The sequence below is a fragment of the Sciurus vulgaris genome (assembly GCF_902686455.1).
Source record: "Sciurus vulgaris genome assembly, chromosome: 16".
Lineage (NCBI taxonomy): Eukaryota > Metazoa > Chordata > Mammalia > Rodentia > Sciuridae > Sciurus > Sciurus vulgaris.
Window position 1 is genome coordinate 46,147,950 of NC_136477.1, and position 288,358 is coordinate 46,436,307.

Here is a 288,358-nt window from a genome sequence, read left to right on the forward strand (position 1 = left end):
GGATACAAGGTAGTATCTCTGTCTTCTTGTATTTGCTAACAGTAGCTTTGTGGCATAAAATATGGTCTATTTTAGAGAAGGATCCATGTGCTGCTGAGAAGAAAGTGTATTCGTTCTTTGTTGGATGGTATATTCTATATATATCCGTTAAGTCTAAATTGTTGATTGTGTTATTGAGATCTATGGCTTCTTTATTCAATTTTTGTTTGGAAGATCTATCCAGCGGTGAGAGAGGTATGTTAAAATCACCTAGTATTATTGTGTTGTGGTCTATTTGATTTCTGGAATTGAGAAGCATTTGTTTGACGTACATGGATGAGCCAATGTTTGGGGCGTAGATATTTATGATTGTTATGTCTTGCTGATTTATGCTTCCCTTAAGCAGTAATGTCCTTCTTTATCCCTTCTGACTAGTTTTGGCTTGAAGTCCACATTATCTGAAATGAGGATGGATACTCCAGCTTTTTTGCTGTGTCCATGTGCATGGTATGTTTTTTCCCATCCTTTCACCTTTAGTCTGTGGGTATCTCTTTCTATGAGATGAGTCTCTTGCAGGCAGCATGTTGTTGGATTTTTCTTTTTAATCCATTCTTCCAGTCTATGTCTTTTGATTGGTGACTTCAGGCCATTAACATTCAGGGTTATCATTGTGATATGATTTGTATTCCCAGGCATTTGACTCATTTTTGTTTTTTGACATGATTTGGTTTCTCCTTTATTTGGCTATTCCTTTAGGCTAGTTCCTCCTGTTGCTGATTTGCATCGTTGTTTTTCATCTCTTCCTCATGGAATATTTTGCTGAGAATGTTCTGTAATGCCGGCTTTCTTTTTCTAAATTATTTTAGCTTTTGTTTATCATGGAAGGATCTTATTTCATCATCAATCTGAAAGGAAGTTTTGCTGGGTATAAGATTCTTGGTTGGCATCTGTTTTCTTTCGGGGCTTGGTAAATGTTGTTCCAGGCCCTTCTAGCTTTTAGGGTCTGGATTGAAAAATCTGCTGATATTCTTATTGGTTTCCCCCTGAATTTAATTTGATTTTTTTCTCTCGCAGCCTTTAAAATTCTGTCTTTACTTTGTATGTTAGGTATTTTCATAATAATGTGCCTTGGTGTGGGTCTGTTGTAATTTTGTATATTTGGGGATATATGTATATATATATATATATATATATATTTTTTTTTTTTTTTTTTTTTCTTAACCACAACCCACAGTAAGAAGTAATCCTACCAGCTCAGGAGGTTGAGGCAGGAGGATCAGGAGTTCAAAGTCAGCCTCAGCAACTCAAGGAGACCCTGTCTCTAAATAAAATATTAAAAAGGGCTGTGATGTAGCTCAGTGGTTAAGTGCCCCTGAGTTCAATCTTTAGCACTAAAATAAATAAAAATACACTTTATGGTATATACATAGGATAGGATTATATTGCTACTGTATAACACATGGGTCCCCAAATGTCAGTGTCTCACAACACGAGCTCATTTCTCACCAACGTCCACATGAGCTTGCTTGGTTTTCCTAGCTCTCCTCCACACAGTGATTCAGGGACCCAGCCACTGTGAGGCTCCACCATCCCATAGGACTCAGAGGATGTCAGACTCATGTCTGTCTAAACCAGAAGCAAAAAGTCAAATTCAATCATATTCTAGTGGAGACAGCAAGTCACCCAGGGGCTGGGCATGGTCATCCCTGGCAGGGTAGCCCCTCCCTACAGACAAAGAGCCACAGATGTGGCCTCTGGTCAGCAGCATACCACACCCTGAGCCCCAAACACCCACACCTGAAGTAGGTTCCTGAGACTTCCTCATGCTACAGACAACGCCTCCTGATTCTGATGTCTTCTACTGTTTTCCTCTATTGCATCCTATTTTATTCTATTTTTGTAAGCGCTAATGTAACCCATTGAATTAATCTCAGGACCCATCAATGGGTCAATGCCTATAGTTTAAAAAAGGAGATGATTTCTTAAGGAAATGACCAGACTATTAGGCACCTGTAGAATGTATGGCGCTCAGAGGCCACATGTCTTCAGGGATGCTTTCAGCCCAGAAAAGAGCTGCTTGAAGCCACAGCTGAACCCAGAAGAAGTGAAGCAGGAAAGGTAGATTTTATCCCAAGAGAGATCAGGATGTACCCTAATGCAGCCAAAGAAGTGGGGTAGGGTCAGAAGTCCAGGGGCGGGGGGCATCATGGAGGCCCAGGAAGGGAATTTCTGGGACACCTCAAACTATTGACTGACAGAAGTCAAAATGCCTCAAATGGTAAGTTTAACACACTGACTAGAAGAATCCCACATTCCTGGGGTGTGGGTGTGTAGCTCAGTGGTAACGATCTTGCCTGACATACACAAAGCCTGGGGTGCAGGCCCGGCACCATCAAAAAGATTTTCTAAAAGGAAAATCCCACATCCTCGATGCCAGGTAAATACAACATCATTTTACTTATTTACTTAATTAATTTATTTTGGTACTGGGGAGTGAACCCAGGGGCACTCAACCACTGAGCCACATGCCCAACCCTTTTACATTTTATTTAGAGACAGGGTCTCACTAAATTGCTTAGGGCCTCACGGAGTTGCTGAGGCTGGCCTTGAACTCACAATCCTCCTGCCTCAGCCTCCTGAGCTGCTGGGATTACAGGCATGCACCACTACGCCTGGCCTCATTTTATTAATTTTAAGGAACATATCCCAGCTGAAAATGGGCCAGGGCTTCTTATGTTTTATGTCTACACAGCAGGTAGAAGCAATCAGACTTTCCCCAAGAGCCTGGCTCTGAAGTCACACAGGCCCAGGTGGGATCCTTAGCAGGCAGTCTTGGTTAAATTAATCCTGCTGAGCCTTAGGGCCCCCATCAGTTAAAGGGAGTTGTAGTGCAGGGGTCACAGTGAGGACAGACTAGGAGGCAGGCCGGTGACACATCAGAGGACCCGCCAACTTTCACGTGAGAAACCACTTTCCCTTAAGCAGCTCAGCCTTCCACCCTCCTCCTGCTGAGCGAGGGCCCTGTTCTTAGTCACTTCCTGCCCCTGTGCTCCCTGTCCCTTCACTGGTGCAAACCACACCCCACCAGAGTCTGAGTCTGATTGGACTTCCCAGCGATAGGGACAGGTGGGCCTTGGAGGCCCCCACCCCAGGATTGCTCACCACACCCCTCTCACCATCTGCACCAGCAAACAGGCTCCTCTGGAGAGCTGAGGGCCAGTATCAGTATAATGCAGCCTCTTCCAGTGAGGTCACCCTCCACCGAGCATGGACCTCTAAACCTCCAGTGACAATCAGGAGCTGCTCATTCTACTCCAAACAAAACCACTTAATTAAACTCCCTGGCGTCAGTGCTTGCTTGCTTTCTGAGTCTGACTCACGCCCCCAGTTTGCCCGAGCAGGAAAGCGTGGGTGCCCGCTCTGCTGTTCCTTAATGCTGACCTGGGAACCTCTCCTCTCTACTGGAGAGCAGTGGTTTTGTGAGAAGTTGTCTCATCCAGGAGAGAGTCCTGCTGGGGCAGCTCAGAGCCCAGGTCCAGCCTCAGACTGCAGGTGGCAAGACCAGACAGGTGTAGGCTCCTGATCTCCCCACCAAACAGCTGTAACAGAGGTGAGCCCTCAGTTTCCTCATCTGCAAAATGGGAATGACAAGACCCTCTCCTTGGATAGTCGCAGAATCCAATGAGGTGGTTTAGGAAAGAAAGATCAGTGTCCTTGGACCAGCGGAGGTGAGGGCGGGGGAGGGGCACTTTCTGCTCACCACCAGGGCAGCTTTGCCGGGGAGGGGAGCACACATCTTAGGCCCAATGCCAGCATCTTGTTGACCAAAACAAGCCCCACAGCCAAGCCCAAAGTAGGGGCAAGGACACCAGCCCTCAGTGGGAGAACCGCAAAGCTCTGATCCTGAAAGGAGGGAGTGAAGAACAAGGCTGGGACTGCAGCGGCCGAGGACGGTGTGGAGCTGAGCTGCAATCAGAGGTCTCCTGGAGGACAGAGCCCATTCTGTTCCACCTCCATGTCATCAACCCATGGTGACTCAGACTGAGAATGGTACTCATTTTTACTCCCAGGTTTTTTTTTTGTTTTGTTTTTGTTTTTTTAAATGAACATCCATCTAAGATCAGCACATTGTCTCCCAGCAGGGAGAGGCCTATGAGCCAGCAATTCTGGGCTAGAGCTCTGAGCGCTTTACACAGATGAACTTATTTGGTCAGCTCTGTGAGGGCAGAGCTATTATCCCATTTCAGAGAAGGGACAACCGAGGCATGGGGAGGTAAAGCCATTTGCCTAGGGTCTTGCCTTAAGTTGGCAGAGAGAAGATGTGCGCTTTGCTTGGTTCCCTCCACCTTGGGGCTTCCCGTCAGAGAGGCTGGAACCAGGGCAGCGGGAAAGGTGGGCAGGGCTCAGGCGGCAGGGAGAGGCCTCCTCGCTTCCTCCCTCCCCGAGAGAATGCAGTGGCCACGTCTGACCAAGGGGCCCAGCTTTCCTCATGGGGTGTCCTGTGGGGGTTCCGGCATCCAAGCCAGAGCCTCGCCCTTCCTCCCAAAGCATCACAGGAGTAAGCGCCCCGAGAGGAGGTCCTCTCTGAAGCCGCACAGGGCCTCTGGTGATCTGCCGCCGCTCCTCATGACCGGCCCAGGGTGGCCTCTTCCACTCAGGTAGCTCTGTCATCAAAGCAAACGCCTGGTGCTGCGAGGCAAATACGTGGCACCCGCCTGCAACCCTGCCGTCATCTGAAATGCTCCACGGGCAAAATTTTAAGGAAGGAATGGTTAACTTGAAACGGTCCTAAGGTGATCGGTGAGGTTCACTCAGTGTTCTGAAATTTAGGTGTTAGTTGTCAATACTTAAAAAATTGTTCAAAAGTCAGGACTTAGAATGGCTTAACACCTGGGAAGCTCTGTCCTGGGGTCCAGCCAGAGCCCAACACAGGTGAGCCGGTGGGGCCCCAGGCCCTCACCTCACTTCCGCTGCACTGGACAGGGGCCACGTTGGCCAGGCCCCTTCTAGTGGTGGACGCCCGTTCACCCACATCCTCTTTCTGCTCCTATACTTTTTTCTTGTCATTAATTGGCAGCCTATTTTATCTTCTTAACTGAGTAAGAATTTATAGATCTTAAAGGTTCAACTCCGTGAGGTCTGACAGATATTTACATCTGTGTAGCCACAGAAAACACAGAATATTTCTATCACCCCCCAAATTTCTCTCATGTCCCCAAGTCACCCCCACCCCGGCCACCTCACCTGAGGCAGCCACTGCTCTGTGTTCTGCAGCAGGAGCCCTTGGGCTGCTCCAGGATCGCGCCCAGGGCCTCGCGCAGGCGTGTGGTGCCATCCTCTCGCCGTGAGGCCTGCCACCGCGGCAGTCTGCGGCCGTCCTCGCCAACGCCAGCGGAAACGCACTGCGTGCACCCCTCTGGTTTTCTCCATTCTCCTCTTGATCCCCCCATGGAGGGATTCACAGCTAACGTGAATAAAGCTGAGGGGTGAACAAGCCCCTCAGGGGATGTGCTGAGCTTTCTGAAGCCCCACCTTCAGGGCTGGGAGAAACCTGCCCCCTCCCCAAGCTTTCCAACATCCAGCTGCGCCAGGGAACCCCAGAGGGCTGAATGAAGGTGCCCTGTGCGCGACTCTGCCATGGAAAATAACCCGGGCCACGCAGGAAAAACCCCAGGGCAGAATGATGGAGGGAGAACACCGGAAATCGGCAAGGAAGCGAGGGGAACCCTACACAGTACAGAGGGCTGAGAAGGAAAGCCACCCTAGAGAAAAGAACAAAGCCAACTCAAACTTCACCCGGCCTCCCTGGCAGGGGCGGTCTTGGGAATCACATGCTGCCAGGGAAAGGTGAGCAGCAAATACCAGCAAGCCCCCCACAGCTGCAGACCGTCAGTCCCACCTGCAGAACTCCAGTCCTCACGGGCCTTCAGTTCAGCGTGAGGGCCTGACCGATAGGAAAGCAGATGCTTTCCTCCAAACAAGGAACATAATTCGGCCTCCCTTAAGCGCCAGCACGCAGCTGTAACAGTCACTGCTGGATATCACCACGCACCGGGGCCGGCAGCCAGGCCGCTGAGGACACCAGAAGCCGTGCGCAAGTGCGCACTTCGCAGTTGGAGGACAGGCCCCTCGGCATCCGGCAGCTCCAGAAACGTGGCCGTGGTTCAGAAGCCCTGGAATCACTCACACTTGTCCCTGGGGACATGGAGAAGATCCTGTCTGGGTTCTGCAGCCCCAGTGAAGCAGGTACCAGTGTCAAGAGGCCCAATGCCCCTCCATGGTCCCCAAAGGACATGGGGAAGGTCCCCTCTTTGCAGTCTACAACCTCAAGTCTGTGCTACTTGTGCCACAGACCCCAGGGGCATCTTAGGGACCTGAGTGAGGTCTCTTTCATATTCTGTGGTTCTGGGACTATGGCTACTGGTGCCACAATTCTTGGCACTACCTAGGCCTGCTCCACGGGGCCTTGGGTCAGCCTGTCTGCATCCCACACTGCCAAGACCAGACAGCAGCTGCCATCACAAACTCCAGTGCCATCAGTGCTCAACTCTGTGGGGCCAAAGGCACACATTTTCAGAAGCCTACATCCACTTCAAGGTCTTACAGCTACTTTCATGAACCACCAGAGATTACTGAGGCACTCGTAGACATGGCTGCCATCAATCAAAGATGAAAATACACTCACCTGCAACCCGAACCAAAGCACCTGCCCAACTGACACCCTACGTCCCTTAAAAACAAATTCTATTTTCCTACCAAAACTAATCCATAAAACTGGAAGAGGCAACTGTCATACCATGTGTGCAGATATCAATGTAGGGACACAAGAAACATGACAGGAAAAAAAAAAAAAAAAAAACATGACAGGAAACAGGACACCTCCAAAGGAGAACAACCATTCTCCAGAAATAGATCCCAATTTGGAGAAATCAACAAAAGTCCTAAAAAAGAATTCATATTGATCTTAAGGAAATTCAGTGAGATGCAAGAGAATACAGATAGATAATACTGAATGGTGATGGAAAATAGTATTCCTGCGAAAGAGCTCCCCAAGAAAAATGGAGGGGCAAAGCAGCTCCGGAGGAGGGAGGGAAAACTAACTATGGATTAACCTCCCAGTAAATCCTAATAACAATGGACCCTAAAGGAAAGGGGCAAATACTGAATGCTGGGCCCTAAACTTTGACCTTCCCCCATCGCAAATTAGTCCTAAATGGAGGCACAGCAAATATTGAAACTCTGAGAAACAATGGATCCCAGGAAAAGAAAAGCAATGGGCAAGATTTGAGTACTCATCCCTCAGGATCTGGACTATCTCCCCAGATAACAATGAATTTCAACCTTTTTACAACTACCCTCCTAAGTTAAAGTTTTAACCAGTACAACCAGCCCCTGACTGTCCAAACGCACGTGCATGGATTCCAGTGATTAAACCATCCCCATTGTACCCTATAACACCAAAATCCCCTTTGTAACTGAGGTCCACTTTCACATCTGGAAAATGAGCCCCGATAGTGCCAGAGTCTGCAAATGAATAAAAGGCTTCTCTGAATCTGTTGAGGTCTGCATCCATCATTTTGCACTTACAAATACAAAGAAATGAAAAAAAAATTTAAGGATATGAGAGAAAAATCACCAAAAAGATAGATTTTTTTTTTTAATGACCAATCAGAAATCTTGGCGCTAATAACTTCAATTTATGAAATAAAATATAATTGAAAGCTTCCACACAAACTAGAGCAAACAGAATAATTTCTTAAGAGGTCTTTAAAGTAAGCCAGTCAAACAAAAATGAAGAATTAAAAATAATTAAGAAACCCAACAAGACATATGGTGTTCCATTAAGCAAACAAACTTCTGCATAATGGGAATTCCAGAAAGAAGAAAAAAGAGGAAAAAGCATTGAAAATATATTTCATGAAATAATAGCTGTAAACTTCCCACATCTTCAAAAAGATATGGCCATCCACATACAAGAAGCTCAAAGGAACCCAACTAGATTCAACTAAAACAGACCTTCATTAAGTGTTGACCTTCATGTCAAAAGTATAAAAGAGAATTCTACAAGCAGAAAAGTGTCTGGACACATATAAGGGAATGTCTACATTTCTCAGGAGAAACCCTTCAGGCCAGAAGAAAATGGAATAATATATTCAATGTCCTGGAAGAAAAAACCTGCCATCTAAAAATATCCTACCCAGTAAAATTGCCCTTCATAAATTAGTAATAAAGCACTTACCAGACAAGTAGAAACTAAAGAATTCATCACCACCTGAACATCCCTACAAGAAATACTTAAGGGAGTCCTATACTAGAAACAAAATATTATAGCTACCATCATGAAAATACACAAATATATAAAACTCACCAGGAAGAACACACATACAAAAAAGAAGAGAATCAAACCTAGCATGACAGAAAACGACTAAATCACAAAAATAATAAAAGTAGTAGAAAGAACCAAAAAATATACATAACAGGAGAAAACAAAATGATAGAAGTCAGTTCATGCATAGCAAAAATAGTCATAATGCGAATGGATTACATTCACCAATTGAAAGACAGACTGGCTGAATGGACTTAAAAAAAAAAAACAAAAAACAAAAATCAAGACCAAACTATCTGCTGTCTACGAGAAACTCACTTCACTGGTAAAGATACACATAGACTGAAAGTAAAGGGTTGGAAAAAGATACACAAAGCAAATGGAAACCCAAAGCAAGCAGAAGTAGTGATCCTCACATCAGATAAAGCAGACTTTAAGTCAAAAACTGCATTTAAAAAAAAAAAAAGACAAAAGGTCATTATATAGCTAAAAGCATCAACCCTACAAGAATATAGAACAATTGTGAGCTTGTGCACACAGCACAGCTGGGAATTCCAACTCCTCCTTTTCCTCAAGGGACATATCATCCAGACAGAAATCCAAGAAAGAAATATTTGAATAGAACCATACTATAGAGCAAATGGACCTAACAGACATTGACAGAGTATTTCATCTAACAGCATCAGATTACACATTCTTCTCATAGGGATAGATGACAACAAATCAAGCCTGAATACATTTTTAAAACTGAAATCATATTATGTACCTTCTCAGAACACAATGGAATAAACTGCATAAGAATAGTGGAAAATATGCAAATGCATGGAATTGAATAACATGCTCCTAAATGATATCAACGGATAAAAGGGAAATAAAGAATTCTTGAAACAAATGAAAATAACATGTCACCAATAGTATTGAGAGGGAAATTTATGCCAAAAAAATGCATATGTCAAAAAACATAAAAAGACTTTAAATAAGCATCCTAACAATGCACTTCAAAGACTTAGAAAAGAACTAAATCTAAAATTGGCAGAAGAAATAAAAGTAGAAATCAAAATTTTAAAAATATGAAAGATGAATGAAGCAGAGTTGATTTTTCACAAAGAAAAGTGAAATTGACAAACTTTTTGCTAGACTTAACCAAGAAAAAGAGTGAAGGCTCAGTGATTTCAGAGGCTAAGGCAGGAAGATTCCAAGTTCAAGGCTAGCCTCCGCAACTTAGTGAGACCCGAAGCCATTTGGCAAGACCCTAATAATAATATTAAAAGTGCTGGGGATGTGGGTTAGTGGTTAAGCACCCCCAGGTTCAATCCCCACTACCAAAATATTAAAAAAAAAAAAAAAAAAAAAAAAAAAAAAAAAAACCAGGGGCTGGGGCTATAGCTCAGTTGGTAGAGTGCTTGCCTTGCAAGCACAAAGCTCTGGGTTCAATCCCCAGCACTGCAAAAAAAATAAAATAAAATCAGGTGAAAATAGAGACAACTAATAAATACAAAGGATCATAAGAAACAGACTAATTTATATGCTAACAAAACAGAAAACCTAGAAGAAATGGATAAACATACAAACTACCAAAACCAAACCAAAAAGGAATAGAAAATGTAAACATACCAATAGTGAGTATGATACTGAAGTGAAGACATCAAAGCAGTAATTAAAAGTCGCCCATCTTAAAAAAAAAAAAAAAAAGTCTGGAAATTGTTAACTTTACTGCTGAATTTTACAAAACATTTAAACAAACACTAATCCCAGTTCTTCTTAAACTATTTCACAAAATTAAATTGGAAGGGATTTCACTGAACTCTTTTTATAAGGCCAGTATTGCCCTGGTAACAAAACCAGACAAAGGTGCAAAAAAAATAAAATAAAATAAAATAAACAAAACAAACAAAAAAACCCAGAGATCCCAAAAACCAAACAAAAAAACAAACTATAGACCCACATGGTATTGAACACAGATGCAAAAATTCTCAATAAAATACTAGCAAACTGAATGCAAAGTACATAAAAAAAAAAACTATCATTCACCACAATCAAGTGGGATCATTGCAGGGATGCAAAAATGGTTCAAAATACACAAGTCAACCAATGTGACACCAACAGAATGAAGGTCACAACTTTACACGATCATCTCAATAGATGCGGAAGAAACCATCAGTAAAACTCAACATCCCTTCATTATAAGAAACTCTCCACAAATTAGGTAGAGAAGAAACACACCTCAGAATATTAAATATGAAAAACCCACAGACAATATCATAATGAATGAGGAAAAACAAAGCATTTCCTCTAAGATCTGGAATATGATCAGATGTCCACTTTCACTACTAGTATTTAACTTGGAAGTCTTGGCAAGTGAAAGAAAGACATCCAAATTGGAAAGAAGCTAACGTATCCCATATTCATGATCAAAAGAATTGTTAAAATGACCAAACTACCCCCCAAAATCCATAGATTGCATATAAAATACCAATGACTTTATTCATAGAAATAGAAAAATCTTAAAATTCAGATGGAACTGCAGAAGATCCAGAATAGCCAAAGCATTTCTAAGCAAAATAAGCCTGGAGGCATCATCATATCCGACCTCATAGCATACCGCCAGGTACAGTAACTAAAACAGCATGGTTCTGGCATAAAAACAGACACACAGACCAATGGAACAGAATAGAGAACCCAGAAATTTAATCCACATCTGTTCAGGTAATGATTTTTGTCATGGTGCCAAGAACATCAGTCTCTTCAATAAATGGTGGTAGCAAAATTTTACACACATATGCGGAAGAATGAAACCAGATCCCTTCCTCTTACCCATACATAATAAACAACTTTAAATGAGTCCAAGGCTTAAATGAAGACCTGAAAACATGAAGCTACTGGAAGAAAACATAGGGGAAATGCTTTGGAACACTGGCATAGGCAATGATTTTTTTTTTGATAAGGCCCAACACAAGTAAAAATGGACAAATGGAATTATATCAAACTAAGAAGATTCTGCACAGCAAAAGAAGCAATCAACAGAGATGACCTGCAAGCAAATCACAGTGACTGTTATGGTTTGGATGTGAGATGTCCCCGAAAGGTCACATGTGAGACAACGTAAGAAGGTTCCAAGGAGAAATGATTGGGTTATAAGTCTTAACCCAATCAGTGAGTTAATCCCCTGATAGGGACTGACTGGTAACTGAAGTGGTAGGGCGTGGCTGGAGGAGGTGGGGTTTGGGGTGTGGCTTTGGGGTATATATTAGTGTCTGGAGAGTGGAGTTTCTCTCTGCTCAACATGTGAGCAGCTCCTCTTTGCCAGACTCCATTTCAGTCTCTGGTGCCAGGCTTTTCCACCATGTTGTCCTGCCTCAGCTCCAGCCCCAAGGAATGGAGCCTGCTGTCTATGGACTGAGACCTCTGAAACTGTGAGCCCTCTAATAAACTTTTCCTCCTCTACAATTGTTCTGTTCGGGTCCTTTGGTCACCGCAGTGAAGAAAGCTGACTGAAGCAGTGGCTCACACCTGTAATCCTAACTACTTGAGAGGCTGAGGGAGGGGAATGGCAAGTTCAAGGCCAACCTCAGTCAAAATAATTTGAAAAGCAAAAAAAAAAAAAAAAAAAAAACCGCACAATCAATAAATGGGGCAAGACAAACTTCTCAAAAGAAGAAACACAAATGATTAAGATTTTATTTCATTCCAGTCAGAATGGCAATTATCAAAAACACACATAATAAATGCTGGTGAGGATGTGGGGGAAAAGGTACACTCATACATCATGGGTGGGACTGCAGCTACCTTGGAAAGCAGTATGGAGATTCTTCAAAATACTAGGAATGGAACCACCGTATGACTCATCTATCCCACTCCTTGATATTAATCCTGAAGAACTAAAATCAGCATACTACAACGATACAGCCACTTCAATGTTTACAGCTGCACAATTCACAATAGTCAAATTATGGACTCAACCCAGATGCCCATCAATAGATGAATGATCAAGAAAATGCAGTATATACACACAATGGAGTTTTACTTAGCCCTAAAGAATAAAATAATGAAAAAGTTACACTCATACATTGCTGGTGGGGCTGCAAATTAGTGCAGCCACTCTGGAAAGCAGTGTGGAGATTCCTTAGAAAACTTGGAATGGACCCTCCATTTGACCCAGCTATCCCACTCCTTGGCCTATACCCAAAGGACTTAAAATCAGCATACTACAGAGATACAGCCACATCAATGTTCATAGCTGCTAACGTAACAATAGCCAGATTGTGGAACCAACCTAGATGTCCTTCAATTGATGAATGGATAAAGAAACTGTGGGGTGTGTGTGTGTGTGTGTGTGTGTACACACACACACACACAATGGAATATTACTCAGCCATAAAGAATGATAAAATTATGGCATTTGCAGGCAAATGGATGAAATTGGAGAATATCATGCTAAGTGAGATAAGCCAATCTCAAAAAACCAAAGGACGAATGATCTCACTAATAAGTGGATGATGACACATAATGAGGGAAGGGAGGGGGGCAAGAATGGAGGAAGGAGGGACTGTATAGAGGGAAGAGAGAGGTGGGAGGGGTGGGGGGAAGGAAAACATAACAGAATGAATCAAACCTCATTACCCTATGTGAATGTATGATTACGCAAATGGTATGCTGTTACTCCGTGTACAAACAAACAACATGTATCCCATTTGTTTACAATAAAAATAAATTTAAAAAAAGAATAAAATAATGACATTTATCAGTAAATGAATGGAAATGGAGAAATTCATGTTAAGTGAAATACACCAGACTCAGAAAAATCAAAGGTCAAATGTTTTCTTCCCAATGTGGAAGCTAAAGCAAAATAAGGGAAAGGCGGCCTAGAGGAGGGAATCAGATACCATAAAGGAAAGATCAGTGGAATAGATGTAGGAGAATCAGAGGGAGGGGGAAATACATGGAATGAATTTAACAAAATCATGTTATGTTCATATATAAAGATACCACAGGGAATTTCACTTTTATGTATCTGTAGAAGAAAGAAGTTTAATAGAGAAGGGAATGGGGGAGGGGGCAGAGGAGGAGGAAGAGGGGAAGGATTGTCTTGAAAGCAAATTCCTTGCATATATGATTTTGTCAAAATGAACACAATTACTATGTATGATTATGATGCTCTAAAAAAAATTAAAATAAAAAAGCTGGGGGTGTAGTTCAGCAGTAGAGTGTCCCTAAGTTCCGTCCCCAGTATGCTCCCTACTGACCCCCCCCCAAAAAAAAAGACAGCCTGGAACATGGGAGAAGATATTTACAAATCATTTATCTGACAAGAGATTAATATCTATAGTATGTAAGGAACTCAAAAAGCTGAAAGCCAAAACAGAATCATCGTCATCTAAATACAAACCAGGCAACAGATCTGACCATTTCTTAAAAGACAAATTAACCAGTATGAAAAAATGCTCAATATTGCTAATCATGAGGGAAATACAAATCAAAACCACTGTGGAATACAGCTCTCCCCAGGTGAAATGGGTATCATCATAAAGATGAAGAAAGATACATCTCAATAAAAAAAAAAAAAAAAAGCTTTTTTATGTGCTCACTCTCTGTGAAGTTCCTGGGAGGGATTTGGAGTGGGGGTGGGGAGGGAAGCAGCCAGGATGGGAGGATGCAGAGAAAGGGGGATGCTCATACACTGGTGGGAGAAATGGAAATTAGTATAGCCATTGTGGAAAACAGTATGGAGATTCCTCAAGAAACTAAAAATAGAACTATCATACGATCCCGAAATCCCACTACTGGGGTACACATCTGAAGAAAAAGAAGCCTCTGCACCAGAGATACCTCTCGTGTTCACCGCAGCAGTATTCACAATGCCAAGGCTTGGAGGTGACCCCGTGCCCGTCGAGAGATGAATGGATAAAGGAAATGTGGTACGCACGATGAAATGCTTTTCAGTCATATAAAGGAACGAAATCCTGTCATTTGCAGAAACATGCATAGAAACAGGGGTCATGAAGTGAAATCAGCCAGACACGGGAAGACAGATAACATTCTTCACTCGTTTGCGAAACTAGAAAATGAATTTCAAAGAAGAATGAAGTAGAACAGCAGGTCCCCAGAGCTTGGGGAGGGGCAGTGGACAGAAGCCAGATAAGGGCACCAAACACAGGGGATGGGAGGGTTGTTCTGGCTCAAGGTGGTAACTGCTGGTTCAAACAATCTGTGACGTGTTCAAAATGACAAGCAGCGTAGGACATTCCCAACACATAAAAATGATTAGTGTTTGAAGAGATGGAAGTGTTATTACCATGATTTGACTATTGCACATGGTATACACGTGTTGGATTTTTGTAATGCACAAATGTGCCTCAATTTTTAAAAATAAACTGGTCCATCCTTTCTAGGGGCTGAGGGAAGGCCTGCAAGAGGGGTGGGAGGGAGGAGGCAGCCAGAGGTGGCTGTTCAGTGGAAGATCCCAAGACACAGATGCATGTGCACATACACGGCCAAGCCACTGGGTCATGGGATCAGATGCACCCTTGGATCACGTGCACGCTCCTGGAGGCTGCTCTTCATGGTCGAGTGTTTTCCAGCTGCTCGTCCTTCCTCCAGCCAGCCTGCCTCCCAGCCCAGAGCTGCCAGGTTTGTCTTCCAACATAAGGCACTATTTTGCTCATGTCACCTGCTTCTCAGCACCTTTCACAGACCCTCTTTCACCCCAGTGTGGACTCCTCAGGCCACAGCTGCCACTTCCTGTACCTCACAACACTACACTGCATGCTTGTGCTCACCCCAGGATCTCTGCCGGTGCTGGGCCTTCAGAGAGAGCCAGGCACCATGAGGCTCTGCTCTCCCTGCTTTTGCGAGCACCCCAGGCAGGGCCAGATGGCAGAAAAGTCCTGGATTGGGTACTGAGGCCAGACCTAACCCTGGCAAGGCGCTGTGAACCAGTTGAGAAAAGGGTGCAGGGGAGACTGACTGGGTCCTCAGCCTCCTTCAGCTACGTGAGGCTGTCAGTCTCTGGGGCACCAGGGCTGCTCCTAAGTGGGCATGTCAGTCCCCATGCTACCGAATGCATAAGTAACCATGAATGCCTCTGACCCTAAGTGTAGAGGTTTCCCAATAAGATCTCTCAGATATTTTGTGGGCACCAGTTAGGGACTGAAATAAACTAGCCAAATATCCCATCTAGTATTTTCTTTATTAACTGGTTGCCCATGAATCTTAAATCTCTCTTGAAACTGAAATGCCCTTTGCTATTCTTCTTCCCCCTTAGGTCTGGCCCAGCCTGACAGCACAGACCCTTGTGTTGCCCAAGGTCAGCCCTGTGATGGGGCCCACGGCAGGGTGGGTGGGTGGAAGGGACTGGAGCTCCCCAAGGGGCCCCTGGAATGCACGAGACAGAGGGGTCTGGGACAGAATGGATGGCCGGATTCCTCCCCAAGAAGTACAGGCACGTCTCTCAGAACGCAACCGGCCAGCTTTGCTAAGTAGCCCTGACTCACCCATGACCCCATGCCAAGTTCTCTGGACCGGACCAGAGAGAGACAAAGAGAGACAGAAAGAGGAGAGAATAATGCAGAGACGTAGCCACTGACACAGAGATAGTTAGGGACAGAGACACAGACATGTAGAGAGATACATAGACACACAGAGATGAGAAACAGTGAGAGTGAGCAGCTCCTCCTAAAATTCACAGAACAGAGAACAAAACAGAAAACTCCATAGCAGCTAAACAGGGAGCTCACCTGGCCTTTCATGTCTGGCCAGCCTCTTGAACTGCAGGAAAGACAAATGCACACAGCTCCTAGGGAGCCAATAACCTTCCCCTCAACCTCAGATCCTAACCCCAGAAGCTTCTCAGAAGGGGCTTTGAGAAATTAAGCCTTAGAGTGGCAGCCAGAACACAGGCTCCCCAAATACATGCACAGAGGAGGTAGCTGCAGGTCCCCAGCCTCCTCGCCGGCAGCATGGCGAGGCCCCAAGAGGACACAGAACAAGAGTAAAAACTGCCCATTGGCACCACATCTCCAGAGAGATGCAGAAACCACCCACCTCTCAGCACCAGCAAACCCCGCAGGGCAGCCCAGAGCCCTTGGGCTCAACAGTAAAGATGAAGAAAACAGGGAAGAAGCCAGGAAAAGGGATGCTCCCAATCGGGATGGGTCTAAGGAAACCTGCTGCTGCAGGCTCAGACCCAGGGCGCGGTAATGACAGCACGAGCTATTTCAGGGTTAGGAAGAGCCCCAGCCCGTGCCAGAGAAGTTGTTCCAGCAGCACCCAGCCCTTCCTACACCTAGAAGGAAGTGCTTTCCTCCACCACCCGGGTCACTCAGCACCACGCAGCCCGTGACCCTGGTTGCAGGTGTATTGCCATGTAAACAGGTGCACCAACAGTTAAGGAAACCAATCACAGCTGCGGTGCCCTCCTGCCAAGGACAGAGATGCAAGAGCTTAAAATGCGAACATGCTGCACAATGATGGGATGTATTCAATACCATACAACTGTATATGTAAAAACCGTTAAAATGGTACATTTGAGGCCATGCATATTTCTCCCCAGTGAGAATAAATTAAAAAAAAAAAAAAAAAAAAAAAAAGGGCTCAGTCAATGCCACCAGAATCTTTGAGCTTGATTTCCTGAGTCAACTTCTTGAAAAAGCACCCTCTTCCTGTAGGGTGCCAGATGACAGGGCCACACCCTCCAGGTGAGCAAATGGGCCCTTCCCTCCCCCACGGAGCCAGCCAAATTCCTGGCTTCCCTCACTAACCAGCCCCAGGTCCCCTGGCTGCCCAGACAGGGCCACAGAACATGCTAGTTGTTTGGCTCAGGGACATCACCTCTCCAGGCAGAAGGCTGTTTCTTGCCACACGGGACACTCTGCCTCAGGGCTTTCCCCTGCAGGAATACACAGGACCAGCTGCAATGCTGGATATACCCAGCCTCAGCATTCCTGCTGGGGGACAAGAGCACTGGATGCCAGCTGCTGGAGCTCCCCAGGGCATCAACTCCAGGTGCAAAGGTTTGCAAACACATCCTTCCCTTCCCTGTCTCCTCCCTTCACTCTCTCGAGTTTCCAGGGTCACTTTCTAAGTGAATCCTTGTCTCAGAGTTTGCTTCTGGGGAAACCCAAGCAAAACAGTCTCCAGAGGAGCTGAGACACTTATTAGGGGAGGAAAGAAAGGACTGCCGCAGGCAAAACCCAGCTTGAGCACGGCCCTCCTCCCCTCCCCATCCCATCCTGCCCCCGATGCAGTGCAGGGCGGCTCTGCTCAGGGTGGGGGAACAGTGTCCCTTGTCTGGGAACAGCCCCAGGCCAAGCCACTGTGGTCCTCCACCGCCCCTTCTGTGCCCCAGGGTAGGAACTGTGCCACTGAAGGAACCCCCACTTTAAAAACCAGGATGCTGGTTCCTGTCCTAAGATGTCGGCACTGCCCACAGCACAACAATGAACTTAAGCAGAAAATAATTTAAAAAGGTCAGAGGCTCAGAGCACCTGTCAGCAGGCGGCCGGCCAGGGGCAGCAGCTCGTCGAGACACGTCCTTGAGGAGGCTCTGCTGTTTGCGGGCCTGCGACTCAATCCCAAGGAACCTTAGTAGGAACCCAAGTCACAGGGAAAACTAATCAAGGACGTGTGGTTCCCCAGAAGCAGAGTCCCCTTTGTTTTTATGGAATTAAGGGACATTTATCAGAAAAGGGGTTTTGCCTGCATTGAGCCTTCAACAACTGCAGGCACAAATGTCCTCTTGGTGGCAGACCTGTGCCCTCCTCTGCCTCAAGGTCTGGGGCCAGTTCTGACCCTGGCCACTGGCCTGGTTGACCCTTCATGCTTATTAAATTCTTCACCTGATAATCAAAGGGCCCGACTTGTACCGACTCCTGGCCAGCTCTCCTCCTGCAGGTGGACGTGGCCCAAATACCACGGCCCACAGTGTCGTTTTTGCCTGGAGCTCCTCTGCAGCCCCATAAGTGGTCCAAGGCATTGAGAAGACAAAGCCAAAAGCTTAAGACGGGAAGAGAGTCTCTGGCAAGTATCTGCTGTGCACCAGCAAACCATGTGCCAACTCCTCGGGCTCCTCACAGGTGCCCCCAATCAAGGCAGGCGCGGGCTTGCTGCGCGTGGAGTGTGGCCTGGGTAGGGCCGACTTGGTAATCACGAAGCCAGGAACGGTGACATACTAGGCCCCCATAAGGGGAAACTCATTTGATTCTCATAACGACCCTATGAAATCCACTACAGAGGAAAAATCATCACACAGCAAAACTAAGTGACTCACCACCCATCAGCTACAGCCGGGATCGGAAAATCCTGGGCAACAGCACAGCTGCGCGGTTTGCAACCCAGCCCATGGAGTGGGGCTGCCCAGGTGTCCCATTAAGCAGCCCGCCTGCCTTCTCACCCGCTTCCACTTAAGGGGGGATGCTCCACTTCAGCTGAGCTCAGGTGTTTCTGCAGGGCCCCTCACCTTGGGACCTCCTGTTCTCTCCTGACTCAGAAATATCCCATTCTTCCCCAGCAACAGTCCACACGGTGGCCGCAGCCCCTGCATTAGCAGGCTCCCTGCATCCCAGTAAAACTAGGCCACTCTGTCCTTCAGACCATAATGAGGCACTGCGGAGAGCTCCGTCAGTCACATAACAGGAGAGATGAAGCTTGACCGCCTGGAAAATTGGGGCTAAGCACAGAGGCAGAGCCAACCAGCACCCGGAAGGTTTCTCCTTCCACAGTCAGGGTACTGGCTCCAGAGCCAGGACTCAGCAGTTCTCACGCCAGCACACAACACAAGGGGGTCCTTTGTGTCCCTCAGATGCCACCCCAACTTAAAGGATTTGTCAACAGCAGTCTAAGTCCCCGCCCACCCACTGAAGGCCTGTATCATTTGGGGTCAAGCCACTAGGCAGGCTCTTTAAGGCCCATTCTGGGACCTATCCCTGATCTCAAATCAGTGGCTTCTGTAAACCATCCCAAGTTCTTAACAAATTCTGCACCTTTCATCTCGGTCTTCAAGATTTCACACCGAGTTAGAAGATGCCCTTGGGCCTACAGTGACAGAGGCCAATATTGCATAAACCTGCACTCTATTATGGACCCTACCGCCATCCCCCACCCATTTAACTCAGTAGCTCTAGCTTCACACTGCTGGGCAGAGCCCTGAGCCAGGTGCCCTGCCTTGATCTCATCTAACCCTCCAGCAGGGAGACAGTGCTGCATTAATTAGGACTGGGTTCACCTGTGACCACCCTCCTCAAATGGCAGTTGCCCAAACTACAGCTACTAGAACTTCATACTGCACACAAATTACCTGTGAATATTGATAAAAGGCAGGTCTGGGGCGAGAATCAATGTTTTGCATTTCTAACAAATTTCCAGATGGGACCAACACCGATGAGCAAGCACCAAGAGACCTAAATGAGTAGTGGTTAATTTCTCTGCCAGGCAAATGATGTCCAAAGGAAAGCAGTCACCGGCCAGTGTGTGGCTCCACCATCCTCAATAGCTAGTGTCTTCCTTATAGTACAATACAGCTGCTCATCACATCCATATTTCAGTGTGTTAGCTTTCCAACACCGTAACAAATACCTGAGATAAATCAAATGAATCATAGGAAAGATTTATTTTGACTCACAATTTCTGTCTGTGGTCACATGGTCCTGTTGCCTTCAAACCTGTGGAGATGTCACACATTGTGGTGGGAATGAGAATTGGAGAGAGCTGCTCACCCCTTGGTGGCTGGCAAGCAAAGAGGGAGACAGGAAGGGGTCACGGTTCTAATATCCCCTCCAAGAGCATGCCCCCACTGACCTAACTTCCTCTCTGTGGGCCTGAACTCTTAAAAGTTCTGCCTCACCTCTCCTCATCGCGCCAACAAGCTGGTGACCAAGCCTTTAACACATAGGCCTTTGAGGGGCATTTCGGATCCAAACCATAACATCCACCCCTGGGCTCCAAAGGCTCATGCCCATTGCACAATGCCAAATGCATTCAATCCATCTCCAAGAGTTGAAAGTCTTAACAGTTCCAGCCATGCTCAAAAGTCCAAGTTCAAAGTCTCCTCTGAGACTCAAGGCAAACTCAACTGTGAGCCCCTGCAAAAAAAAAAAAAAATTTTTTAAGTTACATATTTCCAAGATACGATGGCACAGGGTAAACATTCCAATTCTAAAAGGATAGGAAAATAGTGATCAGACCAAAGCAAGATTGAAACCCAGCAACGCAAAGGTTAAATCCTACAGCTTCATGTCCTGCATCCGGATACACTTGGCAGCCCCACCCCTGTAACCTTAATAGCTGCAGCCCATGTGGCCTCTCTTCAGTGGACCCTGCTGCTGTCTGCAGCCTCCCTGGGCAGGTGTCCTGTGTCCTGGGACCTCTAACTTTCTGGAGTCTCCATTGCAGCTTCATGCATCCCCCTCTTAAGGGCTGCTCACAGGGACCCTGACACACAGCATGGCCTCCCTGACTTTCCTTTCAAGCTTTGGTAGGTGGCTCTATGACTCCATAACTCCCATTCTGCAAACCCACAAACCCTACATCAAGTGGCAGAGACCAAGGTAGGACTGCAACCTCAGCTGCATCTGAATGGAAGTGGGTGCCTTGAGGCTGACAGTTGCCTAGGTGACCCTGGGGGAGCTTGGGAGCGCTCTTCCCAAACAGAAGCCTTTGGAAGGAGTTTCCTAAATTTACACTTTTGCACTTTTGAGCCTGTCATGGGTGGGGTCCTGCCAATCCCTGAGACGCCCTCCAGGCATCTTTCCTCTTGTCTCAGTGCAAAGCTCTTGGCTTCTCCTCCCTTTCAGTGCAGGAGATTGAACCCAGAGCATCACCCACGCCAGGCAAGCATTCTACCGCCGAACTATATCCTGAGCCCCTGTAATTTATTTTTGAGACAGGGCGTCACTGAGTATATGAGCCTGGCCTCGAACTTGTGACCCACCGATTCCTTCCATTGCTGTTGATCATGAAGTGACACAGCCAAGGGGCAGCCCTTGTCAGAGAACCTGCATAGTTTGGACTTCAAACCTCTAGAACTCTATACCCACTCTCTGTCTCAACGTCGCTGTCAAATCTCAGGCCAAACCCGTACAGCCCTGGAGTGCAGTACAGGGCTTAATGAGACCTCTTTCCTTGGGCCCAACAGTGAGAGCAACAAGATCAAACCTTTGGGTCTCCTCTGAAAGGAGGTAAATGCCACAAAACATGGACAGAATTGACGCAGACGCGGGAGAAGTGGAGCAAGAGCTCAGGATGATCCTGCTTGACGTGGACCTGGAGAAAATTAAGGCCAGGGGTCATCTCACCTTGAAGGCCAAGATGTTTTGTCAGCATGATGGAGAGAAATGCATTGGTGCATTCTGGAATTTCAGCATTGATGGACAGCCATGCCCCTGCTTTACTGTGACGTGCATGAAGTGGACCGTGATTAATCCTAGAGCCGGACGGCACAGGAGAAATGAGAGAATGACAGGGAGTGGGCAAAATATCTCAGGAAGGTCTCCCTGGGAGAGGGCAAGCGCTGGCTGGGGGAATTCTCAGAGCCCTGGAAGGAAATGCCAGCATCAACCGGCCTCAGACACCGCCAGTCTCCATCTGGCCTGGATATTTTATGACCCTCTCAGTGGTCGTCACCTGCACGATCCTGATTGGCATCATGGTCCTCCTGGTCCACAGGAGAACAGACCCCGTGGAAGAAGCTTCTCTGTGCAGCTCACCCACTTCCTCATCTGTAAACTGGCATTGTCACTGTCAGAGCTCTCAGCTAATCCTTCCGAGTGGGGCCTGCTGCTTCTTCATCAAAGCAAGTGAAAGCATTTATGATGACATCTTCAGGATCTGCGTCGCTCAACTTCTCACCAAACTCGGACCCCAGAGCTGGTTCATCATGGCCTTAAGGTCTGCCTCGGTAGGATTGTTCCCTAGGGAAGCAAGCACATCATGCCAATCTTCTTTGTCAACAAAATCATCTCTAGTCTCATCAATCACGTTGAAGGCCTCTTTAAACTCCTGAATCTGTGAATGGTGGAATATGGTAACAACAGATGACGCTGAACACTGAGAGACTCTTGGTGACCTTGGTCTTTGCCTTTTTGCTCTACATGGATTTGGTGACCTTTCACCTCTGGACACCTGAACCCAGCCGACCCTGAGTGAGAAGATCAGAGACTGCGATGGGCAGTGGGGTGTGTAGGGCAGCGGTGGTGCCACCCCTTTGGGCCTGGAGAGACAGTGGAAGGCGCGGGCAAGGTGAGCCAGCAGGTGTGCAGCTCGAGACAGTGGATCCGGGATGCACGGAGCAGCCGCACGCACGCCCAGGCTGAATGCCTGCAGCCTGGGTTTGGGTTCTCTTCCTTCCCTGTTCTGACCTGGGCAGCAGCCCTCCTGCAGCAGATCCCTGCCTCTGTGCTCCTTGCAGTGAAACCAAAATTATAGGTAATTGGGTTGAACTGAGGAATGAAGGCCATCTCAGTCTGGGAAGTTGGAGACCGCCCCTGGGAGACTGGAATGTCAATGTCTCCAGAGCCCTTTTGATCACAAGGTTATCTGCCTATACCGCCCCTCTCAAAAAAGCTGCAGGCAGGAAATCGCTAATTAATGCCCCCTGGGCCCCTATCTGCCTGAATGGCTCCATTTGGCCCTTTCCCCTGCCATCTGCTGCTCACCTTTTTACCTTCTCACCAGCATCTCCTGGGACTAGAGTCTCCTAGACAGGAAGGAGAGACGAGGAGGGAAGAGAGCAGGAGAACAAAGAGACTAATCTATGAAAGATGCAGGGCGCTCTCACTTCTTGGGATACCAGAACACCAGCCAGGGTCCATTCTCCCTCCCAGGAGAAATCCCTGTTACCACCTTTAAATAAAACCTGCTTAATACGCTTGCGTTGGCGTGCTGCTCTGGTGTTACACTTCAACATCTGAGGAAGCAGAACTCCTCACCGATAAACGGCGGTATCAACAATGCCAACAGAAATAAATGTGAACCGTGTGTAATTAAAAAATAAAAACCTTGCAACCCTCCTGCCCTGGCCACACCCCTTTCCAACCTGTCTTTGATGTTCCTTCTGTTATTAAGCAACCTGCCTTGAACCTGGGCAAGTATAGTGGCTCGTTTTGGACAATAGAAGGCAGGGGAAATAATGATGTGCCTTTTCCAAGTGCAGACCTTAAGAGTCCCTGGGCGCTGCTCCCTTGGGCCTGCCCCTTCATGCGAACAAACTCCCAAACTCCGTCTTGCCTCTGAGGGGTGGGAGGTGAAAAGCAGCAAGACAGTCAGCTCTTAATCCCAGACACACAGGCAAACCAGAAGAGATCAGAAGGGGCCTGCTGACCCAGCCGTGGGCAGCGACCTAAGGAGACCACCCTAGAGCTGCTAATCCCCAGCCAATCTGCAGCCTGGTGAGCTAAATAAGTCCTTGGGTCTGGGAGTGATTTGTTAGGCAGCAATAGCTGAGCAGCACATCTTTCCCTTGGCTGGATACTGATCTCACCTTGCAGGGAAGTACAGGGAGACTCCCAGCCTGCAGCAGCTCTCCCCAGACAGTTCTCCGGAACTCTTCTTTTGCTTTTAACTTTCTCAATTGTTTTCAATCTCTTCGGTGATTTTTTTTTTTTTTTTTTTTTTGAGAGGTCTGGTTCTCTGTCACCTAATTTGGAGTTTTTCACTCTGGAAATTCAGCCATTATACATATAAAACTTCCAACTCAACACACTGTTACATACTGAGAAATGTGTGTGTGGGTTAAACTTTGCTTTTCACTGAAAGCAGGGAACGTTTACCTTACCAGTGCCAACACCTGGTGTTTCTTCTCCCTTTCTGTCGTTTCAACTTGTGAATATGGTGTCAGAGTGGCTTTAGTGAAACCAGTTTGAGAAGAAACTCTATTCTCTGCTTCTGCTGGTGGGCGGGGCCTGCACGTTAGGTCAGCCACCCAGGGGTGCAGCCAGTCAAGCCAGAGTCTTCTCCATGGCCATCGAGGGGTGTGCTGTTAGCTCCACATGGCAGGCTGTGCCTTCCAGTGTTGCAAAAGACCTCAGCACCCAGACCCCACCTCCAACTTCTTTCTGGGTTCTTGTCTCTCAGAGGACAGTGAAAGGCCAGAGTGAAAGGAGTAGGATTTATTCAAGTGTGAAGAACGGGAACAAATCTTGCAGGGACGAGAGGGACTCCTGATGGGAGCTACTGCCTGAGTGTGCTAGTCCAGGGGTTTATATAGCACTTGGGTCAATACTATTGGTCCAAATCTATGCTGATCTGGGTTTGAAAAAGTACTAAAGCTATTGCTTAACCCTTTGGTCTGAACATCAGTTCAGGTCTGCCCCACCTCAGTGGGACATGGATGCTCTGGGTTCCTGGCTGCCGTGCTGCGTGCAGCAGGTGTCTCCATTGGCTGGGGCCCTTCTTGTGGTGCTCAGGCCCTCTCTGGCTTGGCAGGCTCCACATGCTGTCTGCATCCCAGGCCACCTGGGCCACCACTCCACAGCTCTGGGACAAGGGCTTGGCTTCATGAGGACACTGGACAAAGTCACTCATCTCTTGTGATGTCAGGAGCAAGTTCTGTCCGTTTTTAAAATGGTCACACCCAGTATCTCAGGAATGGGCCACATTTATGGTATGTGCAGGACAGTTACAAATACCTCATTTAGCAGAGGAGAAATCTGGGGCGTGCTGAGATGCATCTGGGGCGTGGCTGAGGCCGGAGTACAGCACCCAGGGGTCGTGACTCTAGTTCCTCTCTCACTCACTCTTGCCCACTCCAGCCTTCAGGATCACCAGCTCTGTGCCCTTGTAACCTTTGCACAAAGTACAGACAATCAAAGATCTAGACAGGTGCTTGGCTTGGGGCTTTCCTCAAGAAATCCAGACCAACATTAGATTTAAAATCCCTCAAAGGCAACGACCAGGCATTCTCTTCAATAAACAGTAAACAAGCTGACTATAAAAGGAAAATTACAGTCCCATGGGGTTATACAGCCTATTTATTTGAATTTCAGTTATTGTTACAAGAATTTATGGTATATTTATCATCATGAAAAGCATTTATCTTCAGGCAACTGAAGCAATAAGAAAGGCGTAGCATTTAATTTTACCCACAACATTTCCTTTAATCCAATCTGACACCACGAAAAAAGAATCAGTTAGAATTTACTGGCTCAGGATAATTCCTAATTCTCAGATGGTAGCTGCCAGAAAAGCTAATTAATTCAGATTGACTGCTGGGCTTCATTTTTATTTGGATTTAAAAAAAAATGAATGAGGGTAGCAGATCAATAGCATATGTGCAGCCTGGACTCAGATTCTAAGATGTTATCTGCCAGCTGGGGTGTGTGTGTCCTTCTCTCAGCCCACAGAGAAGTTCTGTGGGAGGGGAGGTGGATTTGCAAGAGTCAAAGCCATCTCGTCTGGGTTCAAGAGCAGGGCAACTGGGGAAAGGTGAGCACAGAATTCAGACAGGTCTGATCTTGCTTGGCCACTTACTGTGTGACTGTGGGCAAGTTCATCCACCATTCTGAACTTCAGTTTCCTCAACTGTGAAATGGGCATAACACCACTAGTGCACAGAGAGTCAAAGGGAAGCAAGATGCAGAGTGGGTGATCATCAGATAGAAAAAGCATTTCATGTGACACATGCTACTCCAGAGCTCCATTGCACAGCGCTGCCTTTTAGAAAATCTTCATTCCTTCATTCATTCATTTGCCTCGTGTCTGCTGAACACCCACGGCAGGTCATGGTATCCAAGTGCTGCAGGGGTGCACCAGTAGACGAGAGTGACCAAGTCCCAGTCATGGTGGGGTTTGCCTTTTTACTGGGGGAGGCAGTCAATAGAGAAGTAAACAACCATCTTTGGAAGGAGTAAAGTAGGTCAGTGAGCTTGAGAGGGAGGCGGAAGAATAAGGCCAGGGGTTCCTCAGGGTTGAGACTGAACTGATGAGAGGGGCCCAGCCTTGGGAGGTGCCCAGGAGCATTCCTGGCAGAGAAAGAGCCAGTGGGCAGGCCCCAGGGGCACAGAATGTGGTGGTTAGCTGGAGCACATGAGGTAGGGAGATGGACCCAGGGCTGGAGGGGTAGGCAGTGGTCAGATCCTAGGGGATCTTCTAATCGGGGGTCAGCAAATGTTTTCTACTAAGGGACAGGTGGCTAAATGTTAAAGGTCTCCAACACAACAGCTCAAGTCTGCTACTGAAACTGAAAGCAGACCTAAACAAATTGCAAATATTGGGCATGTAGCTGTTCCAATAAAACTTTATTGACAAAAACAGACAGCAAGGGGGGTTTGGCTCACAGTCTGTAGTTTACCAGCCCTTGTTTTAGGTCATGGCAGAGTTTAAAGTTTAGGTTGGGTACAATGGTTTCCATTAAAAGACTGTAAGCAGGAGTGACATGATTTGACCCATATTTATGACATTGATCTGGGGCTTCACGCCAAAAATAAGCCAAATTAAAGGAGGGTCCCCAGCTGCTCTGAACAGAATTGCAGGAATGTCCAAATGTTCCTCAAGGGCAGCCAGTGAGAGGGATTCAAAGAAGCTGGAGCAAGGGGGAGCCAGAGAGAGCGAGGAGGAAGAGACCAGAGAGTGAAGAAGAACGGGAACAAAACACACCCTTGCATGGAGTGAGAGTGGCTTTTGAGTCTAGCTTCCTTCTCTGAATATCATACCTGCCCGATGCCTGTTTTGTGAGTCTTGGTATTTTACTTACTCTATTTCTCTGAGGAAGCCTGTTGTGTGACTGTATTACAATTTATTTCTGCATTCTCCTTTTGGCTACATAACCAGAGTGGCTGGGGACCTAGCTGTCCTTCAAGGTCTCCTTCAGATGTCAGGACCCAGAGCTGGTCACCTGTCAGGCCCTGGTTCGACTTCTGGCCCTCGAGGACTCGGGGGTCTCTGGAGCCCCACAGAGGCACCATGGGTCCTAACGGAAAAGGAGAAGCAGGCAGCACGTGTGAGCTCCCCACAAGCCCTGGCCCAGCCCCCCACTCTTCCAAGCTGAGCTGATTTAGTTCAGGTAAATGAGCACCAAGAGACTAGATTGTACCCAGGAAGTGTTGGTAGGTGGTGATGGTGGGGACAGTGGGGAACCAGAGTTGGGTTCTTGCAATGCTTGGTTTGTCCTCACAGGCTGAGGTCAGCAGACAGACCGTGGAATGATCAGACCTATTGCCAGGATGCAAGAAAGCAGTCACTGCTCCAAACTCCCCCTGCACCTGCCCCCTCCTCCCACCAAGGCCCCGCCTGGGGCTGCCCACATAGCCACTGTTCCTTCACGCCTGCCTGTGCCACTCTGGCTACAGCAGGCCTTGGACCTGGTAGGAGGAAGCAATTCCCTGATCCTCGAGCTGGCAGACATGTGCCATCCACCAGGCCCCAAGGCTGGGACCGCCTCATGTCACCACAGCATCTATAAGGCGCTGGGCCAGTTGCTTGTCATCTGGAATATCACATCTGCCACTTCTGGGCCTATTTTCTGGCTCAGACAGTTGGAGCAAGAGTGGCTTTGAAGGCTAACTTTGATCCTCATAAAAGAGCTACAGTGACCAAGAATAATGATCGTCATCACAGAGTTAATGATAAGGGTGCTGAGAGCTGACACCTCCTGGGCTCTCAGGCGTGCCTGGCTGGTTCTGCGCACATTACCCATGTGAGCTCACGGCGTCGCTCTGAGGTGGGCACCACAGTGATTTCGGTTTCATAGGTAAAGAAACCAAGGTCTGTCGAATTGCTCAGGGCTGCAGAGTCAGTCAACGACTGAGCTGGGATTTAAACCCGGCAATCTGATGCCAGCATCTGGAAATGAGAAGAAAAGTAGAATAAATGCATGCAGCGTTTCCTTGCACGTGTAGCTGAAAAGAGAAAACTTGGTGTGTGAGTGACAGAGCAGATAACCTGGGCTGGTGGCATAAAACACCCTTTCTTAACTGCCTATTTTGACTGAAAGTGTTCTTGTAGGTATGGGTGCGTGTGTCCATTCATTGAACAGCACTTATTCAACTGGAAGGCTGTTTGAGGTGTCAGACTTTGCCAGGTCCAGGCAACACCTTGTTCTCTGTGAGTGGAATCGAATGAGAGCGGTCACGGTGAACACTGTTAGCCACTGCCGGGCTCCAGCTGACCAGCAGGTACAGCAGAGAGCATCGCTCCACCACACTCCCTTCTGGGCGTCAGGTCCACCCAATCTCTCCTGCGCATGTGGAGCTGGCACCTTGCAGGGGTCACACACAGTGATATTGACAAGGAAAGTGGCTGGAAATACAAATAGTGCCAGTAACACTTCTTTGATGGGGAGTACCTCTGCTATTTTCTCCCCTACACAGCCTCTGAAATGACACCATTTGTTCTTCATCTAAAACATCTTGCAGGCTGTTTAAAGATATGCATGAAAGTCACTCAAAACAGTGTCGGCCAATACCATGGGAGAGAACACTGTGTAGTCAGTGGTGAGAATGGACCAGGAGCTGTTTGTCAGCCCCAAATGCTGGGGTTCCTCACAGCTCCACCCTGCTCTGCAGCATTATCGTCAACTCCGGTGGCTATGGATACCATGCACAGATGTTAATGACCCCCAATTTTTCTTTCCAGTGTTGACATTCCTCTAATCTCACACAACCAACTGCCTAGACAACTGCCTGACATCAATCGGTCCAAAAAAGAACTCTTGATCCCCCACCAAAATGTGTTCATTGCTTAGTCTTCCATATATTATTTCTCACGCCAGGATCTTAGTGGTTACTCCTGATTCCTCCTCCTCCTCATCCTACTCAATTCATCCTCCTCAATTGCTCAGAAAGTTCTCTTCACCAGCTTCTGCCTTGGATGCACCCTCCTCTCTCCACCTACACGGTAAGCTCTGTAATGGCGGCCACCATGGCCTCCCGCCATGGATCATGACATCAGCACCAGACTGGCCTCCCTGCCCTAATGCTTACAACCTGCAACCCTCTTTTCTTGCATGGAGGGAAAAAAAAGAATCTTATAACAAATCTTAAGTCATGCCCTTAAAGCACTTTAATGGCTTTAATAGCTGTTCGATCACATTTAGAATAAAACTGAAAGCCCTTACCAAGAAATTTTGACCCATAAGGTCCCAAATTATCTGTTCCCTGTTTTTCTTCCCAGAGACTCCTAGTGCTATTCTGGTCTTTGCTTAGCTCCTCCTCGTCTCCAGCAGACTGAGCTCTCCCTGCCACAGAGCCTTTGCACATGTTCTGTCCTCTGTCTGGATGCTATTTCTACCACTCATCATGTGGATACACATACATGCTGGCATGGAAAGTCCCATAAATAAACTATGGCTCATAAATGCAAGCTTTTGATAGGATATTTGTCTTTCTAATCAACAAACAAACAAGATGTCATAGAGTCTGCATCACTTATGCACTTACTACTGAGCACCTGTATATGCCAGGCACTGTTCTAGGTACTGGGGAAAGAAAACACTGGTTAACTCTATTAAAGGGAACAGGCAACAGACACATTCCATTGTCCATTGGTGTCCGGGGGGGACTGTTTCTGGACCTCCTTGTAGATACTGCAGTTGGCAGATATTCAAGCCCCTTCTATAAAGTGGCATTGTACTGGCAGGCTTGGCATGTTTCTTCCACATAATGCATTACATCTAGATCAGAGAAATTTCAATGAGAGAAGTCTCCAAAGAACACTTAGGTGATGAACAGAAGGCCCTGGGCCAGAATGGAAGCCGTGTGCATGTGATAGACAGCCTGTGGGGGCTGGGCATACCCATTCCATCTATAAAAGTCTGCTGTGTGATTACAGAGCTCAGCCCAGCTCAATTGCAGAATTCAGTTTAGCTCAATTGCCTAAGGCCTGTGGGAGCAAAGAGCCTTCCTGGCTGAGCAGGGCAGGTGTGTGGCCTTGTTTCCAGGTTACAAAACCATTTTTTCTAGACCAGCGTCCGCATGCACGCTGGGTGGTGGGGAGTGAGAGTCGCCTTGAGGAGAAATCGGTCTGAATCCCAAACTCCAGCCAAGTGTCTGGATGGCATGTTTTCCAGAAGGAAAATGATGGAAGCTTTCACAAGTGGTGGGGACTCTGTGAGGACAGAGGAGCAGAGCGGCAGCAGGGCTGGGCGTGACCTTATGTCTCACTCTGGGGCAGTCACAGGCCTCTTTGGGCCTGACTCTCCTATAGCTGCTCTGGTTTCCAAACTCCTTTTTCATACATTAGGTTTTAAAAACTATAGCTTAACCTCCTTTAAGTGTAGGGTTCAAGGCTCTGACAGGTGGCTACACCTATGTAACCACCACATTTCCACAGTCCCAGAAAGTCCCTCTGGGTCACATCCAACCTGTCCTTGCTCCCCACCCAACCTGTCCTCGCTCCCCAGCAGCAACCTGCTCTAGACTTCCCAATTGGGTCCTTCAGCATGTGCTGCCTGCCTGGCTTCTTTTCTTTTCCTCAGCGCTTGCCGAGGTCACCCCTGCTGCTGTGTGTACCAGTGCTGAGCAGTGGTCCAGGGTCCTAGTCAGTTCAGGCTACTGTAACAAAGTGCCACACAAATCGACTTCTCACGGTTCTGCGGGAGGTCAGTCTGAGGTCAGGGTGCCTCTCCGAGGTGGCAGGCAGCTCCCTCCATCCTCACATGGGAGAAAGCAGGTGAGCACCCTCTCCTTCTAAGGTGCCTCTTTTATAAAGACACCAATCCCATCCATGAGGCTGCCACCCTTGTGACCTGGTCACCTCCCAAATCCCCCCACACCCTAATGTCATCCACTGGGGTAGGAATTTTGCCACAGGAGTTGGGGGGACACAAACATCTGGACCATAGCACCCCCTGTTCAATTATACCATAGTTACCTATTGAAGGGCATTTGGGTTGTTTCCAGTCTGGGGCTATTATAAATAAAGTTGCTGTGTACAAGTATTAGGGACGTATGTTTTCACTTTTCTTCGGTGAACACCTAGGAGAACAAACTTTATTTAATGCAAAAACCTGATCTGTCAGGATTATAGTGGAGTCAGGGCGGAGTCCTGGAGCTGTGCCCTCTTACTTTTTCCTCTCCGGTGGTAGCCTCCAGAGTTACTTTTGTGCAAAGCGCTCCTGTACTGATGGCTCTAGACGACCTTTCTGTGGTCAGCCTGAGGCTCCAGGGCACCCTGTCTGTTTGCAGGTCTGGGGAGGAAACTTCTCCTGCCCACTTGAGCCCATTTCCTGATAAGGAAAAAATCTAGGGTAAAAGGAGCATTTGTCACAAGTTATGAAGGACATGAGACCTCACAAAAATTTGCGGTAAGTTTAATAGTAAGTGATTATAAATGTCATGTACTTGCACTTAGAAATGCACTCTATTTTCCTGAAACTTCCCACTTTCCCAATGAAAATAGTTAAGTACATTTAAAGGCTTTTTATAGCTTATTGGAGAATTGATTTTTGTACATGTTTTAGCACAATCAAGACAGTATACACGCTCTATTGTTCAAAGTATCGTCCTCAGTTGGGCAGTGGGTCTTCACCTGGGGGCTTATAAATGCAGAATCCCAGGACCCATGTCATAGGTATATTTTATTTCTTGAGATTTTTTTTTCCTAAACATCTCTGTCTTCATTACTATCTTCACTTATCAACTGTATCCAAATCTAGGGTGATTATTATACAGATTCATTTTTGAGAAAACTTGGCATGTTACAGACAAAAACCAGTTTTTTGCTGTTGGTTAAATATGCTAATAAAAATCCATCTATATATTTTCTTTATTAAGGTGAATTTTTACAAGCAATTTCTGGCCGTATTTTACCTGTCAACCTTTTTCTGATATATTCAGAAGCTGGACTTCACTTTTCTGTGTGTAAGCTAAAACTCACATTTCCTAGAGTTCTTTTAAGAGTAGATATAATTTACATGGCACCGAGATATGTGTACGTGCTAAGGGTGTAAGGGTTCGTTTTATTTTTTTTAAACCCCAAATCTCTACTTCTGGCTTAAGTGATATACCAGATAACACGAGTTTTGCTTCAACCATATCATTGTTCAGAAATAATATGCTTCTATTTTAGTACTTAGAAAATAGGATATTGAAAGTCCTAAATGGAGAGGTAACTATGGGATATTTAAACAGTGGGTCCTATGGTCTGGATGTTTGTGTCCCCCCCCCCCCCCCAAAATTCATATGTTAAAATTATCACCCCTAAGGGACAGTGTGAGGAGGTGGGGCTTTGGAAAGTGATTAGGTCACTTCACCAACACATATACACACACACACAATTTTTTAGGGAACTGAAATTTGCCACACAATTCACCATTGTGAATTGCTCAGATGCTGGGTTCAGAACATCCAGAATGTTGTTTTTCACCCAGAATGAAAACACCTAAGTGCACACCTCACGTATGACATTACACTGACCACCCTTTCAAAATTGCCAACCTACACAGACTGTCATTTCCACTGGAAATAAAACTGCTCTTAGGCATAAGCTCAAAAATTTAAACCAAATGATGAGATCAGAGTTGAAGGAGAACTGGCACTGCCACTGGAAGCCCTGGAGTCTGGTCTTGTACCTGACTCTGGCTAATCTTGTGCCTTGAACTGAACTTGTCCTCCTTTTAGTCTCTCTGACCTCAGTTTCTGCCTTTTGACAAGAATATTGACTTACATCAACCCAATGGTCTGAAATAGTATTGTTCCACCAATTCATTTTCTTAAGCCCAAGAGAGATGCACTTTAACCCCTCACATGTTCCTACGGAGACAGCAAAACCTAACGCTCGAGTCTCACTGAGGCCACCTAAATCTGTGAGTGTGACATCAATTTGCCTTTTCCACCTAATCAACATTCATATCAATTTTACAAAATTTTCTGATTATAGAAAATGCCATGAACCGATAGGAGGTGTGAGAGGAAAATAACAGAAAGACCTCCACCCCACCCCAGCCCCACCCCAACCAGGGCCATTTTTTTCCTTCTACATGTCTCCACAAATTAAATGGAGACCCTGGTGATAATGATCTTTATATCAAAGGTGGTTTTTTGTCACTTCTTCTTTTTCTAAATCAACTTATATGGTTCTTCCCTTGCAAAAAAAAAGAGGAAAAGGACTTATAAATCCTATTTCTGCTAAGCTCTAATTTGTAGACACTTTTTCCATATTTTAGCCAATTTCTACACCTGTTACATAATTAATAGATGTTTCAAACAATGGATTTTAAAATTCTCTCTCTCTCTCTCTTGCTCTCTCTCTCTCTCTCCCTGTCTAGCAACACTTAAAGAAGCTGAAAGGTCATGGTGTTCATTCCCAGCCCTCAAAACAGGAAGCCGTTGTCTATCTTGATTTCAGTTTTAATTGAAATATGTCTTCTACTATCCCTTGATGGTCTGTTACGATGCAGCTCTCCTGGGGTTACACTGCTTCTAGCTCTGAACCACCATGTTCCTTGACTTTGAGAACACAGACAATCTTCATGGACATCAGCCAGCTGCCAATCAATTAGCTGTGTTCACTTGGTTAACAGAGCCTCGAGGAGCTAATTCTGTTTTGTTTTGTCTTATTTTTTTGCAGTGCTAGGGATCAAACCCAGGGCCTTGATGCATGCAAGGCAAGCACTCTACCAACTGAACCATCTCCCCAGCTCTTGCGGAGCTAATTCTGAAACTCCTTCCCGTCTGCCGACTGGCAGTGAACTCTTCCTCAATATCCCCTTCATACTTGAGGAGAAAGACCCTCACAGTAAACAGTGATGAAATCACAATTCCTCAGATAACTGTTCTTGCACAATCACTTGATGGAATGTGTTTACATTCAGTGTATTTCTGCGTTTGGGTGTATTTCTCCTGGAACTGAGAATTTAAGGATTTCCCCTTTGCCCTTCGTGAGAAGGTAAAAACACAGCACCAGGAGACCACTGTGGCTCGGTAATTATCAGCATTATCACAGCTCACAAGTCACCTGATGGTGCACAACTGCTACAAGCAGTGGTTCTGAAGAGAGGGGCTGCTAAAGTGCTCATGATGCCAAAGACAGGGTGTACTGTGAGGTCTGAGAAATTCCTACATGGCTGGCTATTATATGATTTTTAAGCAAAATCTGAATTAGAATGTCTTTAGAAGCCATGCTCATTCTGCATTTGCTGCAGGCCTCAGCACTCCTTATTGTTCTCCCATCTGTTTCACACGTCGATCCCACCAGCACGGCTCTTGGAAGAAGCCATATCCACAGCTCTTGCCCATTCTCCCTCCTAGTCATCATTTACCCACCATCTCATTTCCCTTTGGATATTTCTGTTTACAACTGTCTCACAGACATCATTACCCACGTACACATATGATTACACGAATGGTATGAATCCACATTGTGCACAACCATAGAAACGAAACAATGTACCCCATTTGGGTACAATGAATCAAAATGCAGTTTGTAAAAAATTAAAAGCTAAAAAAACAAAAAAAAAAAAAAAAACTGTCTCGGTGACTTGTGAATCTTGTGACCCACTGTAATTTCCCCCAGTGGCCACTCTGTTCAACATGGCTGAATCAGGTCTGGCCCATCTTGCAACTGAACTCTTTGTTCTTCCTGTGTTCATTGCCCTAATTTACCGTTGTGGATAAAAAAATCTGTTGATTCATGTCCTTTTTTTAAACTAAAGTGTTCTTAAAAAATTCAACGCTGTCTTTCCAAGTTGCTAAGGACAACATCCTGTTCAGTTTCTTCTGTAGGGTCAATAAATAATTGTCTGTCATATTAGCCATTAAAATAAGGTCAAATGCAGTTAACTCTGGTTAACCAGAACTGTGGAGGTAACAGAGGTATAAAGATTCCACAAATAGGGCTGGGTCTATAGCTCAGTGGCAAAGTGCTTGCCTACCACGTGTGAGGCACTGGTTTGATCCTTAGTACCATGTAAAAATAAACAAATAAAATAAAGGCATTCTGTCCATCTACAACTATAAAAATTTTTTTTAAAAAAGATTCCACAAATAACTTTGCATCTACCTTGTAATATGGTCACTTGCTGAAACACACACGTGTACACACACATATTTTAGGACTAATACATGACTGAATACTTTTTGCTCAAACTGATTTCCTCTATGGTCAGCCCTCTGTCAGCATTCTAGCAATGGAGACCAAGGAAGGTTTACATACATTTAACCACGAATCATGACTCCCTGAAATGACTGTCTTCAGTGTTCCCAGAGTTCAAAGTCAATCCATGAGCATCTCCTTCAAGCTGAAGCTGAATGACACACTTCTGAACTGCAGTCCTTGGCAGCTCTGTGGGTGGAAGCCAGAACAATGCCTGAGAGCTCTTGCTATGAGCTCCCCCCTCTCACATCCATGGCAAACACTACTAGTCTGTCAATACCTCAAAAACAGCATTGATCAACTGGTAAAACTTATCTAGGTATGTGTTTTCAGGGAGGGGTAACCTACTGATCTCTCGACAGTTCATACGCTGTTAAATTTAAAAGCATTCAAAATTTTTGGCCTGACTTCTGGGTCCTACTTAGGTTGCTACTGGATACACTCCATGTACTAAATCATTCCCCACTTGGGGTGTGGGGAAGGCCCATAGGGCAGCCCACTTGTATGAAAACCCTCCCAGACAGGTAGATCAAGCAAGTAGTTCTTCATTCATAAAAAGGGACAGAGTACTATGACCTCCTAACTTTCCATGAAAAATAGTACAAAAGAGAAGGACCAAGACAAACAAATAACAACTGACCATAGCAGAAATAATATGAGGAGAGAACATTGTAAGGATACAAATAGAATTCTAATATCAATCATGAAACAAGAACAGGTTACCAAAAAAAAAAAAAAAAAAAAAAACAATCACCAGAAAACAAGAGGTCTTGAAAGAAAAAAGGATCAAAGCAACACTGCATGAAGCAATACCAATAAGACAAAAAGGAGTCAAAAAATTTTCCTAAGACATGGCACAAAAGCACAAAGAGATGAGGAAAATGAAGGAAAGTTAGAGATCCAGGAAGTTTAACATCCATGGCATAAGAAATGGTCAGCAGAATTGGAAAGATCATAATGAAATAGACAGTTAAAAAAAAAAAAAAAGGGAACTTTTCCAGATTGGAAGACACATAAGATATCATGCAAAAAGGGCTTGAGGCTGGGGGTAGGGTGCTTGCCTAGCATAGGCAAGGCCCTGGGTTTGATCTGCAGCATCACCAAAATTTTTAAAAAGTTAAAAATAAATAAAATTCAAATGGGCCCATCAATGATCAAGCAGGGCATTAAACACCACTGACACATCGAAGACATGCAGACCTAAGTGCCTGACCTCTCGCCTGCCTGGACTATCTGACACAGGCACAGACTATGTCAGTGCCTCCACTTAGTTGTGTCCAAACACTCTATTTTTTCTTCCAAACCTGCTTTTCCTCAAGACTTCCCTGTTTTGGTTAATGGCCCACCACTTACCTAGGTGCTCAGGTGAAAACGGAGGGGTCCTTGATTTCGTCTTCTTCCCTACAGCATCCAACTAAGATCCCCACTTGACCACTTGGTCCCATCTCTACTGTGACTCTATCCCAATCACTACTGCTGCGTGCTATTGATGGCAATGGCTTCCTAACTGGCCTTCCTGTTTCTACTCTTTATGAACCCATTTTCCATACCACTGCCAGAGAGCTCTTTGAAATTAAATCAGATCTTATTACCCCCTAATTTAGAATAAGATCTGGGCCCCTTGAGAGCTCTTCAGAGTCTATCTCCTGTTTGCCTCTTGGGTCTCATCTCCTACCCCTTCCAGCTTTGCTCCCTAACTCTCCAGCTAATTTCTGCCTCCAAACACTCAAGAGTCCATTCCCACCTTGATCCTTTGGTTTCCTGTTTTCTTAGTGCTTTTTCCCGGATCTTTGCTTAAATGTCACCTCAGGGAGGGCCCCCTCCCCTGACCGCCTAATCTCAAGAGTCTCCTCCTCTTGCAACAATTCTTCATTATCTTCTTCCCCTGTTGTGTAGCCTTCTTGGAACCTTCTCATCTATTTATTTGTCTACATTTTATTTTAACAGCCACAAGAGCAGGGATCTTACAGACCTATTTCTAGTCTGTAAGGTTCCTGGCAATCAATATCTGTGATAAATATTTGTTGAATGGATAAGCTGATCTATATCATCATCACAATATTTTAGAACAGCAAAATGCAAAAGAATACATCCAAAAAGTTCTCAAGAAAATGAAACAGGTTACCTACAAAGGGATATGATCAAAGTTATCCATCTTCTCACAAACAATATTGGAACTAGAAGAAAATCCAGTGATACTTCAAGGTTCTGAGAGAAAATGATTTTGAGCCTAGAATTAGATGCCCCGCCAAACTTTCAATCGAATCCAAGAACAAAGTCCAAAAATTTTGAACATGGAAGGGCTCAAAAATCTGCCTTCTATAAACACCCTCTGAAAGAAGGACTCACAAATGTACTAAAAAAATTAAAAAAAGAAGGAAAAAAGGAAAACTAAGAGCGATATAGAATCAATCTAAGCACTGAAATAAATAAAACAAATCCCAGAAGCCAACCTGTGTAGCAAGCCTAGCAAGTAATTAGTCCAAATTGAAACAAGAAATCTGAGTGCTCAGAAGAAAAACAGTATTCAAAAGAAAACAAGCTGTTAACAAATTGCATGATTAAGAAACAGGAAAGGTTGCACTCGTCACCAAAAGGCATGATATAATAATAGTGATAATAATATATTACCTTCCCTCCTGCCCACTCCTACTCCCAAATGTGTTTCTTCTAGTTTTTAAGTTATATTCTGCATTTAAAAATATAAAACACGGGAGATCCAGGATGGCGGACTAGAGGGAGGCTGCGTTCCTTGTCGCTCCGTAACTCCGGTTTCAAGCAGAGGATGTCTGTTTCTCGGTGAGGCAGTTCTTGCTGCTTATCGATCCCCTGGTGTTTATCCCATTTGTCTGCTGTGATCACCTGCAGTCTGCCAGCATATTTTGAGTGCAGATTGCTCGCTGTCAGGCACCTACCATCTGCCATTTGCCTGTCTCTCACCTGTCCATCGCCTGCCTTACACCTATCCATCACCCAACGCACAAGGTTCACCTCCCGATCATCCGACAACAGTCACCAAACTGATCGCCGATCACCAGGGGAGCGCCAGCTGCCTGCTGTTGCCTGGAAGTTCTCTGTCACAGTACCTGCAGGTTTGATTACACTGGTTGCCGCCATTTTGAGACAACAGCCAGGCCCCGTAGGACCCCTGGCTGGACTGACTGAGCCCCGTCTCCAGGATCCCTCAGCCCAACCGATCACTCCTGCCTCTGGGGCCCTCACATTGACTGACTGCTCCCTGCCGCCAGGACCCCCAGACCAACTGACTGCACCCTATCACTGGGACCCATAATCGACTGATTGCACCCGACCTCCAGGATCCCACAACCACACCAAACACACCCGACCTCTAGGACCCCTGCCAGACCAACTGCATCCCGTCTCCAGGACCTCCAGCTGACCACGTCCACCCCTGAGCTGCAACTCCCCATTTGCCAACACATTTCGAAGCCAGAGCGGCCATCTTGGATAATCCTGGAAGCCGTAGCTCCGATCTCCGGGTGGGACAAATCCCATCCTGAGAAGCCTGCTGGAGGCTTGAAGCTCAATGTCAGGTACTTCTCATGCATCAGGCTACTGAACACTGGGAGGTTTCATTACTATATAACTGTTATACTGTAGATTTTCTTTTTTCTCCTTATTGAAAAAATTTAAGTTTTTATTTCTTTACTTTTCTTGCTCTCTTTTCCTTTTGTTTACCTGTTCCCTCAGAGTCTCTTTCTCCCTTTTTTGCATGCTAACATCCAATTTCTTTTGATTACACTCTCACCCTTTCTATTATCTAGAACTTCTGTATAATCTTTTCTTATCCCATTAACAGCCACATTCTACATCCCTCTGCATCCTCTTTGTCCTCCATTAGAAACTGCAGACCTTATTGCAAATCTATTTGTTTTATTGAAGATAATATTTGAACTCATTATGTTTATTATGACAATTTTGTTATTGTCCTCATAGGGGCTATTTGGTCTAGGATTGCATAGTGTCTGAATTGGGCACTGCTAATATTAATCTCCCCTTAAAGAAAGGGTTTTGGAAACCTATAGGGCCACTATAAACCTATAGGGGGAAATCTGCAATACCCCAGATCTGCATTGCTAGAGGGGAAGATATATGAACAACATGAAAAAACAAGGGAAGAAAATGATCCAAACAAATCTAGATTCTATATTAATAGAACCCAATGACAGTATGTTAGAAGAAATGTTAGAAAAGGATTTCAGATTTATGTGATTAAGATGATTCGCGAAGCAAAGGATGAGATAAGAGAACAAATGCAGGCAATGAATGATAATACCAATAAGCTGAAAGAGCACCTGCAGGAAGCAAAAAAGATAGAGATTCTCAAAAAAAAAAAAATGAAGCGGAAATCCTGAAAATGAAGGAAACAATAAACCAAATAAAAACCTCAATGGAAAGCATCACCAACAGACTAGACCACTTGGAAGACAGAACCTCAGACAATGAAGACAAAATATTGAATCTTGAAAATAAAGTTGCCCAGACAGAGAAGATGGTAAGAAATCATGAACAGAAGCTCCAAGAACTATGGGACATCATGAAAAGGCCAAATTTAAGAATTATTGGGATTGAGCAAGGCACAGAGATACAAACCAAAGGAATGAACAACCTATTCAATGAAATAATATCAGAAAATTTCCCAAACCTGAAGAATGAAATGGAAAATCAAATACAAGAGGCTTACAGAACACCAAATGCACAAAATCACAACAGATCCACACCAAGGCACATTATAATGAAAATGCCTAACATTCAAAATAAAGATAGGATTTTGAAGGCTGCAAGAGAAAAGCATCAGATTACATATAGGGGGAGGCCAATACGGACAGCAACTGACTTCTCAACCCAGACTCTAAAAGCTAGAAGGGCCTGGAACAACGTATTTCAAGCTCTGAAAGAACATGGTTGCCAACCAAGAATCCTGTACCCAGCAAAACTAACCTTCAGATTTGAAGATGAAATAAAATCCTTCCATGATAAACAAAAGTTAAAAGAATTTACAAATAGAAAGCCTTCGCTACAGAATGTTCTCAACAAAATATTCCATGAGGAGGAAATGAAGAACAACAATGGAGGTCAAAAAAGGGAGGAATTACCTTAGAGAAAAAATAATCAAAGGAGAAACCAAGCCAACTTAAAAACCAAAAATAAGCCAAATGACTGGTACTACAAATCATATCTCGATAATAACCCTGAACGTTAATGGCCTAAACTCATCATAAAGACATAGACTGGCAGAATGGACTAAAAAGAAAGACCCAACCATATGCTGCTTGCAAGAGACTCATCTCATAGAAAAAGACATCCACAGACTAAAGGTAAAAGGATGGGAAAAAACCTACCATGCACATGGACTCAGTAAAAAAGCAGGAGTTTCCGTTCTTATATCAGATAAAGTGGACTTCAAGCCAAAGTTAGTCAGAAGGGATAAAGAAGGACATTTCATATTGCTTAAGGGAACCATAAATCAGGAAGACATAATGATAGTAAATATTTATGCCCCAAACAATGGTGCATCCCTGTACATCAAACAAATCCTTCTCAATTTCAGGATCACATAGACCACAACACAATAATTCTGGGTGACTTTAACACACCGCTGTCACCACTAGATAGATATTCCAAACAAAAATCAAACAAAGAAACCATAGGACTCAATAACACAATCAATAATCTAGACTTAATAGACATATATAGAATATTCCATCCATCAATGAGCGGATTCACTTTCTTCTCAGCAGCACATGGAACCTTCTTGAAAATAGACCATTTGTTATGCCACAAAGTAGCCCTTAGGAAATCCAAAAAAATAGAGATACTGCCTTGTGTTCTGTCAGATCATAATGGACTGAGAATAGAAATCAATGACAAAATAAAAAAACAGAAGTTACTCCAACATCTGGAGACTAAATAATATACTATTGAATGAAACATGGATAACAGAAAACATCAGGGAGGAGATAAAAAAATTCTTAGAGGTCAATGAGAATGATGATACAACATATCAAAATCTCTGGGAAAGCGGTACTAAGAGGAAAATTCATTTGTGGAGCGCATTCCAGAAAAGAATGAAAAGTCAACAACTAAATGACCTAACATTACAGCTCAAAGCCCTAGAAAAAGAAGAACAGAATAACAGCAAAAGTAGTAGAAGACAGGAAATAATTAAAATCAGAGCTGAAATCAATGAAATTGAAAAAAAAGAAACAATTCAAAAAATTGACAAAACAAAAAGTTGGTTCTTTGAAAAAGTAAACAAAATAGACAAACCCTTAGCCACACTAACAAAGAGAAGGAGAGAGAAAACTCAAATTACTAAAATTTGTGATGAAAAAGGAAATATCACGACAGACACCACTGAGATACATAACATAATTAGAAGCTACTTTGAAAATCTGTATTCCAACAAGATAGAATCTACCAAAGACACTGACAAATTTCTAGAGACATATGCTCCTCCCACACTGAACCAGTAGGACATACACAGTTTAAACAGATCAATATCAAGCAATGAAATAGAAGAAGCCATTTAAAACCTACCATCCAAGAAAAGCCCAGGACCAGATGGATTCTCAGCCGAGTTCTACAAGACCTTCAAAGAAGATCTCATTCCAATACTTCTCAAAGTTTTCCAGGAAATAGAAAAAGAGGGTACCCTACCAAACTCATTCTATGAAGCTAGTATCACCCTCATACCCAAACCAGGAAAAGACACATCAAGGAAAGAAAATTTTAGACCAATATCCTTGATGAGTATAGATGCAAAGATCCTTAACAAAATATTGGCAAACCGTATCAAAAAGCATATTAAGAAAATCATGCACCACGATCAAGTGGGGTTCATCCCTGGAATACAAGGATGGTTTAACATCCGTAAATCAATACACATAATCCATCATGTCAATAGACTTAAGGATATGAATCATATTGTTATTTCGATTGATGCAGAAAAAGCCTTTGACAAAATACAACACCCCTTCATGCTCAAAACACTAGAAAAAATAGGGATAGTAGGAACATACCTGAACATTGTAAAGGCTATTTATGCTAAGCCCATGGCCAACATCATTCTTAATGGAGAAAAACTGAAACCATTTCCTTTAAAAACGGGAACAAGACAGGGATGCCCTCTTTCACCACTTCTATTCAACATTGTCCTCAAAACTCTAGCCAGAGCAATTAGGCAGACTAAAGAAATTAAAGGAATACGAATAGGAAAAGAGGAACTTAAACTGTCACTATTTGCTGATGACATGATTCTATATTTAGAGGATCCAAAAACCTCCTCCAGAAAACTTCTACACCTCATCAATGAATTCAGCAAAATAGCAGGCTATAAAATCAACACGCATAAATCTAAAGCATTTTTATACACAAGCGACGAAACATCTGAAAGGGAAATGAGGAAAACAACTCCATTTGCAGTAGCCTCAAAAAAAAAAAAAAAAAAAATACTTGGGCATCAATCTAACCAAAGAGGTAAAAGATCTCTACGATGAAAACTACAAAACATTGAAGAAAGAAATTGAGGAAGATCTTAGAAGATGGAAAGATCTTCCATGTTCTTGGATAGGCAGAATTAATATTGTCAAAATGGCCATACTACCTAAAGTGCTATACAGATTCAATGCAATTCCAATTAAAATCCCAATGATGTACCTTACAGAAATAGAGCAAGCAATCATGAAATTCATCTGGAAGAATAAGAAATCCAGAATAGCTAAAACATTCCTTAGCAGGAAGAATGAAGCAGGGGGTATCACAATACCAGAACTTCAACTATATTACAAAGCAATAGTAACAAAAACGGCATGGTACTGGCACCAAAATAGATAGATCAATGGTACAGAATAGAGGACACGGACACAAACCCAAATAAATACAATTTTCTCATACTAGACAAAGGTTCCAAAAATATGCAATGGAGAAAAGATAGCCTCTTCAACAAACAGTGCTGGGAAAACTGGAAGTCCATATGCAACAGAATGAAACTAAACCCCTATCTCTCACCCTGCACAAAAATCAACTCAAAATGGATCAAGGACCTCAAAATCAGACCAGAGACCTTGCATCTTATAGAAGAACAAGTAGGTCCAAATCTTCACCTTGTTGGCTTAGGATCAGACTTCCTTAACAGGACTCCCATAGCACAAGAAATAGAAGCAAGAATCAATAACTGGGATAGATTCAAACTAAATAGATTTCTCTAAGCAAAGGAAACTATCAGCAATGTGAAGAGAGAGCCTACAGAGTGGGAGAAAATCTTTGCCACTCATACTTCAGATAGAGTGCTAATTTCCAGAATATATAAAGAACTCAAAAAACTCTACTCCAAGAATTCAAATAGTCCAGTCAACAAATGGGCTAAGGAAATGAATAGACACTTCACAGAAGAAGATCTACAAGCAATCAACAAACATATGGAAAAATGTTCAACATCTCTAGTAATAAGAGAAATGCAAATCAAAACCACCCTAAGATTCCATCTCACCCCAATTAGAATGGCGATTATCAAGAATACGAGCAACAACAGGTGTTGGCGAGGATATGGGGAGAAAGGTACACTCATACACTGCTGGTGGGGCTGCAAATTAGTGCAGCCACTATGGAAAGCAGTGTGGAGATTCCTTAGAAAACTTGGAATGGAACCACCATTTGACCCAGCTATCCCACTCCTTGGCCTATACCCAAAGGACTTAAAATCAGCATACTACAGAGATACAGCCACATCAATGTTCATAGCTGCTCAATTCACAATAGCCAGACTGTGGAACCAACCTAGATGCCCTTCAGTTGATGAATGGATAAAGAAACTGTGGTATGTATATACAATGGAATATTACTCATCTATAAAGAATAATAAAATTATGGCATTTGCAGGCAAACGGATGAAATTGGAGAATATCATGTTAAGTGAGATAAGCCAATCTCAAAAATCCAAAAGGTGAGTGATCTCACTGATAAGCAGATGATGACACATAATCGGGGGTTGGGAGGGGGGCAAGAATGGAGGAAGGAGGGACTGTATAGAGGAAAAAGAGGGGTGGGAGGGGTGGGGGGAAGGAAAAAATAACAGAATGAATCAAACAACATTACCCTATGTAAATGTATGACTACACAAATGGTATGCCTTGACTCCATGTACAAACAGAAACAACATATATCCTATTTGTTTACAATAAAAATTTAAAAAAAGGAAAAAAACCACATTTAACTGAGGTGTAATTTACATATGATAAGATGTGCAGATTTCAAATGTGCCATTCAATGCATTTTGACAGACGTCTAGTACATTGTCACCACAGCTGGTGTGCATGTGACCCATCTATGTTACGTTGGCATCACTCCAGAAAGTTCCCTTTGGGGGTCAGCTCCCAGCTCAGCAATAACATGCAATTTCTATTACTTTGTCTTAATTTACCAGTTCTAGAATTCCTCATGAAGGCATCATACAGTAAGTACTCACCAGCACCTGAATTTATTCACACAAGTGTATTTTTTAGTTACCCATGTTTCTTGCAGTTACCACTCCTTTGCTCTTTTTACAGTTGAACATATTATCTATGTTGTTAATATAGTTCAATTTGTTTAACCATTTAAGAAAATGGATGGCCATTTGGATAGTTCAAGGGATTAAAAAAATTTTTTTAGAACATATGCAGAAAGCTACTGTGAATGTTCTTACACAAGTCTCATGGCGAATAGGAATTTTCATTTCTTGTGAGAAAGTCTAGGATCAAAATTGCTAATTCACAGGTTAGGTGTATGTTTAACTATGTTAAAAATCGCCCCATTTTTTCCCAAATTGGTTGTGCCATTTTACATTTTAAGAGTTGCTCCATGTTCTCATCAACATTTAGTATTGTTAGTTTCTTAAAATCTTACCCATTTTAGTGGGTGTGGAGTGGCATATGTTGTGGATTTAGTTAGCATTTGATGCTCCATGATGGTGAGCAATTTTGATGTGCTGCTTGGCCATCATTCTGTTTTATTTGTTAATTGTCCTTGTTCATGATCTTTATTATATTGTTTTGCTTTCTAACTGTTGAGTTGTAAGGGTTTTTATATATCTGGAAACAAGTCAAACAAGTGTTGCAAGTATTTCTTCCCTGTCTGTGGCTTGAATTTCGATTTTCTTAGGTCTTTTGAAAAGTAGATGTTGTTTATTCTAAAGTCAATTTTGTGAAATCTTTATACAATCTTGCCAGTTATTTTCTTTTTGCTCCCCCTATTCTTTGTCACTCTAACCCTCTTTTCTTGCCTTCCTTTAAGTATTTTTTATTATTCCATTTCACCTCCCTTTCAGCTTACTAGCTATAACTCTTTGTTTTGTTATTTTAGTGTTTTCCTAAGGCCAATAGTAATTATTAATTTATACCTACCTGCTTTTAAGTGATATCACACCATTTCATATATGCCAATGTATACAAGACCATGACCCTCATGGTAATGGACGATTTCTTCCTTCTAGGATTGAGTGGGTTGATCACTTCCATGAAATTTTTATCTTCTATTGTTGTCATACTACGTGTCATAAACCCCACACTGCATTATTATTTTTTAAATACTCAATTATCTCTTTTGGAGGGAGGTACTGGGGATTAAACCTAGTGATGTGCAACCACTGAGCCACAACCCCAGCCCCACATTATCTTTTAAAGAGATTTAATCAATAGGATAAAATTCAGAACATATTTATGTTGCTGCCACTTCCAGTACCCTTCATTTCCTTGTGCAGATCCACATTTCTATCTTGCATCATTATAAAAAAAAAAAAAAAAAAAAGGTCTCTGCCATGAGGGTCTGTTGCTAATGAATTGCTTTAACTTTTGTACATATTTAAAATCTTTTATCTTGCCTTTTTTGAAAGATATTTTGGTGGGATGTGTCTTGTGGTCGGGGTTTGTTGGACTTCCTGGATCTGTGGGTTTATCGTGTTCATGAAATGTGGACGAAGTTTCATTTTTCCCCCAGTTATCTTTTCTGTGGGTTCATTCTCTCTTCTTCTGATACCCCAATTATGCATATGTTAGGCCACTTGCAGTTGTCTCCTAGCCACTGATCCAGTTCATTTATTTAGTTAGTTAACTTTTTGTTTTCATTTTCTTTTATGGCTGCGTTTCAGTTTGGACAGTTTACGTTGTTGCCATGTTTTCAAGTTAATCATTCTTTTCTTTAGCAAAGTCCACTCACTGTCAATCACTTCCATGGTATTTTGCATCTCACCCACTGACGTTTTCATTTGTAAAGTTTCAATTTACACCTTTTTAATATCACCACTAACTTTTAAACATAAGGAATATAGGTAAAATAAGTAGCCTAATATCAGAATCTACTAATCCCAGCATTGGGCTCAGTTTTTTGTTTTAATTTGTGGATTTAGGTCATTTTTTTTTTCTTGTTTCATTGCATGCCTGGATGCCTGGTAATTCATTCATTCCCTCTCTCTCTCTCTCTCTCTCTCTCTCTCTCTCTCTCTCTCTGTCTCATATTGGGGACTGAACAGGGGCACTTTACCACTGAGCTACAACTCCAGTGAGAAATAAGTTGCCCAAGCTGCTCTTGTCCTTGCAAACATCCTGTCTCAGCCTCTCAAGTAGCAGAACACAGAGGTAAACTCACATTCCATTTCCTTTCTTTTTTTGGGGGGCGGTGCTGGGGATCAAACCCAGGGCCTTGTGCTTACAAGGCAAGCACTCTATCGACTGAGCTATCTCCCCAGCCCCTCCATTTCCTTTTATTAAATTTTTTTATTGGTTCTTTTTAGTTATACATGACAATATAATATACTATGACATAATTATAAGACCATGGGATAGGGCTGGGATTGTATCTCAGTGGTAGAGCATTTACCTAGCTGGGTTCAATCCTTAGTACCACATAAAAAATAAAAGCATTTTGTCCATCTACAACTAAAACTATTTTTTTAAAGTGAACCTATTATGTATAACTATAATGCACTAATAAAAGTTAAAATAAAAGTACTACACACACAAAAAAAGATCCATGGGTCATAATTTGTTCTAATTCAGTCCCCAGTATTTCCCCTTCCTTTCCTTTCCTTCCATTCCTTATTCCCTTCCCTCTATTCTACCGATCTATTTACTTGTCTTTTTAAAAAATATTAGTGTCTTGTGGATGTACATGATTGTAAGATTCACTATGGTACATTCATTTATGTACGTAGGAAAGTTAGGTCAGATACATTCCACTGACTTTCCTTAACCTCTCCCTCTTCCCTTCCTTTCATTCTCCTTTGTCTACTCTTCTGATCTTTTTCTGTTCTTTTTTATCCTCCCCCCTCATTTTGTATTAGCTTATGCATGTCATAGAAAACTTGGGACCTTTGACTTTTGGGGGTTGATTGACTTATTTCACTTAGCATGATAGTCTCCAGTTCCATCCACTTATCAGCAAATGCCATAAAGTCATTTTTCTTTATGGTTGAGTAAGACTCCATTATGTACATGTACCACATTTTCTTTATCCATTCACCTGTTGAGAGGCACCTAGGTTGGCTCCACACAGGTTAGCTATTGTGAATTGTGCTGCTGTAAATATTAATGTGACTGCATTTCTACTGTATGCTGATATTAATCCTTAGGGTATATACTGAGGAGTGGGAGAGCTGGGTCATATGGTGGTTCCATTCCAAGTTTTCTGAGGACTCTCCACACTGCTTTACAGAGTGGTGGCACCAACCTGCAGTCCCACCAACAATGTATGAGTGCACCCGTTCCCCCCACATCCTCACCAATGTTTATTGTTACTTGTATCCTTGATAATTACCATTCTGACTGAAGCGAGATGAAATCTCAGTGTAGTTTTAATTTCCATTTCTTTAATTGATAGAGATGTTGAACATTTTTCATAGATTTATTAACTATGCATATTTCTTCTTTTTGGAAGAAGGAAGTGTCTAGTTCCTTAGTTCATTTATTGATTGGGTTATTATTATTATTATTATTATTTGGTGCTAAGTTTTTTGAGTTCTTTGTATATCCTGAATAGTAATGGACTATCTGAGGAGCAGGTGGCAAAGATTTCTCTCCCATTCTCTAGGCTCTCCCTTCACACTCTTGTTTCTTTTGCAGTGAAGAAGCCTTTTAATTTGATGCCATGCCATTTATTGATTTTTAATTTTATTTCTTGCACTTTAGGAGTTTTATTAAGAAAGTCAGTTCCTGAGCTAACGACATTTTGGAGTATTGGGCCCACATGTTCTTTTAGCAGGTGCAAGGTTTCTAATTTCTATGTCTTTTATCCACTTTGAGTTTTGTGCAGGGTGAGAGAGAAGGGTTCAACTTCATTCTTCTACATATGGATTTCCTGTTTCCCCAGCATCATTTGTTGAAGAGGTTATCTTTTCTCCAACATATGTTTTTGGCACCTCTGTCTAATATGAGATGGCTGTATTTATGTGGGTTTGTTTCTGTGTCCTCTATTCTGTTCCCTTGGTCTTCATGTTTGTTCTGGTACGCATACCCTGCCGTTTTTGTTACTCTAGCTCTGTAGTATAGTTTGAGGTCTGGTATTATGATGCCTCCTGCTTCACTTTCCTTGCTAAGGATTACTGTGGCTATTCTGGGTCTCTGATTTTTCCAAATGAGTTTCATGACTCCTTTTTCTATTTCTGTGAAGAGCATCATTGGAATTTTGATGGGAATTACATTGAATCTCTATAGTACTTTTGATAGTATGGCCATTTTGACCATATTAATTCTGTCTATCCAAGAACATGGGCTGTCTTTCCATCTTCTAAAGTCTTTTTCAATTTCTTTCTTTAGTGTTTTCTAGTTTTCATTGTAAAGGTCCTTCAACTCTTTTGTGAGATTGATTCCTAAGTATTTTATTTTTTGAGGTTATTGTGAATGGGATAGTTTTCCTAATTTCTCTTTCAGCAGATCAGTTATTGGAGTATAGGAACATAATTGATTTATGGGTGTTGATTTTGTGTCCTGCTGCTTTGATGAATTCATTTATGAGCTCTAGAAGTCTTCTGGTGGAAATTTTTGGGTCTTCTAAATATAGGATCATGTTTTTGGCAAACAGAGATCATTTGAGCTCTTTTTCCCCTCTATTTGTATCCCTTTAATTTGCTTCTCTTGCCTAATTGCTCTGGCTAGGGTTTCAAAGACTATGTTGAACAGGAGTGGTAACAGTGGGTACCCCTGTCTTGTTCCTGTTTTTAAAGGAAGTGCTTTCAGTTTATCTCCATTCAAAATAATTTTGGCCTTGGGTTTGTCATATAGACCCTTTACAATGTTGAGGTATGTTCCTTCTATCCCTAGTTTTTCTAGTGTGTTAAACATAAATGGTGCTGAACTTTGTCAAATGCCTTTACTGCATCTGTTGAGATAATCATATGATTCTTGTTTTTAAGTCTATTTATGTGGTGGATTACATTTATTGATTTCCATATGTTAAATCAATCTTGCATCTCTGAGCTGGATTCCACTTGATCCTGGTGCACTATCTTTTTAATGTGTTTTTGTATGAAGTTGGTTAACATTTTGTTACAAATTTTTGCATCTATATTCTACAAGGATATTGGTCTGAAGTTTTCTTTCCTTGATGTGTCTTTGACTGATTTTGGTATCATGGTGATACTGGCTTCATAGAATGAATTTGGAAGAGTTCCCTCATCTTCCATTTCATGGAATAGTATAAGGATTGGTGTTTGTTCTTCTGTAAAGGTCTGTTAGAACTCAACTGAGAGTCCATCCTGTCCTGGGCTTTTCTTTTTTGGAAGACTTTTGATGGCTGCTTTAATTTTATTAAATTAAATTTTATTTTATTAATGATCTATTTAAGATTTCTATATCTTCCTGGTTCAATTTGGGTAGGTCTAGAAATTTGTCCATATCTTCAAGATTTTCTAGCTTATTGGAGTATAAATTTTCAAAGTAGTTTCTAATGATCCTTGGGATTTCAATAGAGTCTGTGGTGATATTTCCTTTTTATCCTAGATTTTGATCATTTGAGTTTTTCTCCTTTTAGTTTGGCTAAGGGTTTATCAATTTTGTTTATCCTTTCAAAAAATCCAGCTCTTTGTTTCATTGATATTTTGTTTTGTGTTTTGTTTTGTTTTGTTTTGTTCTGTGGGGATATCAGGGATTGAACTCAGGGGCACTCAACCACCGAGCCACATCCCCAGCCCTATTTTGTATTTTCTTTAGAGACAGGGTCTCACTGAGTTGCGTAGCATCTCACTGTTACTGAGATGGGCTTTGAACTTGAGGTCCTCCTGACTCAGGCTCCAGAGCCACTGCTGGGATTACAGGTGTGCACCACTGTGCCTGCCTTGTGTGTGTGTGTGTGTGTGTGTGTGTTTAAATCTCAATTTCATTGATTTCAGCTGTTTTAATTATTTCCTGTCTTCTACTGATTTTGGTTCCTCTTTTTCTAGGGCCTCGAGATGGGATGTTTGGTTATTTGTTTGGTATCTTTCTAGTCTTTTCATGTCTGAGCTCAATACTATGAACTTTGCTCTTCGAACTGTGTTCATACTGTCCCAGAGATTTTGATATGTTGTATCACTGTTCTCATTTACCTGTATTTTTTAAAATTTCTCCCTGACTTCTTCTGATGTCCACACATCATTCAGGAGTGCATTATTTAATCTCCAGGTGTTAGAGTGGTTTCTATTTTTATCTTATCACTGATTTCTAATTTCATTCCATTATGATCTCATAATTCTATGCACAGTGTTATCGCTATTTTTTTTTGTACTTTCTAAGATTTTCTTTGTGACCTAAAATATGATCTATTTTACAAAATGTTCCATGTGCTTCTGAGAAGGAAGTGAATTCAGTCACCGATGGATAAAATATGCTTAGGTCCAAATTATTACCTGTATTTTTTAGTTCTATAGAATCTTTACTTAGTTTTCATTTGGATGATCTTCCAGGGATGAGAGGGGCATGTTAAAGTCACCCAGTATTACTGTACTGTGGTCTACTTGATTCTTAATATCAAGAAGGGTTTGTTGAATGTACATAAATGCTCCATTTTGGGGGGCATAAATATTTATGATCATTATATCTTGTTGATGTATAATTCCCTTAAATAGTATGAAATTATATTCCTTGCCTCTTCAGATTAATTTTGGCTTTAAGTCCACTTTATCTGATATGAGAACAGTAACTACTGATTGTATAGAAGAGCCATGTGAGTGGTGTGTTTTTTCCCATCCTTTCACCTTCAGTCTGTGGAAGTCTTTGCCTGTGAGGTGAGTCTCTTGTAGACAGCATATTGTTGGGTCTTGTTTTTAAATCCAATCTGCCAACCTATGTCTTTTGATTGAAGTTTAGACCATTTACATTCAATGTTATTGTTGAGAGATGGTTTTTATTTCCTGCCATTTTGATTTATTTTTAGGGTTTAAAATGGGTTTGAGTCTCCTTTGATTGACTATTTTTCTGGTGTAATGCCTTGGTATGCTGGTTTTTGTTTTTATTTTTCATTTCTCCTTCATGAAAAATTGTATTAAGTAGGCTTTGTAGTGGAGACTTTCTAGCTATGAATTCTTTTATCATGAAACGTTTTTATTTCATCTTCAATTTTGAAGTTTAATTTTTCTTGGGTGTAGTAATTTTTGTTGGCATCCATTATCTTTCAGAGGTTGGCATATATTATTCCAAACCCTCCTTGCTTTTAGGGTCTGGGTTGAGAAATCAGTTGAAATCAGATTGGTTTACTTCTAAACATGACCATTTTTCTTCTGCAGCTTTTAAAATTCTATCCTTGTTCTGTATGTTAGGCGTTTTCATAGTAATGTGTCTTGGAGTGGAACTATTGTGATTTTGTATATTTCAAGTTCTGCAGGCCTCCTGTATTGGAATTTCCATTTCATTCTTAAGTTTGGAAATTTTTCTAATAATATTTCATTGAAAATATTTTGCATTTCTTTAGTTTGTGTTTCAGAGCCTTCATCTAATCCAATGAATCTTAAATTCAGCCTTTTAATGTTATCCCAGATTTCTTGAATATTCTGTTCACGGTCTTGACATTTTTCTCTATGGTTAACTTTATTTTCAAGATTATATAATTTGTCTTCCAGGCCTGAAAAAAACTGTCCTCAAAATGATCTAATCTATTGGTAATGCTTTCCATTGAATTTTTAATTTGATTTACTGATTCCTTCATTTTGAGGATTTCCATTTGATTCTTGTTCAGAATCTCTCTCTCTTTATTAATCTTACACCTCTAGCATTTTCTCTCTGATTTCATGCCTGACATCATCTTTTAGCCCACAGAACAGTTCATGAATTTTCCTCCACTCTGATGTCAATGAAGTCTGTTGAAACATTATGGGTTGTTTGGGATGGTTTGTTCCCTTGCTTTTTGTTTATATTGTTCATATGTCTACCCATCTATCAGTATAGTTCTGACTTCTTCTTTTAAGTAAATGACTACATTGTGAGCTTCATTTTCTTAAGAGTCCTGGTTTGGTGGATATCTAGATTATCACATTTTCATTCAATGTGTGACTCTGCTGATCCCAACATCAGCTCACAGAGATGCCACTGAGCCCTATTTACTGTAATCAGTTCTGAGTCAAGCCTCATTCTGTTCAACCCTGTAAGAACAAAAACTTGTTGAAATTATTCTCTGTGGTTCCTCAAATTCAGCTATAAACCTATTATAAAGTATGGTCAAAACATTAGTAGTTAAATTTACTAAACTTACTATAACCTTAAATGAGTGCTAAAATGAGGGAGGAAGAAAGATTGGACAAATGGGAGAGGGAAAAAGAAGGAAAGAAAGGAAGAATGAATATACACACACACACACACACATATATAAATATATATGTATATAATTATATATAATATATAAATATATATTATATGTATTTCTTCATATATACAGAGAGAGAGAAAGAGAGAGAGAGAGAGAGCAGCTATAAAAGGGTAATTTACACCAAGGTGGAAAGGAGAAATAGGTGAATGGACGTTGTTTGAGGTAGCAGTGGATAGTGCAAGAGAATGAGTAGGAGTAAGAGAAGCTGGTATAAACTACACCTCGGAAAACAAAGCTAGGAAGATTGATTCCAATTAATGCTTTAAACCATTAAATGAAGTACATTCAAATGGGTTGGAGGAATAATGTTGGCTATTGGGTTAACAATTATCATTACAAATTAGGGGGTTCTTTATATGATCAAAGTTGACATTAGAGTTGTTTATAGTGTACCATGTCAAGGTGATGAAAATCCTTGTTGAGTCTTGGTTTGGATTTCACTGGGGTTTGGACATTTAGCAGATATCCAAATCTTTGTGGGTCTCTCCTAAGTTGCAGGGGTATAGGAGCCAATTCCCTAGTTGCTTATGAACTTCCTACCAGTAGCTTCTGGTTTGTCAGTTCTGGGGCCTGTAGCTGACTGCTCAGAGGGTACAGTGTTTTGACTTGGTTGAATCTAATGTTGTGGAAATTCAGGATGCTGGCTCGGAAGTGCCCGTTTGCTGTGGGTCACTGATGTATCTGTTCCTCTCTCTTGGATCCTCTTCACGGTAGTGAAGAACCTGGTGGCTGTCTGGGTATGCAGGAACGCTGGTTGTGGGTTTTCCAAGGTGTGGTGCAGTAGTATTCTCCCTGCTGCGTCTGCTCTCTGAGGTGCTGTAGTGAAGGGTCTCTGGTGGTCACCTGACTCTAGTTTCCACTGCCCTGGGTTGTGAATGGTGGGGTTGATCTCCTCTGCTTAATAAGTCTGGTGCCAGGTTCTTCAAGTATCTAAACAGTGCCCTGTTGCTTGCCAGTTACTATCACAGTGCAGACTGTGCACCCGTTCAGGCTGGTGTCTGCCCCTTTCTGCTGCGTAGCCTCTGGCAATTTCCCGCTGGATCTGTATGTCAGTGAATATTCAGGCAGCTCCCCTCTGGTACTGCGATCCTAGGGTCTATCCCCAGGCTTTCCCTGGTGACCCCCTCAACTGCCAGTGGTTGGGGCCTGATGAATCCACTTTCCTTTGTTCCAGGCCAAAACTGCTTCATGGTGGCCTCCGTCTGAGTTGAGGCCTGCATAGAGGCAGCCCTTGTCTGGGTGGCAGAGGCTGGGCTGGGCTTGCTGCACTTCCCTGGTCCCAATCCCCTCCAGACCATTCCCTGCCCTTGTTCACAGTGCAGGGTGGCGGGTAGGCGGAGTTTGGGGGTTTACGGCTAGTAGTAGGGGGTCCTTGTAGAAGTTCTTTCTGGCGCAGGGTGCTTCCCTCTGGTTTCATGTGCAGCTGTTTGGGTGTGGGAAGAAGCCATGAGGATCTAAGAGGGTGGCTGGTCAGCGGTGGGCTCCACAAGATGGCCTCTCCACACCACCCCCTGCCCCCATCCCCCACTCAGATTTCTTTTCCTGATTTGGTTTTAGGCAGTTTGTGCCGTTTTAAGGAGCATTCTGCGTTTTAAACTGTCATTCCGACAGTTTTTAAGTGGGTGGGATTACTAGAACACTCGCTCCCTCCCTTCCTCTCTCTCTGTGGCCCTCCCCACCCACAGGTTCAGGTCAGGGCACTCTGAGTTTTGTTTTCTCCTCTGGTCACCTATCTTCCAGTCTCCCCAGGTCTCCGACTACGAAATATCGAGTCTGAGGGCATTGATTTTGTCACTCACCCCTCAATTCAGCTCAGACTTGCTGCCTCCTCTCCAAGTTGCGAGTGGATGGGGACTTGCAGCCTAGCTCCCTTCCAAATCTTCCCCAGAATGGAGGCACATCCTCTGCTGCATTCTGTCGCTTCCGGTAGCCACTAGCCACGTGCGGCTACTGACTTATTGGAATGTGGCTAGTGTGAGCGAGGAGCTGAATTTCTTATTACATTTTTATTAACTAGAATTTCAACCTGTGGCCCCACGGGCTTAGGGACCATCCTATTGGACAGCACAGATGCAGATGTTTTATAGAGAGTTCTGGAGGACATCACGGGCCTAGAATTTGGGAGACAATTATTAGGAGAATCAAAACTAGAGAAGACTGAGCAAGGGAAGCTCTTAGTACTGAATCTTGAGGAAATAGGGGAGGTTTTACTCTTCATCTTGTTCCTCCTTTATGGTTCAAACATTTATTAGGGTACTAGGGACTGAACTCAGGGGCACTCAATCACTGAGCCACATCCCCAGCCCTATTTTGTATTTTATTTAGAGACAGGGTCTCACTGAGTTGCTTAGTGTCTCACTTTTGCTCAAGCTGGCTTTGAACTCAAGATCCTCCTGCCTCAGCCTCCAGAGTCACGTGGATTACAGGCGTGCACCATCACCAGCTCAAATATTTATTATCTATATCGGGTCCTGTTACATTTTCAGAAGGCTCGCCCCTCCTGGCACCTCAGTGCCCACAAGAGTCTATTCTCAAAGGAATTTGACAATGATTTTTGGTTAAAGTTTTGTGTGAGGCTTTAAAAAATATGTCTAAAGAGGAAATACTCATTTTAACCTATCCCAATAGACTTGAATGTTGTCAAGTTGTTAATCCTGCCTATTTCGTAACACCTGTGGCTTTGACAACATTAAAAAATCATTCTAGTTGGTAAAACTGAATTGCTAAACAGGTGTTGGCGAGGATGTGGGGAGAAAGGTACACTCATACACTGCTGGTGGGGCTGCAAATTAGTGCAGCCACTCTGGAAAGCAGTGTGGAGATTCCTTAGAAAACTTGGAATGGACCCACCATTTGACCCAACTATCCCACTCCTTGGCCTATACCCAAAGGACTTAAAATCAGCATACTACAGAGATAACAGCCACATCAATGTTCATAGCTGCTCAATACACAATAGCCAGACTGTGGAACCAACCTAGATGTCCTTCAATTGATGAATGAATAAAGAAACTGTGGTATATATATACAATGGAATATTACTCAGCCATAAAGAATGATAAAATTATGGCATTTGAAGGCAAATGGATGAAATTGGAGAATATCATGTTAAGTGAGATAAGCCAATCTCAAAAAAATCAAAGGACGAATGATATCGCTAATAAGTGGATGATGACACATAATGGGGGGAGGGAGGGGTTAGTGTTAGGGTTAGAGTTAGGGTTAGGGAGGGGGGCAAGTATGGAGGAAGGAAGGACTGTATAGAGGGAAAAGAGGGGTGGAAGGGGTGGGGGGAAGGGAAAAAATAACAGAAGGAATTAAACAACATTACCCTATGTAAATTTATGATCACACAAATGGTATGCCTTTACTCCATGTACAAACAGAGAATACTGGTGGGGTCTGAGAGATGGGCACTGTGAGGGCACCTGCACTTCTTAATTCACCTTTAAATTAATTTACCTTAAACTACCTTTAATTGGACTTTTTTGGTAACAATGAACATGGCTGTTTTTGAACTTAAAACCAATAAAGGAGGATTAAATATGATGAAACTAAGTGGTACCACCCTTTTAGGAAAAGAGCAAATTCCCTACAAGGCCTAAGCAGCCCTCCACAGCACTTGTTCTACACCCTTTCTCTCCCTTTCCCTCTCTGTGCTTCTGCCTCACTGACCCCCGGCAGGAGCCCGGGATGCTGCGCCTGTCTGTACCTGAGTCTTGCAGGAGGCTGATTTCTCAGTGTACGTTGTCTGCCTTGCTCACACTCTTCTGAGCCTTTCCTTTGGGCTGGGGAGCAGGTAGGGAGGGTGCTTTTGATTTCAGGTCTCGCTCAGTTCTTAGGGAACTTTCTGTGGCAGCTTGTGTGTTCCAAAGATGGCCTTAATAACCTCTGCTCTCCCCTGTCCTCTTCTGTCCCTGTCAAGAAAAGGAGTCAAATTCTCCACCACCTTGGCCCTGGGCAGGACTTCGTTTAAACAGCATGCTGCAGAGACGACATGCTGCAGCTTTGGAGAATAGCCTCAGTGAGCCTCCAGAGGACCAGCAGCTTCCATGTGGGTCTTTGGGAATGCTCAGTCCTGGGACAGTCCCTCCTGGAACCCAGGGAGAAGTCTAAGTCTTGTGGGAGACCGCGTGCAATGAGGTCCACAGCCCTGCTGAGCTCCCTGCCCTGTGAATGAGCCATCTGCCATGTCCAGTCCAGACAGATGGCTGAAACCCCAGCTTTGACAGACGCCCCCCCACCAAAAAAAAAGAGCCACGAGGAAGGACTAGGTAGAGATCAGTGGTAGAGCACTTGCCCAGCATGTGGAGGCCCCGAGTTCTAATCCCCAGCACTGAAAAACCAACCAACCAAGCAAAAACCCCACAAGATGAGCCCGGTCAGCACACAGAGACATGGGAGATAATACATGACTGTTTTAGGTTTGGGGGGTTGAGTTACAGAGCAGCAGATGATCTGTCTTCCCCAGAGAGGTGAGGTCCCCATTAAACTCTGTCCGAGCCCCACTTTTCAGTCACAGTGGATGTTAATAACAGGAGGCGACCAGAGTCAGGCACTGCTCCAAGCACTTCCACCAAGAGCAACCACCATGCCATCCTGTCCTCACAGGAACCCTGCGAGGGAAAGAAGCATTTGAAAAATCCTTCTTCAGTTACAGAAGCAAGGTGGGCTGAGAGCACTCGCCTCGTGCTCAGCTAGCAGGTCCTCCAGCGGCCTCTTGACAGCACCTCCCCTGGCTTTTAATTGTACCTTTGTCTCTGTAATTATCTGGATGAATGTCTCTATTCCCAGCCACACTGTGAGCTCCATGGGGGTTGGGACCATGTCTGTGTCTGTTGAGTGAATCCCTGGTGTTCAAAACAAGCTCACAAAATCAGAGTGGATAAATCTCCTAAGGAGCTCACATTCAGCACAAAAGAAGAATAAAATGCCAACTGCCTTTACTCTTCTTGACAAGACAGTATCCAGCTTGTAGTTTAGAGGTCAAGTGTGTATTCGGAATTCAAATGAGTATAGTACAATCCTTGAGATGTAGGATTGCAGGCAGATCTGGGTTCAAATGCTGAGTTGAGCATGACCTTGGTCAAGTTAAAGGACCTCTCTAAAGTCTTCATTCCTTCACTTATGATAATGGATAAATACCTTGCCAGTTGATGAGGATGAAATGTGCTTCAGTTAGATTTGTATCACTGTAACAAAATATTGAGGTAATCAACTTAAAAAGGGGAAAAGTTTATGTTAGCTCACAGTTTTAGAGGTTTCGGTCCATGGTTTGTTGTCTCTATTGCTTTTCAGCCTATGGGGAGGCAGGACATCATGGCAAGAGAAACTTGTTCACCTCATGGCAGCCAGGCAGCAAAGAAAAGAAGGCTCCTTAAAAGGGCATGCCCCCAGTGACCTGATGACCTCCCCTGGGCCCCACCACCTTCCAAGTGTCAAGCTGGGATTAAAACACATGGGCCTTTGGGGACATTTCAGATCCTGATCACAGCAAAACGATATATGCTAAGTGTCCTGAACACAGTCCTTGGCACACAAGCCCAACAAAGAGTCTCACTGTCAAACAACCAATGGAAAATTCTCCCAACTCACTCTGCTCAACATCAGTCAAAACATGAGCCACACTACTCTACATGGTAGCAGGTAGATCTACCCACCTTTGCATGGTCACTCGTTGGACAGGTAAAGCAGAGCTATGCAGTGGCCCCAGTAAACTTTGCATTGTAAATGCAACAGTTGATCAAAGTTTCAACAAATTCAGTGTATGTCAACCTACTCAATGAGGCCTCATAACGAAGATGGCTTATGGAAACCTTTGCAAGCTGGATGATCTTTTTCCATTCAGGTTTGGACAGCCCAACTCTGTGCGGGTGAAGAAGGGCAGCTTCCCTAGGGTATTTGTAATACCCAGCCCAAGAGGAACTCCACCCCATGCCCTGGCCCTGGATCACACTGCCCTGAAGGAGGTAAGCATGTGGGTTCAGATGACTTCTTTCCCACAATTTAGAAGCCACAGCTGCTAAAAGCAGAAAATAGACCAACACCTGCTACGGCTTACATCTCTGAGAGGATAAATTTAATAAGCATGCGCAGAGGAGGCAGGACGTACTTAGTGTGCTCACAGATGCCTCAGGATTTGCTCCGTGGGCCTGATATCAACATGACTGCTGGAAACCCGACACTGGCTCGATTTATATGTTGCTCATGGGACTTTTTATTCCCCAGGGAACTGACCAGGTGTTTGCCAGTTTCTGCACATTTTTGTCCAACTTTTCATTTTCCTTTGGCCCCAACAGATTTACCAGTTGTTTCCATGCTACTTATAATCAGTTATCCCCCCCTAATTGGGAGTGATGCACAGTGTGTGTGTGTGTGTGTGTGTGTGTGTGTGTGTGTGTGTGTGCGAGTATGTGTGCACAGTGTGATCAGTGTACACACTAGCCAAGTGCACAGGGAATTATCTGCATCTCCAGTCTCTCACATGGGTGTTCCCCATTGAAGGATGGTAGATGATTTGGAAGTAAGCCAGCACACTACCCTTTTTCTCAACTGAGGAAACCCAGGAGCAGAGATCTCACCTTCACTTGATCAGCAGGGTTATTATAAAGCCTCCACAGGTTCAATCCAGGTGGGCCAGTCAGTCCTTTGCAAGAGAAAACTGTTTTTATAAAGGCCCATAAATCAGAACTGTGGCCTTGGTCAGTTTGATCAATGCTTTCTGCTTCCATTTGAAAGAGGAAAAGGGAGCAGAAGAGCTCAATTAGCCGTGAATTCCTGCTCTGCCGATGTGAGTCCTCTTCCTCCCTGGCGGGTGGTGCATTCACTGGGACAGGATCTAGATTAAGAGGAGGTGTACTGCAGCCTGGGGTACCACCCCTGTGCCACTGACTACTTCTCATCATGGAGCCCACGCCTTTGAAGAGATAGGTCAAAATAAGTTGAATCTCTTTAGCGTGGAAAGGTGAAGCCAGCCCCAGGCTAAATCCAGCTGGAACAGGAACCCTCACAGAGTTTGTGACATCAGACAATCCATCTTATTTTTCTATCTGCAACTTCTGCATCTGGAGAAGACTGAATGATCTCATTGACTCCTTCAGTTCCAAAGTCCCTGCTTCTAGACTTGTATAAACCTATAACAAATTTCATGTGTCTTGCTATCATTCAACCCATATATTAGATAATACCTGTCATCATAGTAAATGTAGCCGTTTTCAATTTCACTATATTTTAAAATATTTTTAATGATTTTTATGATTTCTGGATATTCTCTTTAAATTAAATATTGCTACTAACCAATATTCAAGGATTGCTACAGAAAATCTGTTGTCATTTTATTTCTTATTCTATAAATCCTGTTTAGTTTCTGTTATTTTCTCTCCATTTTTTTTCCCCTCTGAGCTCATTTCCAAGCCAAGAGCACACTTCCAGTTAGCTGGTGTGTGTAGGGCTATTATCTAAGTAACGGGCATAATTAATTTTCTATCTAGAGAAGGGCCAGTGGAGATGGGCACCTTAGCTTAATTACTGTTAGAATGTACATGGCAGGAATTGAGCAAATAATTTTTTTTTTTTTTTTTCAGGAGCCCAGGCAACAATGAACCATCCTGCCTGGGTATCTCCTAACCTTGAGGAAACATAATAATGAGACACCCAGAGAAGGTTGGTACCTGGGTCACATACCTGAATCACTGAACAGTAAAAAGGGGCCAATGAATATTTAGAACTTTTAGTCTTCCAGATTTGAAAGCAATTCTGGTTTGGGAGAAACAGTAATTAGGTTGCTGTGACACTAGCGTGAAATCTCACTGGTTTTGAAAATAAAAACTTGGATTAAAATCTCAGCTGGTGAAGAAGTATCCTTCAGAGGTGAAGGACAAATAAGACTTTCTGGGGATTTGTCCCCTGCAGACCTGTAGGAAGGCCCTATCAGCTCCAGGCTCTGTGGCTGCATTCAACTTACTATTTGCCTGATTTTGAGGTGTCCTTCACTAGGGGGTTAATCCAGGGTCAGAACAGGGACAGTTATGAGGGTCCGGGTTCACTTTACAGTCAGCTGCCACTGCCCCATGCTGTTGAAACCCTGCTAAAAGCACAGTCAAGCCAGACAAGCAACTTGTTTTTAGTACATAGCTATTCATCCGACAACCAAGTGGCTACTCAAGAAGACAGTTTTGAACCAGAAATTTTAAAAGTCTCATTAAAAGCAGGCACTGCTATTGGAGAAATATCATAAAACATCTCTTTAATGTGAACACTACTTCATACAAGGAGAAACTATTTACAATGTGTCACTTTCAGATTAGCATCATTGGTCTACCCAAGTGCTGCCACAACGCGTCTTCAAACAGGGAGCTTCAGTCCAAGTGTAGGTTCCAGGTCCTTGGTGGCTCTCCCGGGTTCCTGGGGATTCAGGGGACCTGCCCACTTACATTCTCTTTAGTAATTATGGCTCAGCAAGCATGCTACCCAAAGCATCTATAACCCAGAGACTCTGGCAACCACACAGAAGTAAAAAGCATAGATTAGGGTTTTCTTCACCAATAAATACTAATTTGACAATCCAATCCATTCCCATTTGAAGAAATTGTTTTCACTTAGGAAAATGCTTCTCAAAAGAACTAGAGGGAACAATCTGTTCTTCACACTGGAACTGAATTAGGAGGTTTTTGTATACAAATATAGCATATTTTGGCCAGGGATATAATTTCTTGTTAAAGAGTTTATTTTCCTTCACACATAAGATTGCTACATACATTCACAGTTTTAATAGACTGTAATTAGCTATTCCAGTTGTGCTTCAAAATCCCAAACATCATTCTCATGAGTGAGTGCAAAGCCAATGCCTCCTTTGACTAGGACTGGTCCTGGAGCCATAAACTCCGTAACGACGGACGGGCGGTTTCCTCATTCTCCAGTTTCACCATTTGCTTTTTCGGGTATGACTTCCAGGCTCCGGCGTGGCTTCTGGACCTCCGTGTTTTCAGTGCCTGGTTTATTCAGTCCACAGGAAACAGCAGCATAATGGATTTGTTTCAGGTTCTCCAAAGTCTCGTTCTTTGCATATTTCAAAAGATCTGCTTGTCCCTGTAATGAGACACGTGATTGAGTAGTATTAGATATGACATGACTTTCTGTTAAGACTTTACAATATAGATCTTCTGCTGAAAGAGAATTTTGATTCCATGAGACTGCATATTTGTTTCCTATTGGCACTGCATCCGAATAGGTCACTTTTAATACAAAATCAAGTGTGTTTTCCCAGTTTCCAGACCACACTCCAAGAGCACACTGACTTTTCAGGTCTTTCCACTTGGAAATCTGAACAGAGCTGTGTGTGCGGCACAGTATTCCCGTCTATCCCAGTTAAAATCATATCTTCTGTTGTTTGGGCCATCCTGTTGCCGTCTGCAGTACTGGAATTGAACCCAGAGCCTCCCAAATGCTAGGTTAGTGCTCTGCCACTGAGGTTCACCCCCCGCCCCCACGGCTGGTTGTTTTTCCAGGTTGGCCTTGAATTTGTGACCCTTCTGTCTCAGTCACTGGAGGAGCTAGGATCACAGGTGCTGCCTACCCCCTTTTAAAAAGGTTTAAAAAAAACAAAAAAAAACCCTTTTTTATTCTGAAATAAGTACCAATTTACGGAAGGATTCAAAACCAGTAGAGAGGAGTCTTACATTTTTCTTTCTCAAATTTCCCCAGGTGGTTACACCTCACATAACTATAATAAAATATCAGCACCAGGACCCTGACATTGGTGCGATGAGCCCACAGATCTGCTCGGCTCTACGGCAGGTAACCACCACTGCAACGGAGACACAGGAGGCTATGGGTGCCAAGATCTCCCTGTACCATGACTCTCCAGTCACATCCGCCCGCTTCCCCTCCAGCCCCTCACTCCGACAGCCACTAATGTGTGGAGACTGGCCTTGGAGCCCACACGGCCTCTAAGAGCGCTGGCAGCGGTGGGCCCAGGGCAGACTCTCGCGGCATCGGCTAACAAAGAACACAGGGAGGATCCTCCGTTCTGGATCCGCGTTCTTAGCCCGATGTTGGTTTCTTATGAGGTCTGACTATTGACATGGATTTAGGCTGACACGTGCACAGGTCAGAAAAAAGGTGGACAGATGAGAAGCACAATCGTTGGGAGCATGGAATGTGGGCTGACAATTGGGCCAATGCAGATTGTCAGCCTCGTCACTTCAGCTGGGGCCAGAGGGTTCTTCGGGGGCGGGCGAGAGCTGTGCTGTGCATCTCAGGAGAGTAAGCAGCACCCTTGACTCACCAGGTAGCAGCAGCCTCCCTCCACTGCCACCATGGAGGGTGTCTGCGGTCTTTGCTAGCCGTCTCCTGGTGGGAGGGCACACTGCGGGCTGCCCTGGTTGAGCACCTCTGGGCTGAGGTATCGGCGGGCCAAGGCCTCCAGGGTCGTGCTGGGGGACAGACCTGTGGTGCTCCTGCTGCACGTTCCACCCCTTCTACTTTGCTTTTTTCTTCTATTTTCCTTTCGAATTTGACCTGCCTTCCACTAGCACTTCTTTCTACTCACACTATGACCTTTCCTTTTCTTTTACTCTCCTTGCTCATGGCTTTTTCCCCTTCTCCTCAGGCCCTCGATTTTTTCCCTTCTTTTCTTTATAGTTGACATTTTCTTTATCACACTTCTTTCTCCATTCCTTCCCCCCCCCTTACTAACTGCCTCCCAAGTGCAGGTCTTTTAAAGCAGCCTGTACGACCAGAGCTTGAGGCCAGCTGCAGAGGGTGACGGGTAAGCCCTTACCTTGGCAGGCAACTAGACTGTAATCAAATTTTCACTCACTGGTGAGACCAAATTGCAGAGCAATTTTAAACCACCATGAGGCCCAAATCCACAGAGTGGTTTGTTGCTTACCACTTACCATTCATGATTTTCCTGCTTTACACAGACCTTTAATTAGTGTCTATGAATAGATGTTCCAGTGCCGAGTTTAACTGAAGGAGCTTCATTTTTATTCATTCCTCCTTGTAACTGAACTCACGTGTTGAACCTTTCCTAGTTATGAGGCCTTCATAATACTGCACATTGTGTCGGGAATAAACTTTCTTATGAGAGGGCTTATTTGCCTTCACAAGCAAAATTGCCACGTATATACGCACAGTTTTAGTAGAGTGTAACGACCTAGTTCATTTGTGTTTTAAAATCCCAAGTATTATTTTTTAAATTTATAAGTTTTATATTTAGAGCAGCTTCAGGTTCACAGCAGAAGAGAGCAGAAAGCCCAGAGTTTCCGTATACCACCCCGTCCCCATAACACGCACCTCCGGCAGCACTGACGTCCCACACCACAGTGGCAAGTTCGTTCTCCTCAGTGACCCCACAACCATGCATCAGTGTCAGTCAGTCTATTGTTTAAGTGAGGGTTCTCACATGGTGTTGTGAAGATCTGCACAAATGTATGATGATGTGTAGCTACTATTATGGTAACAGAGTAGTTTTCTTGCTCTGATAATCCTCTACATTCTGCTGAGTGCTCCCTCCCACACCTCTTCAACCCAAACCCCTGTCTACTGCTGTATCTTTCTACTGTCTCTGCAGTTTTTTTTTCTTTTCCAGAATGTTCCACAGTTGGTATCTTTCTACTGTCTCTGCAGTTTTTTTTTCTTTTCCAGAATGTTCCACAGTTGGAATCATACCGTTTGCAGTCTATTCAGATTGGCCTCTTTCACTTCAGTAATGTGGACTTAAGGTTCCACCATGTCTTTTTATAGGTTGATAGCTCATTTATTTTCAGCACTGAATAATATTCCTTTGTCCAACATACTACAGTTTATTCATTCACCTGCTGACAGACATCTTTGTGACTTCCAAATTTGGCAGTTATAAAGAAAGCTGCAATGTATGTGTTTGTTTGAACATAAGCTTTTCAGCTCATTTGGGTAAATACCAAGGAGTGTGATTGCTGACGTCATATGGTAAGAATATGTTAAGTTTTTGAGAAAACGCCAAAGTACCTTCCCAAGTGTCTACCATTTTATATACCAACCAGCATTTGAATGACAGTTTCTGTTCCCCACATTCTGCTGTGGTCAGTGTTTGAGATTTTGGCCATTCTAACAGGTGGGCAGTGGTAACTCACTGTGTCTTAATTTGCAATTCTCTCATGACATATGATGTTGAACATTATTTTCATGTTTACTTTCATAATATATCTTGTGGTGAAGTGTCTGTTCAGGTTTTTGCCCATTTTTAAAATCGGGTTGTTTGTTTCCTTATTGTTAAGTTTGAGAAACTTCGTATATTTTGGAAAGCAGTTCTTTATCACAGGTGTCTTAAAAATATTTTCTCCCAATCTGTGGCTTCTCTTCCCATTATCTTAATATTGTTTTTAACAGAGAAGAAGTTTTTAGCTTTTTTTTTTTTGTATTGTGCAACAGAAACTTGTATTTTAGTGGTTAATAAAAAGCATGTATCAGTAAGAATTCATTTTGTACCTTTTAATCCACATTTTAAGTCAATTTACTTGATCATATTGAGTTGATAACAAACAAAATCCACTGTTTCAAAAAACAGCACAATGAAGTCAAATTAATCAATTCTTTCCTTCCTGGATTGTGGTTTTAGTGGTACATCTAAAAAAGTCATTGCCATACCTTTATGTTATCTTCTAGTTCTATAATTTTCTATTTTGCCTTTAGATCTATGATCCTTTTGAGTTAATTCTTGAGGAAGGTGTAAGGTCTGTGCTAGATTCAGCCTTCAGTGTGTGGATATCCAGCACCATTTGTTGAAAAGATTGTTCTTTTCCTGCAATAGTTTGGGTCTTTTGCCTCTACATATGAATCGGTTTGTCAGAAGCTATAAAATAACTCGCTGGGCTTTTGATTGGAATTGCAATGAATGCATAAATCAAGTTGGGAAGAACTGCCATCTTGATAGTATTGAGTCTTCATATCCATGAACATGGAATACTTCTCCATGTATTTACTTCCTTTGTATCTTTTGTCAGAGATCTATAGCTTCACTCATGAAAAGTTTTCACAGAAGTGGTGAATGGTGAGAGGAGACATCCTTGCTTTGTTCTTAATGTTGGTGGGAAACTTTGAGTTTTTACCATTAACTGTGATGTTAGCTTCACAGTTTTTGTAGACAGACCTTATCAAGTTGAGGAAGTTCCCCTCTATTCCTTATTTTCTGAGAGTTTTCAACATGAATGGGTGTTGGATTTTGTCAATGCTTTTTCTGTGTCTAGTTATAAGCATGAGGTTATTTTCTTTAGCCTGTTGATGTAATGGGTTACACTAATCAATTTTTGAAAGTTGAATCAACCTTGCATACCTGGTTGTGATATATGATTCTTTTTATATTTTGATTACTATTGTTAATTTTTTGAGGATTTTTACATCCATGTTCCTGGGAGACACTGGTCTGCAATTTTCTTCTCTTGTAATGTCTTTGCCCGGTTTTGGTATTAGGGTAATGCTGGCCTCGTAGAATGAGTTACAAAGTATTCACTCTGCCTTTATCTTCTGGAGGAGATTGTGGAGAATTCCATTCTTGCAGTCCCTTGGATCAAAATATCATCACTGACTCCTTTCTTTCTCTTCTATCCTCCATCCCACCTATCAGTAGTTCCTATTGTCCCAGTCTTCAAAACACGTATATTCAGGTTACCACCACTTATTACCCTCACTGCCATCAACACAGCCAAAGACACTATAATCTTTCCTTGGGTTTAGGATAGTACCCTCCTGACTGGTCTTCCTTAACATGACAGCTGAAAAGTTTCAATTGAAACATAGTCAGAACATACCTTTCCCTCTTCTTAAAACTCTTCAGTGGCTCTCCAAGTAACTCAGAGTGAGTGGCACAGTTCTTGCCCAGGGCCCAGATGGCCTGCCTCACAATCGTCCTCATTCCCAGCATCTCTCTGCCTTGTTCAGCCTTCATTATATGGGCTCCTCAGTGTTCCTCAAATCCAGCAGGTCCTCTCTAGGTGGACCTCGAGGTCTGTGCGCTCACTGTTCCCTCTGAAGCGAAGGCTCTTGTCTAAAAATGCACAAGGCTCACTCCTGTACTTCCTTTATGTCCTGACTTTGAAATTCCCTTGGCAGTGGCACCTACCTTGACACAACTCTATTTAAAATCAGAACTTCCACCCTCTGCCCACCGTCCTCCTTACCCCTTTCTTGCTTTGTTTTTCACAACACATAGTACAATCTGACGTACTCTGTTGTTTCGTTCAGTGTCTGTCTCTCTCTTTAAATGTGAGCTCCGTGAGAGCAGGAATCTTTATGTTTCCTGATCACTGCTGAATCTTCACAGTTTAAAACAGTGCTAGGTACATAATAAGGGATCACTAAGCATTCGATGAATGAATATAACCAAAGTAAAATGTGAAAATCTCCTCTTTAATATCCACAGCTGCCACCCCGACAACGTTTTGTTCTTTCTCTTTCTCTGTCTATATATTATAAATAGGTATTTTACTTTTTATGTAAATGGTATCAGGTAATTGACATTGTTCTTTGGTTTCCTTGTACTCACCAGAAGCCACGTCTTGTTAATCTTTCTATGTCAGCGTTTCTAGATCTACCACATGATGATAAAATATTTAAAACAAAAATCCCCAGATGGTGCGGGATAATTAATGTGGCAACAACAGAGTTCTTTATCTGGTTGAATTTTATGTTTCCCAAGCTCAGACAAGTTGTGATGATGTCTCCAACAGACCAGGTAGGCATTCAGCCATTATGCAAGTGACACCAAAGGATCCCACAAGCAACACATCTAGTCATGGGGAGCTGCTACACTTTTATTCTGTTCCATGTGTCTAAAACTACTTGTCTGACATGTCTTGGAGTTAAGACATCTATCATGGGTAAAGGACAATTGTAAAGTCTGTGGTGGTATTTGCTGTAGCAATGTTCATATGTCACTGCTTCAAAAGACTTCAAAAGAGCACAAGCTATTTAAAACAGTGCCACCCGTTGACGCAGGGTGACTAGTTTAGAAGACTCTTTCTACAAGGTGGCTTTGTAATGTTTTCAGTTGAAAAACTCAAACCTCATTCAGTTTCACACATTCTGTTTTTGAATTCTGTAACTTACTTGATTTGGTTTTCATCTTGAAAGGGTTATCACAACCTTAGGTCAAAATACTGAAGGTTCTCACTTTGGTCCAGGAAGTAATCTTTAAAATAGGTCTCTAATGGCAGAAGCTGCACCACAGCTCTTGCTGAGTTTGGCTGTTCCTGTGGCTTACCTGGGATCAGATCAGAGGCCAGGAGCAGCCAGGAAATGTACAATGGCATGTGCCAAACCCCAGAGCTGGTGCCACAGCTGTACTCAACACTTGGCTAGTCACCAAACTTTCTGTGTGACCATAAAAGATGTCCTATTTTTGTTTGTTTGTTTTTGTTTCTTTGCAGTACTACTGCAGTTCTTTGAACCCAGGGTCTTACACATGCTAGACAAGTGCTCTACCACTGGGCTACATATATTTCAGACCTTTGTGAAAAATTTTGTTTTGCTACAGGTTCTTGCTGAGTTGCCCAGGCTGGCCTCAAACCTGTGGTCCTTTTACCTTAGTTTCTCATGTAGCTGGAATTACAGGCATATGCCACTGCATTTAGCTTCAGTTTTTAATACATTAAAAATACTTCAAAGTACATCTGTTAGTGCTACATAGTTTTTGGAACCAAAATCAATAATCACAGTTTGCTGCTTTTATCCAAATCTAGAGGTAAAACAATAGGGATTAGACACTCCAGTTAATTTTTTCAAAGCCCCTTTGTCAAACTATTAGAGTAAAACAGAGCTGCCTTACTGTGGAGATGAGTGACCCAGTATAGCTGTCCCTGATCTCTACAATTGGTCCTTGCAATGGCTGCATGGCTTGGAGCTAGAGAGAGCAAAGACAGCCACCTGCCATTCCCTGGGGGCCAGCAGACACTTTTTCCAAATCCCATGTAATGAGAGGGAAGAGAAAGAAGTGAACACTCACACTGTATACTTGGGAGTTTGAGGGAAGCACAAAAGTACTCAGATCTTTTTGTTCTGATGTGAACAGGAATGTAAGTCATCAGAGTCTCATGCAGACATCCCTCTGCATGTCTGGGGCCCACACTGACTTCTGAGTTGCTCTGGGGCCAAAGATTTCAACCTGTAAAGGTTCACCTAGGTGAGTATGGACTAGGCTGCCTCCTTTCTGGCTTTCTCATTCACCTGGGAACACAGCAAGAAACACAGCAGATATTAGGCACCCTCACTGATACCATCCACTTCTCAAAGAGATGAGTCTGACTGGCCAACACTGGGACTGCTCTAAGGCCTACCAGGAACGCAGACTACCATGCTGAGTAGGCTGAGCCCATCCCACGTCTTGGCCCTTGCTTGGCAACTGGATTTGTATGCATCTAATTTTCCAAACTAAATCATTGTGCTTTATCTTTCCTGCAAGCCTGCAAGAGGGGCCCCTCAGTGGACGGCAGCAGGTTTAGGCTGCTTCTCCTATCTCTCAGCAGACTGTCTTTTGCAACTAAAACCAGAGAACTGAACCTGTGAGCCCTAAAACACATTTCATGACAGGAAATGAAAGCCAGGTGGCCAGAAAGTTATCATTTCATCATTGGTTATCTATCTGGTTAAAGGCAGGCAGTCACAAACATGGTGCCTTTTCGTAAATATTTTGTGGTTAGTCACTTTCAGGCGACAGGAGACTCACATACCAAGTGATTACATTTCAGTCATGTATTTCATAAGCATTCAAAATCACAGGCCAAATGCTCAAACCTCCTTCAAGAATGCTATGGTAAAAACCATGGGGACAGTTTACAGATCAGTGGGTACCAGGGATTAGGGGGATGAACAGGCAGAGCACAGAGGAGTTTTAGATCAGTGATAATACTTTGCATGATACTGTAATGACGGAGATAATAAAAAACATCAAATTGGACACCTTAGATACATACAATAAAAAATAAAATTTTTAAAAATGGTGGCTAAGAGTGCGGACCTGTGGTAGAACACTTGCTTAGCATGCGCAAGGCCCTGGGTTCCATCCCCAGCACCACAAAATTAATGAATAAGTAAATAAATTAATTAAAATAAGTACAGTGGATACATGTCATTGTAGATTTGTTCAAACGCATTCAGTGTGAGACACCAAGAATGAATGAATCCTAATATAAACTATAGTCTTTGAGCAACGATGTGTCTGTGCAGGTTCACTCACTGTAACAGATGCACCACTCTGGTGGCAGCTGATAATGGGGAGGTGAAGCATGTGTGTGGGCAGGATATGGGAAGGCTCTGAACCTCTTTGTCAATTTTGCTATGAACCTAAAATTGCTCTAGAAAAATAAGTCTTTTAAAAAAGGACTGTGGAAATGATTTAGTACATTTCTTACAACCACAATTCAGACTTGCTCAGAAGGGCTGTGAAAGCAATTATGGTCCTAAGTTTGAAACCACAGAGCCTACAATATGTTAAAAACAAAATAGGAAAGAACAGATACCAGCAAAGCCTCTGGGAGCACTGGTTACTATTTATTGAGTGATTGCTTTGCCAGGCACTGTATTAAGCCATTTACAAGGATTATCCCATGACAGTCTCTTAATTCTGAGGAGATACTGCTACTATCCCTGTTTTATAATGAGGAAACTGAGTTTAAGGAGATTAGGGACCTTGCCCAAGGCAGAGTCTAAACAGCAAATGACACTGAAACACACACTGCTTTTTGTTTTCCTTTTGGATAAACTAAACGGTGGGACCCCCCAACGACAGTGTGTTGAACCCCACATGTTGCATGCAAGCAAAGTAGAACTTCCACTATATTTTTAAAGCACTCAGCATATCAACAAATTGTGCAGACAATTCACTCTTCCTGTGGTTAAATATGGAAACAGAAATACAGATGTCCCATTCAGACACATTGAAGAGGAATGGGTGAACAAAAGCAGGGAGGGCCCTGGGAGTCTTGGCTGCAGATTGCAAATCGCCCCCTCATTATCCTTCCATGACCCCCCTTCCAAGAGGCCTTTTGTGGCCGGCTGAGACCTAGCACATTAATCAGCTTGGTCAGGCTTACTTCCTGCTTATGTCTCAATAAACCTTACACATGAAAAAAGATCCCCGATCATCAGAATCACCTCGAGTTAGAGCAACAGGACGCATGCTTTGCTACAGGACGTGAGAACTGCCTGCCGAGTTCATCATTATTTTTTCTGTCCTGTGGCTTCCCCTCTAGTGTTTGGTGGGGCTGCCATGCAAGCTGCAGGTGAACTGGTCTCACCACAGCAGGGCTGCCTTCCTCTGCCCCGCCTCCACCTCACAGGGTTCAGAGTCGCTGGGGAGGATGGGGTACTAGGTGAGAGTGGAAAGAATACACCATCAACATGGGTGCTGGCCCTCAAATTTCTTTCCTTAATCCAAAGAGATGCTTCAATCATACAGGGCAGCACCTGGATCATGCAAGGACGGTGGGTCCTCCTGAGGACTACCCTCGAGTCTGGAGCCTCCCCGTACGCTTTGCCCGCATCTGGACTCTCATCACATCTTTAGTCATCTAACCTGTCAATGATTGTATGACTGTCAATAATTTTAGATTCCAATTATAAGATTCAATTTAATTAAGATTCAGAAGGAATTCCATCTTCTTCAGAAACAATTTTTGTTTTCTTCAGCTGAGATGGGGAGTTGGGTGCTCCCAGGTAGCATGCGGGGGGGACTGGTGCCTGAGCTGGGCCTGGACAGAAAGGCAGGACAGGATTTTTGCAGGTAGGAGGGGCTCTGGAGAAGGATGCTGCTTTCCACCAACCAGTGCCCATCACCCTAGGAAACGACAGTCTTGGAGCCCAGCCATCGTTCAGTAGTCTATCATCTAGACCGCAGAGTTTTCTAAGTCTGGACTCTGCATCTCCCCCTGCTCCTGGAGAGGGCTAAGGTCCACTCTGCAGCAGGAGAGGGGCCTGACCCGGTACAGAGCTGGTTGCACTGGGGGCAGAGGTGGGGTGGGGGTTTCAGGAGCAGTCACTGGAGTCTGATAGCAGAAGTAAGCCACAAGGTAAGCACAGAAGGCAGGAGATCAGAGAGGGACCAGGGTCAGAGGAGAGGAAGTGGAGAGTGAGGGGAGGCCGGGGTATGAGCAGGACCAGGACCGTGAGCCTCTGAACACATTAGAAAAGCAGTGCACAGGTAAGCGCTTCTTTTGTCTTATTAATCTTCTGAGCACACCTTGTGCATGATCGAACATTAGCTGAGTAATCACAAATTCCACACGAGAGGGATCCAAATGCGTGAGGTTTTACTGTGTTTTAAATGGACCAGGAAGAGCAGCTTGCCTAATGATGAACAACACTACAATCGTCTGTTTCCTGAACCACTCTGAGTTTTCACACACTAAATCGAGAAATGGCTTTCAGTCAATTATAGCTTTTCAGGAAAACTGGCAACACACTACATCACCTATAATAAATAACATAACTAAAACATAAGTGTCAATAATTCTAAGAAAAGAAAATGTGGTAAGTCCACAGACCATCGCAGTTAATTTTCAGAAAGGAAACAAATGCCAGCCTCTAAGGTAAGTACTACACCTCTGATAAAAATGAAAATCAAGATCAATGCCGGGATCAACACCATCTGGTTTATTGATTCATTTTTGGCAGAAGTCTTATGCTCCTGAGAGAACAAATCTCTAATTACTTGCAGGATTTCCTTGTCAGTCAGGTTTCTGAGGGCAGAGTGGCACAGGATGGGGAGAGCTGGCTTGGCAGCCATTCATCTGGAGACATCTTGGGCTATAATCAACTTACTTTAAGTTAGTTAGATAGTTTAAGTTAGTTAAGATCACTTTTCATGAAAAGCCCAGCCACCCCAGATGAGATGCCAGTCATGTGGGTGAAGCCTGATTGATGTTCCAGGCCCCGCTGAGCTCCCAGCACAGTAACTCCCTGGGGCTGAGCCAGCCAATAGCACATGGAGCAGAAAAACCACATGGCTGAGCCCGTCAATCACACAGAATCAGGGGGAAAAAGAAGTAGAGATCATCTTAAGCCACTAGTTTTGAAGTGGGTTGTTATACAGGAGTCAGGAATTGAAATAGCCACTCAAGGTGGCCCCAGCTTCTGCGTTGCAGGCAAGACCTTCCTGGACACAGAGTATGGAAGTAGGAGGAGAACTGCATCCACGGAGCCCTGATACAAGAGGAAGGCTTGCACACCTGAGGACTGCTAGCCTGAAGCTAAATGGCCGAGCTAAGCTAAGAAAGACAAATAGTTTGAGCACGTGAAATAAAAGCTTACCTGGTACTGGCAGGGCCAGATCAAGGCAAGACAAAGTTTCAAAGCATTAGAAACAGCCTGGGCAGAATGCAGACTGGCAGACGGGAGAAGGAAGCAGAGGCACAGAGACAAGCGGGCAGAGCACTGGCCACAGAGACACAGCTCTTCTGGAGCCATGGGGTTCCGATGGCTTTCTAACTGCAGGGAGCCCGACTGTAGTTTCTGGCCTCAGAATTCCTAGAAGTCCCTGCCCCTCGTGGGCTGTGTAAGCTGCCATCTCTTGCCCATCCCCCGTGAGTTAGCCCAGTGAGTTTTTGCTCCTGGTAACCAAGCAGGACTGTGAAAACCGCACTCTTCTATGGGATCCTAGCATCTCAGGAATGGCAGTGAATGGGCCGGGTAAATTCCATCACCAGTAGCGTGAGCATTTTAGCAAATGGAAGATAAGAGCAGAGGAGCTCTGAGGATGCTGGCAGGACGAAAACACACCGTCCCCATTCCACATCCCCAGTGAGATGAGCCCAAACAGCAAAACGGCAAAACAAACCTGAGTGAAAGAACCACAAGCAGCAACCAAACTAAGGAAATTTAATACACTTCTAAAATTCACAGTAGCTATGCTGGCAAGTCACGAAAGTCCAGAAAATTCTACCTAACGCTCAACCAAACTAGACAGACACGAATGGAGTAAAGGACCTTCTCTTTTCTTCTTCTGTTTATTGGAGTAGAAGACATGATGGGCAGATGGCAGGAAGAAAGGAACACTGGAGAAGTTAGGAACGGGGCTGACAATTAAAAACAGGATGAAATGCAGGACACAGTGGCTTTCAGAGAGCACAAGAGTGATGTCTGAGAGAGGGGCACCAGGAGCATCGCCTACGCCAGGTGCAATGGCTCACACCTGTGATCCCAGTGGCTCAGGGGGCTGAGGCAGGAGGGTTCCAAGTTCAAAGCCAGCCTCAGCAACTAAGTAAGGCCCTAAGCAACTTAGCAAAATCCTGTGTCTAAATAAAATATAAAAAGGGCTGGAGATGTGGCTCAGGGGTTGTGTCCCTGGGTTTAATTTTTAGTACTAAAAAACAACAAACAAACAAAACCTCCAAAAAGAGTGTCGTGCACACATTGTGTGGTTTCCAGGTGTAGTATAGAAGGGCATAGCCCAGAGCCCAGAGCCCAGCAGCCCCGCAGACTCAGAGAACAGACTCTGCAGTTCAGGAGGTTGAAGCTCAGAGTAGGGGAGAGGAGGTAGCTCTAAGACACCTGTCATAGTATAGTACACATATTCAAGAAGGCAGAGGATCTGATGAGCTTAAAGAGGAGAGATGCAGGAAATTGATATAAAATACATGGGATAGGATTAATGGCATATTAGATAACAGAAAAGACAGCAATATTAATTACTCAAAGACACAGTAAAAACTACCAATAACTTTTCAAACACAGAAAACACCTTAAAAACAAATGAATCAAGCATCTGTGTCTCATGTGACAATGCCAAGTGGTATATATGTATAGCTGAAGTTACAGAAGGAAGAAATAATTGCTGAAAATTTCTGAATTTATTGAAAGTTATAAATCCACATATCCAAGAATTTTAACAAACTTTCAGGAAGAAACAAAGAAAACCACATCAAGACCCATCATAATTTTTTAAAACACACAGATATACACAGATGTTCAACCTCCATACACTTACTAGCATGGCTAAGCCAATTATTCCAAATGTTAACAAGGATGTTCTAAGCAATTGGAACTCTCAAAACACTGCTGAAGGGAATGCAAACAGGAAGTGACTTTGTTTTTTGTTTTGTTTTTTTGTAAAGTAGTTTGGCAGTTTCTTACAAAGTCTGACATACATTCCATACATACATACATACCAAATGATCCAGCAATTCCACTCATAGGTATTTACTCAAAAAGAATAAGAATATTTGTCCATACAAAAACTTGTATGTGAATGTTCGCTGCAGCTTTATTCATAAAAGTTAAAAACTGGAAACAACCCAAAATGCCCATTAACTGATTCATGTATAAACAAAGTGTGTTGCAGTCATGAAAATATAATACTCTTCGGCAATAAAAAGGAATGGACTGTTGAAACATAAACAATGTGGATGAATCTAAAGAGCACTATGCTAAATGAAAGAAGTTATGCACTAAAGACTGCACACTATGTAATTCTATTTGTATGACACTCTGGAACAGGGGCAAATATAAAGAGAGAAATAAGATCAGTGGTAACCAACAAAGAGGATTTTATTACAGAGGGGCACAAAGAAACTTTGGGAGGTGACAGAAATGCTCTATCATGGTTGTGGTAGAGGCTGCGTGACCATATATATCATACATAATTGAATCATATATTTACAATTGGCAAATTTAATTTTATGTAAATTATATCTTAATGAGGTTTTGCAAAAATTTAAAAATGAATGATGCTGAGTCAAACAAGCAATTGGAAGTCTGTGGGGATGGGTTACATTCTCCTTTGTCATATAGCGAAAACCCTGGAACAGGACAATTTAGAAGCTCTGAGAAAAAGGAAACTGGGCCTAAGTGTTGGAAGAAGTGTGTCAAAGGCCTGGCTGAGCTCATGCCCTGGCCTTTCCCTTTGGCTGCAGGAAAGTGGCTTAGAGGGATCTCCTAGGAAATAAATATCTTTCAGAGTCAAAATTCATTTAACCTCTTAATGGCTTCCTTTTCTTCTGTTAAATTACAGTAAGATGAAATATTTTTAAAAAGCGAAGAGCAGTGGTAGTAGAAGTTTATCTACTGACCTACCTTATTTCATCATATCTGAGATGCTTGTGAGATGTACAGTATTTTATGCACCATCAAGAAAGAAACATCGTTACCACTGTAACTGTGACACAATGCGAAGATGTCATGGACCATGAGGTACATACCAATTTCAGAGATGTCAACATGTGAAAAAAGGTATGACTCGAACTCAGTCATACTCAAGCATCTCCGTACACATGCCCATCCATGCACACTTATGCATATGAAAAAGTTCCTGGAATGTCTAGGACTGAAAGCCCACCATCTTGAGGTGGTCGGTCACGGAATGACCTAGATCTGGAATGCCCCCCAAAAGCTCATGTGTTGAAGGCTTGATTCCCAATGTGACAATATTCAGAGGCGGGGCCTTGGGGAAGTGATTAGATCACAAGGGACTAAACTCATCAATGGATTAATCCACTGATGGATTCATAGCTAAATGGACTACCGAAAAGACACTGGAAACTGTAGGAGGTAAGACCTAGTTGAAGGGAGTAGATCCTTGGGAGTGTGCCCTTGGTGACTCTATGTTATCCCCCACCACCCACCCCCTTCCTGCTTCCTGTCTGCCCTGAGGTGAGCAGTTTTCCTCTACCATGTTCTTCCACCATGATATTCTTCCTTGCCTCACATAAAAACCTATGGGGTCAACTGAGCATAGACTGAAACCTTTGAAACCATGAGCCAAAATGAACCTTGCCTCTGCTAGTTCTCTCAGGTATTTTGTCACAGTAACAAAAAGCTGACTAACACAGTCACTCTTCCTCCTTTCTGCTTCCAATGAATGGGGTGATGAATAAGGAAAGATTCTACAGTAAAGGTACTCTTTTATTTTTAGTGTGCCTCAGAATCCCCTGAGGAACTTGTGAGGCAAGGAGTCCTGGGTTCCACTCCTGGATATGCAGGTTCAGTAGGTGTGGGGTGGGGCTCAGGAGAGTGCATTTTTCAGCACCCCAGGTAATGCCCATGCCCTGGCCTCACTGTGCCAGAGTTCCCTCAGCATGTCTTCCTGTTCTCCTCTTCTTCCATATCTGAGGTTAACTAAAACCCTGCCTAAGCCTCTGTACCACCAGGAGGCACCACTTGGTAGCCCCAGAGGGCTGTCACCTCTCCAAGTTTACTGCAAAGAAAAAATGGAGGGAGGAACTCAGGGCATTCTATTCCCTCCCGCAAGAAAAACGCTGAAAGCTCAACTCAGACCAAACTCATGCATCAGACCCCGTGAGCACTCATTCTTCTAAAGAGAGTTTGAACTTTAGAACCAGAGATGGGAAAAGCCATTCCCTCATACAGAAAGGACATACAGATCTCTCCAATTCTTCTCCATTCCTTGCTTAGGTTTTACCGTGCTCAAACACCACCTGTAGCAAACACTGTCCTGGAAAAATTTAAAAGCCCCATTACTGGATTCTGCACATTTTCCCCATATGAACACAGGTCTGAGGTGTTAATTTTCTCTTCTAGACATAATTCAAAAGAACATAGCTGTTTGGTTTTAAAATATGATACCTTTGGGTGTAAACTGAGGAGATGCCCTTCAACAGATGAATGGAGAAAGAAACTGTGGTATATATACACACTGGAATATTATTCAGTCATAAAGAAGAATACTATTATGGCATTTGCAAATAAATGGATGGAATTGGAGAACATCATGCTAAGTGAAATAAGCCAATCCCAAAAAAACAAAGGCCAAAAGTTTTCCCTGATAAGTGGAGAATGATATATAATGGGGGTGGGAGGTGTGGGGAGTGAGAGAAGAACGGAGGAACTTTAGATTATGTAGAAGGAAATGAGGGGGGGTATGAAAAATGGTAGAATGAGACAGACATCATTACCCTATGTACATGTATGATTACATGAAGGGTATGAATCTACATTGTGTACAACCATGGAAATGAAATGATGTACCCCATTTGTGTACAATTAATAAAAAAAATATATATATATGGTACTTTGCTTTTACGCTGGCTGGTTTTCATTAGTATGTGCACCAGCCTCTCATTTGCAGTGCCTCTTAACCCAGTGCTACTCAAACTTTAACGTGCCTAAGAAATATCTAGGGATCCCGTAAAAATGCAAACTATGATTCAGCAGGCCTGGGGTGGGGCCTTTGATTCTGCATTTCTGATGAAGGAGTGCAGGGCATTTCACCCCAAAATAGGGTATGCTGATTATTTTAAATTAAAGGCCTTAGCAGCAAACGCTGGAAGAAGTTTTACTCTGACATTCCCACATCTGCCTAAAGACAGACCCTCCAGTGAATGAAACAATTATCTTTGGTCCCTTCTCTGAGTTTTCAAGAACTAAACTCATATCTGCAGTATGAAAGATTAAAGAATATAAACATGCTGGAAAGATTTTGGAACCAGCTTCTATCCATCTCTTAGGTTCATGTAATTCTCAAAGAGAATCATTTATTAACAATTGTCGGACTGGGGAGACAGCTCAGCTGGTAGAGTGCTTGCCTCGCAAGCACAAGGCCTTGAGTTCGATTCCCAGTACCGCAAAAAAAACAAAACAAAACAATTGTCTAAGCATTGGGCCATTCATTCACCTAAAATTATTCAGTACCCCTCGAAATTGTCCCACTCCTTCCCCTTTCTCCTCTTGAAGAAGAGTGGTGAGCATCTGGACCTCCCTGGGTTAGTGGGTAACTGCACTTCCATGGCTGTCCTGGGCACAGGAAGGGAATGCATACACCTTTCCTCCTGTGGCTCTATCATCAGGTCATTCCAGTCAGCCTTCAGAGGGTGAAGAGAAGATTTCCCTTTGCTGCTACGCTGGCAAGTTCCCAAGGGGCCTCAGGCTGCTGGTTCCCAGACCACACTTGAGGAGCAAGGAAAGTTGGTCCTAGGCCTCGATTTGCCTACATAAAATAGAAGGAAAATGAGCATTTGTTCCTACCACAGGGCTTAAAGCTCTGTGCTATTTTTTCCCCCGAGGTTTGCAGGAAATGTGTGGTATACTCTCCACCCCTGAAAGAGGGTGAGTCAGCAAGTTGTAACGCCAAATCCCTTTTCATTGTAAATTCTTATTTCTGCTGTTTACAGAACTGCAAACCATTGGAGTTAAGGTCTAAGCAGAAGATCTCGATACATGTATATCTAAAAAGTACATGTGTAGGAAGGGAAGTGCTTGAAGAAGTCAAGAAAATGATTTTAATTATAAAAATGAGTAGGGGTTTAACATGGGAAAATGCAAGCCAGCTAGCTTTGGAAGACAGACCTTTTACTGAGTCAAATCAGAAAACTGTCGTCAGTGGCAGGGATGGATCTTTTAACTGGAGGGGTGGTGAGGAAACTAAAAGAGGGAGCTATGATAATGTCTTTATTGTCTCAAAAAATGAGCATAAAGTTTGGAGGGTGAATAGTAGAGAGCAATTTTACAGTTAGTTGTCCAAAATCCAGGATAAAATAACTATGCTGTTATTATTATTCATGGCCCCAAACACTGGGAAGAACAGTAAGAACCACTGGGATAAAAACTAAAAAATGTTTGAAGGTACATATACTATGTTATTTAAAAAATCATGTCACATTATATATAGCACAGAAAAAAAAAAAAGTACTGGAAGAATGTATAGCAGAAAACCCACACTAATTGCCTGTAGATGGTGGGATTATGTGCACCTTTGCTTATTGCTCTTTTGACATTATCTATAACAAAATATGGATGAAATTGGAGAATATCATATGCTAAGTGAGATAAGCCAATCTCAAAAAACCAAAAGACAAATGAACAAATGATCTCACTGATGATGACACATAATGGGGGGGTGGGAGGGGTTAGGGTTAGGGTTAGGGTTAGGGAGGGGGGTAAGAATGGAGGAAGGAAGGACTGTATAGAGGGAAAAGAGGGGTGGGAGGGGTGAGGGGAAGGGAAAAAATAACAATGAATCAAACAACATTACCCTATGTAAATTTATGATTACACAAATGGTATGCCTTTACTCCATGTACAAACAGAGAAACAACATGTATCCCATTTGTTTACAATAAAAAAATATGCTATTTTTATAACAAAAGTAACCCAAGTCAATTTTTAAAAGCATCAGGCTGAGCTAGATATAAGCATACACAACTTTACCTTTAAAGGAAAACTTTTTTCAAATGGCAATTCCTTTATGCATTTCCTTGGATTATACTCCATACAATCCTCTATTTTTTTTCTGGGTTCATATTAACATTAGGGCTTTGAATACACTTTTTTGATGAAATGACATTTGAGTCACTAGAATCTAATTTTCCATTCAATCCTCTGTACCGATATTTTCTACTTCACATATACCAATGGGTATTTATGAATCTTATAATGTTTGGGCTGGGGATATAGCTCAGTTGGTAGTGTGCTTGCCTAGAATGTACAAGGCCCTGGGTTCAATCCCCAGCACCCCCCCCCCCCAAAAAAAAATGCTTCCAGGATAAAATTAAGCCTTTGTCTCTCTAACAGAATCCACAGTGTGCCCACTGTGGAAATCCTATGTGCTCCTTCTGGGTCCCAGTGACAAGCCACTGTGCAGAGGGCAGAGTTCTCACTGGGATTTCTGTGGCTGTGCTATAGCCTCAAAGGCTGATAATGCGCAACGCAGGAAATATTATCCTGAGAGAGAGATGCAAGCAGAGAATGACCACAGCACCATAGCCTCAGAAAAAACTCTGAAGATACCTTTAAGATGGTGATATTCCAGGTAAAGCTCTCCACTGCTTTCTGTAGTTTTCGTTCCTTCAGACCCTCCTTAGTGCCTATGCTGTGCAAATGTTCATGGAATTCCATGGCTGAAAGAAATAAAAAAGACAAAGTATATTACTTCCCCATCCAGTCTGTGGTAATGAACCAGCATTATTCATTTTTCTAGGCAGAGCTAAAACAATTCCGATCACTAATGGAATTTCATAAACATGCCCTCGTAAGAATGTAATAATAGGGAGGAAACACTGGAAGTTCAGGGTCCCAATAAGGTGGGAGGTATCTTAGAGGTCAGTGATCGTCCCTCAGTTCTGTATTTTAGAGAAGAGAGACTCGGCTTCTGAGAGGAAGGCTGCCCAGGGAGCATGAAGAGGAGCAGGGACTGGAACCTAGGCCTCTGAAACATGAGAGGGAAGATTTGAACTCTATTGGGGACGTAAGGCTGGTTACTGGGGGTGCAAAGAATGCAGAGTCAAGAACTTCCCATCAGAGTGAGGGTCAACATGAGCTCAGATACCAAGCCTGTTGTAAAGGGGACAGGCTCTGGAGAAGGATGTGAACTTCAAACTTTGCATTTATATTATGAAACTTTGCCAGGACTTACCTAACCGAATGAATACTCCTTGGTGTCCTTTAAAATAATCTAAGAGGATTCTCACTGCAATGAAGCAGGGGGTGGTAGTACAATGGTCCTTCTACTTGTTGTCATTAACACTCGGACTTTTTGCATATTCCCTTATAGTTGATCCCATCCTTGGCCAATAGAAACCCTTCAAACTAGTTCCCACACCCTACTGAAATGACCAATTAATGTTTGATACCTTCCTTGCTTTCTGGCACAAGAAAGTCCATACTCACCCATCTAGAATACATTTCTCATCTCAGGCCTGGAGTTAGCTATTTCCACAAGGAAATTATATGCATGATACATATCAAGAGGCGGGGGGTGGGGTGGAGAGAGAGAGAGAGAAGTCACTTTCCCCTCCACAGTCAGGGGTGTTTGATGTTAACTGAATTTTTATTGTTTTCTAAGATCTTTTCACTAGACAGATCTAGGACACATGCATGTTTTTATGGGAAAGATCTTACTAATACTTAAAATTTAATTCAGGGTTTTAAAATAACTTTTAAAATATTATGCTTTTTTCTCTTACATGGAAAAAAACCTTAATTCCTAACTATACCAATGCAACTACTAATAGTAAGACTGCTAGAGATACTTAAAACTCTCAGCATTTTCCTATGTGTGCCCTTATGAGTATATTTTAATGAGAATGCACAGTAAAATTACTGTGTTCTAAGGTCAGTTGGAATAATTCTTCAATCAATGTGGTCATGTCACTAACAAAGTGCACACAGGTTCAATTAGGTCTTATGTGTGTACACATGCATGAGTTTTTTTGGTTGTAATTATTTTTAGAATTAAGTCAAAACCTGACATGATTCCACAGCTGAACTAAACATCAAGATGTATTCAGATAAGGCCTGCTTTCTTCCTGGTCTCTACCTCCATCCCTCCTCTTCTTGTATATTTTAAATTTAACTTCCCCTGGTACTGTTTCTCTCTGTGCACACGTAAGTAAATGTGTACACATATTCAGAATCTTCCCTTTCTTTCACAAAGCAGCAGGCTGTGTACACTGTTCTGCATTTTGGCTTTTTTTCTTACGTTACTGAATGATGGACATGACTCGTGTCAGTGTGGAGAGTCCTGGCTCATTCTTTTTCTACAGCTCCAGAGACTCCACTGTGTACATGAGCCAGTGTTTAGGAAGCCAGTCTCCTACCAACGGATGCAGAGTTGTTCCAAATCTTTTGCTATTATGTAATGTGGAACTGTTAGGGATTTTTACAAGGAATTTTGTGTGTTCTTTTGATCCTTAACTCTTTGCTTAGACATTCCTGTTTCTAATTCCATTTCAAAGCAACTCTATGTGGTGATTGATAGCAACTGTATTCTTTAGCATTCTTTAAACATCAAGCAAAAGTCAACACACATATGATAAATATAATAAGCTGCCAAATATTTTTTCTTCTCTATTTTCTTCTCTACCCAAAAGGAACGATGGTCCAATTCCCTGTCATGCTAATAAGGCATGAGAACCTCACTGGTTCCAAAAAAGAACAGTAATGAGTAAAGTTCACTCCACTGGCTAGGGAACCAGCACACAGATGGCTCTCCTTTTCTCCAACTCCTCTGTTGCTAATGATGGTACCTGAGAACACCCCAACCTGATTAACTACCCTCCTCCACCCCAACGCAGGTGACCCAGCTCAGACGGTGGGCTACGTCCCCTATGTCTAGTTCTTCCTTTCACTGGATATGCTAGGGTTACTAGACTGAAGAAAAACAAAAAACAAAAATGAAACGAGAACCATGAATAAGCAGCAATCTTGCTCTAAAACTCATGGCTTTTGCTAGAGCATCGAACCACACACTCCCGCTCTCTCCCACTCCCCCTCTTCACATGTGGGAGGCTCCCTAGACTGGACTGCAGTGACTCACCCATCAGTTGGGACCCTAAAGATAAGGCACCGATGTGCTGGCTCTTTTGTTAAATTTTAATACTGTTCTGCAAGAGATCTGAGTTTCCAAATATGATCCTTGATACTCATAACATTTATACTTCTGTCAATCAGCAGGCACCATGGTCTCAAAGGCATCACTGAGACAGAGGATGGAGTCCGTGACTGGATTCAGGAAAGGGAAAAGACAGGAGAGAAGAGGAAGGGGTATAGCTCTCTGTCCACAAGAAGGAACAAAACTCCAGGGACAGTATGGCACAGAGGAAAAGAAATTGGGAAGGGACATGTACACGACATTAAAATAGGAACACAGACTATGAGTACCTGTCCAGATGTGGGTCATTCATGATGCTTCCTTGTGGCACGTTCTAAAACTAGCACACAGGTTCAACAGAATGAGAGCAGAGTTTTGTTCAACCACCAGGTACGTGGTTGGAAGCCTCACTGCCGGGGGCTGACAGCTTATGTTATCTTACATAGCATCTCCTTACCCGTAAGGTAATGAGCAGCCCAGGAACTGCTACACTGGGCTTAATTCCAAGTAGCACATAAGAACCTACAGATAATATAAGCATAGAACAGTGGAAGAAGAGAATGCTGAGCTCAGACACTTGTGTACCCTAGATTTTAAGAAAGCAGCTTTAAGAAAATTCACAAGACAGAAAGAACCGGGGCCAGAAGCAGTAGAAGGACAGGATGCTTTGAGAAGGATGAGGACTTAAACACCATTAAAATTATTTTTTTAAAAAGGACATTCATAAGGAAGAAATGTAGAAACATCTATATAAAATGAGTGTATCTGCATATGTTCCTGATATTTAAAAAAGTCATTTTTACATATCCATTAAAGAGATGAGACAATTCCCCCTTAAGTCATTTTTACATATCCATTAAAGAGATGAGACAATTCCCCCTTAAGACTTTACCCCTCTTAAGATATCTGTAGTCCAATAAATTTTCACAGGGAAGTACAAAGACTATTATTTAAAAAGTTCTTTTAATAATTGGTTCAGGGGTGTAGCTCGGTGATAGAGAGCTTGCCTAGCTAGCATAAGGACCTGGGTTCATTCTCAGCACTGAAACAAAATTCAAAATTAAAGGGAGCATGAAAAAGTGATGAATTGAATACTAGAAAAATTATTTTATACAAAACCCAGAATTTTAAATATTGACTAAGACCATGGGTTCCATTGTTACTTATTTCATTATTTGATTTTCTGGCTAACACATCCTTATTATTATCTTAGAGGTTGATCTTTGCAAATCTACTGGCTTGGGTTTAGCTAATCCACTGATTGGAAGCATATATTGATTTTATTTCTTAAGGAAAGAAACGGTCTCTCACCTTGACCTGTAGAGCAGGATCTTACCTTTCTCTGTCAACTGTAGCATGCAAAGTTCAGTGCAAGGGCCAAGGACACACAATCAAGAAAAGCACAGGGGCTACTGGTCAGGCACTCACATGTACTGTGTAAGGAATATGGAGACAGCCTACAGAACTTTCCAAGGAAATGGTGAAGAAGGGTTTCAATTTTGGTTTGTCTGAGCCCAGCACCCCAGGTTTTCCAACCACCAAACATTATTTCTAGACAAAGGCATCTCAGCCCTTAATAGGAGCTCATGATATGATTATGGTGTAAAATAATTGTGCAGTGAGGTAGAATGGCCTAAGGGCTATTAGACAGTGCTAGCCCAGTTCTTTGGGAACACAGGGTAGAGAGGGAGGTTTTTATTTGAACCGAATCAGTCCACACATGTAACAAGAGGAATCAATAATACAACTAAGATGAAAATTACATGACATCTTGGTACTAAATTATCAGAAAATCTACTCTAATATGTCACAGGAGGTCTTCTGGGGTCTTTATATCAATAGTAAATAGAAAGAACTTGTCTGGGTTGGAGTTCAGGAACCTCCTCCCTGTGTTCGAAATTATTTACAGCAAAGAATCAACCCAACAAAAGTCCTTATCTTATTAAGAAGTTTAAAAGCAGAATGTCTTCTCCTCCTGTAAATCACATTATTCTGTCTAAAAAGTGGAGTAACTCTTAAAGTAACTGGCAAAAGCCAGATGAAGTAAAAAGTTTAAGAGCTAAGTTACACAACCCACCTCCAAAGAAGCCCAGGGGTTTTGCTATAAAATTCCCTGTCCTTTAATTACAAGGAGAAGAGGTGTGGGGATCAGGGTGGGGTTATCCAGTGCTGGGAAGAACACTGGGTGGGCCAGGAGCAGGTGTGAATCTGTGACTGCAGATGAATAAGCAAGGGGAAGCTGCTACAGTGAGCCAGAGAATTTATACAGCGTGTGGCTGCACTGGTGGCGATGTGGCAGGGGAGCTGCCAGAGGGTGATGGGGCAGGCTTCGCAGGGAGGTCCCTGAGACGCCAGAGTGCATCTCAAACCTCAGCGCACATTGAAAATGGAGGTTCTCGCCTCTTGGGGATTTTGGTTCAGGCGTGAGGGGGGCCCTGGCCTAGACATGTTTGACAAGTACTCCTGGAGGTTTCCGAGCAAGAAGCCTAGGGACCACTCTGAGGGAAGCTTACAGAGAGTGAGGGGAGGGGACCGAGATCCTGGAAGATGATGAGGATGAACGGCACACGGGGTGAAACAGCAGCGACATACCAGGATCAGAGTGGCAAGGCTGAAGATGTGGGAATCCTGAGCTGGTCACCACAGCCTGCCCTACAGAAGGGAGGGAGGAAGGCAAGTGGGAAGAAGGCTAGAAGGAAGGAGGGAGAAGAGGACACTACTGCTTTCTTTCTAATGACTTTCCAGCTTACATATAGATATTCATTTCCAAATTATCTTGCACAAGATTTTGTTCTGTTTACTTGTTTTGCTTTTATCTAAAAGGACCCTAACATGAAGCTTAAGGAGGAATGTTTACTTCAAGAGGTAAAACTAAACTACTAGTTGAAATTTCTTTGCCATGTGAGTGTTCAGAATACTTCTGTTTCTGTAATTAGTAGTCATTCATAATATTGATACAAAAGATCTCATCATTTTGGATGATGAGAGCAATTCTTGATTCCTTAAGTAATAGCACTAATTGGTAGGCCACTAGCATTTACTGATCACACACTATGTGCAGTTTATTTGATTATATACTGTGCTGAGTTCCATTCAAACCCTTTACTTAAATATAACAAACACCTTGTGAAATCATTACAGATTCTAGAAGCACAGGTAGCAAACTGGGAATGGGAACTAGTGCTCATATTATCAGCATAAAAATAATCTTTAAAATTTTGTTCTGTAACATAATGGCTGAGTCTTTAGAGGCATTAGAAAAGATACCTACGGCATTCAAATGATGACATGGAACTACATAACAATCACTTGGTTTTTAAAATTCCATGCCAAAATAAACTCTGTAGGTGTAATACCAAATTGGAATTTTTGTACTAGGAAACATGCTATGTATGGAAGATTATAAAGATCCTATAGTACAATGTAAAACTCTACATGATAAATTACAAATAATGGGTCATTAAAAATAACTTCATCTTAGAATCAAGAAGTAATAAATTAGACAAGTTTACATTGCTGAAAAAGCTGCATCCTGTGCTTCACAAATGATAATAATAAATCCCTCTGTGATAGAGCTGAATGCCCTTTACACCTACTGCAAAACTGACTATATTGGAAAGTTACATAACGAGTGAGACGGAGTCCTTTGTCACTCCCTCTGCTTGCCTTTGCTAGCCTTGGTGTCTTAAGTGAAGTAGTAAGCATGCTGAGCTGTGATTAGGGAAGGCTCTGCTTAGCTCCTGTCCCCAACAGACAAGCTGCCAGCCAGAGCTGGGGACGCAGGCCCTGGGGCAACTGGCACAGCTCAGTCACAACCACGGGTACTCTGGCCCTGATGCCAGAAACACTCTGTTCAGAAACACAACCTGGCCCCTCTGGTCAGCCTACAGAAGGTAGTTCTACCTCCTTCCTTCTTATTAACTACACTAGGAACCCCTGGCATGAAATTACTCCTTTACATTTGCACCTAGTAAATATCTGACTGTTCTGCATGTTTCAGGTTTGCCCATTATCAGCGGGTCTTTTATCAGCATATATTTTAGAGTGACAGTCCCTCCACTAGGGAAGGGGACTGTTGATTCACATGGATGCAGTACTCAGCAGCAGCCCTCACAAGCAGGCTCTTAATGATGCCTGCCAAGAGGAGCCTTACAGTTCCTAAAAGAAAGGGAAGATGCAGCACTACCCAAACCAGTTCCTCCTCAGCAAGTCAGAAGTTAACAGACACCTTTGAGGGCTGTCCTTGTGCGGGGTCCTACTGCCTCACAACAAGGCTTTCCATGGGGCCTCTGTCTCTTCATCTGCAGCATTAGAAGTTGAAACAGAGAGCTTTCCAGTTCTAAAGCATAAGTAATTTTTATGGATGAATCACAGCTAAGAAAAACCTACATAGTGCTGAAAATAACTGAATTTTATTGATCCTAAGAAAATTACTTTTGTGATGATCATCTGCAAAATCAATATTTAGAAGTTTCTAAAATATGGGTTTAAGCCCAAAGAGTCCTAATGTCCTTATAGAATGTGGCTCTTAGCTTACATGGCCCAAGCAGTGCCTGACCGACGTGTGGAAAGCTACCAGGCTGATGTGGGGAAAATAACAGGCAGCCTGGATCACGTGGATGCTGCTGCTGCTGCTGCTGCTGCTGCACAGTGACTCTGATAAGAATTCCCACTGTGAAAGCAATCTTCAGGTTCAGAAATAGAAACCAGGCCAATAATGATGAGGGAATGAGACAGAGGGTATCCTCTCAGGAACAAGATCTATCTCCCTGTTTGTTTCCAGCATCTTCCAAATACTATGCCAGCACATTTTGGTCATAAATCTATATATTTCAGTCATATATAGTTGTTAACATTACCTTGCAGCTAATTGTTTATCAAAATAATCATATTTTTTCTTAGCCTATGTCCCATATACTAGTTTGATTTGAACAAAATGGCATTATAAAAGTCTCAAACAAGGCTTGGTCTTGTCCATGTTTTCTTCATGGTAAAATGTAACACCTGGGGGCACCTGTTAAAGAGGGAGGGGAAAGAACTTGGATTCCCTGATTTTTCAACCATGGTGCTCAAGTAAGACAGGAGGTAACAGTTAATTTGGGTGAAGAAATTGAAATCTTGGTTTCAGTGTTACTAAGACTCAGTTGAAAACCAACACTAACTAGGTAATTAGTCCATTGATAAGTATGATACAATTGCAATGTGCTGTATTATTTAACAGCCAAAATACATACTGTGTTTAAAAGTATCAAAGTTTGAAGGTTGTGAACATATTACATAAGTCCAATGAAGCACACAGAAATATGAGTTTTTGCTTAGAAATCAGCCAATGGTCAGCGTCTCACACACAGACCTGGCTGGGCCTGGGGTGCGGCTCTTTTGAGCCTTGGTTGTTTTGTGCCAAAGAATCTACAATTAGATTGCTCTGACTCCAAGACCCCAAGTTTCTGATCCTAAGGAAAAGCAGAAGGTATTTTTCTTCTAGAATGTTAACCAAGGAGAAAACTTGCTCAAATTCCTTAGTGGTAAATAACTTGAGAACCAAGGAACTAAATAGTAGGTTGTCAACAAGCAGAGAAAGGACAATAGAAAACCCAAGATCAGGTGATGTCTATGAGAGTTCAGTTCAATTCTGGTCTCAAGGGAATGGAAGATACTGACCACGTGAGGAAGAACAAAGTTAGGCCTGGACCTATGGAGGTTGTGGCACCAATCATTTAACTTTTGATTTAGACCTACGGTGTTAAACTTTAAGAACTGGTATGGCCACTGGAAGGTATGTGATTGGATTTTTATGTAAAGAAACATTTTTGGAAAGTTCACTTTCTTCACTTCTTTCCCTGTTATTTCTTTAAAAATCTAAACGGCCTGAATTTTTAACATGACGATGTTTGTTTCACATAATTTCCTAGTTATTATTTCAAAGTACTTTATAATTTAAATATCTGAAGGGTTTCAAAGAGCCGAAAACTTAATGTCAAAAATGGAATGTGGGCTGGGGAGATAGCTCAGTTGGTAGAATGCTTGCCTCGCAAGCACAAGGCCCTGGGTTCGATCCCCAGCACTACCAAAAAAAAAAAAAAAAAAAAAAAGAATGTAATGGTGATAAAGCATGTTTTATGAAAATTAATAGATGAGTGCAAAATCTTCAAGATGATATAATTAAATTAACCCAGAACATTAGTGCAACTGCCTGTAATAATCCTAGAATGGATGGAAGAGAAATTTCCAGGTCTATTAAGTGCTCTGCTTCCCATCACAGATAACAAACTTAGATGAAAACTAATCAGATCTAAGAATAAAAAGTATGATACATGAAATAAAAAAGATACGAAGACGCAGTTTATGCTTTAAGTGAGAGGCGGAGCCAAGGCAGAACTATGGTGTCGCCTCCTCTTCCAACTGAAATGAATGCCACGCTTCCTTTCCAGACGTAAAGCAGATGACCTTTCAAACATTCTGGTTGAGTTTTTTTTTTTTTTTTTTTTTTTTTTAACCAATCTAAATGATATGAACCTAAAATATATCCTGTAGCACATGGCTAAACTTTTTAAGAAGCAAAAGTAATTAAAAAACAGTCCTGACAGAGACATACTAATCTTAAATGGGGATAATGATTAGTTTTTAAACTGGAAATTTACTTTGCTCTCCTAAAAAGCTCCTTTATTATAAATAACCAGTTGAAAGAGATTTATGTGTATGCTGAAAAATGGAAATTGAAGGCAAAGGTAAATCTTTTAGAATAATTAGATATTTATAATTTTAATTTATTTCAAATTCCCCAAATTCGGTGTGGTGGGATATTTCCTGGAAGATGGAATTCCACATGATACAAGCTTACTTGGGACCTCATTCAAGAGGTCAATTCATCAACAGTATTAAAAGGACTGATCTAACATGGTCTACACAAAGTATCTATCTATCTATCTTACTACCCCTGAGAACAAAATATGGATATCTGATCACTTCTTTTTTCCAATTCTCACATAGAACCTGTTTAAATATATAGTCTTTGTCAACTGTCCACTCTGCCCCAGACTCCAGGGGTCTGGAGTGAGGGTGCACTACAGACATGGGGGTGTTTCACCCTTGCACTTGGGGAGATATGGACATGCCTAGTTGCTGTTCAAACACTTCCAGCTGGTAGTGTCTTTTTCTTGGCCTTCTTGCCAAATAATCTTGGCATTAAGAAACGCCAAATTATTTTTAAGATGGATTTTGAACTGTTAAATCCTATTCCACAAGAAACGGGATAGATAAACCAGGTCTCTTAAATATATCCCTGGAGCCCAGATGGATGACAAGATCTGTGTGATGCCAAGCCCACAGCAGTACAATTTGTGAATGAATTACATGAAGGAGGGTATTTCTTCCCTGCCAGCATTTCCATCTGGGTGAATCTAGGTGAGCTGAAGCCGCATCACTCTTGGTCCTTTGTGGGACCTGCCATGCCAGTCTCAACCCATGGCCACCTGACTTGGGTGAGCGAGACCCCAGGAGGAACTGTGTTAGCAAGACCGTCCTCATTTCATTTCACCCAGAAATACAAAGATCCTCTTCAATCACACACACAGTAGTTTTGTTTCTCTTTTTGGTAGAGCACTTGTCTAGCATGCACAAATCCCTAGCACTGCAAACAGATGAACAGATTTTTGTTTTTTGTACGCCTAGAGTAGATTTGTTTGGATCACCATTTAAATCAGCTCTTCCCTTCTCCCATAGTCACGACACACAAGACCCTCTTCACTGCACCCAGGCCACTATTTTCTTTCTTTTTTACACCTCTTCTTATTTGAATTTTCAACAGATAATATACTCATATGGTTCAATAAGCTAAAAAAGTATAAACTGATATATGGGGAATTCTTTCCCATTTCCCAGGCCCCTAGCTCCCCTCCTGTCAGACAACCACCCTCACTGCTTCCAAGGTATTCTTCTAGAGAATGACGTGCTCACAGCACACAGCTATTCTCCCCTCCCACCTTTAAAAATAGATACTAACACAATGTTTTGCCTTGCTTTTGAAATTCATGTGTTTATACTTTTACCCATATGGGTATATGAGGTCTTCCTTATATATGTATATATGTGCAGTGTGTGTAAACACATGTACACATACATACCTATACTTCTTTATTCTTTGTTATGGTAGCATAATATTCCCTTATAAGGCAACAGCATATAATGTATTTAATCAGGGTCCCCCTGTTGATCATTTAGGTTGTTCTCAGTATTAACAAAGAAAACTGTACATGTGTTCTTCCCCAAGTTCTGTAGAAAAAACTCTGAAAAATAGAATTGCTGAATTGAAGTATATACAATTTATAATTCTGATAATTACTGCCATATGGCCTTTCTGAGGCATGGACCCAATTTACATGCATCCCCAAGTGACAGTTATTAGTTTCCCCTATATTCTCACTGTGCCATCATGAGTTGAGTATGCTAAAGTCTCTCATGCAGTTTGAACCTGACAGAGAAAAGTGGTATCTCCTTGCAATACCTCATTCACTCTACCCATAAAGATCGGAGTCTCATCCTGCCTCTCTGTCCACCACACCTCAACCACCTGTGCAAGTTCTTCTGCATCTCCCCAGCATCTATACCCTAGGGGGCTCCATATTCTCTACCTGGGAGATGAACTCAATCTCCCAGCTTGAAAGAGCACCCTGGAGCTATGACTTCTATGACTTCCAAAGTTAAACCTCCAGCATCAACCTAGCCCCATAAAGTTAAACTTGGAAGCCAACAAGACATCTAACTTGTCAAAAACAAACCCTTGCTCTTCCCTCTCAAATCTGTTCCATCCTCTTTCCCATGTCTGTAAACAGTAGCTCCATCCCTCCAGGATGGCACAATCTCCAGTTCTACTACTCCCTTCTTTCTCTCCCCCTAACCCACATCCAACCCATCAATAAATCCTGTTAGCATGACCATCAGAATCTTGGTTTGGGCCGTACAGAATTCTTTACCTTCAGTCTAACATACCAGTTTGCCAGTCTGATGTTCTGTTAAAGTCCCTGGCCTAAATCTCTAGCCTCGTTTGCTGCTCCTGTCCTTGCCACATGATGCCCCATGTGGCCCATGCTGCTGCTACCATGGGCCTTACTGCCAGGCACATGATCTTTACTCTAGCTGGAGCCTAAGCCCACCTTCTCAACTCCACTCCAGCCCTGACTTTGGTGTAACTACCCACCCCCAAACAGAGCACCCCTCCTTCTCAGTGTGGCCTGGGGTGTGGAGAAGGGGCATGCACTACTTCACTTGCAAACTGGTGGCAAGAATTTCTTACACACACCTCTCTCCAACAGTCCACCTGCAGTCCACTGAAAGCAGGGCCCATATCCTCTTTGGCATCCCATCTTCTGATCCAACTGAGAGTAAGAACCCAACCAATGTCCGTTGACTAGATGCATGAACAGGTAACAGTAGTATCCTGCATTGAGCTCAGCTCAACACATATTTTCTGAGTGCCAGCTAGGTGCCAGTCTCTGTTCTTGGTGTTCGGATGTTATAAACTGATTCCCTGCCCTCAAGGGTTGGGTTTTGGTTGGAAAAAGATAATAATCAATGAATATAGGTTAATTATGTGTGTGTTAAAAAAATAGTGATTGTTAACAGAAAAAGACAAAGTACAGCAGGGTAAGGCATTAGGTATGCTGGGATGATTTTAGATTTTGAAGGAGAAGACATTTGGTTCTGAATCAGTCTCATTTGTATCCCAGGGCTTTCTATATCTCCAGCCTACCCTTTCTTCCTTCCACCCCTCAAGCTGTGCTTCTGTTTGCATAACAGTTCTACCTGTTGGCTTGATCTCCATCCCAAGCTTCGCTTCAGGTCCTCTGACCATGCACCAGATGTTTCTGCATGACCACCCTACTGTGATGTCATGCAGGCCACACCGAAAACAGACCTCACAACCAACTTCTTCCTATGCTGACATTTCAGGCCTTCACATTCTCTCCATAGGAGTAGTAGTGGAACACAGAACACACAGGAAGAAAACAAGTTGATCAGAGTCCCTGAGCGGGTCCTTAATGATTTCACGGTCCCACTGCCTAAAATAGTTTCCTGAAGTGCTTAAGATGTTGACAGAAAGAACTCAAAGCAAGGGCTTTATAATGAAATAAGTTTGGAACATGCTGAGCTAAACTGGAGGATATCTAGCATGCCAGTGTGCATTGAGACCCTCTAAAGGGTGTGAATTGTGTTATGATATTTGATGATGAAATCCTTTGCCCATGAGGATGACAAGTGTTCCTTGAATTAAATTTTGGGAAATGTTGACCTAGAAAATCAACCCTAAATGCTTTAGCCTTGAATTAGAAGGCTTGAATCATTAGACCTGATCCTAGTTTCTACAATTTCCTGATCAAATACTTCCTTTCGGCCAGAACGATATATTTCATGTGTATTGACAGCACATCTTTATGATGAAGACTTCTAAGCTTTGCTTACCTAAAACACCCCATCCCTCTGCTTAGCATACGCGAATGCTGCACTCCCTCAAGCCCCTAGCCCAAGGTCACCTCCCACCCACAGAACCTTTGGGAGAGCTCCTTCCTTCACGCTTCATTTACACCTGTTATCTGTGTCACTCACTCCTTTCATGTTCCATGACAGCAGAGATCTTTCACCTTTTTTTAAATCTTGGATGAGTGATTAATACAACCCTTGTCCGGGAACACCTTCCACAAATGCATGACTGTGCTACTTCCTTACTGTGTTAACATGTTATTGACATGGCATTGCCCCATAATGAGAAGTATTATGACTTATACAAGTTAAAACTGTTTTAAATTCCTTGTTTTAAGAAGGTCTATCTCTAAGTATTGTTAAAACATCCTTAGAATGCTTTTCTCCCCTTTTACCTGATCCCCCTAATATATTCCCTTTTATAATCCCCTATGTTTTTATATTACATTATAGGATCGGACTACAGCATTTGAGAGCTGAAAAGTTCTTTGAGATCATCTTTTATTTTCAATATCTGAGGATATCTATCAGGTTTTATATGTTTCGAGCCTTCTAAACGCTCTAGGATTTGTATGAAAAAGGTGATTCATTATGTCTGTGGACTTTACTTGAATCATGGCTCCTCTCAGCTGTAATAGGGAATCATAATAGAAAGAAAAGTAACCAAAAAGGTAGTTTTTTAATGCAAGTCTAGAGTTGAAAACAGTCTACATAGACAGGATCACTTCTGATCCTCCCCAGCAGAGCATCTACTGAAACAATCCTGTGGGTTGCTATTTAAATGAAAAGGGTACTTTCAGAGACTGTGGATTTACAAAGGAAGAAGGAATGAAGATGTGACAAGAGCACAGGTTTGGGATGTGATCGTAGAACAGGTACCTCAGGAAGGTCAAGTGTCCCCCCCAGCTCCCCTCACCTTCCTTTGTAGCATAGGGGGAATTTCACTCGTCAAAGCCGTGTTACAAAGAAGAAGCTTGCTGTTCCAGAAAGATAACTCGGCTGTCACTCCAAACACGCAGCCAGCACCTGTCTGAGTATGAATAGTCAACTTGGTCCCTTTGAGGGCACAGGAAAGAGATGCAGGGTCAAAGCATGCAGCAGGAAGGGGGCCTGTTCTACCCTGGAAAAAGTTTTTAAAACCTAAACATGCTTATTTCAATGCAAATTCTGGAGCTTCATCCCCAAAGATTCAATATTTGGGGATTGGGGGAAGATAATGCAAAGAAATTGCATTTTAAATAAACATCACTAGGACATTCTGACCACACTCAGAAAAAAAATACTCTGAGTATGAAAATTGATTGGGTATCTTTTTGTTTGTTTGTGCTACTAGGGATGGAATTCTGGGCCTTGCACATGCTAGGCAAGTGCTCTCACCACTGAGTTATATCCCCACCTCTCGAGACAGGGTCTTGTGAAGTTGCCCAGGCTGGCCTCAAACTTGTGATTCTCCTGTCTCAGCCTCCCCAGGTAGCTGGGATTACAGGTGTGTGTCATTGTGCCTGGCCTGAAGGGAATTCTTAGAGCAGTATTGGGACGGGTACAGAAGACAGGGTGTGGTGAGACAGGGTTTCTAGAGACCATCTTTTTGCCCCGGATGAATGTCTGTCACCTTTACTAAGATAATTTCCTCTGTGCTTCCTTATTAGTAATGAAGGTCGCTTTCGAGGGAAGACACTGATGATCTTGCTACCTCTTGATTTCCCATGGCTTCACTAATTACTAGTTAGTTAATTAGTGAGTGCCTAGGAGCTGGTGGGTCAACAAGCAGTCTTTAGGAGGAGAGACATAGTGAGATCCTTTGCCTTGTTTTAGACCTGAGGACACCTACTAGGTTCCCCAGGGGGCCCTGAGAGTCTGATGTGGGTTCCTGGAATCTCACCTTCAGAGGGCTCACTCTTTACATTCCAAGCTAGGAACTCTTCCCTCAAAGTGCACACTAATGGGCTGTAGTGACTGTGTTCTGTGATGCTGTATGTGATGACCTGTCCAAATGCCCCCTGCCCAGGGCCTCAGTATGTTAGGAAGGTGCTCTACCGCTGAGCTACAGCCCCAGCCCCTTTCTAGTCTTTTAAAGTAACTGTAATCAAGCCTTTACAAAATCACTGCTTATGCCACTGACCTTAGGTCTCTGTACTTTAGAACCTGTAGGTCATCAGAAAATCATATGCCATTTAGAAGGTGAAAAATGAGGCAGAGAGGGGTCAAGTGATCAACCTAAGTCACACAACAACACACGGCAAGGAAGACAGAGGAACCTGGGTCTCTGGCTTCCCAGGAAAGAAGCTTTTATTTCTGTATAACAGCTGAGAAACACTCTGACATAAACTAAAACAGAAGTTACAAGTCTCCTGGGTTTTCTTTTGCAAATCTTTTCAAACTGAACTCTTGTGAAGTACTTTCAGAATGAATCTCACAGATGATTTTGTTTACTGTGCTGGGCTGGATAGTGATGTCAGTGAACCAAGTGGTGATGGTGGTAGGTTACTTACCCGGTAACCTCAGGTCCTAAGAGCACTCTGAGATCTGAGGGGTTTGCAAAAAAAAAGAAAAAAGAAAAAACAACAACAGAGAGAGAGAGAGAGAGAGAGAGAGAGAGAGAGAGAGAGAGAGAGAGAGAGAGAGAGAGAGAGAGAGAGAGAAAGGGCTGAGCATCCAAACCCAGATCAGGTAGGTCTGGCCTGACATTCTGCTCACTCTCCCCACCTAGGACTGTGTCGAGCCCTCACCTGCTTTTAAGTAAGACAAATCAATCAAGCCTGGTCATGGGGGAGATGTCAACTGCTCAGCAGACTAAAAGCAGCAAATAGGAAGAAAAGGAGCTGTGTACAATAGACAGTTGGAAATACAGTACTGATCAGCAGAAGGCAGTAAGAGTGGAAGAAAAGGAGATGGGACTAAACTATTAACACAGGGACTGGACGTGAACAGGCACAGCAAGTGGGCCTCGGAACTCAAAGGCCCCTGGGGGAAGCACCGCACTGAGCCACAGCCTCACCGCGGATGTGTCATTAACTGTGTGTTAATGATATAAACACAAAACTTCAAATAATTTTCGGCAAACCAAACTTAAGAAAGCAGGAGTATATAGGATCTATTATAAAACGTAATAAAAACTTCCATTATCCAGAAAATTATCCTTTGTCCCACTTGGAAATGATGCGACCAAGGCCCTGGGAGAGAGTCCCTCAGAGCTCTCAGCTGTGTTCACGGAGGCGGGGGATGTGTTTTATTTCATTTGAAGCTTGATCCTCCCTGTCACAGTAGTCATCCAGAAACAGCCGAACCAATTCCCCTGCGAGAAAAGGGTTGGCTCTCACCTACCGCACAAGCACACACTGCGCTGCCCTGGCTGTGCCCTTGAACCCTCTGCAGGCCACAGTCTCCAGCCCTTGTGGGTGTGGACAGCATTTCCAGGAACCTCCATCCCTGTGGCAGCTTCGGTCCCTGGATTCCTTCCTCCTTTTTTGTTCAAACTTTGTTTTTCATTTTGATCAGAATTATGCGTGTGCACGGTTTAAAGAGCCAAATACTGCTCATGAGCTCCCCCTCCCCAGAGGCAGCCACATTCCATCCCTTTAACTGATTTCATTTTCCTCTTTAGTGTTTACACCTCTATTCGTAAGCAATGTGTTTAGATTAAATTAGATCTTTCCCAAGCATTAAGTTCCCCACATGAAGGCTGAGAATTTTGCTCTTTTTAATTTTCACCAGCGTCAGGACACATGGGTCTAACTGCTTCCTAATCCAACTTTCAGATCGCTGTCTTATTATTCCTACCTTACCCCAATTTCCAGAAGTACCTGGCACCACCCTGTTCTGAGCGGGTGGATTGTTAGTTCACCCAACACCTCCCCATTACAGCCAGTTTCCTGAGTCAGCAGCTCAGCCAATTATCACTTATTCAATCAATTATCACTTGCTCAGCTGTTCTCCAGCTTCCAGAATTTTGTTACTGCATTGTCTTTGTCCTTATGGATTTGGGTCTTAAAACAAAACAAAACAAAACAAAACAAAACAAAACAAAACAAAACAAAAAAACACCTTGTCATTTTAATGAGGTTTTAGAAGGGAGTGGAAATTAAACTCCTGTTAATTCTTTAGTAGGAAGTATGTCATTGCTTTCTTTCTATTCTCTAGAGAACAATTTACTTTCCATTCAAAAATCACCTGATAAAAATGCCCAGCTCACTGAAGCAAAGTGGCTTAAGTTTCCTTCTAGGTGGTCTTTCTGTCCTTCAGGAAGCAAATCAATTGAGTGATGAGAAAAAAATTACACTTCAAAGAGGTTATGGTTTTGGTCATTGAAAAAGAAAATAAGATATGTACTATAAAGATTTTTTTTTCCTGAAAAAATTTGCCAAATTTTATTATTGATTATGTCTTTTAAAAATGAACTTTTATGATCCCTCATCCTCTGCAGGTTCCTGTTTGGCTCCTCTGCATGTGTTCCTTAACAGTTACCTACTTGAGAATGGGGTGTGTGTGTGTGTGTGTGTGTGTGTGTGTATCTGGGTGATTACACATAGTCATTCTTGGATAGTTGTGTTATTTATTACTTATTCATCCTTCTTACACACAGTGGCCCAGACCCTCTCATCCCACACCACTCCCACAGGATGCAATATTTAATTAGTTCCTTTGACTGGCACTGCTCACCTCTGACATTTTCTTGGGGGGTGGGCTTATCAGAGGTGGAACCCACTGAGTCACATTCCCAGCCCCTTTTCATATTTTTTTAAGAGACCCTCTAAAAAAAAGGGCCTCACTAAGTTACTGAGACTGGCTTTGAACTTGAGATCCTCCTGCCTAAGCCTCCTGAGTTGCTGTGATTACAGGCGTGCACCACTGTGTTCAGCCTCACCTACTCTTAACAAATGCTTCCATATTCTTGTCCCTGTCCTGAATCCCCTCTTTTGCACCCTTACCCCAAAGCTGGCATTCTATGGGACTATTTCATTGTCTGCCTCCCCAATGGAAAATGCTCCTTTCTGTCTTACAATTTCTCTAAATGTCACAGCTTTATTATTATCTCAGAAGACGAGGGGTCCTTCCCCTTCCTAAGGTCAAGTGTTCCATGACTGTACTTCATTCCCGTCCACCCCATTTCTTCCATTCTCAATGTCTCATCTTTTAATGTATTCTTATTCACTGGATCCTTCATATTACTAGGAATATGGGTTTCTTTTTTTTTTTTTTTTAATGATGTTGAACATCTTTTTTTTTTTTAATTTATCTTTTAATTTTTTATGGACTGCATTTCATTGTACACAAATGGGGTACATCTTTTCATTTCGATGGTTGTGCACGATGTAGATTCATACCGTTTGTGTAATCATACATGTACACACATGTGTAATCATACATGTACACACGTCTGTCTCATTCCACCAGTTTTCATTACCCCCTTCCCTCTCATTTCCTTCTACATAATCCAAAGTTCCTCTGGACCATGGGTTTCTTATTAATATTTCCCTTTTACCCCCGCTCCTCTGTGCACCAGCTGCATTCCTGAGAAGAATGGACCACATAGGCTGCCCTGGCTGTCCATCACTAAGTTGTCTCCACTGTTCCCTCTAGGGGCCTCCAGGGCATCTGTCTCCTGGGGCCTGCAGGTTCCTGGCATAGCCTGTCTGGAGGTCTTCACTTGCCCGCTGCCTCTCCTGCCCCATTCCTTCTTTTCCTTAACACTGGCATACATAAAAACTCCATCACACGGCCAGGAGTCTGAACCTGCCCAAACGTGGTGTGCTTTTTTAGCATGTGATTTTGGGTGGATGTCTCACTCCTTATTTCCATTTAATTCCTTAAATAGAGTTTTATCAAATAAGAATATAAATTTGTGTTTCAAAGTTAGATATACTTCTAAAATAATCCTTTCTTGCAGCACTTGGGTGAGCTATACATTCCTTTGCAAGACTAAAATTCTGTAAGCAGAATAGCAATTATTTATCAAAAGTAAAATCTTATGCAAATGTCTTTTGAGCTCAACACAAATTAGCTATTCTTCCTATGACTAATGACCTTAAATCCTTACAATAACTGTAAACATGAGAAACAAAGACCAAGGGACTCTAAAATAGGCACTGGAGGTAACAGAAGGGCTGTGTGGGTGTTACACAATAACTGTGAAACCAAAAGACAATCTTTACAAGCTTCTAAAATCTTTAAGTTGAAGGCAACTGGAACCCACTAAACCTTGCTTATTCTTTGTCCCACCCACCCTGAAAAATCCCTAATAGACAAGACTCTTCAACTTTTTAAGTACAGTCAAATATATCCCTTACTGGACTCAAACAGAGCAACCTAAAGGCATATTATACTAGAAATAATCATATTTCATAAGCCCATGGAGTTGCAAGGAATTAACAGTGACTTGAAAGAATCAGTTCTTTTTTTCTGAAAAAAAAAAAGTTATTTTCAAAAAATTCCACAAAGTTCACATCTCTCACACATGTGTTCGACAGAATTAAACACTTAATACAAGTCAAATCACATTCAGTTAGTTAATATTCGAGCCACTATTCTGCACAGAATGTTGGAACAGATGTCATGGATAAGATACAGGGAGTAACTTAATATACAATCTTGGTGCCACAGGAAGTTATTATCCTACTTAGAAGATGGAACACATTAATAAAATACACAATAACTGACGAAGCTCTATCAACTGAAGCAAATAAATGGTTTGAAGGATTGTGCAGAATGATTTAGTAACATAAATCCAGGAATCATGAATGTCTCCTGCAAGAGTAAGACAATTTAAAGAAGAAAAGTAGTAGGGTGGCAGAGAGGATGGAGACAGAACGCTTGCCAGAGGGGTGGCTTGTGGAGACCTGATGAAGCAGGAACACACAGGGAATGGGAAGGACCGCAGGGCAGCCCCAAGGGGAAGCGGGCACGGCCCACCATTGCCTCCCTTCCTTCCTTGTTGTGCTCACTGGCTCCTTCCTCAACTATTGCCCACAGCCTTCCAATAAGACTCTGCCTTTTAAATTTCTCTGCACATAGTTATTATGTCCACTGCCTTACAGCTCAGTGCCCCTCCTTGTCTGCTCAAAAATTAATGGCTCCCCAATGCCTCACAAACCTGGCTGAGTTACACACAGTAAATACTCAATATATAGACTGTTTACTTTTATATCTGCTGTTTGATTTGAAGTTTCTAGAAGGCAAGAAAAAGACTTTTTACATATTTTGGTATGCAAGAGCTACCAAGTACCTTATGCATATAGAAGCTTATAACATTTATTCAATGAATGAACACATGGCATAATTAATAATGTTGGCAAAATGGTAACATTATGTACCTTACATGTAAAATTAGGTTGGTTGATGACCTTACATGTAAAATTAGGAGCTTAGATGTGAAACTGAGATCCTGGTAGTGATATGATAAACATGGTGTCTAAAGCAACTTGTTTTAGTTGTAGATTGTAGGGAAAATCATCTTGGGAAGGACTAAAAGTACAAAGATCATTTTGCTAAAAGTATTCTGCTCATGAGATACGAAAAACCAGATGAGGAATTTGGAGTTTTTTGATTGGCCCCTAATATGAATATTCCTTCAATAAACACCAAAAAAGAAAACTGTTACATATATCTTAGTCTTCAATCTATTTTAAACTGGTTCATTTCTGAAAAAAGAGAAAACTATTTTTTCAGCCAAGCACAAGTATAGCCTCTTGATTTTAAAGATAGCAACCAAAAAACCTTGGAAAACAAGGACAGCTCTCCTTATTTAAGACTCACAAATATTCTTCATATCAGAATCTTCCAAACTGGCACTCACTCAAAATTGAAGAATTGAAAGCACCCTATTTTATGTGTTTCTGTTGCAATCTAGGGTACTTCATTTTTTTTACTACAGCTAAAACTAACTATAGACAGTTCCCTGATTTATGATGTTTGACTCATGATTTTCCAATTTTACAATGGTGCAAAAGTGATATGCATTCAGTAGGATCCATAGTTCAAAATTTGAATTTGGATCTTTTCTTGAACTCATGGTACTGCACTCTCTTATTGGTCTGGGAAGCTGCAGCCAATCCCAGCTCCCAGTCAGTCACATGATCCTGAGAATCAAGAACCAATGCTCTATAGTGTGCTGTGTTGCTAAGCTCTGATGTCAGGTACATTTCTGACTTAATATTTTTAACTTGCAATAGGCTTATTGAGATGTTATCCCATTTTAAGCCAAGAAGCATCTGTAGATGGTTGTCTATATAAGCAAAATTTTATAACATGGCATAACATTTGGATATTAAACTAATAATTTATCAATACTTGAAAATACCAATGCATTAAAAAGTTGTAGACTGACCCATTCTCCTTCCTAAGACGCACTCTTTCTCTGCTCAAGTCTCACTATCCTGCCATGTATTAGAGAGTCGTGGAGTGACTGGCGGGAGGCGTGCAGCCCAGGTAACTCTGAAGATGAGATTAATGCAGGGTTCTCAATCCTGGCTGCATATGAGAAATGCCTGGACATTTTTCACAGCTATCTAATTTCAGCTCACACCCCAGAAGCAATGTTGATGTATTCTGAAAGCGGCCCCTAGGTTAATTTTGTTATCCAGGGTTGAGAACCAGTGAATCAGTATTTTCTTTAGCCATGGAAAAATAATGTACTTATCTGATTTTCTGGATACAGCGTCAAAAAAGATGCCCTAGTTCTGGGGGGAAAATACGTTATTGATTTTATGTTAAAGAGAAGAAACTTTCACTTACCTGCCTTCTGACAATGCACGATCTTTTCATATACAGCATCCGCGTTTTCAATCAATGCCTTGAGGGACTGAATCATCTGTAAAGGAAACATCCAGGCATGAGATCACACCCGAGGATGACACCCAGACATCCTCCTGCACTTCTGCACAAGGCTCTTTCAACAACAGGCTGGGCGATGATGCAAAACACTGTTTCATCTGACTTCCCACCATTCGAGTTCAAACTGGAGGTGAAAAGTGATAAAATCATGCATCCCTACACAACGACTTACACAAGGCTGTGAGTAGGTTTGTGTTCTATGTGGAGCTAGACCACATTCGTTGTGAAATCCTATAAATAAAAAGGTGCGCTCATCAAATCTGAGTTTTAAATCACATTTTTTGGTCATCGTTTTAACGAAATGTTCAATTTCATTTTATAGAAAGCACTGACACCTACATATTTTACCCATTTCAGTTAAATCATCTTCATCTGAAAATTAGATTAAAACATACAATAAGAATTTTAAAAACAGCATTTATGTGATGCCATTCATCACAAATGATTCTAAAAATACCTGGTATTTTTAAATGTTCCTATTAATTTTTTAAAAATTATTTTTGATGTCTTGTTCCAAATTACACGTGCTTGTTTTAAGAGCCCGACCTTGAAGAAAAGAAAGCATCAGAGCACAGTAGATTGATGATTTTACTCACCAAAAAGCTAGGAAAAGACTTGTATGAAGTAATTTTGTTGGTTCTAAAATCAATATAGAAATAGGATGGCCAGACTCAACTCTCTGAGCTCAAACGGATGCAATTATGACACTTGCATTAGTACAGATTCTAATTTTTTATATTTTAATGTCCAAATATTTTTCTTTATAATATTACCTATTTTACATGACCATCCTATTTTAAATAACACCTATTCTTTTACATTCTGTCTTGGTTTTATTGATAGCATTCATCACTAACTGCCATAGTAACTCAATATATGTAGATTTATTTGTATAAGTTAAAGAACACCATTTTTATTAGTTACACTTATTTAAACTACAATATAATCCAATATGCTTCTTAAGTAGTGCACAAGATTCTTTAAGCTTGTCAAACAGCATTTATCAACTTCCTCTGTTCTAAAAAAAAATACATAGTGAACATCAAAATTTTAATATTTCTTCATTATTCAGGAAGGGCCTGCTAAAAGCAGCCCCCAAGTATTAACTGGGATATAATCCCTATCAAGAATTTCACAGACTAAGACAGGTGTGACACCTGTAATCCCAGAGACTCAGGAGGCTAAGGAAGGAGGAAGCCAACCCCATGCAACTTAGTGAGAGCCAGCCTCAAATAAAAAATAAAAAAGGTTGGGGTTGTAGCTCAGTGGTAGAGCACCCCTGGATTCAATAACACACACACACACACACACACACACACACACACACACACACACACAATCCATAGCCTAGAGGTAGCACTTGTACTTTGGAATTTGGTATTTTCACATTCATTCTTCAAGATCTGAGTCATTCCTGTAAATTAAAATATTCTATTTTACAGCTTGACATATTGAACAGGCAGTGATAAAAATGAATAGTTAAGAACTCTATTATGCTGATATAAAGTCATTTGTGCCATTACAAATTTGCATACTGAAAAGGTTCATACCGTCATCAGTGACCTTTTTCAGCTTTGATGTCAAGCCAAATGGGAGCTACAAAGAAGCAGAGACGTCTTCAAGCAAGGATGGTGGTCGTCACAGCTCAGGACCAAACTGGCCAACCATGCCTCCATCATTCAAAACAGTCAAAAGAAAAACAAATTAAAGCAAAAAAAAAAAAAAAATGAATTGAGTCATGAAGCAAAAAGAGTAGGACAGGAGCAACAGAAAAGTGATGGAGAACAAAAAGGCAGCACCAACCCAGGCTCACACACAAACAGATCATCCGGCAGGGAAGAGCGGGCAAAGCAAATCATGGAGGGGTGGGTAACGGCAGCAGAAAGAGCATATGTAAGTTCCAGTTAAGGTTCTGCTATTTGTCATCCAGGACAACGTTTAACCCCACAGAACCATGATTTCCTATTTGCTAAATGCACTTATTAAAGACATTACACTTCAATGTGAAGATTAAATGAAAAGATGCACGTGGAGTAAGAGGCTTCAGGAAGACACTTGCACATGGTAGATGTCACGGTTGACTCCCCGTTTACCCAGGAGGCCTGGCAGAGCATGTTCTGGAAGCCCAAAATTAGCTGAATGAGCATGACTTCCTTTCATATGTTCACTGGCAATGTTTCCAACATTCATTACTAATTTTAGTTTTACTTGGAAAGCCTGCTGTGATGAAGCTCAGAGAAACAACAAATCACATTATTATTCTCAGAAGCACACTCCTTGGGGGGGAGTATCACCAAAGGCTAAATAATTATGCACCTCTCAGCTGTAAAGTATATGCAAGGCTTAAGAAAGGTGCAAGGCACAACGAGGGTGTGGACAGGGAAGTTCATCTGCCTCCTGTGCTCTGTGATACGCAGAGGATCATTCGTTCTTGGAACAATCATTTACTAAGGCCCCTTATGTGTGGGACTCTGAGTTAAGTGGTGAGACTGAATGAAGAACTGTTGCTGATTCTGGGAGTATGGTAGAGAAAGAAGACAGATGAACCCAAATTAACTACAGTAAAATGCAGCATTGCTACTATAGCCAGTGAGCTCTTGCGGGTGATAAAGTTGAATACTCCTCAGCTACAGTCCTTGGGTGGGGTACTTGTGGTGTTATGGCATCCATGTTGATGCCCACCAAAGTGCCTTAGTGGCTTAGATTTCAATATGGAAGCTCTTCTCTTGACAATGGGAAGAATATGCTAACCACTTCTTAAGAGCAAGGTATAAAATATGTAGAGGCTAACACACCAGGGTGCAGAACACAGAATAAGAAGACGTTTTCAGGTTTGGAAGTAAACAGCAGCAGACATTAACAGGCAATATTAGGAATTCCTGAGGGAACCAGCTAGGCGAAGGGAGGTACACGGTAAACAGTCAGCGAAGCTTAGACAAGACAGGAAGAAAACACTTCCAGTCCTTAGCAGAGATGATTCACTTTGTCATGCTTATTAAATATTTGCATCATTTCCTTAGGAAGGAGAAACTGCCAATTTACATCTTTTTGGGGTACAGAACTTATACCGAGGGTACCTATTTATAATTAAATTAATGTTTGATAGACAGTTTAGAGTTCTTGTTCATTGCATGAGCTCACTAATCCTCAATTTTTTTTTTTTTTTCAGTACCGAGGTTTGAACCTGGGGCGCTTTACCACCAAACTACATCCCCAGCCCTTTTAATTTTTTTGAGACAGTCTCACTGAATTGCTGAGGTTGGTCTCAAACCTGAGATTCTCCTGTCTTAGTTTTCCAAATCGCAGGGAATTCAGGCATGCACCACTATGCCTGGCTACTAATTTTCAACCCCTGTGGCATTTGTAAATTACCCTCGAGTGTTGGGGACCCTCTTACTAGGAAGATCTCTGGGCTATGAGTTCCTGCAAGGGCATCAAGTTTAGAGTGCAGGAAGGGTAGTGTGAGGTGATGGGCCTTCCTTCCTGAGAGCTGGCTGATGTCTTCCTTTTATTCAGATGACAATTTCCACTGAATGAAGAGCACATGGCACTGAGGATACAGCAGGGACAGCATGGGGCCAACTGATCTAGTAGGGACCACTTTCTGTTTGCTACTTTATAATAAGCAATATCCATGTGACGTGGGCATTTAACTTGTTAGTTTTACAGATGTGAACACTGAAGGCCCACCTGATAGTAAGCCACTTTCTCCAGGTCATCTGTTATTACAGGCAAAGGGACTGTAATTAATCATTAATGCAACTGGTATTCCATTTGACTTCAAAGCCTTTGCTTTCTCCACAATACCAGGAGAGTTCTTGACACATGAGTAGCAATTGCACAAGTAAAAAGGAAACAGCATTTCAACCAGAAGGACACAAAAAGGCAGGGGTAATTTTGTACTGTAGAATGGCAGCATCATCTCAACTCCTGAGACTGGCCCCAAGTTTTTTTTTTTTTTTTTTTTTCTTTTTTCTTAAATTATTGGTTAAGCAGAACTGGGAATTGACCCCAGGACCTTATACATGCTAGGCAAGCACTCTACCACTAAGCTATACCCCCAATGCCAGTTTTTTCAAGTAATATTTCTATATGCTACGTTGAGAAAATAAAAATTTTTAAGAAAAAGGAATAAACAAATTACTTGGCCCCACTTATCAATACATTTTTAGAAAAGCTAAATCCTTGCTTTTAAGGTGAAACTACCAGAATAAGCTGAATGACAAACTACTAAGATTAGATGAAAGTAAATGTGTAGGGAATCCTATCAGGAGCTGAGCCAAATGAATAAATGGCTTTATTTTGTTTTCTCTATGTATGCTACATTAATGTGTCAACAGTATGCAAGACCAAGCACAGAGGTTGATTTTATAAGCATTATTTGCATTGATTCAAGTGAATTATTTTTCTCAATCCCCTTTAAGCACATAGGTACAAGTCTCGGCACAGCAATCAGACACCCTGCTGACAACCAGAGGAACTCACCACAAGGACACATATAATGTTTATTCAGTGCAAGATGCATTTATACAGTTGTTGCTAATGGATTTTACATTAGTGACCTGTTAGCAGTACCTACTAAATTTTTGGAACTAATGTGTTAGGAAAATCTCTGGTTTTAATATAGCCCAGAAACCCATTTTATACATTTGATCAACTCTAATATAAGGTGTTCAAACAGGACTCAAGCAGAGGAAAAGGAAGTCTCACCTGAAAGCAAAGTAAAAATCAAAATTTATATTTTATTAAGCTGGAAGGAAACCAAAAAGGGCTTTCATAAGAGAGCTGCATTTTGAAAGGAACTCTCCATGTTAGCATAAAGCAAACCTCTCCGTATATAGATAGGGCGATGAGAAAAGCAACTACTTTACTCACTTATTATATATTACTAGGTTTCTAAAGATAGCGCCTTTGTTTTCTTTCTTTTTTTCTTTCTTTCTTTGGTACCAGGAATTGAACTGAATGGTGCTTAACCGCTAAGTTACATCACCCCCAACCCTTTTTTGAGACTGGGTCTCACTAGTTTGCTTACCGTCTTGCTAAGTGGCTGAGGCTGGCTTCTAACTTGTGATTCTCCTGCCTCAGCCTCCTGTGTTTTCTGTTTTGAAACTTGCTTATCAACCAGGAAAATTCTGCTTTCAGAATGAGCAATTCTTGTGGTTTTATATAAGGATCTTATGTCTGATTTTAGATGTTCCTTTCATCTCAGGAACACAGATTCTGTTAATAATTATAAAAGTAGTTTATAAATAATTTTCAGTTCTTGTTTAGAGAAGTTTTAGTAGTAATATCTTTTGAGTTCTAGATATTTTTTTTCCTTTTATCTTGTTTCGACCTCAGTTTCAGATAGAAAATCCCCATCTTCTAACTCTTTCCTCTGCCTGTTCCTGTACTTAGCACACAGATGAGTGACTGCTTCTGTTGTAGCTATTTCTAATGAAGTAGCAAAGTTGAAGAGGTCTTAGATCAACTAGACAACAGAATAGGTTTGTTTTTTTACATGAATTCCATGACTATTTGACATATAACAGGTAAGTATCTTCCCAAACTCAAGTAAAGATCATCATTTTCAAATATGCCAATGATGGTGTGAACCTGGCTTTCCCCACTGAACACCCCTGGACTGCCAAAGCCATCTTGGAGATCCATGTTCCGCCAGGTGGCAGGTGTGGCTTCAGGTACAGACAGGCTCAGGAAAGACCTGAGCAAGACCAGAGCAGGACTTGTCTCAGGTCTCCAGGGATGAATAACTAAACAGCAAATATGAGTTAAGGATGAGCTCTTCAGAAGACAAGAATTGATTCAATCCAAAGGATTACCTGTAATCAGAATTATCTGAATGGCAGCCTCTGCTGTAGTTTGAACATGTCCCTTGTAAAATTTAGGTGTTGCCAATATGGGGATTTACAGGTGGGGAACTTGGAGAGGTGATTTGGCCATGAGGGCTCCTGCCCTGTGAGTAAGCTTTTTATAAAAGAGGGTTCACAGAGTATTCAGGAAGCTTGCCCTTCCACCTTCCATGTCTGGATACAGCAAGAAGGACCTCACCAGACGCTGGAACTCGATCCTGGATTTCCCAACCTCCAGAATTGTGAGAAAATAAATTTCAGTTTTTATAAACAACTCCGTATGTGGTGTTCTGTTACATCAGCACAAATGGACTAAGACAGCCTTTAAAGCTGAATGTCACAGGTAGATTGTCAGCTCATGCTGCGCAACCCTGAGAAGTGCACAGTTCACTAATGCAGTGAACGGGACAGAAAGTAAGAGCAGAATACCCTGAGGAATTTGTCAGCCTTGGTGTTTTTGTTCTGTGCTCTTCAAAGAAACATCTGTGAGTTAACAACATAATTTTTCTTTTTAACACTGTATAATAGTTTATCCTTGTGTGGGTGAAGGATTTTAGAATCAAATGGAGGAACACTGGGATCTGGGACTACTAAACTAAAAATTCAGAGGTAAATCGTTCTTTTATTGCAGCTGAGAGTACAGCAAAATATCACATGGTTGAACTAGTGGAAGCAGCACCATTTATAAAGTCATTGTTAGAAAATACAATGCAACTTAATATTTAATAATATTAAAGAGTTGGGGTACACAAGGCTTATTGCTGTGGGCCTCTTTGCAACTGGACCTCTTTGCTCCCCTTTCTGCCCCACACTGGTAGAGGGCTGTGGTCACATCTAGTGGTATGATGGAGAGCCCAGAGTGGATCCTATCAAGGGGCTGAGGTTTGCCGTGTTACCAAGCACTGTGGTTATCAATCCTTCCAGAAGGGTCACACCAAAACACTCGCTAAACAACCAACTGCTTCCAGACAGTTTTCATACTCAAATTACACATATTATAGGAAAAAATCTATATAAAAGAAAATTACAGAGATAACCTAAAGACTTGCTTGAACTGTTAACAAACATAGAACGGAACATATTTGGGTGCTACCACACACACGATTCCATTGCAGGCATGGCGGGGAGGGCAGAATTTAAAACAGAGCAAATATCATTCAGCTCTCAGGTCTTTCAGTTCAGATTAGAGGAAAGATGGGGAATCTGGACAGAAAAGGAGCAGAGGGCTGGTCTGGACACTGTGGGGTTTGAGTTTCATCACAAATCATTGGCAATTTAAAACAGAGGCATGCTGTCATCAAAGCAGAATTTTAGAACTATGAATGCTCAGTATGAAGGAAGTAATGAGTTGCAGGGAACATGTCCACATGAGATGCGGACAGGGAGTAGACAAGGCCACTGCTATATAAGAGACATGCTGGGAAAGAAAGGAAGAAGTGAAGAGGTTATGTACAAAGGACAGAGTGGACTTAAGTTGATCTGTGGGCACAGGAAAGAGAGCTGAAGATGGCATAGAGAGAAAACTGGTTAGGCTAAGAAAGATCATAACAGATCCTACAGTTGTGAAGCACTTCCCAGGGCCTTAAAAATGTGTTAACTCATTTGCTGAACTGTACAAAGTCTTGTGAGATCCTCCAGTGCAACCAAAAATTGAGTAAAGCCTGGGTCTGACATTTGGAAAACTGGGAATTTCCTGCACAGTGGTAGCAGCTGAGATGAAAGAATATCTACATCACTGAGGGAGGAATTTTAAAGATACATGAGCATCACAGCGATGCTCCAGAATCACTCAAATTAACAAGCAGACAGAGAAACAAGGAGGAGAGATACAGGAGTCATCGGAGGGAAGAAAGAGGAAGGATATTAAACACTCACAGGTGTGTGAGGAGAGAGTTTCTGGAAGGAGAGGGAGCCCACAGTATCAAGACCTCTGCATTTGATCATTTGGTGATCTTGGCTATTTGTGGAGAATATAATTTGCAGTTCTGACAATTCTGAAGTAATGCTACTTATGCATTCCTAAAATTCATGGCAATGTACAAAACTGTGCAATATAAACCATAGGGCTTGTTTGGGGGAAAGGTCGAGGACACAACAGTAAAAATTTTGCAGTGACTTTAAAAAAAAAAGAGAGACAGAAATTAAATAAAAATGAAATTAGAGTTCTGGATGTTAAATGGCTAAAGAATAAAAAAAAAAAAATACTATAATAAATGCAGCACTTTACCTTGAAAAGACCTGCAGGTCACTTGTAGTAGGCATTGACAGGGTTGCAGCTTGTGAGTTACTGTGAAGTGGTAGAAGGGGGGGTTCTCTGAAATCTAATGGAAAGTTATAACACAAGGTGGAGATGGACTTAGCTCATATACTCAGTGAATCAAGGTTGCTGGTAGATATCTGAGGGGTGCGGCGTATATATGTTCAGTTCACCCAGGCCATTTTCTGGTTATCTAGTGTTTCTTATGGACAAAAGTGTGCACTAGCAAATATGAACTTGAGTTATGATCCAACTGTTCCCTGATATATCAATTGCATTCTAACAAATTCACATTTTCAAAACAAGTATGTATCCCAGCACTGACTGTAGAGGAAATAGTATTTTTAAACTTTCTGGAATTTTTTTTTTTTTTTACAAAATTCCCCTATGAAATTTTATTATGAAGTGAACTCTCAGTTTCTACTGTATTCAACCAAAGCATGGTTTTGACATTTTGCATAAGCCTCGCTCAACACTGTACTCAACTATTTTAACAATCATTCTTTACCAGAGAATAGATGCCAAGTGCTACAGAAATCTGAAGTGAATTAGGAGTTATGAGTGACCCAGGGTCTCCACTCAGAAAGCCAAGAATTCTCTACCTCTTCAAGATGCTCTTACATTTTCTTAAAGTTCATTTCAAATCTAGGTGGTCCCCAGGGGTCAATGTGGCTCTCCTGAAATGCACTAAATTTCAGACAAACTCCTATAAAATAACAAGTCCCATGGTATCAAAGGGATTTTCACATTATAAGACACCTTCCATACCATAATCAGTGTCCCTATCACTTCCCATTCTAAATTAATATACAACTATAGTCAAACACTGAGAAGGGGCTGCATTCCACAGATGAAACTTCAAGTGCAGTCTCTGAACTGAACTGCCATTTGTCTCACCCAAACCATCACTTGGATTCAGCATAAAATTAATGAACACAAATAGTACCACGCAGTCAAAACAACCAACATATCCCTAGGTTCTTACTCTCTACCAGTTGCTTTGGCATCTGGGGATGGATGACTGCTTTTGCTTGTGGGCATTTCTGAGAGGCACTTCCAGACTCAGCCACTAGAAGTCCTTAGTAATACACATTTGCTAGGCAGGGAGAAGAGGAGAAAGGAGCAAAGATAAGGGAAAACAGCACCAAGGAAATTGTGCAGGGGGTGGGGCTTGCACTTCTAGAGGAATAAATGGAGAAAAAAAGAAAAAGAATCACAGAGACAAAGTATAGGAGTTAGATAGGGACTGCGCCAGGGCGAGTTATCTCAACAACTATATTTTAAATTAGATGAGAAATTTTTATTTTATGCATGCAACTGAATAAACTGTAACATCAAAACCCAACTTTGATTTAAAAGGAATTCACTCCTATTTCTAGCCTAATTGGGATTTGGCATTACTAGAAGTCTCCATGTGGTCCCAGACATATTTAAATAGACCAGGGCTGGCAAAGCTCCATTGTACAAAATAGCTGGAGGAAAATTGAAAAGGGCTCTGGAAAACCAGTGACTCCAACTGTACCAAAAGATAAGTTATGAAGTCCATGTACAGACTTCAGATGTTTATCCTACTATAAGTTGTTTGCAGATTTTAAAAATTTCTGGATTTCAAATTTTAGTTTAGTTTTAATAAAAATGTAAAGTTAGGAATGTTATTTAATCTTATTTCGGGAAATAAACTATTTGAAAAAATGGAAAGAATTTGATACTGTTTTGGGTCCTGTAAAATAAGATATTCATAGGGAAAACAAAAAATGTTGAGATTCCAGCAACAAAAACAGAACCTAAGCTAACTCCATTGCAATTACAAAACTATCCAGAAAAGCTGTATAATTTATACCGGTTCATGTAGTAATTCATCATGCTGTGCTTTTCTCTGGGGAGCATCTGTATAGTAAATCCATGTATACTTAAATTATAATGATCCTCTTATTTCTCTATTTTATGGGCAGTCTTATATGACCAGATGTCCTACCTGGGAAGAACTTGGTGTGCAATATATCATTTTTTATGAAATTACTGTGGAAAGTCTTGTGTAATATTTGCATGGTAGTTTATGGCATATGCAGAATTGTTTTGCACCACGTTAACTCAAAGATTTACATGCACAAACATCCTCTACCAGGCCTGCAGTCACATCAGCCCCTGAACACTAGACAATGCGTCTGTATTTTCCTAAACTGTGCTTACACGAAATCCTCATACTACCCAAGGTGGCATGAAATTTAGGTGCACATTGTGCTCAAACATCCTCTATCGGGACCAGAGGAGATAGGGATGGGGGTTAAGTGAAGGGTCTTAGCAAGTTGGAAGGAACTTCCCACAGGGCTTGTGGGCAGCCAGGCACAGTTCTGTGAGCACGCTGGCTGCACTGGCTTCTGCCTTCCAGAACCTGCCTGGGAAGAGGGAAAGGCAGGCCAGGACCAATATGTCTTCCCCAGTCTTAGAAGATTTTAGGATAGTGAATTGAGAGGACTATCATACATCTTATATGGAGAGAAGTGTCTCCAAAGGATTCGTGAGAACAGTTTACACCCTGGCCTGAACCACTCTTGCAGGAGGAAAAGGGGAACTTGAGCTGGTTAAACACAATTATTCAGAGAGTAAGCTACTTCCGGAGAGTGCTTAGGATCTTATGGATGCTATTAACTCTTTCAAGTCACTAAGGACCATTTAGAGTTCTAACATGCTCGTTTAAAACTGTTATTACTAAATTAATTAAATTTCAAAAGATACAATTTGAATTAAACATAGTACCACTGTTATGACTGCCTATTTATATCAAGTCTTTTCTCTAAGGGGATCAAGGTGATTTAGAAACTCCTAATTAACAGAAGGTAATTCAATCATAGTCTTACTGTAAAGTATCATTAGTTTCTCTCAGGTCTGTGATAACCAAGAATAGATGTTAGTTAAGAGAGAAAAGCAATTGGAGACTTCTCTGTAATGAAAAGCAATACCTTTTGGCAGAGCAGAATGTCCACAGTATTGCTGAAGCAGAAGGAAGACAAGAATTCATCTGAGCAGCTGATGGAGTACTTCCTGTACCATCCCAGGCTTGCCTCCTGGTGTTGACCACACAACTCACATGGCCCAGGATCCTCCCCTCTGAGTAGAAGATGACTGACCCAGCGAGGTGGAAGGGAAGGCCTCCCTTCTGCTTTTTACTTTGGACCGTAAACTGCCTTTACGAAATGGAGTCACCATGTTCTCCACACTGCAAAGCATATGCTGATTAATGACTGATGCTCTGGGAGTTTGGAGTGTTGCTAACATAAGCATATATGTACAGGGCTTAAAGCTCCAAGGGCTGCATGCTTCTAGCTTTTGAAAATGGAAAGTGATAATGATAACGACTGCCATTTACTGGGGATTTTTGTTTTATGTATAGTGTACTTACACATAGTCTCACAATCCTTTGAGGGGGTGGCCCTATGCCCATTTTATAGATAAAGAAATGGGCTTGCCCATGGTCACTCTAGAGCAGGATCTGCCTCATTATCAGCAGATAATTATCAGCCCTCATTATCAGGGCTCATATTCTCTGCTCCCCCCTCCACCAACTCCCACTTCCCTGTAAAACAAAACAACTCATCTACTTCCTAGGGTGCAAGGAAGGACCTCCTTCACCCTCTAATTTTTAGTCATACAACATGTTGTTCACACCCCAGGCATACCTACCTGGGTGGTCTATGGACATTATTATACTAATGAAGATGTGTCCTTTGCAAAATGTGTCAGGGTGATCTTCTGTTGCCCTTGGGGTCAGCTCACAGTGGCAGGCGGGACAGGGGAAGATGAGGATTTCACAATGTGGGGATAGAGCTGGCAGATACCAAAGTAGGGAGGGGTCAAGGCTTCCTTCCCCAGAAACACAGGAGTGTAGTACGCCTCACTCACCCGGGGTTAGAGGGCGCTAGGGCATGGGAGGTGCTGCAGCTGGGGAAGGGTGGCTCCCTGGTTTTCAAGGATGTCTCTGCTTGGACTAAGAAGAGCCCATGCCCACCTGAGATTCCCCTGTCCTCTACTCCCAGTTCCCAGGCTTAAATCATTGCACGCCAGAGACACTGACTATAAGCTCATGTAACGATTCATTTATGAACATGCTTGGAAAACCCTAAAATACAGCACACATCATGGTGGCTAGCCTGTCAGGCTGCTCTCCTACCCTGGTCAGGTGAGTAAGTAGAAGTTCTCACCTTTTCCTCCTCTTTTCCCTGCACTTCTCCAGCCTTCACTACTTTCTTTGAAGGGCATGGAGGCCTTTAAGGGAGAATTACAGACAGGACTCAGAATCCTCTAGTAAAGATCAGGGTGACTTCAAGAGGCTGAACAAGAGGTACCCGGGATTGGGGATACTCATGCCTGCTTTCCTTCCACGGGTTCCCTGAGCTGCCTCTCCTGAGTGGCTTCACACTCCTGAGGAGCATCCGGAGCTGCCCAAGCACCCCTGTCATCCTTGTCTTCTTGGAGCATCGAGGGTGCCCCTCACTGCTGCAGAATATGAGCACTACCATCTAATGCTAGACTGAAAGATAGCTACTCCCTTCCTGCCACCTCATCAGCACCCAGACCCTCCTCTAAAATCTTTTTTGTGTGCATACAAATAAAAATCAAATGGTTGGAGGAAATGTAGGCACACCTGGAACAAAGGCACAGGGTAGGAAGTGCACCTGGTATCTGTGTCCAGCAGATTGAGGTCATTTTCATTCATTCATCAAAAAATAGTGTGCGTGCCTGCTGTGTCCAGGCTTACTGTCCGTGCTGAGAACACAGTGGTGAGCAGAACACACAGGGGCCCTGCCATTCCACAGCTCAGATTAGGGGGAGGGGAGAGAAGGAAAAGCTTAAGCAAGAGCAGGGTGTGGCATTTCCAGGGGGCTTGAGAGCATCCTTCCCACCCACCCCCCACCCCTGTGGGAGAGGATTTCAGAGGATTGGTCTCTGCCTCCTCCAGCAGTCTTTATGATCCCTTCCTTTATAAGACAGCCTTGCCAATGTGGTTAGCAAAGCCTGGATTTAATAATCTGAGAGAAAGTCCTACTCCCTGCCTGTAGGGAGGTGAAACCAAGGCAGGGGTTTTCAAAGGCACTGCAGAGTTGTTTACCAACCCCACCCAATTCCCCTTTCCCTACCCCACCCTTCACCACCCCACCCCAAGAGATGCTTCACGACTTCAACTCGATTCTCTGACCAACTCATTTTTAATGCTTGCCAAGCAGCACAATCATGATTGCACATATCACTAAATAGGTGTAAAGCTACATTAGTTACAAGTTTTATTTGGATTATCACCTGAAACTTGGTTTGGCTGTCACCATTTTCTGTTGATGTATCATGCTTATCTTGTAGGTACTATAAAAAAATCAGAGCAAACATTCATTTGCACTGGCTTCCCTCTTCTGGTTTCCACCTCCTGTTTTTGCAGGTTCCTGCCCACAACATGTAGAGATTACTGCTTTTTCAGGAAAGGATGATTAGGACACACTCCTTCTACTGGGTCAACAATTAGAATCATGTTTTTCCAGATGAAAATTCAAAATGCAGTGAGTATATTACAAAAGAAGAAAAGAAAGAAAAACCTTTACAATCATAATTTAATCTGGCAAAGGTGAACTTGGAAACCCGTGTATCCAAATACCCTAAGGGTTTTTTCCAGATCCTCTTTTTGATGGGTTGGAAAACTGTCTGTGAAGGTCAGATAGTAAATATAGGAGGCTTCAGGCTTAGACTTCGTTTCAGTTGTAACCACTCAACTTTACCATCATGGTAAGAAAGTAGTAATTAATAATGTTTAATAAATATGGTTGTGCTCCAATAAAGTTGTTTATGGATGCCAAAATCTGAATTTCACTTAATATTTGTGTCATTAAATACTTTTTCAATCAGTTAAAAATGTACAAATCATTCTTAGTTTGCAGACCATGCAAAAGCAGGAGTTCCCCAACTTCTCTAATATGTCACATGATACATCATTTGATGATATTCAACTAAAAAGTACCCAAGATACAGTTTGATATGCTACATGCCTGTTTTAGAAAACAACATGAAAAATCAAATGCAGTTAGTGTGTTTATTTCTGTGGTACTTCAGATTGAACCCAGGGGTGCTATACCACAGAGCTATACCCTCAGACCTTATTTTGAGACAGGGTCAGGCTGAGTTGCTGAGGGTCTCACTAAGTTGACCAGGTTGGCCTTGAACTTGCAATCCTCCTGCCTCAGTGAGTATCTTTTAAAAAAAGAGCATTTGTTATATGTGTACAAAAGAAAATTTTGGTTATGGAGAATTCTAGTATACAACAACAAAGAAGGACTTAGTTTAAGGGAATCAACTAAAAATTACTGAGTACTACCCTAGTTACATTTAGCTGAACAGTAAAGTAGCCACTTCTACTCATAAAGACAGAATTTATTTTGCTTTGGCACAAGGTAAGTGATTTAAAAGCTAAAATTATTTCATGCCATATAATGGCATAAATTGTGATACAACTTCATTTGACCACTTTCCATTATAGAAATGTAATAATTAGAAAGAAAACTAGAAAGATCCATACTGATTTCAAAGAAAATCCTTGAATTAAGGATTTCTATACAGTAGATGAAGGATCTTCTATATAAATCCTCCATAAAAAAATACAAAACATTTAGCCCTAAAGATTTGCTAATACTAATGTTTTAAACTACTTAAAATGCTATTTTAAGCTAATTAGTAATTAAGCTTGTAGAGTTAAACTTAACTCTTACTACATCATATTGTCCACCCACTGAGTTTACTGTGAGAGTAATTTTCTTATGGTTCAGAATTTAAAATGCCCTAATTAAGTTAGAAAAGACTTTAAACCCATTATTAAATGCTATTTTTGTTCCTGATAAATTCATCTAGCTGTCAAACCAGCTTTCTGATATCAAAGGTGGCTACTACGCAGGGGGAGTGGCAGTTATTTCCCAGTGACCCGGGGGGAATGTAAGTGAAAAGGGTGAGGAACAGGTGCCATCAAAACAGAGGACAGTGGTGGTTCCCAAAGACTCCACCGGAGAGCAGTGGGCATGCAGAGGGAAGTCACCAGACAGGATGCTGCTTTGAGAGGGCTGGTGAGGGCAAGGGTGAGGGTGAGGGTGAGTCTTCCTAACTTGAGTGAAATTGAGAAACAGAACCTACAGGCAACGCTCAATTCTATTTCTCTTATGAACTTGAGGTCGAGTGAAGCCGACCAACAAAATATGGGCTTCAGAGCTTTATTCAAGTATTGCATGTTTTTTAAATACATTGGACTGTGAAGAAAAATCACTCCCTTGTTATCTAAAAGGTCGTGGAAGCCACATCAATATTTAAAGCAGCACAATTCACAATAGCTAAATTATGGAATCAACCCAGATGCCTGTCTATAGAAGACTGCATTAAGAAAATGTGGTATATATATACAATGGAGTTCTACTCAGCCATTTAAAAGAATGAAGTTATGGCACTGACAGTAAATGGATGGAAATAGTCTTATGCTAAGTGAAGTAAGCCAAACTCAGAAACTCTGAGGTCAAATGTTTTCTCTCATATGCAGAAACTAGAATAAAATAAAGGAAAGGGGGAGGAAGGATAAGATTACATAAAGAACCAATCAAAAAATTAATATGTGAGCAAAAGGAAGACTAGCAGAGTAGAGGAAGGAGAATAGGAGAGGGAGGGAGGACAGTAGGGAATGGGGGAAGGGAGAGGAGGGTCATGAACCAAAATAAATTTCTATGCATGTATGAGTTTGTCAGAGGAACCCAACTACTATGCATAACCATAAAGCTCTTATAATAATAATTTTTAAAAGGCTGTGGAAAACCACCTTTTTAAATAAAAAAAAAAAAAAGGTTTTTTCCAGATCATGACCAGAGAAATAGGAAATGTGGTAAAAAAAATTAGTACACCTTCCTGCCCAAAAAAGATGCCAGAGGTGACCCAAGTAGGTGTCAACAATTACACTTACTCAAAAACAATTCTGAAATAGATGACTTGCCATGTAATCTGGTTATTTCAGTAATTTCATTTTTATGGGGTACATGCCATCCAAATTTTTCCCTTCCTTAAAGAGATGTCCTCTAAAATGTAACTATGCATCTAAAAAGTCTATGTCCGTGAATAGAGAGGAATTCATCCCTGCATTTACAAATAAATCTACATACCACCACTAACGGTTTTTATAGAAGTATCTGATATAACTTCGATCTTTCCAGCACTGCTGAACTTCTAAATGGAAAAGCACATGCAGCCCTAAACCACACAAGAATAGGTGACAGTGGATTAGGTCAAATCCCTAATGAATGGATCTTGCATTTATGAAGTCAGGGTATAATACAGAGAACATCAAGAGTCTAAACAATACAATTTTTATCACTGGAACTTAACATACTTTCTAAACTCTAACCTAAACATGGATAATAATGAGACAAATTAAGTATTCAATGGTTTATCCTTCTCATGAATCTGACAAAAGACAAGTATTTTTAAAAAGAAACTTACATGTGTAATTCTTACTGATTAATTATAGATCACAATTTGAAGCCAGAACAGCTTCAATAACTGCTAAGATAATCATTCAGGTACAATATCTCCACTAGCTGGCTAGAAAGCACCTTGAATCCCACCTGGCCCCCTGGGGCCAACTGTAGGTTCAGATGGCAAAGGCAGAATTTAGAACCACCATGGGTTTCTCCTCTCCCTGCCTGGTTAGAAGTTGTCCTATTAGGAAAACTAAGTTAAAAAGTGAAGGTACATTTCATGGGTCCTGATACTGAGTGTGGACCAGACAGTCCTTGTTGGTTTTAAAGAACTTTCCCACTTGGGAAGTTCCAAGGTTTCTATCACAGGCCTCTGCAAGATGAACACCTCGATTTCTCTTTCAAAGAAGCCAGCAAGTGTTGACACAACCACCTCTGTGCCAGCAGCACCGGTAGGAGTATCAAAGAGAGACATGGCTTTCCTCTGGGTCTAAGATAACAGGGAGCCAGGTAGCCCCCAAACACAAAGGGGGAAACAGGCTGGATGATTCGTGATCTCTGAATTGCATGTTCTAGGTCAGCTAGTCTTCATTTTTGTCAGTCTGAAAGGATAGGAAACTCAGAAACCACAAGTGAAGATATACAAATTACCATACACTACAAGGCAATTAGGTTCTTTGTTTCCTTGATCATTGCTTTTATGTTTGAAAAGAATTCCCACAATGAAGACAATCACAATTCACAAATCTGGATGCAGTGACAATACCATTTTGCAGACACTACAGGAATAATTACAAACTTTGAGATCTCACACAGATTCTGGATGCTTTTTTTTTTTTAAAGGCCTATATATTACTAGTAGTTTTTGATTTTTTTTTCAATGGCAAATGAAAAGTTTTGTGTTGGAAAGATTCAGTTGCTAGAAGAATATAGGCAAGAGGTGCATGTTTTCCGTTATTCCCACCACCACTTTCTTTTTTTTTTCCTCTCTTAGTAATTATTAGACTTTATACACATTCTTCATCAATCCAAATGCACGAAAGGGATGCCACTTTCCCCAGATGCTCTAAGAAAAATGTCACTCACATGCAACCAGTCAGGTACTAAAAAGCAATTGGCTCTATTTCTCTCAATCATGATAATCTAATCCTAGGTGGCCTACATCTTGTCACCTTCGCTTCTCACTCTTTCTTCTGGCTCCTCCCTGTCACACCCAGGCCTTCCTCTAGGTGACATTTCAGGGAGAATGTGTTTAGGGGGTTCCAGAAGCCAAGCTGCAGCAGGAAGGGGAAGACTGCAAGGCAGGTACTTCAGCAATTGCCAAGGTCCAGTGGCAATTGTGTAAAAAGGATATTTATTTCCATACAGGTTGGCATAGTTTATAAAACATGTCATCTAGGGAGCCTTCCGCCTATTCAAAGGATAAGTTTTGGAGCTTAGGTGGAAAGTGAGTAACTTATAAACACAAAGACATTTCTCAGTTTTAAAGATTCAACTAGATTTTTGCTCACTCGGATTCCAACGCACCTGAGAGTCATAAAAGCCAGAATCTGTCAAGGGGAAACTATTTTCTAACTTACCTTCACATATCCCTAAGTACCCAAAGATCGTGGAGTTTTATCCCACAGGGTGGAGGAGATTTCCCTTCTGCCCACAAAGGCAAGGCAAGGGGTACACAGCTCAGAGAGCAGAGGGAAGGTGCAGGGGAAGGAGAGGTGGAAGCTCACCTCTCACAGGCCTGTGTGACAGAGGAGTCAGGAGCTCCACCACAAGGCCTGTCTTATGCCAAGATGGCAGAGGAGGGGAAGAGGGGAAGGCAGCCAGCTTTCCAGGGCAGGTTTGACAAGAACACAAAAAGAAGACTCATGCAACCCCACCTTCTCCAGGCAACCACAGCAGAGCAACAGAGCAATGGAGAAAGAAGAGGAAGACTGAGACTGCTCACTGCACCTGAGGAGCTGAGCTTGCCCAGTCCAAATAGACAGTGTGAATCAATGCAGACCAAGCTTGCCAAGCAGAACTAAAACTTAGAAATACCTACCTCCTAAGAGAGTTAAGATAGCTATGTTTTCTTTTTCACCTGGGTTGAATGTGAAGTTTGAGCTCAAACCGTCACACAGGCAGAAGGTGAAGAAGGTTGGTACTAGAATGAGGACCCCAGAGATGGAAGGACAGCAGCACCACCTCCTCCACTCAGTTAAAGGGTGCTCTGCATCTAGTGGACACCAAGCGATCACTGAATAAACTGGGGTGAGGAAGCTCGAGGCCTCCTCACAGCTTTGAAAAATGGTCAGTGCACTTGACTGACCAAAAAGAAATGTATGTATTACCCATAAAGTACAAGATTGCAGACATACCAAGTCCTTCCTTGCAGGGTACAAGATAGAGAGAAAGAAGAGAAAACATAGTTGGGTGTGGTAGTACATGCTTATAATCCTAGTGACTCAGGAGGCCAAGGCCGGAGGATCTTAAATGTAAGGCCAGCCTGGGCAAATTGGCAAGACCCTCAGCAATTTAGCAAGACTCTTTCAAAATTAAACATTTTAAAAGGCTAGAGATGTAGCTCAAAGCATCCCTGGGTTCAATCTGAAGCACCAGAGAGAGAGAGAGAGAGAGAGAGAGAGAGAGAAAGAGAGAGAGAGAGAAACTCAAAAACAGACTTTGAAGGAATTATACAAGAGCAAAATCTAATATCACTGTGGAATTTGATAGGAAGTGATTTCTCTGCTTTTGCATAAGACAAAAGGACTACAGTACTTCAGCAATCTCAGTTTTAACAAAAATGTAGTAGTGTTCTTTTGCATAAAGCATAAGTTTAGGAAGAAATTCTCTGACTTTTCTTGAGTTTTAGGCTTCAGATAAATTCCATAGCTATTTTCTTTCACAGTCGGGAAAACAAAATGTTGAAAAATATGCCCCTTTACAAAGCAATACAGGGGCTGGGGTTGTAGCTCAGTGGTAGAGTGCTTGCCCAGCATGTGTGAGGCACTGGGTTCAATCTTTAGCAAAACATAAAAATAAACATATCTAATAAAGGCATGCTGTCCATCTACAACTACAAAAAATAAATAAATAAAAAGCAATAGAAAGGCTCTAAACAGAGAAACAGAGAGATAAAATAGTGGAGACCTTATCGAATACATGACCCCAAAACACTGCCCTGCAACTATTCTTCGGGTAGCCTTGGTTAACATGAAATCTACCCAAGGAGTGGAGCTGTGCCAACAGCAGGCTCTCATTTCCTGTTCACCAACATGGTTGGACAGCACCCAGCTATTGGTTCCTAGCTTATTTAGACATTCCAAATCAGGCTGTGGGTGAGTCAGATGATAGTGTGGCTTGCTTCACACAGGCTGAATATCCCTTAAGCAAAATGCCTGGAACCAGAAGCATTTCAGATTTTGTAATTAAAACAGAGGGGCTGTGGGTGTAGCTCAGTGGTGGAGCACTTGCCTCACATGTGCAAGGTTCCGAGTTCAATCACCAGCACCACAAAAAAAGAAAAAAAAAAAAAGTATTACATAGACTTCACCCATTGAGCATCCCTAATCTGACGATCTGAACTGTTCCAGAATCTGAAACTTTTTGAGCACTGACATGATGGATTTTGGAGCATGCAGAATATGGACGATGGATTATGGATGCTCAACTAGTACTATTGATTGTATCTTATCTGGGGACACCACCTGACAACCTGTGAGTACCACTAAGGCTTTCACTGCTGTCCTCTCAGAGGCATCAAACTTATCTGATGAAAATGGCTACGTGATGAAGTCTCTTTCAAGGGGATTGCCAGTCCCCAAATTCTAGTCTTTCCCCAGTTATTCCTTACTTAGTATCTGGGGTATGTGTGCATGTGTAGGAATACTTTTAAAATATGTGTTCTTTAATGGTTTCCGAGAAGACATGTAAAGACAGAAAAATTGGATTGGAAATAACGTCTTATAAGCATCATTTTGTGCAGTCTAGGAGTGCCATCTTTCAAAAATTTCCAAATATCCCTGCTACTGGCTACCCTGTGGCAACCTGCTCCATCTGACCTGAGGACACGTGTGATGCTATCATCACACTCTGACTTTTTACCATCTCTTTCTTTTCCATTAGCAACCAGAGCCAGTCTGGAGTAGCTCAGCTGCATGATTCTGACAACTGTAGAGAGACTGCTTTTGCAAACATTTACTGAACATCTCCAGTCAACAAATTAATCTACAGCCCTTGGATTTCTGATCTTCCCTCTATAGGATGCATTCTCTCGCCATCCCACCCTCCCTTCTTCCCTTGCTCCCCTCTCATCCCCTCCCTGCCTCCCTTCTCCTTCTTACCTTCCTTCTTTTTAAAAAAATCTCAATCTTACGTTAAAGTATACTATTCTATCTGACCTTTTTTCCACAGTTATAAAAGTTGGTAAAGTTGACACCTTCAATTAAAAGAAGCTTTTAATGTCAAGTTTAGAGGCCAGAGAGTGATAAAGGGAGCCACAAAGGAGAAGGGGATCAATAGTAACCTTATTGCAGATCATCTCTGGCTTGGTCCAGACCAACAGACTCCATTAATTATGAAGTGTGATTTATCTCCTTACTGCATTAAGCAGTGGCTAGAAAAAGTACATGAAACCATACCAACAACACAAAACAGAATGTTCCTGATGCCACATGCCTATTGCCAACATTTCTGTGCAAGAAACAGTCTTCATTTCACATATTTTATTTAAAGAACCTTGTTTTAGTTAAGAAATTCTTAAAGTCATGTGTTAGAAGAGACTACTCAGCAACTTATACAAAAACACAAGAGTGCAAATTATATCCTCTTAGACAAAGCATCTTGTTCCTCCCTTTAAAAAAAAAAAAAACACTATTCTGTACTAGATAAATGGGTTCCTCAGAGTATGCTCTCTTAATTAAACCTGAAGGTAATTAAAACCAAGATTTTTGTTAAGTTGCAAGGAAAGGATCAAAACAAATTAATTTCAAATGGAAAGTAGAAACAGAGGCACAGCGGTGATAAGAGTGAATTTGTGCAAAACCTCCAGATGGGTGGGGGCTGTCCAAGAGTGCCACTGTGTGTGAACTACCACACTGCCTGAAGGCTGCACTGGCCTTCTTCATCTTTACCTTTTCTTCTTCTTGCCTTTTTACTCCCTGCAATTCATCTTCAATTTCATTACAATGATCAAAGCATATTTCATATCATAGAAAAACTAACAAAATCAAAAAAGTGGCAAAAAAAACCTTTCCTTTAATGTTATACTTCACAAAACCTTTATATTCCCAATGTTTTCTCTCTATAGAGCACGGCTCCTTGGTCCCTGTGTGTTAGTATGGATCTCATAAAAATTTTATTGATTCAAGTCTAAAACAGATGGTAAATCTGAATCTAATAAAGATAGCTAGAGAGCTGAATTCTCACTGTCATCAACAGGAAAAGGTTGGTTAAAAATCACTTCAGTTTCAAAAGATAGTGAATTGGATCTCTTATATTGATGGGGGAGGGGATGCATTGAAGCATAGTACTGTACATTTAACACAGCAGATACTCAATAAATATGTGTTGTTGGATGAGCGCTCAGGGTCTTGCGTATGATAAAAGCTTATAAATAGGTGTAGATTTCACTAGTGAAAATGCAAATATTGGGGCTGAGGTTGTAGCTCAGTGATAGAGTGCTTGCCATGCATGTGTGAGGCATGGGATTTGATCCTCATCACCACATAAAAATAAATAAAATAAAGGTATTGTGTCCATCTACAACTAAAAAAAATTTTTTTAAAAGAAAATGCAAATATTACTTATTTTATAAGCTTTGTTAAAATAAACCAATTAAAATTTTACAGTATTCCATTTCAGAAGAAGCCAACATGATATCTCAACTAAAGCAAATCAATTATTTAAGTAGAAAAGCACAACTCTCTGATCTGGTCATAATGTACGCCATAATAATGTATATGGTATACTGCAATAATGACAAATAGGAAGTAGTGGGCAGGAGTCCAATGACATGGCTTAAAATGGAAGTCATTCCCCATCTGTTGAAAACGTTAGGTATGAACAAAGGAACTCAAGAATCTTTTCCATTAAGCATCAGGGAGGGTAGGCTGACTGGAGGAGTCTAAATGACCCAGAGGAACAAGCTGAACCCTCATAGACTGAGTCCCTAAGAAATGGGATGAGGTCTTTACGGACACTGGGCCCAGGGAGACAAGGAAGCTCCATTTAAAGGCCCAGTCTACCCAGTAAGCCTCCCCTATCATGAAGCTCTTTTCCAGCCCCATGGCAATTTCCCATTGAGGGTTGCCATGTGCCACTCCTGAGCTCTATGTTCTGGGGGACACAGATCTAGGCCCCTCAATAACTATCAGGAGGAATACAACAGACCTCTGAACATAACTTCAGCAACAACCTTCCATCCCAGACTGACATGTTCAGGCTCCAGTTCTGCTGAAAGTACTGGGTCATTCCCAAAACTCATCCTGTCCAGTCCTTTTTTTAAAAAAATCCCTTAGTCTGGGGGTGGAAGAAGATATCTGGACTCTTCTTTCTCTTGAATGGCTTTGTCACCTGTCTTCCTGAACCAGGTCCCCCTGGCTTGCCTCCCACCACTTGTAAGAACCACAGGGACATGACAAATAGGGTAAAACCACAATCAGGGCTTTTGGAAGTCTGTCTGTCGGTGGTAATCAGAGGAGCCACTGGGATAATCTAGGATCCATGGGTAGGTGACAAAACAGCTGACCATCTGAATAGGGATACTCAAAAAGTTTTAGAAGATTAATTTTCTTTCTTCCTCTCCTAAATCGGAACACTTTCAAGAGTTAACAAGAGAATAAATAACAGTTATTCTAGGACAACAGGCATATGAACAAGGCCCATCCTGGGAAAACTGGAATGTGCAGCCACCCGTGCCTGGGCCTGCCTTTCTGGCCTCCTTACTGGCTTCCATGCCACTCACTGTTCATGAAACTGGCACATTTCTGACACACCACTTCATTAACCAGAGTCTATAAATTGAGATGCCATCTCGGTCTGGATGGCAGCAGTACATGCCTGTGCATCTTTGGGAGCCAGCGCAGCACTGTCCCCAGCAGGACCAGTGTCAGCAGCACAGACACACAATGACACGGACACTCTGGACAGGGATTTCTCAACCCACCCTTACTTCTCATTTGAAGTCTTCGAATTATAAATGGGAAGTCAACAAAATGAAATAAGATCTTTCTTCTAAGGTTAACTTTGGGTCAAGCTCAATATAACACTATAAAAATAAAGAGCTATATTTAAAGTTACAGACTGTCCAAGACCTTAGTACGTTTCCCATCAACATTTTAGCCTGTTCTGGCTAGCTTTGACAAATTAATTGTCATAAGGTGGGAAACTATTAAGTCACTAAAAAAAAAGTCTATAAAATACTCTAAGAGTTATAATATTGCTGCAGCAATAATTTGAACTTAATTTTAAATATTTTATAACGTAAGTTTACCAGAAGGAATTAAAAAGAGAACAAATCTATAAACCATGGAGTATCATGCAGCACAGCTATTTCAATTAAACATGAGAAAAGAGTAATCTCACAATTTAAAACTTTTAAACAAGCTAATATATTCTGCCTTATTGCTTCTAGAACAACATAAATATAGAATTAGATGCCAATAAGGGTTATGTAATAAGTGTTGTCAACTTATTACCAGTCCAGGAAGAGGAAGGGGCAGGAGACCAAGGAACATTGAGCAATTCCTATGCCAAATATAGTCATGGGTGCCGTGACAGATGCTGTGTTCTTGGAGCTTTAAAGAGACCCTGAGAGTCCAGCCAGGCCCTCAGTCTACTCTGATAAGCACTCGGCCTCAGTCAATCATGCCATCACCTACATGGGGACCACCAGTCCACTGTCAGGAAGTCCCTGTTAAAAACCTTACAGTGAAGAAATGTCAGTATATGACTGGCACAGAAATTTAAGGGGGTAAAGCATGGGAGGTTTTGATCAATGAAGTAGGTCTATGATTTTATTTGAGGCTCAAGCTAAAAAAGCATTTATAGAATTGGGGTGTGGCTCAGTGGAAGACTACTTGCCTAACATATGCAAAGCACTGGATTTGATCTCCAGCAAAAATTTTTTTAAAAAAAAAGCATTTATAAATATCAGCTACTTCTTTGTGACTTGTTCCCATAAAACCTGGAATCAGGAACTAACTACATAGACTAGTCTGGCTCCCAGCAGGGCAAGTTACTTCCAACTTCTCCATTTTTATCTTTTTTTTCCTATCTTTCCATTCCCCCTGTCCCTAAGGGATCCCAGCATGAGCTTCCTATGGCAATCCAGTCCACCTTCCATTATCTTCTAGTGAACTGGCTGGCTCTCCGAGGGCAGGGGCCATCCATCCTTGTCTTTGAGATCCTCTGGCACCCAGCATCACTCAAAGGTCATCAGACACACCTGATCCTAACCTTCCTACTTTCTGCAGGGTGGGTGACACTTCCTGTAGTTTGCTGCAGTGTCCAGTGTTCAGTCCTTCAAATCTCTTGTATTACCATGAAGTCTGAGCCAGAAATAGCCAGAGGACCATGAGCACCCACTACAATGTATGGCTACTTCACAGGAACATGGGAAAATAGCTTGGAAATAACCTTTTCAGAAGGTAATGAACTGATAAATTGCTCAAAACAATTGCATTCTTCTGGCTTGTACTTTCAGACTTACTCAAAGATTAATGAAGCGTTTCCCAAAATGTGTTCTTCAGAACTTCTCTTTTTGGCAACAAGAACCCATTGGTCAAGCCAACAGGTAAAACAGGGAATGCTACATCCACATCCACTGCACTCTCGGAGCCCACTATGCCACAAGGATAAGGCTCTGAAAATCCTGTAAGGATGGTATGTGATCAGTATTTCTCCAAAGCACTTCATCATGGAACCCTCTCCCCATGTGGTATTTACTAACATCCTATAGAACCAAGGTTCCTCAGAACACAGTGTGGGAAAAGCTGACCTGAAGTGTTATTTTTATTTCCCCTTAATTTCATAAATCTCTCTAATCTATAATTTTCAGACCAACTTATAAAACAGTCAAAAAATGTTTTGGTGAAAGTATATGATACCAAACATGTTTTGTCCTTGAGCACTGCAAGCTGTATCAGAGGAAGCCTAGTGCTCTGTAGCCTTAGTTTGGGCTTCTAGAGTGGAGGAGGTGGTGGATGAGGATCTTACCCCCAAATACCCTGAACAGTAAAGGATGACAGCCTGGCCTGTCTGGGAGGGGAGTGTCCCATGCCACCCTTAACCATGACAGGCTGGCAAGTCACTCTCAGTACACACAGTGAGCTCTGATGACTTTAACTACATCATGAGCCTGAAATAGGTGCTGTTTGCCCATTAAATTCTCTCACAGTGTTATGACAAATCACAAAGTACAATAACGGTGGGATGCAATTAAGAAAATGCAAGATAGATCTTAAGTGAAAAAATGTAATATTCTAGGTGTCCTGAGGATACCTCATTAACATTAAGCTGATGACAAATACAGGTGTCTCAGAGCAGCTGCTGTAAGAAGGAAACCACCACACCATAGAATCACGGGAGGCGGCACCTGCCCCTTACGGTATTCCAAGTTTATATTTTAAATTAAATTTCTCATCCTCACTAGGTTGAGAAATGAAAACAAAAGGCATCAATAGATGATTACAAGAGGAGATAAAAAATTCTTTGCTATGTATATGTAGAAAATAAGGCATCCTTCAGAAATCAATTCAGACATAGTTCCTGAGATGCTAACTCATGCTTAATCCAACTGAAGCAAGTGTCTCTGAATGAATCCTGCTTTCTAAAACAATAACAAAACACTAAACTCTTTAGAATACAGCAAGGCCAGGGGATTACTTCTCCAACATAGGCAAACGAAGCATGAAATAAAAACGCACACTTCAGCAAGAGCTCCTCAGGACATATGGCGTGTTGTCTAAAGACATCTCTGGCACCAGCCTACGCGATGGGACAAACACCACTCACCATGTCATAAGTCGTTACAATCTTCTTCAGAACCTCCGGCACGATGCCCTGCAACTCCATTGTGGGATATGGCTCGCTGAGATTCAGGACCACCAGGGGGTTGTTATCAGGCCCCAGAAATCGGGGAGACACTGCCAGCATGCACTGCATGAGATTGGCCACTGAGGAGAGGCCACACAGCTCCTTGAAGGACACCACTGCATTCTGTCAAACGGCAAGAAAGGAGGCACTTGGTAATTAATGTGGGGTTTTAATTTCTCATGGATATTATATTTGATACACCTGGTTATACTGGAACTGCCTGGAACAACGGTTATTGGCAATGTTATGACAGACTTGGCTAATGATTATTTTATCCTTGGAAAAAAATGACTATTTTCCAAAGTAAATAGCGTTCGTAATACTGACATTTGTAATGCCAATTTATCAAAAGTACTGAAAATGTAAATAAGCTGAATTCTTCCAAAGGGCAAAGCCTATTTTCAGATCAAAGTTCACAATAGTGCCAATACTTATATGCAAGTATGAGCAAATAAAAAGAAAGGCTTCTGCATTTGAAAAAGGTAAAGATTAAGAAAAAAATCAAATCAGGTTTAAAATAAGTATCAAATACACTAGCCATCTAAAAAGGAAAGGAAAGAAATATCACCTGTTCATGTCACCAGTTCCAAATCTACAGGGTCTTTGAGGAAGCTGCTCTTCATTGCAGGGTCTGCCCAGGTCTTCCCTTATTAGCATCTCCACTGTTCTTACCGCCTCCCCTCCCCCTTCGTGGTACCAGGGACTGAATCCACCTCTGAGCTACATCCCTGGTCCTTGCTTTCTTCTTTATTTTGAAACAGCATCTCACTAAGTTGCCCAGGCTGGCCTCAAATTTGCAATCCTCCTGCCTTAGCTTCCCCAATATCTGGGATTACAGGTGTGCACCACTGCACTGGCTTCTCTCCCATGTTCTAATCACCAGAGGCATGTCATTAAAAATATCCATTAAAGAAAACCCTCAACTCTGTAAAATGGCATGGGCCATTCTTTGAGCACTTCCAAAGTCTAGGCTATCTGGGGCATATTTATTACATATTACTTCATTTAATCCTCTCAACAAGCCATGTTATGGAGGAGGAAACAGCCTCACATTTTAAACTATATATAATTTCATTCAAAATCAATTTGATATGACTGCATAAAAATAAATCATTATTGTGATATATAAAGTAGGGTCCTTGACAGCTCCAGTACACCTCTCTGTTTTATTTTCTTCACAGCATCCATGGCATCTGCAGTTGTCTTATTTGTTTACTCGACCACTTATTGCTTGTTTCTTCTTGCCACTGCCCACCCTCAACTACAGGACAAGTCCCTTGAGGACAGGTGGTCTGGCTGCGGCTCACTTCTGCAGGCTCATGGCCAGACTGCCTGTGACAGCAGGCAACCATCAGACATCACCACCCACTGTGCTGTCGGGTTCAGAGCAGATGCAGGCTCTGGAAAAGATGATGCTCTGGCTTTGGCAGGTCCCCAAGGGAATTCTGTGCCACATGCAAACCAGCGGCCACCAGGCAAAGGACAACATGGCTTGCTTTGTGCTTAGGTTTTGCCCAACACTTGCACCCTGAGCAGTGGAAAAGCACTTCACATTTCAGTTATGCTTCTACCTTGAGAGAAAGAAAATAAATGTCCCTATTGTGGGAAGGTCTTATTCTTCATGAAGTATCTGCAGAATTGGTAAATGGGAAGAGCATGTAGAATGTACATTTTCTGAACCAGAGTTTACTGCTGCTGTCATTTTTATAACAGTCACTTAAAAAGAAACAAATAGACCAAGCAGAGCACCTATATGCATGGTACCAACCATGCTGTGACTGGCTAGTGTTGAAATCTCTGTGTGGTGGGTTTCTGCTATCCACTTCTGCATCACTCACACACAGGCCCTACCACATGGCTCAGTGTGTAGACAATGCTTAATTACATTAAGTAATTAAATACACAATTTCTAATTGATTGCTTCCAGCCATTGTATATTTCAGAGGTCATTAGTAGCTTAGACTTTAATAAATATAGACACCACATGTCTTTTACTTACACAATTAGTAAGCCTCTAAAATCAACAGACAGGTCAATATGCAAATACCCTGACTCATTTAAAGGCCTACTATCTTCCCAGCACTGCAGCACCAAGAGATAGGGCGGAAGCATGGCTTTTTTACTGTAACCCATATCCCTTTTTGTTTTGATGGGTCATCTATTTGTGTTCCAACCAAGAAATATCAGATTCCCATGCATGCTATTAGAAAAAAATGAGGAACTGTGAATTAGTCCTTAACAGGAACTGGGATGAGCATGTCTGTGCAGCAGAGTAGCAAGACTAGATTATTCTAATCATTATTTTCAACAATTGCAGTCCTGGGAATTTAAATGATAAGAGACTAGAGGCAAACATTCTAATAGCAATTGGAATTTACATATTATTTAAAATTAAATATGCTAGTACATTAAAAAAAAAAAAAAAGACCAATATGTTCATAAACTGTGGACATCCACTCAGCAGGACAACCATCGAGTGAACACTTGACCAGGAGCACGTACCTGCATGTTCTCTCTCAGATCCGTGGCATCCCGAATGGGGGGCTGGGCGTTCTTGAACACCTCGTCCACAGTTTTAATCCACAACGTTCTCAGAGATGCATACTCCCTGGATTTCTTCCCCTTTCTCACGGAAAGGCCTCTTTTATGAGGCTTCCCTCCTCCTCGTCGGTTAGTGATGGCCACATGCACAAACAATGAAGCATGAGCAAGTACCTCTCCGGTCAAGGACTGCAGGGGAACATGGCGGTAGCCCGTCTGTAAACATTCAAAGGGAATGGTGTACTGACCAATAAATTCATCCCCAATGTAGTCATCGTCCAGCACTACAAAGCGCACCATGGCCAGCTCGGGCAGGTTGATTTGAAATTCAAAGCTCTCATCAAAAATGGGCGCATCTCCATTCTGGTGCACGGTTTTTGTCCTTTGTTCTGCACAGTCGGCAGGGATCCCATGGATTTCCACATAGACATAAGGATCCACCACATCACCTTTGGCACCTGATCCTTTGGGCTTTGGAAAGTTCTGCCCGCTGATGATTTTAATGTGAAGAAGCTGAGGGGAGACTCCCGGGACAGAGTCTTTCGTGTTGGCACTGAAGAAGGAGACCTCCTCCCGCATGATGGCTGGCCGAAGGACATAGCCACAGTTTCCATTCTGCCTGAACCAGCCGATATTCAGGTCCATCATCAGCCCTGGAGTCTGAAAGTTCATGGCTACGATTTGACAACCACATTTCCAAAAATCTTGAGGGTTCATGTTACTGGAGTCAATTCTCATGGGACTAGGAAAGACCCTAGCAAGAAAACGCTTGTTATAATTTACGAAGTCCCCTGGATTTTCATTGGCATATTTGCTGGCAAGAACTTCATTAAATGAACAGACTTCCCAGTACTTCTGAACCTGAAATGACACCTGAAATTCCTTGAACTGAACTGACTTACAGATGCTGACCAGTTCAGACAGCTCTTTGCAAAGCTGAAATCGCTTCACAGGCACATTGCTGGGTTGCTCCACATTCTCTTTCCCCATCCTCTGAGACATTTCTGCTCCTTCATCTTCATCAGTAACATCTCCTTCTACTCCAGAGCAATTTGAGGACAGCTTCTTGGCTTTGATTAGTATTTTTCCTTTCAGAACATCTGGGGATGGTAAGTAAGATTCCTCGACATTGGGTGAAGTGGTATAGAGCTTATCTCCCAAAATTTTCTTCATGTGTTGAACCATTACTTTCTGTTGTTTAATAGAACAGTGATTTTCTAAACACAAGATAAGAGGATACTCTGAAGCAAAGAATGCATACTTGTTAATAATATCAATGACACTGCGGAAGACTATCTGAGAGGTCATAGTGTGGCCGGTATAAATTACAGGTTCATTATCTGGCCCATCCCATACATCTAATTCAACACTCCGGCAACCCATTTTAAGAGCCCGAATATATCCTGTGATGTCAGAGGGACCTCGGAACTGATCCTCTATTAAGTATGTATTATGAGATGAGTTTATAAAGTAATGAGACAGAGGTTGCTTCATATCCTGACAGACCTTCTTATGTTCTGGATCAAAAATATAACAGTCAGGTGACATAAGGTAATTAGTGAACCCATCTATGGAGAGCCAGCCCTTGTCCTGGCCCTCTTTGGATGGCTCATATTTGTGAATAATTTCTAGGCTTATTTCTTCATTTATATGTGCCACACCCTGTTCTGCCTCAAGAAACATCATAAGGTCCTTGGTATCAAGGAATTCTTTATTGCTTGAAAACTGAACTAAAAGGAAGTAAATTTCAGGTCTAGTACAAAGCTCATGGAAAACCTCAATAAATTCTTCCTTTGTGACTTCTGTGCCACCTTTGTCCTTTGATTTGTGCAATTCTTTGAACTTTAGCTCAATTTTGCTTGTTTTTAAACCAGGGTTGAGGTTTCTGATACATTGCACAGCATTACACAGAGTTATATGTCCAAGGTTATCTACATCAATTTCACTAAACATTTGTGAAACCCAAGAAGTCCTCATGTTGTCTTGGCTACTTTCTAACATATCGAGAGTATGTTTGCCATAAGAAATTAGGTACCGCAGTCCCGTAACCCAGATGTTCGCAACATCTGCAGAGTTGGCAACCAAATCAAGTGACTCATAATTTTCTCCATATATAACTGAAAAAGCACAGTCTTCAGATATCTGGTCAGAAATGCCATTGCTGCGGAATATGTCTGTATTTTTTCCTGTTCTCACTTCCTTGATGGATTTAATATCAATCTTGGCTTTCTCAGAATCCTTCTTAGATGGCTCCCACCTCAAGCTCTGCATGTCGGCATCCAGTAAAAAATACCTATGGTAAATTCTAGAGTTGGAGCGAACCTTTTTGAGTTCTGAACCTTCAACCATGGAATTGATGCAATCACTTGCACTGCTGATCTTCTTCTCTGTGGGCATGCTGCTGAAAGACACCGTCTTCTTCCGTTCCCTTTTCTGTTTTGTACCATCCTGGGAGGAAAAAACAAAAACAAAAAACAGTACATTAGAATAAAACATAAACATAAACATAAAATCTATGTTCAGGATTACTAATGAGGATTTCCTATTCTGGGTCCTATGATGAAGGATAGTTATTTACCTCTAAAGCTCAGAAGTAGCTTTGGAGTTTACAGTCTAACACCAACAGGTAAAAAGTCATTACTAAATAACTGCAATTCATTCTTGCCTAGGAACATGATCTCAGTTAACATAAAATAAAATCTGTATACAGAACTGGCTACATAATTTTCAGGGCCTGGAAAGAAATGCAAATGTAGGAGTCCTTCCTTAAAAATTATTAAGACTTACTAGAAGATGACAGAAGAGCATTAAGTCAAGTGCAGGGACCTTCTGAGTGTGGTGGGGCTTGTGCAACTGCAGAGGTCTTGAAGCAACTCCACGAAGCAGGTTCTGAGAGGGGATACATCTCCTACATCAGCGTTTTCTACAACTTGTCACCAGACCACCTACCTCAGAATCCCCTGGGTTGTCTGATTTAAGTATAGATTCCCAAGCTCTCTAGGGACGTCAGCTCTCCAGGGACAGTGGACAGGAAATGGCATTTTAGACAGCACCCTACATGATGGGGACGAACACTATTAAGTCTGAAAATCATTTCCTGGCCACTTGGTTCACTGAGATGTTTGGGCTATTTCTGGACTATATCCCAAATGACAGAGTACTAAGTACGAACTATTAAAATGTGTGTTCAATAGATACACATTGGAATTTCAGCAGAAATCCTGGCTTTTTGGAGTCTCATAATAGTCATGTTTCCAAATACTTCAGATAGATGGTTTTACCCTTGCAACTGTATTAGGTCTGAGAGGGAGACCTTTATTATACCTGGAGGGGTACTTCTGAAATTCTAGACTTGGGTTTATTAAGACCTACTAATGTGTTCGAGGTTGATGCTGAGAACATCATCTAAGTACCGCCAATAAAAACAGGTTATTATCACTACCCAAGTGTAAAACTTCAAGTAGCACCTATTTCTAAACAAGTTTCCATTGCCAACAATGTACTCCTCAATTTTCCTGCATAAGGAAATAGGTTCCCACCTTAAGGACTGACATCTACACCTATGTGTGTGCTTAAGACCTTCCCTGTATAGATACCTTTATTTTTTTACAAAGAGTTGCTCAAATGACCTCAAAACATCTTTCACGATTTTAATGTAAATCAGAATATTGCCTTTCAGGTGGTATATGAAATCTGTCATAAATTTTCAGTAAGTCATTATATTCATAAATAGGGAATGGGGTAGGGGTTGGGATCATATAACTTTCCAGACAATAAAGAAAAAGGCAATTCTGATTTTCCTGTTCTGGATAGCATCTATTTTGAATAAAATCTTCTCTATATTTTATAAAGTCATGATACTATTCTTTTTATGTCTAAAATTTAAAACCACTTTTACTTTTTGACTACCTGTACTTCCAAGAGCAATTTACAGAAGATAATTAAACTTAAAACTTTAAATCATATGGGTATCATTTCCCTCAAAGTTTCAAAATGAACCATAGAGGCTTTTGTGATCCGAGTGCCAAGATAAAACATAAAAGTCACCAGGCAGAGTATTTCTTTATAACTGTATTCTCGGAACAATAAAGTGCAAAAGTGGTAAAAACTGTGCTAATTGTATCTATAAGATATATTGTATTATAGCTATTCAAATCCCTAAAGCATAGATTGCATTCTATTTATTCAAGTTAGCTGGCATGAAATTAAATTTGTAATCAGCCATGCATAAGGGCATGAAGAATGTATAAATTCCCCATTTTTCAGAATGAAGGATGTCTTTATGTCTAAGAAGACACATTTACCTTTAATAAAGGCAACACACTAACTCAGTAAGGGAATTTCATAATCTTTATAAATTATATCTCAAAGTGCTACAAGTAAAAAGGAGTCACAAAGATAAATGGAGGTGTTTATCACTGATACATTAAAAACATCTAGTATTTTCTCAGCATTGTAATCCTTTATTCTGCCATTATATACACTGATTAATATTCTACTACCACTTTCTGATCTGTTGCAAATTTATAGGTTTCTTTGTTCATTAAGAGAAAAAAGGTCAAATAACAAAGTAGGCTAATGCACATGACATATGCACACACTCACACACCCATGTCTGTGGGAAAGGTTGAACCTTAAGGACATTGCCGTTTAAGGAACATTGCCTTTCTTTTCACAAACCAGCCCAGGCTTTGATTAGACTTCTGGTTCCTAAAAGGCACACACACGATGGCCACTAAAGCACCACCAATATTATAACAGCAGCCCTTACCAGAGACCTCCTGTCTCTTCCTCCCCCTCCATCTGCTGTTGCCTACAATAATGCATGTCCACAGCACATGCAGGTTTGCATGAAAGGACCTGTTTCTCCCTCCCCACTAGCAGTAAAGCCATTAGAAGAACACATATAGAAGAGTGTGCTTGCTTAGAGACCAACACAGAGGACAGCAGGTAGCTTCACTCAGGTCACTGAATGGATCAGAATTGCTGGCTGGGAGTAACAGGTGGATGAGATGACTAGAGAAGTAGCCATCTGGTCCCCCATGGCAAAAGGAAAGGAAGGGAAGACAGAAGCACTTGTGTGGGAGGAACACAGAATCAGAGTTCAGTGGCAGGAGAATGGACCCCAAACTACATTTGAAGTTTTTACTCTAGTTCTACTCATTTCAACTTGGTTTTTATTCTTAAGTCCAGCAGTGATCAGGCACCTGCCTAAGCTAAGCAGCTGGTCAGAAGCAGAATCAGAATCTACTCTCTGTTACTTAGTAATGTAAGTTAATATAAATTTAATACTAAAATATACTCAAACTATAGGTGTGTACATGCATTAATCATCTAGAACCAAAGGAAAAAGCCCTGGTTTCTGCTGAGATGGAGGTGTCTCAAAATACTTTTTTCAAGGGTTTAAGGAATTTCTCAGAGCTGGCTGTTAAATGGTGAGTTTGCATTCATCACCTAATGCTTCTGGATGATGAATACCTCAAAATGGAAACCCAGTTCCCCAGGGCATCTTGGCTGCCTAACTGGCATCAAAAGAAAGAGCACATAGAAAAGGTATGGACTGGAAGAAAACCAGTTTCAAAAGCAAAGTCTCCATATCGACCCTGAAATTTTTTTTTCTTATTATTATTTTTTATTTTTACAGATTGCATTTTGATTCACTGTACACAAATGGGGAACAATTTTTCTTTTCTATAGTTGTACACAATGTAGAGTCACACCATCTGTGTAATCATACACGTACATAGGGTAATGACATCTGTCTCATTCCACCATCTTTCATACTCTGGCCCGCTCCTCCCTCTCATTTTCCTCTTTGTAATCTAAAGTTCCTCCATTCTTCTATCCCCCACCATCCCCATTATGTACCACCATCCACTTATCAGGGAAAACATTTGGCCTTTATCAACCCTGAAATTTTTTATTCCTTGATAAAGAATCATAAATTTTACAGCTGGAAAGAAGCTTAAAAATGTGTTTATACATTAACCAATACTTATTTACAATATAACAACATTGGGTCAGGAATGATTTTAGGTAAAATGATGTGGTAGAAAAGAGGTCAAGGAAACTTTTCTGTATCACAGCAAATTCAGGAAGAATAAAAAAATATTTACAGAACTCATACTGAGCATTAAAAGTGGAAGTAGTCATATTATATACTATGAAAAATATAGATTTCTAACAAACTGCCTACCTATTGAACAGAAGGTTGATGCTAAAAATAGAAGGTCATCTGAATATTTAAAGAGCAGGAATTCCTTAAACAGGCATGAGCAATTTCACTCAGTTCTCACTCTGAAATGAGGTAACAAATAAATGGGTCTCATTCCTTCCACTGGCAACAAAGTACTTGCCATTAATCCAACTGATCTAGCCTATTCCAGAGAAGAGACTGATCTGCAGGGTTGGAGTCTTATCTACAGGGATGTAGGCAAGAAAGAAATTACCTCTTGTTTCTTTTACACTTCAAAACTGTTTTGTTTTTGTTTTTTATTTGATTATTCCTAAAAAAACATGCAAAGGTGATGTATCAATAGCCAAATTCAATACTCCTGCAAAATAGTGACCAAGTCTGGGCACTGACTGATTCAGGTGTGCAGGTAGGGGACATCAAAAGTGAGGAAGGATGAAAACAAAGCAGCCTCTTGTCCTCTGATTCCTTTGGAGTTGCTTCATTTGAATTAAAAATAAAAAACACTAAGGAAAGGTATAGTGTCTCTATGCTTATCAAAGAGGGGGATCTAGAACTTAAAAGTTGATAAACACTGGATTAAAGAAATTTCTGTTACTTTTACAAAACAAAACAATAAAAAAAAATTATCCAAGAAAGAACTAGAGGTCTATTAAAGAAGCACAGCAAGGCCTGACCTTTCTTCAGCTCAATAACAATAACTCTGAATTGAAAGAATAAGTCACACTGGGCATATCAGGGTTATCTTGCAGGGCTAGCTTGCAAGGTTTTCCACACATCTTTAAAACTTTGATGTGTTCCCAAGATGAGCAAGGGCCTGGGAGGAGGATCTGGAGCAAAAAAACAGTCATTCTGAAGGTCACTGTATAAAATAAGATGAAATGAAGAAGAATGAAACAATTTAAAGAAAAGCTAGGTATGGTTAAATGCAGCTTCTTGCCTATTGTGCTAAAAGGGGGAAAGTAAAGCGCTACTTCTGACCAGTCTGACCCATCGCTGCAAGTAATAGAAAGCTACTTGGCCTATGGATACCTCTCTTCAGCCAGTCCTCCTCCTCTATGATGTCGTCTTTTGTATTCCAAAAGCTTACCAATGCCCAGGTTTGGCAAGAAGTCTATGAGGGTACAGATTTGCTCTTGGCTTGGAAACCTGTGAAATGTTAAAAGTCATGAAGTGGGTTAAGCGCAGTTCAGGTTATGGCTTAGGATGCAGAATGCCAAAAGAGAATGTTACTTACAGACTAGTAAGAAAAAAGTCTAACAACTATAATATCATGACTTTTCTTGTTCCCATCAGAGCTGTGGTCACAAGGCAACCAAGGGAAGTGAATCCCCCAAAATGATATTCTTGACATAGAAACTGGTTCATGTTTAGCAAAGTATGAGGCACCATGAAAACCCATTAAAGGAAATCAGCTAAAATTCTAAGGAGTTCCCAAGGCCAACTCCCACTCACTTGTAAGGCTTCTCCACAGGTGGACCTGAGAAGGACTGGAGGTGGAGCAGGAGAGCCCCTCTCCTGGGCACAGGTATGCAGGAGGTGAGGGCTGCTACTGGGGGCAGTGTAAAGCTGCCCACTTCTCTAATGCTCTTTTCACATGAAATACAAGTCATAGCCACTGGGGGAAGTCCATCAGACCTTTCTCCTAGGGCCATGAGGTGAAGGATGGAAGCAAAATCCATCTGCCTGTAGAACCAGGCAAAGGTCCACTGTTCAAAGGGACAGAGAAACCTCCTGGACTCTGGAGTTTGCACAATGAAAGCAGAGCTCTGCTAAGACTAGGGAGGGCCAGAAAACTGTCTCTTGCCCAAATTCAACATTGGTACAGGCAGAGTTGTGCTGCTTCATGGACCAGGGCAGGAATGCAGAGATGGCCCAGGCCGAAGACCCAGGTGCACAGCACTGCCTAAGGTCAAAACTGGTCCAGGAGACCGAGAACTCCCAGGACCTCTCTGACAGCCTAGCACTGAAGACCAAGCTGTCTACTACTACAGAAAGGGCAAGAGCATGGAAATCGCAGCTAAAAGCTGAGAGTAGAGCAAGAACACTGAGTGAGCCCTCCAGAACCCTGACTCCCACCCAAAACAGAGTGACAGAGGCCCACCAGTGGAGGAAGCCAGTGATGCAACTGAAGCTAACAATGGTGACTCAAAATTCAAACCTAGTTCAATTATTAAACTGAGCCAAATTCTCCAGTGCTAATGACATGACATGCCCATTTCTGAGCATAAATCTTATTTATCTCAGTCTCTATAAAACATGTCATCTAGCATTCAATAAAAATTATAGAACACACCAAAAAGTAAGAAAAAAACAACCCAATGTCAAGAGATAAAGCAATTAATAGAACTAGACTCAGAGGTGACTCAGAGGTTGGCACTATTAGATGGAGACTTGAAAATAACTATAATTAATGTGTTAAAGGATTAAGTGGGAAAAATGGACAATAATGTATGATCAGATGGTGTATTCTCATAAAAGGATAGAAATTATAAGAAATAGTCCAATGGGAATGTTATTGTAAAAACTTGACAACATCAGAGATGATAAAGCTCTTTGGTGGGCTTAATAAGCAAACTAAGCACAGCCAAGGAAAGAATCAGGGAACTTAAAGATGTCACTGAAATTATACAGATTAAAACACAAAGAGACAAATTTTATCTATCTCAACCCAAGAATTTGTCCAACATATGCAAACCTGAAGTCCCAGTAAGGAAAGGCAGAGTAACAATAGGGCAGAAGAAATATTTGAAGAGGTAGTATTCTCAAGTTTTCCAAAAAATCAAGCAGGATCAAACATACCTAGAACTAGATATAGTCAAACTGCTGAAAATCAAATATAAGGAGAAAAGCTTTTAGGCAGCCAGAGAAGAAAATTTTATACAGAGAAACACAAATAAGAATTATCATTCAGATGGATTACAAGTGATTCACTTACATTGAGCCACTGGTTATCTACTTGACCAGCAGCTTGCAAATGTACTACATATAATTAATAGCTTTGTGGGGAAAGCTATTCTCTTTTATGTCCCTGAAGTTCCCTGTGCTTTCAAAAACGAAGGTGTCCCTGACCCAGTTATTAGTTTCTGAGGGATCACAGGTTGGTTTCAGAGGGTTCACAAGACTGTGATCAGATTCTGATGTGATCTGCACACCCAGTCCCCTTTCTTCTAAAAAATGTCAGGTTGTAAACTGTTAACATAAACTTTGCAAGACAAAAGAAAGATTATCACTTCCGGGGAAAGAATATCAGTCTCAAACATTAGAGTGAAGGCAAAGGACGTTTTGCAGGGTTGTAATGAAAATGTTAAGGCTACCCAAGAAAACTGAGAGGGAAGAAAAGCAAACTGTACAATTTATAGATATAAGTAATAGAATTTTATTAATAAAAACAGAAAAATCAACCACACATACTGATAGCCATGAAATGATTTTCTTCATACCAAAGAAGAGCAAACTAGTTCAACAGTTCATAAACTTTCTAGTTTATGAATTGCCCACAGAAATATTACGGGCCACAAAATGTAAGCTAGCACTGTATACCAGTCCCCTGTCCCTCAGTTTCCCCACATGTAAAATAGCCATCAAAATAATACCTGCCCTTCACATGTTATTTGTAATACCTACTTTATATTGTTATTAGAATCATCAAATTAGTTCACATTTGACAAGAACTTTAAATGTGCCTGGAATTCATCATCCCTGATGTTGTTGAGTTTTTAAAATAACATTCCCATTGTACCATTTCTTATAAGTTCCATCTTTATATGGAATTACACCATATAATCATGCATTATTGTCCATTTTCTCCACTTAATCCTTTAACGTATTTAACAGTCTACATTAGACCCTTGTTAAATAAATTCATTTCAGGCTGACATCATTTCTTTGTGAAAGAAAAACAAAAAAGAAATACCATCATAAATGTGTAGCAGCAATATTTCAACCATTTAGGATTTGTCTAAAGTTAATTTATCTCAGAAGAAACCAAATGAATGGCACTTTGAGTCGTGTTTCAACAAAGCCACTACTTAATGCAGTCATTGAGCTTCTGAACACAACCAGATGGATGTGATGCCAAAGATACACTGGAAAACTGTCAAAGGTAGCCAGATGCCCTCTCAAAACAAAGCTTCACGAGGCTACATTTCCACATCTCTAAGGGAAAAATAAGCAAACCATTCTTCAGAATCTTGTATTAATTTTAAGTTCCATCAATTTCATTAAAATTACAATTAAAATCACTCATAAGTATCCACATGTACTATGAATTTGAAACAAAGATCCTCATAACCCCCCATATTTTTGTCTAAAATATAACCAAATGATCTCAATAAAAACACTGTATCATCAGACTTATTCAGATGATTCCTTCTACTTCATAGTCTGTGTCAATTCTAACTGCAATGTAGATAAATCTACAAGGTTCAAAAGAGTGACAAAGAAAGAATACAAACTTTCTATTTCTGTCAAAAGAAGCTTTCAAGGTGAGGTTAAAGCTTCCAAATCATGTGATGTGATGAGTTACATTTGACTTTAAAATAATGAGGTCTTTAATTATGAAATTAGAGGACTATAATTAAACAATATCACTTTCATGACAACACTCTTTAGTTGAAACATTTTCATAACTACTGAAATATTTATTCAAAGTAAATTTATGAAACCATAATCTACATCTGTGTCCAATGTAAACTGCAATAAAATTCATTGGTTTTTATCCAGTAATGAACAACTTAACAGTAAAAGCACTAAGCTCCTATAAATTACACTAATTCCAATGAAAATATTGATGCTAATGTATTCTAATTTATGATTCATAATAATGGTATTTAAGTGGCCCAATTTTATGTGAAAACTACCTGTGTTTCTCAACAGTATAGATGGTAATTTCATATTCAGACATTATAGAGCCTGCTGATTTCCTTCACTACAGAACTATTACATAACTTTAACTGTTAATAACTTTCTAGTAAATTATATTGAACTTTTAAAGGTACCAAAGTTGAATCACATAAGGTGACTGTGTAGGCCCACATTTAATCAATTCAAAGAGTAACATCTCAATCACTATTTTTCTCCCGTAAACTGTGCTGATTCTTTGTGATTTCAGTATAGCTTTGGAAGAAGAATGTATTTTCCTCACTTTTTTTATCCCTAAATCTGGCATTGCTTGGAGTTCAAGGGGGAAAAAATACAGCAATCCAGGGGTAGTTAGGAGCCAGGAGGAAAGTGTCATAGAGATCCACCCATCTGCAGACAAAGCTAGGGCCTAGGGTCAGATCCACCCCAGCAAATGAAGAGCACAAATGTGAATAATTCCATATTTTTAAAAATTAAATTCTTAAGGAAATTTGCCACACTGGCAAGTTATTATGAAAGCAATTTAATTTTTCTATCTTATCTGGTAGAAAAATTTTCTGGGTAATTTTTTAATCCATGGGTTTATATGCATGTGAAATTTGTGTATGTGTGTAGGGGGTTGCAATTAGATCAGAAAAACAAGAAAAGAAACAATGTGTAAAGGAAACTCCGCTCTCTGTAACACATTCTTTAAGTTTCCAGGCCATTCATGAGCCCATACTAGTTCAGCCCTCAGCTTTGCCTCTTCTCTAAACTTGTACCATAGTTATAGTCCCTACCCTGTAATTAAACATTTAATAATAGTCTTATTCAGTTCTCTAATTGTTCTATGTGGCTCAGTCTTATCTCCTCAAGTAGAAGGTGAACTTTTTAAGGGAATGGCCCTGTCTTACACATAGAAGCCCTTGGCTGCACCAGTGTTGGTAGTCAGAGCAGTTAACTCCATTCAATGAATTGATAATTTCAATAAAGCCAATGACTCCCTTGTAATTATTAGAAAGACAAAAATGAGTTAATTCTTTAGCTTAAAAAATGGCTGCTTAGGTGAGGTGTATTTGTTTTTTCAAAAAGTACTAATAATTTTGTTCTTTCTTAAAATTAAAGATGGCCGATTATATGACCTTTATATTAAACATCTCAAAAATACTTTTCAAAAAAAATCTCAGTACAAGAGGGTTTGGGGATGCACAATAGTAAATAGATAAGGCTGAAAGTACAAAGTCGAGCCATTTTTTTTTCAACTTTCACTATTAAATTTTTTTCTATTACATTTATCAGAGGGTCAAATAATTAAGAGCTCTACAGCAATACTAGTCAAAGGTCCAACAACTAGTTTTAGCTAGGAACAAAATATTCATTGGCTATCGAAGGGTTACAATGAAGAGAAATCATTAACAAAACTTGTTTTTCAATAACCTTTCCTCTGTGCTTTGGTTTATAAATTAGATCTCTCTAAATCCCTCTAAAATCAAACTCACTTTGTCTCCCTGATGAGCTTCCTTATTTCACTGGCCCATTCCCACCTATGGTCATCCCATCTCAATCTTCTGGCCTGGGAATTTGTCATCATCTCGTACATAGCTCAAGTTTTTCATTACAGTTGCTATGTACTCCGCAATCCTATAACATGAGAATTATAATGACCTCTATTTACAGAGAGATGAGGGAACTGGCCCACAGGTGTATGTTTAGAAGTGGGGAAACTGAGCTAGAAGGGCAGGACTAGTCAGGAAAGCCCTAATCTGGGCAGCATGGGGTATCAGACTTGCCCACAGGAAGGCCTAAATCTCCTGTGTAACACCAACCACACTCAGGTACTGTCAACTACTATCATTGTAAATATTAACATAACAATTGCTATTCCTGTCAATTATTGGGTGTTCTCCATGTGCTAAACACTGCACTAAATGTTCTGTTTCTTTCTAATCCTCAGGACAACTCAGAGGCAGGTGTGCTCACCTTCATGCTACAGGTGAGGGGACCGAGGGTTTGAGAAGCAGAGTAACTAATCCAAACACTCACATAGCCAGCACCAAAGCTCTTCTCGCTCTGCAGCATGGTTCACGTTCAACCTCCTGCTGCCCAGACTCCCAGACTCCCGAAGCCAGAGTTCTTACAATACTTCGTGAAGAACCTACCACGGCATCTCATACAACTTCCTGTGTGCCCGTGCTGGCTTTCTAGACCTTTCTCAGTGGCTTGTATCTTTCCCATTTCTCCCTAAACAGAAATCCCATTTATGAAATCTGTGAACTTTCCTGACTCAACTGGAGCATATACTTCTAAGAAGCAGAGTTCACCTTTTAAAAAGATATTTATTTGCTTATTAAATTCTTTGCTGAGTCAGGCACAGCGGCACACACCTGTAATCCCAGCAGCTCAGGAGGCTGAGGCAGAAGGATCTCGAGTTCAAAGTCAGCCTTCACAAAAGCAAGGCATTAAGCAACTCAGAGAGACCCCGTCCCTAAATAAAATACAAAACAGGACTGGGGATGTGGTTCTGTGGTCAAGTGCCCCTCAGTTCAATCCTTGGTACCAAAAAAAAAATCCTTTGCTGAACTTAATGCCATGCTATACATACAGTTACCCAATGTATCGTAAAAGAGCAAAATTATATTGGTAGATTTAAAGAAAGTGTCCAAATTTTGTAATACAACCTCTCTTTCAAAGTCCACAACTAAAATGCTAAATATACAGTGGTTTAAAATGCAAAACTTCAAACATTAGATTTCAATGTATTACATGGAGAATAATCATAGCAACTTAAAAAAGTTATGATAAACTAAATAACATAAATCATAAATAAACAACATAAAACGTACAATATTAATTACTTTTTAGTGTATAGTTTAGTGATATTAAGTGTATTCTTTTGTGGGGGTACTGAGGATTAAACCTGGGGTTCAATCCCCAGTCCTTTGTATTTTGAGACAGGGTCTTGCCAAGTTGCTGAGGCTGACCCTGAACCCATGGTCCCTGGGAGTACAGGTGTGCACCATCACCCCCAATTTAAGTATATTCTTATGGTTGCTATTTGCGTGGTGTATCTTTTTCCAACTGTTTACTTAAATTATTTGTATCCCTGAATCTAAAATGTAGAAAGCATATAGTTGGCTCTTTTTTGTTTAAATTCAGTCTTTCTCTGTCCTTGATTGAATTATTTAATCCATTCACCTTTAATGGTTTTCTTGATATAGTTGGGATTCATATCTATCAATTTACTTTTTCGTTTGTATATGTCTCATGCCTTTTTGTTCCTTTATTCTTCTTTCATGCTTTCATTTACATTAAGTTAGTGAGATATGTTTGAAATTTGACAGCATGGGGTGTATGGTGACCCTTGCAAAAGCAGTTTTGGGGTAATAGGTAGGAAGGCCTTGAGAGGGAGCTGGAGACAGAAAGGGATTAAGGGATGGAGACAGTGGGTGTAGATCACTTTGTGCAAAAGGAACCGGGCAAATGAATTGGTAGTTAGAGAGAAAGAGAGTATCTTTTTTAGATTAGTAATAATGGAGCAGATTTCTATGCTGAAAGGACTTACCTCATAAAAAAAGGAAAATTAACAGTACAGGAGAGTGGGAACGTTGCTCTCTGAAGGAGCGAAGTCCTTGGGAAAAGACTCTTGAGTTGAATCCTGATGGAAAATGGAAAGGAAGGGGAGGTCAATTCTGACTGACCCTCTGGGGAACTGCAAATACAGAGATATAAGGTAGGAAAGAGACTGCAGAGTCTGAAGAAGCTCATGGAGCCTGGGGGCGGGATGAGGGAAGCAAGCAAGAGGCAGCTGGATGTGAGCTCTGGCTAATGCTGCATAGCGAGGCCACCCAGCCTCTGTGGGAGAGAAGTCAGCACCTCTCAGAGAAGGGCCTCCACAGCCTGGGAGTACCTATTCCTGTCCACAGACAGAACAAATACAAACATTATGAAACTGATAATAATGTGCATTTTTCCTATGTGGGCAAATACAACTTACCACCTGTTTTAAAAGGTCAACAAATGGAAAAAGCCTCATTCCTTTTACAACTTCAAGAATTTCCGGCTTGTTTGTGTAGGCATTTATTTTGTTTCTGCCTTAACAGTTTAATAAAATTAAGCTAAAGGATATATACTGTTCAAATATTACACAGTTTGCCTGCTCCCCACCCCCAAATGACGGCAAGAGAGGAAAGATTAGAAGAATCATCACTTAAAACACCAGAGAAGTCTGTAAACTTTAAAAATAGTTTTTGAAGTCTGGTGTGGTGGCATATGCCTGTAATCTCAGCAACTCAGGAAATGAGGCAGGAGGATCCTAAGTCCGGGTCAGCCTAAGCAACTTAGTGAGACCCTGTCCCAAAATAAAAAAAATAAAAAGAACTGGGGGTGTTGCTCAGTGGAAGAGCAACCCTGGGTCCAACCACTAGTATTCAAACAAAACAAAACAAAAATCAGACTTGTAAATAGTTAAAATTATCTCAAGATGCATTGTTACAATTCTATTTTTTTATTATTGAAAAATTATAGAATCACAGTAAATTCCATACCCACTGCTTTTCTACTTAGAAGTGTTATGTGCAAATAAAGAATTTCCTAACACAATTCCTCTACTGAAGTGGCACAGAAATGCCCACCGTCTTTACATCCATCTACTTGGCTTAAAGCATCAGTATGTGCCTACTTTATGTCATGTCCTCAGGAAGCCCCATTTTTTAAAAAATTAAAAGCCATACTTGGGTTAAGAAATCAATACAAACATCAATGATAGCATGGCAGGAATCCAGAAGACTCGAGCGATGAAACTAGAGCATTTGCAAAATAGAGCAATGCCTATCTGGATTGTAGAAGGTCCACTTCTGCCATTTTCCTGAATCATCACATACCTTTTTAAAACCACAAGTCTCTTCCAAATTAATTAGCTCATCAAACTAAAATGAAAAGCAGTTTTAAAAAGCAGCAAAATCTCATCATTTATGCATTTAAATGGCATATGCTGCCAGTGACTAAAGCAATTCAACTTCTTCATTGAATTTTGTGTCACAGTTTTGAGCCCTCTTTGCTAGAAGTTCCAACTTTTGAGAGAAAACTACTTTTTACAAATGCACAATGAATTCCACACAGCAAGTACAAAATTCATTCTAAATGCAGCTTCCTGAACATGGCTCATGCTTTAAATAATATAACAGAACACACTATTAATAGGGTCTCTACACCATATTGTACAGACTATAAAACTAAGCAGCTTAGGTAATCCTACAAAGTACACACTGCACACTTCAGTTTTGAAAAGTGGAAGTAAAAGGGCTTTGTTTTAATATGCTTCAGGAAGTTTGTGAAAGGAAATGAAATATAGGCATTTATAAGGTATGCTTAGGTTTTATATAAAGGTATTATAATGTAAGCTTAAATGCCACATTTAATTCTACTGTATTTTATCTCATTTAAGCTACCCAGAAGTTAAAAAAACAAAAAGGATGAATTCTCAGTGTACTTGCAGACTAATCATCAAAACTCCTTAATAAGCAGATTCCATCCTTATTCTAAGAATCAGGCTGCCCTTACCAACTACCAGTTCTAAATTGGGCTTTGACTCCTGAGTTTTAAAGCTGACCTTTCAGTCCATTATGCAACTCCACACTGACTTGCTAAAGTCCAAGCTTTTTAAGATAGGACACTGGGAATGAAGGAGCACCCAATAAAAGACTCTCACAGAAGGAAGAAACACAAGGATACCAGAATTCTGGATCAGACAGGCTATAATCTTCAAGATAGAATGACATCTTAAATGGTTGCTTATGAGAGTGAAAGTGGGTATTAATAAATATGCCACAACAACAGAGACTGTCTTGGGAAAACAGAAATGTATGGTCACCCTACTTGAAAGTGAACTTTTTAGTAAAGTAAGTCTTTACTAAGTGCCAGGCACTGGAACAGGTACAGGGGATGCAGGCAGGCAGGTCTGGTCAGTCTAGACACTTCCTACTTGCAGGCCCCACCTTGTGCAATCTGGAAGCTCATCTATCCAAACCAGGTTCCCATCTACACCTACTCACAAAGAAGAACCTAATCTTGCTGCCTTGCATTGGGTAGACAAGGAGCTCTATGTACCGCTAAATAAGCCAAATCCTTAAAATTGCTTCTTGTTTACTTCCTGAGGCTGCTACAATTCTCTCCAACACACCCCTTCCTTGGTATCAGCTCTGAACCAAACTCCTAACCGGATTGGTAGAGTCGGGTTCTTACCCAGTTGCTGGCTGGAATTCCCTTTTGAGTGTCATGGATCTTGCAGGAATCACAGCATGACCATCTTCTTGCTGTATAGAATCCTGCTTTTGCATGACTCCTATGAGGTGCAGCCCTGCAGGCGCTGGCCTGGGCTGGTGGCACACTTGTGGACATTCAGATCTGCCATTCTCAGCTCCTGTCTCTCCCATAGTCTTCCTGAACATCTCACTGAAATTTTGCCTGTATGGTCCACAAATAGGATAAAGATACACAAAATAAGGCTTATGATCTGCTGGATGATATAACAGAGGCACGTGCGAGCACTATAAAGGGCAGGCTGTGGCAGGAGCACCTTTCACAAAGGGACAGTTAACAGTAGCCTGTAGAAGACTGGGCGTGAGTTCTTGGGGCTGAAACAAAGTAAGGTGCCAGGCAGCTGAGGAAGCTGGTGGCTGGCCTTCTCAACGGATCACTGATCAGTTTTTCTGGGGATCAGTCATGTTCATTACCACCCTGCCCTGTTCATATGCATGTGTATTGTATTATAGCTCTCGCTTTAAGTCAAAATACAAATGAATTACACATACGTGATGTCATTACTGCTGTGTCATCATTGACAACCTAAGACTCTCCAGTAGCACAAGGTCACCTCAAAGTACAAAGCTCCGAGTTCAGAAATCCTTTGCAAGGTTTCTGAGTTGAGTCTATGCCTTATGGCATTTTTAAAAAGGCATCTAAAAATCAGATTAGCAAAAAGATTATTTTTTAATTTAATCTTATGCATCTTCCCTCCTCTTCCAACCCAAATGTGATATAAAAATTCACTCAGGTTTATTGGAAATTATAATGGCAACAGAGAAATCACATTTTGTCCTCAGGAAAGAGCTGGAGTTTTAGCTGAACCATGTTTTATTCCAATTATAAATTTGTTTTTAAAGTAATTTAGTTGTGCTTTTGAAAGCATTACTGTAGAGCAGTTTTTAATTGAATAAGACTATAATTTGAGCCCAAGTGCTTTTAAAAATAAGCTAGGACTAGGAATATGAGCAAAGCAACCCTCTGCAAGGCCTATCTCAGCTCTCTTTCGGTAATCTTAGTACTTATAGCCCACTTCCACCCAACAAAATTGGAAGGTTCCTTGAGTTAGAAAATGTAATGAATTTCTTTATGAATTAATTTTTCTTTGTGAATTAATTCAGAAAGAAGAAAATTCCAAAGAGAATGAAGTGTGGAGAATAAAATCCATGATCAGGAAAAGCCATGACTGCTGACAGGACTCAGACATGCAGAATATGTCCCATATCTACACATTTGAAGCCACACGGAAACTATGTTCTCCCTAACTACAGTTGTTGCCCTGGGACAGGGAGTAGGGCTAACCTTTGTTGAGCTACTTTCACGTGCAGGCTTTATGAACATTATCTTTCTGAGTCCTCGACTGTGGGAAGCCGGACCTATCATCCCTACTCTGAGGTTAAATAGTTTGTCCGGGCAGATCGGTTCCTCCCCATATGGCTTGTCTCTGCTCTGTATGGCAGAAGCGGGGCTCTTATGCAGATTTTCTCAGATCCCAAATCTACTGGATGCCCACTTGGTGACACTCACAAGGCTCTGACAGTGGACAGAAAGCTGGGCATGGGGAATGGCAATGCTGGGTGATTCCCTCTCTCTGCAGAGGAGGCAAGAGAGTGTCCAACAGAAGCTTCACCCCTGTGAGGTTCCCAGTGTGTCTGGGCTCTGGTACCACCACTTGCTCCTTGTCCCCCTGCCTTGGGATAGGGATAGTTTTCTACTGTTGACAACTTCTGGTGGCTTTAGTAATCCTTTTTGGCCTTTTTGTTCTTCTGCCATCTGTATAATTCCCTTGATTAAATTATCTGTGTTAAGTACTGTTTTTTGAGTTGGACCCCTGAGTGATTGGTGCTCAAAGTCATAGCTGCTAAGTGCAAAATCAAGTCTTGAAGGTGGCTCTGCCCAGCCCCTTCCCTGGGCTGGCCCTATCCTCTCTGCCGGTCAGACCTGAGATCTCCTTCAGGTCCTCCCTTACTAGCTGTGTGGCCTTGGGAAGGTCAATAAACCTCTGGAATCTCAGCAGCTAACTTTACAAAATGAGAAAAGTTAACTACTTGCCTTTCCTTTACAGGGTTTGGTAAGATGTGAGGGAGATAATGTGAAAGCACTTGGAGAGGCTGACTTGCAAATGCAAGCCCTCAGTCTTATTTGCTAGAATTATACTAAGCAATGAAGGAGCAAATTATACTGAACAGGAGTTTACCTGAAATTAACCCTCAAGCTAATATTATGGATCTAAATGGCAAAAACTACACAGAAGAATACACTGTGAGTTTACACTTGGTTCTCTTCTAACAAAAGGGAAGTCAGGGATGGTCTCTGAAGCTTCTGCCTATTTGACCACCGCTGTGGAGGCTATGCTGAGTGAACGCAGGCAGCTCTTTGTAGAGCACCTCAGGGAAAAGACAAGGCTGTGGGCTAGCTCTGACGATGCATAAGCAGCCCTGAAACATGGTCCACCATCACAGTACCATTTCCTAGGATGGCTGTGGAGATTAAACAAGATAATGTAGAAACACCTCTCAAGGTCTCCATGCCCTCGAGAAACGTCAAGTGTAATTAACATGGTCTACATGATTACCATCATCATCTTCCCGTCCTCTCCTCTAATGTGTTTTGCCAGGGTTTGATCAGAGCCACCTCTTCTGTCTACCTCGTTCCCTGCAGAGTGACAGTCTCAGATCTGCTTCTCTGACCTCTTTCTGCACTTCAAGCAATCATCCTTACACAGGGATGGCTCTCCGTTCCCTCTGGCCTCTTTCCTTTCTTGTTATTTCTAGCTTGTCGGAGCACCTGGGAATCATGGTTTCAGCACCTCTACTTTTTTTTTTTTTTTTTTTTGTCATACTGTGAAAGAAAAAAAAAATGTGCTGTCTAGCCATGTATTTACATAATAATGGGCTAATTAAAGGGCTATTAAGAAATCCTGGACTCTGACTTTATCTCTTGCTATATTCTGACTACTATTGTTTATTGTGAATAAAACACACATTGGTGGGGAAAATACTCAATTATCTTTGGGTAGATGGATACCTTCCCTTAGAGACAGCACAGGAAGGGAAGCGGAGAGACCCTTGTAGATCAGTTGTGAGTAAAAGTATAAAGCCACATAAGTGATTTAAAATTTTCTAGTAGCCACATTTTTTAAAAAATACACATCAGAAAAGGTGAAATAAACTTCAATAATTTATTTTATTTAGCTCAGAACACCCAAAATATTACCATTTCAACATGTAATGAGCATCAAAAATTATTCAGATATTTTGCTTTCTTTCTTCATAGTGTCTGAAATACAGCATAGTTTATATTTACAGCACATCTCAATTTGTACTAAACACATGTCACTGCTCAATAACCACGAGGGAGCTCATGGATAACATAGCAGATAGTGTATGTCTAGATGATAAGCTCCTTAAAGGCAGGAACTTGTCATATTTTAATGACAAATTCCCCCCCTGATGTTTCTAGAGTGATGCTTTTTGCCCAAGGCAGGCACTAGACAAACTCAGGGATGAAAGGCTAGAAATAAGGGCTAGTGCTCATAAATGTGAGCAAGCTCAATCAATACTTTTTGAAACAACATTTTTGTGAATCTTACACCTTAAAAATTACAAATGGACATCACTGCTAAAAATCCCACTTTCACCTCAAATCAACCTCAAAGATACACATGTATAATAAAGAGAGCAAGGTTAATCATCCTCCAAAAGAGAGAGAGAGAAGTTAAAAAAAAAAAGTAATGGCCCCAAATTTGGTCAAAATAAATGACCACAACAAAGCATCAAATATTATTTATTAAATGGACCTCATATGTCTGATATTCTGTAAGAAGTTATAATGTATGCTAGGCCACAGACAACTTGAAAAGGAATCAAAAATTAATATTACAATCAGGTAATTTATGAAAATGATGAATTTTTTTTTCCTCAATGTTACTAAAAGCCTATTTTGCTTGCATTTTTAAAGGCTTAATATATGCAAATTGTATTTTGCTTTTACCTAGTTGATACAAATCAGCTTGCTCAGTCAGGAAAACCACTTAAAAATAATTTGTAGTTCTGAAGGCCACAAAATCACACTGTTTATAGAACTACAATTCAGACACAGCCAAAGGGAAGGTGGTAGCTCCTTTCAACCCAGGGTAGAGAAATCGTAAATGTCAAGTTCCTCTTGACAACTAAGGTTGCTGGCCACTGAAACCCAGACAGCAGCCACTCATCAGGGATGCGTCTTCGTGAAACTCAAGAGGCAATCCATTCCCCTCAAGGAAAGGAAATGGCTGCCCTCAACTAAAGTTTTATGAAATTGCAAAATATTTGGTGTGTCTTCACAAAGACTGTGAAACAGACTTCTAAGGAAAAGTCAACTTGCGCTTAAGGCACTTACTTGGAAGCCAGCTTTCTCTGTGGGGAAAACAAAAAAGGTTTCTCCATCACCATCACAGGCCTGGGTTTTGTTAGTTCTAAATATACCTTAACCAAAGGATTAAAAGGCCCATGTCTTTGAAATGTGCCTGGCTCTCCCATTGAAGCTCCTGTTACTGAGGAGGAGGGAACTGAAGTTTAATCAAATACAACCCAGTGAAGAAGAGACTCTCCGTGGCAGTAGCTTTGCCTTTTTATCTTTAGTGAAAAATCCTCTTTTAACTAAAACTTGAATTCTTCAACCTAGTAGAACTTCCGTCAGATCCCAGGCCTGACAAATCTATGGTCCTATAGTCACTAAGAAAATACCTGGGTTCAGTTAGTCCCTTCACATTTTCATCATCAAAATTCTTATAAAACATACAACAAATAGCCTCATTTATTTGGCCAAGAACAGTCATAGTACATTACTTTCTAAATTATTACAATTACTTTAATTTTCAATTGGAATGAAAGTTGTTTGTGCTGCCCTTTACATGAAGATAAATAGTGCTTTTTGAAATCTCCATAATGGTGTCTTTTGAACATTTAAACTTTCAGGGTGTATACATGAATCACATTTTAACTTATCATTTTTTGAAAGATATTTTAAATATCTTTTAAAATCAGTTGACTTTCCTCTGGAGGCAGCATTTATCTCTCCAGTAATTTTAAAAATTATTGACATATTTTGAGTTTTATTTTGTGTCAGTTTTTCACATGTTGTCCGATTCTAAACACAGATCTTTAAGCCGCTATATAGCCACTTTGAGGGGAGCCTGTGTAATAAATGTCACATTTTTCAGTAATTCAATAATGTCATAAAGATGACAAATTTCATATGCTGACAACCAGCCACATGCTGGAATAATTAGTTTTCTACCTTCACTTGTGACTTTCATTCACTCGGTAAATATTTATTGAGTAGTCTGCGTGTGCTGGACATTGAAGGGCCCTGAGGTTACCAAGCAGAACTCAGCCAGGCCTTCCAGCACTCACCATGCCGCTGGCCCGTGCTTCAACAAATGTGGGAGGGCAAAGATGACTATCTCCAGGCTGGGGTTGTGGCTCAGTGGAAGAGCGCTTGCCCAGCACGTGTGAGGCACCAGGTTGGATCCTCAGCTCCACATAAAAATAAATAAATAAAATCAGTGTATTGTGTCCATCTACAATTTAAAAAAAAAATTTTTTTTTTTTTTAAAGATGATAATCTCACAGACCTAGGCCAAATTCTAGCTCTGCTCTCAAGTAGTAGATGACCTGTGGCTGCTAGATTTGTCCTCTGATCTTTGATTTCCTCATCCATTACACAAAGATGATAATTCATTCTACCCAGTTCTGTGAAGAGTCAAATGAAATAATGAAGATAAAAGGGAAAATATCTTTCACTCGGGACCCACAAATGTCAGTCTCCTTCCTCTTAAAAATACATAGCTTTCTATACTAAATGTCTATTCTATTTCTAAAACAGACATTCACTGAAAATCTTAAACCTCTTAGGTCTATCACTATTCAGGAGTTACATGTCATAAAGGTTCCTGAGGGGCCACAAATACCTTCATTCTTCATTCCGAGATTCTATGACAGGGACACTTTTGGGATCAACTATCAGGTTATCATTTGTTCTTCCTCCATTACAGCTTTAACAACTATAGATCTATCATTCTCAAAACAGGGTGGGTATGTAAAAGACTCTAGGGGTCCTTTCATCTTTCACCTGTGGGGATCACATTAGAGGAAGAACTGTAGGGTCAGGAGGGGGCAGAATAGTGATCAACCAGAGCGTGCCAGATCCAGGGCTGGGTGAACATGGGCATTACCACGTCTGAATTCCACAGCTGCTTCCAGATGCAGATGCGATCTACCTTCTACAGAGAAATCCAATACTCAGGAGATTAAGAAAGTTGTCCATATAGACAGAGAAGCAAGTAGCCCAACATCATTGATAGTGATCAAGTACACTGTTAATTTCAGACAGCTAAGACAGCCAACTCTATGTTTTCTATTTTAGCGCTAAGGTTTTTGTTTCTTAGTTTTTTAAATTTGTTTTAATTGGTTATACATAACAGTAGAATGCACTTTGATACATCATATAATGGAGTATAATTTCTCATTCTTCTGGTTATACATGATGTAGAAACCCACCAGTCATATAGTTATATATGTACATAGGGTAATAATGTCTGATTCATTCTACTTTACTTCCTACCCCCGAACCCCTTCTCCTCCCTTCACTCCCCTCTACCTAAGCTGAAGTAACTCTATTCTTCCTAGCACACCCCCCCCATCCCCATTGTGGATTAGCATCCACATATCAGAGAAAACATTCTACCTTTGGTTTTGGGATTGGCTTATTTCACTTAGCATGATATTCTCCAGCTCCATTCATTTACTGGCAAATGCCATAATTTCATTCTTCTTTAAGGTTGAGTAATATTCCATTTTATATATATATGTGTGTGTGTGTGTGTGTGTGTGTATAGATAGATTTTTTTTTCTTTTTTTTAATCCATTCATCTGTTGAAGGGCACCTAGGTTGGTTCTATAGTTTAGCTGTTGTGAATTGAGCTGCTATAAACATCGATGTGGTAGCACTAAGTGTTTAGCTGTTGGTTTTATTCAAATCAATAAACAGTTATTAAACAGTGGGGGCCAGGTACTATGGAAGTACTAAATATCTTCCTGTGGAATGCAGATGGCAGAAAGAAGTAGTTTACAAGACTAGAAGGAAAGGCAAAAGTGTGCTCAGGAAGCAGTAGGTATCCAGAGTGGAACCATCATTCCTAGTCTGAAGGTACAGAGAAGCCCTCCCTGAACTCCTGAGCTAAAAAAGAGCTAAAGCAGGCAGTTATCCCACCCTCTAATAAAGAGAAGTAATGAGAGGAAGTCCATGAAAAGTTCTCTGTGCAAAGCATACATCCATAAATCAGGGTATTAACCTTCTTGCACTTGTACTTCTTGAAAAGTTAACCCTAGTTTCTTTCAAGTAATCTATCTCTGAAATCATTAGGAATGGGTCTGATTCCTAAAATAATAACCCTGTAAGCATAACCCTTGCTTTCTATTGGTGACATCCTCCACTTGATTATGAGTTATCATTACTCTCATTTTCTAATTCATGGAACTCAGAAGCCAAGTGGATTAATCAAAAGAGGTAAACTCCGGAAAGATCTGCATGGAAACAAAACAACTGACACTCCTGCTGACACTGAAAGACATATAACCAAAGAACCAGGGAAATGACTGATTATTTAATAAAATCTTATTTTTCCCAAATTCCAGAGCGTTACAACTGATTACAAGTCTTCTAGGCAGAATCACTAAGTGAAGTGGAAAGGATGAAATAGTGAAAATAGCTAGTGGCAAGTTATTTTTATTCTTAGAATTATTACACCTTTATTTCTTCCTTAAATATGACAGAATTTAAAAAATGATCTCTGTTTATATAATTCCCCATTTCTTTTATAAACAAGTATCAGTACCTGTCAGTGGGGGCTTATCATTTAAGCTTTGTATCTTAGAACCACAAGACATCATTACACAGCTTCTGGCAGAACAATAGAACGGTTCCATTTCCTGTCTTACTATAAAGCACGATCTACCTAAATGGTTGAAAAAGCTTTCATACTTTGACTAAATGCCTTTACAATATACAGAAAAATGCAGTCTGCTACTGACCCACACTGAAGCACAAAATCATTACATTTGAAAATGTGACTGCAAAATGCAATGAAAGCCTTTGGCATGTTCCACATTAATTAAGGAACAAGAATCTGCTCCAATGATATCTTGTATGTGTTTCAGTACACTTTTCTGGATAAACCAGAAAGGGTCTTTTCTTTTTATTTAATCTTTTAAAAAAAAATTTTTTTTTAAGAAGTTGTAGACATTTGTGGTGCTGAGAATCAAACACAGTGCCTCATACATGCTAGGCAGGCACTCTACCACTGAGCCCCAGAAAGGGCCTTTTCAATGAGAACTCACCTCACATGGTTGAAGTACAGTTCCAAAGAACTGCTGCTCTTATCCCATGTGGGTTACTTACCCCCACAACACTTGGCTCTGCTTGAACATGACCACACATGACAGACTTTTAGACTTTACTAGTTATTTTATAAATCCAAAGAAGAATGGATTAGAGATTGGCTGAATCATGGCAAATCAAACCCTGAAAAAAATCAAAAACCATCCTCTAACAACAGCTCCACTAGATGTATATTCACCTGGAAGGCATTACATTCTAGTGAACCCAGCTATGTGGGCGGGGTATGACCTGGAGGGATTTTTTTTTTTTTTTCAAAATGTTCTTTAATACATGTTTTATATCATCTTTAACACAAAAAAATTTCAAGACAAAAATAGACAATTGACATGGAAAAACAATTCAAAGCAAAAGCCCATTTATGGTAGATTAGCTGATTACTATTTACATACAATGTAGAAATAGATGGAGGAAGACACAGTTATATAGACATAAAAATACACTTGTAAAATAAGTTTGTTTTGTCAAATAAAAAAGAAGAAATTTCACTTCTACAAGCCCCGAAGAGTATGGCTTTCTTTTCTATTTTTTTTTCTTTAAATAAGAAAATATACAGTTGTAGAACAGCTTCTCTTCTTTGAGGAAAGGACAGAAGAAAGTTTGGGATGGAGCAGAAGCAGTCAATGTTGTTAAAGAAAAAGAGTCACATTCCCTATGCCAGGGGGCTCCTAAGAACAGGAGAAAGGCAGGACACACTGGCTAGACACCAAATGCTAAATGAAACCAGGCAGTCCCAGGGAACCTCCTATCCCAGGCGGTTTCTGGGATGATGCTTACCTCTCAATTCAAAATGGTTGAACAGCCCTCCACCCAGAAGAGTGCATTCATACCTTGGCTCTGGGCCACATTTCTGGGTTTTGATAAGTTTCTGCACTGATGATGATACACATCAACCCTGCACCCAAACACAGATACCCCACAGCAGGAAAAAGAGACAAAAATGGCAAGCCCTGTGACCACAGGCATAGAAGCTCTCCCGGAATTCTCCGGGCAATGAACTACAGTTCCTAAAAACCTGCAAAAGCCTAAACAAAGTGGTAAAATGGAAAAGAGGACAGAGGACGAATGAAGCAAAAAACAAGGGAGAATGGGTTTTAATTTTATGGTTTGGGGAAAGAGCTATGTGGTAAATTAGGTTCAGCTGGACAGACATTTATGAACTGCCTCCCAGGTGCCATGAACTTTCCTAATGATTCTGGGTTTTTAGACATAAAGCATATGCATTCTCTGATTCAGAGACTCCTCTGCACCATTTCCATAAAGATGAAACTATTAACCAGAAAACATATTTTTAGAAACATGTGTCCTACCTACTCACAAAGAATTGATGCCTATGGTTACAGCATCAAAGAGGACACTTCAAGATGAAGAAAACAGTATCTAGAAGATTTGGGGCAAGGTGTCATCACACTCCTGAGGTAAATACACTGCTATAGCTACGCCCTGAATTTCGTGACAGAAAAGCCACAAACAACAATACACAGGGTTACATTTCTTTTACTGTCCAGCAAAATTAAGCAAGCAAAAGTTCTTGCAGAGACTAACTTTCAGAAATAAAATTCAAGATACAATTTGTTACATGGCTCAGGTATAAAGAACACTGTGAAATAAAGTGAGGACAACCACTTTTTTTCTTAGGAAAGGAAATCTCAAAGATATGAAAGTTAGTAAATAAGTTAACCTTCCAGAACAGTCACTGGCATGCTTCAAATAAAACATCTTTCAGGAGATGCTCCCACAGACATACACATGAAGATAATTACAACTGATCCCAATAACCATGCTCACAGAAAACTTCATTACTATTTTAAACTCCAGAGACCCTGCATCTTATAGAAGAAAAAATAAGTCCAATCTTCAACATGTCGGCTTAGGATCAGACTTCCTTAACAGGACTCCCATAGCACAAGAAATAAAAGCAAGAATCAACAACTGGGATAGATTCAAACTAAAAAGCTTTCTCTCAGCAAAGGAAACTATCAGTAATGTGAAGAGAGAGCCTACAGAGTGGGAGAAAATCTTTGCCACTCATACTTCAGATAGAGCACTAATCTCCAGAATCTATAAAGAACTCAAAAAACTCTACACCAAGAATACAAATAATCCAATCAACAAATGAGCTAAGGAAATGGACAGACACTTCCCAGAAGAAGATCTACAAGCAATCAACAGATATATGAAAAAATGTTCCACATCTCTAGTAATAAGAGAAATGCAAATCAAAACTACCCTAAGATACCATCTCACCCCAATTAGAATGGCGATTATCAAGAATACAAGCAACAATAGGGAAAAGAGGTACACTCATACATTGCTGGTGAGGTTGCAAATTAGTGCAGCCACTCTGGAAAGCAGTGTGGAGATTTCTTAGAAAACTTGGAATGGAACCACCATTTGACCCAGCTATCCCACTCCTTGGCCTATACCCAAAGGACTTAAAATCAGCATACTACAGAGATATAGCCACATCAGTGTTCATAGCTGCTCAATTCACAATAGCCAGATTGTGGAACCAACCTAGATGCCCTTCAATTCATGAATGGATAAAGAAACTGTGGTGTGTGTGTGTGTGTGTGTGTGTGTATATATATACACACACACAATGGAATATCACGCAGCCATAAAGAAGAATAAAATTATGGCATTTGCAGGCAAATGGATGAAATTGGAGAATATCATGCTAAGTGAGATAAGCCAATCTCAAAAAAACCAAAGGACGAATGATCTTGCTGATAAGCGGATGATGACACATAATACAGGGTGGGAGGGGGGCAAGAATGGAGGAAGGAGAGACTGTATAGAGGGAAAAGAGGGGTGGGAGGGGTGGGGGAAAGGAAAAAATAACAGAATGAATCAAACACCATTACCCTATGTAAATGTATGATTACACAAATGGTATGCCTCTACTTCATATACAAACAGAAAAACAAGATGTGTCCATTTATTTACAATAAAAATAAATTAAAAAATAAAGAGTCTAATTTACAAAGAAAAAAAAAGGAAAAATTAGTAAATTGAACCATATCAAAATTAAAAACTTTTGCTCCAGGAAAGACCCTATGACCCTATTTAAGAGAATGAAACAATAAGTCTCACACTGGAAGAAAAATATTTGTAAATCATGATTCTCACAAAGAATCTCAAAACCCAAAAGCAAAACCCACCTCAAACAATGCAATTAGAAAATAGATACAAATGAGGGCTAGGGATGTGGCTCAGTGGTTGAGTGCTTGCCTAGCATGGGTGAGGCACTGGGTTTGATTCTCGCACCACATATAAATAAATAAAAATTAAAGGTCCACTGACAACTAAAAAAAACACTTGAAAAAGACAGAAAATAGAGACAAATGAATGAACAGTTCACCTAAGATGTTCATAGATAGCAAATAAGATGTGAAAAGGTGCTCAACATAATTAGTCATTAATGGACATGCAACTTGAAAGAACAATGAAATATTATGACATGCCTATCAGGACACACACACACACACACACACACAAAAACCCTCACTAAGGCTTTAATCATTCCTCTGAGACAGTGAAAATGGTGTCACAATTTTTGTCATGAGATTATTGTTGACTTTATTTTTTTAATTCCTCAATATCAACCTTTATAGTATGGTATTTGAGATTTTTAAAATGAATGAAAAACTAGCTGGTGTAAAATTCACTTGAATTAAATCGATAGTAAACTGGAGAAAATATGTTTCCTTAATTTTTGCTATTTGATCACCATGTTTCTGTATTATATTTAATGAACATATTTCCAGTAAATACAAATCATGACAACTATAACTGAGAGTGAGTTGAGAAGTTTAATTTTTCAAAGTTCAAATTAAACCAGATTTCAAAGATGCAGTCTCTGCTTCAGATGTACCTCTGCACCACTTCATGTATTAATATATTTAACGTATTTTTAGAAATGTGTGCCCTACTTGCTCACCAACAATCTGAATGGTTACTGCATCAAAGAGGATGCTTCAAGATGAAGAAAACAGAGTATCTAAAAGTTCATGTATGCAAAATACCCTGGGGAGGCAGAGGGAAACACTTCCTTGAGAACAGAAAGAAAGAAGAGTTCACACCTTACATTTAGTTGAGGCTTTTAATCAGAAAATAAATGTGGCCTAAAATGCATAAGTCACATTATCAGCTGTTTTTGAAATATCAGTCAAATTTAGAGATTCCTACTTGGGCTTATAATGGTCCAGTGGCTTATCATCTCATAGTTGACAAAGCAACGACAATAACAAAACAAATTGCTGATGCTGTGAACGAGTAAACATTTCCCAAACAACACTTCATCATTCCCTAGAGTTATTTTTTCTTGAACAATTACCCTCGTTTGGCAAATATCTGTGCATCAGCCAAAAAGTTCTAAAAGGACAAGGGCTGACTAAAGAAAATTACACATGAGTTTTCCTATGCTTTGGCAAAGGGCAAGATCTGCTTTCCTCACTGCCAACAAAACTTCCTAAATTGAAAAGAGTCATTTTCAATAAGTCTCCATCATTTAAATTTGTTGCTAGGATTCCAGGCTTGTTGCATTGACACAATGTCCTCTGGCATCTGAGCATGCCAATGCTTCTATGGCCAGAAAACTAATGAGCTTGTAAGAATGTCCTTACATCATTACATCCCCGAGAACATCGTGGCCGCCAGTACCTCTCCAGTTAGAACATTCTTCTCCCTTCTAGTGGGGAAACAGAGTCTAGACCAAATATCGATGAACTACAAAAACATAAAAAATTAAAATATAAAAAAGTAGACAGTCTCCAAACCAGCCCTTTTTCTACTTCCCACTATAGCTTTCTTTCTCTCAAAGACTAGGAGTTCCAAAGTGGCAACTCACTGAAATAAAATTGTGTGAGTAACAGGAAAAATGACTTGCTGTCATGGGCCACTACAGAAAAAAAAATTAATCAATTTGTGAGTATTGATGAAAAAGGGGTCCAAAGGTAAAGACATCACAAATAATTTTTAATCTGTCTTGAAGTCATTTGTTTTAAACCTTTGAAAGGCTTTTTTTTTTAATTGTCCTCTTATCAACAATAAAAGAAGGGTCATCATTTCTTCTTCTATCCTCTGATTACATTTTAAGTATAAAACTAAAAGCAAAGTTTGATATAGACTCCAAACTGTATAATCAGCTCAAAATAATAATGTATTGGCTAAATACATTCCTAATGTATGTTTGGCTTTGTTTGAAAATTCAATTATTGAAACTCATTCCCAATGTGATCACAGTTTATAAAGTGGGGTCTTTAGGAGGTGACTGGTATCTTTATAAAAGAGGCTGAGGGACATTCTCCCAGCATTTGAGCATGCAGCAAGAGATATATCATCTATGAATCAGAAAGTAGCCTTCACCAGACACTAAATCTGCTGATGCCTTGACCTTGGACTTCCCAGCCTCTAGAACTATGAGAATTAGATTTATTTTGTTTATAAGCCACCCAGTTTGTGGTACTTTGTTAAAACAGCCTAGATGAAGACATGTATCAAAGTTAATACAGAGACCACTAGAGGCATCAATGAGTTGTAATTCATCAACACCTACAAAGTGCTAAGTAGTGAGGAGGGACACGATCTGGAATGAAACACACACCCTGCCCTCCATTATCTTACAGAGGTTATAAGAAATACAAGCGGTGTGTCCTAAGAGACATTTAAGGAGCACTGTGATGTTCTGAATATATACAGGGTCTGAATGGGTAAAAGTGGAGGGAACTAACAAGAAGGGACATTTCTAATAAAAGGAACATCATGAGAGTGGAAAGCTACCTGGGGCAACCATGAAGGGCAGCCAGTTTGAGTTTGGTGTGGCCTAACTGCAGACTGTGGGCCCTCCCACAGCAAGAGCTAAGGCTGGAAAGGTAAACTAAGGCAAATCACAGGAACTATGAATGCCAGTCAGGGAGTAAGCGCTTACAGGACTGTGTCCTAAGACAGTAAGAAATCATTGCCCTCTAGTCAGGGAAAAAGCAAATACGAATCATTTGAACATGAAACTAATTCCCTCAATAAATAGACATTCAATGGCTATCCAATATCTAGGATACCTAGCACAGGGCCTTGTGTGAATTTGGAAGACTTCCAGTATATATGAGACTCAGTACTAAGATTCAAAATACCATAGGGCTACCAAGATGAACGCACATGGATTCTACCCTTAAGGTTCTTCCATCTAGACAGACGGGTCCCAATCAAGGACCAAGAGTTTGGGACTGTCCAGTACCAGTGATGGCAATCTTTTCAAAAAAGAGTAATCTAAGGTAAGTCAATCACCCAAATGCCACCCTAGTATGGCAGACTCAAAGTTCAAGACTCAAAATTCAAGAAGTAGCTAAAGACTGAAGTAAATAAGTCCCACAAAAAAGAGAACATTCTCCTCTCCCCATAACACTCTATGTCCCTCTCCATTTAGGGAAGGGAGGAGAGCTCACCTAGTGACCTTCCTTCCTTTAACAGATGACAAAGCCCCATAGGCATTGTTGAGATGGTTAAGTTTGTGTGTCAATTTGACTAGATCATGGTATACAGTTGTTTGGTCAAACACTAGTCTAGGGGTTGATGTGAAGGTATTTTTAGGTATGATTAATATTTATAATAAATTCGCTTTAAGTAAAGCAGATTAGCCTCTGCAATGTGCGTGGGCTTCATCCAGTCAGTTGAAGGCCTTGAGAACAAAGACTGACATTTCTTGAAGAGGAATTCTGTCTCCAGATAGAAACACAGAAAATCTGCCTGAGTTTCCAGATTCAGATTTAAGACTGAAACAGTGACTCTTACTGAATTTCTAGTCTGCTTCTAGCTTGCCTTATATATCTTGGTCATGCTAGCTCCCACAACTTCTTGAACTAATTCATTAAAAATTTCTCTCTCTGTTTACACTGATGTGCATATGCACACCCTATTGGTTCTGTTTCTCTGGAGACCCTAATATAATTGGGATCTGGAATGTGACATCGACTGTGATCTCTTTTATAACCATCCTCATTTTTGTCAATAGCTGCTTGAGAGATATACATCTTGTCCTCTTGCCCATTTCTTTCTCTGATGTAATCACCTGGAAGGTTAGGGTTCAACTTCTACCTTTCCTCTTCTGCCAATTCTTTCTAAAACAAGCCTTGACACACAGTCAAGTACCAGTATAGAGTCTACCCCAGGAGCCTAGACACACCAGATGGTTCCAAGGAAAGCCAGGTCTCCTGGGAGACTGGTAGGAGCTTTCCTACTGGAAAGTGGAATCTGGAGGAGGTCTGTCTCTCAAGGCAAGGACATGGCACCCAGGGTGACCTTCACCCCAAACATTCAGAGGAGTTTGGTCCAGAAGCTTCCTTTTCCTGATTCAGTCATTCTGAACTTCTCCAGAGTTTAGCTGAGAGTATATCCTCCCATCCCACCCCTCCCCTCAGCCACCTGCAGGAACCTCCATGTATCTTCCAGTATTTCCTGCATCTGAGCATCACATGGCCTAGAAGCCCTACCTGGGCCTCTCAGACCCTTCTGACATTTTAAATAGTCAAGGAAACCACATCATCTGGACCCTGTAATTCAGAAATCTGAGCCTTCATAGGAGTCTAAAACTATATAATGAAAGCTTTTAATAAGCTGCTGTTGTGTTCCATACTAGATCTTGCAAAGCTGCTGAACCCACTACCTAAGAGAGTCAAGGGCCTGAAATCTGAGTGATTCTGGGCTTCACTGAACTATGCCATGAGTGAGCAAATGAGGAACCAAATCCCAGTCTGTTTAAGGAAGGCCTATTATCCTACCTCTGCCTCAGTGAAATCTGAGGCTTGAGGGAAAAATACATTTTATTCTTGGAGACCTTTCAGAGGAAGGCAACAGTCTTGGAGCTCAGGGTAGAATTCTCTATGCCTCATTGCTCTGACTACACAAGTAAGACCTGAAGCAAGTATCCTTTTCTCTACTTGAGTGGGTCACCTCACATTAAAAACCTGATTGGGGAAAGGGCTAGTATCAGAAGTGAACCCAGATGGATGCAGGAGCCTTTGGAGAAATTCCAAGTGCCTGAGCTGTTGACTTAAGCCCTTTCCCTCCTTATACACTTAAGAGTCTCATGAGCACAATTTTCAAGACTATTCAATAAGTATCTATTATGCAAAGTAAGACATAACTGCATTTTCAAAGGTATTAAATCTTAGTGCTACAGAGCAAAGACTTCAGGCTTAGACTTCCCTTAGCGAATGATACACAGCACAGAAAGACAACCATGATCCAAAATAGAAACTGTTAATGGCAGCAACAGGTATAAAGTGCTATGAGGACTCAGGCAGAAGGGATCATGTTCCTCTGGGAGACATCAGAGCTCTCCAGAGCACCTTACATGCACATGTGTTTCCTTATGTGTGCATCCAGGTGCCTCCTTGGCAAAGACACCACTACTTTAGGAGGTAGCAAACTGGATAGCTGGCCCCTGGAAGCGTTCCTATATCTCAGGGAGATTCATTTGCCAGCAGCCCAGGAACATTACGAGCTACCCACCCTTCCTCTCTTCATCTGATGTTTCTTCCTAAAGCTTGCTCAAACCCATCCACATCCACATCTCTGAGCTCCTCCAGTGGCCTCCTAGCCTGCCAAGTCACTCACTCAGGTCCTCTAATCTATTCTCCACTGCAGCCATGTGATCTGATCTTGATGTCTGCCTGCTTACAACTCTTGCATGTTTTCCTTTCCTCTCCAGATAGAACATTCCTTAGGATGGCCCACAAGCCCTGCAAGGACTGGACCCTACCTCCCAAATCCCAGCTTGTGTCCTACCTAACTCTTCCCACCACCATCATTCTCTCGTGTACTCCCCAAGCCTCATTATCTACTGAACCTTTGCCTACATGGTTCGTTTTGCCTGGAATGCCTTTCCCTCTTCCTCTCACTTTGCCGAGTTCAACTCCTACTTAGTCTTCAGATCCTAGACCGATTATCCGTATTTGGATATCCTAGTCAGGTCTAATTCTCCCATTACATGTTTTCTCAACCCATATACCTGTCCTATCACTTACCATTTTTGCAATTTTACCTTTACTTTTCTCATTACGTAATGAATGAATGTCTCTCCCACTACACTATAAACTCTATGAGAACATGATCATGACAATTTCATTCTGCCAATTTCTAGCACAGAGTAGGATACTTGGCAGACTCTAAATAAAAATCTGCTGAGTGAAAAGTTAAGGGCATAAGGTTCTAATAGAACAGTGACAGTGGTACAGTGGCGGCTAAGTTGAGAATCTCTCACTCTCATAGTGATTCTTTCCAATCACACTGTGGGGTTCTGAGTGTTTTTCAGAAACAAGAGTCATTTAATAGTCTTTTTTTCCCCACTTCACTATCTTAAACATAATTTTAAAGTACTTAATGGATCTAGAAATTTCATGCAATTTAAGTAGTCAAAAATCATTCATAAACTTGGGTAATCTCAAATTTTACAACTTTTTCATCCTTTATTTCAAATATGTAAATCAATAACAATGTAGAGCTCAGTGCTAGTAGGTCTCAGGAAAATAAAAATGAGCAATACCTTTCTTGTCCCTGTTCAATAGTGAATACTGCTCAGTGGGCTTTTGAATCTGGCACCTAGGTTCAAATTCCTGACCAACCACCCAAGAGTAGTGTGACTTAAAAAAAAAAAAAATGCTGCTTAAACTTCTCAAGCCTCAGTTAGCTCACTTGTAGAATGGGAATAATAACAGTAGTACTAAGACATAGTTTATCTGAATACTTGATAACCTGTGTGCAAAACCTTTTGAGCACTTTTCTCAGTGTCTGTTGGAGATAAAAAGTTAAATAAGACTTCCTTCTTCTATACTCTCAAAGGATTCACAGTCACAAGGGCAGGAAAATGTCTAGTAAACATAATTTTAATATAAATCAGTAAATGGAACCTCAAGTATGAATAGGTTGCCGGTGACGGTCCAGAACATGTAATTCTATTATCTGATTTTATTATCTACTTGTGAATTATAATATTAGTAATTTACTTATAATTTTCTCACAAATGGTTCAAGAAAAGTTATTTTTTACATCTTCATGAATATGATGGCCTGCTATTTTTTTCAAAATTTGATAAGATATATTGTTTCAAATAGATCCTTGTGTGTGTGTATGTGTGTATATGTATGAGAGAGATCCATTTTCAACTCATGTAATTAATTCAAAGACAAAAATATTTTAGATTTACCCAAGTACTAAGTTGCTATATATCTCCATCAGCACTGAATAATTAAAATTTAAATATATAATCCTTCAAATTAATACTATTTAAAATTTCTGGTAAGTGAAATCTTTCAATAAACATTAGAACAAGCAATCACAGTATAAACTATTCCTTACTGCTTTTCATGGGTGAAAAATATCTTAGCCACACCTACCCAATTTAACCTTCTTTTAAGAGAAGCTATTTTTTTCATCCTTGTGATTATGATGACCCGTTTTTTTAAGTTTGAAAATATACTGCTTTGAATATTTATGAGTGTGTGTGTGTGGGTGTGTGAGTGCACATGTGCATATACACACATATTCTTGGCTTCTTATTACTATGTCCAGTTATCTTTAGGAGTAAGGAGAAGGAGATTTAAAACTTGGAGGCATTTTTTTTTTCTAAATCCTTTATTCACTACAGCTTTTTGGCTTAGAAGGACTCTAGAAATGCCTTCTCATGTCAGATGCTCCTAGCTTTATTTTTCAAAGTAGTTTTAATTGCTTTTGCTCCCTTCACACTTGAATTCCACTGCATGACATTCTTACAATATGAAGTTGTAGAATGCTATCAGTAGCAGGCAATGCCACAGGGCAGGATAAGGATTATGAAAATATCAATGAGTACAGTCCATTCCTTTAATTCTCTTCACTAATTATAGTTAGGTTATTAAAAACAACTGACTTTGAATTATTAATACTGAAGAACTATTATAGCATAAGAATCAGACATGAAAAGACCTTGAGAAAAGAAAAAAAGCAAGATTCTAGATGGGGCTCCTGACTGCAATGAGAATCCAGAGAACCTGGTAGTAAGGTCATGGGGCATTTTGAACAGCTAAGGTCAACCATCACTCAAGGACAGAAATGCCTCATATTGATGAGACCCTTAGCTGTGTATCTATGCTAGCTTAGCACTCCATTTCAAGACTAAATCAACTGAACAAACCTTTCAAACTAAATCTCTTTTAAAATAATCTCTTCTGTAATATTCCATCCTCTTCGTTCCTTCGACCAGTCTTCCATTCCCCATACCTAAACTGCTACCAGAGGAGAATGTCTACTTATCGCCTTGGGCAGTGCTTCCCTCAACTGCCCCATGCTTCCAGAGACTCCCTATGGCCTGTGTGGATCTTGGATCATTCCTAATTGCCATTCACCTTGCTCATCAAACTCAGATTCGTCCTGGCAGGAACTAAGACACTGGGCACCCCAAAGTACTCCCAACATGAGAGGGCTCACCCTGTGAGCAAACCCCTTCTGCACGTAGTACCGCTGCTCTGCTGTGTATCCGTGAGTCTGTGAGCTGTCTCAAGTCTCCCCCACACCACCTCTACCCTCATTGGGTAACAGGTGACTTCACTCCCTAAATTCCTAGAAGGTCCAGGGTCCACAAATTCCTACATGGGTGTTCCACGTACTCTTTATTCTCCTCCACCTCCTTCCCTACCCCACCATCCTCAGTCTCGCCCAATGACCTTGTCTTTTGCTTTACCTAGAAAATAGAAAGCATCACATGGGAATGCTTCCTAGTTCTTGGTTCTCCTTTTCCAGTTGCACTCTGATTGGAAATGCTATTCCTCTCTGACCCAAGGCTAATGCCCCTTCCTGTATCCTGGACCCCATTCCCTTCACAATAGAATTCAAAGAGACATCACTCTGCCAGGTACCCTTCACCCTTCACCTTCATCGTCTCCCCTACTACAAGAGCTTCCTTCAGTATTAAACTTCCTCCAATCTTTTCCATCTTCAAACAAAAAAATATAAAACAAGAAGGTTTTCCTTCAGATCATGTTCTGCTGCATTTCAACTTTATATTAACCTGACTTCACCAGTAGGCTAAGCTTTTTGGAAGCCAGAGTCTGTGTTGTATTCTTTCTTGTATCTCATTGCGTAGAAGAGCCTTACAAATACGCTCACTAAGAAAGTGATAAATGAATAAACGAGTGAAATACAGGGAAATGTGCAGCAGAAAAGCCTTTGGAATTGATATGAGAGCACCAGCTTCTAGGCCCAGCTTCAACATTTGCTAGCAGTTGAAGTGACCAGTCCCTAACTTTCTGATGGTATCAATTGTGTAAAGGGCTATCTCCAAGACTCCTTCCAGCATTAACATTCTGGCACAAAACAGTATTAAGATGTAAGTGTCAGAAGGTTATCCTGAGGAATGCAGCAGGCTCCCCATTTCCACTGAAACCAGGGGATGTACACTTTAGTAGCATAAATTGCATTTAGAAAAACATTCTTTTTTTTAACATATAAGCCAAGAATGCTGGACCCTGGTACGTTATTGAAAGAAACTTCTGATGTGTTGTTGAATACAGATGATTTGATTGAAATCTTCCTTCCCTTCTCTCAACTTGCTAAGTATTCAAACTGTGATGCTCCCAAATTAATAAGAATTAACTGGGTGGGGCATAACACTGATAGTCGGGTAAGTGTGCAAGGATAGGACCATGATGAAAAAAGTGATATCTGCAGCTTATGGGAGCTCTCTAATAAAGAAGAGCATGGGCATAAGGGCAGATCCATGATGAATGCCTACAATCAGACAGCAGAAGGAAAAGTAACTGGCTAAGCAAGTTGGGAAGAACTGGCTATGAGGCTAGGAAGAGAATTAAGATGGATTGTGTGAGAAACCAAAAAGAAAAACAATTTTTCATGAATAGCATAGTCAGCAACATTAGTGCTGTTGAAAGGTCAGAGCAGGAAATAATGAACAAAAACCCTTGAGTTTTGTAATATAAAGATCAAAAGCACCGGTCAAGAAAGGATTAGTTTAGTAGTTTGGTGGAAATGAAAACAGTTTGGAAAGCTTAGAGAGCGGGCACTGGCTGCTTGTTCAACATGATCTATAGAAAAAAGAAGAAAAAGACCACATCAATGTTTATAGCAGTGTAATTCACAATAGCTAAGCTATGGAACCAACCTAGGTTCCATGGATAAAGAAAATGTGATTTATATACACAACGGAATATTACACAATCATAAAGAAAAATGACTTTATGATATTTGCTGATAAAAGGATGGAACTGGAAACTATCATGCTAAGTGAAATAAACCAATCCCCAAAAAACCAAAGGTCAAATGTTCTCTTTGATGTATGGATGCTAACTCACAATAAGCGGGGGAGGGCAAGAATAGAAGTTAATAGATTACACAAAGGGGAAGGAAGGGAAGGGAGGGAGATAGGAATAGGAAAGACAATGGAATGAATCTGACATAAATTTCCTATGTACATATATGAATACACCACAGTGAATCTCCACATTGTGTACATCCACAAGACTGGGATCCTAATTAGAATAAGATATTCTCCATGTTTGTATAAATATGTAAAAAAGAAGCAAAAGAGAATAAGAGCCAAGAGGCACCAAGTATTATGATAGGAAATAATCCTGAATTCACAGGAAATTACCAAAGATCCTGGAGAGAGAAACGTGGAAGACAGGGTGAGTAGGGTAAGAAGACGTACCAAGCACAAGAGCAGGGACTAGCACCAGGCAGGTCTGGGAAGCTGAAGGACACACAACAAGCCAAAGACAGTGGGGGGCGGTTGATGAGGCTGAATACAGAAGTACATTTAGCTCTGGCAGTGGAAGACAGAGTAGAAAGAAACCGAAGCCCAGTGAAGCAGGGAAGGGGCTATGGGAAAGGTGCACAGCATTCGTCACAGACTGAGCCTTACAGGGGCCAAAGCTAAAGGGAACCAGCAGCCTCCCGTGGCAGTTCCACTGCTCCTGACAGGCATGCATTCTCAACAGTTCACTGAACAAATACACACTGGAAACAAGGTACCGGCTGGATCTGAGAGGTGTGGAACAGCGAAGGACAGAAGAAACCCATGAGTTGGAAAGTAATGGAAAGAAGAAGTCTGGAAGTTGTCCACACTGACTTTATTTTTTATAGCAAAGGGTTTGGCCTCTCTATTTCAGATCAGTAGTTTTGTCTTTTTCTTCTTTCTGATCTTTGTATCATCAATTTAGATTAATCATTCACAACATTGCTCATTTCAATTATAAGCCAATGATCCTAGAGTATTTAGCGGCTTTAACCTATTTACCAAGTTTCAGGGAATACACTGCAGATGGAATTGTTATGCTTGCACTTTTAATTTACTTTATTACAGTCTTATTTGCACAGTTACTATACACAAATTACATTTCCAGATAGCAGATATACAATGTAGAAATAAAACAACAACAACAACAAAAAAACCACTGAGTACATAAGCTGAATTGATGTGCCATTTCTACAAACACTGTTAAAAATATAGCTTCATAATTACATATAATTAATGGTTTGTTGCTCATCCTTTTCTTAGCCTGGCTTTTAGTTAAAGTTTTATGGCTATGTATTTAAAAGAGGGATAAAAGAACTGCTCCAGATATGTAAGTGCCACTAAGCAAAATCACAGTTTAATACTGTGTGAACAGGTATTTTAAAGTTCAATAGCACATTACACAAAAAAAGATGCAATTTATTTGACCAATTCCAATATTGATGGATATTAAGATTATTTTTCCTCCAATTTTTTCCTATTATAAAAAAGACTCAGTTAAGTCCTTATGTAGTTTTATAGGGTCAATGAATAGCAAAGAACTTCCTGCATCAAAGAATATACTCAAAATTTTTAAATGTGTGACTAAACTGCCCTCAGTCAACTACTTAATACTACTACTGATAGACACAGGAATACCTATTTCCCCTCTTGCACTCTCCAACACAAAATATATCAGTCATTGTTCTCTTTGACTATTTGATATAATTTTAGTTTGATTAAATCTGCTATAATCATTTAAAGCAATTCTGCATTTATAATTAGATATTCCAACATTAAATGTTAGGCACTCACCTGATTTTCAGTTCTCTACAAATATAACAAAGTAAATTATTTAGCAACAGATGCTTCCAAAGACATAGATTTTATTATAAAATAAACCATTATTGTAAAAATTTGGAAAAAAAGTATCAACATATACTTTTTATATATAAGCCAAAATATAAAAAATTAGAGACAATTTTATAGACAAATATGAAGAATACAATAAAATAATTTATACTATCACTCAAGATAATTTAGGGCTGGGTTGTAGCTCAGTGGTAGAGCACTTGCCTAGCATGTTTGAGGCACTGGGTTAGATTCTCAGCACCACAAATAAATAAATAAATAAAAGCCAATCAACAACTAAAAAAAATTTAAAGAGATGATTTAAACTTTTATTCTCTGCATCTATAGAATATACATGAATTTTTTTCTCAAAATATGAATGTGCCATATTCAATTTTATATCCTGTTCTATTGACTAAAGAAAAAATAAATAATTTTCCTCAAAACATCATTCTTTTAAAAACACGATTTTTATTTAACAGTTTTTAGGTGAGATTTACTTCTGACTTTTCATTCTTACAAATAATGTAGAAAAGCATCATTGTATTTGTGAGTATTTCCTTGGGTCAAACAGATTCCTCAAAGTTTAGGAACAGGAACAGTTATAACAGGTTCTTCACTTTAAAATAATGAACAATGTGTTCATATCATCAAGTCCTTAGAGTTCTATCATCTATTCCATGTAGCCCCATATACATAGGTAACTCCTCACTTTCTTAGGACACAACAGGCACATGGTCTCATTAGAAGAGAGCATCTGAATAATAATTTAGCAAGCTTTAGTTTTTTGTATATTCACAAATGATGAACTTGTACCAGACCACCGAGGAGCACCTATGAACATTCCAAAAACAGAAAACATACTGGCCAAATTCTCTGACAGATCTGAACAACCAAAAGAATTCTACACATGCAGAAATTTGGAAAACACTTACAAAAATCATTTGGGTTAAAGGAAAAAATCAAATGGAAATCACCAGTGGCCTAAAAATGAATTAGTGTACTATATGCTAAAACCTATGTACTACTGGAAAAGTACTCAAGAAAATTTACACACTTTTAAGGACTGTTGAGAAGATAAGCCAATGAAAAGTGTCCTACATTTTTCAATTCAAAAAGCTATACAAGGGGAAACAAAATAAACATATAGAACAGAGAAGTTAAGAAAGAAAAAAGATAGTAGAATTGATCCATAAAACCAAAACCTGGTAATTTGCAAGGACAAATAAAACCAATATATCTATGACAAAATGAATTTCAAAGAGATAATAGAATTACTTTTAAAGTTCAAATAATATATAATAATTTTAATATGACTGAAATTATAAACAAAATAGAGACTTTTTTTCCAGGAATATACAATTATCAAAATTCACTCAAGAAGAAAATCACTGACATGGATATCCTAGGGGAAAAAAATAAAAAAAGTATGTGAATACCTACCCCTTTAAAAGGCATCACACTCAGGTCATTTTGGGTGAATTATACCCAACTTTCCAAAAATAGATACATTCTGTTACATAAACAATTTGAAACCAGAAGGAAAAAACCAGAATGACAGCTTATTTTATGAGTCTAGCACAGAGCTTCTCAAAGTTAGCACTCCTGACACTCTCAACAGAATCATTATTTGGGGGTGGAGGAGAGGTCATTCTGTACATTGTATGGTTTAGCATCACCCTAATATCTTAACCAGAAAATGACAAAATACAAAAAGAAAACCATGATCATTTATACCTATGAGCAAAGAATCCAAAGGACTAAATGAAGTATTGGCTAACCGATGTATCAAGAACAACTGGAATTTATTCCAGAATTATAATGGTAACTTTATAAGAGAAAATTCTATAAAGGCAATCAATACATGAAGAAATGGAAGGAGGAAAACTATATAATTGTATTAACCATCACAGAAAAAAGGATCTGATAAAATGCAAAGTACATTCATGTTAAGACTCTTTAACAAACTAGAAATACAAGTTTTCCTTAATCAGAACAAGGGGGGGTCTATGAGAAACAAATGGCAAAGTTTTTATCAAATAATGAAAAACAAGAAGATTCTCAACTGAAGAATAAGACTTGCATGAGCTAAAGGAGTTTCTCAAGAAAAAAAAGCAATATAAAATATACATATTAGTAATAAAGATATAAGACTATTTATATTCACAGATTTTTAAACTGTCTACATGAAGAGCCAAGAGAACCAACTGGCAAACCATTAGATCTACAAGGATGTCAGCAAGGTCAAATACAAGACCAAACCCAGAATTCATTAGCTCTTATATACATCAGTAATAATCAACTGGAAAAAACTAAATAGAAATAAATTCCATTAAAAATAACAATTTAAAATGTCTGATATTCAATTCTGTTATAAAAAAAATAAAACTTTACTGAAGAACATCAAGTCTTATCCCTATATGAAATGATTCAATGTAATAAAGATGTTATTTTTTCCCAAAATAATTTATAAATTTAAGGTTAACCGTGACAAAATCTCAAATTTGCAAGGAATTTGAGAAACTGATACAAAAAATTAAAGTAAATGAAGATAAGAGAGTTGAGTTTCAAAAAGAGCAAAGTCTTGCCCTACCAAACAATAACAATGTTTAGACACAGTAATTAAGACAGCAAAATACTGGTGCAGGACTAGATGACCCGATTAATAGAACAGAACAGAAACTCCAGGGACCATTCAACAAATTCAAGGGAATTCAAAATATAATTGAAGTGCATCCCAAAGGATGGGAAGAAGATTACCTACTCAACAAAATAACCAGCTGTCCATTTGCAAAAAAATCAAAAATACAACATAATTAAATCTCTTCTTCACATAAATCATATACTCACAAAATACTACAGAGTAAATAAAGACCTAAACTAAAATAACATACAAGCAGGATTGACTACATAATTGGTGTGGCCCAGGAAAAAAATTGAAAATTCAAGATTTTCAACAGAGCAATGTCAGAGAATTAGTGTGGAAAGAAGGATGGTAGAGCTGCTGAGCACAAGGAAAGGCAAATTTGACTACACTGAAGTTTAAAACTTCCTCCTGACAAAAGGCACCATAACAAAGCTGAAAGGTAAGCCACTGAGGAAGCAGACCACTACAACCCACATGAGGCAGAAGATTGACATTCCAAATATATACAGAATGCCGACCAATCAATAAAGAAAAGATGAACAACCCAATATTTAAAACTGAGTTAAAGGATATTCAACGATACCTTGCAGAAGAGAAAGTTATGGTGCTGTTAAACATGAAAAATCTCTTCAGCCTCTTGCTAATGTAAATGCAAATCAAAGCAAGGACTTGTGGTCTGTTTGTTTTTTTAACTGCTATTGTTTGTGTGGTGCTCAGGATCAAACCCAGGATCTCAAGTGTATTGGGCAAGTGCTCTACCACTGAGCCACACCCTCCAGCCCCGGAGACATTTTTTAACCACAGATACAGTTGATGACATCCAGTACTGGTGATATGCAGTGAAACTGCTGGTGGGAGGGCACAGTGGGAACTTCAAGGGGACACCTGGCAGTATCAAAGCATACCTTCTACCCAACAATTCTTTCTCTTGCTTTTCTACCCTAAAGAGAAGTTTTCTACATGCATGTCCACAAGCAGTCGCATGCTAGGATTCTACTGCCTAACTGCTCATGATAGCAAATACTTAGAAAAAAACCAAGGTGGCCATTGAGAAGGGAACAGTTAAATGAATGAAGAAACATACAAATTCTTTGCACTATGTGTATATAACAAACACTCTGCAGCGATTACAAAGAATGGTGTAGACCCCTACACATATAGACAGGAACATCTCTCCAAGACATATTTTTAAGGAAAAAAAAATAAATTGTTGCAAAATAAGGTATTCTATTTAAGGTAAATCTTATTTAAGATTTTCTTTGAGAAATCACACATCCAAACTACATATTTCCACAAGAACATAGGTATATTTATTAAATACTTAGAAAAAGAGACTTATGTGGCCTAGGACAACACCAACCAACAACACCCACCAAACAGTAGTGTCCTCTCTGGAAAGAAACAGGATTAAGTGATGGTCAAGGACAATTTTAGATGAAATCGATCAAGTGTGGGGTTTTCTTTTACATGAACAAATATTCAAAAATTATTAATAGAATTAAAATGCCTTTTAAAGTATGTAAGCATGAACACTGCCTATTCTGAAGATGGGTACTGTGCAAATGCACTCCACCTGGATAGCACCGAACAGTTTCAATTGTCTTATGCCAACAGTGGTCTTTCCATCTCAGAGAGAAGAAAGAAGCAGAAGTACTCCCTAGAGACCTCTAAGGAAGAAGTTGCTTGAAATATGCTTATTTCTTATTTCTCCTTCATACAAGAAGGATTCATTATTAAGTGATCAATATCACAAATCCTCCCAATAGTTGCATTGCTTGGATGGTCCTTCATGGTTTATGGCAAACTATGGCATTACAGTTGTCCTGGACACCACTCGGCAAGTTCATTCCTAAGTCAAACAGCAGAAATATTTTAGGCACCATCATGAAACAGAGCAGAATTTTTCAAAAAGTCATTCAGTATACTTGATACATTCAAACTCCGAGATTTGCTCCCTGGTATAGAAATACAATGATGTTACTAGACAAAGGTGCCAAAAGTATGCAATGGAGAAAAAATAGCCTCTTCAACAAATGGTGCTGGGAGAATTGGAAATCCACATGCAACAGAATGAAACTAAACCCATATCTCTCACCATGCACAAAACTAAATTCAAAATGGATTAAGGACCTCAGAATCAGACCAGAGACCCTGCAGATTATAGAAGAAAAAGTAGGTCCAGATCTTCAACATGTCGGCTTAGAATAAGACTTCCTTAACAGGACTCCCATAGCACAAGAAATAAAAGCAAGAATCAATAACTGGGATCGATTCAAACTAAAAAGCTTTCTCTCAGCAAAGGAAACTATCAGCAATGCGAAGAAGGAGCCTACAGAGTGGGAGAAAATCTTTGCCAATCATACTTCAGATAGAGCACTAATCTACAGAATCTATAAAGAACTCAAAAAAATCTACACCAAGAATACAAATAACCCAATCGACAAATGGGCTAAGGAAATGAATAGACACTTCACAGAAGAAGATCTACAAGCAATCAACAAACATATGGAAAAATGTTCCACATCTCTAGTAATAAGAGAAATGCAAATCAAAACCACCTTAAGACTCCATCTCACTCCAATTAGAATGGCGATTATCAAGAATACAAGCAACAACAGGTGTTAGGGAGGATGTGGGGAGAAAGGTACACTCATACATTGCTGGTGGGGCTGCAAATTAGTGCAGCCACTCTGGAAAGCAGTGTGGAGATTCCTTAGAAAACTTGGAATGGAACCACCATTTGACCCAGCTATCCCACTCCTTGGCCTATACCCAAAGGACTTAAAATCAGCATACTTCAGAGATACAGCCACATCAATGTTCATAGCTGCTCAATTCACAATGGCCAGATTGTGGAACCAACCTAGATGCCCTTCAATTGATGAGTGGATAAAAAAACTGTGGTATATATATATACAATGGAATATTACTCAGCCATAAAGAATGGTAAAATTATGGCATTTGCAGGCAAATGGATGAAATTGGAGAATATCATGCTAAGTGAGATAAGCCAATCTCAAAAAACCAAAGGATGAATGATCTCGCTGATAAGTGGATGATGACACATAATGGGGGGTGGGAGGGGTTAGTGTTAGGGTTAGAGTTAGGGTTAGGGAGGGGGGCAAGAATGGAGGAAGGAAGGACTGTATAGAAGGAAAAGAGGGGTGGAAGGGGTGGGGGGAAGGGAAAAATAACAGAATGAACCAAACAACATTACCCTATGTAATTTATGATTACACAAATGGTATGCCTTTACTCCATGTACGAACAGAGAAACAACATGTATCCCATTTGTTTACAATAGAAAAAATTTAAAAAAAAAAATAAAAGCCAGAAACTTGAAAAAAAAAAAAAGAAATACAATGATGTTTTCAAATTCATGGGATAGGGAATGTGTTCCCTATCTTTTCTCACCTGAATAAGTTTTAAAGAGATGTTTAGAATTTTCCTGAGTTGATAATAAATTCACTGACTCACTGGACGCTTTCTCTCTCTCACTGAACATGACATGTACCTTTAAAATCTCTTCCATTACATTACATGAAACCAGTGAATGAAGACTAACACATTTTTTTTTAAAAAATAACAGCTTTTTTTGAGATATAATTCACACATCACACAATTCAACTATTTAAAGTGTACAATTAAATGACTTTTAGTGTGTCTGCAGAGCTCTATAATTATCACCATAGTCAATTTTAGAACATTTTTATCACTGTAAAAATAAACCCCACATCCATTAGCAATCATATCTCATGCCCCCAACTACCCACTCCAGCCCTACTTTGTCTCCATCGGGTTGTCCTGTTTTATACATTCCATACAATGGGATCATACATACATAGCCTGTTGTTTCTGGCTTCTTTTATTTGGCATACAATTTTCAGGGCTCATTCCCAGTACATCATGTATCAGTACTTAATTTTTTTATTGTCAAACAATACTCCATAATATGGGTGCACCCATTTTATCTATTCAGTCATTAGTTGATAGGTATTTGGGTTGCTTCTACTTTTGGGCTATTAAGAAAATGCTACTGGGCTGGGGTTGTGGTCAGTGGTAGAGAGCTTGCCTAGCACATGTGAGGCACTGAGTTCTAGCCTCAGCACCACATAAAAATAAATAAATAAAATAAAGGCATCGTGTTCATCTGCAACTAAAAAAAATTTTTTTAAAAGAACAATGCTATTTAAAACATACCTAAAGGGAATGGGTTTGTGACTCAGTGGTAGAGTGCTGGTCTAGCACATGTGAGGCACTGGATTCAATCTTCAGCACCACATAAAAATAAATAAAATAAAGGTGTTATGTCCATCTAAAACTAAAACAAAACAAAACAAAACAAAACCAAAAACAAAACAAAACAAAAAACCTGAAAAAAAATTTCCTGAAAAAGTCAAAATGTTTTTTAAGAAAAACTAAGCACTGCTATGTAAATGTCTTATGGTTAATCTATGAAATAGGACAATTAAAGTACATGTTTTTTCTTTATTCATCCCTAACAAATAATCCTTAGTGAATCAAATGATCCGTTTTATAAAAACAATAAAAAGGAAAAATTTTATTAACCAAAATTAACCCATCTTAAATGCTAAATTATAAGAAATGAGTTTCTGTAACTAGCAAAATATCTTGGCCAGCAATTAAGTTTTTTATTAGAATTTCTGAAGAGAAAGACTTTCTGAAATGTAGGGGGGCAGGGAGGACAAAATTGCCAAACTCGGGGTATGTTAGCTTTTTGTCACTGTAACAAAATACCTGAGAATAACAACTTGAAGGAGGCAAATTTTATTTTGGCTCATAATTTCAGAGGTTCCAGTCTATAGCCAACTGGATCCATTGCTTTTAGGCCTAGAGGAAGCAGAAATTCATGGCAGAAGGGCATGGAGGAACAAAGCTGCTTATCCCATGGCAGCAAAGAAACAGAGAGAGAGGGGAAAGGGTCATGGTCAAGATAGACCCTTTCAAGATATGCCCCAGGATCTACTTCCGTCAATTAGGCCTCACCTCCTAAAGTTTCCACCACCTCTCAATGGCACCACCAGCTGGAGACCAAGCCTTCAATACATAATTCTTTGGGGGATATTCCAGAGCCAAACTACAATACTGGGGTAATTATAAACATTTGGGTGCCAAAGATACTCTGCAATCTGACTGAGAGTGAATTTTCCTAATTATCTGAAATACTAAAATAACTGGAGATAAAACTACTAAAAAGCAGAGAATTTTCTATTTCTAAACACTTCTACCCCATGGATATAATGAAATGCCCTCCGAGAGGGCACAGTACCAGACAGATAATAGGAAGTACTCATCCAGAGGATTTGCAGATGAGTCTTTCTGATGGTCTCAAAACAAATCTTTATTCCTTCAGCCCCGTTTCCTGAGTGTGGTTCCAAAGGCATAAGTGGCACCTCTTTTCCTAAGGAACTCATATCTTATGTGATCCCATCTAACAAATGATGGAGTTTAGGAACATCCTCGTTTGCTGCTATTTTAGCAATGTAGGTTGAGCTCTCCCACAAAATGATGATGATTTATGAGAATAAACCTTTAATCTTATATTCATTCATTTACTCCTCTTATGTGAGAAAATCAATACAAAAGAAAGGCTCTACCTAATTATTTCCCTATTAAAAGGCAGATGGGAAAGAACTATTAATAATTTTAAGTGTTATTATTATAAGAAATTTGAAGTAAAATCATTTATGACAGTACTTAAAACTTAAGAACTTTCTGATCAGCTACATAAGAGTAACTATGGAATCAAAGGGAAGAAGTCACATTGTATTTCATCTGTAGGCAAGTAAAGTATATAGTCATAACAAAGAAAATAATTTAAAACAGTGATAAGAGAGCAGTCTACCATTACATTTTATTTCAAATGTTTCCATGCCCCAAATTCATTCTCTCATAAAGACTCTGATATAAGTAGTCATTAAAATCTAAGACTAATTCATAAAAACCCATTTAATATGTAATATAAGTAAAATGATATACACAGCCAACTTGAAAGGACAGGAAAATCACTGTCAAAATATTGCCATTTTTTTTAGTTGTCAATGAAATTTTTATTTTATTTGTATGTGGTGCTGAGGATCAAACCCAGGGCCTCACACATGCCAGGCAAGCGCTCTACCACTGAGCCACAAATCCAGCCGAAAATACTGCTAATGTAATCAAACAGAAAACACTTTAAATTCAATAAAAAATAATTTAAAATACTTTTATTTTGATCCTCTCACTCAACATAGTTCATGAAGAACAACAATGCTAACTGAAAGAGAATGAAGACCAGAGTGGTCCTCTGGGGGAATCCCGAAGGGCCCTTGAGGCACACTAGGAGCAGGAGAGGACCTAGGTGCTACGCCTCCTCCCCTGCTTCTCTTTCCCTTTACCTCAACCCCTTTCTTCTATTCAAACCCCTCCAGGTGTCCATCATCCATCTATATCTTTCTAGTTCCTCAAAGGCCACCTCAGTCTGAAGGGATCCTAACTTAGACAAGAAGCCTGCTGCTCTTACATGTTTCTACTGTTTCTCTGGCAACTAACATTTACAGACTAGCACTGCTTCCTCTCTTGTTAGTAACAGCTATCTGTTGGCCATCAAAGGGACCCATGTGAGGGTGGAAGAAAGAGAAGGAATGAAACTCTCATGGGATAACTAGTGAGGAGCTCTAAGGCAAGGGAAGGAGGTTGCAGTAGAGTGCGTACACCATCAATGAGCCTGTAGGGGGTGGAGGGAAGAGATGAGCCGTACTGGGTCAGAAAGGCTCCCACTCCATTCATAAAACATAATGATGAGCTCAAGGTCTATAGATTTGCTGTGGACAGAAAAAGAAATAGGAACAGGGTGTATATATGAATGCTGCTAATGTTAATATCTATAATATTTATTTATGAGCACCTTTTATAGACAGGATTTGGATAGAAGGGAGATGAGGAATTTTTCTGCTCAAGGAATTTATAGCCTATGGCAGGAGAGTCAACATACAAACTGTAGTAAATTCAGAATGCATTAAGAACCACAAGAGATTTGGTGATATAAGAGCACAAAGGGAGAGTGCGAGAATGGAAGGGAGCCAAAAGAACATTCACTCGTTCAAAAAATATTTACGGAGTGCCCAATATGCACCAAGCAATGTTCCAGGTGTTGTGGATATATGATGAATAAATCGGACAAAAACTTCAGCTCTCATGAAAATTAACCATACAAAGTTAAAAATACAAATGAAGTACATGGCATGTAAAATGATAAGTGACATGGCTCCCTAGCTGCCAAGCTGAGCAGCCAGCCTACTGGCCCCTGCCATGAAGCAGCAGCAGAGTGGTGGAGCGGCAGAGTGGTGGCCTGGTGGGTTGGTGGGTTGGTGGGAAGGTGGCAAACACGGCCCACAGCTGCATGGAACCTGCTGTGTAAGCCTGGCAGGCCTGACGGGCAGCAAGTCAAGATGTACTGGCCTGTCACCCTTTAGTGACCAGGTCTGGGCACAATGTGGACACCTACTGTAGAAGCCCACTCCACCCAATACTGCAGCCCAGAACCTGCAAGCACAGACCACCCCACTACTCAACCTCCACCTCCACCTCCCACTTCCTGACCTGCCAAGAGAAAATGGAAGGGGGGCAGACCTGAAGTCAGGACTTGAGAGTTGACCAATAGCTAGTACCTTTACAAACCCTAATTAGCATTAAGTTTAAATCAACAGCTTTGGCACTTCTTTCAAACCCTAATTAGCAGAAGTTTGGAACAACAGCAATCACCCAACCCGTGGACTAGCCTGCTTGGCCAAGAAAACCTTGTCCTCTCTTACACTGCAGGAGTTCTGTTCCCGTATCTATTCTTCAGTAAATTCTACTATCACACTTACTCATCCTGGTCTGTGGATTACATTCTTCAAATATACAAGACAAAAACCCAGAAAAAAAAATTGATGGTGAAAGAATGGAGGAAGGACTGTATAGAGGGGAAAGAGGGGTGGGAGGGGTGGGGGAAGGGAAAAAAATATCAGAATGAATCAAACGTTACCCTATGTGAATTTATGATTACACAAATGGTACGCCTTTACTCCATGTACAGAGAAACAACATGTATCCCATTTGTTTACAATAAAAAAATTAATTAATTTTAAAAAATAAAGTGCTAACCAATCTTTAAAAATAAATAAATAAATTAATTAATTAAATAAAAGAACTGGGGATCTAGTTTGGTGGTAAAGTGCCCCTGGTTTCAATCCTCAATACAAATAAATAAGTTTATATAAATAAATAAATAAGAATATAAATTAAAAAGGCTGGGCATGTAACTCAGTGGTAGTCCCCCTGAGTTCAATCCTGGTACTGAAAAAAATTAAAAGGCTGGGCTTGTGGTTCTGTGGTAGAGCACTTGCCTAGTATGTGTGAGGCATTTGGTTCAATTCTCATCACCGCATACAAATAAATAAATAAAATCCATCAACAACTAATAACACTATTTAAAAAAAAAAATTGATGGTGAGCTGCTGGCATCTGCCACAACACTAGAAGGTCTGGCCCACCATTAAGAGCTGATTATGCTTCTCAGCTGCCGAGGCCTGCAACCTTACACAGACCCCACCCACCAGCAGAGGCAGAAAAACTCTGGTCTCACCTGCCAGCTGAAGCAGGGAATCAAATCTCATCTCAAAATTCTGGTTTCAAAAATACTACGGAGAAAAAAATAAAGCAGGAGAGGGGAAGCCCAGTATTGGGTGGTGGGTGCACACTTGGCATGTGTAATTTTAAGCAGGGTGCTCGGGTAAAGCCTCACGGAGATGATTTTTGATTAAAGACCTAGAGAAGGTGAGACAGAACTGTGGATATCCGCTGGAAGAGTGTTCCAGGCAGAGGGAGTGCATAAGCACCAGGCAGTGTGCCTGGTGCAGGAACAGGAGGAGGCTGGAGTCGGGTTGTGAGGGGAGAACAATTGGAGAAAACGTTGACAGTAACAAGTGCCCAGTTCAAGCAATAACACATGGACCTGACCTTTAAGCTTTGATCTGACATGAGCTGGATTTTAGGCAAAACATGATCTGATTTAGAAACACATTCAGGCGGTTGTAATAGCCCAGACCAGAAATGATGCTGGTTTGGACCAAGGTGACAGTGGCGGAAGGTGATGAGTAGTCCAAGTCTGGGTATACTTCAAAAGGAGAGCTGGTAAGGTTTTCTAGTGGACTAGATGTAAAGCTCAAGAAGAAGAGAGGTGCTGTATTTGTTTGCTTAGGCTGCCGAAATAGATTGGGTAGCTTAAACAACAGAAATTTATTTTTCACAGTATTGGAGGCTAAAGTCTAAGATCAAAGGAGTTAGCTATTTTTTTTTTCTTTCTCTGGTTTTTTCCCTTGGCTTACAGATAGGCATCTTCTCCCTATATCTCCTGTGGTCTTATTCCCCATTTCTACATTCTCATCTCTTCTTTTATAGGTACACCAATTATTGAATTAGGATCCACTCCAATGACCTCGTTTAACCTTAATTACTTCTTTAAAGTTATTAGCTCCAAAAACTAACAAATTCTGAGTCACTGGGGGTTAGGACTTCAACATATAAATTTTAAGGGGACACAATTCAACACATATCAGGTATCAAGGATGATGCCCCTAGGCAGATGGAGAGCCAACTGAGTTCACATTTGAATCATGGGTAGGCTTCTGGTGCTCAGAACATTAGAAGTAGAAATCATAATAAAAAAAACATATACTGAGTGCTACTTACATATTAGGTAACATATTGAGCGCTTACTACATGTTAGGTAGCGTGCCTTACTTCATTTAATCCTTACAGCATCTCTGTAGTGTCAGTATTACCATTTCCATTTACAAATGGAAGCCAGGCTGAACAAGGCTATGCAATGCAAACAGTCAGTTAAGCGGAATAAAAGGAATCTGGATCCAAACATTCTGATTGGAGCAGTCACACACCATTAATGGACTGTGTTGCTTCTGCCACAGAAAGTCATGATGTAGAATTAGCACTGATCAGGCTGGGGATACGGCTCAGGTGGTAGAGTGCTTGCCTTGCAAGCACAAGGCCCTGGGTTTGGTCCCCAGTACCACAAAAAAAAAAAAAAAAAATTAACACTGATTATATGCACAGATATCTATCTGTATTAGACTTTTTTCTTCTTAAAAATCTGTTAAGATTTTAGAATAATCTTTTCAGATATTATACAAATAATATGTAAAAGCAAAAGTCTAGATGAATATACACTAAAAAGGAAAGAGTAATTTTCACTTTCTTAATACTTTTCTGCATTGTCAGATATTTTTATAGTGAATATGCATTGGTTGTTAAGACCTGAAAAATAATGTTATTGCTATTTTTAAAGCTATTTCCTTTATAACTTGCTGTTCACATTCCTCTCAAGGTTGGGGCTCTCAGAATCAGCTGGCATTCCAGCTTTCTTGGAATTCTTTCGGGTGGCTGTGGTTGTACCCCAAGCAACCCTCATGAGGCCATTATCAGAGCAAAGGTTTTAGGGCTGGTTCAGAGGACAACTGTTTTTACAGCTAACAACTCATGGAGATTTAGAGAATTAACTTTTCACAAAGTGTCTGACCTCAAGAAGTGCAAGAATATTATTCCGTTGGTGTTTTAATATTACATCTGTCAAGATTGTCATTTGTGTCGAAGTGTCAGGATTATAAATAAAGCACCAATAATAATGTTTGAAAGAAGGAGGCAGCTAAGAACATGAAAGAGAGAGCAGGGAAAACGCTCAAGGGCAAGCCAACCAAAAAATAGTTGTAGCATCATACTTAATCCTTATTAATTCAATCTGGCTGGACAGCCACTATTGAGCTCGTTATTCTGTGCTACATCCTCCAAGGATAAAGATAAGTAAGGCATAGTCCTGTAAGGACCACTATCATTTTTTAATATGTGATCTATCATACTAAAACAAACTCTTTTTCCTTTTATTAAGTGCAGGTGACCAAATAAAGTTGAAAGTGGTTAATAACTTATCTCTCTCCTTATGAGTTTTATTTACAATTACTTCTTTTATTTTTTTTGCATTTGGAGAAGAGGAAGAAAGAATGGGATAAAGTAAAGAAGAAAAAAGGTACAGAGAAAAAATGGCAAGAATATGTGTGAAAGCAATATGAATACCGAGAATAATCATTGTACTTGTAAACAAGACTGGAACAACCCGGAAGAACAGAGAAGCAGCAAAGGTAAGAGTCACACCTGGCTCTTTGCCAGGATGACAAAGGAAGGAAACATGGAGCCACCATGAAGGAGCATCCTGACCTCAGTTTCACATCAGTGACCCCAGAGGGAAGGATCTACTCCTCTTTCTTAAGGGTTGTTTTCTAACCTGCCAACAGGAAAATATAAGGGAAAGATGGTCTGGAACCTTCCCCCTGCTGCCCTTCCCTTCCTCTGCTATGCTGGCTGCAGAAAAGCCATTGACCATCTGGCATGGTAGGAACTCAGTCTCTAAATAAATAATAGTTTTTTTCCCACAAATAGTTCCTGGCTCACATATGTTTGTACAAAAGAATGTAACAGACCCTCCTCAGTAGGTTCTTGCTCAAGATTTCCTGTTCAGGACTCAATTGCAACCCAGGACAAGGAGATTCAAGACCAGGGGAGGGGAGTTAGTAACTCCAGGAGACTCAGGAGCAACTTTCAACACACTCGTCTATGTCATCCTAGGAATTCATGAACTCCCCAATCTCCTCTCACCTTTGCTTCTTCCAGAATAAGCAAATTCTATTAAAAAATCTTTTCTTTGACTATATACTTTGCTAAAATATGAACAGTCCTTGTTCTTAAGGAGCTTATAATCTACAGGGAAACAGAGAAGGGCAAATTTGTATTTTCCATCTTTTTTTGTGACCCTGAATAAAGCATAGAGTTTACCCAGCACCCAAATACATTACACACACACACACACAAGCATTTTGTCTTCTAGTCCATTCAGTTCAGTTTTATGTGTTTTTTTTAAAAAATGGGTCACAATTATAGACTGAGAAATAGACAAGGTGCTATGGGAGAACAAAGGGACCCTGAAGCTGCCCAGATTCAGAGAGTACCTTCTGGAGATGAAGTATGGGCTGATAGGAATAAAAGCGAGCCAAGTGAAGAAAGGATGAAAGATGTTCCAGACCCAGGAAAAGCATGCAGTATGCTCAGTGGATCCACTGGCAAGGGATACTTCCAGAGATGATCTGTGAGGCAGGAAGGCTATCCAACAGAGTTGTGAGTAGACAGGATCAAAAAAGAGGCACCCTGAGTGTCGTGAAAAGGTACTGTGGCTGGTGCTACAGGGGCAGGGGCTGGGGGAGGAGTCTGGCAAAAGAATTTTTCACAGAGAATCACCTGATCTACCTTTATTCCACTCTGGATATGTGGTAGCTAAAATTAAGGAAGGCCAAAAATGGAAGCAAAAAGATTAAGTTAGACACTAAAGCAACAGTAGAATAGACACTAAAGAAACAGTAGAACCGAGAGGTGATATTTTTAACAAGTTATAAGTAAAGGGGACATGGGCATCCCAGTGATAATGTCATCAGGCAACAGAGATAGATTTGAGAGTCACAAGCACACAGAAGGTAGTTAAAACTGTGAATATGGACGGCAAAGGGCTGAGAAAACATGAGGCTGAAGACTGAACCCATGGGAGCTCCCTCCTCTTAGCAGCAGGAAAGGCCAAGGAGGTCAGAAGGAGATGGAAAGCCACAGACAGGGTGAGAAGCAAACTTACAGAATACAGATGTGAAAGCCAAGGATTCAGAGTGTGGCGAGGCCTAAAAGCCTGCAAAATCAAAAGCAGACCTGGGAGCAGGGGACACAAGGGCACTTTTGGAGAAGGAGCAAAAGCCATCCCTCCTGAAGCATTTCTTCTCAGCTGGTCCCATGCTAAGTGCATTGTATAATTTATTATATCTTTATTATATATGTTACATATTTTATCACATTTGGTCTTTATAACAAAAAAAGTGATTTCATCCTATTTTACAACATGAGGCTTAAGAAGTTAAATAACTTACCTGATGTCACTCAATTAGCTTGTAGCAGAGCCGAGATTCAACTCCTATCAATCTCATGCCAAGGCCGATTTTAAAATGAACCCAACTTTACAACATGGAACCTAGTTGTGGCCTTTGCAAAAGCAAGCACAATATGACACAGTTGTGGGAACACAGAAAAAGTGAAGGTTAGGAGAGGGGTGGGAGAAGAACTGACCTTTCCTTCAATAAAAATGAGAAGAAGGAAACTAAACAGAGGGAGAGGACTGCTTTGAGCAGCAAATACTTTCATAGGCTGGGGCAAGACGGACATGCGGATAGGCAAGGGTCAGGTCTCAGGTGGAGTTTCTGGTCTATTGGAGGGACATCTCAGTCACTGAGGTGCAGGGGAAGGAAGGAGGGTGCTGCCTAAGTATTTTGCAGAAGACAGTAATCCAGACATTCCCTGCCTTCCTGTCACTTAACAAATCCTTTTCTTACCTTCTGTGGTCTCCTCCGAACCATACTCATTTGGAATTTTGAATGCGACTGTCCAAAATGTGGTTTTGCATTTGTTTGGTTTTATAGGATGAATCTTTTTCTTGTAGACTTGAAGCATCAGGGAATGCTCACAACCTACTTCTAGGTCATTCCCTCTGCTTCCCCAAGCCCTACAGAATGGGAATCGTCTCTCAGTTTCTTCTCCTTCCATACTGTCCTGGAAGCAAACATTTTGTTGGAGTTTTCAAAGTACGTTAATTTGCAGGAAAACAAATGGAGTTTGGAGTTTTAATAAAATGGATCACCCCAACGAAAACTGTCCCCAATATTCTGAGTCATGTGAAAAGAATGAGACTCTGGACTTCTGAGCATTTTAAGTCTCTACAACTCTTATCAGCATTTTTGTTGTGCTGAGGCCTACTCCATGTTTATTGATTTATCCCAGAAAAAAAATTACTTTTTGATTATTTTGCCTCATTTTAATACTTTGAATGAAGCATTTGATACTTTCCTCATTTATTTGTGTATCTGTGGTCTGTCTTGTTTACCAATATCTTCCCAGCATAACAGACAATCACAAGTGCTTGTGGAATGAAAGATGTTCTCTTTGGATCTGCTCCCTCACTGAAGACCACCTCTTTTGAAGCAGAACAATGTAATCATAAAATCTGGCCAAGTGTTAGAAGCAGAGCTCAAACTCACAACACTGGCCTCATTAGTTTCATGTACCAATAAACTTGACCAACAGACTTTTCTAAAATAAGCATTTAAGGACAAAAATCCACAGGCTAAAGATTTATATTTGTTTCTAAATCAACAGACATAGAAGCTCTAGAAGACTAAACACTACTGATTTGGATCCATTCAAATCCCAACAACTGTTAGACTCTTGTCCTATCCGAAAACACAACAAGCACGTGTGTGAGATCGCCCTTCAACCTCAGCTGTCTGCAGTGGAATTACACTCCCAGCAGGCCCACAAGTATCTGTGGGCCTCGGTTGATTTTAGGAAACTACAACATAAAGCAGGATTCACAATATTCCTAGGAGTGTCTATATTTAGGCAAAGACAAGATCAGATGATTCAGGGAAACCATACAGCTAGTGGGTAAATTTTAAAAATAGAATAAAAATTAGAAATGAAACTAACATCCTCCCATAAACACTTGTATGTTTTTCTCTCATGTTTCTGAATTATTGTGCTCTAATTTTTGGAATGACAGTGTTTGTTTCCAGAACAAACATGGACACAGTAAACAGAATAAAATAAATATGGAAGCTGTCATCTTAAAGGGAATCCTTGATTTAAAGAACTCAAGTGTGCCTAGGTGGACACCACAAAAGGAGAAAAGGGTCAGAGAGAAGCCCAAGAGACATTTCATTGCTCCCGGCATTTCCAAAGAGGCATGCAGCTATGACACATCCTGGTATCCCAGGACAATACTTCCAAATGCTACTTTGTACTATATATGCAACAAAAAAGGGTTACTATTTCCTGGTTTCATAAGGAAATTAATTCAAACAAGGGTCAGTCAAAATCTGTTAGAAAAAAAAAATTGTTAATAAACAATCTCCCATAAGTGAGTCGCTTTCTCAGGCTGGGGCTTTGGCGTCCCCCTCCCACAGGCCAGTCCACTCCTACTGTGCAGGCTGGACAGAGGGTAAGGAGAGCTAAGGCTTCTTGTATTTCTTTCCAAATGTTTTCCCTGTTTTTTCTTCCCTCTGTACACAGTGATTATTGAAATGATTGCTGGAAGTTGACTATAAATCTAAGTTCTAATTATTATTTTATAGTCCTTTAAAAGTGAATAAACAGTTCATCTTAATCTAATTATCCAAAAGCTTTGTAAAATTATCAAAACTTTTAAAAAACAGACCCAAACATGATTAATTGCTTGTCCAGTATAAGCAAGGCAATGTTTTTGGCAGAAGATTTATATTTCACTCCAGTTAATTAGTAAAAGTACATTTAACAATGAATTAACATTGCATTATATTGTATTATATTGGCAGTTCTGTGCTTGAAAGTAGTACTAAAAATTATGTAAGACAAGTACATTTGAATATGGAACATCAAATTATACCTCAATTACTACCTTTCAAACCAACTTCTCATAACTAATTTCTATTGAATTATTTAAAAATCCAATTTAAAACCATAACCTGTTATCCAAAATTAATGAAAGTACAACATCCATTGCTAGGCACTGAGCCTGGGACGTGGTTCTTTCAGTTTTTATTTGAGCTGTACTGTCAGTGTTAATGAAAGGAAGCATCTTTAAAAAATAGCGACAGTGAACCATATGCAAGAAAAACATGCACCACTAATTTCTAGTCAAGCGTGTAACTTGTAGTCATTAAAACATGCAGTCAAGTAAGGGTTTAGTTACAGGCTTTGGTTTATTTTCCAGATTTTCCATGGCAGGTGGGTGTTTTGTCTGAATAGGTCAACTGTCCACAGAAGACCACAGCCAGCAAATCTTGTGGAGCCAGCACAGCCAAGAAGGGCAGGTGGGTATCTTAGGAAGTAAGCTTTCTGTCCTTTGATTTACGCCATTAACGTGGAAAACGGCTAAACATAACAACCATAACTGATTCACCACAGAAGTGCCAATGTGATTCCTGCCTGTCACCTGGAATAAACTGAGATCACTCTTTCTAGAAAATCACCTTTTAGACTCTCAGCCTGTCCTCAGTCTCAGTTCACTGATTTCATTTTCAATATAACAAATTTAGCTATTGACTTAGAATGCTATGAAATTTAATTGAAGTTTAGGTGAAGTGTTCCTTCTCAGCCTATTCTTGCCCTGAAGACAACTATCTGACTTGAGAGTAGACCATTAAGTCAGACATAACTTCTGAACTGACCAATCTTACCTCCTCTGTATTGATCATATCAGTGGTTGCCCTCAAGGGAACATCTGGCAATTTCTGGGGGCACTTTTTATGCCTTGGCTGGGGTGAGGACTCACTGCATCTAGTGGGTAGAGACCAGTAATGTAATATCACTAAATATCCCATAATAACAAAAGTCAGATCCCCCGACCACAAAGAATTATTCAGCCCAAAATGTCAATGATGCTGAGACTGAAACCCCTAGGCCATAAAGATAAGATTTAAGGGTTAGTACTTACACCTGGACAACATCAGAAAAAACCATGCCGTTTGAGTAAAAAAAAAAAAAAAAAAAAAAAAAATGATTTCCAACACCCATTATTTTCCTGATCTCTGTATGCCAAGGGTAGGCAGTTACAGCCTTGTTTTTTGAAAAAATATGGTTAGCCCACCAAGAAAAATGTATTTACAAAGTCATATATTCATTTTCATGGTTAACCCACAGCCTTAAAAACCCCCAAATACAACTTTTTGTTCTTTCAGGAATGAAATTACACTTCAATTTTCCAAACATTCATGTAAAAAACATAAACGTTTAACACATCATGCTTATTTGTTTTTCTTTCTTTCTACCTTTTTTTTTTTTTTTTTTTTCTTTTTAACTAGCTGGCAAAAACACAGAACAGATGAACCACAGAGTTTATCAAACAGATACACATGGCATTCTGGGTGGCCTGAAAGCCACCAAACTCCACCTCACTCTGGCAAACAGCGTTTACTAGGAACCAAGGCCTCACTCCAGAGCCAATGGTATATGCTAATGTGGACAACACAGCCCCTCAGGGCCAAGCTCATACAAACAGCCCTATCATTAGGCTCCGGTCTCTAAAATTTCTCATAAACAGGCAAAACAGGGCAGTGCTTTCTCTCAGGAAAACCCAATCAAGCTCTATATTTAAAAAAAAAAGAAAAAAAGACTTCCATTAGGTAGCTAAAATTTTTTCTAAATGTTTAGAAAATGTTTATCTTGCTGTTAAATGATAAACATAGTAACTGTGGCATTTTATTTCCTCAGATTCCTTACGTCATTTTGAGGCTTTGCTTTCATACTTTGCACCACCTAGTCACGAAAATGGGTCGGTTTGGATGTTCTGCATAGAAAAGAATCTTCCAAAAGGGAAAAGATTAGAGACACTGATCTGAAAAGTCATTTCAATGTTAATTATGTTTCAAAGAGGAAGGATAATTTTGAATTTTAAGTTGCAACCACATAAACCACTGGCAATGTTTTATGATCTGGATTTTTCTCATAAACTCCACATTTCAACCATTCTATTCTTTTGACTATACTTAATATGCCTCCAAAATTCTAATACTTTTACATTTAATTTCAGAGACCATTTCCCTCATACGAATTGCATAAAACTCGTTACACTAAGTTGTCTTGATTTGGGATTCACAAAAAATATTTTTTACCTTTTTTTAAACTATTGGGAACTAAAAAAGTACATTCCTACAACACACCTTGTATTTAAAAAATCTGATGAATTAAATATTTAAAGGTAAAAAATGGAAATAAATGTGAATACTTATATAAACTCCAAAATTTATACAACTTGGGATTAAGAAAGAACTTTCTTGACATTAAAAAGTCTCAGAAAAACATTTTATTACATTAAAAAACTCTCTCATCAATAAAATAACATAAACAAAAGTAAGCACAAGTCAGGCATTGTGACACACACCTGTAAGCCCAGTTACTCAAGACACTGAGGCAGGAGGATTGCAAGTTCAAGGCCAGCCTCAGCAACTCAGGGAGACTCTGTCTCAATATAAAAAATATAAAAATAAAAAGTACTGGGGATGCAGCTCAGTGGTAGAGTATTCCTGGGTTTAGAAAAAAAAAAAGGTAACCACAAATAGCAAGCTAGTGAAATGCTGCAACAAATAGAAAAGATAAAGGATTAAACAATTAGAAATCAAGAAAACAAAACATCTCGAAAGAAAAATAAGCAATAAAAAAATCCTAGAAATAATTCATACAAATTTAGTCAATTAACATGAAAACCTTCAACAATCCAGAATATACAGAAATGCAAATTAAAACATCAAAAAATATGTACTTTCTGCCTATCAAATTAGTGTCAATTCATAGCAGTAATACTCAGTAAGCTTGAAGCAGGGTCCTTGCAAGTAGACATGTAAAAGTGATAAAATAGCCTTTCTGGAGGCAATTTGACTACATTATTAAAAACTTTCAAAAATCTATTTCCTCTGAAAATCTATTTGAAATCTATTTCCTTTTGTCATTTCAGGGTCTCTCCAAAAGAAATAATGGGGTTCATAAAGATGCATGAATAATACTACTAAATCCACTACTTATATAGTTTTTGTTAAAAGCAAGCAATGAGAGAGCTGTCTCTCTGCCTCTGCGCTCACATCCCACAACCACTACACCCTGATGAGTCCGAAGCCTCAAGGGCTCTTCAACTCCTACTTCTTTCTATCCTCATTATAATCATCAGTGCAGGCCACAATCACCTCTCACCTGGATTACTGCAACAGCTTCCTAAATAGCATCCTATCCCTTTCTACTTCATTTTCCACCTGGCAGGGTGAAATTTTCAAAACATGAGTCAGGTAACTTCATACCCCTGGTTAAAAGCCTCTAACAGCCTCCCACAGCTTTAAGTCTACACTCCTTAACATCCGAGAAGATCTGTGGCTGTCCTGACCCCTAATTACCTTGCAAGCCTCCTCTCCCCATCCCACACAGACACACTTGAAGTCCTTCAATAGGCTGCACTGGTCTCTGGGCACACTGCTGTCCCCTCTCCTAGAACACGGTTCCTACACTATTCCACCCTTCCCTACCTATCCTCCTCAAACACATTCTTCAGGGCTCAGCTTAGTAGGCTCTCCTTGGGGTCAGCCTTTCTGGGGAGATGTAGCTGCTAGGCACATTCTGTCCACAGCACCCTGCACTTATCCAAAATGCACAGCACTGGCCATGCTGTATTAGAATGAGGAGTTTAGCTGTGGGTCATTAGTTTTTAGGCATCTCAGGTCAACTTGATCACTGTCTGATATTCTCAGAGGACATAAAATTCTTTGCAAGCCCAGTAGCTAGCTAGCTTCCTCCCTTGTTCTTGCACCAAGTCCTCCTCGATCCACAACACCAATCACATTTCCTTTATACACATTCAACTATTCTGTACTAAAGAACATTTGGGGTTTAGTTGCCTGATATATTGAAGCTGCCCATTTTATAGACAGTTTTAGTGATTCTTGGGTCTTTATTGGTTCTCCGTTAAGTCTTATCATATGTGATTTTTCTTCGTTTTGGAAACAGAGATCCTACATGGTTCTCCTTATTCTTTTATCTTGGAAAAATTACAAATCCTATCAATAGAGCACATTATAGGACTGCTTTCATAAACCAAGAAGGGAATATTAAAAAGTTCCTTTAGTCTAGCACTTTCAGTAATAATCAAAGATAGAAAGCAATCTAAATCTTCCTCAAGAACAAACTTGTTAAATAAATCATACAAACAAACAGTGGAATACTGTGCTGCCATAAGAATGAGAAACCCAGTTATATACTGTCTTTGAAAGTATCAGGAAAAAATGTAAGGTTTAAAAAAAAAAAGAAGTGCTGAGTAATATTATGCTATGCTGTCACAGGTATAAAAAGCAGGCCCATGCATACATGTCAGGACTTATGCATTGACTCTGTCTTGTGGGGAGGACACTCTTGTGGGGCAGGAAGCTAGGTGGCTGGTGTCAGGATGCAAAGAAAGGTGTCTCCCTGTATAATCTGCCTTGTTAGTACACTACATATCCCAAATATGGCTTACTTTGATTTTTATGTGAGTAAACAGTATAAATGTTTGACAAAACTGTTCAGATGAGAAGCACAAAGGCTGCTCCCCTCCTCAATTCAAAAACAAAACAAAAACCCTATGCTCTCCAGTGCTCTTGAACAAAGCTGCCCAAAGGCAGCAGTAGGGTCATCTTTCCTGGCACCTGATTTCCAGTGTCTCACTGGGGGACTGCTGCCTTCTCTCTTGGGACATCTTTGCTCCTCTTTCTCAGTCCTTCACCCCAATGTCCAGAGCAGCATAACACACTCCTGCTGTCTAATTATACTTAAGTACACTTCATTTTCATAGAGGCAATGTGAAACTAGGACAGTTTCTTCTCAGAAAGTGTTGCTGGAATCAGCCTTAAAGGAAAAGCAAAGCTATGAATTTGTACAGAACAGAACGCCAACTATAAATTCTACTTTTGTGGCTCATATTACTATAAAAAAAAATTAAGGGAGGGACTGAAGAAAACAAGAAGAAAAAATAAAAGAGAGAAAACCTTCACTCTGACTTGTTTTTTCTTTTCCTTTGACTTGGCTCAGCCATCATGGCAGGACTGAGAGGGTGGAGCTGTTTTCCTCCTAATTAGTACTGGGTTCCAGGCTCCCTCCACAACTAAGTTATAATTCATGCCTGAGGTTTGTTTTTCCTACATCTTAAAGACAATGGTAATAGGTTCTGGAGCTCCTATGCTTGTTAGCACTGACTGGGTATCATTCATCATGCTCTCCCCAGGAAAGCCAGCTTCTGACTGTACAGAGAAGGCCCTTTCCCAAAGGAGAATTACAATGCAGAGAGCAAATTCTGCAGAAATTCCAAACAAAGTAACTATGAAACTATGAAAATCCTACTTCTTATTTTAATCCCTTGAAGAAATTACCTCCAAAACAAAACTGCTAATCTAATCATTATTTTTTAAAGGTACCCTAAATTCATTATTATGCAAAACACTGGAGCAGAATAATGAGTATTCCAAAAAGAATTTTAAGTGAGAAGGAAAACTTCAGACCAGTTGCCTTATGAAGCCACCAGTTGAAATAATATTCATAATTTATTACCAAAACAAAGTTACTAAGCTGAAATAAAGGTAGATACTGAAAACTTAGTCTTGAGACCTCACATATGATTATAGTTGATACTACATAAATCACTTGGAAGAATGATTTTCAAATCCAGGTCTAACAGATACATATAAGTTCAGATTCAACTAAATACTAACTGAGAGCTGTCTCAGTTCTGATGGCTATAACCATAGTCTGGGTGGTTTAAGCCACAGAAATATGTTTCTAACAGTTGGGTTCCAAGGTCAGTGTGCCAGCATGGTTAGAGTCTAGTGAGGGCCCTCTTCGAAGCTGGAAACAACCACCTTCTCCCTGAATCCTCACACAGTGGAGAACATGGCTAGTTATCTGGCCTCTTCTTACAGGGACACTAATCCCATTCACCAGAGCTCCACCCTCATGACCGAATTACAAATCATCATACTTCTGATTAGATTGCAACATATGAAGAGGTGGTGGGGGATACAGACATTCAACCTACAAAATCAGCTTATTCTACATTAGAACTTACTCTATGTCTTCACTGTGTAAGATGCATTAATATCCAGTACTGGATACTTGCCTGGGTTCACTCAGGTAATTATGTAGCAAGAAGCAACCTGGCACTGGACCCTCAGACTCCAAGTCTAATCACCTTTCCTCCATAAATAGTATTTGTGAGATTTTCTTGTCTATTTCTTAATGTCAATAAGAATTAATTAAATTGCATTCAGAACGCTGACAATGCAACCAGCTTACCCTATCTGCTGGAAGTCATTTTTAAATTATTTTTGGAGGAACAGAATTTTCATGTGTTTTTTTTTTCCTCTAAGAAAAACAAGAGGCAACAGATAAATAAAGGGACAAAAAAGAGAGCAAACAAAAAATACTCATTACTCAACAGCTCCTCTTCTATTCCACATATCTTTTTCCAATTTCAAGTCATTTAAATTTAGCCAATACTTTTGCTTACATATGTGCCAGACATGGACCTAAATACCAACTGGGTTCTTACTCTCAAGGATCTCATAATCTAGCAGAAGAACCAGAACTGCCAATAAAAAAAATTACCAAACAATCATGACTTGTAGAGTGAAACAGTAAATGACAATCTAGAGGAAAAGGTGAATGCATCTTCCTGGGCTGGGGACTGCTGAGGAATCCAAGACTGGCAGCAAGGGGAGCATTCTGGGCAGTAGGCATCAGAGGTAAACATGTGTGCCATCCTATCATCTGCATTTATAGAGGAACTAGGAGAGGATAACCTCCCTAGACTGCCATCTCAGAAAACGAAGTAACCACGGTGGCCATGGGAGGTAAGCAAAAAAGGAGATAAAGATGGTTTCCAGGTTTCTTGGGAGGTCATAAAGAATGTCATTAACTGACAGAGGAGCTACCACTGTAGAAGAAACAGATTTCAGGAGAAAATCATGAATAGCATTTGAAATACACTGCATCTAGGCGTCTGTAGAAGAATTCTGAGAGGCCCAAGAAAACAAGTGACTTGGGTCTAGGAGAGATCACAGAGTCCACAGATCTGAGTAGTCCCTGAAGAAGTTTACAGAAGTATCTCTTGTTTACTACTCTTGGCTCAATTTCTCAGAAAGGAACAGAGGTTGAAGAAGGCTATATCAAAGGGAAAAAAAAACAAAACAGTGAATTGTGATAAAAGCCCTAGGAGTTTAAGAAAATAGTATGCTACAGCTCTTTTATTTGTAGCAGTTCTGATCAAAACACAGAGATATGATCAGCAAAGGTCCTATTCATACATTTGCGGGACTGCAGATCTACAGATAGAATAAATAACAATTAGGAGACTCTCAAACACAGCTGTTCCCAATATTAACTCTTCCCCGCAGTAGTTGAGGGCGGGCCATTGTTTTCTCTCAGCCACAAGTATTTATGTCCTTGGAGCATTCCCTCAAATTTGGGTGTTCTTCCATCTACTCATGAAATCTTGCCTGTCTTCAAGATGAGGGAAACAAAAATAGGAACCCACAGGGTTACTTCCTCAAGTTAATGGAGAAATAATCAAAAGCATATTCTCACCCACATTAAATATTTTTTGGATGAAAAGAAAAGGAAATATGCTAGGAACATTTACTGTTCTAGGTCCCAAGACAGAAGACACACCAGAACCAGGCAAATTCTAGTGGGACAAATGACATTCTAAATTCAGGGTCACATGACTCTTCTGTGTCACTGGGCAAGTCACTTCCCATGGTATTCTGTGTGTGTGTGTGTGTGTGTGTAGAGGCTTCTGACTTCTGCTAGTCCCTGAGAGCCTGAGGAGGTAACATGCAGAACTTAGAGAGCCTAAGGAGAAGTCCACAAAGCCCAAGGAGCCCAGGTTACTTGTCAGGCCCCACAGGGTGTCGATACATCAGCTGTCTACCAATCCTCCTCTGGATTCAATGCAGACAGCCTTCTTAGTTCAGACAGTTCTCATGTCGGGGACTAGAAAGCATTCTTTAGGTTTCAGAGGGTCTCAGGTTCCCCAGACCTCCAACATTTCAGGTTGGTGGAAATTCCTCCTGGCATGTAAAGGAGACTAGGAAAGAAGGGTCTGCTATCCCTGGTCAGAAAAATAAACTATTGATGGCTAGCAGAGAAGGAGGAAATGTTGGCAGATACATCTGTGTACACGGCAATCAAAAGAACAAGAGTCAATGGCTGCAGTTCAATACAGTTAGTTTGGGGGCTTTTTTCTTTCTTTCTTTCTTTTTAAGTTAAGAATGACTGCGGAGTGAGTCTGAATTCCAAGGTGACCCACTGGGTGTTTGATGACTTTATGAAGATGCACTGATTCCTGCCTGTCTTCTCAGGAGACTCTTCTCTTTCCCTGTCTTTCAGGATTTGAAAATTCATTATCTTTTTGGAGAGAATGTCCAAATGGTTCACTCGACCCTGATTTTCAGGAACCTACAAATCTCAATCCCAGCTGTCTGTACACTTTCTGAGACAAGTCCTTAGGGCAAGCAGTTTCTTCCCCAGTACTCAACTCACCCCCACCTGCCTACCTTCCCAAGAGCCTTGTTTTCTAGGCACCCCTGTTCTGTGCTCAGAAGCTTCACCATCTCCATCTCTCCTCACTTCTTACCCTCTGCATTCAAATGTGCCCAAGTCTCTCCTGTCATTTCCTTCAAACCTGCACTCAAACTCCCACTCTCTCCAGCAACAGTCCTCCCCATTCACAACTGAGAAAATTTCTAAACTCAATCTCCACTGCTGCACCTCCTACTCACTCCTTGAACCATCCTTCCACTGAAAGGGGTTTCTGCCAAGGTCATCCACACTCTCCAATAAGTGGTTCTGAGTCCTTGTCTTATTTGATAATGATAACATCACCCAAAACTTATCGAGCCCTCTATGTCAAGCACAGAACTACTGTGCATACTTTAGCTAGGCTTCACAATTTGAAGTAGATTCTCCAATTATATACCCCTCTTACAAATTGGGCCTTTGAGAAGTGAGGTAACCTGTGGCAAATGCCACACAGCCTGTGAGGATGTGTGGCATGCAGGATTTGAACACGAGCTCAGCTCCGCAGCCCAAGCCCTCAACCACTATAGCTTGCGGCTTCCTCTCTGCAGCATCGCACTGTAGCCCTTCACCTGGCTCTCTCTCCTAGGTCTGCTCTTCCTCAGTGCACCTTTAAACACTGATGTTCCTAGGGTTCCATCCTTGGCTTCTCATCCCTGTGGTGCTCTCATCCAGTCCCTTCCTCAATTATTATGCAATGCAACACAAAATTGGCCCCTTCCGCCAGTGAGTCACCGACACTTGACATCTCCAAGGGATGCCTCCATTTCAACATGTCCAGCACTTGATTCAGCTCTTTAACCTAATTCAAGCTAAGTGCTCTTCCTCGATGCTCACTCCTCCTGGAGTGCCTCCCTCCTAGCATGAACCACACTGTGGTAGTTACCAGGCCTCTGCCTATCCTGTCAACTGTCATCGTCTTCTCAGTGCCTAAAGCAGGAACTACTGAGATGAGGTAAGGCACTTCCTTGGCAATTATAAAATTAAGTAAAGCAGAGTCTCTGGCTGGTCACGTAACCTCCTTAGATCTCGGTTTCCCCACTTGGAAAATGACACAGTTGGAACAGGGAAATGGAAAGGTGTCCACCCTACAAGTTGCCCTTTAAAAGAACAAATGTGGTCAAATAAGTTGGGACTTACTACCTGTTCTCCCCTTGGCAGTTCAAAATAGATAGTACATGACAGGCTCTGACAACATGTTGTTTAGATAAGGGGTTCCCAAACTTACTTGTACACAAAATCTTCTCTTCCTCGAGTACCTCAGACTCTCTCCAGTGTGAGGGGTGCTCCAAAGGGTGTGCACACTTACACAAATACTCGACCAGTGGTTCTTCCCATGGTGTGTAAGGGGAATATTGGTTCAGCTTGCTACCAGTATTCTGCCCCCTGACACACACTATTTCACAATCCAGATTGTCAGTCTGTGAACATCCCAACCAGCTACTGGTCCAGATTGTCAGCCTGTGAACATCCTAGCCAGCCATTGGTCCATTCTTGGCAGTCATTGGTCCAGACCGTCAGCCTTGTGAACATCCTCGTCAGTCATTGGTCCGTTATTAGCCTGCAAAATTTGACTACTTAAGAACAGCTCCACCACCTCTCTCTCCCCCTCACTTGCTCTTCCACGTGCTCTCGCTCTCTCGCACAGGCTCTCTCTCTCCCTCTCTCTCTCTCTCTCTTATTTTCTCTCTCTCTCTCTCTCACCCTGTGGGCAGACACTCTGCCTATCCGCTTAAGAAAATCTCTTACGTGAGTTCCCGTGTCCAGAGTGGTTTCTGGGTGCTTTCAGGGAAGGTGCTACTGATGTCTAATGAGGGTAGCAGAGATGTTGCTTAATATTCTAACAAAGCTCAGACAACAAAGAATGATCAACTCAAAATGTCAATGGTGCCTAGTTGAGAAACCCTGTGACAGACCAAGCTTTATTAACAGAATCCCTTCCAGCTTTAACACTTCAGATACCACCAAGTCATAAAAATGTTACAGGATGATCCAGATGTAGAAAATGGAATAACATACTTAGAACAAAGACACAGCAAAGATGGACTCTTTTTACTCTCACAAAAAATGTTTGACTCTAATGTTTCCTAACATTCAGAGCTATTTTCATTTTTATCTTCAATTATTTATTTCATATGCTTATGCTTAAATTTTACATTTTGTCATTATTTTATTTGCAATATATTTGTAGCATTATGTCATGTGAAAAAACATGACTGGAACAATTTCACTTTATTTGGTCACTAGCTATAAAAAAAGTAAATAAAATTGAAGGGAAATTTGATAGTCGACACCATATTGTGCAATCAAATGTTTTGCAAACATTCTGTGAAGGGTTCACCCAGTTCTTCCTTAAATAATAATTTAAAAGAAGTGCCACAAGAGATAAAGATTTTTTAAACATTTCATTTTAGCTACAAAAAATTGTTCAAATTTCATTTGCCTTGGGGAAGAAGAAAAAATGCATTAATTTTAATACTTATTAAGGATAAAATGAATAACTACCAAAGAGCAATTTCAAATTGAGTTTTTAAACTACACCATTATTTCTCCCTTAAAAATTTTTATCATAAGTGATTTTGTTTGTTAACTTAAAAATATGATTGATACATTAAAGCAAAATAATTGGGACTTTTTGAAACATTATTTATCTTTCCAAAGAAAATTCTTGCAGTTAAATAATGACATAAGAGTAATAATAGTTAACACTATTGAGCATTTGGAAGTGCCAAGTGAGTGTTTTTCATACATCATCTCATTTCAATACTTACAAGAACACCTGGAGGTAGGCATTTTTATTAATCCCATTTTAGAGAGGAGGATACTAAAGTTTTTCAAGAAAGGGATTTATTCCCCAAAGTGACAATGCTTGGACATTTAGCATTAGCATTAGTAGCAGAGCCAGCAATTACATCTGTCTACTTATGAAGTATTTGATTATGAATGACAGGCCTTTTTTTTGTTTGTATGAGAACAAATTAAAGCTGATTAATCAGAAATGTCAGCTATCATGAAGAATCAGCAGGTAACACTCAAAAGCCCTGGGGAGGGTGATCAAAAGAAAATACTTTAAACTGTTTTCATGCAGACATTTTCCCTGAAAATTGGAGTATTTAAAATATTCATTTATACAAGTGTGAGCTTATAAGGTCCACTCCTTTGCTTTATGAACTAGAGTTACCTTCTAAGCAGACTGGACTGCTTTAGAAAACAACCTGGCTATTTAGAGCTATCACATAACCCATAAATTCCACTTCTAGGAATTAAAGTAGAATGAAACGAAAACTTGTGCAAAAATGTTTGTAGTAGTCTTGTTTGTAATAACCAAAAGATGGAAATAACATGCACATGCATTAATTGACAAATGAATAGATTGGTACACCCATACAATGGAATATTATTCAGCCATAAAAAGATTAAAGTACAATATGGATAAACCTTTAGAACAGTAAGAAAAGTGAATGAAACCAGTTAAAAGTCAGCGAAAGAAGGCCAGATATTGTAAAATTCCATTTATATGAAATGTTCAGAATAGGCGAATTCAAAGAGAAAGTACATTAGTGGTTGTCAAGGGTTGGAAGTGACTGCTAATAAGCAAGATGTTTCTTTTCAGAGGAATGAAATTGTTCTGGAATTAGAGTGTTGATGATTGTACAACAATGCATAATAAAAAATATGAATTATGTTCTTTAAAAGGTAAATTTTATGGTATGTGAATAATCCCTTGATTTAAAAATAATAATAAAAATAATCACATTGGACAGGGCCTAGGGTTGTGGCTCAGTGGTAGAGCACTTGCCTAGCATGTGTGAGGTACTAGGTTTGATTCTCAGCACCACATATAAATAAATGAATAAAATAAAGGTCCATCAACATCTAAAAAAATTTTTTAAAAGTCACATTGGATAGCTGCATTAAAGAACATGAACAATAAAGCACATGATTATGACTTGAGTTGGTTAATATGTGAGCCAATAGGATTTTGGAATTTTAAGTGGACATTTTGGTTAGACATATTGACTTGAGTCATTTCATATTTAACAACAACAAAAAAAAACAAGTCAAACAAAAACAACAAAACTCCTCCTTGTGTTCTATAGGTTTAATTTCCACATAAATGAAGTAAAGCTGAATAAAATTGAAATTTTGACCTAGAGGTGTATTCCAATAAAAATCCTTGCTTCAAGCATATCACAGTTACTCCCAATCACTAACTTATACTAAACTATGCTGGTAAACTGCTCTCCACCCTGCTTTTGGAAACAGCATCAACCTTTACAGATTGAGGGGGAAATCTATTGTTCTCATTTTCTGTGCCAATAACCGTTAACTGACATGAACAGGTTGACTGTTGGTTGTGAAGCAATTTAACTTGCTAGAGCTGAGCACATGCCCAGGAAAGACCTGAAATAACTTTAAACTTTCATCTCTGGCGGACCATCAGGCTCTTCATAAACAGGAAGTGAAGGCTAAGGCAGAGTCGTAAACTGCCTGGCTAAGTGTTAAAGGATGTTCCAACATACACACATAGAATACAACTGCAAAGATGGGTTTTTTGCTTTTCTTTCCCCAGCTATTTATGGAAATTATTATCTGACTGCTAAGGAACAGAGACTTCAATGGCCACATATGACTGACAATACAAGACTTCACAAAAAAGCACAGCAAAGTCATTGACAAACAAAAAACAATGTGCAGCAAGAAACCCTGGGGAGGAGAGAGAATTTGATTTACAGAATCACTATACTATAATATTAAAAGTGTTCAGTTTTCAACAAAAGATTATGCAGCATGCATTGAAACAAGAATGTATGACCCATGCCCAGATGAAAAGACAGTAAGAACTATATAGCCTGAGGAAGCCCACACATTAGACTTAACTAAACAAAAACTTCAAATTGACTAGTTTAAATATGCTCAGAGGAAATCATGTAGAAAGAACTGAAGAAAATCATGTCAAGAATCATATTTAATCAAATAGAGAATATCAAAAAATAGATAAAAACAATTTTTTAAAAAAAGGAGCCAAATAGAAATTCTGAGATAAAAAGTATAATAACTGAAATGAAAATTTCACTAGAGGGCTCAATTGCAGATTTGAACATACAGAAGAATCAAAATTTGAAGATAGGTCAGTTGGGATTATCTAGTCTGTGAAGCAGAAAGAAAAGGAATGAAGAAAATTGAACAGTATAAGAAATTTGTGGGTCATCAACACAGAATCTAATAGAATAGAATTCCTTATGAATAAAAGTCCAGTGAACTGTGGTGAGATCAATAGCACAAATGCAAAAGAAAGGGGGAAATGGTAGGCAGAAATCCAGGCCTCCATCTGAGCAGCCTTGATACTCCCAATGGCCTTTAGGATTCTGCTCTCTTGTTCCTTTTATAGCTATGTGCTACTGCCTCCCCGATCTTTTCCACTCCTCAGGGCCAGATCACCTGACATGAGACCCTCCCACCCTTGACCCCACTCTCAAATCACCAGGGGGTGAGCAGACACTGTTGTGGACTGAGGTCTCTGTCGTATCTCTCTAGGAGGAGCAAAAGGCTGAGAATCCTATTGGAAATGTTGCCCTGCTTGTTGAGAAGTCCAACATAAATCACATTTTAATCACTGGTTGGTGGGAGAGGAGAGGTGAGCTAATTTTGATATTTAACATACTTTCTAACACTTAATAATCTTTCAAATTCATCCTTAAAAACAAGCTTGCTATATTTTAAATGTTTATTACAGAAAAGCTACTGTTTTCTCCAATGGGCTTTCACTTTTACAATAGGTATTGAGAGGGAAATCAGGGTTGCATATACTAATTTTTGCCTCTAGAAGCTTTTTGCTTTGTCCAAAGTATTAACAGATGCTTTGATGGAGGACAAGTGGGGCAAGGGCTGTCCTTTATTGAACCCTATACATTAATTATTCCTGTTTGAGGTACCATATTTAGCTGTTTATAAACAACTTTTTGTCTTAAAGCAAAGCATTTTCATTTTAATTGTGGTGGGCTAGGAAAGTACTCTGTGCCCATTTAAAGATACATTTTATTTGCCCAATGCCATTTATGTTTGGTATATAGACATAAGTATACCTAACAGGATATGTTTAATAGGCACCTATTATTATCATTTGAATCTTTTAAACACAGTAGACTGTAAACAAATATATGGATAGCTCCCCTTAATAGCTATCGATAGTACAATAAGATCTTAGAAATGATTCATTTTAACAAAGAAAGCAATCTTTCATGAGAGTTAAAAGACACAATGCATTATCAAAGAAGATTCCATCCAGTTAGAAAACCATGAAGAGATTTCGGATCTTTAAAGTTACCATTTTTAGAACTTTATAGAATTTCAGAATTGTTTTAAAGCTTTGAGGGTGTCATATGCTTAAAATAGCCTCAGCTGAACATTTCTATTACAAACTCTCAATCACAGTGCTGAATTCTGAATACTAAAATTCTTCCTGAATAAGTTTTAACATTACAAAAATTGTAGAGCCAAATTTCTCTAGCAGTAAAATGTCTGCTTCATAGGAATTTGCTTTAAAAGTTCATAACTATTAAAAGTATAAATTTTCCTCCTACCCCGGCAAAGATTAAAAATAGCTTTTGTTGTATCACATTCTTTTTAAATAGTTGCATGCAACATTTTTCTTCTTTCTTGTTCTTTTCTTTTTTTCTGCTAAAAATATGTCTAACTCAACCAACCTACTAAAATCAAAACATCTTCAACATTCTTTCCCCACGGCTTCCAAACAGTTTTTTTGGGATAAAATTCCTCCACACAACTATCTTAATACTTCCTGTATCTTTACTTAGCGAATAGTTCTCCTTGGACCCTTCATAATCAAATTCTTCCGTGATGTTTATCTTATTAAAAGAAATGGGGCAGCAGTAAAGATCATGCTGAAGTGATTTACACCTATCTTGAAAAAGTATCTTGCATTTGTACATGCAAATAAAGAATGATATGGGCATTTAGAACTTTGTCGTTCTCTCAAAGTCTGCCATAATTCTATTTCACATTTTTCTAAGACATAGGCGGCAAAGTACATCTCCTGTTTTTCCTCTTCCACATCCTGACCCAGTCTTTGAGGAATGCTAAAAGCCTAGTGAAATAGGATCCACTACAGAGAAATCCGGATGTTGCTTTCCTCAAAAGATCCTTCCCAGCTCATGTGTTCTGTGATTTTACCCTTTACTAGATGTCCTATTAGCTTGCCAAGAATGGGTGTGAGATTCGCCAATTCACGATTCTCAAAGTGCCTGGTGCACAATTAAGCAAGTAAGTCACTGATGCATCATCAGTCCCCTAATCCCTTGCTCACTATATTTCAGATAAATAGATAAATATAGACATAGATATCTTAGATGATGAAAGCAGATGAATAAATTAAAACCAAAACAATCTACTTGTCATTGGTTATTTAAGATTCTCTTCAAAGTCAAATTTAATCTGGAATAAACCATTTTAAAAGATGTGACTAAGAATGTCTGGCCAGCCTCTCCTTCTCCCTACCCTAGAACAAGTATTTGTTGCTATAAACACACAGTTAAGAAGCAGAAGTCCTTGCCCCAGGCCATTGGGACAATTTACTATGTGGGATAGGTCCACAAATAAAGCATGTAACCTCTAAAGAAGTTTTTAAGAACTGAGAGTTGTAGAGCACATGCCTAGCACGTATAAGGTCCTGGGTTAATCCCCAACACCAGAGGAAAATTAGGATGATTTTAAACACCTTTCTAAAAATGGCCTTGATCTCTTCTGTTCATCTGAATAAAATTCCTAATTCAAACTTTAATTGAAGGTAAGATAAAATTATAATGTCAGTTACCACACACAAATTCTTCCAAAGGACAAAGATAAATGGACAATTATAAGTGTGAGATTACAAAAACAAATGTATAAATTAAGAGTAACTGGTGCTCAAGAATTAATATGCAAAATATTTAATTATATTCTCACTTAGTGATTACACACACACACACAAACACATATTTGAGAAAATGGATGGTCTCCTATTAAATGAGAAGAAAATATGTTTTAAAATAAATAAAATACATCCCAAAAGCATTTCCCTTTCTGTATCCTGTGGCATGCCCTTCCTCAAGGGAAGTCGTCTGTACCTCATCTATGGCCACCCACTATGCATAGCCTCTCCCAGGGCTCAATGCGTTTGCTCTCTTGTTCTTTCTCTCTCATTTTCTCTCCCTCACTAATTTTAGACTTTTTGCTGATTTTCCAGTTACTTAGGTTCTCAATCTAACATATAATCATAGCAAACAAAAAATTAACATATTTATGAAGAATACACTAAGCAGTTAATATAATGTTAATGACTTATGATATCATCTCTAAAGAAAATCATATCAAGATTAGCATTATATCTAACACATGCAGCATTAAAAAGTTAAATGATATTATAAAGCCCCTCCATCAATAAGAAGTAATAGCCTCACTGCCTTCTAACCAACAGGTCTCTCAGAATCTAAAATTTACAATCCAGTGACTTAAGTACCTGTTGTCACATTCATAGGCTGCCTGTGGAAGACATCTACAGGTGATAAAGTAACTAAACTATAAATAGCATCATTAACAAAAGATTATGGACAAATTATTTCAGTTAATTTTAAAACTACATAGAATCTCTGCCGTGCTGATTTTCACTTGCCCTCAGAGACAGTGAGGGGGAAAGATATTGGGCTGACAGGGATATGCTGGTGACTAAGTTCTAGATAAATGCTATAGATGTGGAGCAAATATGGGCATTGTTTTATAATTTGCCTAAATTCATAACTGCTTTGTCAATTATGACCCCACAGCTTCCAGGAAAGACTCTTCCAAAGTCCATACTCACAGAATCTTTTCCATAAGGGTTCTCTTGAGAATCCTTCTTTGTGCACTGCTTCCTAAGCCAACCAAGGGAAGCACTTCCAGGGAAAGAGATTCCCCTCAACCAGGCTCCAGAAACGGTCAGTCATAAAAGTACACATTTCTTGTAAGGCAACTATATGAGCTGTGAAATTAATACCCTAAAGGAAGGCTAAATATTAAAGGGTCAAACATACAACTTTAAAATATCAGAAAAATAGCAAAAAGGATAAAACAAACACCCGATGAAATAATAAGGACAAAGGAAATAATAAAGACAAAACCAGAAATTGATGCAACAGAAAAGGACTACAACAGAGCAATACATAAGATAACAAAGTCACAATTGGGTTTTTAAAAAGCTTGTAAAGCTGATATACCTCTGGCACACCTGATTGAGAAAAAAAAAGGACAAATGAACAATACCAGTAATGAAAATAGGAACATAACTACATATTCAGTGAGTTGAAAATAAGCAAGAAAATATGATAACCATTATACCAAAGTTGGAAACTCGGGCAAAATGGACAAATTCCTACAATCTTATAACCAAACACTATAAAAATAATGCAATGCCTAGACTTCAAGAGAGCTATTAGCATACAAAGGTAATGCTCAGAAAAACATAATAAATATCAGAACCTCATTTGCACTATTTCCTATTAAATTACTATTTAGTAATTCAAATTTTGGTTACAAAGGAATGATTTTAGGTTTTGGATTCAAATGAATAAACCTAACAAATTACACTAAAATAATTTTAAATTATTATCATTTGTAAATGCTCTAAATTTAATATATCTGTCAATATCTTTTTTAATGATTTACTTCATCCAGAATTTTCCTAAAGTATTTCTGTTTAACTTTTGGGGTTGGTTAATACCAGCTTATATATGTTGCCAAGTATAAAGTAATGAGGGCTCATAAACATTCTGAAACTTAACTAAGTGACCCTTGCACTTCTATATTTAATATTAACTTTGAGCTGCTGTATAATTGCTTTATTCCAGTGCTAGGCAAATGCAAAGAGCAACATAGTGATTGATATAACTAGGAAAGATTTCAACCCCATACTTCACAGATGAGGAAACTGAGACAGTCAGGCAAACTGGCTCTGGTTGTGATATGGGCTGTCTTCTTCCTCCAGTACAGAAAGTTATGATTACTCTGTAGTCTCTGGAAAACAATTCTGCCTGATTACGATTACCATTAAGGTAAAACAATGTTTATACTCAAACCCAACATGCATCTCCCTGTGGCATACTATTTAGTATACAAATAGGATCTAGAGTCAGCACAGCTGTTACAAGTTAAGGGGAATTTTCATACACTATCTAAAGAGACTATTTTCCTATCTAGTTATTATGTCTATCTACTATTTTCTAAAATTAACTGCGTTTTCATATGTAAAGAGAGATCTATCATAAAGCAGAAAAAGGAGGGAATTGTTTTACCATTGAGACTCAAAATTGAATTTTGTGACTAGTAAGGTCTTCTCTGTCACCAAAGTACAATTTTTCAGTAACAAACTACTAAAATGATAAGATTTTCATACAACACACAAAAATTTCCATTGTTTCAGCATTTCTCTCCTTTCACCTTCCTGGCAGAATGCCTTGTTGGTTGTAAAGTTCATGGTGACTATTTGTTCTTCCTTATAATCACCTGACACAATCTTACAGTCTTATTTTAGTTTCTCAGATTAAGGGTATGAACCAAGACTGTGCTAAACAGTTTTCCTTTGACTCATATGTTTATAAAAATGTTGTATGTCAGATGGAAACATGCACAGGTTAAAGAGGAGAATATTCAGGCACTTATCCAAATTTTTTCTACATAACACTATATTTTCAAATAATTAGACATTAATAATTAGACATTTGAGTGATTCATGTAAGAAAATGGAAATTTGGCATTATGGAATCAAAATACCAATGTTTGCAGTTTTCCTCTGACATAAGTTCCTAAGATGACCACCATAATATCTCCCATCCTGCACAATCTTCATTGTGACATTTCCTCTCCCTCATCAAGAAGTAGGGTCCCAGTTCCTTCTCTGGGAATCTGGGCTGGGCAGTGATTCACTTACAACTAAAAGAATCAATGGAAGTGATTCAATGTGACTTCTAAGGCTATATCAGAAGAGGCCATGCAGCCCCCATCTGATTCTCTAGGGAGGTTTATTTTGGGGGACATTTAAATACCTTGGACTATCATGTTGGAGAGGATTCAGGTAAGCATGCTAGTTGACAGTCCCAGATGAACCCAATCTTCCCATTATCTCTGCAAGGGTGCCTAATATGTGAGTGACAAAACCACATTGGAAGTGGACCCTCCCAGCCTCAGCCCCAGGTGTCTAAGTTGCCCCAACCATTTGGATCTTCTCAGTTGAGACCCCAGACATAGGAGAGCAGAGACAAGCCATCTCTGACGTATCGGTCCAAACTGCCAACCCACAAAATCCATGACCACTGTTTGATGCTGCTAAGTTCAAGGTTATACAGTTTGTAAACAACCAGAAGAGCATGTTTTGTTCCAAAACAAAACAAACCACTAAGACTACATTACCACTGAGCCTAGTAAAAACACTAATTCTTTTATTTATTTACTAGGCAGCCAGATAGACCAGAAGGTTGAAGATTCTTCAGCCCTGACTCTCATTAAAAATATCAATCCACTGGTACACATGTCCTTATAAAATGGGACTGTGTTCTATGCATGTCCAGGTTGTGAAGGACAGAAAGGGGCTCAGTACCAGGAAAAGGTTGGGCCAGGGAAGGAAGAGCCTTTTATAGCACAGCTATCTCATTCTCCAGCTACTGCCAGGCAACCTATTGAGGAAACTATGAGTCTCCAAGGGGCTTGTAAGACAAAGAACACAGGCCAGAGAAAAGGGGAAGATAAAGAACATACAAGTCGTTCCTTCGCTCTTTGAAGACAAATGATAATGTATGACCAGGGGCGGGGGGGGGGGGGGGGGGGGGAATGAAGCCTAAGATATAATTTATCCTTTAGCCTGAATACCAAACAGGAAAAGTCAAGTATTTTAACTATCTTTACCTTTTATCCTTAAAACTTTTGTTGATGATACATGTATATTTGAAGTCTATTTGATGTCAAAACAATTCTAAATATTCATCATCAACTATTTGGATTCTTCCTCTAAATAAAAGATATTATCATCATAGTTACATGAAACACATTCATTTGCTGCCACAAAACCACTGCTTATTTGGGTGGATGGTATGAACTAACTTCTTTTAGACTATTCTCTTTATCATCCTAGATGCTCTTGGTGGTTATTACTGGAATTTGAGCACTAACAAATTTGAATGCCTAGCTCCAGAATATATTTTTCCATCATAAATAACTTAAGGATAGATTGAAGAGGGAATGGTGGGGTGGAGGGAGGGGAGCAGGGGAGGGGTAGTGCTGGGGACCGAATTAGAATGGGCTGTATTCCATGCTTTTGTGATTATGTTAGGGTACACCCTGGGGTTACATATAACTAAAAAGAATACATTTTTAAAAAATAAATAATTTAAGGAGAAACCACTTTCCACCCAATGATTTTTCCCCCCCATGGGCCATTTTCTTATTTTCCTTCTTCCAGGCTACAGAAGAGACCTCAACAGATGTGGGGAGTAAAGTAGTTCACTACTGAAATTCATTAGCTTCACCAAATTTATCACCCAACAAGGGATATTAAATTCTCTTGACCAAAAGATGTGAGGAATTCCTAGTTTAAAAGCAAAAGTTTTAGTTATTCATTGTTTAAGAGGCTGAATAATCTTCTATTCCACATTCCCTTCATCCTGTTTCCAATGTGTCTGTTCTCTAGTATGGCAGGTTTACTGAAACAACTACACCTCTCTTAATCCTGGTGCGATAGTACTAAAGGAAGCTACCATCTGCAAAAAGGGGAAAAAGAAAAAACTTTCAGTCCCATCAAAACACAAAATGCTCATTCAACATTACAGACCCTTATTAAATATGCTTTGATTTAATTAATTAAAAATAATGGAACCCTTAGCAACTATTGTAGATGTTCATGAATTGCTTCATCTGTTGTGAGCAAGGTGGCCCTGGACTTTCTTCTTGATGCCTATTAGGCATTCCCAGCTTTCCTCCCACCTCGCCTCTTTCCCACTCACAAACCCTTGAGTAGTGGGAGAGTGGGCATAGGAGGGGCATCATCCTTTTCCCTACATCAAACCTGACCTGACCCAGCTAATGTCAAAATAGCCTCTTTAGAAATAATGAGTTTCTCATAGTTTGGTAAATTTGGAAGGAAAAAAAGAATAAACAAAATAAATCAATGAGAATGAATTTCCTAGTGACAGAGATGAAAGACTGTTTGAATAAAAAGAAGAAGTCATAAAACTAAAAGGAGAAATACTAGGGCAGCGAAGAATTCTATACAACAAGAGAACAGACCTAAACTGTAGGGAAGTAATTGCTTCTAGCACCAAGAGAACCCAAGAATTATGGAACATCAATAGCCTTAACAGGAAGTACACACTGAAAAAAAATTTTAGAGATTCAAACAGCAAATGTACACTGAGAATCTAATTCAAATTACTAAAATTAATGATAGATTAACATAAGGAATGATCCTTTGAAAACTCATCTTTCTCCTAAAGTTTAAGAAAATTAAATTAAATATGTTGTTCCCTAATTCCTTCCTCTGCTTGCTGTTATATACATTTCTCCACATACAAAATTCACTTTATTATCCTCATGAAAGTTTTTTTTAGAATGTATTAAGATCTATGTTAGAGGACCTTAATTTTTTTCTCTACTTTCTTTCCAACTCCCATTAAAACAATTTCTCCTAAGTAATGGCATATCCCAAAAGTTCCACATTAAACAAAAATAAGGAAAAAGGTAAACACTGGCTAAATACAAGTAAACTGCATTTTGCAATCACCAAAGTAGCAACATGATGACAACACATACTATAGTTACTAAAAGTTCCTGGTATCACCGGAATCTGGAAATTCATATACATAGAGTTGATAAAACATTTTAAAAAGAAAATTACCATAGTAGATGTTACATAATATAACAGTTTCTAAATTTCAATAATCTGAAATAAAAGTTTTCCTATACTTTTCGAAAACAGGAACAAAATGTTCAGGCAAATCTTTCTTCTACAAAATCCGGAATCTCTAAATCCAGCACTTTAAGTACTCTGTTCAAAATGATTAGGACTCTTTTTTAAAGCAACATACTGTCATACAAACAATGGCTACATGAAAGCTTTTTTCAAAACATGTACATAATTTTGTGTGTGTGTGTGTGTGTGTGTGTGTGTTCCCTATTAGGTAATCGAATTTCATTTCCCTTTCTCAGAACAAGGTCACTTTACATTTCATAAAATCTTTGACCAAATTTAAACTTTGTTTTCCTTACTGCCAAATATAAAATGATATTATTTGAAATAAATATATCAGACAACGGTCAAGCCTTATAATATTATTTGCTTACTAATCATAATGGAATCCTAGCAATAATCTGATAATATGATTAAGAAAAATTTTACAGCTCATTCAAGGCAGTGAGCAGTGAGCCAACTTCTAAAACGAAGACATTTTTAAGTTCACAGAATAGTCTTTCTAGCTAAAGGAGACACGGCACTTTGACAAGAAAAATTTCCAGCTAATTGGTGAGAAATGCCACCAGAGGAGGGCTGGGCTTACTGACCAACAGGAAAGAAAGGCCATTTCTGGAATAACGTGCCTGATATAAGAACAAAGAGGTAAAGGATCCACAGCCTTGTGGTCCAGTCTCGCCAGGATAGGGAAGGGGTTGCCGAGAAATAGAGGGGATCCTGGCGGATCACAGAGCACAGAAAGGAAGTGTTCTGGGAACCAGGATGAAGGTCAAGGCTTCAGCCGCACAGCAAAGGGTATCACAGAACTGTTGCATGAAGAATTTTACCAAGTAGTGCTGTGGGAGTATAATCTGGAAACTGTGACAAAAGATTTGGAGGAAAAGGAGGGGAACAGAAAGAAGAGAGGTTAATTCCTGTAATGATCCAAGCATATGGTGGCAACAGGAGCCTGGTACCAGCATCAGAAAGAATGGAACAGATGTGGGGAACTATGAGAACAGTAGCTGGTAGGAGGAAGCCATCCTCCAGCATCAACGTCTCAAGAAGCATTTGTTTATCTGGTACAACTGGTCTGGGCTGGTCTGGTTTGATTAGGGGGTGAGTTATTTATAGATCTATGTAGGATTCATCTCATAATCAACAGTTATTTAACAGTGTGTTAATATTTTTGTTTATTTTTAAATTTTTCTTTGTGGTGCCAGGGATTGAACTCAAGGCCTCTTACATGCTAGGCAAGTATTCTACCACTGAGCTATGCACCCAAACCCTGGGTTAACATTTTTTGAAAGCAAAGAAAGCAGAATAACTCAAAGAAAGCAGAATAACTCTATGGAGAAAGCACCTGGTCTCACAGTCAGGAGCCCACAAATCTATTTTTGGCTTTTTGAGCAATGTTGCTCATCACCTTGTACAACAGAATAGGTCTCAGTTCCCTTCAAAGAAAAATGGTAAAGCAAACTGATACAACCTGTGAAGTGTTACACAGAAACAAACTCAAATCTGTGAAATAAAAGTACTTGAGTGTAAAACCAATATACAAATGTTAAACCACTAACAAGCAATATTTTCTAAATGATGCCAAATGGACCTTCAGTTTTACCCAACTGGATGCATTTTTTGATGAGGATGCAGATGCCCAAACACATCAATACCAAAATTCATCATTTTAATTCCTTACACATCTGTTTTTTTGCTTCTAAGGTTAAAGATCAATCACAGTCTTGATATAATTTTTAAATACTACATGGCTACTCTTAAAAACTGACCTACTGGGTATTTCCAAAAATTCAAATCCAGATCAAATATTTTAGAACAAAAAAAATTTAAGGCAACCATGTACCATTTATTAAAAAAAAAAAAAAAAAAAGGAATGAACAAATGATCATTTACATTTTGCATGAAAACTGATCACAAGGAATACCTAATAGTCACTGGAGACAGTTCAGGTTTCCTTCTGTCCAGGTTGCAACTGCATGAACTCTCTGAGTCCAGTACCTAAAAACTATAAAAATCAAGCTCTAGGTTATTAGGTAATAGGAGAAGGAGGTTCCCAATTGCCTTTCTTAAAGACTGGGATTTGTTGAAAAGAAACCAGAGTCTAATACATAAAGTTTGATTTAAAATTCCCAGAACTATGGAGACAAACTAAGTAAATTCTAAAGATATTTTGAAATATTATTTTTCTGTATCTTAGTTTACAATGGTCTCCCTACTTTTCTATTATTAAGCTATGACATTAAAATAAAACAATTATCCATGTAAAACTTTTAAAAATATACTAATGCAAAATAATAGTGAAGACTTCAGCGGCTGATAAATCCTCATTCAAAACTGCATTCAAGATTTGTGCCCAGGCTGAGCACAGTGGTAGAGTGCTTGCCAAGCAGGAGTAAAACACTGGGTTCAAAACTCTGCACCGCATAAAAATAAATAAATAAAGGTCCATCAACAACTTAAAAAAAAAGTATTTAAAAAAATCTGTGTCCTTTTACTAATTTCATAATGGGTATAATATACCTCTACCACACTTTCATATTCTGGATATAGTTTGACGATAGAGACAAAAGGATAAGACTGATATGATCTATGAGAGAAAAAAGAAGAATTAAGAATGACTACAAGGCCTGAACAATTAGAAGGGTGACACCAAACTAATATAGGGAAGACCACAGATGGAGCAGGCTGGGTGGGGGAAAAGGAGAGGCATGTTTAAGACATGATAAGCAGAGCGAGTGATCTAGTAAGTAGTTGAATATACATGCCCGGAGCAGAGAAGAGAATTGGAGTGGAGATAAAAATTGGGGGTGGTTGGCCTATAGATGGCACTTAAATCCATGAGACAGGATGAGATCATCAAAGGGGAATGGACAGACAAAAAAGAACAGATAAAAGCCAGGATCATTCCAACATGATGAGATCAACGAGAAAAACGATGAATCAGCAAAGTGGACCAACAGTGAGACAAGAGGGAAAGTGGAAGAGGAGGGAGCTCTGGAAGCCAAGTGAATTGACATGGGGAAGGAGCAGCTATCTTGAATGTGACTGATGGGTACACGGACTGATGGATGTAAGAACCTGGGCTATTAGTGACCTTGACAAAAGCAGCTCTGGTGAACAGTGAAGGTGAGAATCTGAAAAGAGTGGGTTTACAATTAAATAAGAGAAAAAAACTGGAGACAGAGCATGAACAACTCTTCAAGTTGTTTTCGCTGCAAAAGGAGGGGTAAGACATTGGGTGGAAGGAGAAGAGAAATAAGAGAACATGAAAGAAATGTCAGAATGTTCAATGCTGATAGGAACAATCCAGTAGAGAATGAAAACTCGTGCTAAAGGGGGGATGGGGAGAACTTCCATATGAAGGAGGGGTAGGCAAGAGGAGATGAGATCTGCCTGAATGGAGAGACTGGCTTTTGGTAGGCTTTTGGCTAGTTTGTTTTGATTAACAGGAGGAAGGGAGGATCTGTGGGTACCATGCTGATAAATGGGTAGATATCACAGTGGGCCATGGCCAGTAACAATAATGTCAGATCAATTCTATTGTTTCTTAGGGATGGGAAGGGAAGATTCCTTAAAGAGGAAAGGAACCACCCTGAACTTTGAATTTCCTAATTATCTAAAAGAGATAGCATTTAGCCCAATATAGACTGCTTTAAACCAAAAAAGAACTATTTTTGACACATCCCTGACTTTCACTGAATAGGAATGGGGACTACAGAGCAATATTAAATCTATTACCAAATATAAAGGGAGTTAGCGAACACAGAAGAACAACATCTGAGTTGTAATGTGAAAATGTCAACTCCAGAACACACAAAGGTTCCTAATTTTTTTAGGGCAGCTTAAATCAATTATCCTGAAAGATATTTAGTAAGAAAACTTTATCAGTAAGAATATAAACAATGATATCTAAAACCATCAGGTGCTTTGGTGTGCCAAAGCCTGTGCACAAAAGTCCTCTGGAGGAATACTATAATTATTATTCCCTTTACAGAGATGAGGAAACAAGAAAGTATGTAACTTGTCAAAAAATGAAAACAAACAAAAAATAGTAAATGGCAGGGCTAAAATTTGACCCCAGATTCTATCAAGAGAGCAAAAACCTATATATTTGAGAAAGTTAAATTATCACACAAAGAACTCAGTTCAAGAACATCAACAAATTATAATAATTATTTAAATGTTTAAAATGTATTATGAAAAAACACTGAAATGTTATATTTCTTAAAAACATTTTAGATGTAGATGGATATAATAACTTTATTTTATTGACTGATATTTTTATGTGGTGCTGAGGATCGAACCCTGTGCCTCACACAGTCTAGGCAAGTGCTCTACCACTAAGCTACAACCCCAGCCCTAAAATGCTGATCTCGTGACTTTGTACAATGTCTCTACTTTTATACCAAGTGCAGCACGTGAATAACATAAGCTCCCATAGTTTGTTCCTGGGACACATGGTCTCCCTCTGGAATGTCATCATATACTAACATTACTTTTATAATAAAAGGAAAACTAAAAAGGAGGCTGAAGCCTTTGTTCAAATATCTAGTTAACTTAAGATGCCAAAATACTTCTCATACTTTACCATAATTTTCTAAATTCGACATAGAAAACAGACGTTAAGTTGATAGACTATATAGTTCCTATAGTTTCTACTGAATCACTTTTTTATCAACTTTTCTTTATTTGAATAAATAAGCTGCTTTCCCAAATCTACATTTAAAATGTATAATAAACCACAATCTGGGGTACAGCCTTAATTCCCAGCATCTCCACTCTGAGGCTTCTCTCCTTCATGGCAATCATCTAACATGTTGTGCTATGCCATTCTAGGGGTTTTGCTTATGTTGTTCCCTTGCCAGGAGGTTCTTCATCCACTTCCCCAAGTAGTGGATACAGAGAGTGCCCAAATCCCCCAAGTCCCCCAGAATCCTAAGTGTTGGCTGCTAACAGCTCTCAACCACCCAAGGGATGTTATGTCTTGCACAGGCAATGACTGACTGACATGGGGGTGGATTAAAAGACACTTAAAACACAGTAACCAATTGAAATATGTGGAACCTTATCTGGATCCTGAGTTAAACAAAGAGTACTTTGGTTAAAGCTATGACTTTTTAAAAGACAATTGAGATAATATCTTAATACTGACTGGATATTTGACATATAAGAAACTAGTGTTAATCTAGGCATGATAATGATATTGTCATTTGCATAAATAGTTTATGGATAAAATGGTGCCTGGGATTTGCTTTAAAATAACACAGGATAGGAATAAGCAGGTACAGGTACAGAGGATACAAGATTGGCCATGAGAGAATAATTATTAAAGCTGGACGATGGGTACAGAAGGGACACTGAAGCATTCTATTTGTGTCTTTTTTTCCATAATAAAACATTCAAAGAGAGAGAGAGAAAAGAAACACAAAAAGGGAAAGAGTCAACCATATAGTAGGAATGGCAGCCTGTTAGCACCAAATCAGTTCACAATATTGTTTTCACTTAAATTTGCTTAAACATTAATTGGTGATAAAATATTAAAATTATTAGATATCAGAATAAAAATGTGATGATTCATTAAGCATGTTCTGAAATAAAATGGATTGAAATACAATGAAGTTAACTCATTTCTTCCATGCAATGATATTAAAGTAGGAACAGCAGTCAAATTCTACTTCAAGTAAGTAGTAATTTGATTCCTGAAGTAAGTTTTGATTTCTGCTAATAAGCAAATTAATCCAAAATAAATCTCTAATATTGTTGAAAACTGTGCTTTACATACGTGATCTCAATTAATATTTACAAAAACCCAATGAAATCAATCTCATCATGATCCTCATTTTAGAGACGAGAAAACTAAAGCTAGTAGGTGACCTCCAGTCTGGATTTGTACCCAGGCCAGCTGATTCCAAAACCTAACCACTAAGCTTCCTCTGAAACAGAGCTCTGTGGAACTGAGCTTCCTCGACGCCCTAACACCTTGCCATAGAGTTAACAAAGCAATAATTCCTGGATAAGAGGTCTGGAATAGTGGGAGATGCTTCAAGCAAAAGACTAAGAAGATGTGTCGCTGCCTCAGCACTGGTATCATGGGCTGCCTATCTGATAGTGATGGTTTTCTGCATTAGCTGTGCACTTCTTCAGAATTCTCAGTATTCCTGGTTTTTCTGGTTAATATTCAGTCCCATAAAGTTGTGTCTTTCCTAGGTGATAGGCCTACCCAAGAACCAAACTCTAAATCTACACTTTTTTTTAATACAGTGAACAAATAAGTAGCCACCATTTTAGACTATCATGAAAAATAGAGGTAAATGGAGAATTATACTGAGTGTAATTATTAGTAAAATCTATAATCTCAAAATTTCCTTCCATGGGATAAGGCTTAGATTAAATATGTAAGTAGGAAGAAGGACGATAAGGAACTGAAAACTAAACTAATGTGGTCAAACTCCTGTTCAGATAACAGCTTGCAAAAGTAATTTATCTGAGTTACTAAGAAAAGGAAACAGAATTCAGAAGCTATAAGAATGATCTTTTCAACCCTGCAACCAGTGGGGGAAACCACTTTTCTAGTGACCACTGGCCTTCCCTGAGTCTGCAACCACATGGCTGTGTTTTAGACTGGGTGGAGCAGAGAGTAAATAAACACAGTTTCTATTCTTAGCATGCTTTTCCTGGCCACTCTGAAATTTCCTAGTCACAAATTATGACCTATTACCTTTTAAAATAGATTTTTTTTAACTCAAAGAATTCATAGAAAACATCTTAGAATTAGGAAGAGACATTTGTAAGTTCTTACATAAAGCTAATGTATTTTAGAAAATAATTTTAATGTAAAAATACTACACATATTCACAATACAAATTAGAAAGAAAGCTTAAAATATTTTCCTTTGCAAATTAGAAGAGTAAATCTTCTCAAACTTTGTAGAATATTCATTACTAATGTTAATACAATAAAATTTTAATTTTAAAAATTCAAATTTGATTAAAATTTTAATGAACGTGTTGGCATACATTAACAACACAATAAATCTAAATTGAAGACACAAGTTACATATTAACTAATGCAAAGCTCTCTCTTCAGAATTAAAATTCACAATATGCTGAACAACTTCTCTCAACTTTGTATTAAAAATAATACATTAGAAGTGAAAAGAACACATTCATTTGTGCACACCAAGTCTTCCTCATATATTGTAGAAAGAAAAATCAGAAGATGGTCTATACACTGCAGGGCCCACTTCCCCGTTGGGCACAGCAGGCATAATACCAAACCGAGGCTCATGAAAAGGTCCATGTTATTTTCAAGGGTACATGAAAATGTTTTATTTTTTTTAACATCAGAAGGAAAAAAGAGATCTTTAGATCAAATGAAATGTTTTAATATGTAAAAATAACTAGATTTATCTTTATACCAACAGAATCATAAAATATAATGTTTGTTTTTATTTTATTGGAAGAATGGATTCACAAACAGAAAAGGGTGAAAACCATCCCTATTACATATAAAGCCCTTTCTATCCCAGAAGCTTCTCTAGGTCGACCCACATTATCCTTACCAAAGCAAAAGATGGCTAGCAGTGCCTAGGGAGGAGCAGGGAGAGTTACAGGCACCCATCAGAAACTACTCCTCCATTTCCATGGCCCTCTCCCATCTTGACTTCCTCCATTCTCCCCAGAGACAGGGGTGCAAAATTAAAAGGCTCCCTGCATGATGTGGCTCTTCTAAGGAGGCTTAAACATCGAGCTGGAGCCACTGCAACTGCAGAATTTTGCTCTGAATCAATTATTTGGCTGCTTGTTTGGTTTCAGAACCCTTTGAAACTCAGATGAAAACTTTTCAGAAATATGCACATATCCACAAAATCTTGCATGCAATTAATTTCTTTGTAGCGCAAAATTTCACAGTTGAAAATTCATTTCCTTCACATAGAAGATTTTAAAATTTTGTGAATAAATGGCTGCTCCTCAAAAAATAAAATAAATTGAAATTGTTGTAGATAAAACAGAAAGTACACTTTCAATGAAACGAAAAATTTCATTAGACGCCTGCTACTTTGGTTTGATATAGAGGTTGAAACTGGGGCCCAGTCTTTGACTTCTAGTTTTGGTTTTAATGATAGAAGAGAGGCATGCAGCACCAAGTGGAGCACCAGAGACCACTCTGCCAGGCCAGGATGGCAGGGGTGGAGCAGTGTGAAAATCCCCCAAACCTCTTTGGGTTACATTCACTTGCATCACTCCCTACACCCACACCCCCGGGGCCCTCTGTGGCAAGCTGCCTGTGTCAGGAAGGAGAGGAGTTAGTCTGCATTTCAATGGGAGACTGTCGGAACCAAAAAAAAAAAAAAAACCTTCAAAAGCATTCGGTAGTTTTTCCTGGAGTCTCTGGGCTTCTACTTACAAAGAGGCTGCCAGGGCTGTACCACTGCCGACTCAGGCCAGCATATGCACATGGTTGTCTGCTTCCAGAATGTGCTTCCAGGATGGCAGCTGGGCACCCCTGGTTTTTCAGCAGCACCCATAGTGGTGATGGCAAAGCCTTGAACTATAAGACCTCATTCAAAGGACCAAAAAGTCACCAAATCAGCTGACCCGTCAGCAAGGTCTTCCCTGTGAAAACAGTTTTCCCTTTTTAAAAGCACAGGTAAGACATTCTCTCATGCCCCACCCCCACAGTCCACATACCCTCACACAGACCTGTTCTGAAAACCACTAAACCTCAGGGTTTACAAAATGAATTTGTATTCTGCTGCTGCCTTTTTTTTTTTCTTTTCCTAAGACCTCTTGAAAGATTAAGGAGTGAAATTCATGTCTGTGACTCTGGCCAAAGTGACAACTGTGCCATCAGTAAGTGCATCCACTAATTTTCACGATTTCTGGCCAGGGCTTAACAAAACTAAGCAGAGACATAGAAAGTTACAAGTTCCCAAGACACATGGGACTTCTTTTACCAAAACATCAAAGCCAGATGAACTGTCCCATAGCCAGGTATTCCCTCCTTTACAGGACCAATGTTCTTACCATCAGTTCTACTGCTCAAAGGTGTCCGTGGACACTGTGCTTTCCAAAAAGAGATCACAAAAGATATTCTTTGATGGTTCCCATATGCACATAACAGATGAAACCACCAGGTGGTTATAATGAAGGATGATGAAGGATGCCAATAGACTCTTACAGGTGCAAGCTGAAGGGGTCTGTCCTGCCAAAAGCCTGCTGAAGAATATTGGCAATGTCAGCAATCTTGAGTGAATGGTGCCATGTTAGAGAATCTACTTTGAGTCTTTTCTTCAGTTACAAAATCAGTCTGACCATTTCTCATAAATAAGATTTCACAGGGTCTCTCCCACTGGGTGGGGCTTCTCTCACTTGGCCATGTGACACACAACCTCTCCGAGCCTTCAGAACTCTGTGCTCTCACCATGTGAGCACCCATCAGTAGGCATGGTGGAACTCCTACTGATTGCACACTTTCATTGGCAGGAACCCTGCTATAAAACTAGTACTCGGGTTTTGTGTCTCATCATATTTAGCCATGAAAGTAAAATTAAAGGGCAGAGGGTCTGATGCACTTTGCTTTCTTAGTATTTTTCTAATATAAGAAGAGACTGCTATTTATGATCATATGGTAGGACAGGTCTGCTAAGTGCTTATCAAAGGAGAACTAAACTAGTCCATAACATGAAGTTCATAACCTTAATGGTGACTTCCAGAACACACATAGTGTTATTGTGGCATGTCTAATATCCATCAAAAAAGTTTACTAACATCTTTGACATAAAAAAATTATTTTTAAGAAAATAAATTTCAAAATGACAAGAAAAAATTAAGGGGGAAAAACTGTAATTCACAGATTCCAGGACAAGTAGAGCAGCCTCAGTTTAAAGATGATCAAATTTAAAACTGAAACCTAAAAAGAAAATAAATTCATGGGAATACTCCTTTTCAAAATGCTCAAAACTTGTCCCTCTTTGGCATGCAAATATGTTCATTCCCAACATATAAGAAACAAATTTCCTATAAGAAACAAATTTTTGTGAGTCACAGCCCAATTAAATCTGGCTTTGTGATTTTAAGTGAAGTAATAATGCAAGGCAAATGATGATAAGAGACTCTCAAAGATTAATAGAGGCTAATGGTAAAGGCAGATCAGCCCCTAGATACATGTATGATTCCTTCCAAACTATTTTAGACAGAATATTAGAAAGTTATACTTAAGGCGTTAAATTGTTTTAGTTCAATTCACCTCATGTTCTTGCTATAAAAATCATGTACTTGTTTAACTTTATTAGCAATGTATCAGTCAGCTTCCATCACTATAACAAAATACCTGAGATAATTAGCTTAAGGTTTATTTTGCTCACAGTTTTAGAGGCTTTATTCCAAGGTCAGGAGGACTCACTGCTTTAGGCCTCTGGGGGACATGCTGGATAGCAATGGCAGGGAAAGTTTAGAGGAACCAATTGCTTACTTCATGACCAGGAAGCAAACAAAGAAAGAGGAAGTGCCTGCAATCCCATAATCCCTTTCAAAAGCACACCCCAATGAGCTAAAGACCTCCTAATGTGTCCCACCTCCTAATGGCACCACCCTGAGTACCAAGGCTTTAGAACCTTTTGGAGGACATTCAACATCTAAACTATAGCAAGCAACATACACCAGAATTGATCATCTCTCTTTAAAAAAGGTCCAATGCACATATTTTTCTTGTGAAAAAAAAAAAAAGAGCTTGCTTACAATTTCTTAAGTTTGTCAACTACTTTTAAACAATAAATATTCCCACTTTCACCCACACTAATTCGAAGGTCATAAAAAAAGGAGAATGGATTGTGGTGCCATCTACCAAAATAAGTAACTCCCAAAAAGGACTAAATAGGAGGATGGGAGCAGGATAAGAAAGGGAAGACTGGCTTCAGATATGTTGCAGTGAGGTGTCTGGATGACTTGCTAAAGGGATGCTGAGCATACAACTGTACCTTGGACTCAGAGGGAAAACGTGAGCTGGACACATCAACTTGGGAATCATTAGTGGATCCATGGTTCACTGCAACCTTGGCAATTGAAAGGTGGTCTAGGATGAGGCATGGAATAGGAGGAGGAGGAGGTCCACTAACTGTGCAGTACAGGGAGCCCTGATGATCTTCACAAGTAGGAGAGAGTGAAGAAGAGAATAAAAGAAAAGGAGATGGAGACGGAGATCACAGATTCTCTGTCAAGATACTCTGTCAAGCTGCAAATGAGGAGAAGAGAGATCAAGAGTGAGAGAGATGGAGAGGGTGTAGGAAAGGTTATAGTTATCTTTCCTGTTGTTTAAGAAAGTGAGTATGTTTACATACTGATGAGGGAGACACAGGCACATATGGAAATGTGAAGAATGCAAGAGGGAGCAAATGAGATCAGAACACAGGGACAGGAGGGAGGCTCAAGGTACAGGTCTCAAGACAAGAGCTGAAGGGTTTTTCTAAGAAGCAAGAGGGAAAAACCACATGCCAAAGATGGTGAGGAGGCAGTGACAGGATGGACACCCATATACTTCCTTCCAATAGTCACTCACTTGTATAGGCACTGCCCAAATCAGGGATGCAAGTATGGGCTGTGGAGTGGACTCTCTCTGTGAAGCTCCCTGAAGAGGACAGCCTGTGTGATCTTGGCCTGAGGAGCACTGGCTCCTCCCTGGGTCATGAGGCCATGTGAAAAGACTGCCCCAACAATTTTTAGCTTTTAATTTGAAAAGTTTTTAGGCACCCAGGAGCAGCACCTTCTGTGTGACTCTTAAAACAGCAGGTGGCTTCCAGAATGGCCCAGCCAGATACTGCTGCATTCTTGGAACAAACAGGTCATGAGTTTCATGTATAAATATAATTTTTTAAAACTTCAAGGACACACAGATGTTTTGCCTTTTGGAATAAGCAGTGGAGCAATTAATTTTTCTAAGTAATAAAGGGATAGCGACACACAACCAAGGCATTAAACTTCAGTTCCTTTCAAAGCAGAAAAACAACTCTGGTTTTTCAAAGGGCCAAACAGTTCATACCTCAAGATTACCTTTTGATGACACCAGGTTTCTATTTTTGTATCTTGTTAATGAAGCAGGTGCGGAATAAAGTGCCACCTTCCCAGTGGACACGTATAAGATATGAGAAGAGAACTGATTGGCATGGAGCACATCAAGGAGCAGACCTGGGTCCAAGCTCAACCCTGAGAATATGTGTAATTTTGTACACTCGAGCCTCAACTTTTTCATCTAGAAAATGGAGATTACTAATGCTGTTCAGCACACAGAATCACTGTGAGAATATTTTGAGTTGATGTTGAAAGTGGCTCCTAGAGATGAAAGAAATATGCATGTTGAAGGTATATTTCACACACAAATGAGCTTTCCCAGATTTGGGAGGGTTATGAAGCATTGTTACCACCATTTTACATTTTCATAACATCTTGCTTCAAAATAGGATAACTGCTTTAATGAAATGGGCAGATCAACATAGAGCTTTACTTCAACATATAGACAGTGATTGATATTCTTAAAAGCCAAAGTGCTTGCTAGATATAAAGTTGAAATCATCTTTCCTCTCAATTTGATATTTTCTATGAGAAAAATAGGACAATTTATAATTTTCATTGATTTTTCAAGTCCACAGAAAATACTAAACATACAGAAATAACTGTGTTTAAATTATTCTCCTTCCCTTAACAGATTTCCTGAATTTTTCTCTGAATTTGTATTTCTGTCCAAAAAATAAAATGGAGATTATTTTCTTTACTATCACAATCATTGCTACCTCAATAACAGAATCTTTCAAGACTCGGAGATGAAGACGTCAGTGCTTCTATCCTGGTAGTGACTAAAACAATCATGCCAACCCACCAGTTCTCAGTGCTGAAAGCTGATAAAAATGATGGACGAGGGGAGGATACACAGGCCTGTGGCCAAGTGCTTCCATTTGAAATGGCAAGTAAACCTAAGTCAGAGTGAACAAAAAATATCAAACCGAACACAATATTCAAGTAAGGTGAACTGAGAAATATTTTTAAAAAATTAAATTATGGATGATAAGAAATGGGAAAAAATTAAATATGACCTTTAAAATAAGATAATTTTGGGAAGGAGACAGGGTAGTTTAATAGCTTTATTAGGAACAGCACGGATCTATCTCATGCAAAGAACTGAATCAACAATAAAATTGAAGAAACTGAATCATTCAGATAAACAGATCCTCCCAAGATCTATATGGGTTTTACTTAACACATTAGTCATGCAAAAAGTACTTGCCCAGGTGCTCAAAAGACCAAAGGAAATCTTACAGACAAGAATTCACATACTTTGGAGAGCTAGGGATGTGGCTCAGTGGTAAAGCACTTGTCTAACATGTGTGAAGCCCTGAGTTCAATCCCCAGCACCACAAAAAAAGAAGAAGAAAAAAGAATTCATGTACTTCTCAATAGCAAAAAGGACAACACAAAGGCCTCTTGACACATTTAACCTTTGGATAAGCAAGGTGTGATCCTTGTCAGAGCCCATGGCTCTCCACTTGCAACTCCTGGACTCCAAAGCCAGCTCCCTGGCCACCAGAACTGTCATCAAAGTCCTGATCTGCACCTCTTCATAAGAATTCAGAGTTCAGCCTCCCTAACAACTTGATGTCACTTTGTTGTTTTTACATACAACCCCAAAGGTCTGCTCTGTTCTGATGCAGCAGAAAAGCTAAAGGTTACCAGTCCTCTTCGCATATGAAAACAGTCCACACGTGAAGGTGGATGGTTAACTGTTCCTCTTACTCTTGAGATGTTCCATCCCAGCTGATCTGCCTGCTGCTGTTTCCACAGTGGCCACAGCTCTGTGGCATGTCTCAGAGCCCAACTTCAATCCCTCACTAGGCTAGGCTCACGGTGTGAAGGGCAGCTCCTCAGCAGCGGGTGGGGCAGAGTGGCTCAGAGCTTACTATACCTTTCCTTTCCCTCTTTTATCCACCATCTTGAAAGCATAGCCTCCTGAAAAGTGTGCCCCTGTGTGCGCCAGGGAACCCCAGGCCTGCAAAGCCCACCCCTGCCACAGCTGGGTGTAATCTCCTTAATATAGCTATGCAATTATATGATTTTTGATGTGTGGCCCAGTTTGGAAAAGCTGGAAGCAATGTTTTAGAGTTTATAATTCATGGATCCAGTGGCCCTAGATGATCCTAGGAGTGACAGGTCTGAGAGATGCCCTGGGGGTTGGAGCTTTCGAAGGATTGGGAAGGATTCTAAGGCATCCTTCTCCTTGTTTTTACCTTGCTGTATGGCAACCAGCGATGATGAGGACAGCAGTGTGAATGGCCTGTGATCCGCGCCTCACGGACTCCTCAGTGAGGAGCCAACAGAGTGCCTGCTATGGATCCGATTTCTCTCACTTTGTTGCATTCTCTAGCTTCCAGGCCCCTCACAGGAGCCCTCACAAATCACAGCTATTCTTTGAGACAAAAGGCCTATTTAACAATTTTTAAATATTTTTCAAGGGCTTCTTCCCTAACAACAAAGACAGGTCAGAAGACCTGGCTAAAGATGCTAGAGGAAAAGAAACCTGACTCTTCACCTGGCAAATATTACTGAGTTCTGAATTTTCACAAAAAGCTTACAGACTTCCTCCTAAGGAATGTTAAAGTTCATTGCTACTATGCCTCCATATAGATATAAATATAAACAATTTCCTGTTAAAGGTGTACCTATTAACAAGGGAGTCACAAACAAGATTGGGACAGCTCAGGAACACCTTTGCAGTTGCCAAACTGTGAGTGCGCCTACAGCCACTAGACAGGAGTCCCCCAAAACTCAGCCTTCCCACTAGGTTACTTTTCTTCATTGGTATCTACTCAAGACAAGGGAGAAACATAAAAGCTTCTGAACTGGAAGATTTGCCCATGTGAATTTGGAAGAGATAAAAAAATGACCTAAGAGAATAAATAAGGAATAATGATAATCTCCAAGGTGAACAATCAAGTACTCACCACATAACTAAGGCTACAAACATGTGACAATTGAAATTTTCATGCTGCTGCTTTGCAGCCAATAAAAAATTTTATGGATGCTCTGGGAATTCAATGTTTATTCTTCAGGACCACAAGGGCCTATGCTGCAAGAGGAAAATGCTCCAGCATTTAGAGTTCCCACTTACCCCACAGGTCATGATACCAAACCAGCCTATCAGACAGCATAACAAGGGCCACTGTCGCATCCCTGGACTGGTTCTCTGACTCCCAGTATAAATCTTCCTTACCAAGAGAGGCCTCTTTGGCAAGTGCAGACTACAATGTTCTCGGAGTAAACAGTATTTTTATTATGTGTAAAACATGCCATGTGAGCACAAGATGAGATGGTAAGGAGCAGAAGAACTTATTTCCATAAAGTTGCAATATTCAATCATCTCTCTAGAAATGGTGCTTGTGCCTCTGTCAAAGTAGTTCTTTCTATTCCTCCTAGGGAGGGTCTTCTTCGGTGCCATGGAATGCAAAGGGTATCCACACGGCTTTCCAGCAAGCTGCCCCTCTCTTCCTTCTTGCTCAGGGCTCACGCAGGTCTCCCCATACACAAGCAGGGGACAGACAGTGACCCTGTGCATGAGGGATGGTGCAAAGGATAGGCTGAGACCTGCAGCTCCTCTTTTACAGAGACTTCTGTAGTAAAAGCACCTTTCACATGTTGACCCAAGCACAGCAGCAAACTGTAAAATGCATGGCCCTAAACAGTGCTGGGGAAGTAACTGGTAAGTATCTGAATTTGGTTAATTTCCACAATTTCATTGTTTAAGTCAACTTATTTAGCAAAATATGACGTATGTCCATAAAAGTCCTAAGTGTACAGTTCGATGAAGTTTTACAAATTAAACTCAAGTATAGAATCACCACCCAAATCCAGAAACTAAACAATATTGGCATTCAAAAGGCCCCAGGGCTTCCCCTCTCAATCATCACCCCAAATGTAACTACTACTATTCTCACTTCTATGACCCCAAATCAGTTTGCCTCCTGTTGAAATCTGTATAAGTGGAGTAAAAAAATATATGTATCCTTTTGTATCCAGTTTCTTTCCTTCAACATTATGCTTGAGGGGCTCAAGTGATGCATGGGGCAGTTATCTACTCTCTTTCTTTTCTTTTCTTTTTTGTTTTGTTTTGTTTTCTTTTCTTTTCTAGGCTCAAGTGATGCATGGAGCAGTTATCTACTTTACTCACTTTACTTTCTTTCCCTCTCTCTCTCCCTCCCTTCCTTCTTTCCTTTCTTTTTCTTTCTTTCCTTTCTTACCTTTTCTTTTTTCCTATCATTTTCCTTTATATAATATGCTATTTTATAACCCGGGCATTTGGGTTGCTATTTCCAATTTGGGGTTGTTACAGTTAACACTGCTATAACTACTCACACGTCTCTCAATGTACGTCTGTTAGGTACATAACTAGTAGAAAAGACAGGATAATATGGGACACAAGGACAGGCAAATAGAAAGGGTAGCAAAACTCACCCACACAGATCCAATCCCTTGATTTATAACAAAGGGCCAATGTCATGCAGTGGGGGAAAGATGATATTTTCAAATAAATAGTGCTGAAGTAATTAATAGTTATATGGAAAGAAAATCTGGACCCCTATATCACACTAGGCATAACAATAAAAACCAGATACACTGTAGATATGTGAAGAAAAAAATAATAAAGGCTCTAGAAGTTCATAAAAGAAAATATTCATGATCTTAAGTAGAGGTTTCTTTAACAGGACACAAAATAATAACTGTAGGGGAAATACTGATAAACTGAACTTCACTAAAATTAAGAATTGTTACTCATTATTTGATACCCTTTAAGACATGGAAAGGCAAGTCACATGACAGAAAATATTTTCATATCTATACCACACAAAAGGCATAGCCAGAAAATGTAAAGAAGTTTTACAAGGCATTTTTTTAAACCCAATTTTTTAAATGAGCAAAAGTCTTGAACAAGCATTTTTATAAAAGAGAACATCCAAAAAGCAAAGAAACAAATGAAAAGGTGCTCAATATCATTAGTAATCAGGGAAACTCAAAAGCCACAATAAGGAACAATTAATCACATGTTCATCACAATGGTTACAATCAAAAAACAAAACCAAACAATAAAACCACTCACAATACCAAATATGTGCAGTTAGAGCAATTAGAATTCACATAACCTGGTTGGTGTGTACCTTGGTTTAACTAGTTAGGAAAATTGCTTGATCTAGTAAAGCTGAACATACACAAATCCTAGACACAGCAGTTCTATTTCTAACAGTATTTTTAACATATAGGACATTATTTATGATGCTATACAAAAACCAGAAGAAAACATTCAAAGAATATACAGACTTTTTTCCAACAAATCAACAAATACTCCAAAGATAATCACATCCTTAAAACTGGCATCTCATCAGGTATTCTATTAGCTCCAATACGAAAGCCTCTGAAGGGTTCTATTGGCATTTAAAATATAAACTGCTAGCACAGATTGATAGGAATAAAAATCAAAGCAACTCGCTTTATTTTTCTTCAAGAATAAACATTAAACCACACAATTTGAAAAATTACATCCACTATGCCCATAGGATACCAGCGTTTAGAAGAAGATGAAACATAAAAGTAGCAGAAAACCATATGGGGAGAGTCATAGGGCTTGCAATGCTAATGGTAGCTGCAAATGAGGTCACTTATCCCTCTGTGGCCACACTAATTGGTCAAAAGCCACAGAGGCTTCATCAGTAATGCTCAGGAAAAAGGAAAGAAAGGAAAGAAAAGGAAAGGAAGAAAAGAAAAGAAAAGAAAAGAAAAGAAAAGAAAGAAAGAAAGAAAGAAAGAAAGAAAGAAAGAAAGAAAGAAAGAAAGAAAGAAAGAAAGAAAGAAAGAAAGAAAGAGAGAAAGAAAGAGAGAAAGAAAGAAAGAATAAAAACAGCCTACCCCTTCCTGGGCATTTTCAATTCATAAAGCAGACACCTGCTGCCCATCAGTCTCTCGCCAGACAGGGCTCATGTCAATCTACTGCTACATTATTTGGTTAGCTCTTGATCTTTAATACTTATAAACAAAATCTTCAGAGTATATGTGTGCACAAAGTAGCATGTGTATGCATTCAGCTATCTATAGAAAAAAACAAATCCACAAAAATAGCTATCTGTAAGACCACATCTTGTTCTATTAATACATACATACTGCAGTATTACATAACAATTTTTTCCAATTCTGTTATGCTAATATGCAAATAAATGAATTCAACCATAGCTAGGAGCTAAATGTAGTAATCAGGATGGCCTTGTGTATCTCTAACTACAAAAGAATTTTATATGATCTCTCTCCATTTTGCAAATCCCATGAATCTACATTATTAATCACTTTTAAACTCAGCTGCTTAGTTTCTGGGATGTTAACCCTTGCATTTTCCAACTTCAAAAAGATACGTGAATACTGACTCCACAGTAATAAGCTGTAAGTATTATATTATTCTATAATTATTTGACAATTCCAAACCAAAACCAGATGCCATGGGCGTAGGGCTGGGGCTCAGTGGTAGTGCGCTCACCTAGCACGCATGAGGCCCTGGGTTCTAACCTCAGCACCATATAAAAATAAAATACAGGTATTATGTCCACTTATAACCAAAAAATATGTATATTAAAAAATCCTAAAGACTAAAAATATATTTTAAAAAAAGATAGATGCCATCAGAAGAAACCCACCTGAAAAAAGTAAAATGCTACTCACTATTACCTTCTTTACCTTCCACAACACTAAAATGTATATAACTATAAATCAATTTTTTGTTAATGAAGAAACAAAATGGAAAATGAGACCCCCTAAAAAGGGTTTATAATCTATCAAAGGAAAATAGAAAAGAAAAAGCCAAGTCCTGGTTTGTGGAGCAGACAGAAACCTGGGGCCTGGTTGAAAGACCATGGCTATAGCTTCACACGCTCAGGTTCATGTTAGCTTCATCCTAAGATTTAACCACAAGAATCCAAATTCATTTCATTAGAAATTAGTCTTCTATTTTAGGACTGGGAGAAACTTCTAAGATTAAGGAGCCAGAATGGCTTGGGCAAAGAAGAGAAAAGAACAAAAAAAGTAAAAAATACTTTTCAGAAGCTGAAATGGAAGAGAGCAGTAGAGCAATTAAAAACATGGGCTTTCAAGACAGTCAAACTTTGTCCGAATGTTGGCTTTGCCTCTTACAAGCTCTGTGACCTTGCTTGGAAATTCTTAAAACTTGTGGAATGGGTTTCCTGTCTGTAAACAGAATGGTAATGTCTTCTTGCAGGTTCTGGTGAGAGGTACATGAAACAATAAGTACAAAACACTTCTTCACCCCAATACCTACATGACAACAAAGGGTTGAATTTCAAACAGCATATGACAAAATGTGCTAAGGAATTAGAGATCTCATTTCAGTCACTCATGTATCAGCACTCTGGATTTCTTTTCCTTTTTCTTTTTTTATTATTAATTCTACTGCACTACTAATGAATACCCTTTGACAATCCAATATTAACGACAATAAAAGATTAAGTAATTAAGTTCCTTATAAATTAAAAATTGAGCTAAAACTACATATGTCCCTTAAAAAAACTGAATACCAGGAAAGAGATTAAGTGTTGTAAAAAACAATAATGCTTTCAAGCCATACTTTTCAAATTTTAATATATAAAACATAAATTGAAAGAAATTTTCAAAGGTCTACTTTTATTTTAGGAGCACAAAATGGACGGACCACTTGGCATCTTGTAGAATAATTCTGGAACCAACCAACTTCTGAATTCAACTTTAAATGAAGTTATTTTCTTTCCTTTGATTGTTTTCAAAATTACATATATGAAATAAATTTTTCTTTTGAAGTACACAGCCTACTGAGTTTTCTATTTCAATCAAAACCAGTTGGAGTTAAGTCTGAATAACATCTTCATCAAACTCATGAGTTGGCGTTCCTTTTTACTTATTCATTCATTCACACACTTATTCAACAAATGCATATTTAAAAATATGCCTTCCACAAGACATTAAACTAGATATTTTCATAAACTCAAGGTGAATAAGATGCAGTTGTCTACAAGGCAAACAGAAACAGGGCAGCAGAGAGATAAAGGCAGAGTGATTGCTGGAAGACAGAAAAAGAAACACTTTATTTTAATTGAGAGGTGATTAACCGAGGAAGACCTTAAACATGGCTAGGAGGGGAGAAGCATTCCAAGTTGAGAAGAGAAAGCTATGAATATAAAGGCTAAGTTTTGGCACAGAAAGCAGTCCCACAGGGCTCTAGCATGGGTAGTAATAGAGTTTGTAAAAAGAAGATTATAAGTGACTGCATTATTTATCATCCAAACTGGGACAACTCTGAGAATGAAAGGAACCACTATTAATAATTTTGTCATGATAAGAGATGCATTTCTGAATTTTCCTGGGCAAATCACTACCCTCTGGTCATATAGCTGGGGCTATTTACATATGTATACAGTTGTACTGAAGCATCAGATTAAAAAATGCACCTCACATCCTTGAGAGCATCTATGGACTATATCTGGGAAATTTCTCTGAGCAGATTCTGCACATCTCAAGATAAAAACTTCCAAAATGGGAATGACAGTGCTAGTGATCTTCAACTCAGATGAAACTAAGGGAGTTTGCTCATCTCAGGATGCTCTCTAAAGAGAAGCTACAGATCAGGAAAATATACTAAATAATGCTTGTTGGGGGGTGATGACATGCCAGAAACTGCACACACATTGTCTTATTTAATCTTAACAATGCTATGAGAGGGGGTTTTATTCTACCCATTTTAGAGTTGGGGGAACCAGACACACAGTCTTCATTATCTTGCCCAAGGCTACACAGAAAGGATGGAGGGGGTCAGAATCTAATTCAAGCACCAAACTCCAGACCCTCTGTTTTCCCTTCCACTACTCTGCCTCCTGAACAAAGCAGACATGCAAAATGTATCCTGGTTACAGTCCTTGACCCCAGCCCCAGGGACAGCCAAGCCAAGATCATTAGCTAGAATATGCTTTACTTAACTGACCCCACCATGTGAACAAGCACTAGTGGCCAGAGAGGGCCCAGCTGCCTGTCCTGCTCTGACATTCTGGAATGCACAGGTGCCAAACGTCCTGCCAGCAGGCTGAAGCATTCTCACCACTGTCACTGAATTATTCTGACATAAAAGAAAGTAAGTATGACTAAAATTTTTTGGGTGGCCCTGACTTGAGCTTGCATCATGACTGGCACCTTTATGCCAAGCACAACCCTTCTGATTCACCATTAGATTATCAACAGAAAAAAGTTGGCCAGGACTTCCAAACAGTTTCAGATCCTGTGATCCACTGGTAAAAATATTTGAATCCCACTAATAAAGACAGAAATATACCTAAACTAATCTAGAGGTCTGATAAATGAGTAAATAATGGCATACCAAAATTAGTGTTAACAAGGAATAGAGCAACTATTTTTGGACAATATGTAAAAAGTCTGAAGAAAAACTATGAAACTATGAATGTTCATACTTCACTTATATCTGCACTTAGGCTGCAAATACTATGCCCTGTTTTGCTGAATATTGAGGCATGTACAACTTAAGCATTAAAAAAAGAAAAAAATAATAACAGTCTCGTTTAGGCCCCTTGCAGAGCACACAGAACTATAAAAGGAAGTGAACTGATTCTGGCAGAGAACAGTCTAAGAAAATAACTAAAGTAGCCAATATCAGCAATTAATAAAACAAACAATTTCCCGTCAGCTGTCTTTATGGACTTGGTGAAAAACAATGCAAATGAAATGCAACCCTTTGGGGGAAGAAGTTGGAAAAGAGAGAAGGGAAAAGTCAAAAGGGGCAGGTTATTTTGACATATGAAAAGTAATACACTGTGATTACTTTTGAAAACTGAACTCTTGAGTTGTGACAAAAGCTCTTTGAGTGGACTAAAACAAACAACCATGCCCTGATCTTTCAACAGTTATCTTTATGTGGTCTGAAATGCATTAGTTCAAAGTCAAGTGGAGAATTATAGATCAGCCAGTAGATTTTTCTGATCTAAATGATACATTAGGATCTGCCTATCTAACCAGAAAAATTCACTTTGTGATCCAGTTACTTGGTTTTAAATATTTATAATATGTCCACAAGTTCGCTGGGCACACAATTGTCTTTGTTTCTCCCATTCAAAAAAATAATAATTTTAAGTCGAATGTACACATTTTTAAGATTCAGTTCAAAAAATGGTTATGGAGTGCTTGATATCTATGTAGAACCAGTAATTACAGACAAGTTTTGTATGCAGACAGCCTACTTTATTAAACTCACTGGCCAATATAATACACAAACATGAGTCTTTATTATTTTCTTTGAATGTTTCTTTTTCATAACATGATACTGTGATAATGACAATCATGATATTAAGAAAAGCAAGGGCTGCCACCTTGGAGAAGGTCAAACTTTTGGCTACTGTGAAGGTGGAAGACCTGGTCAAGCAGCAACAACAGGTGACAAAACAGCTGCCTGGCTACACTAATCTGTCAACTTCTTCTGCCAGCAGAGAGAGAGATCATTTTCCCTCTCCAACAACCTGTACATTTAAAGGAGAAAACCAAATCCAGTGTCCCAAACCAACAATGCTCCCTCACTTAACATAGAAAATTTAAACAGCAAATGCAATATGGAGGGCACTGGAGTGCAGCCTATTCAAGGGAGGACTGGCAACCAGCTCCAGCACCTTGGGTGTGTGGTTAACCTCTCTGAACTCTGGTTTCTTCCAGCCCCTGTGGTTGGTGCAGGACCAACTCAGAGAATTATGGTAAGCACTTTTCACATGTTTTACATGTAGTGAGTGTTTAATAAGCGGTTGCTACTATTGCTGCTTCTAAATACACAAATAACACGATGGCTGTATTTCCTATGTATTGAAAAGGACAAGTTCAACAGTTGCCATCACCTGGGGATGAGAAGGGAAGACTAAAAAGAGACCTTGGGGGAGGGGACTTAGCTGGTGGAATTGCTTTGTAGCTTGATTGTGGCAGGGATTAAGTGATTTCATGTGCTTATAGAAGCTCACACAACTCGACACCATGAGCTGGGCGTGGTGGCACACACCTGTAATCCCAGGGGCTCAGGAGGCTGAGGGAGGGAGGATCTCAAGTTCAAAGTCAGCCTCAGCAACTTATCAAGGACCTAAGCAACTTAGTGAGGCCATGTTTCAAAATAAAAATTTTTAAAAAGGGGCTGGGGATGTGGCTCAGTGGTAAAACAACCCTGGCTTCAATCCCTGATACCAAGAAAAAAAGAAAATAAAAATTTTTTGACACCATGAATCTTACTGTATGCAATCATACCATGTTTTAAAAAGGATCACCCAAAATATTTAATTAGTTCTGATTAAAATAAACCATCCAAACATTTTGACTTCATTTTTTTCTGAAGTTAAAAAGAAATCTAAGTCCTAAAATGCTACTTCATATTTTTAGATCGAGTTCCTTAAAGGATAGAGCTATTTGTAAAAAAAATGGATGCCATCTGAACAATTAACCAAATTAACTGTCTCAAAATAAAGCATAGATTGTATTGAATAGTGTGATGAAGTGAATTATGGAAAGAGAAAATGAAAGTGATGTTTGCGTTTACTAGATTACTTCAGACGCCAAACATAATGGTTTCTTCCCTAAAAATCCAGTAACAGGCCTTTGTAAGTCATCTTAAAAGTATACTGCTACTTTCAATAAGCTAAAGAAACGTTTTTTAAAAAGTCCGATGATGACTTATCATCTCAAGCTACTTGTGAAAGGTTCTACAAGGCTGCTCACTCTAAATTTTCATCAACACTATTACCATAACTGAGGAGCTCTTTTAATATAGCTCTGTGCATCTATCTTGGCATAAAATGTAGTTTTACAACCATTTCTTACTCAACGCCATATTTACAAAACAGATGGAGAACCAAAGAAATTATTTTAAATGAGAAATATAATTCTGGTCAGCCTACAGAATATTTCTGCATATGTCCTATGCATTAGCAATAGTCCCCTTCCTTTGCCTACTGTTTATCACATGTAGGCTCTGATTTGGGGATCCACAGCTAATGAAGATGGAAGCTGGGGAAGAAACATGAGCCAGATGTTTAAACACATACAACACCATAAATACCATCCTCTGTTCCTTAGCTAGCATTTGCTCCCTGCTATTCCCCTGTCCCCAATTACCACCTTGCTTACTAATCTACTCCCACCTCTACTCATAAACCACCTGACTGCATTCGCTCCTTAAAATCCTTTAGAAAGAACACAAGGAAACCAAGGGAAGATGTCATTGCTTTTTTTCACATGGATTTCTATTCAAGTTTTTTGTTATTTCTTAACAAAAGTGAAATATAATTTCTGCCATTCAATTGACAAAAGCATTTGAGCAGTATTCACTTTGTGAAATATGTTAAGGACCTTTATTTTTCCATTAAGGTGTTGTCTTGATGATGTATGCTGTCTTTAGAAAAAAAACCACACGACATTCCTAAAATCTTGATACATTAAGGCACTAATTTAAGGAGAAATGTACCAAGTACATTTGAACACAGTATTCTCTTTCTTATAACCTAGACTCAGTCAACTTTCAACACCACTTTCATAATTTTCAAGTGGCTAAGAAAATGCAAGTTGAAAATAAAGACAAGAAAAGGAGTCTATCAAGTCATCTTAGGAAGCACAAGATAAAGAACCACATACAAGAGTGGTAAATTCCAAACCACCTGTTTTAGAAATTAATGAAATGGGGGGAGGGGGGAGACATGTATTTCCTTATCATTTTTCCATTCAAGCAATCAGATTTATTAAGCATCTATTATGTTCCTGGCACTGTGCATCCAGAGGTATGATGGTGAACCAGAAGCCAACTGCTTCATTAGAAAGAAGAAAAATGAAAAACATCTTTGCAAGTTTTGGAACTCAATATAACTATCATTTCCAAAGTCAGTGATTTCTGAACAATTAATCATTTTCACCCATGTGTTTCTACAGGCCTTAATGAAGAAATTATATCTACTGACAAGTTCTCAATTCCATATATCACAAATAATGACAAATCATCCTTCTTCCATATCTCCCATGAGTGTAAAATTAAAACAGATGCTACTGTCATTCATTAAGTCATATTCTGAATCCCACTATAGACACTAATAAACTGATTTTTTAAGTGCAAAAGCAGGCCCTCAAAACAAGAGAGGGAGAGGCTGATAAAATTTTCACCTCAAATTTCCTTAACACCACAATGCAAAATCATGTAACTGTCAATAGGTTTGAAAGCAACTTTCATGGAAACAAACTACATAGTAAAAGACAACACATGTCACTAAAAACTACATATGCAGCAAAAAGACACCGTTTGTTGTTTTTGTTTTTAGTTTAAAGGTGAGCGGCAGGTAGTTAGCACACTTGATCTTTAAGCCCTTCAACTGTGCCCCTGCCAAGACATAAACTGTACAAACATGACAAAGCGAAATGCAGTTTCACAACTGCCTCTTACATAGAGTAGCAAGCAAGGTGGTATGTTTCACCAGATGACTGCAGAAGTTGATAACATCAGTGGACATTTTTAGAGTACTTGAAGATTTCTGTAGGTCCCATTAAATTTCAAATACCACTAGTGCCAACTCTCTTCACTGTGGCACATTCTAAACTCTCTCACTCGGGTTATCAGCCACAGGAAGGGAGGGTGCAGCCCTGTCAATGTGCCTTGCTGCTCGCTGTACCCCTTGATTTTGAGAAAGCAACATTGTCATATTAGCTCCAAACTTGAGCAAGCCTACTGGGCTAGTCTTCTCTAAGGCTCTGCTCCTCTTAGGTCCATCAACTATTAATTTTTTCCACTTCACTCTATGTCATGAGAACCACTTTTACATTGCAGAAGGAAAAGTAATATTAGAATGGTACCACCAACAAACACCTAACATTACTTCTTGAGTTTAAAACGTACAAAACAATTGTTGGCCTTCTTCTGCTAAATAAAAGTGTGCAAAAGATATCAAAACCAAGCAAACTGTTCAAAAGAACTTCCACAGATCTGGAGGCCTGCCTACTGCAGCGAGGAAAAGATTAAATCGTGCGGAACTGTAATCTCTCCGAGCTTTTGAGCCTAAGAAAGCGGAAATCTGCATTTATGTTCAGAAACCTACTCCATTTCTCCCTGTGATTATGTGAGGGGAGATTTTGCACTCTCCAAGTATAACCGTTTGCAAGAGGCAACTAACTGTAATATAGATCAGAAGAAGCCTATTTAAAAAATCTTTGTACATTGCCTAGGATTCTTAAGAAAATGTTTTCACACAATACCTAACTGTCTTTAAAATACAATAGCAACCTTACAGGGAGTCTGTCACCAGCATTAGGCTTCTACTGAAAAGCATGCCCTGCCCAGGCAGGTACAAGGCCCTAATTCCAAGCCAATCCTGGGATAGGTGACAGCCCCAAGTTGCGCTGGGGATGTATGAGCACAGCTCCCCCGCACACTCGGGATCACCTCTCCATTCTTTCCAAATGCCATCTGCATCCAATCCCTGTTCAACCACTCCAAACACCCGTGCATCAGTGATTCCTGTTAGCAGTGGGCTCCCTTTCAATCCCCTTCCACCACAGGGGAGAAACAGACCCCAAGGACGGCTGCGGGTGGGCAATGAGCGCCCTCCTCCCACCTACCTTGATGATGCTGCTCCGGCGGGGCAGGCCGCCCTGCTTGCTCTCCCGGGTAAGGGAACAGGCGGCTGGGCCGGGGGTCGGGGCGAGAGCGACGCCGCGGGGTCCCCTGGCAGGGCTGGCCCGGGCTTCCTCTCCGGACACGCCGAGGCTGCAGTCTCCGTTGGAAACCCCGCCGCTGTCATAGCGCGCCCGCCCGTGGCCGAGGAGACCTCCCCCGCCGCCACCGCCGTCCCCTGCTCCGGCTTTCAGGGCGCCCTTGGCGCCGAGGGCCGGGCCCGGGGAGGTGGGCAGGGCCCCGCCGGCGGCGCCCCCCCGGCCGCACTCCGCCATGGGCGCCCCGCGACCCGCCTGCACAAAGCCGCGTCCCCGCGTCCTCGCGTCCCCGCCGCCGCCTCGGGCCGCCGCGCGCGGCCCCTCCTCCTCGCCTCCTCCCGCCGCCGCCGCCGCCGCCGCCTCGGCCGCTTCTTCCGCTTTTCTTTTCTTTTTTCTTTTTTTCCTCTCTTTCTTTCTTTCTTTTTTTCTGTCTTATCTCTTCTCTTTTAATTTAAATGTGATGTCTGTCTCGAGCTCGCCTTGCGCACGGTTCAAGTCGGGGCGGCAGAATTATCGGGAGGTTCCTGCAGGGGAGAGGAGAGAGAGGCACAAGTCAGCTCGGGCGGCGGCGGAGCCCCGGCTCCCGGCACCTGGGGAAGGAAAACACGCCCCGACACACGCGCCGCTGCGGGCGCCAAAAATAACCCGCGCGGGCCGGGCGCCCACCCTGGGGCAGCGCGGCGCCCACCTCAGCGGCTCGGGGCGCTCAACCCGAGGTGACCGGGTGTCCGCGTCAACGGTTCAGGGCGCTCTGCCCTGGGGCTCGGGGCACCCACCAGGGGATGGAGCACCCACCATGCGGGACAAGGGCGCCCACCTCGGGGACCCAGGGACCCAGGCACCCGCCTCCCGCGCGGGACTCGGCGGGCTCCCCGACGCTCTCTGGCGGTGCGGAGGCGCCTCCTGAGGGTCTCGCGGCCGCGGGTGGGCGGAGGCGAAGCCAGGGGCCCTCCAACCCGGACTCCCCAGAGGCTGCCGCGTGCCGAGCCCCGTCACGTCCCCCTCAGGGTCCCGGCTGAGGCCCGCTGCGCCCGGAGGAAGCGCACAGCGGGCCAGGTCGGCCGGGCCGCAACAGTAGCAGTGCGACCCGGTGGGCAGCTCCCGGCAGGGGTAGCCCTGGCCCACCCACCCCTCCTCAAGGCTGTCTCCTCCCCAGCTTGGCACTGCCCCCTACAGGCCGCGAGTTCTCCTCCCGGCCGCCCCCTGACCCACCGCGAGCCGCCCGGGCTCCGGCTCGAGGTCGCCGCCGTCGCGGCTGCTGTCGCCGAGGCCGAGTCATTGGGCCGTGGGGACCTCGCTGCCGAGCAGTCGGCGGCCGCGAGTCGTGGATACCCCACCACCACCACCAGCCACTGCAACTGCCAGTCACCCGCCCGAAGTCCGGAGGGGCAACGACCGCTCAGGCTGGGAGCAAATGTCCCGGGGCTCCGGGACTCGGCCGCTGTGCCTCGCTTCTGTTTCCAGCCGCGCACACGAACTCGTGTCCTTCTCAGCCAACTCGGGAAAAAGCCAGCCGGACTCTCCCCCACGGGCTCCCCCAGCTGATCAGACCCTTTTCGCATACTGAAACTGATTCCTTTTCGGTTCCCTCGGGCTCCGGAACTGTGAATTGATTCAACTGGTTGCAAGGATGCTGGGGTGAAGAGTTGGGTGACTGGCAGGATTTGAGGGGCAGAAGACATCAGAAGAGCCTATTCCCTGCCCTCCGAGTCACCCCACAGAGATTTATCACTGCCATCCTTTCCTTTCAGTGTCCTTCCTGAGCCCCAGGGATCCCACCCTAAATCAGGCTCCTCGTTTGGGACAGGATCCTACTAGCATTGCTACAATGGTCTCTTTTCTCTCTGGTCCCCCTACCCACGCCTGAAGTAGAGTGGCCTAAAAAAAACTATGTAGCTCTCAGGTGCAAACAACCTCCCCTGGACCTTCATCCCTGGAGCCAGACAATCCAAACTCCACAACTTGGTACCTGAGGCCCCACCCAGCCTGACCCCACCCACCTTTCCAGGCTCTCTGGGCTCCAGCCTCCTGCCCTTCTCTAGCACCCCAGCTCTTCCCACTAGAGTGTCCTTTTCCCGGAATGCACTCCCTGCAGAGAGAGAGAGGGAAAAAGAGTTGGGGGCGGGTGGGGGGGCGGGGGGCGGGCGGTGAACTTAAAGACCTTGCCTTCATTAGCATGGGGTTGTAGCAAACTGCCAAAAAAACCTCTGAGGAAACGGGCTTTACATTACATATACATATCTCCCTCGTCCCAGAAGCAATGTCAAATACTTTCCTGTTATTCTTGGGACTGTTTTAATTCTTCTGATCCTCTGGATTCGTGTTTTTGTAACTCATCAGACAAGCTTTTATACATCTCTTGCCAACCTGGGCCTACACACTAACAGAAATATTTTCACATCCATAGACAACAATGTTTGAATATTATTTTATTCCACCCCATCCCTTTTCAGTTTTCTAGTTTTGCTTCAAAATAATTTTTCTGTCTTGTGATAGTTTTGCAGAAAAATACATTCAAATAATTCAAATCGGTTCTTAATTTGCCTTATGAAATTTGTGCTCATAATAGCCTTTGAGTATTTTGTGAGGGAGGGAAGGAAAAATGCTACGGCCTTTATTTTTGAAGTTTTCTGATTCTGATATTTTGAATAATCACCCAAAGAGACCCTTGCCCTTTCTGTGGTAGTATGTAATCTTCTCAGAGTTTACCAATCACTAGTAAAATGCTTTGACAGCCATAGGTCCTGCAATTCTTATCATGAGCATCCTGGGCTGAGTAGGAACGTATTGAGGAATAAACACCCAGGGTGTTTTTTTAATGGAACCACGGTCTAATTCCCCAGTGCCCTCCAAAATAAGCACCTATCCATCTCACTCTAGAACTCCCAACAGGTCAAACCAGAGAGACTTCGTTGAAATGGATTTGGCATTTAAATTAAAATGTTTCCCAAAGCATCTTGGCAGACCTGTAACTAATAATGCCAGAAGCCCAAGGCCTGTGCCAGGTTTCTTTTTATCCCCCAAAGTGCTTGTCTCCCACAAGCCTCTGGTCACACGCCTGCGGATGTTTGAGCTGTACTTCTTCATCACACAAACAGCCAAACCATAGGTACCATTTCTTAGGTATGATGATAGGAAGCAGCATGTTCCTCTGACATGTGCAATTCTTGGCTCCCAACAGGCTTTTTAATAAGCTAAACTTGGATTTTTTTTTTTTTTCACTGCGAACAGCATAGTAAGCAATTGTTTCTCATCCTTCCTCTTTGTTTCTCTGCCATTACTAAGTGATTGCTTTTCATTTCTTCTATTTGGTGAGCAATGTTATTAAAATAATGGTAAATATTTTGCCAAAATTCTTGTTGAAGTGTTCTTATGGCATTATAAAATTCATAGAAGTTAGAGTTGGACAAAGAGCCAAAATATCATAGTCATTCCTCAGCAAATACTGTTTAATGATTCCTTCAGACTAATTTTCAGAGCAGGGCAATAAAAGATAGTCAAAACATTAATAAAATGTTTGATCTGGATAACTCCATGGTACTTACGCCAATTTATTGTATCCATTTACTAATGTTTGGGTTCTGACGGTTGTTCATAAGGTTTAAAGTTAGTAGATACCTTTACAATCTCATTATATCATGCCAGCAATACACAGCTTTATCTCTTTTAGGCTTTCTTCATATTTAAATTCATCTCAACTTCTAATCGTTGTTACCCTTCATCAAACGATCTTCCATTTGTTTGCATCATTAATTTGATGCCTAGAACTTGCACTACTCAGGCTCCCTGGTCCATAATAACCTTGTTTCACTGTCTCAAAATAACACTGACGCTGTTTACTGACTTCTTGCTGTCATTTATACCCTTGCAGGTTATGAATTCGTATCTAGTTTCCAGTTCACAGGCTCTAATATTACAACTTTCCAAATTTTTCTGAGTCACTGAGCACTTGGCCTTCAGATTATTTTCTCCCTCCATGTATTATGACAATTTTCATTTCCCAAACCTCAATATCATCTGATTTCCTGTATTTTGCTAAAGGTCCAGTTCAACCTCTGAGCCTTCATATTTGACTGCACCCCATATGCTTAATGTGAGAGCTAACTAGAGCAGAAAGTAGAAAATAAAAATGCTTTAAGGAAACAGCAGATTATATCAATGTGCTGGCCCACACTGGCTACCAATTTTCTTCCTGACTCAATCCAGGATATTGATTTTAATCCATCATGTTCTGCAACTTAGATTGTTTGCTTTATCATGATCCTTAACAATAAGAAATTATGTAGTGATCACCCTTCTTCCTGGGCACTAATGTGGGAAGTTAGATCTGCCAAAAGCTTTCATTTCCATTTTCTTACTCCCCTTTAGCTGTAAAGATCCTTCACCTATTTTCCTTGGATCCATCTTCTACAAGTATATATGACTGCCAAGAAGCTAGGCACTCAGAGAATTACATTGATGCTTTCCAGCTAGTGAGGATCCACTTCATGAATTCATTAAATTTTCTCAGTGGCTATTGAATTAGATAGCACTTTGAGGGAATCTATTAATTACTGGGGATTCAATAAAATTATTCTGTCAGCAAAAGTAACAATGTGAGACTAATGTGATTTGCTCTCAAATAACTGTTACTTATCACACTACTTTTGTAAATTCTCTCTCATGTAGTTATAGCATTGTTTTATTACCAGAGTCCTTGGTCATTGGTCTCAAATGCCTGAGAGCAAGGTGAAGAGCAAAGCTGGAGGGACTTGTTTCATAATAACATTAAAATTTATATTTTTCAACAGTGATATACCTTGCATATCAAATACAGAGGAATACTCTTTCTGATTCATCTTTGGTTTTCTAATTTTCATGAATCTTGGAACAAGAAATATTTCACTTTCCTCTTAACTTTAAGATGTGGGAACATACCAATAAGTACAACTGACACTCAGCATGGGGCAGCAATACATAGTAGTAGGGACTCAGGTAAGCTGGTGAGGAATCTTACACTGCCATGAGGGAATCCTGGCCCAGTCCTGCCAAGATCATTATATTTTTCCAAAGAAGCCAGAAATTTAGAATACAAACCTTACAATTTTGTTACCTCATTCTCTTAAGAGAAGGACATCCACAAAATAAGATCTTCATATATCATCTTTATAAGGTTCACAGAAAGGCCTATTTTTCCCTGTCCTACCTCAAACTGAATGATAAGCAAAGTTAAGAAAATGCCTTCTAAATCTTGCATTTCTTTGTCTCTTGTTATCAATCTGGTTTATAAGGACAGAGTTATTCCATTCACTTTAGAAGTCAAATAAATACCTAATGTCATGTCACATATCCAGTGTGTAATGTATCATTGCTCCCAACCTACCCATCCCATAATCCTAACCCCACAACTATTTCATTTCTCTGAAACTTGAAACTCAGAGATCCATTGTCCAACCAGAAACTGCCATTTCATCAGTCCTACTCCTTTTCTTCCCCCAAATCAACTAATCATGATCTGTACCTCCTCCACCCTATCCCATTCTCTCAGTCCATCAGCTTTGCTGTACATTTTTTCCCTAACCAACTTGGGCCTCATAACCAAGATTTTTAATCACATCCTTATACCTGTATCCTAGTCTTTTCTGATCTTTGTCCTCCAGTGCCCACCTTGCCAATCTAAAGCTTTGCATACATCCAACCATGACTTTCTCCATACATGCTCCCAGTTTCCCACTTTGCTACAGAAAAAAAAAAAAAAAAAAAAATCATATTGTCAGGCTATAGTACAACTATACAACTTGTGTTTCAGTGGGGTCTTTGGTGCTGTTAAGGAATATTTTACCCTTTGCTGGTCGGCATCAATCTTCATGCTCCACGTGATGATTCTCCTGACTGACTCACTGGTCCTCCATCTCAACAATTGTCCTAGGATTCTACTTCACACAGACAATAAGCTGCCTGAAAAATTAAACTGCTTTAGGGCTGGGTTTGTAGCTCAGCAGTAGAGCACTTGCCTAGCATGTGTGACACACTGGCTTGATTCTGAGCACCACATAAAAATAAATAAAATAAAGGTTCATCGACGACTAAAAAAAATTTTTAAATAAAAACAAAAAATAAACTGCTTTAACTTTTCCCCATTCCGCTGCACTCGCCACCTCTGTTAAGACTAACCTCAAATCAGAAACCACCTGTGTATGCCTTGGATGCTCACTGGATTCTTCTTTTCTAATGTGATCCTTTGGGACCATAGTATTCTTACCATCTTGTGGGTGGAAGGTGAAGTGGGGTCTTCCCTGAGGGAGTGGTTAGTCCCAGTGTCAATCACATAAGAATAGGAAGGAATCAGGGTTTTAGAAGGCAGCCTTAGACCACTTCTCAGGATCTGGTGCCTCAAGGCAGAGAGAAGAATAGATAGTCCAAGACAATGAGCTCAGTATGGGGGCTTGCCTAATACCTAGGCCCCAGGTTCAATTCCTAGAACTGAAAAACAAAACAAAACAATGTGCTTCAAGCAGTGAGGAGAAGAAACAGTGTTTCAAAACAATGAGGAGAAGAATTGGGCCTGCAGGAGCCAGGACAGAAGGAAGTAGCCTTCATCAGAAACCCCCTAAGGCTGAGCCTGTGGACTCTGACATTAGAGACTTGGTGTGGCTAGTTTAAAGTTGCTCTGTATGATGCAATTCCCCCCCAAGCTGTTACTAAAGAAGAGTTAAGCTTTACTGTTCCCCTCCTCTATTCCATGATGGATGAAGAAAGAGATAGTCTGTGAAAGAAAGGTGAACTCCCTGCTGCACCTCCATACCCAGTGTGCAGGCTGCGGCAGCCACTGTGAGATTCCAGGGAATAGTAAGTACCTCAGTGGAACAGGCAGGGCAAACCCCCCACCAGGGCTTTACTCTCCTATAAATCTCACAGAACAGGGCGGTTCTTCCCCGTCTCCTGCTTGCTTTCTCACACCACTTGGTCCATTTCTCTCTCCATCAGCTGCTTTCTTTCCACATATAAATATGTTGGAGACATCCCTTAAAACCTTTTCCTAACAATCTTTTCTTCTCATGTTATACCTTCTTATTCTTCTTGCCCTCACACCAAACTTTCCTCTCTAAAAAATATTCTCTTCTCTCTGATTCTCTACACTCTTTCCATTCCCAGCCTATTGAAGCTGGCTTCTGTCCTTCTCCTGATACTGCCATCCCAAAGATCTTGAGGGACATCCTAATTAACTCACTCAGTGGCTACTTTTTTAGTCTTTTATCTTTCTTGACCTTCATGGAACATTTGATTTTACTAACTTTCCTTCTATGGTTGAACTTAATCCTGCCCTACTGAGAGCCTTGGCCTGACTGTGCCACAGGATTCTCAAGTTCAATATGCGTTGGCTTCATAGAATCTGAACTCTGTACATGTGTTTTCCTGATCTCCACATTTCTTTTAGTAGCATCCTCTGAGAAGCCTCTGAGAAGAACTTGGCATCAGACTCAAATCAACCTACAAACGTCTCCAACCCATTTCCACCAGAATGCCCCATTTACTGTCTTGTCACACTTTGCTTGGACTTCTGCAACTGCCTCCTAACCCCGCCTGTCTCTGTTCCCTCCTAGCTTTCATTTTTTTCTCAAACCATCATTGGAATTTTCCTGGAGGATCACTGCCCAACCTAAAAATCTCTAAGAGTCCCACTTTTTGACAGACTTTGTTGTCTTAAGGAGACACATGCGGCCCGTCATAACCTGACCCCCAGCATCCTTTCTATCATCATCTCCTGCCTAGATATGCTCCCTACATGCTGGTTACACTGACCTGCTTCTCTCAGGAGGCTGGGCACTCTTGCCCACCTTTACCCTTTTCCCTTCTGTGTATGGTGTTTACCGGATGTCAAATTCCTTTTCCCTCTCTCCTTCTAATGGAGAGGAATACTTCAAGAAAGCACAGAAGTTTCCTCCTTTGATAATATGTTCATAGTGCCAAAAAACATAATTAATTACTCCTGTAGGCTTTCAAAGCACTTAGTACATACCTCTACAATGGCCCCCATTAAAATATATTGCAATTATTTATTTACAAGTCTTTTCCCCACATGAACTTGAGCTCAATATCGTACAACTTAAAGTCTTCTCTCCGTACTAAGTGAGCTTATCAGGCTTTGATACTACATAGGATTTATCTTCAAACTCTCTGCACCAGGCAGGACCTGAATGTCATAGGCCCTCAATAAATTTGTAGATTTTAATTAATAGAGCTGTTTAAATAGAGTTTTGTTCCTCACATATTTATAATATCCTTTCTTATTTCATAAGGTCTTTTTTCCTTGGACATGCTGAGTATATTTTATTCTATGCCTTTTGGCTTTTTCTTCCTATTTTTCCTTATTATCTGATACAAATAAATTCATTCATGTAGGTACCATCTATGAAATATATGTATATATATTACACTTGCAAAAAAGACAGAATTTGGTGCTGTGGGGGAAGGTGACCGGGTGTTTAGGGTAATAGGGAGGTTATGTGTGCATTACAGTTCCAATTTTAAAGTGACTAAAAAATAGTAAATTAAGGGAGGAGTCCTAGCCTTGCTATGGGTCAGTAAAAATTATGACCTAGCTCTGAGAGGGAGGATGTAGCAAAACCGTACCAGACCAAAAAACATCACCTCTCGAGCTTGGCACATTGCCCAACTCCTTTCTTAATTAGTTAGAAATTCCCACCATTAACAATACACAACACAAGAGAGGGCAAAATCTCCAGAAGGCTGTTGTTAAAATGTACAAATTACCTGGCAAAAGGAAGCTTCCCTAGACAGCTCCCACTTATGCACATAAGCAAAAAATTAGCCAAATGTCACCTTGTCCTTTTTGGCAGAGACATATGGAGTCCTCAAGAGAGAGGAAAGAAGAAAAGACAGGTTAATCTTGTTACCCAGAAGGTGGTAGGAAAAGGCTCAAGACACTGCCCTCTACCCACTAAAGTGGGGGTGGGGAACATATTGGTTTGGGATAAATGAGGAGAAATTAGGAGTCACATGTGTGGTGTTTATAATCTGGTCTGACATTTGCCTGGGCACAAAGAATCATCTCAGAGGGGACCTGGGAAGGCAGCAGATGTCACTAGTGAATCTAGACCTTGGAGGGAGTGATGGAGATGGCTTGCCAAACAGGGATCAGAAGGTCATTCTGGGGATGCTGGACAACACAGCTAAGACATACCGGAGTACCTCACCTCATTCCAGTTCCTGTGCAAATGTTTCTTACTTATTGAACTTTGTTACAATACCATATGGAGAGAGCCTTAGGATAATCTTTTATGATGGTCTGATTAGCCAAGCTGTGGTACGTGCCTGCAATCCCAGCTGCTTGGAAGACTGAGAGAGGATAGCCATTTTGAGGCCAAAATAAAAATAATAAAAATAAAAAGGCACATGCACAAAGCCCTGGGTTCTAATCCCAAGCACCACTGAAAAAATAAAATAAAATAAAAAAATAAAATAAAAAGGGCTGGGTATATAGCTCAATGGTGGAGGACCCCTGGGTTCAATCCCTAGTGCCAAATAAAGTGTGATCATATAAATTGAGGATTTTAAGCTATACTGGAGTGAGCACAAGAATAAGAGGAAATGGATGAGCTTTAGTCACAGGGAGGAAATCTCTTCCTTGCTCTGTCATCAGGCACTGATATGCTTTACCAACTGAGCTTGGAATTCCCTTTACACAAGAACCTTTAGAATAGGGTAGACAATTATCTACCAGAATGGTCTGGGCAGTTCCAGCTTGAAGGCCAAAGGTCAAAATGAATAACTCCCTTTGACCTGCTAGTTCTGGGTGTTGAATCAGAATCAGATTTTTTAAAACTTTTTTTCTTTTTAAGTCAAATCAGACTTTTTTTTTTTCCAGTTTTCCCAGTTTATTGTTTGTTTACTTTCAGTGCTGAAGATTAAACCCATAAACTTGGGATTACACTGTGTTCTACCACTGAGCTACATCTCCAGACCCCTGCCTAATCTATATTTTGGTGGAAGTACTATTTGGTGGGATGTAATGAAATGTTTTAGCCCTCTTCCAAACACAAGCATTTCTCAGCCAGGTGATCAATTAGTTGTCTATCATTTGCTGTCTTGAAATCAAATATATTGGTCATGCTATATTTCTATAGTCTGAATTTAAGTGTTTCACCTAATTGGTTCATTTCTCCTACCTTTTAAATTAGATCCCTTTTTATCACTGAGACAAAGGTTGCAGGGCATCCTCTGCTCTGTGAGGATTCTCCACTTGGCAAATTTTAAAAATGATCCCAACCATCCCTACTATGTCTCTCTTTTCCTTTTGAACACTCAACTTAATTCTTGGGACTTTCATAAGCCCTTTTCTCTGCAGTGGTATATAAACATTTCAACCCAAGAGCCTACTGTTCTCACTCTTACTTGTAGGGGATTTGAACCTTCTGTCTAATTGGGGTAATAGGAAGCAGCATGGCTGTGCAACTCAGCTGCCAGACCTGAGATGCTCTGGCTGGGAGTGCGGATCAGAACACATAGCATTTGGTCACTGTTGGACATAAAACAAATCCTTTAGACCTAGTAGATTTCATTTTCCTCCTTGGTCACACAGAGATAAAAAAAAATGGTGACTGGCCTCCTGATCTGGCTCCCAGGTGGGAGCCAGAGTAACATTTGCAAGCCTTAAGGAACAATATGAATACTGATAGAAAAGGTAGCAACTTACACTCATCAATTATTTCCCCCAAAGATCCACAAATATCTCTGACACACATAGGAAGTTTCAGCCTCATCTGTATATAAATGTACTTCCCTTCTCACTGGTCCTCTTAAAGGTATGTTTGGAGTTCAATACATATTTCATGATAAAAATTTCCATGTATCCAAATTCCAAAGTCCCAGTCAGTGGCTCCCTTATTTCCATTTTGAATATAATAAAATGTGTGCTCAGTCATGGAATACGGATTTTTTTTTTTTTTTTGAACACACAGGCTACATTCCCTTTACAGTGCAATTAACAACTGATTCTTGTATATTATATTGGCTTAGGGATTGTTTGTACACCCACTCACTCATCAGCACAGTGTGTTATAAAAACTTTTTTATCTTTCTAAATACAAGCTGATAATCCTAAAGAGAAAGAGATATAAAATATTGAGAATATAAGAACCTAAACTTTGATCTCATCAACCAAGGGGGGCTAGCAGAGTAACCAGAGACTGCCCTAGGGAAAAACCCATTCACCAACTCAGAAAAGTACGCCAGTAATGGCGCTCAGATGCAGGGAGTAAGATTATTCCTAAGTATTAAAATGAAAGAAAGCATTAGTAGAGTTAAAACTTTTCTTGTGTGGCTAGCTCCAACTCATTTCTGTCGTGAACAGAATAGAAGGAAGAAACAAAATACTTACTAGTTTGTTTTCCTGGGAAAGTCCATATAAACCCAGGCCTCAGAATGGGACATGCAGGTGTTGTTAGGGTAAGGAAGGCACCTGAGAGTGGCCCCACGTCCCTATCCAGGCCTGAACACTGGCCCTCAGTGGAAGCACCAGGAACTAGGGTGGCCCTGCTTTGAGATTTAGGCTTTAGGCCTAAATCAAGATCCTATTTTCATCAAGATCCTATTTTCAGAATCTGGAGGTGGGATTCCTCTGAGCGTCATTTTAGCCTTCAGCAGCAGCTATACTGGAAAAGAGGAGTTCAAATTAAGGTCAAAAGAATGAGGCAAAGGGAATTAGGGTCCATAGGTGATAACCAAGTACACTCATCTCCTTCAATGAGTGACGGGGAATACCATGATAAGAATAGGAGGAAGGGCAGATTGCTCACATTTGTGCCCATTTTACAGATGAGGCACTAAGGCACAACCACAATTATGTAACTCACTTTGGGCCAAGTGTGGCTTTAAAGTCCATCTGCCAAACTACCATGTAGTGTTGAGAGGGGGGAAAAGCAAGGACACCTCCTTGAGAATACAGTCCAATGGAATGCATACACATGGAGACACATGTATATCTCTATTATTTCCAGCAGACTGGGACCAAGGTCAGTCATCTAGTCCAATGTTTCTTTCCACAGACACAAAGGCTTGGAGAATGCTACCCTACTACTCTCTTCCCATTTCCCTTCTTGAGACTACCGTATAAAGAGATAACACTTCAGAGGGTTCAAACAACACCACCATCTTGGTGTAGCCACACTATCTTGAGGTTAACCATGTAGCTCAGTGGGAAATGAGGGAGCACTTATTATGCACCTGGTACTCTTTTATACATCACCTCATTTAAGCCCAACAAAAACTCTCATCCAGAGCTACTGCTATCTTTTCTACTTTTCATAAAAGTGAAGTGACTTGCCTGAGGTCAAACAACAATTGAAAGACAAAGTCAAGTTATCAATGGTGTTCCTGTAGGTTTTAACCCCATTTCCCTGAGGCATCTCTATTCTCGGGGTTAGCTACCCCCTTCACTCCTCAAAGACTGTGTTTGAAGGAAAGCGAGTTTTACACCTGTAAGATGATGGGGGCCTGTGCAGAGAGGAGTATGGGAGAAAGGGAGACTAGGAACAAAGCTTACTTTTATTCTTGCTGCTGCTCCAAAGAAAGCCCTGGTGGGACTTGAGCTGAGTCCCATCTGTTGGACACCTGACCTCAAGCTGCTCTGGAAGTCATAAAGGAACACTTGACATGAAGTGAAGGAGACACAAGGAGAGGACTATTTGCAGCAATTTTGCTCCAGGGGTGTGGGTGTGGGAGGAGAGCTAACCAGAGGACTTTCTTGAATCTGCCTGGCTGGAAGAGAATCTCATTTAGATGATGGGATGACTTATCTGGAAATTCAACAAATCACCCCCAATTGGCTTTTGGTTTAAAAAAAAAAAAAAAAAAAATGAGTCTAGTGAAGTCTCAGCACAAGTAGAACCAGTATAGAATCTGTAGGGACTCTTTGCAAAGTGAAAATGTAGGGTTTCTTGTTCCCAAATTATTAGGTCTCTTGTTAAGATAATAACAGCATGACACTAACCAAGTTCTGCAGGCAGGAGCCTGTGCCACTGTATGGGTCGTAATGCCCTTGAAGCCAACAAGGCATACACAGGAGAAGCTGGCCAAGAAACTCATAGAAATAATTATAATTGTAGATCTCAGGTATATGACAGAGTCAGTAGACAAATAAGAGAGAAATTATGTAATTGAAAAAATATAAGGAATAAAATAGAAAAATAGACATGAAAAGAATGGAGTCATTAGGCAAGGGATATAAAGATTCTTTTTAGTTATACAAGTTAATCATATACTCGGACAGAAAACTGCACTTGAGTTAATGCAAGAAACAATAGCATGAAATCTATTAAACTGTATTCTCACACCACAGACTAATAGTACAATTATAATTAAATGGGGAAAATACATCTATAGAAAAAAACAACATGGAAATAAAAATTCAATATTCCATATTAATTTACATAGAGGAAAGCTGTGGTAACAAAAATATTTTTAAACAGCATGAGATGCTAGTAGAAGTGTACTAAGAAGGAAATTTATCTCTCTCAATATATATTAATAAGAAAATGAGAATAGAAACATCATGAATTAATTATGTACCTAAGGAAACTTCAAATGGAGGTAATGAGCCAAAGCAACAAAGGAAAATGGAAAATATAACAACTTTAAAAATAAAGGAGAAATAATAGAAATAAAACAATATAACAGTAATTTGATTTCATCAAAATGGGCAAAATTGATAAACTGTTGGCCAAATGAAAAAGAGAAATTACAAATTAATATAATCAGTGAAAAGACAAATTGGCATAGATTTTGTTGAGTGCTAAAGAGCATTGTTCTTAGCTATAAATGTATGGCTAATTAATTTAATAATCATGCTTATCTGGTTTCTCACAACATGCAATGGAAAATATATACTTAAAAATAGAAAACATTATTACTTTAAGACACCCCCCAAATACAAAAAGTTAGGAATTATGACCCTGAGACATTAACTGGAGATTTTTCTAAGCTTTTAAAAAATGAATAACCCCCTGTATTACTTAAATTATTCCTACAACGTATTTTTTTAAAGTGTGGTATGTTTCCTTCTAGAACTATATTTTCAAAGGGTCATAATGCCCTTGAAGTCAACATGGCTTGTTGAGTTTCAAACTTGTCAGGACTAGGAAATCCCATTAATGAAACAAAGATGCAAAACCTTAAGAAAAATTTTAGCAAACAAAATGTAATAGGTTAAAAATTGTCCAATTTGGAAAAAGCAGAATTTATTTTAGAAACATAAGGTTAATATATTATAGTAAAATAATAACAAATATTATCTAACAAATGTATATAACCAATTACAAGAAAAAAAATAAGCATAGATACTTTAACAGTAAAATCCACATACAAATTCTAGCACTATGTATTCAAGAAGGAAGAGAAATTACACACAAACATGGAAGAATAAAATTTTAAATTATTTTTATGATCCCCAGGATTACACACACACACACACACACACACACACACACACACACACACACACACACACCTGATTTTAGTGGGTTAATCTAGCTATGTCTAGAAAATAGAAATAAACAAGTCACAAGGTATCAAATTCATAAAACACCAAAGGACTTGAGAGACACAAAATTCAACGGCATTTCTTTATACTAATGACATGCCAGTAGAAAATACAAAGAGTTCCCGTTAAAACAATGAGAAAAGGTTAATGACTCAGAGTAGATTGATTTTTTAAAATTATAAAACCCAGATGGAAAAATAAAGGAATATATCATAAATAAAGCAGAAATCAGGCATTTGGAAACTCTACAATTAGAAAAGATGACACTATTTACAAATTAATAAAAATATTTAATGCACTATGAAATCAAGTTCCCATAATATAATAAAACTATAAATTGACGATATAATAAAAATCCCATAAATTGATGATACACATCATCAGAATCAATTTTATTTAGAAATATGATTATATTCATGTTATATTTCAAGTATCTTTCAAATTATTAAGTATCAAAAGCACAGGAATTGGGTGTGAACAATTAAGAAAAATATCAATTGAATAGAAAACTTGGAAATAAATTCAGGACAATAGATTAGTGCTGCCCTAAAGAGATATAATATGACCCATATATATATAATTTAAAAATTTCCAGCAGTTACATTTTTAAAAGTACAAAGAGGTGAAATTAATTTTAGTAGTGTTTTATTTAATCCAATACATCAAAAATATCATTTCAACATGTAATCAACATAAAAATATTAGTGATATATTTTACATTCTTTTGTTCATACTAATCTTCAGAATTCAATTTGTATTTCATACAAACTGCACATATTCACTTTTCATGAGGCTATTGACTACCATACTAGACAACACAACATAGATACTGATAATATTGAACAAACTGCTTATGTATTTACATATGAAACTATATATACACAAGTAAGTATAAATGACTCCAAAGAAAAAGATGAGCACAAGTATTATCAATGTAGTATTATGTGCATTATCAAAACATTGAAAACATCCAAATAGCACTAAGTAAAGGCCAAACTAAGAAAAAAATGTAAAATCAATAAGATAAATTTTGTAACATGCCTAGAGATATTGTCAATACACACACATGCACACACACACACACACACACACAGACTGGAAAATTGCATGAAGTGAAAAAAAGCCAAACAAAACAATGTGTAAAATTCTTCACAACTACATGATAAAGCATGTTTGTGTAATTATAAAGAAAAAACTAAGTTGTGAAGAATAAAATACTAATATTGCATAATACTATAATGTGATACCATTATATACTATATTTTGTAAGTATGTACATATTAATAGTAATATACTATGTAATGTACTAATACATAGGATATTATTACATTAATCAAGTGTTTCAAAGCAGTTTTACATTAATCATGTTTTACTGGATTTAAGATTTCTCTTCTTAAAAAGATACTTCTGTTTATGAAGAAAGGAAAGGAAATGCTAAGCTATATTGCAACATGACCGCAACAGTTACCAAAGTTTGGTTATACACTGCAATTGCACCATGTGTTTGACTTAGGGAAATTCAGCTAGGCTTACAACTTTCTTTGATGTAATTCAAAATGCTGCCAAATAATGTTTTGTCTTTCTTGCTTGGGGTTCCTGGAGAAATTGTCTCAACTCACTAAGGCAACCACTTGCAAGCTGTAATGTATTAACTTCTCTCCTTGGCATCTGGAATTTGTTAGCTATATGCCATCCTTGGGAAAACTGAGAAAACATTCACCCTGACCATGTTTTTGTGTTCTGTGGTACAGAAGAGGAAACCTGGTAAATGTACTAGAAATCATTGACTTGTACACTTTAAGCGGATGAATTTTAGCATGCATAAATCGTACCTCAGTGAAGCTGTCTTTTACGAAAACATTTAACTATTGGAAGAGCAAGTGGTTTCCTTTGAAAGAGAACCAGACACCAGGACTGTAGAACACTGTTGCCTAATAGAACTTCCTGCAGCAATGGAAATGTCCTAAATCTGCACTGTGTAATACAGGAGACAATGGCTATTTGACACTGGCAGGCTGTTTCCCACATGAAATTTGCTTAATGTGACTGAGGGGCTGACTTTTTTTGTTTTATTTAGCTTTAATTAAATTTAAAGAGCCTTGTGTGGCCAGTGATTACTATACAGGACAGCATGGACACAGAACTTAAGAGCTGGTTTCTTTCGAAGGAAACCCCTTGCTCTTCTGATAGTTAAATGTTTTCAGAGTTGCACCTACATACTCAACCAGGAATAAACCGACCTCCTGGAAATTTTTTTCAGAAAAATGTTGGCCACAGCAGAGTCAAAAAACCTGACTTCACCAATGGTAAATTGTGAAACCCCTGCTTTTCCTTAGAAGTCATGATTCCAATTCGATTCCTTCTTTGTCCCCCTCTCCATCAAGAGCCATGATAGAGAGCTTAAGCTCCAACCCCTGCTTTATATTCCAGTTTGGGTAACACTTCCTTAATAGGTGAGGAAACTGGGATCCAAAATAATTTAATTATGGGGCTGTTTTATTCCTTAGATTCAATGTCCAAACCCTAAGAGTTTCTCGAAGGTAATAGAAAACATTTCAGATAAAATAAACAAACACATGAAATATTAGCTTAAAATAAGAAAAAAAAAAAAGACAAGCAAAATCAATGATAATTTTCATAGCAAATTTCTTTTAAAAAATCCTCAATTTTCAGCAGAAAAGAAGTTAGGATTATTGGATTGTATCTACTATAGTTAAGATGATGAAGGGGTGAAGCCCTATCTATAGCATCTAGGGCATCTGGTGGTTTTAAATGACTTGACATAAGAGTCTTCTCACTATGCTATTATCCTTTTTTGGATCACTATTATGGTTTGGATATGAGGTGTCCCCCCCAAAAGCTCATGTGTTATGCAGGAGGTGAAAAGATTAGATTATGAGAGAAGTAACCTAATAGGTGGATTAATACATTTGACAAATTGAGACTTTGAATGGATTACTGGGTGGTAACTTGTAGGCAGGTGGGACATGGCTGGAAGAGGTGGGTTACTAGGGGTGTGCCCTTGGGGTTTATATTTCTTTCCTGGAGCCTCTCTTGCTGTCTTTCTCTGCTTCCCAGCTGCCAAGAGCAGAGCAATTTTCCTCTTCCATGCCCTTCCACTGTGAAGTTCTGTCTCACCTCAGGCTCAGAGATATGGAGTCAGCTGAGCTTGGACTAAACCTCTGAAATTGTGAGCCAAAATAAACTCTTACTCCTCTAAATAGTTATGGTCAGGTATTTTGGTCACAGCAAAGAAAAGCTGACTAATACACACTTTGACATTTTACTTACATTTTAATGCTGACTTTAACCTGGTAGTAGTATTTATCACACCAACTATATTTTTATAATTTAAACTGCAGGTATTTCAGTAACCAAGATATACATCTATCTTTCTTGGGACTAGTTTTTGGAAATGTATATTATATGACACTTTTTGCAATATGTATGTTTTATAAGCCTCAACACTGGAGTATTTTAGGCATTGCTTAAATGATGACTTATTAGAGAGGAAAAATTTGTGCTTCATTTTCCTCGCTGTCTGAAAATATAATAGATAACACATATGCTAAATGTCTTCTTACAACCATCCAGGTCATCTTTACCAGCTTACTTCATAGGTAAGTGGTTTGTGCTGTGATAATCACACCACTAACAAGAGTAGAAGGTATGTTGACTTAAGCAAGTTTAATATACACTAAAATCAATCATTGTATACTTGCCTTTCAGGAGGTTATGAAAATTCACATTTTCTTTGGATGTCATCATATTTCTTCATTCTTAAAGTCCAATTTTAATATTACATAAATTTGACCATTTGCCAATCTAAATATGCTCCATACATCACCAATCCACTAGAACTTTTTTTACCTGATTCATATCTTATTTTTGGTTACAAATACAGCTACTAGAGGAGCTTTGAGTATTTAGCCCCACATTATACTATGTGGTTGTACATTTTATTGCCCAATCTGTCAGTGAAGACTTGTTGATCAAGCCATGGTACAATCTCAATATCAAATGTTCCTCTTGCTTCATTATTTTGCCACACTTGCAGATTTTTATTAATTTTTCAAAGTATGTACGGTGCTTAATGTTTTCTAAGTACTAGACATACATTCATTTATATAACCCCCACAACAACTTTGTGAATTAGATACTATTCCTATCATCCTCATTTGTGGCAGGTGGGGGAGACGGTACTGGGGATTGAACTCAGGGATACTCAACCACTGAGTCACATCCCAGCCCTGTTTTGTATTTTACTTAGAGACAGGGTCTCACTGAGTTGCTTAGCACCTCACTTTTGCTGAGGTTGACTTTGAACTTGCAATCCTCCTGCCTCAGCCTCCCAAGCCGCTGGGATTACAGGTATGCGCTGCTGTGCCCAGCATTGTCATCCTCATTTTACAGATACGGAAACTGAGGTACAAAGAGGTTGAGTAACTTGTCCAAGGTCACAGAGCTAGTAAGCAGCAGAGCCCAGAGAGGAACCTGACCCCAGAGAATGTCCACTCAATCGTTATGCTATACTCTTATCCACAGTCCAGCATACAAGAGTCCTGCTAGTCTGTTTCAGTGTACAATAGGTCTGAGGTCACTTCTGGGTGTAAGAGTCCATGGGTGAGAACCATGGAGAAGGAAGAAGCACTAATGTGGTCCTAGGATCCACACACCAGAAGACTGGTGGGCCTACAGACTGTGAGAGATTTTCTGGGTGAGCAGCAATTCTGTTGTCCTGCGAAGGGTTTTTCCCCAGCTGTGAACCATCAGCTGCCAGTAAAGCAGAGCTCAGCATGCTCTGTCATCTCACCAACAAGGCAGTTCTAGACCCAGTTACATACTTTTGGTAAACCTCAATCAGTTATGTCTTTGCCCTCCAATGTTCTTTTTCTCCTTCTAAATATTGTCACATTTGAGGACTTTAACAGGATAAAGGTTGTCAGAAGAGGAGATGATACATGAACATCTGAATAATTCTGCTTATAACAATGAATGGACCAGGACACCATCAACCTCTGGAGGCTTTCCCAGGAAGATTAATCATCCTTTGAAATCAAATGGAAACAAACCAAGGACAAAGAGCAGTAAATCAGATCCCAAATCATCACATACGCTAAAAGTTCAGCCTTGGATTGCAACATCAAACAGTATTAAACATTTTGAAAAATACATGAAAAGTGGAGGTAGGGAGGTGGGGGAGATAACAGCATCACTTCATGAAAAGGATTTCATTCATGTCAAGCTCAAAGAAGCTGAATGAAGAAATATTGAGCAAAGCTGTTAATAGTCAAGGATCCTTCGAACTCTGTTCTACCAAATTCTGTCCAAAATGTACATTTTTACATTTTTACAGTCTTTCTCTGGGACTGAGACCCTGAAAGCAAACAGACTATGAGATGGAGATTAACGTGTAGGAGGTTTATCGAGAGTGTTCTTAGGATCAACAACTGGAATAAGGAAAAGAGCAGGATTGGGCAAAGGGAGAGGTTCTTCTCTGATGTAGTCACAAGAGAGGGCTGTGCCAACCCCATGAAGGGCTCAGGAGCTGGAGTGGCTCTTCAGAGTTGTCCCAAGTTGAGGCAAGTAATGGAGCCAGGTTTTATAACCCTCCATTGACCAATTGTTAGATGATCCCCAGAAAGAGGGCATGCCCTGGGTGAGGTGACTCTTCCAATTCTGAAAAGGGCTGAGGGCCATCTGCTGATAGCCCTTCTAACAGCTGGGGGAATAAATCCTTCAGTCCTGACAGCAGACTGAGGGATGTATGACAGTCTCTGTTCAGCTTCAGCTTTCACAAGTCATGCATTTGGAAGGCAAACAGGCTGTTCTTAATGTAACTCTAAAAGTATAGGCATTTGGATTATTTAGTCCCTCCCTGTAATAAAAGGCATAGTGAGGTTATAAATCAAAATTTGCCATGCAATTTAGGATGAGTCTCTTAGTCTAACACACACACACACACACACACACACACACACACACACACTAACCTTGTTCTCTTCCAGCAGCTTAAAAGTGGGGTCCCCCAAAAGGATTATGGCCACTTTCCATTGCTATATGTATACCATGATCACTGTTTCAAATGGGATGTCTCAAATGGGAAAATGGTTTCCTTTGTAAGATTATAAGATTTCAGAGGGAAAAAGTCAGGGCAGGGGGAATAGATGATTTGTGCTTACTTTTCCAATTCCACTGCTAGAACCACAGTTGATGCTCAGTAATAAGTGCTTATCTGCGGAATTAAAATAGCATAATCCTACTGGCTTAAAACATGGAACTCAAAGTGGAGTGTCTGAAAAATTCCTTGACTCATTTATAATGAGAGACAAAAATGTTATACTAGCAGGGGGAAATCTGAGAATGGGGAGAAGGAATACACCAAAGAACGAAATTTAGAGACTTCCAAATCCCCTTGGAATGTACAAATTATAAGACATAAAATTCATCCCCTTCATGAATATTTTCATTGACCTTTTCATCATGATAGATTTTTTAAATCCACCAAAAGAGTTGAAATATCAACAAACCATCCAGCATATTTTCATGTATATTCCAACTTAGCATGAGTCAGCCTAACCTCGTTCTCTACTTGCTAAAGATGTTGTTGACCTATTCAAAGGTTATTGTAACCCTCTGCTTCGAGTGTGCATTTAAATCAGGGTAAAAAAAAAATAGATTAAGGTATTTTTAAATGAATTAGAACATGTTAAGAAAGTTCAGTGATACTAATTAGCTAGATTGAACAATTGTTCAAATTGTCTTCCAGTTTATCCAAAGAACCTGAGGATGAAGCAGTAACTCACCATCTTACCGAAAAAAAAAAAAAAAAAAAGGAAGAAAAAGAAAAACTAGATAATGTTCTTTCAGCACTAAAATATTAATAAGGTCCAAAGCACAGAATTACTCATTCCCCACTTGTGACTCATGCACATTTTCAGAAAGAATTCTTCTTTAAATGTTGCTACACTGGGAAATGTGCAGAGCAAAGTTGTTTTGGCATAAGTTCACTCTTGTTTTGTTGAGTTATGAACCATGTTTAGTTTCACGCTTTCGATATTATGCATTTTGGGTGATATATTTGCACACATAACATCCCTCTATACATTAGAAATAGACCTGCTCTGATGGCTCCTATGATTTAAAAAGTTTATATACAGCTAAATACAGAAACAGAACATTTTTACAGTAATCTATTACTTTCCACCAGGAAAATACTTAATGCTATTGAAGTAAAATAAATTTCATATAATACACATTGTAATGCCTTTTATTGTCATTGCAGTTATGCAGAAGGAAAAGTGATATAAATGTTTGCATACCATTAATCTTACCTCTAAAATGAAAAGGAAACACAGATGTATAAATCTCATGATTTGGGGACATAAGTTCCCAACACCAGTACATGAGAGAAAACTGTCTCTGGGTCCAATGCAAAGGTATCCATTTCAGGGAAATATTTCCAAACTGACCTAGTTTGCTAGGATTAGTCCCTGCTCTGAAGTTCAATTAAAACTTAACATAGTTGCACTCATCCGGACCCTTAACTACATCCTATCTTGTGTTTTATGGACTATGGAATCAGTTTGATGCCGGGGTCCAGCCCTAGCAGGAGTCCATGGGTTCCACACTGGTAAACGGGGTGCGGGAGACAGCGTCGGCGATGGATGGAGAATGAAAGACACAGACTCTAGTTCTGGTGCAATCAATCCCACTTTATTCTGGGGAAGGCTGGGTTTATATACACTTTTTCTTCAGGCTATGATGACAGGCTTATGATTAATAAAATCAAAGAAGTTTCCAAAGCATAGGCAGAAATTGTTTTTACTGAAAGATTATGAGAAAACAGTAACCGTACAGATTATCCTTACTAAATCACAATTATTTTAAGAATATCTAACTATGTCAATGAGCTAATACAATGTTTATTTCCTTAATATCTAAACTCTATATGACCTAAGACTATTATTATTATTTTTGCGGTAAAGCGATAGACAAATAATGTCATGTGACCATCTCTACTAGGTCCTTCTGGTTAATATCTAAATTGCTGAGTTAAGGGTTACAGGAGGGCAGCGGTCCCAATGGTTATTATGTACCAACGTTTATTATAGGGGTGACATATTTTTTGTAGGAAGGAAGGAATGTTGTGAAACCTTATTTTTTTTACCTTACCACCACACATAAACAAAACCATCATCTGGATTAAACCACCCTGTAGGAGACAGGGGGAGATCTATATCTACCTTCTTTAAGGGCTTGCCTTTAGGGGGGTACCAGGGCTTGCCATAGATAAAATAAGCTAGTCCATATCTAGTAGCTACTGTGGGAGGTGCTTTGTGCTTAGAACTTGGGGAAACATTGTTATATATAAATTTCTGTGCCCCAACAGGTTCTGGTTATGCCAGTAAATGCAGTGTTTGATTTTTAACATAATAAAAACATTCTCCTGTAGTGAGGTTAACATCACAGGGTTTCAACATGTGTTTTGTCTCCGTGATGTTTTTCTGGAAATTTGTAGAATTATTCCCATCACCTCTAGCAAGATCCTCAGACTGAAGTGAGTAATATATTATTAGGAAAACTCCACAGAATAACATCCAAGCTAGGGAGGCATACATCTGGCTACAATCCTTTTAGGATGAGTCTCTGCAATCATCCTTGAGTGGAACTCTGTCAAGCACTGCAAGGACAGCCAGGTGCTCCCGCAGTTTGAGATAGGTTTGAATCCTGTCTTTGTCATCATCAATAAAAAGAACAGATCATATCTTACTCAAAGGGTTGGTTTAAGGATTAATGAGTAAGCAGAGTATTTATCATTGGCTAGGCACTTGTTAAGAGTTCTAAAACCAATAGCTATTATTAAGATTTGACAGTTTATATGTTTTATATATATGATGATGAAGTATTTAGATGTAAAATGCCATAATACCTGTAACTTATATTTTTGAGATGTTGGGGGTCAAACCCAGAATCTCTTGCATGCTAGACAAATGTTCTACCACCAAGCTATGATGAAGCAAAAGTGGAACAAATTCAATAGAAACCCACATTTTGCATTTCGATTTTGATATTTTCCCAGGTTAGTGATATGCAGTATATTTTCTCATGATGCTGGGCAGTGGCAGCAAGCCATCAAAGCAGTCATGAGGATAAATAACCAATATTCTATAGTTCACTGTATGGTTAAACTATGATGATCAGTAGGTTAGGTAGATTAAATGTTTTTTTTAACTCATAATATTTTCAAGTCAAAACAGAACCTTTCCTGATAAATTCATCCTAACTTGAAAAACTGTAAATCGAACCATCACAAATTAGGTAACATGTATATTTCTGTAGCAATTTTTAGAATGAAAAACTGTAAGTAGTAGCAACATTTAAGTCTGTTAAAATCCATTTAATCTAATAGTGACAGTGAAAGTCAGTCTTTCTGAAGGATTTCCTATAATATATAGTGCCTGTTTTCTGTGTCCTCCCAAAGGATAAATCCTGAAAATTATTAAGTAGAGTGCACTTAGTATATGACCTAAGTAACCAATAACCTCTCTGCTAAATGTGGTACACACCATTCAGTGATTTATATGATATGTACTGTAAAAAAGTAAGGTACAGACCCCAGATGACTGAATGATACTGTGTAATATATATAATCTGAGTAAATTGATGGTTGTTTTCTGTAAATTTTAAAATCAGTCTGAAGTCCTGTCTTCACATAATTATAATAGTCTTCCTGACAAATGCTTTCATGCTGAGGACCCAATAATATCTAAGACATCTAAAAGGGTGGAAGTCACTAAGCTCAAGAAGACCCAAATGAGATGCTTGTGTTTTAGGTTCAGGGAATTCTTCTAGAACAAAACTATGACAATACTCAAAAAGCAGTTTCACTAGTTTATTAACTACATGCATCTTAGCATCTTGGTAAACCTAACACTTATCAACAGGATGATTTTTTTTTCAAAGCTAAGATGCAGCTAGGATGTAATCATTAGGTGTTAATAGGAGGTGGATGGTATTTAATCAAATGATTTCAACATATGCCAGCTTGTTTATAGACTACTATATCCAGCTCTGCACCAAAGTAAACATATTCTTTATTTTTTTTTCTTTAAAGCACACATTTTAAAATGTAAATTTATACTTCTAATGTGTAAAACGTGGTATCATTTTGTAGACTCAAAGTAAAATCTCTACTTCTGGCATTATTAATACTTTCTTCCATATGTTTTTTTAAAAAATATATTTTCATTACCTTTTCCCAATGAGCTTCATCATTATCTTTATTTCATAATTGATTCTATGATTCCATGACAGCTATGATTTTATGGCTAGTATGAAAGTTAGAATTTCTAGTTTTTGTTTTTATGACTTTCTCCTATGATGACTCTTTTGTGACTTTCCTCAATGATGTCTGCCAATGGATAAGAAGGGTGAATCTATAAGGAAAATGTTATGGAGGCCAACAGACCATTTCTTGGTATTCTAGTAGCTGGCATTCAGTGAAAGAAAGAACATTTTAAAGGAAATTCAGATGCTAAAATTATAAATGTCAGATTATAAAGTTAAATTACTCAGCTGCATATTAACAAAAAAGAGAAATAATAGAAGGTAGATACATTTATGATTAAAACCCACTTTATTAAATATATAAGGGTTTATATTATGAAGTGTCTAAGTACAACAATTTGTTTGTTATGTTCTTTCTCTGCTGGGTGGGATGGCACACATCTGTAAGACCAGCGGCTCAGGAGGCTGAGGCAGGAGAATCGCAAGTTCAATCTCAGCAACTTAGAAAGGCCCTAAGGACTTAGTAAGACCCTGTCTCAAAATAAAAAATAAAAGGGCTGGGGATGTGGCTCAGTGGTTAAGTACCCCTGGGTTCAATCCTTGGTACCAAAAACAAAAAACAAAAAGCAAAAAGTAAAAAACAACTTCTCTCTCTCTCTCTTTCTCTCAACTACTCAAGACTCATCCTTTTAGCAAAATGCTTTATTTGCTGCACTTTATTCTCCCTCTATTTTCCTTACAAACTTCTCTTAATATCTATATCTTTATATATCTTCTTTATATATATATATAATTTCTTTATATGTCAATATATCTATTATATATTATATATAATTATACATAATAAGCATATATTAGGTATATTATATTACTATATAATAGCAGGTATATGTATGTATGGTATGTATTTACATATATATTTATTTACAAAAAAAAAGCAATTTCCAGGAACTGCATTATGCAATTGTGGAGGTTGGCAAGTTCAAAATCTGTACAGCAGGTTGGCAGGCTGATTTCTTCTTCAAGGATACCTCAGATTTACTCTTAAGATTAAATGAGGGCTGGGTTGTGATTCAGTGATAGAGCACTTGCCTAGCATGGGTGAGGCACTGGGTTTGATTCTCAGCACCGCATATAAATAAAATAAGGGTCCACCAACAACTAAAAAACTATATTTGCATATATATGCAAATATATATGTAAATATATATGTGTTTATATTTTTTAAAAAGATTAAATGAAGCTACCCAGATTATCAAGGAAATTCTTCTCTACTTAATGGATTGCACATCTATGAAATGCCTTCAGGGCAAGACCTCAATTAGCATAGCCAAGTGCAATAGCTAGCCAAGTTGACATATTAAACTAACCATTACACCAACCAATTATTGAGATTTCCCTCAAAGGTTACCAATAATGTCCAGGTTGCTAAATCCAGAGTCCCTTTATTGGAGTTCATCCTCTGTTATACTTCACAGAGTTCACTGCCTTTCCTTCTAAAAAACCCCTCATCAGATTTAACACAGGCTGTCCTATTCCGAATAGGTGCCCATTCCAGTTTCCAGTTCATCCCATTCAATAAAACATGATATTACTTAAGAATAATTTTAATGCTATGACATGTTAATTATTTCAAAAGTAACAATATGTGGATGCAGTGTATGTTAAATCTATATTAATAAGGACCCCAGGGACCTTAAAAATCTTGGTCTACATCCACATTTTATAACTGGGAAAATAACTAATCAGAACACTCCATGTCTCTATTACTGATAATGATCAAGTCATTGTTTAAAAAAATGTGACTTCCAAACATTATCATTGTAATATATAGTATTTTATGAACAGGAAAAGAAGACAAAAAGGTGATAGAATAGGAAAAAGAAAGAGTGTTCCAGACAAAGATCTCAACTTGTTCATCAACCACTACTGCATCTTGATTCTGAACCCAAGTTATTCAATAAATAGTATTGTGACAATAGAATATCCACGTGAAAAAGAACAAAATTAGACCCTCATACCACATACAAAAATTCACCCAAAATGAGTCAATATAAACGTAAGAACAAAATTATAACACTATTAGAATAAAATGCAGAAGTAAATCTTTGTGACCTTGAATTAGGTAACATTTCCTTAGTTGTAACATCAAAAGCACAAGGGACAACAAAGAAAACAGTGGGACCTCACTGAAATTAAGAAATGTTTGTGCTTTAATGGACATCATGAAGAAAATGAAAAGATAATCAATGGAATAAGAGAAAATATGTCCAAATGGCTTGTCTGATAAGGGACTTGTGTACACAATATATATAGAGAACTCTCACAACTCAATCATAAAAAGATAAATAACCCAATTTAAAAATGGGAAAGGGATTTGAATAGGAAGTTTTCCAAAGAATACATACAAAATTCCAAAAAGCACATGAAAACATGATCTAATATTATTTTTCACTGGGAAAGTAATCAAAATCAAAATTACAATTAGATACCACCTCATATCCATCAGCATGACTAAAATAAAGACAATAACAAGTGCTGGCAAGAATATGGAAAAATTGGAGCTCTCACACATAGCCAATGGGATTGTAAAATGAGAAAGCTTCTTTGAGAAATGGTCTTACATTTCTCAAAATGTTAAACATAAAGTTATGATATAACCCTGCATTTCACTTCTTGCTATAAACCCAAGAAAATTAAAAGTACATGTCCACACAAAAACTTATACAAAATGTTCATGTCAGCATTATTCATAACAGCTAAAAAGTGGAAACAGCCCAAATGTTCAACTGATGAATAGATAAATGAAATGTAGTATTCATCTGCAGTGGAACATTATTAAGGAATTAAAAAGGAAGTAAGTATTGAAACACATCACATCATGGACAAACATTGAAAATATTATGCTAATTGAAAGATGCTAGACATGAAGGGTCACATATTGTGTAACTCCATTTATATGAAAGCTTCAGAATAGGAAAATCTTTTGAGATAGGAAGTGGATTTGATGGTTTCAGGGGTTATGGGGAAAGAGGAATGGGAAATGACTGCTAATGGATATGGGCTTTTGCTTTGGGGTAATGAAAAGGTTCTGAACTTAATGTTAATAACAGTATGACTATAAATACACAAAAACCACTGAATTGTATGTTCTAAAATGAAAAATTCTATGAATGTAAGTTATGCCTCAATAAAGCTGTTATAAAAATAAATTAAATCAATGCATCTTGCTAAAATTTTTGTTCTTGTGGTGATAATATCTTTTCAATTATTACATTTGCATATTAAATGAAAATTGATACTCTTGGAAAATTATTGAAATTTGTCAAATTAAAATACAAAGAAAATAAAAATTTCTCTTTATAGGTAAATGATCAATTCTAGGTTTTTAAGGTATAGTAATGGAGTTTTTTCCTTTCACAATGAGCAGTTTTATAATGCAGTGCTATGCCGTTATATAATTGAAACGTGTAGTTTCTTAACTTGCATATTTTCTTTTCTTGGCATCCTGTATTCAAAAAGAAATGACCACCTAATACCAGTAGAACTTATGTTATTACCTCAGAAGATTCTGTGTGTTAGAAACTTATTTCTTTGAAATGAACTTAGATTTAAAGCAATTGAATTGCCTGTGGGATTCCAGTTGTCTATTAGATTATCTCAGTGTTTCTCAACCTATTTTTCATTATCATCCCCTAAGAAACTTTCTAGAGAGATCTTTTTCCTAATCAGCCCCCTTACCCAAGAAACTTTAATACTACTGATGTACTATGAATCAGTTTACATATCGATAGTATATTTATATTTTATCCATAAAAGAAGGTAAGATCTTTTTCACCCCAAACAAATTTTCATTTCCTTCAGGCGATATCACCCCCATTGAAATGTATGGTCCACCTTTAAATTGTATATGTGTATTTGATTGTATATATTTTATTTTCCTTACTATAAAACAGAATTTAGAATTCTTTCAGTGATTTAAATTTGACAGTTGAAAATATAAAGTAGATAAATTTTAATTTGTATAAACTTAACATGATCATTTGTAAAGAACTATATCTAAATTATGTTAGATGCACTAAGTATAGACAAAATATTAGGTGGTTTCAAAATTATTTTTCTGAGAATATCATTGACACTAGAATCTGCTTATGATGTGTACAATTAAGTGGGGAAAAAGCAATATGCAAAACTACATCGAGAATGCTTTGCAAATACTCTTAAGAATACATATGGAATACGAGCAACTGGAAAATATTAATTAAAATGTGAATTAGTGTTGAGTGCAAAGATGAAAGATGATTTTCAGTTTCAACTTTACGTGCCTATAGTTTCCAAGTTTTCTATACTCAGTTTGTGTCACTGTTATAGTTAGGAAACAATGGATACCCACAAAATATTTGTTGAAATTAAGTCATACCAAGGAGAAGATATAAAGACAGCTGATTTACAACACTTTAAGTACATATGTAGCCTTTGGGGGAAATATTTTTTGTTTTTTGTTTTTGTCAATATGCCATAAATTAAGGTGCACAGTTTCCTGACCTTGGTCTCGTAGGAGTTTCAATGCTTCCCCAGCAAAAGTATAAATCCTTAATAAATGACAAATTGACTAAGACTTAGGCTCCCAGCAATTATCCTTCTATACACCTAACTCTAAGGCATTTCAAGTTAGAGGAGTCTTTCAGCAAGCAAATGTTTGCTGACGAGTTTTGAAAGAAAGTGAATCCAGCAGATGAGTAAGTCATTGTACACTTCAACAGAGCATATTTAAGTAACGAATCAGACTTGAAAAGAACAACGTTTGGGGGGAAAATAACGTTGAAGGAAAGAAACTTTTATATCTCACATGAATACAGTTTGCAGGGTACTCTTATTTGTTGCTCATAGCAACCGTGTGTGTCACTAATAGTTTTTCTATTATTTATGATGAGTACAAAGGAGGCAAGTGAAAGACAACCTCAAGGTTTGGGTTCTTTCTTCCTTTAGATCATTCTTCCTTCATGAATGATCCAAGAGCAAAATAATCCAAGAGCAAAGGAATTGAAACAATTAACTGTCACAAGCTCATCAAACAGGGGTTGCTACAGAGTAATGTTCAAACACACCCCCATTCTCTCCTACACTCTTGTGGTCCCCTTCGAGCCCATAGAAAGGACCAGTTGTTGGTTCTGGTGCAGATCCACAGGGCCAGTTCATGAGGAAGGCTTCATGGAGACCATTATTACCAAAGTGTAGGCTCTGCTTCAAAGTCTGGTGAATCCCTTCCTCCACGACTCTCAGGACTTGTAAGAGGAGAAAATGGGGTAAAGGGTGAGGAGATGGGGACCCCTGGGTTTCAGGAGGCCACCCTCAGATTGGGTTCAGGGAATATGTATCTGTTGTGAAATCTCCACATGCAAACATTGAAGAGCATCACAGGATGCAGAGCGTGGTAGGGTGTGTGCAATGTATAGGGCTTCACTACTACCTTCTGGGTCAGCGCCATCTCAGGCTTGAAAACGTTTGAGACATAAGTCAAAACACCTGAACAATCCCATCATGTTTTCTTGTTGATGGCTAAATTTATCTCCTAAGTTTAAAAAAAAAAAAAGCTTAAATTTTAAAAATGTATATTCTGTCTTGGTTCCCAAAGATGTACTATTCAATAAAAATCTCCAGAATAATTTGTAAGCATTTAAGTACATACCATAAAACGATTAAAATGTTGCAAGTTTTATCTGTTGTCCTAACACAGCAGCAAATCTCACAAATATTCAAGATCAGCCTATTAAATTGAAGATGAGTCAATTGAAGATTTTCACTTCAATTTCCTTTCACTAGTGAAAATAACAGATCTTGATTTAGTTTTTTGATGTTGATATGAATTTAGTTTGAATAACTACAAGAACATGCTAGTACTTAAGTATATTGGTGATTAACTATACTTATTATACCATACATTTACAATCAATTGATTTTTTATTTTTACAAAGGTGCCAAGATAATCCAATGGAGAAAGGATATGGATAAGGGTTGGGGGAGTAACTTGGTGGTAAAGTGCTTGCCTACCATGTGCAAGGACATGATTTGGATCCCTAGCACTGTCAAAAGTAAATAAATAAATGGGAAAGGAAAGGATGAGGATGGTCATTTAAACAAATGGTGCTGAAAAAACTGGATATCCATATGGGAGAAACTAAATCTCAATCCTTATCTCATATCATTCCCTAAAATGAATTCAAGATGGATCATAGACCTAAACATTAAATGTAAAACAATAAAGCATCTGGAAAAAGGGGTTCAGGAGAACATCTTTGCAATTTGGGGTAGGTAAAGATTTCTTAAGATACAGGAGTTTTAATTGTGTAAGAAAAAAGTGATAAACCACACTTCATCAACATTAAGAATGTCTGCTCCTCAAGAAATACCATTAAATGTAAGGATAAGTCACCAATTGAGAGAAAGCATTAGTAGTACACACACCTCACAAAGATCTTCTATTCAAATTATGTGAAGAACTCTTATATCCAATAAGAAGCAGCAACCCGATGCGGGAGGGAATGAGGAAAAGACTAGGAAAGTCATTTTAAAATGAAGTTATATGAATGGTCAAAAGGATCAAAATGAATGGAAACTAACATTATTGGTCATCAAGGAAATGCAAATTAAAACAACAATCATATCATCGCACACTCTCTAGATTCTATAAAACTAAAAAGACTGACAATACCAAATGTTAATGAGGATGTGGAGAAACTGGAACTCTTGTGTACTGCAAATGGATATACAACCACTGTGGACCAGAAATTTGGTAGTTTCTTATAAAGTGAAAGGTCTACCTAAACTGTGACTCAGAAATTATACTTCCAGATGTTTATCTAAGAGATGTAAAAACATATATACACAAAAAGAAACATCTGAATGTAAATGACAGCTTTATTAATAGCTTCGGCCTGAAAGCAACCCAAATGTTCACAGAGGAGTAGATAAGCAAACTGTGGTACCTTCATACAAGGAAATATTATTCATCAATTAAAAAAAAAAAGAGTAAAATACTGACAGCATCACATGAATAAATCTCAAGACACAAAACAGTACATACTATGTAATTCAATTTATATAAAGTTCTAAAACCTGTAAATTATTTACCTATGATTGAAATCAGAATGGCAGTTGCCTAGGGTGGGGATGAGGAGATGTGAATGGTGTGCCTGAGTGCAAAGATGTAGGATGGAACAACATTGGGTGATGGAAATATTCAACATCAAGACTGTGGCAGTGACATATACGTGTATACTTGTTAGAACTCATCAAATGATGTAACTTAAATCTATGCATTTTATTGTAAGAAAATTGATTCATCACCAGTTTCAAAAATACTTATGTGCTTTCTAAAAATAAAACCTGAGTCACTCTACAAGTCAAAAACAAGAATAATATTTCCTTTACAAAACTGAGGTTAATTACAGTAAGTTTTCCTGGGCATGTATCATTTTTTAGGATTTTGCCCAAATAAGATTGGGTTCAAATTAAATCCATCCTTATAGAACTGTGGAATGTGTTTGTGTGTTTCTTTAAAAAATAGTTAATTAGTCAATATGGTTTCTGGACAGTTCTACTGACATGGAGATAGACTACAAAATTTGGGCTCTCAATTTACAATTTGAAAATAATTTGATTTCGAGGGCTGGGTTTTATCTGGATCATAGTAGATACTCAACAACTGGTGTGGAATGAATGAATCTTTGAATAAATGAATATGCAGATCTTCATCTTTCTCTCCTATAAAATAAACACTTCATCAAGTGTGCACCAAAAAAATTACACCTGGCCTCAATCTTCCTCACCACTACTATCTGGAACTATATAATAAAAGTAAAATATTTGAGGGCAATCAGAAGAAATGTATGCCATTTACACAGGAAAAGTCAGAGGCAGCCTGCCTATAAGAGAATACTTTCTTTCCTCTTCAAGTAATTAAAATTAAAATTTAAATCTCCATATGTGGTGGATAGTATTGGAGAGTGCGGCAGTCTAGCTCCTTACTACTTGAAGTGTGATCCCTGTACCAGTAGCATCAGCATCCCCCAGAAGCTTGTTAGAAAGGTGGAGTCTCAGGGCACACCCCAGACCTGCTGATTCACAACTTGGACTTAACAAGATCCCTGGTGACTTGCATGCACATTAAAATTTTAGTAGCATTGCCGTGTATCTAGAAGGATACTGGCCTGAAAGTTATAAAAGTGAGGCAAGAAGCTGGGGGCTGAGTGGGGGTGGGGTGGGGAAGTGATGCAGTGGGAAGAGGATGTTCTTAGTTTTTCCTCCCTCTGAAAGTATTATTTGACATTGATTCAAACATACATGTACATCTTTTTGTAATTTATAAAACAGTAAAGAGAAAAATAATGGTGAAATTATCATGCAGGTTGCATATTATTATTATTTAATTCATATCAGTAGCAAATAGAATATCAAGTAAACCAAAAGTGGCACAGACTTATGGTCAAGGAGGAAATGTTCTTGCAGGTAGAGTTGGTTCTGTTCCACTTAACTGTCCGAGTCAGGCAATGCCTGCCATAGTTTATTTAAAAAATTAATTAATTATGTATCTCAACAATCTGTTGCCTACCATAATGACATCCAGGAATGGTTAATGAAACGTACCTTCTCCAAGCCAACAACCTAACCATCTGAATTAATTTGCATCCAGCAATTGGATATGGCCTTCAGGTTTAAATGTAACCAGTATTTTATGTAAACTGAGTGTTCTGATGTTATTTTTGACTAAAGAACATATTTTCCTTTCCAGAGATGCTAATCCATAAGTAAAATCCTCCAGGAAAAAATAGCTTAAAAATTCAGGATTATTTTTGTTTAGGGTCAGAAATTGAGAGAAATAGTAAATAGTAAAAATTGAGAGAAATAGTAATAGTAAAAAATAGAAAGAAATAGTAAAATAGTAAAAGAGAAATAGTTAAAGTATCCTCCTCAAAACTCTGTAACAGAAAAACATTAGTAATGATACTTATGTAAAGAGATTCCCTAAATTATAGATCATATCCTAGCAGTCTTCAAACTTTTCTTGGCTGCAATCCCTAATGTGCAGCCATACCTATATCCACACATATAACTGAAATGAAAGACTTCCTTTACCCTAAGACACATTCAACGTTTTCTATTTTATCATGTAGTGTTCTATATGTTTTTTATATTATTCTAGTCTACTTCAATGTTTTGGAAATATTTGTTGTAATTTTCAACACTGATTTCATCACCTGTTAGAAGGTCATGACCTACAGTTTACAAAACACTTTAAAGGCAAGAGAGGAAAGTGGGGAGAAGAGATTGATTAAATCAATTGATGGGTTCAGAAAAGAGAAAAAGAAACATAAGATATCCAAGAAAGAAAGAAAAAGAATGGAGTATCAGTAGTGGGACAAAGTGAGAAAGAAGGAGATTCCAATTCCTATAATCTGTCTTGCCCCGGTCAATGCTTGTGGATTCCAATGTGCATTCCCCTCTTCCCAAAAGATTCATCAAATCCCCCCGACTCTGGGCCCTTACCTCTTCCCAGCATCCTCAGTTCCCTTATTCTGCTGCCCACTACCTCTTACATCTGAAAGCATACTTAGTGTTCTAAGATCACTAAGTCCCCTGATGGGGGCCCTAACTGGCTTCCTCCACCCCTGTTCCTCTTTCTCTAACCTTCTGCTAGGGGCTCCTTCTCCATTTTTTTAAATTTCCCTTGGATGTCTGACTTCTAAAAATCAACCCTGATATTTTTCTTCTTTCTCCTAGTTGTGCCTCTGTCTTGTTGCTGCCCGTTACAAGACCAATGTGCAACACTAGCTTGGATTTAAAAATTCAAGTGCAAAACATAGTGGAGGGTGAGCTGCTGGTGAAAATTCACATGGGCACCATTTCTCAAACTTTGAGTGGTTCCAGACTTTGGAGAAAACCTTTGAAGACCACCAAGGTGACTTGGCTTCCACTGTTCACACATGTCAACCTAACAGTTCTGTTGTCTGTGGTGGTAAAAAGAGCTGATACCATCCTACGAAACAATAGTGGGCAGGCATGGTATTCAAGAGAAGGGACAAACAATTGGGGAAGATTCTGCAAATGGAATCATATGGAAGAAGGTCGTGAGGTTAGAGGGATCCAAGTTTATCAGCAGAAGGCCCAGTTAGCAGGCTGGATCAGTGCCAGCCTAAGACAGTAAGGATCTAAATTCCCTATTGCATCATCAAGGAAGAAGGGAGAGGAGAGGTATTTCTAAAGGAGAACCTCAAGTTAGGGTCTTCGTATTCTTAGACTGGATCAGGTTTTACAAGTCTTCAAAAGAATGGGAATCCTGTTACATCTATGCTGAAGGTAACCTTGGCCTGCTTTCAGTAGCTCTTAACAAATTCAGAGCAGGCAAATAAAAATTAATTTACTCCAAGGGGGAAAAAAGCATAGGAGAATTTTTGGTTATGCAGATCTGAAGCCTGGTTCACATTCAGCCAGGAGCAGCTTGCCAATCTTGGCCGCTAGTCCATTTTTTTCATCCCTGACAGGAAATTACATGAGGCCTCAAACATGCTCCCCTACAACTCTATGACTAAATGCAGCTGTTCTGTTAGAATTTCCTGTACCCAGGCTCAGTATGTCAGAATTTGTGCATTGCCTACATCTAGCTGTTGAGCACCTACTCTGTGCAAGATGCTCTCAGGTCTGTGTTCTGCTTCTGTGTGAGCAGGAGTCAAAATAGAGTATGTGTTGGGCTGAGCTGACACTACAAATACAGTTCCCTTTCACCTCTGGCCCAATTCTCCAAGCTCTACCTGTTGCCTAGGTCAGTTCTTTTATCTCCTCCTCAGATCCAGGAGGACTCCTTTCACCCCTGACTCTACCCCATATCTCAGAAATAAAGTTCTATTCTGACCTCTCTCTCCTGAGCTCTTCTTTCTCTGCCTTGATCCTGGGTTAATAAGCTGTAAGGGATGTGTTTTCTCATTATAAAAAGAAAGGAAGACAGAAAAGGGAGGAGAGGAGAGGAAAGAAATACAATAAAACATGAAGACACAGAACTTTATTAGTTCCCAAAGTGAGAAACACTTACATTTTAATGCTTGACAGAGGAAGTATGGTTGCAAATGTTATTGACACTAAACCAGGTTAATTTTCCATTCAAGAAGAAAAGTAAGCAACTTGGGTGAAGGGAGGCAAATTGCAGGGCCCTATTATTTAGCACGTTTGAAATGAAAGCCAATACTGCTATTGAAGTGCGGCTGACTGAGCTTTCTCTTCCTCTTGTTAAAACCCGCCCATAAGTTGCCTAGCAACCAAATTACATTGCTGAGAACACTCCCCAGCAATAACTGACTCTGAATTTTAATTTTTGTGCTGATGTTTAAGTGGACTAAATAAAAAATAAATGCAATCATCCTGAATCAATATTCGTTTTAACTGGTAAGCTGCATATGTGGACTACAGGATGGTGAATAGAGTGATACAAAAATTGGTAAAACCTTTCTCTTTTCTTGAAATATTTTTTTGGGGCATGGGTACTGGGATTGAACCCAGGGGTGATTTCCCACTAAGCCACATCCTCAGTCCTTTATTTTTATTTTTTATTTTGAGACAGGGTCTCACTAAGTTGCTTTGGGCCTTGCTAAACTGCTGAGGCTGGCTTTGAACTTGCTATGCTCCTGTCTCAGCCTCCTGAGCCTCTGGGATTACAAATGTGTACCACCACAACCAGTGAAACATTTTCTTTTAAAAATATTAAAAATCTGGGTACTTTTGTTGAAAAAAAAATGATTGCATGAATGTAAGAATGGAAGGCAAATTTAATACCCTTCTCCCAAATTTAAAAAACCCTAAAATCTATACAAATATGAAGAATAAAATGTGTTTTTTAACAGTCCTTCATTGAAATAGCTTTTCAAAAATAAGAATGAACACTACATGTGGTGCACGAAAGGACATACAGAATCAAGCATTACCCTTGCCTCTCACATGTAGAAATGACATTTTACATGTATAGTAGGAAGGGGCAGGTCAAGCTTGAAGTTTCATATCAATGTGCAGTTGCTGTTTTGTCTTTTGAATGAAACAGTTTGAATCAAACATGCTGTAAGTAACTTCTCACAGTCCCTATGGTCTCTTATTCACAACTTTTTAGAGTGTGACTTCATGATTTAAGTGTTCCTAATTCACCCTGGGCAAGCAATGATTCAGTTTTACCATTTCTGAAAATCATCCTTATAGTCCATCCTGAAGATGAAAGGAAAATGTGGCATAACTTTTTTCATTTCAATATGTGGTAAGATTTCTTTCCTGGAAATAGAAATCTTTACCTGGAAAACACTTTGTTACACACTTACAAATAAAGAAAAGGCTTGGGGTTTGATTCCTGGTTCCCCCACTTAGCCATGGGACCATATAGTGTCCATTCTTATTTCCTCAGTTAGTGAAAAGGTATTCCCCACTAATAATCATCTCATGGGCAGTTGTGGGGTCTATGATCTCCTCGTACAAGGCTGTCATATGGTAAGGACTCATTTCAGCCATTCTTGGCCAGACTGAATAGAATTACCATTGTAGAGGAGGCTGCGAAAGGCTGCCTGGATCCCCTTTCAGAAATGAGGGGGTTATTCTCCCAGCTACTGAAGATGCTGTATGAGCCCTCTTTGAGATTTCCTTGCCCCCAATTAAGTATTCTTCTAGGAGCAGCCTGAAATCAGTGAGTGGCCCACCTAGGGGAATAGATATCTAGCCCTTTTGCTCCAGCCTAGGACTCTTGGGAGGCCATCCAGCATCCGAGTGTGCTCATGAAGTTGGTCAAGATCTTCTCTGGATCTACAACACAGCTCAGCCTCTCCCTTTGTCTAATCCTACTTCCATATCTTCCATTTGGCAGCTGTTAATCCAAAGGAACTTGAATAAGCATCCTCCATGCCAATCTGCATATCAGAGTCTGTGTTCAAGGGGAGCCACAACAATGAGCCATCACAAATATAGTTGAGTATTTTTAGTGAAAGGAAGATACCAAACTCAACATACAGGATCCTCTCTCAACTGTAACAGATTATATCTATGTGAGTGTGTATGACTGGAAAACTGAAAAGTATGCCAAAATTAACAATGTTCTTTTCTGGGTGGTAAGATTAGAGATGATTTTTTTTCTCCTTACTTTTCAGTACTTCCAAATTTTTCTGTGTGGGGAGATGGATCTCCTAAGAGTTCAGCACCATTCTCTACTTATCCCAAACAGAACAGTTTTCAGAGTCTCATGAATGGGAGTGGACCAACCTATAATACCGCTCACCACCATAAGAGTCAGCTCACTCTCAAGTTTCAAACGGCCGAGAACTACAGTCCTCAAGCTTTCGCTAAAGCTTCCTTCCTTCAAACACGAGTTTACTCAGGTACTCACTAGGTGAAGCAATTAAAATCAGGACTCAGTAGAAGCCAAAACTGGGAATAGGTGTGGGGAAGAGGCCAAAGATGGATGCCTTTGACCTGTGATCAAGTCTGTTTAAGAGGTAACTTGGAAAACAACTAGGATTCTGAAATGTCACAGAGTTCTCACATTCAGCTTTTTATTATTATTATTATTTGTTTTTATTTTTTGGTAGTTGTAGATGGACAGCATGCCTTTATTTATTTATTTATTTATTTATTTATTTTTATGTGGTGCTAAGGATGGAACCTAGTACCTCACACGTTTGGCAAGTGCTATGCCACTGAGCTACATAAAGTTCCAGTTCTCACTTTCAGTTTTGATGACATAATTTCAAGGCAAGACATAACCTCTGACTTTGATCTGGTTGGAAACATGAGTAAAAAACAACATGCAGTTGGAAAATGGTAAATTTTTGTCACCATATAAAAGTGCAGTAGGAGTCCAGAACAGGGTGAATGCTTACTGGCTTCATAGAAGAAATGGGTCTTGATGGTCTTAAAGAATAGCTGAAGGCTCTTTCTTTAAGATGAGGGCTGTGTAGCCAAAGCACAGAAGAAAAATTAGTGTTGTATCTTTTGGTACCATCAACTAAGGATACACTTGGAAAATGAGAAAGTAATTTGAAGTTTCTGCAGCAAAACCGAGGAGTGGGGTTCACACTTCCTATTCAGGCCAAAGGGGGTGAAACTGACAGTTCTGGAAAAGCAGAATTTGATCGATTAAATCCTTTTTTTTTTTTTTTTTTTGTCCATGATGCATGAGGTGAGGCACAGAAGACAGAACTAGGCAGGAGTACCCAGGGAAGAAGTTGAAGCCCTCAATTCTGAGTGCCAATGCCCAACCTGGGGTAGCTTCTGGCAGTAGTTGAGATGATGAACTTGAGCACAATGACAACGGGTTTTTTGATGCTCGTGAAAACCAGTCACATCGTGTACAAAGTCTGCATCATTTTCTCCTGGAAATTTTTCTTTAATACTGTTATATGCATAGCACACACTCTGCTACTGAGCTACATCTCCAAATCCTCACATGTTTCACTGACAACCCACTCCTAAAGAGTCAGAGGCAGGAACAAGTGAGGGGTATGCCAGAAACCTGAGTGCGTATTCATATCTGGAGCTTGGCCCCTCCCTGGCTTCTTCCTCCTCAAGCAAACAAGATATTTAACAATTTTGTGTAGCACGACATAACCCCCAAACATCCTTGATTTTTTGGCACCCAAGAAGGTGAAGAAGATGAGTGTCATAAAATTATGCAATGGGTGGGGTTTTGCAATCCCTGTGTGATTCAGTTTATTATATTAAAACCAACTGGCAGCTATTTATGGCTTCCTACCTGCCAGGTAGTTTGCAGGTGTCTTATTTGATGGGTTTAGACAATAGAGTTGACTTTACAGTTAATTGTAGAACAGTTGTTAAATAACTGGGCACTTTTTCCAAGCATGGCACTGAACAAGGGGGTCTGGGGAAGAAAGCCAAACCTGTCAAATGCAATCACTGACCCCAGGCTGATTCCTCTGGAGTTAGATGGATCCGAGGGAACAACATTAGAGAGTAGCATAAGGAGGTGTGCGGCAAGTCTCAATTGAGTTACACTGAGGAGCCACCTCCCAAATTCCAAATCCTTGGGTATTTCCTGAATATGCCAAACATTTAAAGTTGTCTACATTTCTGCCATTCCTGTTTCCTGGTCAGCTCAAACCTATTGAATTTCTCTTTTTATTGCTTTTCTTTCCACTTTTCCTTCCATCGACCTTATTTAGGTCTTTCCTACGTCTTGCTTGAATTTTCTCCACATTCCTTCAGCTTTTACCCTCCCATACTCACTGTGGCCAAACACTACTTACATGATGGTGCTCCTCTGTTCCCAATCCTTCTACAGCCCCCACTGTCTGTAGGATAAAGTCTAATCATCTTAGATTGTCATTCAAGATCTTCCAAAATTTTGACCCTAGCCCTATGTCCAATATGACTGCCTAATGATATTTTTAGATTATCTAGAGCTCCCCCTTTCCTGTACCCATTTCTGTCTCCTTGACTCAGTATGCTGTTCCTCTCCTACCATGTCAAAGTCAAGCATCACCTCCTTCAACAAACTCACTCCAAGTCACACAGCTTTTCATTGGGTTTTCTCACATACCTCCTTGAACTGCTATTTAATGTTTTTCTGTGCACTTAGTATCTCGCCTATTCAACAGCAGGCAATTTGGTTTAAGTGATTGCATCTAACAGACTTGGTTTTTCTCCCCAAAGCCCTAAGTTTAGTGCTTTATATAGAATGACTATTTGTTATTTAACAGTCATTGAACAAAAAGCTATGGAGTCAAAGTTTATTGTCTAAAAAGTAACACAAACTTGCCATTTACATGTCCTAATTTTTGTATTCAATTATGCAATATCCTCATTGCATGAGTTCTAGGTTTTGCCATTTCTGGGTATTGATTACAAGATGCAACTCTAAAAGTCTGAAACTCACATTTTAAGTAGATACTACTCAGTGAATGTTCTATATACTGGTGCTGTCCAATTTGATAACACTTAGCCACCAGTGGCCTTTGAACCCTTGAACTACGTCCAGCATAACTGAGTTTTTAATTTAATTTTCATTCATTTAAATAGCAACGTGTAGAAAGTGAAAAATGTATTTGGCAGTGCAGGTCCAAATATTCACTGATAAAAGAGGATAGATAATACCAATCCCAGAGTTTTTCAATCAACACTCTAAACCATAAATAATCCATAATAGTATTGATTAGTGATGACATGAGGTTCCCCAACTTTTTCACCCATATAACATAGAATTTCAGTCAGGTTTACCTACTATCTGTTGACCAAACATTCCTATTCTTATGTCCCATCTAGGATTCCAGAAGCCCAGCCTCACAGGGAAACAGAATAAAATCCCTCCATATAACACCACCTAATAATCAGAGGTTGTCTCAGGAAAACTAGCTCCAACCTAAGGGTCCCACTTGATATATCCTGCTAGGTCCACTCTTTCTGTCCTTACATGTGTTTTCCTATTTTAGCTTCAAAGAAACATTTTATGAAAAGAATATAATTACCTGTCATTATGTATGTTAATGGAGGGCAGGTATGGCAAAGATAGTCAAGTTCACTCATAAGCCCTACCTTAGACAAATATTTCCATCCTTACCAAATGATGCCAGATAACTTGTGGTTAGGTTGGCTAATAGCAATGTGAGCCCTTAACAAAAATAACAGATAAGATTTATCAAATGTTTACAATTGGTGGAAGCAATTTTTATGTATTATGTAATGCATACAACAATCCTTTGCGGCAGGTAACTGTATTATTTTTCATCCCCACCTTACAATGAGGAGACTGAGGCACAGAGAGGTTATAGGATGTGCCCTGGTTAAGGAGCTAGAGCCAGGGTTTGCACCCAGACATTCTAACACAAGAGAGCTCGGATTCAGACTCAGACTTTCCAGCTCTAGTGTTTATACTCTAAACCACTCAGCTATTCTCCCGATGAACCCCATCTAAGGCATATTCATTTGTTCATTTTAAAGTGAGTATGTAATGAGCATTAGCTGCTAATGTGTACCAGGAACTATGCCAGATGTGGGGGACAAAGGCAGTGACCTTCCTTGTGGAGGCACAGACTAGAACTCAGAGGACACAGTCACACTGACTGGTCACTCACTATCACTGGGTTTGCTCTGAGAACTTTTTCATCTACATGTCAGGAAAAGATCACTTAGGAAATAAGCCCATTAAGCACCACTAAGAATATATAGCAGATGAGTGAGTGGAATATGTTTCTGAAAATATAAGGTTTAGGGTTGTCTTAAAGAATGAAGTAACCCCCTAATAGAATAGAGAGGCAAACCTGGGCAATTTCAAGGCTCTCCAGCAAAATTCCAACTTCCTCAAGACTCAAACTTTCCCTCCCAAAGTGCACACTAGGATGTGACCTCTCTTGGGATTATCCTTTCTTACTTGTTTCCTTGGCTCGCTCCCTGTTAGACATCACAGAGGACTTGGCTTACTTGAAGCATGGACCTTGGACCAGCAGCCTCAGCATCACCTGGGAGCTTGTTAGAAAAGCAGACTTCGGGGCCCCCCTAGATCTGCTGAACCAGAACTTGCACATTAACAAGACCCTCAAGTGACTCTTAGACCCCTTACAGTCTGAAGAGAGCCATGGTGAGACACAGCTCAGACACTGTCACTTCCTTCAGCCCCTGGCTTGGTTAAGATTCTTCCACAAGGAGTGGCCACAGTGCTCTGGTCTTCAGCCCACCACAGCACCCCCACACTGAAACATGGGGGGTTTCCCCTCCCCACCACAGTGAGGGAGCCACATGACGCCTTACACCTCCCTGGGAGCTGGGAGGATAGCCGTGGTGTCTTATTTCTCCTGGTTTCTCCAGTGCCTCTAACAATACTGCCCTGCATTGTCAGTAGAACAAATGAACAAGGGACTCTGAAGAAAGGTGAGAGTCCTCTCTGAAAAGTTAACATCCTGTCGCCAGGAGCCCATCTGGAAACATGTTGTTGGCACTGCTCTCTCCCAGCTGCTAGAGCCACACCCTGGAAGCAAGAATGACTTCTATGAATGCACTAACTTCAGCCTTCCCGCTGAGCCAGGGCTGGAGGTTCACTGAGCCTTCTGCTTTTAGCCATCTCCTCACAGAACCCAGAGGAAAGCCCCAACAAACAAGGGCGGGCCTCTGCTGCTTGGCACAACCACCTCCACAAAAGCTGGGTGCTTCCTGTGGGGACCCGCCCTGGGCCAGCCACCCACCCAGCTACCCACCCACTCCACAGGAGGTCCCCGGCACTTTCTCCTGGTTGTGTGGATTTCTGCTGGAGTCAAGGACATGCCCTGTGCTGGGAGAGCTTCAGAATCCCAGGCTTAACAGAAAACTGGGCTCATCTCAAAGTTAAACTTCAGTTTAGTCTTCACAGCTCCTGCCAACCTCAGAGCTGCGGTCCCCCATTTAGCTTCCCCTGCTGACTTGAGGGGCACCCGTGTTCTCAGAGAACACGCAACAGGGGCTGGACCCCTTAACAGCGTCTTTCTTCTGTAAAAAGCTTTCTCTGTAGCTGCAAGGAGTTGGGTCATGCCCCAGGCTTTGCCAACCCAGCTGGGATATTTTTTTCGGTTTGTAGCACCGGCGACCACAGAGGCCGCCACAGGCGTCACGTGGCCCCCTCACTGTGGCGGGGAGGGAAAACCCGCCTCTCGTTTCCCTCGGACTGCTGGGCTTTGCCTTTTCCCTTTCCTGCCTAATTTACTGAGCTGTCAGATCTAAAGGGACACTAAAGAATAAGGAGGAAATTGCTTACTTACAGAAAGAATTACTACAACAAATTGCTTTTGATTTTTTTTTTTTTTTTTTCTTTTAGAAGCACCTTATACCTTACTCAGTATCTATACAGGCTAATTGTAGAAATTTGGGAAAATACAGGAAAGCACAAATTAGCCACAATATAGGGAAAATGCCTTAATATAAAGAAAACCACTCTTAACAATGGCAAATTTCTCACTAAACATCATATAGCCACCGTCCTAGATTAATATGAATTTCCACAGAACATGATCTGGGTACCGTCCACCTTCCACCCCTACTTCTACTTCAGGAACCTTGTGATAGTACAGAAATACATCTTATGCACTTGGGAGTTTTGAGCCCTATTCATAACATTATGAGAGAGTTTACTGTATTTATATAGTTGAACTAAAATTATACATAATTTTGTAAATAGGTTTTTTTGGGGGTGGGCTTAAAAGAATAGCAACAGAATTCTCTCATGTTAACATTATTTTTCAATTTTTAATTTGTCAAATATGATTAAATGATATGGTAAGTAAAACCGTTGGAAGCTAGAAGCTTACTAATCTGTTACAGTAAGGTCAAAATGAAATAATATATATGTAAAGCATTTAGCTCAGGGCCCAGTATACTGTAAACTCTTCACAAACACTCGATATGGCCATAGATTATTACTAAAATCTCATTTTAATGTCAGCATGATGCTTCATTTGAAGTAGTATATTTAACCACCTTTTTATTGTACTGAGTTGAATTAGAAATATTCTAATTCTTCCTATTAAAAAATGTACCATCGTAATGGCTCCTTGACTATAACTTTTTGTTTGCTTTTTAAAACTATTATTCCCTTAAAATGGATGACTCCACTGGTTAATGTGAACATTTTAAAAGCTTTTTGTTATACATTGATGAATAAATTCCCAGTAATTGTACCAAATTTCCTCTACCCATCACAAATGGGATTACTCATCTTTCTGCATCCTCACTAGCAGTAAATTTGCTTGTTTTTAAATCTGTAAACTTGATAGGTAAAAATTATATTTCATTGTTCTTTAAATTTACATTCTTTAATATTAACCATCTGAATTGATTCTTCTATCAATGACCTCTTTATGATCTTATTAGTAAAATATATTTCATCAACCAAATATTCTAATGGTTTGAGTTTTCTTTGAGTTGTGTTTCTCATATCAAAACCCATTAGAACATAATCACTTACTACCCCATAGCTAGAAAAGCTAACAGTAAGACTTTTGGCATTCTATAAGACATGTCTTTACATTTAATTTCATAAATAATAAACATTTGACAAATGCCCACTACATATACCTATACAGTGGTTCTTAACCACAAATTTTGTCCAGGATGAGTGGCTGTAGCAGAGTCTCCACATTGGAAGTAATATACAGTCAATCTTATCTGTACTCAGACCAAAGTGAACATCTGAATTCATGCCAGGCAAACAGAAACTCAGGACCCAGAGGTAATAAATACATCTAGCTCTCCCTGCTAACATACAGTCATAAAGTAGGAGAGCTCAGATTCAAATTTGGGTCTGAGTCCCCGAGTGGATGCTCTCAGCTACCAAATTTCACAACTTCCCTTAAAAGCAGGATTCCCAAACATGAGAATATCAAAGTTTATATTCTGAGAGCCTTAATTAAAACTTTTGTGAGCAAGACACCTTATTAATTTTTATCCTCCAAGTAAAATATCTATCTCCAGGAAAGGAGCTCCATTTCCCTGTGAATTCCACAAGGGAAGGATGGAAGGATCCTTGGGACATTGCCTGTCTGCATCCTTCACTTCCAAGAGAAAAACTGATGTCAGGAATCATCCTGCTTGCTAGGGAGAACTTTTTTCCCCCACGACTCAATTCCCTCTCCTAAAAGAAGTCAAAGGGCATCAACCTCTTTCAGAAAGATGGCAAGGATGCTAGGCTTTGCAGGACCTTAGGCAAGGAAAATGACTGTAGACTATCAGATGCTGAGGAATGTTTTATAGAGGTCGTACAAGCACCTGTCATTCACACAATGCCTGCTGATTAATTGTGATTTAAATTATTGTGAAAGGGGGCTGGGGTTGTGGCTCAGTGGTAGAGTGCTTGCCTAGCATGTGTGAGGCACTGGGTTTGATCCTCACCACATAAAAATAAACAAAATAAAGGTATTGTGTCCGTCCACAACTAAAAAAAATATTTAAAAAATTATTGTGAAAGTAACATGCAAGCACAAAGAAGGATCTGTGTAAATCTTGCCAAGAGTTCTGAATATCAATCCCAGTGAAGTTTTAACTACCAAAACGTTTTCTTCCCACTAGTCCCTCAATCCCCACAAGTGTTGGGCTGTTCAGTAGCACTACCCATAATCCAAGATTTAAAAACATTGACTTGATCTCTGTTTCCCCCTGAAATATTTATTTAACTTACTCATGGTGTGATTTCTTTTAGGGCTAGCCTAATTTCTGGGAGGTATGGATCCACAATGCCATATTATTTCCTATGACTGATTTAATACATCTCTCTATTCCAGTACTTGGAAAACTATTAAGATATTCATCCTTCTGAGCTACACAAAATAGTTTTCTGGTTCACGTTCTGCAAAAGTACTCAATGCTCTTTGCCAGAGAAGGATTGAGATACACACACTTCTGTCTCTGAATCCTAAACAGGGTGGGGAGACGTGTGTCATGACAGACCCTGATGAGTCAGTGTCGTTTTTCATTTTCAGTTGTGCTAAACTCGGGAACCAATTTGACTGGATGAGGTGTCCAAAACAGTTAACCAGGTTTGCTTCTGCAGAGTAGGCTGAAGTTAACTTCTTTTGCTTGAATTAAGCAAATGCTGGAAGTGGTATCAGGACCCTGCTGTGGCCAGATGGCAGTTGCCACACCTTGCCAGTCACCAATCAGCATTCAACAGTTGGGCCTGCCCAAACAACAACTGTCCTTGACCTGGCTTCTGATCATCTGTTGACTATAAATAGAAGCTGGGTGTCATGAAAAAAGAGCAAAGTACTTGATAGAGCAATTCAGGAAATCCATCTGAGAGCAACACAACCAGCTGAATGTACTGAGCTGGTTTGAGGATTAATTGAGAGTAGAAAATCAAAAAGTCTGAGAACAAGAGATCATGCCAACCTGGAAGCACCCCCAGCAAGAAGCAATGGGTGCTTTTAAGAAAGGAAGGCTAGAGTATTTCCCAATGTAAAAACATAAAGTATCAAAATTCAAAGTCCCCTGGGCTTGACAGATAACAACTGTCATTTTACTTAAACAAACAAACAAACAGGAGAACATAATGAAAATCTAGTGTCATGAACTTTTGTATCAAAAAAGGTTAATAACCCATTATTCTGCCTCATGTAATGTATTTTAACCCGCTATCAGATTTCATCTTAGAGCAAAAAACTGATAGACGAGTATTTTGTTCACTTATGTATGGTCTGAGTAATAAAATATGGCATCGGGAAGAGAATCTCCAATGTGTCATGTGACTAAATATCCACACTGTCTAAAGACAAGGCAGAAAATTACATTTTTAAAAACAAAACTGAAATTACTTTAAATCTGCTGGATGAAACCACATCTGGAAACCACACATTCTGAAGAAAATGCAATCAATCCAGCAAGAAAGAAAAGAGCAACAGGTAGAATTAAAAGGAAAGAACTGAGTTTAAAGTTCCAGAGAGATTTAAATTAAATCTCCCTGTCATTATATGGGGCTGTACTTTCAAAGGTTGAGGCACAGATACAGGGAGGCCCAGGAGCCTCCTCTCTGTGTCCAGGACAGCTGGGGATGTCTTTCAGTGCCAACAACTGGACAGAACCAGCAACTGTGGACTTGGCAACACTCCATGAAGCCAAGGGTAGGCTGGCCAGGCAAGCCTCACATTGCAGGGCTTCTTCCTCATCTGCAGGGGATCTGACCTCTGTGCTCAGAGGACACTCTTTCAAGGTCAAAAACTGTTCTCAGTGTGCAAGTAGTTAAACTTTGTGTGGTCTGAGTGGTCAAAAGATGGGAAGCCACTGTGAATTGAGTGAGGCTTTGGAATATAATTTGTATCTTATTCTTCATTGTACCATCTATATAGGTTTGGATATGAGTCATATAAAATCTGTAAATCTATAAAAGAACTGTAACAAGTTATTTTTTTCCGTCTGTAGATGGATTGGAGGCCCCCCGACCATTCTAAAGCACATGCAGAACATTTGGTCATGTGATCTTGCTCCAGAGTTGACCCCTTGATTAGATTCTTATGCCTCTAGGATGTTGAAGGTTT

General features: G+C 40.1%; 2 protein-coding genes across 6 annotated transcripts in view; both read right to left on the reverse strand.

Moving 5' to 3' along the window:
* LOC306646792 (uncharacterized protein) overlaps positions 1–20,364 on the reverse strand; it is a 45,120-nt gene extending 24,756 nt beyond the window's left edge. The window contains exons 1-2 of the mRNA XM_079115510.1: positions 20,142–20,364; positions 19,920–20,023 (exon numbers count right to left, since the gene is read on the reverse strand). Of these exons, the coding sequence (XP_078971636.1) occupies positions 19,920–19,978 (59 nt within the window). The 5' untranslated portion in view covers positions 19,979–20,023; positions 20,142–20,364. The remainder of the gene's footprint in view (positions 1–19,919; positions 20,024–20,141) is intronic.
* A 4,528-nt stretch (positions 20,365–24,892) lies between these two features.
* PLCL2 (phospholipase C like 2) lies at positions 24,893–242,065 on the reverse strand. Of its 5 annotated transcripts, none has more exons than XM_079115498.1 (7): positions 241,721–242,065; positions 240,416–241,032; positions 131,909–134,395; positions 129,326–129,529; positions 102,645–102,720; positions 80,858–80,967; positions 24,893–25,077 (listed from the first exon to the last, which is right to left on the reverse strand). In XM_079115498.1, the coding sequence occupies exons 2-7, from the start codon at positions 240,743–240,745 to the stop codon at positions 25,054–25,056; spliced, it is 3,231 nt and encodes a 1,076-aa protein (XP_078971624.1). In that variant the 5' UTR covers positions 240,746–241,032; positions 241,721–242,065; the 3' UTR covers positions 24,893–25,053. The 5 variants fall into 5 exon arrangements, with proteins under 5 accessions (XP_078971624.1, XP_078971621.1, XP_078971622.1 ...); XM_079115495.1 differs by lacking the exon at positions 24,893–25,077 and adding an exon at positions 61,371–62,233 and having other exon boundaries at positions 241,721–242,055; XM_079115496.1 differs by lacking the exons at positions 24,893–25,077; positions 241,721–242,065 and adding exons at positions 61,371–62,233; positions 241,326–241,599.
* Positions 242,066–288,358: the final 46,293 nt, after the last annotated feature.

Coding starts and splice junctions, on each gene's coding strand:
- PLCL2 (XM_079115495.1), bottom strand. CDS start 240,745: ATGGCGGAGTGCGGCCGGGGGGGCGCCGCCGGCGGGGCCCTGCCCACC. Junction 134,396..240,415: donor GCCGGAGCAGCATCATCAAG/GTAGGTGGGAGG, acceptor TTTTCCTCCCAG/GATGGTACAAAACAGAAAAG. Junction 80,968..102,644: donor CGTGCATTGTCAGAAGGCAG/GTAAGTGAAAGT, acceptor TATTTCTTTCAG/CCATGGAATTCCATGAACAT.